The 259,718-nt window shown below is 31.5% G+C and overlaps 3 protein-coding genes and 6 long non-coding RNA genes across 19 annotated transcripts; 2 read left to right on the forward strand and 7 right to left on the reverse strand.

Moving 5' to 3' along the window:
* Positions 1–1,676: 1,676 nt before the first annotated feature.
* LOC127733244 (transforming acidic coiled-coil-containing protein 1-like) lies at positions 1,677–46,162 on the forward strand. 5 transcript variants are annotated; one of them, XM_052242563.1, is made up of 18 exons: positions 1,677–2,101; positions 2,701–2,785; positions 3,583–3,925; positions 5,001–5,044; positions 6,227–6,284; positions 11,395–11,451; positions 16,872–16,911; positions 20,425–20,530; positions 23,225–23,311; positions 27,378–27,431; positions 28,326–28,343; positions 31,085–31,263; positions 37,479–37,522; positions 37,896–37,963; positions 38,658–38,750; positions 39,543–39,649; positions 40,066–40,186; positions 42,083–46,162. In XM_052242563.1, exons 1-18 carry the CDS (start codon positions 1,701–1,703, stop codon positions 42,146–42,148), a joined length of 1,971 nt encoding a protein of 656 aa, XP_052098523.1. In that variant the 5' UTR covers positions 1,677–1,700; the 3' UTR covers positions 42,149–46,162. The 5 variants fall into 5 exon arrangements, with proteins under 5 accessions (XP_052098523.1, XP_052098524.1, XP_052098526.1 ...); XM_052242564.1 differs by lacking the exon at positions 28,326–28,343; XM_052242566.1 differs by lacking the exon at positions 23,225–23,311.
* A 5,177-nt stretch (positions 46,163–51,339) lies between these two features.
* On the reverse strand, positions 51,340–141,513 carry LOC127733238 (death-associated protein kinase 1-like). Of its 7 annotated transcripts, none has more exons than XM_052242546.1 (25): positions 141,317–141,513; positions 121,694–121,912; positions 119,799–119,937; positions 113,955–114,078; positions 112,361–112,436; positions 109,421–109,573; positions 108,399–108,444; positions 107,150–107,239; positions 105,520–105,642; positions 79,696–79,815; positions 76,435–76,533; positions 73,384–73,482; positions 68,224–68,322; positions 67,153–67,251; positions 66,035–66,133; positions 64,792–64,890; positions 63,453–63,554; positions 62,731–62,829; positions 62,282–62,359; positions 61,482–61,677; positions 60,988–61,098; positions 59,433–59,627; positions 56,617–56,879; positions 56,102–56,290; positions 51,340–54,299 (listed from the first exon to the last, which is right to left on the reverse strand). In XM_052242546.1, exons 1-25 carry the CDS (start codon positions 141,373–141,375, stop codon positions 53,070–53,072), a joined length of 4,206 nt encoding a protein of 1,401 aa, XP_052098506.1. In that variant the 5' UTR covers positions 141,376–141,513; the 3' UTR covers positions 51,340–53,069. The 7 variants fall into 7 exon arrangements, with proteins under 7 accessions (XP_052098506.1, XP_052098510.1, XP_052098513.1 ...); XM_052242550.1 differs by lacking the exon at positions 141,317–141,513 and adding an exon at positions 141,137–141,243; XM_052242553.1 differs by lacking the exon at positions 141,317–141,513 and adding an exon at positions 123,090–123,137.
* LOC127733275 (uncharacterized) lies at positions 84,268–88,953 on the reverse strand. The gene is made up of 2 exons (XR_007997058.1): positions 88,717–88,953; positions 84,268–84,656 (listed from the first exon to the last, which is right to left on the reverse strand). It is a non-coding gene; the product is annotated as an uncharacterized LOC127733275 (long non-coding RNA).
* A 34,626-nt stretch (positions 141,514–176,139) lies between the features above and the next one.
* Positions 176,140–180,401, reverse strand: LOC127733581 (uncharacterized). Its single transcript, XM_052242918.1, has 4 exons — positions 180,122–180,401; positions 179,098–179,293; positions 177,847–178,123; positions 176,140–177,053 (listed from the first exon to the last, which is right to left on the reverse strand). Exons 1-4 carry the CDS (start codon positions 180,245–180,247, stop codon positions 176,255–176,257), a joined length of 1,398 nt encoding a protein of 465 aa, XP_052098878.1. The 5' UTR covers positions 180,248–180,401; the 3' UTR covers positions 176,140–176,254.
* A 505-nt stretch (positions 180,402–180,906) lies between these two features.
* Positions 180,907–184,937, reverse strand: LOC127735097 (uncharacterized). Its single transcript, XR_007998039.1, has 4 exons — positions 184,906–184,937; positions 184,244–184,344; positions 182,125–182,414; positions 180,907–181,157 (listed from the first exon to the last, which is right to left on the reverse strand). It is a non-coding gene; the product is annotated as an uncharacterized LOC127735097 (long non-coding RNA).
* A 1,893-nt stretch (positions 184,938–186,830) lies between these two features.
* On the forward strand, positions 186,831–197,776 carry LOC127735096 (uncharacterized). Its single transcript, XR_007998038.1, has 3 exons — positions 186,831–186,868; positions 196,236–196,374; positions 196,898–197,776. It is a non-coding gene; the product is annotated as an uncharacterized LOC127735096 (long non-coding RNA).
* LOC127735100 (uncharacterized) lies at positions 189,767–192,237 on the reverse strand. Its single transcript, XR_007998042.1, has 3 exons — positions 191,817–192,237; positions 190,662–190,718; positions 189,767–189,829 (listed from the first exon to the last, which is right to left on the reverse strand). It is a non-coding gene; the product is annotated as an uncharacterized LOC127735100 (long non-coding RNA).
* An 11,889-nt stretch (positions 197,777–209,665) lies between the features above and the next one.
* Positions 209,666–216,442, reverse strand: LOC127735094 (uncharacterized). The gene is made up of 9 exons (XR_007998036.1): positions 216,357–216,442; positions 215,525–215,802; positions 214,638–214,721; positions 213,737–214,109; positions 212,978–213,061; positions 212,072–212,446; positions 211,334–211,417; positions 210,428–210,802; positions 209,666–209,749 (listed from the first exon to the last, which is right to left on the reverse strand). It is a non-coding gene; the product is annotated as an uncharacterized LOC127735094 (long non-coding RNA).
* Positions 216,443–221,703: 5,261 nt separating this feature from the next.
* Positions 221,704–226,835, reverse strand: LOC127735098 (uncharacterized). Its single transcript, XR_007998040.1, has 2 exons — positions 226,717–226,835; positions 221,704–223,994 (listed from the first exon to the last, which is right to left on the reverse strand). It is a non-coding gene; the product is annotated as an uncharacterized LOC127735098 (long non-coding RNA).
* Positions 226,836–259,718: the final 32,883 nt, after the last annotated feature.

Raw genomic sequence — 259,718 nt, forward strand, 5'->3', positions numbered from 1 at the left:
AAACAATAATGAAATAATCATACAAGATTTAAAAGAGGGTTAAGAACACCTGCTTAGAGATTGAGGTGTATGTCAAATTGTGACTTCGTATTGAAAACACAGTTGTCCGACCGGGTTTGGGTTATTAAAATGAACTTACTGGTTTTCGTAAATTCTCTCTTTAATTATCCCGCTTTGATTAGACAAGCAGGTTTCCGTTTGGGAACAGTTTTTGTTTATATCGCGGGGAAAGGGTAGAAATGGGATTCACTTCAAAAAAATTTACAGTCGCCAGCTGGGCGATCAGGATGATAAAATATACTCGCCCATCCGAAAATCTGGTCGCCTTGGGCGACTGGGCGAGCGTTAAGTTTAGTCCCTGGTACATGTATAGCAATATGTGTATGGGATGACAGTCTACAGGTACAAAATGTAGACATTTGAAAAGGTTTAATACTGAGTTGGACAGGTTGACAAGGGGACAGTGTCATACATGTAAATTTGAGGTTGACACCTGACAAGTAGATAGTCTATTGGAATAACTGGTTGACAGTGTTTTGAATGTGAGGTTGAAAATTCACAATTCAGCAGTGTACAAATGTATTATTAATTAGAAATTAGGTTTACATGTAGATAGTTGACAAGTCGACAGTATTTTAAATTTGAGGTTGACAGGTCAACAGTGTATAAAGTTTGAGGTTGACAGGTCAACAGTGTATAAAATTTGAGGTTGACAGGTCAACAGTGTATAAAATTTGAGGTTGACAGGTCAACAGTGTATAAAATTTGAGGTTGACAGGTCAACAGTGTATAAAGTTTGAGGTTGACAAGTCAACAGTGTATAAAATTTGAGGTTGACAGGTCAACAGTGTATAAAGTTTGAGGTTGACAGGTCAACAGTGTATTAAATGTGAGGTTTACAATTGACAAGTAGGCATTATTTTAAATTTGAAGTTGACATTGACATATAGAGGAAGACAGTTAACTAGTCAACAGTGTATTAAATTTGAGGCTGAAGGTAGACAGTTGACAATTCGACAGAGTATTTGGAAAATTGATTGCAATTGACAGTTGTCCAATCGACAGTTGATTAGATTTGAAGTAGACAGGTCAACAGCATCTTTAACTTGAGGTAAATAGGTAGATAGTGGACAAGTAGACCTGGTAGATACATGTACATATTGATAGATTAAAATTCAGGCAAAGTTCAGCCATGTCAGTGTCGCTGAATAAGTTATTATTATAAATTTTCTTTATTTTAATCTATAGAAAAAGTAAAAGTGTAATCAAATGTTTATGTCTTCCTACAGTGCATGTTTCAGTCTATGTCTATCTATGTGTAAACCCTATATAGTGCAAAAAATTTTTAGTCACATCTTAGTTGGTTAATCATTTGACTGACCACCAAATAGCTCTAGCATACATTACAAATTCAAAAATGTAACAAATGAAATTGAGAATGGAAATGGGGAATATGTCAAAGAGACAACAACCCGACCAAAGAGCAGAAAACAGTCGAAGGCCACCAATGGATCTTCAACAAAGCGAGAAAATACCGCACATGGAGGAGGGCTTCAGCTGGCCTCTAAATAAAAATGTGTACTAGTTCAGTGAAAATGGACATCATATATAATTATAATATGATATTTTTTTTCATTTTAGGTTTCTTAAATGACAGAAGGAGACAAATCTATGTCTGTTGTGAGGGGAAATTGTTGAAGATGGGGGAAAATTCACCCCCTCTTCCAAGAGGGTCTTACAATTTTAACTTTGATGACTTTGATGAAAACACAAATCCGTTTGAAACTAAAACAAAAGTGGAACAGTTAGACAATGATCTCCCAGTCGATCCATTTAAACCTAGTAAATCATTAAGTCTGTCTCCAACGACATCAAACAACAATATACATGACACTGTGAATAAAGAATTGGATCTAGTCAAACATGCAACAGAGCCAGTCAAGACCGGGAACAAGATCCCTAGGTCACCAGTTCAATCTCCAAATATGTCTGGTGACCAACAAGTTATGCAAGTACAAGATTCTTCACCAGCTCAACCTGAATCATTATCGCAAACACAAGAATCTCCCTCTCCTCCAGAGGAATCGCCAAAACCTCAAAGGTTTGTAATGGTCTTATCTTCTGATATAAAAGTCTCAGCAGATAAATTTAGGTTTTTCTTTTCCATCATTAACATACACTATAATAAAATATTAATTATTCCGACCATCGCACGCGGAAGTAGTCAAGAACACAGTATTATTTTTTTACATTATATATAGCGTTGTCTGCGAGAAATAAATAATTTTTTTTGATAATGTTACTAAATTAAAAACCAATTTTGATATAATTAACATATATATTCTATATAACTGTGTAAATTGATCGGAATGTGAATGTTTTAATAATTTAAATACATATTGTTTATAATTAGATCTTGTCAGTCAGTATTTGTGGCTTAACACCTCATTTTCATGCTTTAGCAGTTGAGATATGTTTTCAGAATTCCTCATAGAAAATATATATAAAAGGAAAAGTGGGGAATATTCAATGAGACTGCAACCCAACCTGTGTTAAACTGTTTCATGTTGGACCAATCTGTTACTTTTAAGTGATTGAATTTTTTATATAGATTTGAAATTCTATGTGGCAATTCAGTATTACTGTCAAATTTTCTTAACTGTATATATCATGTTTATTGTCAACATTGTTTCTTTCCAGTCAAAAGAAACCAGCAATAAGGAAAGGAATAAAGAAGCCAAAGTTTAAGTCAAAATTGAAACCTCCACCAAACTTTGGAGCACAGGTACACAAAAAAAAAAAGACTAGTAGAGTTGCATTACTGCCCAGCATTAAACAATCAACACAGGGTCATAGGTTACGTGTAAACCAAAACAAACTTAGATTAGTTTCCCTTTAAAAACAATATTTTCAATAAGTTAGAGAACTTTCAGCAACTGTCAAAATGACCAACAGTATTAAACACGCTGTTCCTTTACTTAGAATATGATATTTCTTTATATTATTATTTGTTTATATTCTAACTAATTTGATTTCGTTCAGATAATATATATTTTTCATATTATTATTTTGTATATTCTAACTAATTTGATTCGTTCAGAAAGAGTCACATGTTCAACTGTATTTTTAAAGGTAGACTGAAAACAACAGATAGAAAGTGATAATTGTTATTTTAAAATATCTGAAAATAGAAATATAAAAACCAAAATACTTGATGACACAATTTTAACAACCAATCAAATTAACTTCTGCTCTATTTCCAACATATTGACAATAATAATATAACAGTTGTAGCCTTTGTATGAGGTTGATATGAGGATATATATCAACCTCATACAAAGGTTATAATTGTATAGTATTTTTTATGTCTCTCATAAACATACAACTCATATCATTTCTTTTTAAATAATGAAAAAACAACATAATTTGTAAAGAAAAAAAAATGACGAAAAAGCTATGTAACTGATTAAGAAGTAGAACTGTTATACTGTAATCCATTTAGACTACTGGTCCTCTACTTGTGTCAGAAAAATGTTTAGAATTAAAGTCATTGTTTTAATTTCTACTGTTCCTATCTTTCAGAGTGATGAAATTGAAATCTTTGCTCCCCCACCAGTAGAAACTGAACAGCCAGAAACAACAGCCAATGAAAATTCCCCACCTAAACATGACAATACTGCTGAAAGTAGTGCCATTGAAAATATTAAAAATACTCCAGTTATATCACATGACAAGACTGCTGATCCTTTTGTTGAGGATGAACCACATGATGTATCACATGATATGAATGTAAAAAATAAATCTTTATTACTAGAATCCAATGATTTAGGTCCAGAAATGGCACGAAGTTTAGAAATGGTTCATGACTTTGGAGCGAATGAAATGCCATATGAAGAAAACGAAGGAATTTCTCCAGCACCAGAAGGTAAAGCTTAAGTGCCAGTCTTTGTAATAATCAGGCAATTTTGAAAAATTCAAAACATGGCCGAAAAAACCCCACCGACCTAACCATACTAATTTTAAGTTACTCTCATCCTGAGTTTGAAATTGTAGGTTTTTTGTTTCTGCGTGTCTGGTGATTCAGGAAATCTCTAGATATCTTTTGGTTTGAATGATAACAAATTACGAAGTTATTCTCCATAATTTTTAATTTCTAGTGTATTTCAACCAAATTATATCTTGAATTACCAGATCAGGAAAAGGAAACGAATGTTATATTCGTGCACCATTATACAATTTGAACATAAATTAATGTTAATTTGAGTGGGTTTTTGTTTGCCATGTTTTCACCACTGCCTGATTCTTAGGCAGACTGGCACTTAAGACGATCTGTTTTCCTATATCCCAACTAAACTATTACTTTTCGTTGTGTATTTCTCCTGTTTGTCAGTCCCTGCTAGGTCCAGAACTAAGCAATTACATGTAAAATGCATGGATTGATAGCTCTGAGAAACAAAAATCTTCTGCAATAAAACTGACAATCCTACAAATGTAGTCAATAAAGATTTGAGTCAAATGCACCTATCAAGAGCGATGTTGAATCTCACAACCTCAGTGTTGACATGCTGGTGATAAAGTAATTAGACCACAAGGTCATCAAGGCCCCACAAGGATTTGACCAATAATACTAACAGTAAAGAAGGTCCATGGAAAATTTTAGGCCATTAAGCAATTGATAATCAATCATTTATAAAAATTGAGCATGAATAGTCAAAATTTTTGTCTTTTGTTTTAGAGATAAGTGACATTTTCACCATGGTTAATTTTCTTTTTGAAAAATGACCTTCATTTTACTAGGCTGGACATACATGGAAGAATTAATATGCATGTAATGTTTTGTTTTTTTTAATAATCAGAGAATGCCAACTTTAGAACAATTTAATGATTATAGAATGGTCAAAGATAGTTCTGAAACTCTTTTTCTGTCAGCAGTCAAATATAGGTATGACACTTTCATTCAACCAACAATACTCTACAATTAATACTTTTTTTCTTTCCAGGGTTCAGTGATTCAGTAGGTTTGGATATAGCTGGCGATGCTCAGGTCAGTAGCCCATTTAAAAACTTGTACAAATAGCACAAGCTTGTGTCACTTCAGAATTATGAATACCAGTTTTGAGTAATCAGCTCCTCCTACAGATTTCAAACCAGATTTTCAAAAATTCACAGAGATATTTGACGCATGTTGAATTTGTGCAGCTGCTAAAATAGAGTTATTTGAATATATTTTTCCTATTTTTACTGAACTTTGGAACTTAGGAATTTTCAGCAAAATTTAAGGATGCGATACCAGTTTTGTGAAATCAACTGCTACAGATTTCAAACCAGATGTTTGAAACTTTACAGAAAGATAGTACATATGTGAAAGTTGTGCTCCTGCTATTTTGGAATTGTTTCAGGAATTTTTTCTCATTCTTCCCGACTTTGAAACTTTCAGTCTTTGATCCATTTTTTTCCCTTTTGGGCTGATTATTCTTCTGTCAAATGTCTATAATATTCATTGAACAAATACAGGTATTGGTTATGGTCAACCTGCCTCCAACTACCTTAAACTTGTCAAACATTCATTAAGGATAATTTTATTCACAGTTTCATTAACTAATTGATATGCTACTGAAATCAGAATCATCATTTCAGGGCCTGAACATGTACCCTCCTGTAACAATAGTCAGGATTAATTTACTTATCCCTTCAGACAAGGGTATGTTGGGTTTTCTTGTCTGACCTAAATTTTTCTCTGGTACATGACAAGGATTTTTACCTTTTGCCTCTGTTAAGAAAACAAGAAATCTATATTATTTGTATTTTACTTTTTTTGTTTGTCTCTTAAATAAAATGAAATGTAATCTTTTGTATCAAATTATTATATATAGTGTGATATAATATGAGGGGCCTGATGGGTTATTTTTGTTCTTCGTGATCGGCGCATTTTCGCTATCGTGATCCGTTTTTCTACAGATTTTTTTTTTATATTTTCGTGATCCGTGATCATGGAAATTTATTTTCTGTAAATCGTGATTGACAAAAAAATCAACTCGTGAATCGTGATGAGACCCCCCCCCCCCCCCCCCCCCCCATCAGGCCCCTCTAATATGGACAAACAGGTAATTTGCATCCCCTAAACTATTTGTATTATGAATCTCTTTGACCTGTACTGATGCAAAATTATTTGTGTTGAAAATTGTTTTTGTTCCTAATTTTCAATTGATAACAATTTACTTTACAGATAAATTCAGTGTATCTTGCTGGTAATGCCAATGTAGAACAAGCTCCAAAATCATCAGGTAAGTGTTTCATTATATTTATATATATACTTATATAGTAAATGTTAAGTCTTTTGTTATGTACAACATATTATTAGATAGATATATAAAGGTAAACCTTGAGCAAGATTTTGAAATACCAATTTTATATATGAGGAGACTTAGATATAATGGATATTGAAAAGGTTCATATTTTATTTATGCAGATGTGTTATTAGTTAGCCTTGATTGACTATGCCTGATGTTAATAGATTAATGGTTGTCTATCTCTATTCATATGTACATCTTTGTTTGGTTAAGATTTTCAGTAACCCATACTGCATAGTAAGCTATAAAAAGCCCTGAAATGTCAAATGTATGATCATTATGATGTGAATATAGATATATATATGTCAAATTTGAGTTGTGACCTAGATTTCACAGCTCACTGAACATGAAAATGTTTCAGGTTAAAGATTTGCTGTTAGATGGTTTACCAAGTATGTTCCAAATGTCGTAACTACAAACCTGTCCCCTTTTCCCCGAATGTGACATACTGATTTAGAAATATTACCGGGTTTGTACTAACATGAGCAACGCGACGGGTGCTACATGTGGAGCAGGATCTGCTTACCCTCCCGGTGCATTTGAGATCACCCCCAGTTTTTGGTGGGGTTTGTGTTGCTCAGTCTTTAGTTTTCTATGTTGTGTTTTGTGTACTATTGTTTGTCTATTGTTTTTTTTCCTTTTTTAGCCATGGCGCTGTCAGTTTATTTTCGACTCATGAGGTTGAATGTCCCTTTGGTATCTTTTGCCTCTCTTATACCATGAAGTTGTTGTCACATCAACTTGAAACTTTGTAAATATATTCATTATGATGTGAATTCTTAGTAAACTATGCCAAATTAGAGTTTTGACCCAGAATTTGCAGTTCATATAACATGGAAAGGTTTCAAGGTTAAAGTTTGGCTGTTTACCATGAAGTTGTTGTCACAACAATTTGAAAATTAGTATACATGTTCATTAGAGGATGAACTTTTTATACGACCGCAAAAAAAATTTGTGGTCGTATATTGGTATGACGTTGGCGTCGTCGTCGTCTGGCGTCGTCGTCCGAAGACACATTGGTTTTCGCACTCTAACTTTAGTTTAAGTGAATGGATCTTTTTGAAATTTGACCATAAGGTTAAATATCACAAAAGGAAGGTTGGGATTGATTTTGGGGGTCATGGTACCAACAGTTAAGGAATTAGGGGCCAAAAAGGGGCCAAAAATAAGCATTTTCTAGTTTCCAGACAATAACTGTGCAACGGTGTATGGATCTCTCTGAAATTTGCTACAAGTTTCCATATCACAAAGGGATGGTTAGGATTTGCTTTGGGGGGTTATGGCTCAAACCGTTTAGGAATTAGGGGCAAAAAAGGGGGAAAAACAAGGTTGTCCTGGTTAATGGACAAATACTTTAGTACAAAACATAATTTAAAGCAGTGTAAGGGAGATAAATCAAATACATCATTGAAATTATCTCCCTTACACTGCTTTTAAATTATGTATAAAGTAATGGTTAATGAACAATAAAGATAATTTAAAACAGTGTAAGGGAGGTAATCCAAATACAATGTTTTGGTTACTTCCCTTACACTGCTTTTAAATTATGTTTAAAGAAATGCATATTTATAAAGGAAGATCAGTAAAAATATCTGCAAATGTTGCATCTTTTTTTTTTACAAAAAAATCCATATGAAAGATTTGACACTACATTTTTAATTCTATTATAAAATAGATTAAGTTAGCACTATGGTAAATTTAAATGGGTAATTATGGTTGCCAACTCCATTGGAAATTTGAATTGAGATTATGACCATATCTTGAGGGAAAGAATTTTTTGGGGGAAAAAAGGTGGGGGGGGGGGGGGGGGATAAAAAGAAATTGTGGGGGGTCAATTTTTTCTCATTTCAGATTTCAGAAATTGAAAAGAATTATTCTTCAAATATTTTTTTTTTTCAAATTTCAAATATTGAAAAATTTCAAGAAGTAATCTTTAACTGCACAGTATGGCGCATTAGATTTTTAAAATCTTTGATCACATTTATTTATTTGTTATGCCGAATCTATCAGTGTATTTAGATTTTTAATTTTGGGTCCAGTTTTCAAATTGGTCTACATTAAGGTCCAAAGGGTCCAAAATTAAACTTTGTTTGATTTTAGCAAAAATTGAATATATGAGGTTCTTTGATATGCTGAATCTAAACATGTATTTAGATTTTTGATTTTGGGCCCAGTTTTCAAGTTGGTCCAAATTGGGGTCCAAAATTAAACTTTGTTTGATTTCAACAAAAAATGAATATATGGGGTTCTTTGATATGCTGAATCTAACCATGTATTTAGATTTTTTATTTGTGGACCCCGTTATCAAATTGGTTCATATTGAGGTCAAAAGGGTCCAAAATTAAACTTTGTTTGATTTCATCTAAAATTGAATTATTGGGGTTCTTTGATATTCCAAATCTAACCGTGTATTTAGATTTTTAATTTTGGGTCCTGTTTTTTAATTTGGTCTACATTAAGGTCCAAAGGGTCCAAAATTAAACTTAGTTTGATTTTAACAAAAATTGAATTCGTTGGGTGCTTTGATATGCTGAATCTAAACATGTGTTTAGATTTTTGATTATGGGCCCAGTTTTCAAGTTGGTCCAAGATAGGGTCCAGTATTTAAACTTTGTTTGATTTCAACAAAAATTGAATATATGGGGTTCTTTGATATGCTGAATCTAACCATGTATTTAGATTTTTGATTATGGGCCCAGTTTTCAAGTTGGTCCAAATTGGGGTCCAAAATTAAACTTTGTTTGATTTCAACAAAAATTGAATATATGAGGTTCTTTGATATGATGAATCTAACCATGTATTTAGATTTTTTATTTGTGGGCCCCGCTATCAAATTGGTTCATATTGAGGTCAAAAGGGTCCAATATTAAACTTTGTTTGATTTCATCAAAAATTGAATTATTGGGGTTCTTTGATATTCCAAATCTAACCGTGTATTTAGATTTTTAATTTTAAGTCCCGTTTTTTAAATTGGTCTACATTAAGGTCCAAAGGGTCCAAAATTAAACTTAGTTTGATTTTAGCAAAAATCGAATTCTTGGGGTTCTTTGATATGCTGAATCTAAACATGTATTTAGATTTTTGATTATGGGCCCAGTTTTCAAGTTTGTCCAAGTTGGGGTCCAAAATTAAACTTTTTTTGATTTCAACAAAAATTGAATATATGGGGTTCTTTGATATGCTGAATCTAACCATGAATTTAGATTTTTTATTTGTGGGCCCCGCTATCAAATTGGTTCATATTGAGGTCAAAAGGGTCCAAAATTAAACTTTGTTTGATTTCATCAAAAATTGAATTATTGGGGTTCTTTGATATTCCAAATCTAACCGTGTATTTAGATTTTTAATTTTAAGTCCCGTTTTTTAAATTGGTCTACATTAAGGTCCAAAGGGTCCAAAATTAAACTTAGTTTGAATTTAGCAAAAATTGAATTCTTGGGGTTCTTTGATATGCTGAATCTAAACATGTGTTTAGATTTTTGATTATGGGCCCAGTTTTCAAGTTTGTCCAAGTTGGAGTCCAAAATTAAACTTTGTTTGATTTCAACAAAAATTGAATATATGGGGTTCTTTGATATGCTGAATCTAACCATGTATTTTGATTTTGGACATTGGACCATAATAGGTAAATTAAAAAAATTCAAGTTCTTAGACCACATTCTTTCTGTGTCAGAAACCTATGCTGTGTCAAATATTTAATAACAATCCAAATTCAGAGCTGTATCAAGCTTGAATGTTGTGTCCATACTTGCCCCAACTGTTCAGGGTTCGACCTCTGCGGTCGTATCAAGCTGCGCCCCAGCGGAGCATTTTATTAAAATATAGGCCAGATAAAGGTTCTGACGCAGATTTTGTGGTTCACTGAACATGGAAATGTGAAAGTGTGACCGGTACATGATGTTGTCATATGGACACAAATTCTTGTTCACCATGTACTTATAGCCCTTGATTTACATAGTACAGTCGAACCTCGTTGTGTCGAACTCGGTTGTGTCGAAAACTCGGATGAGTCGAAGTAATTTCTATGTCCCGGTAAAATTCCCGTTTGATCAATGCATAATAAACTCTGATGAGTCGAACTCGGTTGATTCGAATACTCGGTTAAGTCGAGTAAATTCTATAGTCCCGTCGATATAAAATAAATGTAAACTGACCCCGATGTCTCGAAGTTCGAAAGTAAGAATTTTCGAAAAATGCAGACCTAATGATAAGAATTCAAATCGGATGTATTTCTTATGTAACCTAATCATTTTTCAAAAGAATTAAAACTGAGTAAACATACTTGTTTGTATAACAGTTAACATGACATGTTTATGGTGGCCGGTAATTAACACCTTTGTTGATCGTTCAAGCGAAACGTTAGTGTGTTGAACATATTTCACATGAGATAAAAACGAAACGAATTTAAATGACCCAAATCGAGATTAAATGAATCGTTAGAATTAAAACTCATTAATTACAATAAAAAAAAGGATTAAGACAATTATGATAATTTAATGTAAAGCAGATGACCTCATCAGAGACCGTTTAGACCTTATTTCGTTCCGCGAGTGATTTCATAATTTATAGTGACTGACCTTTGTAAATATTTGTGTATACTGTTGATTTTATTTGTGCATGATTTGTATCTGTACTTGTGTGTTTAATTATTATGAAGGACCAAAAATGGAGATTGAATACACAATCATAAAGTGTCATATCGAAAAAAGGCACACTGTTCAAAGTATCTAATTTACGCAAATCTCATACCGTATTTCATGCATTCCAAATTATGACGACACACTCGACCTCGGATGAGTCGAACCTCGGATGAGTCGAATACTTTAGTCCGGTCCCTTCGACTTCGACACAACGAGGTTCGACTGTACATTACTTGTTCGGTTTCACCTGAAGAACTTCGTCATGTTTTGCAGTTTATATCTTTGGTTTATTTAGTAGACAAACATTTATTTTTTATCTTAAAGTGATGACCATAGATTTGCTTATTGTGATATCTGTGGATGCATTTAAAATATATAAGTCACATATATTAAAATTTTTCTAGGAAATAGTTTCTTAAGATCATTGTTGAATCATGTTACCAAAAGAGGTTTAAAATTTGGTATGTAACTTAATCTTAAATTCTGATGCCTATGTGACACTAGTTAAAGGCTTATTTTGTCATGCAATTTCTACAAGTTTAACATTTCAGTAAACTGAAAAATCTTTTCTTCACTAAGTACATTGATTGCAAGTTCATATTGTAACAAATGTATATATATATACCGACTTTGAATAAAATATATACTTTACCTTGCATTAAACTGAAATTATGCGGAAAATATTCTAACAATATATTTTAGTTGCATTTTGTTTTCAAATGAAATGGTATTAAATCTGCTCTATGATTAGGCTATGCGAAAAAAATTTAAATGCAAGATATATGTTCATGTTATTTCTATTTATTCTTTTATTATTTATATCTGCATATACAGGAAGCATGTAAAAAATTATCTCGCATTCTTTCCTTATGGTTTTTACACTGTCTGTCCAAAACTATAAATAATAACTTTATGAAATGCCTTTATAAGGCACAAAAATAGGGATAGGTAATTGAACAAGTGGTAGGAAATTATAAAAAGGTGCAGTCTCCTAATAGGGTGTTATTGTACTCGTTTTGTGTAGACTCACCATTGAAGAGCATACATTCATGGAATGTGAACTTTAGTTGTAATCTAATATTTTACTCAATATTTAGAAATGGCCTCATTTACTTTTTCCCCAAATCCATTCTTTTTATGCAGGATGGGTCTCTTCTAGAATTACTGGAACCATGAACTAATATAGAAATCTTTGACATAAAGATGTGATTTTTTTCTACAATTATATTATTACATATGTACAGTACTAGACTTGCATGAACCATCTTATAAATTCAGTTTTATAGAAAAATTAAAGAAGTAATTTGTTGTTAATTTCTCCTTTAAGATTTGGCTGTGTCTTGAAGTTAAGAATTCTATCCCTTATATTAGAGTTGGCTGTGTATTGAAGTTAAGAATTCTATCCCTAATATCAGATTTGGCTTTGTCTTGAAGTTAAGAATTCTATCCCTGATATCAGAGTTGGCTGTGTCTTGAAGTTAAGAATTCTATCCCTAATATCAGATGTGACTTTGTCTTGAAGTTAAGAATTCTTTCCCTGATATCAGAGTTGGCTGTGTCTTGAAGTTAAGAATTCTGTCCCTTATATCAGATGTGGCTTTGTCTTGAAGTTAAGAATTCTATCCCTTATATCTTGGAAGTTAAGAATTCTATTTCTAATATCGGTTTGGCTTTGTCTTGAAGTTTAATCGAAATTAGTGTACTGTATCATTTTATACAATTTGGAGTTGTTAAGTCTAGATATATATTCAGAATTGTATATTCATACAAAGAGAGGTAACTCTGTTATGTTTCAAAGATGTCATGATAGATTTAACATAGTTCCCAACAGTTTTGTTTGTAGTTTTTTTCTTGTGTTTAACTGGTAAAGTTTTGTATGAAGGTCTTTACTTCAGTAAATACAAGTTTAAACAGAATGGACATATCTTGGATAGAAATGAAGGTCCATGAATTTTGAGCACCTTCATCTACAAGTCATAGAGGATTGGTACATTTGTGTATTTAGTCAAATGTTTAAATGGGTTGTTTTACATACATTGCTATATTAAGTGACTCAGGCTTTTTCTGTTATGAAATAATATTTTAATATTAAAAAAGTCATATATATGGATGTAAACCTGTTTGACATTTTGGTCAAAATTTTCCAGAATCCAACAAAAACCAATTTTGTGCTAGTTGTAATGTCAGACAGTGTTTTCTGTATTTAAAATCAATGGCATGTTGAAGATCTGACATAAAAAAAGTTGTGGGATCATCAAAAGTAAGCACCTAACAAAACCAAGGTTCTTTCAAAAATTAAAAATACTAAGGACAGCAAGTATTTGATGCATGTGTTATTGTGCATGGAAATAATTATGTCTTGCTTAAACCTTAAGTTTGATGCATGTATTTTTATGTTCTATTGTTTTAGTTATTATGCACAGTTATATGCAGTGTAAGACTGTAAGTTTATACATGTAGTGTATTTTTGGTAACATTGATTTTTATAACATACATTTTTGTAGTGTCTGCTTTTTCACAATTTGCAGTGAATAGAACACTTATATATATTGGTTTGTGAATTTTGCAATCTGGGGTAAAAAGTCAATGTATTGTGTGTCATCAAATCATTGTAGAAAAAAATTGCCCATAACTGGTGGTCAACTGAATGTTGAAAGAAGTTTTAATCTTTTGTCAGATATTTGTTAAAAAAGGACAAACTCATGTATCTATTGTTAAAATATACCCCACAACAATAGAATGAGGTATAAAAAATTAGTCAACTTATATGTGTGGTCACCTTGGTGTTGTTTTATTTGTTAAAATTAGGGAATTGCATTATAAAAAAATGTCAAGTCTTAAGGAGTTTTTAAAAGTTATTTTTCATATGCTATCCTTATTATATATTCAACACTGTTCAGATATTGGGATTTTAGTCAATTATGTACTGTCCTGGGCATTCCCTTTTCAGAATATTCAGTATTTATACTGATGCACAAGGAAAGGAAAAATATGAAAAAAGACTTAACAGGTCTTAATATGATTTTAGTATGTGATTATTTTTTGTATTGGCCTTGTTATTGGTTCAAGGCTTGCTGTATTGGCCTGAGGCGAGGTAATAATTGACTGTAAGCAATGTATCTAAACAGGACTTAAGTTACATGAATTAAATTGACTGAATAAGTGGACATAACATATTTAATTGATATTCAGTATTTTCAGATTATTTCAAATTTAAAATGGCCTATTAGATTTAATGGTTTATTGGGGGGAAATCCCCTTTCAAGCCATTTACTTATATAGAAAATTTACAAATGTATTCAGTAATGATCCTCTTTAAAAATTTTGGTTGACGACCCCATTTAATCCTGGTGAGCAATGAGGACTCGTTAGAGCCTCTTGTTTAAATAAAAATTAAAATGTATTAATATATATACTGATGAATTTGTGTAAGGTTCTGTTTGATAAGTTACAGGTTTTATAAAGTAACCAATGGTATAAATCTATATCCAGTTTTCCTTAGTATTTTCTTTTATATTTGAGGTCATGTTAGGGCAAAAATAATTCTTTGTGTATAGCTGTTAGACTATGCTATTTAACTATAATTTTAACAGTTTAGGTTTCATGTTGATTTTCAAAGTGGATTTAGGATTAATTGGAGATTAAATGACTCATCTAACTTTTTCTGTTATTTACTCCAAGGAAGTAGAAAATATACTGACAATCTAAATAAATCTAGCTCTTATATCAAATAATTACAAAAATATGTGCCTTGTATTTTTACGAAGATCTAATAAAAATTCCTGCCTTTAAGGGACAGCTTCTTTTTAAAATAAAATTTAACTCTAAAAAGTAAAAATGAAGTGAATATTATTAATAGCATAAAGCATACCACATGATCTGAAAAGTTTTGGACAAAGCACGTTAGCTGTCATACCGCCTCTGGGTTTAAAATATGTATTGGAAAGTTCTGATGTCTGAAAACATTGAACTGCCATTCAATAGCTAATATGTGAAATTTTGTCATACTTATTATATTGTTTAGAACTTTTTTGTTATGGCATTCAGTTTACACATTCAAAGTTAATGGAGCAAGTTAATAGGATAACATTCATGTAAAAATGAATTAAATAATTATATACAATAGTCACAGCAAAGTTAATAACATTTAATAATAATCAGATAATATTTTGAAAGATTAAATATTATACATTGATAAAACTTTTACGTAGAGTTAGTTGTGACTTTTACATATGTGTCTTGATTTCGTCAAAATTTCTAGCGCAGTTGAAGCAAAATGCCTACTGTTGTTAGTTTCAATCAATCAGTCATCCTCATTCATAATTAAAAAAAAAAATCTCCTTTAATATTGCTTAATCTGAACCGCCTATAATCAGTTGATGAGAATTATCCTTTATGTGACTTGTTTCAGCAGTATAACTGTTTAGAAGTCAAATCTCGTAATGGATTCAACTCCCTTTTGGGAGGCAAACTAGAACCAGGCAATGATTGACAGACTCATTCTCATGGCATAAATAAAAGGACATGTGGGGCATACATCAATGAGACAACAACCCAATGACAAAATTAACCTTGTGGCTACTTCTAAACTCATTCAATAGTTTCTATACCCCAACCAGCAATGTGAGAAACCATACCTTTTTGAAATCTGGAGGAACTTTTATGATATTATATCCCATGTCAAGGAATTTTCATAACTCATATTGTCAACATCTAATGAAAAAAATTGTATCCATCAGAATTTTTAAATAATTTACTATTGGCTATATGTTCCCCTTTAATTATGATATTTATAAATGTTTATTTTTCTATATATTATGTGGATATCAATAATAGAGATTTAATAGATAAAATGATCCTGGGACTAAAGAAAAAATAATTTAGATGCCTTGTATTCCCTTTAATTTACTTGAAAAGTTTTAACTGGAAATGAATAATTTGTGTCTTGAAAAAAAATATGAAGAAAGTGAAAAAAATATCAGAAACTGTATGACATATTTTTACCAGGTGAGCATTCAGGCTTATATATAGGACTTATAGTTTTTGAAAACAAATGTTTTTATGAAGAAAAAGTAAAATAATATAATATGATCATTCCAAAGAAACTAAAGAGAGAAAAGAAAATGCATGTAGCTTTTCAATTTCATTACACAGAAAAATCACAGTTTTTACTCATGCAGTTTTAATTTGATTTAACATTCATTTTTATATTTTATTTTTCTTAGATCAAAGATTATAAATCAGGATATTATTTTTATGAAGAAGTGACTATTGTATATGTTTTTATTTGATCTTAAAAGAATAAAGGCTTATTATAACTTTTATTACCTGACATTATTCAATGAAATATAATCATTTGAAAATGTTTAATTATTCTCAATAAATTAAATGATTTATAAGACTGGTTTATATTACTGACAGGTATATGATTTGATTAAATGCCTTTAGTTAATCAGAGTATCAGTTATGGTGTGTGATATTGAATATTGAAGATTTTGAATAAATAAATCGAAGATTACAAGATTGTTTTGAAACTTTCATTGTTGTATTAAACGGTATTTAAATACTATCTCACTGAAATGTCCACACATGTTTGTTAGGTTAAGTGCACATTGATGTAGACGACTGCCGTTATATGTTCTAATGCCTATACTTTACTCTCATGGGTCATTGCTCTCAATATACAAGTATTGATCGGGAACAATATAGCTATAGATCTAGATCGAACCAATGTTTTATTCTATGGAATTAAGTATTTTACCTGTGACAACATGAACGACATGGAACATTTTACTCTTATCATATCTTAATGAATTCTTAAAACCAAATACACAGGAATATGTGATTGTTTATTGATCAACTTGTGATTTCTGCTTCACAGGAAAAGACGAAAGGAAAGATGAGGATTTAACACAGGATGGGTAAGGTTAAAAGCATGATTACACATGGCAGTCATGGATATTTAAAAATTAATTATCACTTAAGTTTTATATATTGGAATTTTATTGACATTATAAAGGGGAGATAATTTACCTGGTAATTTAAGTCTGTTGTGGTTAAATAATGTTGGAAGCAACAAGTTATTTTGTCCATATGTCAGATATGTTGATTCTATAGGAAATAGGAGAGTTGTTTAGTTTTACTTGAAGCTGTACCATTCATTCATTAATAAAGCAAAAAGGTTTGTTTGCATTACGTAATCAATTAAAGAGGGCACTTAACTTGAATATATTGCATAAGTGTGAAGATTAATGAATGATTTTCTGTGATCAAACAACACAAATGGTTGAAATTTTAAAATACCATGGAAACAGACAAATTTTGCTGCTTTTTTGTTTACATTTTGGCCCTTTATTCAAATTATTTTTTTAATCCTATTCATATCCTAGAATCCACTTCGCCATTTGTCCTGTGTGGATTTCTGTAGGTAGGGTTGGCTAGTCCTATCCTTCCCTGTTTTAGGAAAGATTCACCTGACTAGTTCAAATAAATGTTTTGATTGCCATAAAAATCTGTCTTGTTTATTGTATAAAACTATTTGGCCGAATAAGTACCCTTGATTTTGTAAGTTTATCTCCAACATTCTATTCAAAAGTCAATGAAGCAACCTCTAAACTCATCTTCAATTTCTATCAATCGTCATTATAGCCTATTATGTGATATTTGAGTCTCTATAAATGGAATGGATGGAAAATTCTGTTTTAATATATTTCATGAAGCTGTAGTGCTGGCACCTTTTATAGATTTTTCCTAACCTGGCTTGCCGATAAAGTTCGGACAGTATTCATAAGACAAACTTTCTTAAAACTACAATATTGTGTGAGAAAAGGAATAGTCAGACCTTTGGTTTTTTTTGCTATGATTCTTTAACAGGCTTGGTTCATAAGGGTTTGGCTTATCTCCTGAAATTAGTCTTATTGAGAAAATTTCTAAAAAAAAATGGAGCCCAAAAAAGTAATGTTGAAGAGTCAGTAAAGCTATAAATAGGGCTCTCCTTTCGTATACTAATGAATGAATGTGAGAATCAAATGTTTTCTACAAGTATTTTCCATTATAAAGTGACATAAGTTAGTTTACTACTGTAGTATATCTTAAATCATTAAATCATATCTTTAATCATATCTACCTGTAGAAACATTGCCACTTTGTCAGGATTAGTTAGTTGACAAGCACCCACTCCAAACACAATCAACACTAACAAGTTGGAATGTCAAAATAATATCTACTTATTATCTATAATCATATTTAATAGAACATCAAACAATCACTATAAATGGCCATTAAATCAAATTTAAAAATTCTTCAGTAAAAGAACTAAATGTGTAAGATTTTCAAATAAATTAAACATAAATGGTTGATTGATTGTTGTTTGCTAAGCATCCAGTGGCAATTATCTCATGCATAAGCCAGTCTATTCATGCAGTTTAATACTTTAATCAAAATCTGTTAGAATCTGACATTAAAGATGATTAATCCATACCAATTACATTCATATACATTCTACCACTGCATCCAGTGTGAGTGTAATATGATATTTCTCCACTCGAGACAGTAAAATTTTCATATTTAAAACGGGAGCATTTGGCATCATAATTGAATTTTGACCAATGAAAAACTGAGATCAAACGAACCACACTGTAATTACAAAAAATTAATAAACCTGTCCGGAAAACTATAAATCAGGTAAGAATTAGAGAAATTTATATGAATGATAATGTTCATCCTGTGTAGCACTTCAGAATAGTGTATATTAGATTATGACTTCCGTCATTCTAGCATTACCCTTACATTAGAGAAAAAAGTAATTATCTATATTGAGATTATTTTCATGTTAATATTTTTATCATTCATTGTGTTAACTTGATTAAAAAAAAAAAATGGATATTGCACACCATTATATACATAATAATTTGTTATGAAAATTCACAAAATGAACCATTAAATTTTATTGAGAAATTATCATGGCAAAAGAAAGCCTCAGTTTTTTAGCTCATCAATTTTCAAGAAGAAATTTTGACCTGTCATACTAAATACATTTATTTGCTAGCAAATGGTTAGATCCGGTCCACCGTCCAACTCTTGGCTAGGAGAAAGTGTACTAAATCTGTCTTTTGAAAATTCCAAATTTTTGTAATTTTTGGTTTCCTAATTCATCACACCTATTGCAATGTCATCAGTTCATTCTGGTCATAGATTTTCAAGTTTTGTAAATGAACACCCCATAATAGAAAATAATATATTATAGCACATCTTGAATTTCACTTTCACTGTAAAAGGATCCTGCCACATGTCAGACTGTCATGGCATATTAAAACTAATTTTAATCATCTTTCTAAGAAGCACAATATGGAGGTAGAAACCCTTGTGTGTTTATCTATTTATGGTTGAAATATTATGGAAAATAACACTTTTCATAATCCCATTCAATAAGTAAACTGATAATATATAAGGTTTCATAATAAATAATAGACACAGTAGACTTGCCTCAGGGCTGACTTGTGACAAAAATTATTTTTGTATGGTAAGTGATTTTAATGTGATTTGATAAGGAGATATTGATATGACTTTTAATTATCTGGTCATCAGTAAAATTTAAATTTGATTACGTTTTTTTTTTACCCAAGAAACAAGCTAGTGACTTCCATATTTTGCATATTGTGGATCCTCTATTATTTGTGAGATACCAATTATTGTGGATTTCTTGGGATCAGGTGCGGTGAACAATGAATTTAAACATCAAGGAAATTCGCGAATTTTCTATATGCTTGTATGCAGACTTTTGCAAACCACTAAATCAAATATCCACGAAAATGTAAGTTTTCCTGAATGCACGAAAATTGGTACTCACAAAAATAAACGAATCCACAGTATTTAAATGCATATATTTGTCCACTAATTTGATATATAAAACAAATATCCTTCTTTAAGCAAATCATTAAGTAAAGGCAATTAATATGAAAATTTTTCTTATGTAAACAATGTAAATAATATCCATTAAAGGTATATTTATAATAGTATAAAATACCCAAAATATTAGATGGGTCAAAATATGGAGCTTTTAATTATAAAGAAAGAATCAGTCTATGTGGTACTTGAAGTCTATCAACAGAAATCAAAACGATTACTTTAGTTCAAGTTTTAAATAAATTGACTTAGAAATAAGAATTATTGTGGATTCATTATCCTTTGTGGGATAACAATGTTCTTGGACTTCCTGGGTTAAGATGAAACTCGAATTCAACTGTTCAACGAAGTATAAATTTCTATAGGTCTGTATGCAGACTTTGGTCAAACCACAAATTAGATATCCACAAAAATACAACTTTAGCCAAGAAATTAAATGAATCTACAGTTCTCTGTTCTCAAATGGTTATGGAATAATTAAACATATAACAAACAACATGTTGAATGTAAACTTTTTTTTTTTTTTTCAGTAATGAACAAACCTTAATGACAACCCCTACCAATAAAACCACATCCCGTGTTCCCAAGCACCCTGCTACACGGGTCTTGGAGGGCGAGGTGGAGAAGTTGGAGAGGGTAGGTAGCTTTCATTATTGATGCATGCTGATATAATGGACAGGAAATAGTCTGTGAGAAAATCCATCAATATGTACTTGTTAACACCAGTAATAATTATCAATATTACATCATGTCTCTGTAGCTTTAGTGTGTTATTTTGTGTAATAGATGAGGTATCTAATTACTTTGATGTGATACAAGTAATGGAGAATGTCTTAAGTTTTCCATTTTTCCTTTCTGCAAAATTCATTACATTTAAAAAAAAAAAAATTTGAGAATAAATTCCAGTTTTCTGTTTGTTTGTTAATTTTAGAAATGAATTCTGGTAATGTGATTAAAAATAAAAAGTTTTTGCCCTGAAATTAAAAATAATGAGAACCATGTGCCTTTAAATGAAAATAATTAAAAACAAATATTTGTATTTTTTTCAATTTCTGAATTCTTTCCTTTTTAATAGTACACTAATATTAAATATAAGTGCAAAGTTATTGGGGCTGTTAACCACCAATAAAACAAAAAAAACATAATGGCTCTAAATAGTGTTTAAAAGAAAAAGTTTGTGCTAATTTTCAGACTAAAATAAAAAAGATATTTGATGGATTTTATTGCCCTGTCCATTGTGTTTATCAGCTTTATAGTTGTATTATAATGCTTGTAGGTAGGCTAAAGGGCTTTTTGCCTGCTTTTTAGAAGGCATTTTTTGTTAAAATTAACAGCAGATTTTGGTTTTTCTTGAGTTTACATGTTGTAGGCACATTTTTGATTTGTCTATTTGTGTTTGTTTTTAAATGGTTTTATTTTTGTTGTGCATACTAATTGATTTGGAGATGAATATTAAAGTATTTATGTAAGGTGATTGTTTTTTTTGTAATTTGATTTTTTCAGGCATTATTGTTGTTTTTTGAACATTTGATACTTGAATATCTTTTTACTTAGAGAATATGTTTTTATACGCCGGTTAAGGGACGTAGTATGGTATACCCTTGTCCGTCTGTCTGTCTGTCCATCGTCAACATGTCAGACAATAATTCAAAAATGCTTCAAACAATTTTCTTGAAACTTTGGTGGATTGTTTATATCTATTAATGTAAGCTCCCTTTCGATTTTTATAAATTTAGATTTTACGTTTCCAAGTTATTGGATTTGATTTATAAAAAAAAGGGGGGATTTTCTAGTTTTTGGACAATAACTCAAAAATGCTTTAAGCAGTTTTCGTGAGATTTTGGTGACTGGTTTATATCTAATTAAATAATCTCCTGTTAGTTTTTTATAAATTTGTTATACGACATTGAGGAGTTATGGAAATTTATTTGTTGAAAAAGGGACGGGCTTATCATGCGCTCATGGCGCAGCTCTTTATTTTGTTCTGAGAATCATTTTAGAACTATCTTTTGATTAGAAAATGAAAGAAATGATCTCAAAATTATTATTACCTGGAATCAAAATTGAAACAGCGATTCTGTTTTTTCTGATGTTTTATTTGATGTCTCATTAGCTATCTTGAGCAGAGGAATATCCTCAGAGGTCAAGTTCAGATCAGATGATTAATCAAAAACCTTTTCCTTACCATGGAAACAAAGGGTTGTATACTTTATCATTGTAAAAAAGAAAATACTGATTTTCTAGGTCAGAGGTTATTTTAAGCTGAGTGATTTTTTGACTCACTATCAAAATAAGCAAATTGGAGGAGACTAGACAGCCTAGAGGAGAAGAACCCTATTGATTTTCATGTTAAAAAGATCTAAGGTCAAGGTCAATCCTTGAAATAAAAATCTTTTCACAGTTAGCAGTGCCTGTTTTTCACTTAATTTATAACTTTGGTCTAAGTGATTTTTTTGAGGCAATAAGTTTTACCCTTGCCTGTCCGTACGTACGTACGTTCGTCCAACCGTACCTCCCAAAATTAGTTTTCGTTCTCTAACTTAGGTTTGCCTCAACCAAATGTTATGAACCTTATGCACAATGCTTATAACTACAAAACACAGATCAAGTTTGAATTTTGGTTTTGTCACTTTAACCGTTCTTGAGTTTTGTTCCTTTATATTGTTATATTCAAGCGGGGGCATCACCTGTGTCCCATGGACACATTCTCCAATTTTTAATTTTCCCATACCAAAACATGGACTTAGCCATGTTTGCTTATCATGCTTATTGGGAGTGGGCAGGCTTTGCTCGTTTTTTTTTTATCTTAGAAATCTTAAGTTGGAGAAGGACTTACTGAGTATGTATGTTGGAAGACATTGGTATTTGGTTAATATACATGTTAGATTAAAAGATAATTATAAAATGTATTATATTTATGTGTAAACAATAATCTCTTTTAATAGACAGTCAGTGTGACAACCAAAACTATGTTCTGTAAACAATGTTTTGTCACAGGTCTGAGACAAAAAAGACACATTTGTGTATTAACTGCAACAAAGCATGAGCTTATTTTATTAATGAATGAAAATTTAATAAAATTAGAAATAAAAAATACCAAATGAATCAAGTCCCAAATTATGTGTTACTTTATAATATCAAAATAAAATTATCGTGGAAGTATTTTCAAAATTCAAAATATTCTTAGATAAGGCCTGTATTTTATAACAAGAGAAGCATTCTTTTCATAGGTTCTCGCTTTACTTTTTTATATTTAACATGAGATAATTGTTGTCACACTGATGTCTATGAATAACACCACACAGTACTTTATTTATTGCTTTACACTAGACTTATGGTGAAGAAGGTGAAGATCTGCAGTATTTCGATGCTTATGAATTTCCTCCTTCTATCAGCGACTCCTCCAGGGTGAAAAAGGTACCTTCCCATAATCCTGTAGTATGGAGCTCACCGTAATCTTAGCATGGTTATGGGAAAATCCTTATTATATGTAAAATTTCTTATTTATCTCGCTTGATGCCACTGACCATTGCATGTTACAAAAGGAAATATGATTTCTTTTTCTTATGTTACAAATTAACAATTAAAATGTTGCTAAAATATTTTTCAGCATTTATGATTTTATGATTTTTAGGTGGTCAATGGTATAGTGTGGTCATTGTCATTATTGTCAATCTGTTAACACGATAGTTTAATAGAGATAGTTTTATTCTTGCTTACAGATTATACAAATTTTTTAAATCAATGTTTTGTTTACAAATAGGGATTGTGCCCTAACTACAAAATTGACCAAAAATAAAATTTTTAGTTATTATCATCATTTGGCATCTGTCATTGCCTTTTTCATTCCAAAATCCTCTCAGAGACAACTGGACAAGGCAATCTATACATAAAAGTGATGTGTGATGGAAAGTTAAGTTCATGAGTTAATGCTATTTTTACCCATTATTTGAAATTTCTGTATTTAAGGTATATTTCACCTCTTAAAGTGCTGAACCAAGCACAACATTAATGATCCTTCTTGTGTATGGATATTTATTAATGAATTTTATCTCAGTGAATGTATTATCCAGCATGGCTGGGTTGACTGAAATTGTAATGAAAAAAAATATCAGTAAAGGATATTTATTCCAAGTTGAGCAATTCAGGCTTCTAGGAACTTCTAGTTTTAGATTAAATCCTATTTGGATGCATTTTCCCTATTAAAATTATTGTATTTTGGTTTGTCCAATTTTTTTGTATTAACTTTAATTTTTTTATACATTTTTCTTAATTTTCTTAATGGTCATCGATTGGTGTGTGTTTTATTTCGTTTACTTATTTTATTTCTTACAGTGAGCAGCTTATGTCTATGCAAACCATTTATTAAGCAAAAAATGGGAAGTTAGTGTATGGCTTCTTTGAAAGTTAATGTAAATACTGATAATATAAAATAGAAAAGGTGATGCATTAGCACATGTTGCATTATTTAAGAGGTTTATATAATATGATCAATTCCAAATGATGAATTATAACTTCACCCTACAAAACATTATATTTTGTTTGTTAAATAGACTATATTTGTACATTGTAGGAAAATAAAAAATGTATTTGTACAAGCTTTTCTCTTGTTTCATAGAGAGTACTAATGCATTTTATATTTTCGTACAATGTACGAATATTGTTTTTATCATGCAATTTAACATTTATGCTTAAAGTTGTATTTTTTTTTTTTTACTTCACAAATGTTGGATTTGTTTTTTTTTAATGAAATCAGCATGACTTAAACGCGGAGAGTGATGAGGACCCCAAATTGAACTGTGATGTAAACAGTAATTTGAATATAACCGGTTGCTCACAACAGAAGCTGGGTACCAGGAGACTATATGTATACTCTTCATGTTATCTTGTCAACCTGTATTTGTTTAGTAGAAAGGTCGATTGCAGGATAAAATTTTGTTAATGTTTAATTAGACATAACCATAAATGTTCATGCAGTTTCAGGGCTCTCGCTCAGTACTACAAGTACAAAATTTGTGCTCGAAACATCAAATCCAGCATTTTGATTGGTTAATATATGAGTCTGAGTACGATATTCGTGCTCAAAATTTTTTTGATCACAAGACCTGATCAGCTCCTTTGAATAAATTTAGATAACTTTTAGCACAATCCTTCCCATGGGTGGACTGGAGTTTTAGGATTACAATCTTTATAGCATTTTTTGTAACAATAATTTTGATTGGATAGCATTGACAAATATCATGGCATTATTCAAAAATTGATGTCATCATAGTATTGTTCATCTTGCATAATTTGTTTAGACTTACATTTGAATGGGCATAACAGTATGGTATTAGGATATTTGCTTGCATCAGTCTATGCCAGATTTAATGACTACTGCAAAAATGTTTGCTATCTCTGCTTAAGCCTCTTCAGTAAATTTGATTTTTAACCAATAAATCTTCAATTGATGTTATCAAAATACAGTTGTTTCATTTTATGTGTATGCAATATGGACCAAGAGCTGCTTATCCTTTTATAGTACTACTATATTATGAAAGTTCGTTGTTTGTGAAACAGGTGATTGTAATTAATTTTACTCATTGAATTAAGAATGAAACATAAGTGGAACTTTGCTGTCAACCTTACACATTAAATATGTTTAAAATTTATATAGTAACTTCAAAATGTAGAAACCATTCTTACAGGTTGCAGCATTTAAAACTGTTTTAATTTGTTCATTATTATTATTTTGAAATGAATGAAAAGTGATCATTTGAAGATAACATTTATTTATGACACATCTATTTTTATGTAATTTTCCTGATATTCAATTTACAGGTTTGTAAATGAATTGTGCAGTTGTATTAAATGAACATTGCCTCATTGTATTTTGCAGTGCTAATTTTTGCATGTTAATTATCTTGATTGGAGTTATCTCCCCTAGTATAGTCTACCTGCACTCTATATACCTTTCACTGCTTGATGCATCTATTTATTGATTTTGTATATTCTTTAAATATGCAATATGATTCATTTACTCAGTCTTAATATAATGGTTCATATATTATACATGTGTGTTATATTGATTTTCATAATTCTTTTATAACTGGTCTCAAAGGACTTCTTTTGTAACATATAATTTCATATCATATCATGGTCATGCCAAAAAGATATACTGAAACAAATGTTTTTTGAAATTATGAATGTGATTTGAAACATCGATTAAACAATTTGAAAGGAAATTTTCTTTAATTTTACAAGTCATTAATTTTGATTAATATAATTTTAAAAATATGAAGATGGGGCATGATTGCCAATGAGACAACTCTCCATCAGAGACCAAATGACTTAGAAGTTACTTGTTTGTGATATCTAATCTGTTTTAATTAACAGACCCAATTAATAGAACACACCTTAAATCAAAGAAATTAGAAATGTTTTGAGTTTGTTTAACATTTTGTTTAAAGTCAAATAGAAAATGATTTAAATTGAACAAATAGAATTTCCCTTTAATTGCATATGTGTCCAATAAATGACTGACCAGAATAAAAAAAATTTCACAGAAAATTTTAAAAATATACCAGATACATAAAAATGCAAAAAAAATGTTTATAAATGTACAAAAACTTAAGAAAACAATATTATTTACAAATTTGTGTCTGACCTGAATACAAGTCCCTAGGTCTGATATATGTAATCTTTACATCTACAATTTAAAAATCAATTGTATTGATTGTGCATGGTGACAGGTGTAGGCTTAAATACAGTCATAGTATACTTTTTGTCAGTTTTTTTTTCTGACGAAAGGAAGGATCAAAATAATTTTCACATAAGGTAACTAATTATAACTTATCAGAATTGATGGATATAGATAGGACAGTGAATCTACTATGGGAAAAATGTTTTCATATTTGTCAGTAACAAAACTTTCGTCAAACGTCAGTGAAGTAAGTTGTGTAAAATTTCTTAATGATTTTGATTTAAACCTGTTACCATAATTGTCTTAGATTTTGAGCTTAAGATAGATAAATTCAATGATTATCTGATAAAATTGTTAAAGATTTGTTCCCAATATTTAATAGAGATTAAAAGATCAGTTTCCTATTTATCAGGTTAAAAGAGTTTAAAGAAAATACATATTCCAAACTAAAATCTTCATGTCATGCATTTTCATCATTTCTCTTTGATCTAGCATCAGAAACATAATTTTCATAACTCCCTATTGTACCTTTATTATGGAATGTTTATCAATCAATTTCTGAGCCTGTTACTAAAAAAAAACTTGAGGTCCATAGAAGCAACAACTCATATCGTCTACCAAAATAGACCTCCATAACAGCTGTACTTTCTGAGCTATCATTTTTTTCTGTTAAAACCAATAGTAATGACTTTTTATAGATAACTATTTATATAAATTGTATAAATGTAGAACCTATTTAAACTTTGACCTTTATATGTATGTTATATGAATGTTTAATGAAGTATTATTGTTATTTTACAGAATGGCTTGAGAGACAGAATGGACAATAAGGAGACAGTAGTACAACTTGTACAGGTATACATGTAACTTATTATTATAATCTATTCAAGCTTTGTCAGATTATAAAAATTTATAATTATTTTATGAACAAATAGAACTTGTTTTTGGTGCTTTCAATACTTCCAGAAGTAAGGTCCTGAAATAAATTACATCCTACCATGAATTTCAAAAGTAATTTTGTTCATTCCAGAAATTTTCCCAGCCAGAGGTTCTGTATTAAATCATATCTTCCTTTGTACATCTGCAGATATCATGACCTAATCAAAGGTCCCTTTTTATGAACAAATAATCCCTCATCATCTACAAATGACTCAGCCAGAGTCCTATTTATGATCTAATGTTCCTTCACATATCTATAACTGACCAAGCGAGAGGTCTAGTTTAACAGTTGATATGGATAGAAGATAATTGGAGTACATTTCTGTTTTAAACAAATGTAGGCATTTACAAAACAAAATAAAAAGAATAATTTTTTCTGACATTGCTCATTGATAAAGTCATACTTTTAAGTTGGATGGCATGTAAAACAACGTGGCTTTAATTTATTTTCACTGCTGGTTATTGTAATTGTCTTATTTTGTTTTATATTTCATTTCTTTTATATTATCTATGGAGATAATGACAAAAAGCAAAAAAATAAAAAAAAAAAAAAAAAAGAAACGATAAAGATAGAATGAATAGATGAAAACTGAAGCTTATTTCATCAAAACCAATTAAAAGTTCATTTGATACACATTTCAATATTGCTTCATTATTGAATTTTTATATTGCATGAAGAAGTAATTTAGTTAAACAATATTTTAATTGAAAAATAAGCATGATCTTATTCAAACTATTTTGTTAATTATGTTTTTCATGTTTATGAAATTAATTTTATTTAGTTACGAAAAATTTATTATTTATCTGAAGGGCGATGCTGGAAATCAGGTAAAGTAATGGAATTTACGATAAACTTATCGTATTAATTCTGATGCTATTTTTGCACTGGTCCCTATTACCTTCACTTGCCTTAGACCTGGGCTACATTTGGTCTGTGGTGGTATAAAATACAGAAATATTTGAAGTTAATAATATCTTTAAGAAGCAGTTTTGTTATTTGATTTTATAATGCATTATGAAAATAATCTGACTGGTCAATGACACTTTGGTGACAGCTGAAAACAGAAATAATGTTAAAACGTTTACCTTAAAAAGGAAGAGGCATATTTTATTATAAGTATAGCATGTGAAATAACTATTACCTTCCATGCTGGCTTTAAAGTGTAAAATATTCTGAAAAAAACCTGATACTAGTAAGCCCCCAAAAAATCGATTAGATTGTTTCCAAATACTGCTTCATACTGATGTTATTAAATAAGATAATTTTGTACAAACTGTGTGTGTCATTTGGAAGCAGTAGCTTGTTTTGTGAAAGTCTGCCTATCTCCTGGTAATTTATCTCTGACTTTGTAACTGATGAAATTAATCTTAAAATTTACAATTTTCTATGTACTGATTGGCTAGGTTGCACAGATTTAAGATATGTTATTGTGATTAACTGAAATACAGAGTACCCTGTACCTCTTTTTACACATGGACAAATGAGGACGTTTTGAAATCAACTCCTCCTATATTTTTACAAATGATTATCTAAGACTTCACAGAATATTTTAACATTATTAGTAAAAGGAGATGTGGGTTTCTAGTCAAAATATAAAGGTTTTGCACCTCCTTTTGTTGAAGCAATAGGAAATTTTGACTATTTTTCATTCCTTTAAATTAAATTGACCTCTATTGTGTAATATAATCCTTTCCTTATGCTTTGCAAGATATATGTTTAAAACTGAAGGTTTGCACAGAGAATTGTATTATGGAAAATTTTGACCATTTTTAACAGTTCCTTAAAATAGGATTTAAAACTTTCTGTGTGGTTTAAAAACTTACTGTGCAACTCAGCCATTTGAGTTGATGACCAATTTTATTTTTGTAGGTTGTAATCTATTAATTTTTATCAAAGATAAGATTAAAAGTTGTTCTAATTACTTTCATTTGTTTTATTTTTGTTTTCTTCATACTTTAGTTCATGAATGTTAGCTGTAGGATTTGAAAATTCAGTGTTTAAATTTCAAATAAATCAAGTCAGACCAGGGATTTCTGTAATCTCACTACATAAATGATGCTATGAAATGTGACCTTGAGTTACCCTCTGGAAATGTAACCTTGAATTGTCCCCTGTTAAATGTGACCTTGGTTTCTATGTTTTTGGTATCCTCTGTTTAAGGTGTCTTTCTTTTTGCCCAGGCATATCTTAAAGAGGCACCACAAAAACAAGAACATATTTTACAGAGGGAGGCAATATTTACAACAATGACAATGGCATGAATAGTAACACAAAGTCACATTTCAGAAAGGGATCGTTCATATAGTGTGGTATTGAGTTCACTTTTGAAGCATGAATTGATAAGTCACATAAACTAACAAGACTTACTTGCATAAAAAATATACAAAATGAAACAACAAAACTATAGAATCATCATATCATATCGGAAGCATGAACTGATCAGTCACAAAAACACTAACAGATTTTTGCATAAACACATGACTGGAGAGGTCATTAAAGGGAAATAACTTAAGTACATGGATCACAGTATATCATTGATAAAATGTTATCTGACATTGAAAAACAATGTAAAATTACTACCTAATGTTGTTTTAATTAATGATTTATTATTGTTTTATTATCATTCTATTAAAGATTGATTGATTGTTGACCACTGCAATAGTATCTTTTACTAGAACGATGGTTATGATGATGAAGCTTTATGACAAATTGTTATATTTTGTTTTTTTTAAGAAAGTAGAATAATATTAGATTATAATGGAGTTTTAATTATTTTAAATGATAAAACTGTATTCTTTTTATAAGTAATATCCTCAGCGCTCGGTTTATGGCTTTGAAAATCTATTGTTTCTTATCAAATTCTGCTAGTTCTTGAAACATAAAGAAATAAACATTTAGCTTCAGAGTGATTGAAGAATTTTTATAAGACTTATTGCATGAAATCTCAGTTTCAGTTGTGCAGTTTTATTAACTTTGAATTTCATCTTAGGATTGTCTGCTTAATAATTTATAATAATGTACTGTATTATACAACTTTCATCTCTGATCATAGTCATTAATCATTAATTATTTACATTCTACTTGTTGAAATAGAAAGAGACATTTTTAAGATTACCTAATGATTTAGATATTTCTTAAATACTAATATAATTCTGTGTAACATTTAATAACAGAAAAAGACAGCAGTGGTGCAAGAGAACATGTACACAAGATTGCAAGCCAACAAAATGCTAAAAATACCAATTTGACAAAGAAACAGATTTTAGAAATGTCTAAAAGAGGCACATTTCTGTTTTAAAAAAAAAAAATTGGCGGTATTTTTTTTGGGAGATACAAATTTTATGACAGGATATTATTGCTACACTGATATGTGACACAGTCTTCTCAGTAACTAATTGACGCTTAGCGGGTTAAGTAGAATTTTAGGTTCCTTACCATTTTATATCTCAAGAAATTGTATGCAGAAAGTTGTGTCAAACATACTTTCTTGGTATATTTCTTTGCCACTAATTTCAGAAGATATAAGATGTATATATTTATATTTCAACATATAAGTTTATCTTTTAAGGTGCTGAAATACTCCCAGTCAGACTGGAACAAAATGAAACAAGAACTAGAACTTGACTTCCAGACTAGGCTGCTGAATAAAGAAAGAGAATGGGGTAAAAGGCTAGCTGATAAAGAAAAGACTACTTTACACTTACGAGAGGAGACTAAAATCTTAAAGCAGTCTAATGATGATATGAGGTAAACATATAAAGTCTGTTGGTAGAAGTCATGGGCTTTAATCAATCTAATAATGATATGAGGTAAACATAGTCTGTTGAAAGAAGTCATGGGCTTTAATCAGTCTACTGATGATATGAGGTAATCATAGTCTGTTGGTAGAAGTCATGGGCTTTAATCAGTCTACTGATGATATGAGATAAACATAGTCTGTTGATAGAAGTCATGGGCTTTAATCAGTCTAATGATGATATGAGGTAAACATAGTCTATGATAGAAGTCATGGGATTTAATCAGTCTAATAATGATATGAGGTAAACAGTCTGTTGAAAGAAGTCATGGGCTTTAATCAGTCTACTGATGATATGAGATAAACATAGTCTGTTGATAGAAGTCATGGGCTTTAATCAGTCTAATGATGATATGAGGTAAACATAGTCTGTTGGTAGAAGTCATAAGATATAACCAGTCTACTGATGATATGAGGTAAACATAGTCTGTTGGTAGAAGTCATGGGATTTAATCAGTCTACTGATGATATGAGGTAAACATAGTCTATGATAGAAGTCATAAGATTTAATCAGTCTACTGATGATATGAGCTAATCATAGTCTGTTGGTAGAAGTCATGTACTTTAACAACATTCTGATTTATATAATTTATAAAGAATCAATAGGGGAAATTCTGGTTATTTCGATCAATAATCAATTGTGCGTTTTTAGAGATGGCTTCTGTAGAGTTGACATGTTCGAATTATAATGACCAAATTGCGTCGGAAAGACGCTTTACTTTACATGCATACTTCTCTGCGTTTTACCTTCATTTACCAAGTAGTAACGGTAAAAGAGCAATAGATGCCGAGATCTAATTTCGGCTAAATTCGATCAACGATCGGTCAATTTCGGTCACACATTCGGTCAATTTCGATCACACAGTCTGCATGTTCTTACCTTTTGGAGCACCTCATTTTACCACACTTGTGAGCAATTAACGATCTTTACAGGACAGCAATTAGGATGACAGTCTTGACAATGCCAGTTTTTATTAAATATAATACTTGCATGTTTGTTATTTCAATGTTATATATGTTTGAATTTTTAAACATGCATGCCTCATTTGATTAAATCTGTTGAATGTTCTCATCGCTGGTTTATTCAGGAAACACGTACTTGTATTTGGGTATAACCCCACTTTTCGTACGCAGGATTCGGGGTTGTTTTTAGAGCGTACGCGGTACATGTACATGTACTACCGTACGCAGAAAAAAATATATGTTCTATGTTACAACGTACGCAGATACAAAGTTTTGCGGGACTCAATAAAACAATTAAAACGTACGCCGTACTCACTGCGATTGTTTTAGCGTACACTGGACTCAATTTATGTACACATGTAGCTAAGCAATATATAGTCCCTGTTCATTGTTAAGAAGAAACAAGTTATCTGGTGTCACAACAATCAGTTTGTGTGTGTGTGTGTTTTTGCTTCTTTTTTTTTTTTGGTTCAAACTTTCTTTCTCTCCTTTTTTTTTGTTTGCTTATTTGAGCTTCCGTGTGACCAATGATTTTGTAAAGTTAACTTTTACGTCCAATCCAGTTCCTGAGAAACCCAGTGTGTCTATTTTTTTCATCAAGGCAGAGACAGTTATCAGTTCATCATTTAAAATTATAAAAACATCTTCTCTAGCCAAAAGTTACGATCCGTGTAGAGAATAATAAAGTGATTGTAACTTATGCTGGCAAAGATGAGGGTTGAATAATTTGTTTTCTATCTATATGAGGTCTTCCAAAGAAGTGATATAACTTAAGTATAAATAAGACATTGGTATAGGCTTTGCTCATTTTGAAGGCCGTACGGTGACCTATAGTTGTTAATTTCTGTGTTATTTGGTCTCTTGTGAAGAGTTGTCTCATTGGAAATTACACCTGCAAGTCGTGAAGGAGGAATAGTGGACAACATATTGAGGACAGACAGACAGACTGGCATACAATGTAGACAGATAGGGTTAAACCTTTAGACCCCAAAACTTCGTAAGTAAGACAAGTACTAGTAACCAGGAACTTTAAGGCACCAACCATTTTTAATTTAAATTTTATACATTTATATCAATTTCCGATCTCACAGCTTTTATTTCCTTTTCTATTTGTTTCTTAGCATTTATCATTTCTCTAATCTTGAGCCACTTTTCCTTTGCTTGTTCTTTTTTCAGTTTCATGTCCTCGATCTTTCGCTTGCTCTCTGTTACTTCATCAGATGTCAATATTCTGTGTCCTGTCACAGAATTTTTGTTTATTCGAGCCTTTTTCTGCGGCGGTTGATCAACGCTAAAGATATCATTTATGGATGCATTCCAATCAATAGTAGTTGACGAACAAGGTGTAGATAGGGTCTCTGCTACTGGTTGAATCACCGAGTCGACTTCGTAAATAACTTCACTGAAACTGCTATCGAGGGAAATCAGGGATTCAACTGCCTCTCTGGTCTCAATGTCAACAATTGGTAAAAGAACATCTGCAGAGAGAGTGTGCACAAAATGCGGATCTTCTGGACTTCCTGGAACATCGATGACATTCTGTTCGTATGACTCCACTTGAATTTCATTTAACGGGACGGTGTCAGTGATTTCAGTAATGATACATCTAGCTTCGGGGCTGGCTGTTGGTTTAGTCCTCACTACGGTGACTTCTTCTACTCTAGACTCGGTTTCGAAGGACCTACGGATCACCCATTGTAACGGGTGTTCATTTGTGTCAGGCTTGTTGGTATCAAAGGCAGAGGCAGGAGCAAATGCAGCAGATGGAATGTTTAAGGGGTTCCATGGGAATATTCCGCACGATCTGAATCCTGCTATTATGTTCTCTGGTTTGAATGCCGTTTCGAATGCCCTCCTGAACAAACCTGGCCAAGTCATTTTATTAACAAGATTGCCAGGATTTTGGCAATATTCTGAGCAGATCCTATCATAATTTCTACTTAGAGGACCAAAGACAGTGCGATCCAAGGGACAGAGATAATGTGTAGTGTGTGGCGGTAGAGTTAATAGTGTTATATTATTTTCCCTAGCTTTTTCTATTAGCCCAAGCACTTCGTGTGAATGGGGACCGTCCAGTATTAGAAGTTGCGGCCGCTGATTTCCGCATTTCTTCAAAAATATGTTGGTGAACCATTCAATCCCTGGGACATCTTCCGTCCATGCTTTGGCTTGGTAAGTCCATGTTGCACCTACTGGCCCGTCTGCGGTGTTGTAGCTCATTACTGCTTTTTGTGTTTTTCCTTTGACGATAATAAGTGGGGACATTCTGTCACCTCGAGCATTGATACACCCGACTATTGTGTTTCTTTCACGTGTATTTGAAACCCTTCCAGGTATGGTCCTAGACGATTTGGCAGCGACTACTTTGCTTGGGGTGTGTTCAAGTGGTACACCTTTCTCGTCCATATTCCAAACTAGTTCTGGTTTATCATTCAACCCTAACCTATTCATCTCTTTCTTTAAATCCAGAAAATACTCCCCTACTTTTACGGAGTTGAGCGCTCTTGCTCTGATGCTTGTCAATTTGTCCGGAGATCTAAGTGTAACAGTGGGATTTCTTCCCTTAAACCCATACCACCAGTCTTTACCTGGTGTATTGTTTTTGAAGTTTTGATCAAGATTAAGCTCTTTGACTAAGTTCCCCACCTTTTCCATTACTTGGGCCTTATTCATGCCCAATCCCATTTCGGCAGCTTATGCACATTTGTTTACGATTTGTTTCTCTATTTCTATGGGTATTACTGGCTTGCGTCCGACAGGTGTGTTATCTTTAACTCGACCACGCATGTGGTCGCTGAACGTGGCTTGGGGTATTGAATAGAGAGATGCCGCCTTTCTCTGTGATACTCGCCCACTCTTGATGCCATCTATTGCCTTGATGAAATTTTCATCGGTATATGTCCTATAAACACTTTGCTTCCGTTTCTTTGGCATTGCTGAAAATTCATTAAAACACAATATTTACAAGATAATTGATAACATAGAGATAAAATGCATTTGGAGACAAAACCATAAAGTCATGCATATGACAGAGACCTTAGAACTGGGAGCCTATGAATGTTGGAAGTTTATTAAATCTTTATAAATAAATTTTGGTTTGCAAATTGAAACCGATATTTGCAGCATTTTCATTCACACCTGTCAGACTTCAGGTGCCCAGGTGAGCGATTCATGCTCCTTGGAGCCTCTTATTATGTATATCGCGCTTCATCTGAGGAAAACAATAGAAGTTTATTTTTAAAACTGCAACCAAAAGATTTAGCTCTTATGAGTATTTTGTAGGTCTATTGAATAAACAAATTGTTATATATCTTTTTATTTTTCATTCAGATAAGTCACTCAGCATCTTTGATTTCAAACTGGAAACCATGTAACTTTAAAATGTCTGTTGCTGATTTCAAGTTTATTTCTTCATTTACTTTTAATCCAATGGTACATAGCTGCTGAGGTCCCACATGTTTGTTCTTGACCAGTGCGTCTTCTTTTGGTTTTAGTCTAATCACGTTTGATATGTTCATTTTTAGAATTCTTGTTATCACAAAAGAGTGATTTTTCTTGAGGTAGGCCTTCCTTTCCCCGTCGTATAGTATGGCCACTGCATTAGGATCCTTTGGATTCTATGGTTCCCGTTTAACCCTATACCCCAGCCCAACTTCCAGATGTCGATGTCCCCAGTGGTGCATGCCGACGGCCAATAGATTGGGTATAATAAGATATTTCATGCTGCAAAAATATATTTAATATATGAATTTGGTCAAATGTGGCATTGAATGAGTATACAAGTTAACGTAATCGGATATATGGCATGGTTTCGTGTATATAATATTTGAATCCACTGTTTTCGCAAATTATAGTAATCTTTTAAGAACAAATTCCAACAACCCATATAAAAACAACCATTTTGCAGCGGAAGAAATCGGACAATGACACACCCACCGTGCAGCCGAGTAGGAAAACAGCAATCTTGTGAACAAAATAATTAATTTGAGGTACATTAGTTTTACTATCACATCTTAGGTCATAGGTAAATGTTTATGGTTTTGTCTCCAAATATAGGAACTTATTATTTTAATGTCAACAACATTTACTATTGTCTTTGTATTGTTTTATAATGTTTGCTACTAGAGACATAAATTTGTCTCTGTTTGTACCAAGTCAGGAGTAGTCTAGGCAAATAACTTTGCAAATTTTTATTTTATCTTGTCAGAACTTCACATTTCGACATTTCACTTGTTGTTCACAGTATATTTTGTTACTTTCGTTACATTGCCGGGGCAGATCCAGAAATATTAGAAAAGGGGAGGGTCCACCCAGGGTGCAGGAAGAAAGGAGACATTTTTTTGTCCAGTTTTGCCGAAATCTACAAAATTTTCCAATGAAAAAGGGGGGTTCCTACCCCCGGCACCTCCCCCTTTCTGGATCTGCCACTGCAATGATCGATAATTACTCAAATTAAAGATGATTGTGATATAATATCGGCAATTTTATTTTTTAAAGAAAAATCATCAGAAATCGTCATCAGTATTATGAATATCCATTTGTAAATCCTAAATGATTTGAATAAAATATAAAAGGATGTGATCGAAATTAGCCGACAATGAGAAATTATGTTGCGGGTAATTTTCGATCGTTTTAAAAGTCCTATAACAGTGACAGAAATAGACTTTAAAATGCATACAAGAAGTTTTTCTATTCTTTAACATTATAATTTCAAGAATGAAAGGTTTTAACACTAAAATGATATGTTTACTTACTTTTGTATAGCTATAAAACCGTTTAGTAAAATCCAATAAAGTTTTCAAAATTCCCTCGGAATTATGGGTGTGGCAGAAAACGGTACTCTTTGGCCAATCAAACGACGCGAAACAGATTGCTATCATGTGACACCCCATGCACCTGGTCGAGAGAAATGCCGCAATGCGACATAGTGTATTGGCTTTACAACAGAGATGGGGACAAATGTACTAAAAAGGGTTAAACGACGTGATCGAAGTTGCCCGCGTGATCGAATTATCCCGAATTTCCCCTATAAGAATCATCATTTTTAAACTGAACAACACACAGTTAAATGAATGAATAGAAAATAGCATTTAATGTTTCTAAATATATTTCTTACACTGAAATGCACATGCATCTAAATAAAAGCACCATATATTATTATTATATACATCATTTACTTATGAGTTATGTTTAAATATTTCAGGGCTATTGTAACAGAATTTGAGAAAACTATCTCCCAGTTACAAGGTAGGTGGTGTTCATGTATTGTTTTCTTCAAAATATGGAATTATGGTTGCAAATCAGTTAATCACAGCTTTAATTTCAAATATAAACCACATGCTCTCTGCATAAACACAACTTTTCAAATTAGTCTGCAATCAGAAAATAAATTTTCAGTAAAAAAAATTCCATGACAAGAAAAAACTTTGTCACAGATCAAGAATAACTGTTGTTTTTTTTATTATTTGGTGTACTGGTGCAAACTTTAGGTCAGTTGTGGCATGTAAAGTTCTTAATTGCAAAATTAGTGTAAGGCTGATTTACCAATCAAAACATTTGATATTTAATGTAGCAGCTTTCCTTGTGACTTTTTTGGTAATGAATATTTTGTATGTTATAGCCGAGACAGAAAAGACTTCAAGCGATTCTCAGAATAGCATGGAAGACATAATTAAGGAAAGGGATCAGGTAATATATTTTGTTATATATAGTAAAAGATCATAAAATGTATGTTACGAAAGAGTTTGGTCAACGAATGTATAGTTAAAGGAATGGGACTTTGTAGGTATATATATTTAAGAAGGGAGAACTTAAAAAAATATTATTAAAAGAAGGTTTTAAAAAGGTTAGTAGCTTAACGACTTTAATTTAGTGGTCTTTTCCCAACATTTCATTCTTTTCTAATGGCAGTTTAAAGTGATTTCCCATTTTCACCTTATTTTTAACATTTTTGTACCGTAAATGCAAAAAAGATCAAGTTCATAATTGACAAAATATCTTGCTGCAATTCTTACATTTCTACTTTTTTATGTCAGTCTTCCATATAAATGTATGCTACTGGTAGGGGAAAGGAAGTTTAAAAACTAAAATTTTATACCTGTTTTAGATATATAACACTGCAAATTCAGAAATTATTTCGATTTTTTTATTAACATGAAAAATAATACAGAATCAGGTTTGCAATAATAAAAAATCATCTACATAATTTCAGTAGAGATTTTTCTTAAAAAATCACAGATATCAAATTTTTTCCAGAGGTCAATGATTCACTATAATAATTAATGCATTAATTTCTGAATTTACAGTATTAATTAGTTACCAGTATTATCTGTGTCCTTTTATTAATTCTACTCTTCTTGAATGTGCATTCTATCTTCTTCAGGCAATAGACGATCTCCAGGGTGTAGAAATGGCTTTCTCAGATTTACACAGAAGATACGAAAAGACAAAATCTGTTGTAGAAGGCTTTAAAAAGGTAGTTTATTTAGAAGAGTTTACATATTTTTTAACATTTAATTTTGTCAATTTCCAAGGTATTTAAATGTAACATTGCCAGATTTCAACATTACACAGTAGATGTAATAAAGGTTGTATATGTAATCTGGCATTTATTTTTTGACACAGTCCAAATATTTATAAAGCATAGTCATGTCACTGTATGGCAATCAACAATTAGAGTATTTTTTTTAAGTGGGGAAACTCAGAATATCTTTGGTTGACCGTTATGGAATAACCGTTTCACAAATGATATCGGATGTGTTCTTTATGTCGTAACTACAATACCCTTCCCTTTTCACGAATGTGACTTACCGAATTAGACTATTTACTGGATTTGTAATAACATAAGCAACACGACGGGTGTCACATGTGGAGCAGGATCTGCTTACCCTTCCTGAGCACCTGAGATCACCCCAAGTTTTTGGTGGGGTTCCTGTTGCTTAGTCTTTAGTTTTTTATGTTGTGTCATCTGTACTATTATTTGTCTGTTTGTCTTTTAATTTTTGGCCATGGCGTTGTCTGTTTGTTTTCGATCTATGAGTTTGTCCCTCTGGTATCTTTCGTCCCTCTTTTAAACAGATTCACATCATAAATGATTTTCACCCTTTTTGTCAGGTAAAACTTTTATAGTTCAAACTGTTGCCAGAAAGAATCTATAGTATAGTGAAAATAGACCATTTGAGTTTTAGGGTTATTTGATTATTTCTCGAGTGTAGGTACAGGAAATTAAATGAATTGAAGCTGTATTAGTGTTATCATTATTTTACAGAATGAAGAAGTTTTGAAGAAATGTATAGAAGACTATCAGTCAAAGCTGAAGAAATCAGAAGAAAAACTTCAAATTATCAAACAACAAGCTGAAGAAAAATTAGATATGTAAGTTTTATATGTTGTAACATACCCAGCAGTAACAGAAGTATTATGGTATATTATTGTCCATCTGTCTGTCTGTCTGTCTGTCTGTCTGTCTGTCTGTCTGTCTGTCTGTCCACTTTGCTCAGATAAATGTAACTTTTATTATCAAAACTTCAACAATTCAGAGCAATCTCATGGATTTTAATGAAATTTAAGAAATCTTTAGTATCATAATATAAAGCTCTTTTTAATTTCAATGATTTTTTAGAGTTGTCCTTCCAATTTTTAAAGTTATTAAGACTACTGCTTGTGGGTATTTTGTTATGGAATGCTAAGGGATAAAAGAAACAATCTGAAGGTGTAAGGATTTATGATTTCTCAACAGTTCTTGGGAATTAACTAGCTTTTCATTATCATTGTATTATTACCTTTTACAGAGCAAATATAGAAATGGATAAGTTACGGAAATCAACTTCCTCTGATATGGCTCGGTTGGAGGCAGCAATGAGAAAGGCTGATTTACAGGTTGTTAGTCTACATAATTCTTTAGAACAAAAGGTAAGACATAATTTACATTTTAACAAATGCTCAAGCTTTAAAATGAATCAGCAATATGAACTCTGCCAAAATCCTGGGGTTAACCCTGGTGGTCTAGAAGGATAAACAATTCTGCTGCTCAAATGGCACCTGTCATGATATACAGTAGACTCCACCTAATCGGATATCGGCTAAACGAATATATCGGCTATTGTAATATTATTTCAAAACACCAAACCCTTCCCTATATGTTTAATGTTAATTTAATCGTGTAATGGAATATCGGATATAAGAATATATCGGCAAATCGGATAAGAATATTCAGGTCATTTTGTTCAAAACCATGCACAATCGGATATTTTCAATGTTTTTCTGACAGGAAATGGACCCGGAAGTTACGAATTTACAATCTTGCAGACAAGAAGATTTTGTTTTTACTAAATAAAAGGAACTATTTCTTAATAAATTGTTGTCTTTAATCATTGTCTTCCTTTGTCATGTGAATTAGATGCCCTTTTACTTCAAATGGTTTAAATTTATTTATAAAATATGCAAGACTCAGTTGACAAGTTCAAGAGTTGACGTTGCTGTTTGGAGAATTTTTATTAAACTCTAAATGTTCACAGAATCAGAAATATAATCTAAACTGAATGTACCTCCTTCTGAATAATTTATTGCAATATAAATATAAATCCCTTTTGACAAGAGAAATCTGACTTTTGTCAGATATATTTTTTTCGCATGTGCAAAAGTAACCACATGTCATGGACGCCATTTTGGATGTTTACAAATTTGTGAGGAAGCCTTTAGAACTATGATCTAAATATAAATAGACTTCAGAAAACGTAAACTTTATGCAATAATATTTTATCAATCATGATTATTTTCATAAATTTAAATTTTATTATTTAAAGAAATAAAATTATAACAAATACGATTTTAGTTTGGAGATTCTACACAGACATGCTTAGATCTATTTATAGCCAAATTAGTTTACCTGTGTGATAATGTAAATAATGGATATTAATTTGCTTACAAAACAAATAAAGACAAACTATGGATGGTAGATAATAATTCACATAAATATTTCAGGACATTTGATTTATTTTAATAAATAAAGGATTTAAAAACTGCAAACAAATTTAATCATTACATAATCAGCTGATAATTTTTTACACAAACATCGTGGTGATGTAACTGATAAAAATCACTCCATCAATCCTCCAGCCCTTTCACATATTTAGCAATTGTCAGGGTTAGTAACATCTCAGGATTATATCTACTCATTATTGCAGAATATTCAATGAATATACATTCATCGTCTAATTGAATATATCGGGTAATCGGATATTTTTAGCTGACATTTTGGGTATCCGATTTGCCAGAGTCTACTGTACTCCTGTTCAAATCTGTGAATGAAACATATATGGTGATAAGTCTTCACACAATTGATAACACATTACAATGAAAATAACACTATAAAATTGGTGCATCCAAAAGTATACAGTTATCAATCAATAATAATACAATAATACACATTCAAATAAATAGTTTGAAATTTATGACACAATTATGCTCATTGCTAGATTTACATTGCATATTATGTGTGGATTACTCTGTATAAATCAAATAATGATTTGAGAATTGGATGTTATCACAGCTTGAAATTATAAAATACCTACGTAGTCGTAGATACTGTAAAAAAAATATTCTTTATAAGCAGGAATGTGCAAATTATAAAGCACCAAGAACCTAATTTTCTTGGCTTTTTATAAACTGATTTGACCTGACAAACGCCAACAACCATTAACAATGTAAAAAAAAATATCACTAAATGGGGAATGTGCCTCTGAAATGTATGTGTCCTATACAGAATGATTATTTAGTATGTAATGTTTTATGTTTTAAATGTTTCAGGTTAAAGAAAATGAAGAATTAACTGCAATATGTGATGAACTTATATCTAAAGTAGGGTCAGATTGATGTTAATAGAATGTACAGGTTTTTTTTATAGCTATGATCCATATCTCGTGTGTCAGAGAGAGACATTTGCATGCTGCACAAAAATATATTTAAGTTGAGAAAAATAACAAATGAAATCAATAGTTAAATTTCATTGCTTTTTGTAATATAAGCCTTGTGAAGTTTTGCATTGGTATATAGAGCAAATTAGTAATCAGTTATTAAAAAAAAAAACAGACAGAAAAAATAAAAAGATTAAATTCAAACTTGTTATTAGAAATACGGTTCTTGGTCCTTAAGGGACTTTTAAGAATTAGATTTATTACATGTGTGCATTTTGGACCACTGGTCAGTTTTGAATATAAGCTTTGATTTTTCTTTATGTGTTTTATAGAGAATGCATTAAATGTTGGAATATTTGCATCAAATTGATTTTAAATACATTTTTGTGTGGCAATGATTGTTACTTTTAATTCAAACATGTATTTCAAATTTAATTTCAACAGAAATTTAAGCAACTCTGAATACTGGTACTGTATGATAAACATAACGTAGAATTGTTTTTGATAAACTCCAAAAATGTGAAAAAAAAATATAGGCAGATATTTTCTCAAAATGATTATATCAAAGGGAGGTAATAATTAGTCTATTGAAAATATCAATTATCCCCCTTGGTAACTATTTTTTATTTGATTCATTCTTAAATTGAAGCACTCTGCTGAATTAATTGTATGTGCAGTGGCATTTTATAATGAAGTATAATTGTCAATGAATGAAAATGAGAATTAAGATCATACATGTATTTTTATCTACTTAAAGTGCAAACTTCTGATCACATAGCTTGCGTGCAAAATCCATATGTGTTCCAAAGCTTATGCAGCAAATATTTGTATATGTAGTCCATTCTACTATTGAACAATGGCTGATTATTGTAGAATTACTTCATAATTGTAGATGGTTAGACTTTTAGTTGTAAAATTAAAAATTTCATCATCAGAGTTAGCTCATATCTGAACAAAAACTATCCAAGGTCTTGTTGCTTATGATGACTGTTCAAAGGTCATAGGCAGAACAATGTTTTGTTTTAACATACAAAAGTAGAAATGAGATTGAAATATTTGTTTTCATTTATGCAAATATCTTTTAAAGACATAAGTGATCACAAAATTGCTTCAGACTTATCTATATTTTCATGTAGCTTTTCATTTTAAAAAAATGTCATCAAGAGCTGTTCAACAAATGTTACATGTTGAAATCAAGATTGATTATAGGTACTAGCTTGATGCAGTTGGTTTTATGTTAAATTTGCCTGAGGAATTTCAGTTTCAAGTGCTATCAGTTATAAAAATGATAGGCTTATCAGTTGCAAATAAAATGTATTTAAGTACAAGCACCTCCTGATCACTTCTGAATAACCAGATATGGCTTTTGGCTTATGCTTCTTATAATCGGATATACACCTTTTAAAAAATAATTGTGCCATTTTAAAACGTTATTTAATCTTTTTTGTCATATTACAATTTTGAACAAAATATGGATATTTGCAAATATAAATAAGTAAATGTGTTATTTGTTATTTGTTATATTTCAACTGTCGTAAGTTCTTAGATATTACCACATTTTTGTCATATCATCATGTGTTGCATCATTGCTATTTTTAACTTGTTTTGTAAAAACAGATTGAAATTTTAATATTTTGTATGTGTAAGAAGTTATAATATTAAAATATTTATTTATAATATACATATTAGTATGGTTAGTTGTTCATGTTTTACTTAGCCATGACATTGATCAACAGAAATTGAACAAAGAATATAAAAGTCATGTCAAGCATTTTAAATGAGCTTTACATCAATATATTTCTATGTACCACAAAGAATCCTTCAAAATATATTAAAAATTTGTGATTTAACAAAAAAAAATCTGCCATATTAAATGTTATTTTCAAATTGGTTATTTTAATTGTATAGCTTTATTGGATTGTGAATTTTGATAACATTAAGACAAAAAGGGGGGATTATGAATTAACTATATGTAAAACAAAAAAAAATGTCTCAATGCTGTCTCTGTTTGGTATAAAATGTCTGTTACCTTGAGAAGAAATGCTGAAAATCTTCCTTAGATATACTAGTTCAAGGTCAAATTAATGATTTAATATACAAATTTAAAACAATTTGTGCTATGAAGAGAACCAATTACTTTAATGTATGTAAAGGAGGTTGACTTAATCAGTGAAATTGAAAACTAGACTGTATTAGATACATACATTAACTTCTCATTAATAAAGTCTGCTATATTATCCTTATGAAAAGGTTTAATGATACCTGGTTTTTTTTCTGTTGTCCACTGTATATTGCTAAAAAAGTTGTATATTACTGGTTTCCAGTTAGTGATGAGCTTATAGATGAGGGGTACCAGATTTAACTGTAAATAGTTGAACCTCTATAAAGGAAAATGTCTGTTATGAAAATGCAATTGACAGTACAGAGTTTTTATACCAACAACTGAATTATTATTTAAGTCCTTATAAATTTTGTCCCTCATAACATTAGTTACCTGAACAATTGTACCCGGATTGAAATGAATGATTTTATTGCACTGTAAACCATTTAGCAGACGTTAATTGGTTTGAATAAAATGAGCTTGAGTAGACAGAAATAGATATTGATGTAAACATTGTTATGGTGATCTCAGTAGTGATATTTTGTTTGTGTTAGGGTTTTGACAATTGTGCATGGTAGTGATATTTTGTTTACATTAGGGTTTACACATTGTGCATGTTTATGTTAGCGTTAAGACATTGTGCATGTTTTATTGATTTGACCATGTCCATGTTATTGTACAGTTTTGATACAATGAAGCCTTTTGTGATAAATGTGTAAGTGACCAATGATGTACCTCATTTAAACAAATTACTTATTTTCTGTGTCATTCATCAACCATACATATTGATATCAGAATTGTTGGTTTTATTGTCAATACTGGCTTACCATATACTTAGATTTGTGCAACTCATAGAATATATATGGACTAATATATGAGCTGTATGATTTCTTAGCTGTTGAAATCAACATAAAATTGAATCTGATGACTTGACTGGTTTCCACCTGAGCATTTGGATTTCAGTAGGTTTCAGTTTTAAAAAATCGCTTGTCTAATACTGTGGATTCATTTTTATTCGTGGGGTACCAAATTTTGTGGATTTCATGAGTACATGTAAGTTAACCATAAATTTAAATGTTCCAAAGAACTATAAATTTTCTTGTGATCAAACTGTGGCAAAACCATGAAATCAAATATCTTCTAAGATGTTACTTTTCCTCAATCCACAAAAATTGGTACCAACAAAAATACACGAATCTACAGTAGATTTGATTGGTCAGAAATTAAGTATATGGTATGTAAGTATCCACTATAATACCAAGCTTCACATATAAGTATATTGTATCTTGAATAATTTTGACATGTAAGAGTATATATGTAATACAATTTTTACGTTTTCAGTAGAGAAATCAAATTTAAATATGCTTATATTGAACTGCTTTTAATTTTTTATATGAAAAAAAATGCTGAATTTTATTATATTTTAAAAGTTCTTAACAGATTCTATTTAGTACTAATTAAACTAAGAATTAGAAATGAACACACTTTCTTTTTAATTTCATGGTTTTTGTGTTATTTGGCAGTGAGCATGGTAAAAACATTTTTTTTTAAATTTTAGGAATTTAGATTTTTTTTAATAAGAAAACCAAAATATGTTGTTCATTTATGACTACATGTGTCAAAGAAGGGTTGTTTTTTTTTTTAAAAAGGAAACCTTAATTTTAACTGACAATAGTAAAGTCAATGTCAGTGTATTGTATACTGTCCAATCAGCTTTTTCAATATGTATGAACTTTTTAATGTACCTTAAATTTTGAAGTATCTAGGTATGGCATTCTGTGTTGTATAAGAAGTGCTAAAAGACTGGGATTAATATTTATCATTCTGTTTATAATTCAGTGATTATGTTCAGATTATATTGTTAAAGCTTGAGACTTTCTGTGTTATTTTCTCCAGTTAGATTCACATATGAATATAAGAATAAGAAGATATGGTATGATTGCCAATTAGACAACCCTCCACCAGAGACCAAATAAAGTAGAAGTTGGCAACTATAGGTAGCTGTATGGCCTTCAACAATAAGCAAAACTTATACTGCATAGCAAGCTATAAAAGGCCCAAAAATGACAAATGTAAAATAATTCAAACTAGAAAATGAATTGCCTGATTTATGTACAAAACAAATATTATATACAGCAAAAAATGACAACCACTGAATTACAGGCTCCCGACTTGGAACAGGCACATACAGAATATGGCAGGGTTAACATGTAAGAGGGCATCCAACCCTGCCCTAACCGGGGAAAATGGTGCAACATCACAACACAAGAACAAACTACAAAACAGTGAACGTAAAAAAAACCAAAAATGATAAGCAGCAACAAATGACCACTTATGATTTGGATTGAGGTAAATGTTGTCAGCAACCTTGACTCCATTTCAAAATCATAATGGTGATCGATGTGCATCCATTATATAATATGAGAAATTGTGTGGGGTATACATCAATGAAACAGCAACCCAAAGACAAAAATAACCAAAAAGTCATCTAAAGGGCAACACACAGTCTTCAAGCTCTAAATTATTCAGAGTATAAAAGTTAGGAATAAATTCAACAGAAACAATCATTTATCTGTTAATAAAAGCCAATTATGCAATAAGGAATTGTAAACATTGCAACAAATATAGCTATACCAAGATTTATCAAAGGCTATTTTATTAAAAGGAAAACTTCTCTTTTATAAGAGTGGATAGTAATATAGTATAAAGAATAGAGAAATCATAATTGTAAATGGAGGCAAACTGACATACAGAGGATTGTACCTTATCCAAGTATTCCAAAGCATTTTACACTTCAGAAATAGTAAATACTGCAGTATTTCATAATCAGTTCCTCAATGATTGCAAGAGCATAAGTCAGAATCACTGAAACATGGCAAGTAGAACATTTATTGGAGACAGATATAAAATGAAATTCCTTCGGTTTCTTGTGTAATAACGAAGGAAGCCAATACACAGCTTGAACATTCTAAAATCATAAGTTGTCCGGACTCTTTTGTTAAGGAAAAGTCTGATTTTCAAACAAGACCCATGAAGAAAGTTTCCTTCTAGATTTACTTGTGTCAATCAAAGAACCAATACTCCCCATATTACTTGCAGTGATTCTACTAGTTTATCAGGTAAGTTTTTTTATGCACCCCTCAACAAAATAGTCATCACCTTGTCTGTCCTTTCATTCAATGGAAATACAGCTACAGTAATTGTATGTACATTTTTACTAGCTGAACATAGCAACCTTGGTTTTGTTTCACTTGTAAAGAAAACCTTAGAATATGAGATAGATAAATTAATCAGTGACAGCAGCAGCAGTGCTATCTAATTGTATAAAGCTTGATATTTCAAAAAGTAGATGAAAAAGAGCTAGACAGTTCATTACTTGTAAATGGATGGTTTATGGTCAAAAGTTTACATCTGCAATATGTCACATTTTTTTTACACCTTTATCATGGTTCAATGACTACTAAAGTCAATGTTGAGATTTCATGCTTCTGTCAGTTTCTAAGCTGCTATAAGTAAAGGGTAAATTATATTTGGTTTACAGATTATTTTAAGGTGGTTGACCTGCCTCTTTATAGTTCGGTGTCAGAGCAACATAATGTTTCCATTCTTTGATCAGTTTCTAACTTCTCAGTTCAGGAAAACTATATTTGTTCATTTAAATCATAGTAAGGGTACATGTCCTTCAGACAGGGGTCACCTGACCTTATTTTCATAGTATCAATGACCAATGTTTAAGTTTTTCCTCTTTTAAGTCAGTTTCTCAATTAAAATAACAGGTCAAATTTATTTGGTTTGTAGAATTGTTGTAACATGTTCATGTCTTCACAGACCACCACACCACATTTGCATGGTTCAATGATGAAATAAAGTTTTTTGTGCTTGGGTCAGTTTCTCAATCGCTTTAAGTTACAAATCAACTATATGAATCTCTATCTAAGTTTCATCTTTTTCTGACAGGGGTCACCTGACCTTGACCTCATTTTTAAGGTTGAATGATAATTTTAAGTTTTTCTGCATAGGTTAATTTCTCTTACTATCAGCTCTATAGATTAACTATGATTGGTTTATATAATCATTACTGGGTATACATGACCTTGATCTGTTTTTTGTTCATTGATCAATATTATTTTCTTGGTGTGTAAAGTAAGAACTACAGATGTGTAGCTTCCCTTGAGGCAATGAGGCAACTGCCTCACCAAATTTTTTATCAATAAAAATAGAGAAGATAAAGATAGATAAAATATGTATCGTTTATTCAAATGTATAGAGTTGAGAGTGAAGATGTTTCAAAATATATGACTTCTTTATCCTTTATGCGAGTATTCCTTAATCAACTTAAAATCTAACGATTAATTATATTTCCTGAAATGACCAAGGTAGATACAGAATTCTGGTTTTAGAAACAGACAACATAAACCTTGTAACAAAAGTGGTTCAAACAAGAGGTCAGAATTGTGAAACTGACATGATGCTTGATTTTTGTTTACGTTTAATAGATTTGGTTATCAACAGACACTTGGCATTCCCATGGTAACTAACTGTTCTACCCTTTCACTGACATGTTCCTTGATTCATACATGTATGAGCTAGGCTTCATAGTTCAATCAGTTATATTATATCCATCCATGCATCTCGCAACATTATAAAGTTGCAAGACATGGTTGATCTTAAACTTGAACATCACAGAATCTGTACGAAAGCAAACTATGGGTGGTCAAGGTTGTGTCAGTTATATTTGTTCTGATCAGTCACTGTTTTGCTTTGAATACCAAAAATAAAATTTAATCAATAGAGCTGAACATCGATATATAAATCAATGCGTATCAGATCTAGAACACTTGAAACAAATCTGTCAGGGATCCATAGGGGGCCTTTTGGATGACAAAATCTCTGTACTTGTCAAACATGCTCTCCTTTCGCGGTTGCAGTCGAAATTCATGCTCATATACTGGACGACACACTCTGCAGAACCTTTACTATTGAATATGGTTAATTTTGTCTTGAAAAGGCATGAACAATTTTTCCCTTGATGTAAGGCAAACAACAATCAAACCTGTATAAAAATCTACTTTTTACATTTTTTTGTCACGTCAATAGCCATAACTGTTCATTTCCCACCCACATTACAGTCTTTGAACTGTGTCAGGCTTTGACTCCCAAGTATCAAATCGTTTGCATCACTAGAAATAAGGGTCAAGCTACGCCACTGAACTATATCTAAAAGATTGTCAACTATTCAGTTATAATCAAACTGGCCACAGTGTGTGCACCCTTGTTGGTATGTACCGTAGTTAGGATTAGTTACAAATATAGTTTTGGTTTCATTCCAGGTTGTCTATATTCTGACTGATTTAGGGCTTTTGGTTTTCATGTTCCAAATGTTTAGTGCATTTGGTGTTTTAAACTTTGATCTAAACTGTCCTGAATAATGGAGTCAGGTAGGGTGGCATGTCTTCCTTTGTACTGTTACCTATGTTAATAATCCAGCTCAGCATGTCAGTCAAGTACAAAACATGGTTCTTATTTATATCACATTAATATTTTCTTGTCCTGATATGCATGTAATATTTGGCACTGGACATTAAAACACCAATTCATCATGATGATCATCTCAAGTGTCCCTGAAGAAGGTTATTCCAGAAACTTGTGTTGTATTCTCTGTAATAATTTATATATACTTATAAATATCAATTGTCATCCTGATTAAATTCATTCAAAGCAGTATTGACTTATTACCATTCAAAGCTTCACTTTAGTCTTGGAAAAATGGGTATATATTAATGAGAAAATATAGGACATAATAAACAAATAAATGAGGAATGTGTCCATGGGACACAGATGATGCCCCCGCTTGCATATAACGTTATAAAGGCACATAACTCAAGAACTGTAAAAGTCACGATACCCAAATTTGGACTTGATCTGAGTTTTGTGGTAATAAGCATTGTTTATAAGTTTCATAACATTTAGTTGAGGCAAACTGAAGTTAGAGAACGGAAACGAAAAATTCAGCAATTTTTCCATTTGTAAAGGGGCATAACTCTAGAACGGTAAAAGTGACACCACCAAAATTCAAACTTGATCTGTGTTTTGTGGTAATAAGCATTGTGTATAAGTTTCATAACATTTGGTTGAGACAAACTAAAGTAAGAGAATGGAAAGGAAAAATTCAGCAATTTTTCCATTTGTAAAAGGGCATAACTCTAGAACAGTAAAAGTGACACCATCAAAATTCAAACTTGATCTGTGTTTTGTGGTAACAAGCATTGTGTATAAGTTTCATAACATTTGGTTGAGGCAAACTTAAGTAAGAGAACGGAAACCAATTTTGGGACATTCGTAGGTACAGACGGACAAGGGTAAAACTTAATGCCCCCTCCGCTACGGCAGGGGCATAAAAAAAAACTAGTTTTTATCTCACCTGTAACGAAAGTTGCGGAAGGCAAGACATAGGGATTGCTTCTCTGGCGATGACGACGACATCGTCAACAATTGTAAAGTTTTATGCTTTTAAAAAATAGTTTGATAGGAACTACTTGTGATAGATCATTGATATTTAATATAAAGTTACATTTAATACTATCAATACATATCAGTGTGATTGCTATTTTGAGGCCCTGCCCCTAGGTCATTGTCCAGTGACTTTGAATTAATTAGCAATTTTCAATGTTAAGTTTTATGCTTAAGTTAGTTTGAAAGCAACTACTTACAATAAACAACAATATTTTCTATGAAGTTACATTACTGTTTGTACATCTCAGTTTGTTAACCTTTTCAAGGACCTACCCACTAGTTCATGGTCCAGCGACTTTAAATTAATTAGCAATGTTGCTGGCCTTTTTCTGAATTCTATGAAGACAGGTTAGACATATCTCTGTGTCAGCAGATTATTATATTGCTGTATAAGGAAAACTATTTTTGTAGGGTTGCTGTCTTACTTACGTTTACCTTTATTCATATCCAGGTTGAAGGTATTCATCCAAAATTGTAACCGATGAAAACCTGCAGAATCCCACAGTATCATGACCACACATAAATAGAAATCAATATATCATTATTTATGTTTAATATCAAATAATCATTTATAATTAAAAATTATACATCATTAGAATCCCAAAATATTAGTTTCTGAAAGACCTCTCAGTAGCATGCTTAATGTAAATATATGGTTTCTGTATTTTGAGTTGCAATAACAATAATATATTGTCCTTGTTACATAGTAACTGATTCAATTTCATCTTCACACACGTACTGTATATCTTTTGTGGTTTTATCACTTTACTAAGGTAAATATGCATATGAATGACTATACAACGTACAGTTCAAGTCACATGGTGTCCAGAACAGATTGAATTCGATACAGACAGACTTCATAAAACTTTGTTTACATGGTTTTGTAATAGGTCAACAGAAATGGTTTCTGAATATAACACTTAAAAAAAAAAATTACCCCTTTTAACAAAACTTTGATACTTTGTACTAAAATGACTAAATATAAAATGAGGAAGATTGTAATAAGACTACTATAATTCTCACCACCTGAAACATTACAAGGTGAGATTCAAGTAAAATAAAAATATTATTAATTATGTGATTGTTCTATTATGAATTATGTAAATGAGGTAGGGTTATACATTTGGTTCATCAAGCATTGATAAAATAAAGCAAATTCAAAGCCTTATAAAACTATAAAAAAAATCATTTGGTTAAGCTAGACAGAAATGGTTCAATAATATGTAATAAGGCACATACGAGAAAAAGCAAAACTAAGTTTTGAACTATTTGAGGTTTTGCTTCGGAATGTTATATTCCATCCTTGCTAATACAATTTACAAAATTTTTAGATCTTAAAAGTCATACTTATTTCAAATTAGAATTTAAGCACAACTTATCATCTTTTTTTCCAACCAAAATTAAAATTTTATATTGTATACGGTTATTAAATTATAATAAACTAAATTTTGACCTTTGTATTTTATCTTTATGCTACAGAACAAGACCATTATTGTTTACTTCAAAGAATTTCATTCTCAACTTTCTATTTTTCAAATGAAATGCTGAAAACTGGGGTTAGTCTGATGACCAAAAAAAAATTTGTTTGTTTGTTTGTTTGGCCTACATAAATTTTTTTATAAGTACACTATTTCAAATAAGAATGTATCAAAATTTTTTTTTTTCTTTTACTATGTAACAATATCATTTATCAAATGAAAAGCCTATAAATACTTGGGTGGTTCAACGCAGCAATTTATTTGATAAAAATGCAAAATATAAAATTTCATTAAAACACATAGTGATCAAGAAAAAAACTATTTTCTAAATATGTGAAAAGTGAAAATACCCAATTTTCACCAATATCATAATGTTTACACATTTTCTTAAGGATTGTCAAAACTGGTGGTAGAGGAATGTTTAAGAGTACAAAAACTGACCAATGACAAGAACAAAATATACATAATGAACATAAAAATTAAAAATCTCTTTCGTATCGATCCTTTAGACATTTGAAAACTTGAATGTTTATCTGGATTGGGACTATTATACAATTGCTTGATCGTTTTGATTTGTAATTTTCTTTAAAAAAATACTTTGCTGTGTAAAAAACAGCAATAAAAATATTTTTTTCCTTCACTCACATGAAAATACTCCAAATGTGTGGCTTTCAGCATTAAATTTGACATATGTTTGATTTGATTTTACATCATATCATTTCATTACAATGATACTGAATCAATGTTGTAAACTATTAATTGTAAAAGATCTAATTTGACTCTCCTAGTCATCTGGATACATTGGACAGTGTATTTGTAGAATCAGTCCCTGTAGGGCCTGCTGCCTGGCTATCATCAGTACTATGATCGTCATAAACCACTACTTTAAATATAGGTCCTGACTGCAGTAAAACTTCGATAGCATCCTCACGATGAAGTTCTTTTAATTTCGAAATCAACTGACCGATGGTTGGATTAGTACACACCTTTGACCATTCCACTAACACTCTGTCCGTCTTACTTTCTATATTCCCGTCAATAGTATCTAAAACAGGAAGTAAATGTTCAAGACCTAACGACACTGCTAGAAGACACCAATCCCGACCCATCTTATCGACAGGATCAAGCACTTGAGCAAGGCGTTGTCTTGAGTGTATTGTTAAATGAGATACCGGTAAATCTACTCCGAGACAGATATTTTGGACTATTTCGTTTGAACCCATGCAAACAATGTCTGAGAATTCTTCTTGTTTTGAATCACACAGAGTCAAGCATGTTTTTTTCTCTAACTGCATCTTTATCATTTCCTTCGGTGAATATGCACGGACATTTCGATGGTGGTCCTTAAGTTCCTGACTACTAAGAATATGTCGTTCTGTACAAACTCCAGGACAAACATTAAGTATCACCTGTTCTACAACATTGATAAAATCCTCTAGAAAATAGAAAATTTGCGTTCTCTTATCATTCGGTCCTCTTACTTTGATTTCAATACAGTCAAACATTGGGTCCATACTTATCATTCCTTCTAAATCTGCACAACAGTATTTGGACCCATAATGCCACTGATACAACTCAGCCTCGGGATCTTCAGTCTCATGGAGAACAGTCCGTCTTAAAAGAACCTGTACCCTTGGAAACAAATGAACTAACTGGTTCACATAAAACGGACTTGACTGTATTCGGACCCCACCATATACACCGTCTCCAAACCTTTTGGTATCTCTCTGCCAGAGACCATTTAAAGTTTCTACAAAATTTAGACATGGGAATTCATATTCTATTTCTCCATCTGAGTCACACTGAGTACAAACTTCCAATGTTTCTAAAACTTGCAACAAGTCTAAGGCATCAGTCTCTGGATACATCAACTGGAAATCATCTACGGTAAAACAGCCAGTGATGCGAGACTGGATGATTTTCTCGTGTGAAATCAGATTTCCTATGATATCACTACCGAGCCAGTGTGGATTTAGTACAACGAGATCCTGGCCAGTATCACTTTCAAGGTAGATCACCTGAAATAAACAAGTGTACATTTGTAAATCACATTATTGGTGAACTTAACTCATGATAGGTATGACATGCTATTCCAAATCTATTCCAGGTGTCAAAGTTGGTTTTTGTTAAAAAATCACAAATTTTGAGCAAAAATACACTAATTTATTGAAACACGACGATATTAAAATGTAGAACATATCCTGATTTACTTCCTGGTGTAAACATTTTGGTGAAAATTGTTAACCCCATAATCATGTATTGCTTTGGTCGATTCAATACTAATTATTTGTTTTGTGTCTCACAGAAAAAATGTACAAGCAGGGTCCTTCCTGAAATGTCAGTTTTCTAATATGTATTGTTATTCAATAACAATAAACACAAAGTCATAATTCTAATATTGCCTTTAATAATGCAAAATCGGTATGTTGACCTCCAGGTAACTTTCTGTGTTCTGCGTCTTTTGGTTGCTGTCTCATTGGCAACTTCTGCTCATATCAAAATAAATCAAACAATTTCCCTGTGAGACAGTCTTCTTCTTTGGAAGAAGTTCACAGAATAAGTATCACTATATGACGATTTTATAAGATGTGGCCCAACAAACACTTTACCAATTTTTATCAATTATGGACTTTTGACGAGGTCCATATGTTATATATGGACCTGTTGAGATTATATTGACTGAGGATGAAGTCCGAGGTTCAATATAATCCAACTGGTCCATATATAACTTATTGACTGAGTGAAAGTCCTTAATTTATGTATAACATATGTAGTAGTGTTTTATGGAAATGGACTTTAATGTTTTTTCTATGTATTTTATATTGTATTATGCAAGATTTTTAATATTGACCAGCAATATAAATATATATATATAGGCATTTATATATTATATATATAAATAGAAACATAGTGTTTTTAAGATTTTTAATATTGACCGTCAATATATATATAAATAGAAACATAGCGTCCATATACTTAAATACCCTTTGAATCATATCATCGTAATAACCAATGAAAAAAGTTGAATGCAATGGTATACCATTGTAATTTTTGGTATTATGGCTCTTTGTTCATGTATCTTAATAATGCTTAGTTTCCCAAATAGAGGAACTTTGTGTTTGTATTTTGTGTCTGTTGTTCAAAGTTTTAATCATAAACACAATAACATGGTGTAGTGTGAGCCACTGCTCATTTAATTATATCCAGCTCTTGCCTTTGAGTCAATAAATACATATACACTGTTTCTGTAGTCTGGTTTACTGTTTGGTGATTACTGTTAACCCTATTTATGTATTATCAAACAATGTGGAGGCAGACAACAGAAAGTAGATAAGCACATATTTGAGCTTACCAATATCAAATCAATATTAAACCGGGTACCAAAGATCACCACCAAGCTATGACTTGTAGTAGTTGTTAATAAAAATGCAATAAAAATTGCTTAAAAAGACATCAAAGTTCAGAACATGTTTGTGCAGAACAGGAAGAAGATAATTGACAGATCTGAAAATATGTGTCACAGTATAACTTACCATTATGAAACATGTTAGGAAATAGGAATAAGATCTAATATGCAAGTACTGAGCAAAATATGAAAGGTATGTTTTGCAGATGAACATAGGTAACCAGTATAAAAATTCAGTATTACTAAATTTCATATAGACACCTTTCGAATTTATTCAGATATCATATTAAGAAGTTAAAGCGAAAACCCATCTATTCTTTAAACTTTTGTATGGGACACTCCCCTTGCTTATAATCTGTTCAGCTGCATTTTTTGTCTAAGCAATGTATTGTGTAGTTCAAGGGGAAAACTCACCTCTCCTGTAAACTGTAACTGTTTAACCAAATGCTTCATGTGTTCATCACCAGCCAATGGATTGACCTTTGCCCTCACATAATCAATAAACTGCTGCCAGGACAATACAGGAAATGATGAAGATGCTCGTCTCCATGACACTAGCTGCAACACCATGGCATCAAAAAATCTACTGGACTTTGGTAAATCCTAAAAAGAGCAGACATTAATGTAGCCTGTGTCTCTATACTCACATATGCTGCATTATTAATCTATACTTGTGTATTCAAAACCATAATTTGTGTGTTTACAACTTATCAAAATGATCACTCTTTTATCTTGTAAGTATTTCATATCAATTTCAACACAATCTTACATAACACAACAATTTTTTTTTAAATTTTCTTCAGGTCATGTAAACAAGTCCTTTAAAAATTTACTTTTATTTTAGAATTTACACTTATTGAAGTAAAGTGATGAATCGACAGCTATAAATATTTCATCTAAGCCAGGGGACACAATTTAAGTACACTTACTTTTGAAATTTGACCTTTTACCAAACACAGCTGATGTTTAATTGCTTTCATATCATGAGATGAGGCAGCATGAGCATCCATTATAAATATCCTGTCCACTAGCTCTATATCTGACCCAAACATCTCCTGGGCTCTGTTATATACTGTCCTTATATTGTCTGTGGCAGTATGCTCTCCTCTAGAATTCTTAGGACATCTCTCTTTGTCAGCATGTGTGGCTATCAGTAAGATCTTTGGTCTAACAGGCAGTCTTCCACTGTACCCTAAAATTAATTTCATAGACTATATATCAAGACAGATTGTTACTAAATCTATAACAAAATTGATAAGGGAAGACTTAGAGGTTATGTTTCCAGTATGGACATCAACATCTGTTAAACTTTGTGAATAGGTCACTTTAAGGGGAATCAATAATGGTAAGTCAATGACATTTAATATGCAGTTGTATAAGCATTGGCATGGAAATTATTTGGCTTCACTTCCTCAGTCACGGTCCTTGGACTTGAAATTTTGCAAAGTTCACATGTTAAGGTGTTGCCATTTTAATTTCAACATTTGCATTATACTACATGAATCAAAATTAAATACAGGTGGGACATATCTCTGTGTCAACAGATTATATCATGTTCATTTGTCTATTTTCAAAACAAATGATATTGAGTTACTTGTATTCTTGGACTATTTGATTGTTCAGTATTGTTTGCCTTTCAGTAATTGCGGATATACAATTGTTACAATCCCTTTTAAAGAAGTTGGTTCAGATACCAGAATTACCAGGTAATTCACAATTATTTTACCGCAAAATCCATTCACTTCTTTAAACTTATTTCTTAAAAATTGGTAAGTTCAAATTCAATATAATCATGAACTATTTCAAAATTTTAATGAGCTGAAATCAATAAAACAAGAGTGAAACAGTAAGATTCAGGCCATGTAACAGCTAGAATCTGGTTATGTAACAACTAGATTCAGGCCATGCAACAGCTTGATTCAGTCCATGCATCAGCTAGATTCAGGCCATGTAACAAAAAGATTCAGGTTGTGTAACAGCAAGAATCAGACCATGTAACAGCTAGATTCAGGTCATGTAACAGCTTAATTCATTTCAGGTAACAGCTAGAATCAGGTTTAGTTTCAACTAGATTCAGGCCATTAAAAACTAGATTCAGATTCAGGCCATGAAACAGCAAAATGCAGGCCATGTAACAATTAAATTCAGTTAGTAACTACTTTTAAACACTACTAACATGAAAATCCTAAATTCATTGCACCACTACACTTTAATCTAAAAACAACAAAAAAAGACCACCATTATTAGATTTTACACCAAAAACAAAGTACCTTTAATTACATCATAACTGGTATTTGTTTCATCTGAAATATCTGAATTCAAAGAAATGAGCTAATTTATATTTCTGATCATTCTTCTGTCTAAAATTCAAACTCTAAATTCTTTCTATGAATTTTTTCAAAAATCCCTCTAATTGAAATGACATATTGAGGATTTAAAAATTGTCATTTTCAATACAGATCGTTTATATGTAAAAAGCCTACTGTCGAAAATATTAAAATAACAAAGTTTAGAATTATCTAATTTTGTCAAATATACATAAAAACCAATTTAGGAATTCCCAAATTCTCTTGTTAACATTATTTGAAATATTACATAATACAATTATAGAAGTATAAAAAATAACTTTATTTTGAAAATGGAAAAGCTTATAATGACAACATCTAAGCTAACATCAAACATTAAGAGGAATCAAAATACCTAAATACTGGATTATTGCTGAAATAAAGATTTAAAGAATGAAAAAAAAACCAATGTAGGTTACATTGACCTTCTTTTGTTGGATTGTATCAAAACATCAAGTTATATATTTTCCTAAAACCAAACTTGCACATCTAACATAAGTAAAGAAGATGTGTAGTTTAACTTGGATATATGCTGGTAGGTTGCTTTGGTATCTAGTACCAATTTTTCGTGGATTTCATGGAATAGGCGAACTAGAAATTTAAATGTTCAAAAAAGGTACAAATTTCTTATAGGATTGCATGTAAAATTCCAATTTTACGTACAATCCTACAAGAAATTTGTACGTAGTTTGAAAACCATGACATCAAATATCAACGAAAATATGAGTTTTCTTCAATCCACGCAAAATCAGTACACATAAAAATAATGAATCCACAGTATCTTAAATGATGTACCTAGTATAAAGTATAAAATGTACATTAAAGTACCCCAATTTTTGACTTTTTCGCCTATTATATCTGTTTGTTTTGCTCACACATTGTTGTCAATATAATGGAATGCTATATGACTGTCATACAAGTGAGAGGTTTAGCTAGCTATAAAACCAGGTTTAATCCACCATTTTCTACATAAAGAAATGCCTGTACCAAGTCAGGAATATGACAGTTGTTTTCCATTCGTTTGATGTGTTTGAGCTTTTGATTTTGCCATTTGCTAAGGGACTTTCCGTTTTGAATTTTCCTTGGAGTTCGGTATTTTTGTTAATTTACTTTTTTCTTCTATAGACTGGAGGCTGTTAACACTTCCAAAGATGTCAACTTACTCTGATTAATATGACCGAAGATTACCTACTTTACTTATCTGAAACTAAATCTGAAAGATCACTTAGTATCTGAATTCAAATATAAAATCTAAATCATGAAGGCAAGAAATACAAGTCACAGTGACCTTTTTTGGCTACAGTTGTAAGCTCCCCCTGATGCATTTTACAAGTTAAAAAGTATTTCAGACCATGACAGCATACTTAAAGCATATATCTTTTTTGCTAATCAAAATTTACCTAATGGTAGTTGTGGCGAAATCCTGCCTTTAATGAACCCCAGCCAGAATATGACTTGGGCCACTTGCTCAGCAACATCATCACACAAGTTAAACATCACTATGTTTATACAGTTTGTATCTCCCATGAAATGGTCATATAACATGTAGTAAGGTTCATAACCAGAGAAATCCCATATACTCAGTTCTCCTATTCCTGTAAAATAAACAACATTAAGTAAGGTTCATAACCAGAGAAATCCCATATACTCAGTTCTCCTATTCCTGTAAAATAAACAACATTAAGTATGGTTCATAACCAGAGAAATCCCATATACTCAGTTCTCTTATTCCTGTAAAATAAACAACATTTAGTAAGATTCATAACCAGAGAAATCCCATATACTCAGTTCTCCTATTCCTGTAAAATAAACAACATGTAGTAAGGTTCATAACCAGAGAAATCCCATATACTCAGTTCTCCTATTCCTGTAAAATAAACAACATTAAGTAAGGTTCATAACCAGAGAAATCCCATATACTCAGTTCTCCTATTCCTGTAAAATAAACAACATTAAGTATGGTTCATAACCAGAGAAATCCCATATACTCAGTTCTCCTATTCCTGTAAAATAAACAACATTAAGTAAGGTTCATAACCAGAGAAATCCCATATACTCAGTTCTCCTATTCCTGTAAAATAAACAACATTTAGTAAGGTTCATAACCAGAGAAATCCCATATACTCAGCTCTCCTATTCCTGTAATATAAACAAAAGTAAGGTTCATGGGTTGGAAGATGAATTAATATTGTCATACTTTTCTCAATACTTAATCATCTAATCATTTATACATCATGACACAATAAATTTCAACAGAAATCATGAAGATAGTACTTTTACTGTTTTTGTTTGAATTTGTAAAACAATTACTACTTTTTTCCTTTCCTTCATGTCTGTCCTTCTTTAATAATAATGAGGGGCATCGGTGGCCGAGTGGTCTATGTAGTTCCACCACTGTATCACTAGACTGTCAACACTGAGGTTGTAAGTTTTAACCCCGCACATGGCAGGTGCATTTGACTCCAAACTTAATTGACTAAGATGTTTGGTTTTCCTGCCAAAAATCGTGGTTCTCTCCAGACTTCCATCACCAATAAAAACTGACAACCACGATACAGCCAATAGTGTCGAAAGTGGCGTTAAACACCAACAGTCAAATCAATCAATCAATCTTTAACTTATGATTTTTGATGCTCCATGGTATCTTAAATTCTATCAAAAATATACTTAAATGAAAGTATTTTATACAGTAATCAATGAGTGTTTTAATCAAAGACTTTGATATCATAACTCTGAAATGACAAAGGTCAAAATTGAAGAAAAAAATATGGGGCTATTACACAGCACTCCCTTATCAACTCTGTCAGATTGAAAGAAATCTGCCATAACATACCTAAGTGCAAGATATGTTTAACTGTCCATCTTTGTAGGTGGTACGAAAGCAGAAGAAAGAGACACAGAAAAAGTTTTGTCAGTAACACAGATAACGATACTGTAATGTTGGTTATAACATACCTGATATGTTTGTCTGTTGTACATTAATGCCCTTGGTGTATGTTGGATTACTGACACTATATGTCAATGGTATAGGAAGACTGTATTGTCGCGACAGCTTGCCATCTCTTCCTGAATACAAAATAAAGCACCAGTAGTATATTTCACACAATTATTTCATTCAAAAAAAACTTTCACCAATAATAAATTTTATTTTATTTTAATCTGAACCAAAATATATGAAGCAGAATTGATTTTTTCCTATAAAAGCAGAGGTCTTAAACTACAATCCACTTCTTTAAGTGAAAAATATTAATTTCTGCAAAAGAATCCTTGTATATCAGCAAAATACTTACTTAAAAGTTGCAGTGATGTCCAAGTATGTTATAATTGACAGTACTGGGGATATTTATAGACATCAGCATTTCTTATGCCTTTTTTGTAAGTTTATAAATTTCTCCTTTTTGAATAATCAGATAAAGTTGTCTCCCCTTAAGTTATCACAATATATTTACCTTTAGTTAAACTCGTAGCTGATTGGCTGGACAGTTTAGTAGATGACCTCCTGAAGAATCCAGAAAACATGCCACATTTCATGGACTCAATAAATGTAGTCTTCCCTACACCACTAGCACCAAATATTTTCAGTTTGATTCTAGATAATGCTTGAGGTAATGGCACCAACTGGCTTACATAGACCTCTCCTCTGTCCTGAAAGAAGATTAAACAATTTCTAAACTGATTCTTCAATGTTTATTTTTTAAGGTTTAACTGAAGGAGATTTTATGCTTACTTTGCTCATAATCTATGAATATTTTGAAATTCATTAATTTATTTTCTTTTTAAAAGTTACTTAAATAAACAGAATGAATATATAGTCCATTTTGTTACTCTGTACAGATCAATGATCCCCCTTTATTTAATACAATTATCACCCAGCCTTTTGACTTTACTGAGGATATCAGAGATGTCTATGTAAAGATTGTTGGGATTTCTACACACTGATATTAAAATGTGAACACTTTTGGCAAGTGAGCACAGCGAACGAGCAAAAAAGCCTCACATTGTGTAGAGTCACTGATATTTTACGATATCAATATGTAGAAAACCAGATCATCTGTTTATCTTTCAATTTCTGGTCTTTTTATCCACCCTTACAGTTTTTGACGTCATTAAGCTTGATAAAGTCTCCTTACATATTGTGATGTCACTGATAATGTCTGCTCATGTCTTAAAAGTCATGATACGAGAATTCTGGAGCGTTTGAGCAGTGATATAGGTGAAAGGAAGGACAATGAATATAATTATCACTCACCCCTTTGACTTTACTGAGGATATCAGAGATGTCCGTATAACCTTGAGCCAATGCCATTATTTCAGCTGTAACACCATCCTGTTAATTAATTATTTTCCATTGTAAACATAATGTATTATAAATCATATTAAAACTTCCATCAATATACCTTATTCTCATCAAAATCTCAATAAGTTATCAAAAAGCTTTCTTGAAATATCTATTCTATAAAATATAGATGCGTTATTGTTTAACAAAAATGCTCCCTATGTACAGTATATATTTCCAGGGTCAGTTTGCCAGTAAAAACATTCAAGATAAACACCTATCATTCTGTTTACATCAATAAAATATTCTTGGCAAACTCTTATTTTTTTTGGAGTATAATGCCAGAAAAACATTTTGACATTCATATGCAATTATGCCTGTTGCTACTATTTATTCATTCATCATTTACACACATAAAATACCTTGTAGTATAAGTCTGGATTAGCTCCCCTTAATAACAATGCCCTGACTATTTCTGAATGTCCATCTTTGCTTGCTATATGTAATGGTGTAAGTCCTACCTAAAAGCATTAAACAAAAAAAATATCTGAATTATTTTAAACAGATAGAGGCAAAATAATATCAAGAGTATCTTAATATCCTAATTTGATCACCAGGCAAAAATATGGCATTTTGATATATATATTTACCTTTTTCACTTTTTACCAAAAAAACATCTAACGTTCATAAAAATCATCATTAAAGGAAAATAGCTCAAGTACAGACCGAATGATGGTTTAAGTCATAAGCTTCTTTTTTTTTTATCTTGTATTGCAGATGACTTTGCTGTTCATAGTATTTTTTATCTTGTATTGCAGATGACTTTGCTGTTCATAGTATATGTCTATCAATTATACTTTTCAAGATAATTTTTAAAGACAATATTTACAACTTTTTTTTCACAAATTTAATATGCATCTTTACAAATCTACATATATATCTAGTTTTCATTTCAGAATACTTCAGACATAAAAGTGATCAATGCACTATTTAAAAAAATTTTTTAAGGTCAAGTTTAACACACCAAAGTTGTATGAAAAAACCTATAAAAAGCCATGCCATCACCCTTTTACTGTAAATTTAAGTTAGAAAAACAATGTATGTCAGGGTTTTAGTCTATATAGAAGAGAGAGGATATAATTACCTTATTGACAACATTAGGTTGACATCCGTAACCACACATCGTCTGAACCACTGCTGTCATACCTTCTTTTACAGCACAGTGTAAAGGGCTGTCACCAGACTCCTACAAAACACAAATAGTTTACTTTAAAACAACAATGATTCCATGATTCACACCTTTTGATAGGAGAGCCACACATGCCGTTTATTTCTCTATAAAACAATTAGTCTTGCAAAAATCGGAAAGCATGCACATAACATCTTACATATTTCATTACTGATTTTAAACTTTGCTCATATTTTAAGTGTAAGACTTGATAAATAATGAATTATTCTTGCTGATTTTTTCAATAAATTAGTTGACCTCTAGATTTCTTTTCGGTCTTTTGTGCTTTTATGTTGCTGTCTCATTTATATTATCCCCATATCTTCTTTCCTTCATAGTTTTAATTTGACTAAAGTTAAATGAAATCATTTATAAACTAAAGTGCAAGACACTAAGCTTTCATACTGTTTTAGATGAAAGCACTGAAAAAATTGCTTTGATGCCAACAGTACTTATCATTTACAATTAAGTTCAAAATTAGACTGATCATATGAGTGCATAAACTTTTTAAATATTTTTTGAATATTGGGCTGCCAAAAAATGAAAGAACTTGAAAATCATTAGTCGATTAAAGAAAGAAAATATGAATCAATTATTTTATTTAAAGTTTCTGATGTTAATAAGAGATTTATCAATCACCTTATCAGTTGTAAAAACTACAATGACATAATCCTCAAGCCTCAAAATAGAAAAAATAATTGTGAACTCATTCTACCCATTTTTCTTGATATAATGTAAAATTTATTTTGTTTTAAATACAATCTGCCTCAAAGTCAAATTGATTATACAAGTGGTACATGTTATCATTAATCATTAAACAATTGATTTGTTTGTTTTCATTGCTGTAGTTTTAAGGGTAGTGCTTATGAAATGTATTTATTCTCTTAACAATGTGTGAAGTTTTCAGTATGCTTGGAACTGAAGAGGGTATCTTCTCTAAAGTACATATTTACAGGTCAGAGATCACTAGCCAAGATCTATCATTCTCCAATGGAATTCATGGATTAATATTTACTACATTTCTTTTGAAAATAAAATAAATTTTAAAAATTCCAATCTGATTAAACACAGATCCTGTGTCCAACTTGACTATAAAGGCTTACAAGGCTTCCAAGATGGCCACCATAAGTGTTCCAAACTATCTGATAGGTGTTATATATATAACTGTTGTACCTTTTTCATTTTTCTGATATTTTGATTTTGATATTAATATACAAGTTTTGCCAAATTTTCCCTTTATATAAACCATACAGACCTTTTCTACAGTATCAATATTACATCCAGCATGAAGTAATAACATAGCTATGTTGCTGTGTCTACGGTTACAGGCCAAATGTAATGCTGTGCATCCCATCTGTAAAACAAATATTATAGAGTCAACAATAATCTCCTTAACAGAAAGAGTGAATGATAATCTGGCCAAAGTAAAAGGTTTCAGATAAACATCAACTTACACTTTAAATTTTGAAGCACCATCGTCCTGAATGAGCTTGGTTTCAAATTATTGTGGATTCATTTATTTTCGTGGATTGAGGAAAACTTGCATTTTCCAGGAATATTTGATTTCATGGTTTTGCCAAAGTCTGCGAACAAGTCTATAGAAAATTTGTAATTTGTTGAACATTTAAATTCCTGATCACCTCTATCCACGATAAATAATGAATCCAAAGTAAACTGTGTCTATAAAATGTGATGGCATACGGCAAATTTGACCATTATATAACTGACATATTGTTCAATCAAATTCAATCAATTAGCCTCAATTCTACTTTCAGTATAACCTTGTATATATTTCATCCTTAAAAATGAAGTACTGTAAATTAGTGAATGTTTTTCTTTGCAAAAAATGTGCAGGATAGGTTTTGAAAAAATAATTAGCAGCTGCGTCAAGAGCACAGATTATTGTGTACATTGAAATTGATGCATCATTAAAATGAGATATTAAAAAGGCATATAATCAGAAGCAAATAAATTAGCTCTTTTAAAATATCACAAGGATACCCATAGGCATATAAATATTGTGTCAAAAATGATTGTTAAAAGTCCCCTAACACACAACAACACAAGAAATTTTCAAAATCAAAAGCCAGTCTACATTGATCAATCCCAACAAAAGTTTTAAGTTTGTAGTAAGCATACTAGAACTAGTGCATGACATTTAAAAAATGCCTTTTATTTATCTGACCATCAAAGGTACATAACTCTGGAATGAAATATCGGAAATTTAAAAAATAAAACAGCGTGTCATGTTCATCAACTCCATAAATTCCGATAATTATGTTAAGTTCCCAGTAAATTAATCCAAGCAGCAAACTTAAGTTATGGTACAACATCTGAATTTTTTTTACTTAAATCTGACAAAGTCTTGAAACCTATAACCCTCCCTGATAATCCCATGATTTGGACTTTTATTTACTTGTCTATCTGGTTAATGCAAGCACCTCTTCTAAGTATGCTCTGACCATTCCTGATGACCCCTTAGCCTGATTTTTTCATACCTTGTCTATCTGGTTGATTGGAGCACCACTATCTAACAGGGTTTTCACACTGTCTAGGTATCCCCTTGCTGCGGCACAATGTAATGATGTTTCTCCATCCTACGAACAAACAAAAAACGTTATATCAAATAATTAAAACAAAAAACAAGTTTCATCTTAGCTTAAATTGTTTCTATACAAAATAGCCCATGACTGATGTAAAATGTTTCTTTAATATATATTTTGCGTTACAACTATAAATGTCTGTTCCTATGTGGATTACATACATCACAATATAAAACCATTTTTTTCTCAAAATAAAAAAAAACATGATGACAAATCGTAGCATAAGAAAACAAAGTAGAAGTGGTAAGGTGAACCTAAGCTCCCAACACTGCAAATTGTATGATGGCTCATAGAAAACCCGGAAATTGCTGAACCTGACTTGGAGCAGCAGGTTTCTATCTTGAAATCATAAAAGATCCTTTTTCAAGTATATAAATCATTCATCGTTTGATTACTTATTCATTTTACTCCACGAATATGTGACTTATATTCATATATGTAAGATTTCTTCCTCTTCCTTTTTTTCCATAAAAGTTTCATTTTAATTTAGCAAGGGAATCTCAAGATTTCATCTGTGAAGTATTTGTTTAAGATCCTGAACAGATGGACGGAAGTATAAATGGACAAAGCAGCTACTATAAGCTCCTCATATAATCTTCTGGGGGTAGCATAAAAACAAGCATATTCTTTTGAAATAAACATGAAAAGTGACACAGGTGTATGTATCGTCTGAATAATACACATTGTCATCCCTGTTCTAGACTTGCTACATGTCTCTTCCTTATTTTTTTTTTTTAAAAGTTTAATTCAGTATACTGGCAGTTTTCAGTAAACATATAAATTAGTAAGAAAGAAATAAAAGAAAGGGAATTGTAGCAAGTCTATCCCTGTTCCTATTTTCTAACATTTATGTTGGAACGTTTTCCCACTTCCATCTAATTCTTGCCATCTTTTCATATAAGTATAAGAACCTTGTCACATGATTAGGATGATATTGATCATTAGACTAATGAACAAATTTTATACAAAATTATACAAACTAAATATTTGTATGTAAGTGTTTTAGTAACTACCTTATTCTGTTTGTTAAGATCAGCTCCACCAGAAGACAGAGAAGCTACAATCTGATTAAACCCGTGCCAGGCAGCACTGTGTAAGGCAGTATCACCTAACTAGATATATAAAACAAAAGTTAATATGTCAGCTAAAAAGTTAATATGTCAGCTAAAAAAGATAAAAGGTAAAAAGAGTGAAAGAAATAAAAGTGTATTAGTTCAATAGACTTCAAAATGGGTACCACAAAGGGCTTCCAAAACGGCCATATTTGCCAGACAATCTGTTCTTTCAATAAATGTCCAGAACCAGTAACACTGAAATGAACCTATACAAAAGTTCATGTGATAAAGAGAAAAAAAAATTCATTTATTAAGACCATATCCTTACACTTGATCCCCTATCATTGCGACCTAGATTGGCCTGAATGCCTCAAGTTGCAAAAGCAAAAGAGATTAAAAGTTGTTGTAAAAAAAAATGTCTGGCTGGCTCAATTTTGTTTTGGAAGCCTTGGTACTATGTGTATAATATTTAATTAATCTTGTTTCAAATGTGTTAATCAAAATTTTGCAACAAGGATTTTAATCATGATTTTAATATAACACTCTTCTTTGTAAACTAAGCCATGTATTAATTCAAACAACACATATGATATATGTGCACAACGTCACAATTAAACAAGTGTTTGGTATAAAGATATGGACAAATATCATCAGTATTATTGTTAAGATGAGCATGAAATAATAATTTTTTAAACAACGATACTGATGAACATGTATGTAGCTAAAAGAGTCAAAACAAGTCAGTTTGGAAAGACATGCTGAAAACTTCACTAAAAATTGTATGATTCATCTTTTACATATTTACCTTTCATTTGAAAAGTCTTAATAAGTGTCACAGTTTAGGTTTATCTCTATTCATCATTTATATTTTTTCTGCAGATAAATATTTTTTTTTTTATAACACCAAAATGAAGGTTTTCAGCATGTATTTTCAAATCAAAGGACACCAGGTCTACTGCTATAAGTTTAATGAAGCAAATAAAAATTGTTATGAAGTAAAATGTATATAAAGAAAATGACAGGACTTACCGTATCTTGCAGGTTCAGGTCAGCACCTTCAGACACAAGATAAGCAATAACAGCCGAATGTCCATACCGAGCTGCTACATGTAAGGCAGATTCTCCAGACTATCAAATATACAGAAAATCATTCAAAACTTTAAACTTATTAATTTTTTCAAAGATTATAGCACATTAACTAATGTGATTTCAAAAATTAAAAATAAATAAGCTGCCATAATTTATATAAATTCATCATGGCATTTATAAAATCAAATAAAACATTTCAAACAAATTTCCCAAAACTTTGACAGAAGAAAGCACAATGGTTTTAAAAAATAAATGGGGAATGTGTCCATTGGACACAGATGATGCCCCCTGTTGCATATTACGTTATAAAGGGACATAACTCAAAAACTGTAAAAGTGACGCTAGCCAAATTTGTACTTGATCGGAGTTTTGTGGTAATAAGCATTGTTTATAAGTTTCATAACATTTAGTTGAGGCAAACTTAAGTTAGAGAACAGAAACGAAAAATTCAGCAATTTTTCCTTTTGTAAAGGGGCATAACTCTAGAACGGTAAAAGTGATGCCACCAAAATTCAAACTTGATCTGTGTTTTATGGTAATAAGCATTGTGTTTCATAACATTTGGTTGAGGCAAAATAAAGTTAGAGAACGGAAACCAATTTTGGGACGTACAGACAAGGGTAAAACTTAATGCCCCCTCTGCTATGGCGGGGGCATAAAAATAATAAAAATAAAATATGAAAGTAAGGATGTTCGCTCTTCTTCTTTTTCATTTTTTGTGAGATAATTATAATCCTCTGGATTTATCCATGTAGTGCCATAAAACATTTTGCCCACTAACCCCTACTTTTCTTTTCATAATTAAATTACATATACCGGTAGATTAAAAAGTCGTTTTTTTAAATCTTATAAAATCCCTGTCATTTTTTCATAGTTTCTGAAAGAAAAAAGTGCCAATGTCAAATGTATAATAAAATGCTTTGCTGGGCGCAGCTTGATACGACCGCAGAGGTCGAACCCTGAACAGTTGGGGCAAGTATGGACACAACATTCAAGCTTGATACAGCTCTGAATTTGGATTGTGATTAAATATTTGACACAGCATAGGTTTCTGACACAGAAAGAATGTGGTCTAAGAACTTCAATTTTTTTGATTTACCTATTATGGTCCAATGTCCAAAATCAAAATACATGGTTAGATTCAGCATATCAAAGAACCCCATATATTCAATTTTTGTTGAAATCAAACAAAGTTTAATTTTGGACCCCAACTTGGACAAACTTGAAAACTGGTCCCATAATCAAAAATCTAAACACATGTTTAGATTCAGCATATCAAAGTACCCCAAGAATTCAATTTTTGTTAAAATCAAACTAAGTTTAATTTTGGACCCTTTGGACCTTAATGTAGACCAATTTAAAAAACGGGACCCAAAAATAAAAATCCAAAAACACGGTTAGATTTGGCATATCAAAGAACCCCAATAATTCAATTTTTGATGAAATCAAACAAAGTTTAATTTTGGACCCTTTTGACCTCAATATGAACCAATTTGATAGCAGGCCCACAAAATAAAAAATCTAAATACATGGTAAGATTCAGCATATCAAAGAACCCCATATATTCAATTTTTGTTGAAATCAAACAAAGTTTAATTTTGGACCCCAATTTGGACCAACTTGAAAACTGGGCCAAAAATCTAAAATCTAAATACATGTTTAGATTCAGCATATCAAAGAACCCCATATATTCAATTTTTGTTGAAATCAAACAAAGTTTAATTTTGGACCCCAACTTGGACCAACTTGAAAACTGGTCCCATAATCAAAAATCTAAACACATGTTTAGATTCAGCATATCAAAGAACCCAAAAAATTCAAATTTTGTTAAAATCAAACTAAGTTTAATTTTGGACCCTTTGGACCTTAATGTAGACCAATTTAAAAAACGGGACCCAAAATTAAAAATCTAAATACACGGTTAGATTTGGCATATCAAAGAACCCCAATAATTCAATTTTTGATGAAATCAAACAAAGTTTAATTTTGGACCCTTTTGACCTCAATATGAACCAATTTGATAGCGGGCCCACAAATAAAAAATCTAAATACATGGTAAGATTCAGCATATCAAAGAACCCCATATATTCAATTTTTGTTGAAATCAAACAAAGTTTAATTTTGGACCCCAATTTGGACCAACTTGAAAACTGGGCCAAAAATCTAAAATCTAAATACATGTTTAGATTCAGCATATCAAAGAACCCCATATATTCAATTTTTGTTGAAATCAAACAAAAAAAAAGTTTAATTTTGGACCCCAACTTGGACCAACTTGAAAACTGGGCCCATAATCAAAAATCTAAACACATGTTTAGATTCAGCATATCAAAGAACCCCAAGAATTCAATTTTTGTTAAAATCAAACTAAGTTTAATTTTGGACCCTTTGGACCTTAATGTAGACTAATTTAAAAACGGGATCCAAAATTAAAAATCTAAATACACGGTTAGATTTGGCATATCAAAGAACCCCAATAATTCAATTTTTGATGAAATCAAACAAAGTTTAATTTTGGACCCTTTTGACCTCAATGTGGACAAAGTTGATAACGGGGCCCAAAAATCAAAAATCTAAATACATGGTTAGATTCAGCATATCAAAGAACCCCATATATTCAATTTTTGTTGAAATCAAACAAAGTTTAATTTTGGACCCCGATTTGGACCAACTTGAAAACTGGGCCCATAATCAAAAATCTAAATACATGTTTAGATTCAGCATATCAAAGTACCCTAAAAATTCAATTTTTGTTAAAATCAAACTAAGTTTAATTTTGGACCCTTTTGACCTTAATGTAGACCAATTTGAAAACGGAACCAAAAATTAAGAATCTAAATACACGGTTAGATTCGGCATATCAAAGAACCCCAATAATTCAATTTTTGATGAAATCAAACAAAGTTAAATTTTGGACCCTTTGGACCTCAATGTGGACCAATTTAAAAACGGGGCCCAAAATCCAAAAACTTAATACACGGTTAGATTCAGCATATTAAAGAACCCCAAGAATTCAATAATAAAACCCCATTGAAATTGATCAAGAAATAAGCAATTTATACGAAGTATCTTCTTTTGCACAATACTGTGCAATTGAATATTTCTTGCTATTGTGCAATACTGTACAATTGACAATTTCTTGCTATTGCGCAATATTGTGCTATTGGATATTTCTTGCTATTGCGCAATACTGTGCAATTGAAGATTTCTTGCTATTGCGCAATACTGTGCAATTGAAGATTTCTTGCAATTGTGCAATACTGTGCAATTGAAAATTTCTTGCTATTGCACAATACTTATTATATAATAATTTACACATCCTGTTTGGTGTGTATCTCCTACCATATCATTATTATTTGCTTTTAAATATTAATCAGAAATAACCAACTTAAAATGGAAAATTTTAAAAGAAAAAAAAAAGGAAAAAAAGAAAAAAAAAGAAAAAAAAAAATCCCCCCCCCCCCCAAATTTTTTGAACCCCCTTATGATTCATCACCCCCAAACTCAATCCCAGCCTTCCCTTTGTGGTATGGTACCTTGCAGTACAATTTCAGAGAGATCCATACACTTGAACACAAGTTATTGTCTGGAAACTAGAAAAATGCTTATTTTTGGCCCCTTTTTGGCCCCCAATTCCTAAACGTTTCGGGCAATTACCCCCAAACTCAATTCCAGCTTTCCCTTTGTGATATGGAACCTTGTAGTACAATTTCAGAAATATCCAAACACTTACACACAAGTTATTGTCATGAAACTAGAAAAATGCTTGTTTTTTGCCCCTTTTTTGGCCCCTAATTCCTAAAATTTTGAGGCAATTACCCCCAAAATCAATTACAGCCTTCCCTTTGTGATATGGAACCTTGTGGTACAATGTCAGAGAGATCCATACACTTACACACAAGTTATTGTCTGGAAGTTACAAAAATGCTTATTTTTGGCCCCTTTTTGGCCCCTAATTCCTTAACTGTCTTACCATAACCCCCAAAATCAATCCCCACCTTCCTTTCGTGGTATTGAACCTTATGGTAAAATTTCATGGAGATCCATTCACTTAAACTAAAGTTAGAGTGCGAAAACCAATGTGTCTTCGGACGACGCCAGACGACGACGACGACGACGACGACGACGACGACGCCAACGTCATACCAATATACGACCAAAAAATTTTCAATTTTTGCGGTCGTATAAAAATCTAGAAAAATTCATTTCCCGCCAAATTTTTTATGGCTTATATTTCAAAAACAAGGGCACAGACCTAAAACTTTTTCTGCTTTTTAAGTTCTGTTATTTATATACTATCAATTTATGATAGTCTTTTAAAAAGCTTGTTATCTTGAAACAGAGTAGAGAACATCCGTAAGAACTGAGGTAGTTATAGAAAACAGCTGGTTCCCTTGAACATGAATTTTTTAAAGATACTTTCCACAGTCATTCTAACATAAAAATGAATATCTTATATATCAAAAAAAAATAAAATCACAAAAATACTGAACTCCGAGGAAAATTCAAAAAGGAAAGTCCCCAATCAAATGGCAAAATCAAAAAAACAAACACATCAAACGAATGGATAACAACTGTCATATTCCTGACTTGGTACAAGCATTTTCTTATGTAGAAAATGGTGGATTGAACCTGGTTTTAAAGCTAGCTAAACCTCTCACTTGTATGACAGTCGCATCAAATTCCAAAACATCAAAAAATTTCAAAATTCAAAACACATGCTCAATGTTGAACGGATTTATGTTTGCATCCCCGAAATGCATATGCTAACAAACTATATTCCTCTATGTCCTGTAGTGTCTTAGATCTAGACCTTAATGAGTAACTTAAACTTATAAGTCATGGTAACCCAATGTTCGTAAAGAACCTTTGTTAAATCCAAGATACATGCACAACTCTTTTCTCTTTGAAATGGTGCTGCTATGACCTTGATATTGTAACACAAACCTAACCAGAGTCATCCATAATAAATTACAAATTTACACAGTAAAGGCAATTCTAATACAGATAGCTCTCAGAATATTATCATCCTTAAAAGTTGCAAACAGTCATATATTGATAGTTGGTCAATTCTGTATGCTATAAGATTTTGGAATTTACCTTGTTTTGTGTGTCGAGAGAGACATTTTCTTCTTTAAGGTACTTTATGACTTCCTGTTGTCCTTGTCTTGCTGCCCAGTAAATCAAACCATCTACATTCTGAAATATATATTCAAATTATTAAAGGTGAAAGTTTAGGACTGTTTGGTTTTCTTGATTACTTGTTAAAAGTCTTCAGGGGTTAAGAATGTGTTTTGAGCACTTACATCTATTCTTGACCTCAAATTGTCTTTCTTATTTTTATGTGAACTTCATGGGTGACTGTCTCATTGATGAATATAATTCCCTTCATCTACTTTCACTTATATGGCCTAGTTTTATTATACGGTGTAACAATGGCTAAAATACATTTTCAATAAGGCGCTTGTACAATTGTAAGAAACAGCTAGTAAACCTTGCTAAATTTGTATAGAGAGCTGAAAACCAATTTTATATTGCTATCTACTGAGAAATACATTGGAAAGCTAATAGTTTTAAAAACTGTCAAACCTAAAAATTAAACTTTACAAAAGTCATTAAAGCATAAATAAATAGGTAATAGTGACCCAATTCTTAATGGATCATCAGAACCATTGAAGATGTACTCACACTTTGACTTGAGTTGCAGACTTATAGGTAAAAATTATCAAAAACCCACTAAAAATGTACCTTTTTTCAAAGGCCTTCCAATCAAAGAAATCATCTAATTGTGGAATTGTTCTTAACCACAAAAATATTTTGCAGAGTCTATCAATACAGATGTATATTATTTTATGTTGATAAGCAGAATCTGGATTGTGGAAAAATGCTGTATTTGAAAAATTTTCATTTTTTTAAAATCAAATCAACAATCTGTTTCTAATGTTTTTTTTTTCACCTTTTAACAGGAACTGCTTGTCTAGCAATGGGTAACAAGATCAGACTCTGATGTAGTCAACTATTTAAGAGTGTAAAGAAAAGTAAGATTTTTTTCATCATAATGCAATCAGCATGTTACCTGTATCAATCATCAAAGCTACTTGAAGATAATTAACAGGTATAAATTACTTTGTATATCATCCTTCATCGTCTATTTGTGAGATGTTGCATCTATTTGTGAGAAGTTGTGAATCCACCCATTGATAAATACTTCTTAATGTTAACATACTCAATGAACCTATCATGTAATTTACAAAGACAAATATCTGGTATTTCTGACTCACTTAATCTAAAATTAACACATTTTCTGTTTGGTTCACAACTAAGAGATTCACTAATGGAAGACTTGTACATTAAAGACTTTTAAATTTGTGCACTTTACCATACATTTCCTATGTCACAATACTTATGTTTATGATTGTTCATTGACGTTATTTACGCCAATTGACCTTGGGTCAACCTGTGTAATTCATAAGAAAAAAGCAACTAGAGATTGGTCCATTTAAAGAGAAGCACTAAAAAGGATATACTGAGAAATGAGCTAATAAAAATTTATACCCTTCTTGCTCAAAACTAAAAAAAAATGTTCAGTAAAGAATGACAGTTCTGTCATGAGTACCCAATAAAAAATCGGAAACAAAGGTTCAGGGGTACAGTGAAATTGTGCAATAAAAATGCTTAAAATTCCATTGAAATAATTTTAGTGGAGAATTTAGGGACGTAGAGGGCATACAAACACCCCCCCCCCCCCCCCCCCCCCTATTTGAAAAATAAACCCAACATTTTTTTACAAAAGATGGCCCAAATGGTCCACGATTTTATGTTTTCTGGAATTATGCTCCCTTTCAAAAATCCTGGATCCGCCCCTGAATTTGGAAAGTTTATGAGCATATGTAGCTATTGAATGTCTATCTCATGTAAGTTTAAACTACAAAGGCACTGTTTTGATATAAGAAACCCTAAAAAAAGTTGAACAAAACATAAATTCTACTTTCACATGTACATTTTAAGCTTCTATGTACGAGTTGGACCAGATTATAAAACAGATGTCTGTGGTCCAGATAGACCATACTATACAACAAAACGCTAATTAAAATTGCAATTTTAGTACACTGAAAGTGCTTTATAATAATTCTATGTCCAACTGATATTGAAAATGTTGTTTTCAAGTCTAGTTTCATTCTGAATTAATGTGTTGAAAATAAAAATCATCCCAAAATTCCAAAATTGTGGTTAATATTTTTAGACAATTGGAAAACAGTAGATACCTTATCCATTCAACTTTTGAATGAAAAACAATGTAACCTTATGCACTTTTAAATGTACAATTATGTTACTTAAAACAGGAAGTAGTTTTAAAAAACTGACTGTCACTGCAACCACCAGTAAGTGAGAACTTCCCTAATTTGTCATGAACACGTTTGTTCATCAAAATAGGAGTTTGACCAATAATTGATAACTTTTTTAATATGGAAACCCCCCAAGGAAGTGCTTCTGTACCTATCATAAATAAGAAAGCTAAATATAGTAAGAGCTAGCGATACTAAATACTAAGCAAATATAGTAAGAGCTAGCGATACCAAATACTAAGAGACACATGAGTCAGTTCTCTATCCTTATTCAAGTAACATAGGGAAGATATTTATCATAGAATAACTAGTCCAAGAAGTCAAATATAGAAAAATATTTAAAAAGTGACTGAACAACACATTAATTCATGAATGTGTGTAGAGCATAATTAATTATTAGAGTTGTTCGGTCACCATAAATATTTGAATTCTTAGATTAGATATTCTTTTTATTACATTGACCATGGTCTTTTTAATGGAAATGAAGTCAAAAATGCAAGAAACTGTATGTCTTTTTTTAGGAATTCACAATTCGCTTTAATGCAATGTCATTGACAATACACATTGTTTTATGACGTCAGAGGAGTGAAACAATAGGATTTATGACACATGTGAAATTATCCAGTTTTTTTTTATTGGGGGAAATCATGGTATTTCATTGTAATGTACTAATTGACCTCCTTAAACTGTTCCCTCTACATTTCTTAATTAGGATATATAAGTTATTGTTTTAAATTCAAGGAAATCAACATATACCAGTACTAATATGTAAGTTAAAAACTAAAAGTACAGGAGTCTAGTTTACCTTGTCAACAACATTGACATCTGCCCCTTTAGATTGGAGATATTTTATAATTTCTGTATGACCTCCGCTGGCTGCCATGTGTAAAGCAGTTTCACCATGCTAAAAATTAAAGATAATGCATCATATGTTTGTTCTTTGTGTAGTTCATTTTTTTGAAAAAGTGCTTATTTTGTAAACAGAATCTTTACAAGTTTATTGTCCATTATAAATCACAACTTCACCTACCAGTTCTTGTATACTTATAAAAACTTATCAATAAAGAGACAGACATAAAGTAAACATTTGTTTGCTTCTGTTTTCAAAAATATTTTGGCCCTCATCGATCATGAGGCTTGAATACTGTCTTCCAAATTTCCATCTTCAATGTACAAGCAAGTTAAAAGTTGGTACTTCCATCAAGTGCTCCAGGAGCACATTTATTGAGAGAAATAAAAATAAGTGTGTTATCCTCAACACATGGATATATATATATATATATTTTCTGTCATGTATTTCAAGGGTTAAAAATACTGACATGCTAGAAGGAACAAAATAAAACATGTACTACTATTACTGTAGATTCATTTTTATTCATGGTAAACCAATTTTCGTGGGTTTCGTGGGTCACAGCAAACTACGAATTTAAAACTTCAACACAGAATAATCTGGAGAAATGTGTATCTAGTCGGATGTTTATTTCTGGTTATGTCGTGCAATTCTAGTATAGTGATGACTTCAGTTGCAATAAACATGGTAACATAAAAGGTGTTTTTGAAATAAAATATAAAAGTAATTTGATTAAAATAAATACTGTAAATTCAGATATTATTGCGTGCATTTATTATTGCGATTTTTCAAAAATGGACAAAAATGCGAGATTAATTATTGCGATATCATGAAAATCTGCATACAGATATATGCAATAGACATCAGAATGCGAGTTCTTATTATTGCGATAGTCACCCAGTCGCATTATTCGCATTAATAAAAACCTCGCAATAATTTCTGAATTTACAGTAATCAAATCCTTAGAATATCAGTGAGAATTTTAAAATTGTTTAAATGGATTAAAATCGTTCAAGGCAATAACTGTAAGATACTGTAAGTTGTTAATTACCGTGTCATAATTTGGTTGATTGATTATTAAAAAAATCAATAGGATTAAGTACAGGACATTGCGGTAAATTTCACACCTTTTGACTTAAACAAAAATTATTGACAAGCTTTTTATAAGATAGATTAAGCTTTTTCAAATAAATTTCCTTAAACTGCTGGTTAAACATTTTTGTTTAATTAATTCTGGACAAAACGACAACTTTTCGTGATAAAATTTTAAAGGGAAAATGTAGGACACAAGCTGCATTTCAAACAATATTCCAACAAATTGTCGTTTAAGCAAGTATTTTTATTGATTCTGGACAAAAACGATATTTTTTTCGAAATAAAACTTGCCCAACAAAATATGTTATATCAATTATAAGCGTGTTTCTTACTTTTGACCATTTTCTAATGTCAACTTATTATGTTGTGATTAGGGTAAATAGCTTTCAATCAGTTGTACATCAAAATCGATGATTATGACAATTCAAAACATTTTCAATGCATTTCTATCTTTTGTTTTATCAGTATTCAAACACAGATCCATGAATTTATGAATCTGAAACATTTTTTTTTTTAAACAGCGATCCACGAAGAAGTGTCTTTTTTTCTCTATTCACGAAAATTGATACCCACGAAAATAAATGAGTCCACAGCAGATCCTAAATATTTCATATAGCATCCTGGTAAACAGGGAAATTTGAAATACCATCTTTGTTTCTAAAAATTATAGCATCACATCCATAACACAATCTATAAGAAAATCAATTCTGATAGCATCACATTCAAGAAATATAGCATCACATTACCATGATGCTAAAAGGCCCTGGGGAGAACACTGCACAGTACCAATTTTTCACCTGTATAACATATTACAATATGTTAAAACTCATAATTGAATACTTGAGTTATCATCAACTTGACTAAGCAAGGACTATATGCAAGGATTATAAAAACATAGGTGTCTTGAAAGAAGATTAAGAATTTTTGATGGTTTAAATGTTTTGAAAATCACTGAAAAGATGCAATGAAAACATGTCTTACTTGCAATTTACCTGACCACAAATAATTATGAATGAAAGGTTTTGTAGTTAAAAAAATGTGAAGAAAATTTGAATTTAAATAAACTACAACAGCAGTTTGTGTAAAAACCAGAAGGCATAAGTTGTTATTGGCTTTGAACTAGCTGTCAGTAACTGCGAGTACTCTCAGAGCTGTACTTAGTGTCTTTTTCGTTGTGGGGATGTATAAATACCCTGCCACATCCAGTCGATTTTTGTTAGATGTTTTTCTGCTTTGTATCAATCTGATGAGCTAAGCCATTTTCAACTGATTTTATAGTTTGTTCTTATGTTGTACTTTAACATCACTGTTCAAGGTTAGGCGCTAACAAACTAGTTTAACCCCGCCACATTCTGAATGTGCCTGTCCCATGTCAAGAGCCTGTAATTCAGTGGTTGTCGTTTGTTGCTATATATTATATTTGTTTTTCTTTCATTGTTTTGTACATAAATCAGACCATTATTTTTCTCGTTTGAATTGATTTACTTTTGTCATTTCACTGCCTTTTGTAGCTGAATTTGCTGTATGAGTTTTGCTCATTGTTGAAGGCTGTACGGTGACCTATAGTTGTAATGTCATTTGGTCTCTAGTGGAGAGTTGTCTCATTGGCAATTATATACCACATCTTATTTTTATAATTACACCCTGAAATGCTACACCTGCTTAACTGATCAATGATTGAAGTTTTTACAATAAGTACCACATCAACGTAACATAATAAGTGAGCCATGTAAATCAGGTCATGGTCAGATGATAACACCTTACAATCATCACATATTCCAAATTTAGTTGACCTAGTGCTTTTAGTATCTGAAAAATAGAGTTAACCAGGAAAACTTAACAATGACCAATGATCTCTCCTACTTACCTGAATTCCTTTAACACTAGGAACTCTTCATTAATCCTGGGTTTTGATTAGTGCCCTTTAGGAGAGTGACCAATCAGCAGTCAGATAATTTGATAGAGATAGGTAAATCATGAGCTGATTCCGAATGATTGATTGACATTTTTCATAGTCTATACATTCAGGCATTGTAGCTATATTACAGCAGCAGAACATAACGACTGAATTATTCAGATTAATTCTGTCACAGTAAAAAGATTAATAAAGAAAATTTATACCTTATTAGTGGCCAACAAATCTATATTCTGTGCCATTTTCACTAGATCTTTTATTCCTTGTAAATTTCCTTCTTCTGATGCCCCAAACAATGCTGCCATTACAAAATTTTCTGCTTTCTCCTGCAAAATAAATATCAGAAATTTTTTGAATGTTACAATAAAATTTTTTAAGATCTTGAGCTAAAACACTCATACCTTGCCATCTTCATTCAGTGACATCCTACTGTGCTTATACAATAGGCATTGCCCTTTTACAATACCTGTTTGCCAAAATTTATTTTCAAATTGCAGTTGGAGTTCATCTCTTTTAGATGATCATTTTTGTCCATTGCTTGAGAAAGGTTGTTAGTACATGTATTGTATAGAGAGTGAAGTGTAATACAAATATTTTTATTAAATACAAGAGAAGGCCTAAGCTATTGAACTTGAAAACTATACGGTATACCTCTTTCAAGATCATATATCAAAAGCCTGATTATAAAAAAAGATAAACTAATTCAAAGTCTATCAAAATTTCAAAAATATTCCTCAAACTAAAACCACATTAAAACAGGTAAAATCCCTATTACTTGGCCACAGAACCATTTGACCATTTTAATTTCATATCCATGAATAGAAACAGTGGAATACTTGCAAGGAAGAGAAAGCTGTCAGGCTTAAAGATCGTTTTAAGATTTTTTTAAAGAATAGGTGCAATAGTATACCAAGTACTTCATTTCTGGCATAAATGATATCCGCCATTTTGAAATCTTAGTGGCACAAAGGTAGCATTAGTGCAAATGAGTTGTGGTTCAAAAGGATGCATGTTTTGGTGCAAACAGGTATCTCCCCTTTTTGAAATGGTCAATGCCTTTTTTTAAGTACACTGACTCACTTTTTTGGACCATGATAAAATTTAGAAAATGAATTTAAAGAAGTGGTTGTGTCTTTTGATTTGTATGTTTTGCCATTTTCACTGTTCTTTAGAAATAATCCAAAATACTTGAGAACAAAATTGCTACCAACATCTGTAGGTTTCTATTTCCTAAATAAATACTGAAATTCTAAGAGGGACAATAACCCAAAACTGCAGATTTATAAATTGGTTCTTTATCTTGATAAAACAGATGTTTCTGATAGAATAACTCAGATATCTAGTAAAAAGCAACATTTCAATGATAAATGAACAAGTTCTTAATTAATCTGTGATTAATTTGACATGGCTATCAGTAAAAACATGCTAAATTTCTGGGCCTGTGTCTATACTAAAAAATATATGTTACAAATCATCTCTACAAATGTATTTCTTATCAGAAGTCATTTAACCTGTATCAAAACAAAAACAAACTTGTCAGAAGTCATTTAACCTATATCAAAACAAAAACAAACTTGTCAGGAGTCATTTAACCTGTATCAAAACAAAAACAAACTTGTCAGAAGTCATTTAACCTGTATCAAAACAAAAACAAACTTGTCAGGAGTCATTTAACCTGTATCAAAACAAAAACAAACTTGTCAGAAGTCATTTAACCTGTATCAAAACAAAAACAAACTTGCAAGATTTGTTTATAATCTCTTTTCTGACTCATTTCTCTAGTAAGTGGTAACTGAGTGTTGATGTGCCTAATGACGATTAACTTCTTATCATCATTGAAAATAATACCAAGAGACATACCCACTGGACGAGAGGATTACCGTCCTTAGACAGATCCTTGACCTGTGTAAAATTTTATTAACTGTCAAAACCATCCCCTGCAAATTAACACAAGTGTTCCTACTAACTTAATCTTGGACGAAAAAAAAAATAAATTAATCACTGGATAAAATTCATTAATCTACAAGACTAAAATAGAACAGAAAATAGGAAATATTATGTGAGGAAAAAGAATGGGGAACTTACCATGAAAGATCTGTATGACACGATAATCAGACAAAGATTGTACAATGATGTACAAGTGGTTGATGTGCCAAAAATGTGATTACAGTAATGATCCTTAGTGAGAAAGTACTTTGTCATGTTATCAATAGATATTGGCATATAATAAGTAACAATAACAAATCGTTATCACCACAAACCTCACCAATAATTATTGTTTTTCTTCTTTTGCTTTGTTTTGTTTATACTCATGAGGAATGATTGGTGCTGTAAGTTTTATGTTGTTAAGTCAGAGATATGATTTTGCCCTTCTTTGTTATGAATAACATAAAAGTTTTCTGATTATGATTTTTTGAATGGTTTGAACTTTTGTTTAAATAGGTTTTTGACCTTCTTCATTATGAATAACATAAAAGTTTTCTGATTTTGATTTTTTGATTTTCTGATTTTGATTTTTTGAATGGTTTGAACTTCTGTTTACATAGGTTTTTGACCTTCTGCATTACGAATAACATAAAAGTTTTCTGCAGACTTTTATTTTTGAATGGTTTGAACTTCTATTTCCAAATTATGGTCAATGAACTAAGAGTTTCTGTTGATATCAAGCTTTTAAATCTATTTTTAAGTAGACAGAATACATTTCGTTTTCATATGGTGAGAACTGCCATTCAAACCAGATATACATAAACTCTACAAAAAAAAATCTTGCATTGACTTGTTTGATTGCCGACTTCAAATTGAAGATGAAATAAAATGCTCCGCAGGGCGCAGCTTGATACGACCGCAGAGGTCGAACCCTGAACAGTTGGGGCATGGACACAACATTCAAGCTTGATACAGCTCTGAATTTGGATTGTGATTAAATATTTGACACAGCATAGGTTACTGACACAGAATGAATGTGGTCTAAGAACTTAATTTTTTTTATTAAATTGGACATTCACCTATTATGGTCCAATATCCAAAATCTAAATACATGGTTAGATTCAACATATCAAAGAACCCCAAGAATTCAATTTTTGATGAAATCAAACAAAGTTTAATTTAGGACCCTTTTGACCTCAATGTGGACAAAGTTGATAACGGGGCCCAAAAATCAAAAATCTAAATACATGGTTAGATCTGAGACTACTATAACACAGAGATTGTTATAGTAGTCTCAGGTTAGATTCAGCATATCAAAGAACCCCATATATTCAATTTTTGTTGAAATCAAACAAAGTTTAATTTTGGACCCCGATTTGGACCAACTTGAAAACTGAGCCCATAATCAAAAATCTAAATACATGTTTAGATTCAGCATATCAAAGGACCCTAAGAATTCAATTTTTGTTAAAATCAAACTAAGTTTAATTTTGAACCCTTTGGACCTTAATGTAGACCAATTTGAAAACAGAACCAAAAATTAAGAATCTAACTACACGGTTAGATTCGGCATATCAAAGAACCCCAAGAATTCAATTTTTGATGAAATCAAACAAAGTTTAATTTAGGACCCTTTTGACCTCAATGTGGACAAAGTTGATAACGGGGCCCAAAAATCAAAAATCTAAATATATGGTTAGATTCAGCATATCAAAGAACCCTAAGAATTCAATTTTTGTTAAAATCAAACTAAGTTTAATTTTGGACCCTTTGGACCTTAATGTAGACCAATTTGAAAACGGAACCAAAAATTAAGAATCTAAATACACGGTTAGATTCGGCATATCAAAGAACCCCAATAATTCAATTTTTGTTGAATCAAACAAAGTTTAATTTTGGACCCCGATTTGGACCAACTTGAAAACTGGGCCCATAATCAAAAATCTAAATTCATGTTTAGATTCAGCATATCAAAGAACCCTAAGAATTCAATTTTTGTTAAAATCAAACTAAGTTTAATTTTGGACCCTTTGGACCTTAATGTAGACCAATTTGAAAACGGAACCAAAAATTAAGAATCTAAATACACGGTTAGATTCGGCATATCAAAGAACCCCAATAATTCAATTTTTGATGAAATCAAACAAAGTTTAATTTTGGACCCTTTGGACCTCAATGTGGACCAATTTAAAATCGGGGCCCAAAATCCAAAAACTTAATACACGGTTAGATTCAGCATATTAAAGAACCCCAAGAATTCAAGAATAAAACCCCACTGAAATTGGTCAAGAAATAAGCAATTAATACTGTGCAATTGAATATTTCTTGCTATTGCGCAATACTGTACAATTGACAATTTCTTGCTATTGCGCAATATTGTGCTATTGGATATTTCTTGCTATTGCGCAATACTGTGCAATTGAAGATTTCTTGCTATTGCGCAATACTGTGCAATGAAAGATTACTTGCTATTGTGCAATACTGTGCAATTGAAAATTTCTTGCTATTGCACAATACTTATTATATAATAATTTACACATCCTGTTTGGTGTGTATCTCCTACCATATCATTATTATTTGCTTTTAAATATAAATCATAAATAACCAACTGAAAATGGAAAATTTTAAAAGAAAAAAAAAAGGAAAAAAGAAAAAAAAGGAAAAAAAAAAAAAATCCCCCCCCCAAATTTTTTTTTGAAACCCCTTATGATTCATCAACCCCAAACTCAATCCCAGCCTTCCCTTTGTGGTATGGTACCTTGCAGTACAATTTCAGAGAGATCCATACACTTGAACACAAGTTATTGTCCTGAAACTAGAAAAATGCTTGTTTTTTTCCCCTTTTTGGCCCCTATTTCCTAAATTTTTGAGGGAATTACCCCCAAAATCATTCCCAGCCTTCCCTTTGTGGTATGGTACCTTGCAGTACAATTTCAGAGAGATCCATACACTTAAACACAAGTAATTGTCTGGAAACTATAAAAATGCTATTTTTGGCCCCTTTTTGGCCCCTTATTCCTAAATGTTTTGGGCAATAACCCCCAAACTCAATTCCAGCTTTCCCTTTGTGATATGGAACCTTGCAGTTCAATTTCAGAAAGATCCATACACTTACACACAAGTTATTATCATGAAACTAGAAAAATGCTTGTTTTTTGCCCCTTTTTTGGCCCCTAATTCCTAAAATTTTGAGGCAATTACCCTCAAAACCAATCCCAGCATTCCCTTTGTGATATGGAACCTTGTGGTACAATGTCAGAGAGATCCATACACTAACACACAAGTTATGTCTAAAAGTTACAAAAATGCTTATTTTTGGCCCCTTTTTGGCCCCTAATTCCTTAACTGTTGGTACCATAACCCCCAAAATCAATCCCAACCTTCCTTTTGTGGTATTGAACCTTATGGTAAAATTTCACGGAGATCCATTCACTTAAACTAAAGTTAGAGTGCGAAAACCAATGTGTCTTCGGACGACGCCGGATGACAACGACGACGACGACGCCAACGTCATACCAATATACGACCAAAAAATTTTTAATTTTTGCGGTCGTATAAAAATGAAAAAATGTGAAAAACCAAGAGCTCAAAAATTTAGTTGTAAAACTTTTAAACATTTGCTCCACATCCACAGAAAATTACACAATTTTTACTGTATTTCCCTTAAATAAGACGATAATGTTCAAATTTAATCTTCCAGACACCTGCTTTTCAAATTTTTTCAATTGAATATGTACATGAGTGCATTACGTGCATGGTGTACCTTGACTTTTCAGAATAGTTTTTGTACAAACAAGGAAACTGCTGCATTGTTAACTTGAAATTAAAACTTAATAAATATCCTTCAAAATTCAAAGGTAAATAAACTTAAAACTTTACAATAGAAACCATACATGAGTTTACCAATTTCCTTGCATTCGTCAATTTCATTTTCAATTCTAACAAGAGCTATTCTAAAATTGTCTAAATTTAAACAATCATTTTCAGATGAATTTCATGTTGAAATTAAGATAAAAGTTCCCAAAAGCTACTCAATACTAATTTCAACAATTATGTATAAAATTCGAATTGAAATAACCCAAAAAGTACAAGTGGGTTAACACTTCTATAGTTCATGGTGTAACAGATAATTCACAGTCACAGTTTAATTTGTCATTATTTCTAGTCCATTTGACAAAGAATAGTTTCTCATATGGGGATTTATTTTGTCTTTCTTGCCAAGTAAAAAAAATTGTATAATACAATATCAACATTCTCTTTAAAGACATCTGAACCAATAGAATATTAAAAAAAATCCCATAATGCAACAGCATTTATGAATTGGTCCAATCTTCCAAACCAATAGGAAATTTTAAGATAACTGACCGACTAAGATGGATTTTTTTGTTTGGAGTTTTCCAAATACTAATTAAGGAGGTGTGGGGTATACTTTAATAAGAAAGCAATCCAATGACAAAAAACAGTGTTTATACCACTAAGTTCCAAGCTGTAACTGCTATCTAGATTCACTCAAGAAACAATTTACTGAAGCATTCCAAGAAATATTGCATTCAGCTGATGATAATATAAGTATGAAGAGAATTAAACTGTATGTAATTTAAATACAATGTTATAAAAAGATCTGTCATAGACGTCATCACTCTTTCAAAACCTCATTTACAAAAAAACTATATAGCTGGAAAAAAAAACCCAAACATTTTCTTATCTAACTTGAAGGAAAAGATTAATTCAGTGCAAATTAATGACATTATGTCTCTATAAACCAAACAAAATCTTATATTAATACCATCTTGTTTTTCTATATAATAGAATCTATAGATATAATTGAGGTTCTATGGAGCTCAAATTGCTCAGATGGAGATCCCCTTGTAAAATATCTATTTCAAAAAAAGTTTCCTCCAAAATCATGATCATATATGGTGGCCATCTTTAATGTCCAATAGTGTCAACAAATTTGTTCTGAGACTAAAGACTGAGTTACCAATATCTTTGATTGTTGTTTGTGCAAGAAACAAAGTTCATAGCTGTAAGAAGTCTTCATAAGGGGGAGTTTGTGTAGTTAAATTGATAATCAAATTATGTTCATTTAAGTGAGATTGAGTTAGATCACATATCAATAAGTGTTACTATCCCTGAACCTTTAAGGTCCAACAAAGCACATTGCCTTAAATTTAAAAAAAAAACTGAACATTCATTCTATATTTGTTGCAAGACATTATCAATCAATCAATTAATCCTTCATTAAATACACTGTTGACACAGAGATATGTCGTGCCTGTTGGCATAAAATTTAGAAAAAAGAAAACAATCTGATGGACAGCAATATTGTTAATTAATTCAAAGTTGCTGGACCACGAACTAGTGGACAGGGTCTTGAAATGGTCAACAAACTGAGATGTACAAACAGTAATGTAACTTTATAGAAAATATCATTGGTCATTGTAAGTATTTCCTATCAAACTAACTTAAGCAGAAAACTTAACCTTGAAAATTGCTAATTGATAGAAAGTCACTGGACCATGACCTATGGGGGCAGGACCTCAAAATTGTCTTCAAACTGATATGTACTGATAGTAATGCAACTTCATACAAAATATCAGTGATCTATAACAAGTAGTTCCTATCAAACTAACTTAAGCAGAAAACTTAATATTGAAAATTGCTTATTAATTGAAAGTCATTTAACCATGACCAAGGGGGCAGGCCTCGAAATAGTCTTCAAACTGATATGTACTGATAGTAATGCAACTTCATACAAAATATCATTGATCTATCACAAGTATATCAAACTAACTTAAGCAGAAAACTTAACAATTTTTGATGCCAATGACGAGAAAAGCAATACCTATGTCTAGCTTTCCACGATTTTCGTCGCAGGTGAGACAAAAACTACAAACTTAGGCTTATCAAGAAAAGATAAAAAGTATGTCTGAAAATGAGCCAAATTTCTCACATTTCCTCAAAACCAGACTTCAATTTCAATAGCATCAAAGATTTTTTTATAAAGATATTCTTCTGACTAATTACTCATTACTAATTTTTGTTTTTAAAGAAAGCATAACATTTGATTCTGCTTAGAAACAATTCTATCAATCTTGTTTTTCATTTCTATCAGAATCTTCATTCAAAACAGATGCCTGACCCTACACCAGACTCAATTTGTGCTTTCTTTTTTTATTTTCTGATCGAAAACAGTTGTTATTTGTTGTTAATTCCATTTCAAACAGATATGTCAATCAATCAATTAAATCCTAAAAATAACAGAAAAAAACATGTGATCTATTTATACAATTATTTGTAAATAAAGAATTGTTTCTGGGTGTTCTGAACTTGTCTGAAATGTATCAACATATAAGCATAAAATAATGGAAAGACAAAAGGGTAGATAAAATAAATATGTACCTTTTGATGTTCAATAATATTGTTGTGTTAAACTTCAAACATCATTATACAAAACTTAATAAAATGCTCCGCTGGGCGCAGCTTGATACGGCCGCAGAGTTCTAACCCTGAACAGTTGGGGCAAGTATGGACACAACATTCAAGTTTGATACAGCACTGAATTTGGATTGTGATTAAATATTTGACACAGCACAGGTTTCTGACACAGAATGAATGTGGTCTAAGAACTGAAAAAATTTTAATTTACCTATTCAAACCATATCATTATTACTTGCTTTTATGTATAAATCAGAAATAACCAATTTAAAATGGAAAATTTTAAAGCAAAAAAAAGGAAAAAAAAAATCCCCCCCCCCCCAATTTTTTGAACCCCCTTATGATTCATCACCCCAAACTCAATCCCAGCCTTCCCTTTGTGGTATGGTACCTGCAGTACAATTTCAGAGAGATCCATACACTTGAACACAAGTTATTGTCTGGAAACTAAAAAAATGCTTCTTTTTGGCCCTTTATTGGCCCCTAATTCCTAAAATTTTGAAGCAATTACCCCCAAAATCCATCCCAGCCTTCCCTTAGTGGTATGGTACCTTGCAGTACAATTTTAGAGAGATCCATACACTTAAAAACAAGTTATTGTCTGGAAACTAGAAAAATGCTTATTTTTGGCCCCTTATTCCTAAACGTTTTGGGCAATTACCCCCAAACTTAATTCCAGCTTTCCCTTTGTGATATGGAACCTTGTAGTACAATTTCAGAAAGATCCATACACTAACACACAAGTTATTGTCATGAAACTAGAAAAATGCTTGTTTTTTGCCCCTTTCTTGGCCCCTAATTCCTAAAATTTGGAGGCAATTACCCCCAAAATCAATCCCAGCATTCCCTGTGTGATATGGAACCTTGTGGGACAATGTCAGAGAGATCCATACACTAACACACAAGTTATGTCTGGAAGTGACAAAAATGCTTATTTTTGGCCCCTTTTTGACCCCTAATTCCTTAACTGTTGGTACCATAACCCCCAAAATCAATCCCAACCTTCCTTTTGTGGTATTGTACCTTATGGTAAAATTACATAGAGATCCATTCACTTGAACTAAAGTTAAAGTGCGAAAACCAATGTGTCTCCGGGCGACGACGACAACGCCAACGTCATACCAATATACGACCGCAAAAAATTTGCGGTCGTATAAAAATAGCTAAGGTAGTCTGAATCACTTATTTGTTTAATTTTCGTGGTGAATATGTATGAAATAGTGGAAGTCAAGCTAACAACAATCAATCAACCTACTTCATTCAAAAACACCTTAACCTTTCTACCTAATTTTAACCTGAGTGTCACAATGCTCACAAGTTTTGTCTGCATTTTATACATCAAACTTGTTATAAAAGGGCAAGTTCAAGTGTTTTTATGTAATAGTTATATCAATGTTCCTAAAATAAATTTTGGCAGTAAGAAACACCACAGAGTTACATAGGCATTTTGATTGTATAGAAATTTACTTTATTATGAATGTGCCTAATGGATAATAAAAGCTCCTAGTCATGTCTGAATCACATTCTGATCAGTAAAGCCCATCAAAATTATTTTCTCAAGACTTTCATACTAAATATGAGCCCTCAAACTGAATAGCTTTTGAATGAGGCTTATAATGGTCCACTAATTTTTGTACCCTGTTTAATTCCTATCTAACAGTTACAGCTGGGTCAAAAACTATTATTGGTGTGTTCATGGAATTTGAATCTAAGGCCTTCTTGAACTAGATGTGTCGCAACAACACGAATGGCCCTGTCTCAAAAAGTTGAAAAATCTGCAATTTCAACAACACATGTGGACACAAACATGCATGGATAGTATCAATGAGTAGTTAAATTTCAAACTATTAGCAAACAGGAAGTGGATGTACTAAAGATGTGCTAAAACGACATGAAAATTATCTGAACGAAACATAAACTTGATTTGTAACTCATCATGGTAGACTCACATATCAAAAATCAGCGCAAAATCTGAAGGTGTTTAGAAAAAAAAGCCGTATAACTATAACTGTGATTTTCAACAATTTATTAAAGTCCAAAGCCCGTAATTTCGGCAAAAATTAGCAGAGTAGAACGAAACTTAAACTTGATCTGTAACTCATCATGGTTAACTCACATACCAAAAATCAGCCCAATATCTGAAGGCGCTTGGAAAAAAAGTCCGTTTAACTGTGATTTTCAACAATTTAACAAAGTCCAAAGCCCGTAATTTCGGCAAAAATTAGCAGAGCGGAACAAAACTTAAACTTGATCTGTAACTCATCATGGTTAACTCACATATACCAAAAATCAGCCCAATATCCTAAGGCGTTTAGAAAAAAAGTCTGTATAATGGTTTGTTGCGGAATGACGGAATGACGGAATGACATTCAAACCCATAAGTCGAAAATAAGCTGACAACGCCATGGCTAAAAAAGAAAAAGACGAACAGACAAACAATAGTACACAAATACAACATAGAAAACCAAAGACTGAGCAACAGAAACCTCACCAAAAACTGGAGGTGATTTCAGGTGCTCTGGAAGGGTAAGCAGATGTGGCACCCATCGTGTTGCTCATATTAGTAAAAACCCGGTAATAAGTCTAATTCAGTTACTGAGGTCACTGGATGAATTTACTCTTGATCTCATGGGAACCATAAAGGCTTACAAAGTCAAATGTCAAAATTTTTCCCTATTTGAGAAATCTGTTGACAAAATATACTAGTACTGGTTTGTCATTGAAATAAATGACATGCCATAACTAACTGATAATCGTTATTTTCATATAATTATAAAATTATACAGTACATATATACCAGCTGTCAGATCAATATATACAGAGAATGTGCAAAAAGTATTCAGTCACAATGGCAGCCTGTTTACATTTGAAAAAGAAAGTGGCAAAGTTCATACTTTGAATGAACAAACCAAAGAAATACAACAAAAAAAAAGGAAATGTACAACTGGTAATTTAATGACCTTAATTTGGTAAAAAGTAAGTTAATCCTGTAAAAACTCAATATACAGTTCTATATCAAATAGCAGCCCATTAGCAGTAAGAACAACCAACAATGACTGAGAAAAATGTCATTTTGTAGTTTCATTTTCCATGTCAAAAAGATTTTTTTCTCTCAGAATTTCACAACTTTTCAAATTATAAGGTAAACCAAGTACCAGCTGCTGCTGCAGTGGTCTTTTGGTAGAATGCTCACCACAAGTGCAGAAGGCAAGGTTTTATCCCTTGGCACGTCAAACAAAAAGTCAAAAATAGGTCGTTGCTGCTCCTTGAATAACCATGTAGCAGTTACAAATTAGAGCAGACTTTGGATCAGAGTTAGAAAAATGTGATAAGGGAAGGCAACATGTCTTTCTGCAGACTGTTACATAGAGAAATGGCATAAACATCCAAGTATCAGGTCAACATCTGCATTGAGGACAGACAACAGGTGAGAAATATGTCATTTTGAACCTTTCTTTAAGAACATGACTGTAATTTGGTCAAAAGTAGATATACATCAAGTGTGGTTTGTAAAAAAAAATTACACCACTGCTTTGCATAAATCAGTTCAATATTTGCAAGGTGAAATGACAAAAGCAAAGAAACAAGTAATTTTCAGAAATAAAAAAAAATTATTATTTTTATCATAGCAATGGTGATATGTTGGTTGGTTGACAGGAAATAAATGTTAAATTGCCTAATGATTTTTTTCAGATTAAATTTGTTAAAATATTTATCAAAAATTTCCTTAGCGGTGTAACAGTTATTAATCTATTAATTCTGACTTATTTCAAAAGAAACCAGATGTTAAGTGACCTTAAAATTCAAACGTATTTCATTCTATGTTATTAAAAATTACCTCAAAAATGTTTGAAATAGTGACTGACTGATTGTCAGTAAATTCTTCCTTATCAGAAATCTCTCCAGAAACGATTTCCTCCATTTCAATGAAATCCTCTTCCAAAAAGCCCTCAGATATCAAAGAATGACTTCCAGTGAGTTCTATGGTCCCACTATCCTCAGACTCCTCGGTCATTTCACTATCCCATTCAAAATCACCATATTCACTTTCAAATTTGCAAATGTATGGCTTTGCTGTGGTGGTTTTTGAATTATCATTCAAAGAATTGTGAAATGTATTAGAGTTTTCTCCCTTGTCCTCTTCATGAAAAAGACAGACATTATCAAATTTCTGTAAACTCCCATCAGGTATCGAATCATTGCCATTGTCAGAATCATCGAATTGCATTACTAACCCAGAATCTACATCATAGTTCTCTGGTATGCTAGATTTATCGCTTTTCTTTGCCACATTTTTATAATTGAAGCTGATCTCGTCAGTTTCATGGAGTGTAGAGTGATCAGTCATTTTGATGATTATGTTTACAAACTTCACAATTCAAAGAACTTTCTATAGATTGGGTAGTTAACTTCTCAATAAATATTTCCACATCCAACCTTTTTGTTGTTTGTAGCTAACAAATTTCTTTGATTACAGGCAAGCATCAGGTTTTGGTCTATAAAATTTCACTTTTTACATCTCTTGCAAAATTTAAATGTTAATTGTATAACCATATGCTATACAGCTTTTCTATGTTTTCATCAGTGTATTATCAATAACAAAACTATTTGATCTTATCGGTGAGATATTACTTAAATCCGATAACATATCTTTGTCATTCAATCCTCAATCGTCACCTGTAATTTTCTACACAATATTTATTTTTTTTATACACTTTTATGAATCATCTTTAAAATATTATACCCTGCCATATGTTTCAATTTATTTGCCTAATCCATTATCTCTTTGTAGTTTAATTATAAAATTGGGGAGCCCATTCCATTAATGTTCTACAAACAAATTTACTTCTCCACAAATCTATTACATTCCCCAGAAGACATGCACCACTGCACTGTATTTAATGGTTTTTTGCGATTCAAAGTGCAATATGCAATATTCCATAAAGACTTTCTATCTTTATTTAAATTAGGTATTCAGAATGCATGTGCATTTAAAATAATATTCCTTTTTCCAATATTAATGCATCACTACTTCTGATCAGCCTCAAAATTAAAAAAAATCATTAACAAATAACTAAAAATGACATAATTTTGTCCATATGTTACTGCATCAGATAAACTTTTCCTGCCTTTTCTGTTTCACAACATTCTTAACCTTGAAACACAAATATTTTATTCGTACTAGTCTATATCTATTTGTTTTTTCTCCAGTAACATAACAATTAACTGCAGTAAAATACACATCAGCTAATTACAACTGGAGCCTGTAGTTATGCAACATAACAGCTGTTTCAATCTTTTTCATTTCATAGAATTATGATATTTATATATTTCACCATATGTTTCAATCAGCTAAATGTCCTTTATAATCCAGAGTTGCAGTTTTAAATTTCAAATTTCGTTGTCCTATTCATGTGAAAAATGTTCCTTATGCACTAAAAATCAGTCAAAGGAATAAATGTAATAACTTATATGCAGTGATTTGCATTCAAAAATCATTAACCACTAATCATTCTGTTTGCATCTGACATATTTATCTGGCAGTAGAAAATATCCACATATTCAAAGAAATTTTGACTTCCTCACATCAAATGAAACTGAGCTTTTACATGTACAACCTTATCACCACTACTTGTAAATCAACTGACTCTAAATGATAGTAAAACATAAAAAGTAAACTGTGCACTCTATTTAAATAACAAAATCATGTTACATTTCAGATCGATGTTCTTCTTATTACAGCACACGACTTCTTTAGATCATAAAAAAGTCCACAAACGAATTTCAATCTACATCCTTGTCAAGCATTAAATCTTTTGAAATTCAGAACCTTTCAGTTTAAAATGCTAACTGTGATGACTTTCCAATTAGTATGATCAGACCTATGTCAACTGATATCTATTGATAGCAAACAAAACCACACAAAAAACCCAATAAATTCTGTTCTAAATTCGATAAATGCTGCATGTCACACTTCCCGCATCAAGTTTCAATCAATGGTTAATATTTTCTATAGATTTCTACTTCACGACAGGTGCTTCTATACCTATACTAGTTTCTCTACCTATATAATGGTAGACTGTATTATGTTATGATTACGGTACAAGCTCCTTATCCTCCACTTAAAGATCATTAAGACCCCCTGAGCAATCCATGATAAATTTTATCATTGCCTTGTAACAGTTTGTACTAATTGATGACGATTTGTAAGGATTAATCCTAATAACCTTAGTCCATTTGTTTTTTCCACTTATTTGTCAAAACATGTCAACGCAATGATTATCTATTTATTATATTTTCCTTATTCAGGTCTCTCAACTCCCCCACTGTTTACTATGTGGTTTTTATGTAAATTAATTGTCTATCGTTTAATTCTATACATCCTTTGATCCTAATATATAATTAGCCAGTTTGGTCCACTTTTAAAATCACTTCACTTTAAAAAGATGTCAAGGTTTTTTACATTTATATTTCCAGACATAGAATATTGTTACTTATTGCAAGTTAAAACTGCTATCAACACTTTAAATCACATCTGCACAACTATTATGCAAGCTCTTTTCTTCCTCAAATAATGGGATAAAATTTTTTCCAATAATTTAACTTTTAAATTACTTCTATGTATATAAGCTGTGATTATTATTTAGCCAAAAAAATCATAAAAATATTATTTACCAGATTTTTTTGATAGTTTTACCATTCAACCCGACACAGAAATAATATTAAAGGATGGCATACATAGATAAGACTTTCTATACACTGCCAATATTAAACAATCATTTTTTTATTATACGATTTCAATGGAGTTATTTATTTGCTATAAATGCTTCACTAAGTACTGAAATAAATATAAGAGTAATGAATAGAAAATCTGCATGAATTATCAAAAGATTTTAAAAAAATTAAAAATTTGTAAATTTCATATTTAACGTTGCATAAAACTTTTGATCTCTTCTTTCTGACATAAAATTACAGGTTATAAGTCTTTAAAATAATTAAAATTTTAAATCCTAAATTTCAAAACTCTGTATCAAAGACAATTACAAGTTTTCCAAATCTTCTTTCAAATAAGTAAAATATATATGAAACTAGTTTTATTACCTACAACTAAGATTTGTCTAAGAACAGACAATCTGCAGATGAAAAGACATTTAATCTGGATAGAAATAAAGTAGCATTAATGTCATATTGTTTTCTTTGTCAACATACCCTTAGTATAATACCTAGAGATTTTTCTGAGCAAGATAGCTTAGGATAGAGGGTAATACTGTTTGTACACATAATATATAAAAGTAGTGGCATAGATACTACACAATTTTTTTTTCATTGCAATTATAACAGTGATCTCATGCAAATTGAGACTTCAGTTTTTTATCATTTAGAATGTCCTTAACTGTTTTTTTTTGTGTTTTTTTTTTTCACTTTTTTTTCTTCAAAAGATTTATCAATACAGTGAAATTTAAAACTAGAGGCTCTAAAGAGCCTGTGTCGCTCACCTTGGTCTATGTGCATATTAAACAAAGGACACAGATGGATTCATGACAAAATTGTGTTTTGGTGAGGGTGATGTGTTTGTAGATCTTACTTTACTGAACATTCTTGCTGCTTACAATTATCTCTATCTATAATGAACTTGGCCCAGTAGTTACAGTGGAAAATATTTTGTAAAAATTTACAAAAATTTACAAAATTTATGAAAATTGTAAAAAATTGACTATAAAGGGCAATAACTCCTTAAGGGGTCAATTGACAATTTTGGTCATGTTGACTTATTTGTAGATCTTACTTTGCTGTACATTATTGCTGTTTACAGTTTATCTCTATCTATAATAATATTCAAGATAATAACCAAAAGCTGCAAAATTTTCTTAAATTACCAATTCAGGGGCAGCAACCCAACAACGTGTAGCCTGATTGGTCTGAAAATTTCAGGGCAGATAGATCTTGACCTAATGAACAATTTAATCCCTCTCAGATTTGCTCTAAATGCTTTGGTTTCAGAGATATGAGCCAAAAACTGCATTTTACCCTATGTACTATTTTTTAGCCATGTCATCCATCTTGGTTCGCGGGTGGGGTCATCAGACACATTTTTTAAACTAGATACCCTAATGATGATTGTGGACAAGTTTGGTTAAATTTGTCTTAGTAGTTTCAGAGGAGAAGATTTTTGTAAAAGATTACAAAAATTTATGAAAAATGGTTAAAAATTGACTATAAAGGGCAATAACTCCTTAAGGGGTCAACTGACCATTCTGGTCAAGTTGACTTATTTGTAGATCTTACTTTGCTGAACATTATTGCTGTTTACAGTTTATCTCTATCTATAATAATATTCACGATAATAACCAAAAACAGCAAAATTTCCTTAAAATTACCAATTCAGGGGCAGCAACCCAACAACGGGTTGTCAGATTCATATGAAAATTTCAGGGCAGATAGATCTTGACCTAATGAACAATTTTATCCTATGTCAGATTTGCTCTAAATGCTTTGGTTTCAGAGATATAAGCCAAAATCTACATTTTACCCCTATGTTCTATTTTTAGCCATGGCAGCCATCTTGGTTGGTTGGCCGAGTCACCAGACACATTTTTTAAACTATATACCCCAATGATGATTGTGGCCAAGTTTGGTCAAATTTGGCCCTGTAGTTTCAGAGGAGAAGATTTTTGTAAAAGTTTACGGACGACGGACGCAGGACGACGGACGATGGACGCCAATTGATGAGAAAAGCTCACTTGGCCCTTTGGGCCAGGTGAGCTAAAAATGAACATATTTACACATGTTGATTGATTATGATATTTTATAAATAAAGTCAAAGTCCCTGTGAACGGGGTGTATTCTACTATCATACCTCTATCTCTTAAGTTATAAAAGTATAAATCCAAAGTCAAACAAATCCTAATCAAATGTTAAACAATTTATTATTCAATATGATAAATTTGATCTTTCTGAACTTTTCATTTTCAGATTTCACTAGATTTCCTCAATTATCCATAACATAAAAAAGAAATCTTAAGCCAAACCCAGTTTGAATAAAGGAATACTTCCTTAGCTTGATAATTACATGTCAAATACTTCCTTTTATCAATAAAATTTGGAGATTTAGATAACTACAAAGAACTTACATGTAATCATATTTCTAACTGAGTTGGCCATGAAAATAGCTGCAAATAACATGATTATCAGGGTAATTTTTTTTTTTTAAACTCTTACTTATAGATCGAATAGTCACTAGTTTCCAATTTCAACCATTTATCTTAAAACATGTGAGTCTACCAAGGAAGATTTGTGTCACCTGCTGTCTCCAAATATTGATAAGCAGACAATTAGGAAATCCATCTTTTGGTATGGGAAACCCCAAAATTACTCCTATAAAGTATTATAACAGCAGATGCACCACTTCCTGTCCTGTAGAAGAATTTGTGTAAGTATTACAGAATTCTTTCAAGCTATTGTCAAGGGGTAATAGATTAAATAACTATTATCAGCAGAAATGGCTTCATACAATTTTAAGCAAAACCCCCAAAATTATTCGTATCAATAGTTATACAACTAAATTAAATCATATAGGTACACAACTTCAATGTGCTGTAGAACAATCAGTGTATGTTTGTGAAGATGTTTTCAAGGGTTGCAGATCCACAAAGTGTGAAACGGACAACTACAACTCAAAGTAATCTACAATTGCAATATGCCCCGGTCTCAGAAATGCGTTTCAAACTTATACAATAATTATTTAAGGAAAAAAAAGATCTGAACAGAAAAAGGTCACTTCTGCAAGATGGATTTGGATGTAAAACTCTATTTGAATTGATGTAAATACGAGTGCCATTATCAGGAGGGAAGCGTTTTAATAATGCTCCACATCAAATATAATCCTTACACCAAGTTTAATGGTAATTAGTTACTGAGAATTGGAGAAATATAAGTCTTTTAGCTTTTTCTTTTAGGCTATTATATTCCCATGTATGCTTGTTGACCCACCTTAAGCTGGTTGTTGTTTGTTACCTCAGATCAAACAAGAATAGACCACTATTAGTCATGCTAAGCCTACCCTCACTCAATATTCAAAAGTATCAGAAACCAGAACTAGGTGTCTGACAGATCCAAGTGCACACACGTTACACACCTCATAACTGTTGAGCTGCTGACCAAATATGAAGTCATTCTGTTCAGTGGTATTGGAGAAATGTGTGACGAACAAGTAAACATATTAAACAAGAGTGCACACGCTGAAATGTCTCGCCTTCTTTACTAATCATTTATATTATGTTGATAGTCCCAAATATAAAGCTTTATTACAACTGTCACATAAACTTAACATTAACCAAGTAAACTAAACATTGACCAATGAACCATGAAAATGAGGTCAAGGTCAGATGAACCATGCTAGGCCAGCATGTACAGCTAACAATTCTTCCATACAACAAATATAGTTGACCTATTGTTTATAGTTTAAGAAAAACAGACCAAAACACAAAAACTTAAAACTGAGCAATGAACCTTGAAAATGAGGTCAAGGTCAAATAAAACCTGCGTGACTGACATATAGATCATAAAATATTTCCATACACCAAATATAGTTGAACTATTACATATAGTATTAGAAAAAAAGACCAAAACTCAAAAACTTAACTTTGACCACTGAACCATGAAAATGAGGTCAAGGTCAGATGACACCTGCCAGCTAGACATGTACACCTTACAATCATTCCATACACCATTTATAGTTGACCTATTGCATATAGTATTAGAAAAAAAGACCAAAACTCAAAAACTTAACTTTGACCACTGAACCATGAAAATGAGGTCAAGGTCACATGACACCTACCAGTTGGACATGTACACCTTACAATCATTCCATATACCAAATATAGTAGACCTACTGCTTATAGTATCTGATATATGGACTTGACCACGAAAACTTAACCTGGTTCACTGATCCATGAAATGAGGTCGAGGTCAAATGAAAATTGTCTGACGGGCATGAGGACCTTGCAAGGTACGCACATACTAAATATAGTTATCCTATAACTCATAATAAGAAAGAAATTAACATTACAAAAAATGTTGACTTTTTTTTCAAGTAGTCACTGAACCATGAAAATGAGGTCAAGGACATTGGACATATGACAGACGGAAACTTCGTAACATAAGGCATCTATATACAAAGTATGAAGCATCCAGGTCTTCTAGCTTCTAAAATATAAAGCTTTTAAGAAGTTAGCTAACGCCGCCGCCGCCGTAGCCGGATCACTATCCCTATGTCGAGCTTTCTGCGACAAAAGTCGCAGGTTTGACAAAAAAATCAAAGTACAAAGGTATAATAAAACATAATGACATATACACACTTTAGCTATTAAGTATAAATTAAGTAAAATATAAATACAAGGGGAACACAAAATGAAAATGCAACTATAAAAATTTAATATGTCCGAAGAGCTCTTCTGGACACATCCGCATCAAAATCACCTAAAGCCCAAAATCCATCCTGTATTATTTGTGAAGTTGACACAGAATATATATCTATAAAGTCTTGGTATCTTCTGATAATCTTTTTGAGAAAAAGGACAAGACATTCTTTGACAAAAACTTGGCTCATTTAGTTTTTGCTCAGACAGTTGAGTAGCAGTTGCAAGCTCTTGAATATTGTATATGAGTTAAGAAATGTATTCTATACACACGTGAAGTTGGTATATTGCTGCTAAGGTGAGGAAAATTTATAATTTCAAAATTGAAATTGTCTAGGTTTGTTATAGACTATGGCACTGTGATGACAGCTGGTGTCAAATTAAAGGTATCTGTCTAAAAATGAGACAATATAAACCCAACCAAAAACTAGCTGTGTGCCAGCTCTGGAATGCTAATCCTGATCCACTTGAGGCACCTGATCATAAAAGTAAAAGTTAGAGATTTGGACAAATGGACCATTTTGTGGTAATTTGTGACAACCAAGTTATAATACTGTCCATAAAATTTTCAACTAGACACCCTTAACTTTACTTTCAAGAACCCTTTGTTCTACAACTTCCTTGTAAGCATCAATCCTTTACCAAGGAAATCCTGATAGGAAAATCAAGCTCTGGTATATAAGACAGAAATTTACTCTCAATATGCAGCTGCTGATTGAATGTTGCTACACAAAATGGAAAGCTGACACTGTGAAAATTAAAGTCCTCTTTTTTTTTGTGATTTGTAATTTTCAACCAACCCTCACTGTTGATTTCAAGGTGCAAGTTAATGAATAAAGCATATCTAGCTGTATAGATGAGACACAATAAATGACAACAGTTGAACACTTAAAATAATTTATTTGAATAATTTCAAAATTTATAATTATGCATAAATTCTCCTATAAGTTCAATTATTATGCAAGCAAAGCTAAAAAAATGTTATTTTGGAATAACCTTAAAACAATTGAAACAGTTAATTACAATGCAAAGCAAAACTGGTCAATTGTAAGAAAAAAGTTTAACTTGAATAGTTGAAAGGCCAAGTCTGATTCAGACTGGATAAGTAATTTCTTGAATATACACAGTAACACTTATAAATAATTTTTTCCTTCTGATTAAATACCAATGAGAACTGTTTTTAGAGAATCTTAGTCTTCATCCATCCTTTAGCCATGTAGTATAAGAAATCAAGATGACCTTCTCCCTGTCCTCAAATGAAATACCTCAAAAATGAAAATTCCATCATTTATCAACCACAATGATAATGGAATGGTAATACAGATTGACATCAGATTTTATTAACATTATCAATTTCATAAAAGAACAGAGTTCCAATGTCCCCCGCGTTGCACATATTTTATCTGTTCAAGGTCAATAATTATGAAAAAAAAATGTTTTGTTTTTTAAATTTTGTTAAAGTTATCCTTTATTAAGTTGAAGACTTAATGATATATGTAATATTTCCAAGGGTCATAACTCTTTTAAAAATAATTGATCGGCACTGATTTTCAGTATTGTCTGAGACATTGCTGACATAAACCTACAATATAAGTTTCATAAAAATCTGGCAAGAATTGTACACATGAGAGCGCTAACGATGCAATTTTCCATATAATTAATGTTTCCAAGGGGCATAACTTTTTTTTTAAATTATTGATCGGCACTGATTTTCGAACTCATCCGTGACATTGCTGATATAAACCTATGATATAAGTTTTTAAAAATCTGGCGCGGGGTCTGCATAGGTTACAAAAAAATATGTAAACAAATATTTGGATGCAATATGGTATTCAGAATGACAATATTTTAAACATTTAAGCCTGGAATCAGAATCATACTCCCAGACATTAGTGCTATGGGTTTTCATTAAAAAAAAAGCTTTTAATCAAAATTAATCAGGCATTAAATATAGGTCATGGTTGACCATTATCATTTATTTGTGGTGTATCGAAAAGTGGATTGCTCTTGTAAAATATCAGTATCATTGATATCTGAGAAATGGAATGATATAAACTTATAAATGTTAATCAAGTGTAAATTGTAGGTCATTGTGACCCAACTGAGTATATTAATATGCAATTTTGTATTGTTGCTAAATCATTGAGAAAGAATCAAAACACAAAATTTACAACAGTCATTCATGCACGAAATGTTTTTGAAGGTGACTTAAATGGTGTTGATCTGTGTTAAACTATATACATGGGCTGCACTAGTGAAGTTTTTCTGTTTGAGATCCATCAATAAACTTAAATATTGCCTTATGTTATTTAGAATATGTAAAGAGATTTTAATACTATATCTGTTTTCAATTATAAAACTTATATTTTTTATAAGGGAGCTAATGAATCTATATAAAGAACAGCAGACACAAAGTGATAACAACAAAAGTCAACAACCTTTGGCCTGGGAAAAACAAAAGCTTTCTGTAATGTAGTATCTTTTTGAGTTATAATACACAGATTATGACATAAAATATCTTTCTTATTATTGTAACTTTTCAAAATAAGCAAATCAGTAGAAAAACTCACTGAAAAACAATTAGTTCTATCATTTTAAAAAGCTTATAAAAATAATGGACTTTTTATATCTTTTATATACAAGAAATCAACATTTAAGCAAAAGAACTTTGGATGCATAAACCCAGGTCGCTTACTAAGAAGCTACGAACAGTGGCATCATGCAGCACTGTAGTCAAGACAAACACACATGTATAACACATAGCACTATTTAGAACATTTAAACTATCACAAAACCACATTGAGACAGTCACACAAACAAACAAATATAAATAACCTAATCCATCACAATATTACACAACAAAAAATTACAGCACTATAAACATTTAAACAATCTCCTCTCATAAGCAGCTTTTGATATTATAATAGAAACAAGGTGTGGAACTGATTCAGGAAAAAAATGGGAAAATTCTTACAATAGAGAGAACTCCTAGGTATAATTCTTACAAGACAGAAAAGTCTTAAGTGTAATTCTTACATAAGAAAGAACTCCTCTGTGTAATTCTAACAAGAGGGAGAACTACTAGTTGTAATTCTTACAAGAGAGAGAGAGAGAGAGACCTACTAGGTATAATTCTCACAAGACAGAGAACTTCTAGGTGGAATTCTTACATGAGAGAGAACTCCTATTTGTGATTCTAACAAGAGCGAGAATTCCTAGGTGCAATTCTAACAAGACAAGAGAAATCCTAGGTGTAATTCTAACAAGAGAGAGAACTCCTAGTAGTCCTAGGTGTATTTTTTTCAAGAGGGAGAACTACTAGGTGTAATTCTTACAAGAGAGAGAACTTATAGATGTTATTCTTACAAAAGAAAGAACTCCTAGATGTAAACCGAAGTGATTATCACATTCTTCTATGGAGATAAATAAAACATAGAAAAACATCAAACACCTCTATTGGAGGTTAACTGAAACATATAAAACCACATTTTATGAATTTTACGAACTTTGCTCACTTTGTTGATATTTCATCAAAGGGGAGAAAACTGTGTAAAATCTTCTGAATTATTAATCAAAGGACATTGTATTGTTAAGACAATGAGAAATGCAAGGATTAATGTTTTTCTCCGAGCACTGCCTATGTAGAGACCACATAACAAATTGGACAATTTTTATGCATGTAAAACTACAGTAAAAAAGGAATGTCTGAGAAATATATATATTCAGGAAACTAGCTCACCATATGTTCTGATTATATAAAAGGCACAATCTTTTTTAAGGAATGAAATACAATGCATCAACCTTATTAAGAAATAAAAGGGTCAATTCATTGGATTCCAGAATGTGTACTTTGCTTAAAACAACCTACATGTATAGTTTTTGCACTAAAGAAATTTCAGCATCCTAGTAATTTCATAAACTTCCTTCAGTAAAGATTGACATTACTAGGTAATATATATGAACGAGACTATCAACCAAACCATGCTTACCTGAACACAAGAATTTCAATTTCACTGTTAATCCATAAAAAGTGTGTTCAAAATACTGATGTCATGCACCTACAGTGAACTGGAGGTAACTCTTATCAATTTGTTTTATCCTTTCAATAAATATCTGGCTTCTTTTTTTGTAGTTGACATGTAATCAAATATTGCTCTTATATATTGTATTATTTAATATGCTAAGCAGAAAAGACTCCATAAGTCTGTTTGACTTGTGTCTTATCCATTTGTATTTTGGCAAATAAAATATGTTTAAACTAAATCAAACATTAGGTAAAATTATACTTAACTAAGACCATCAGAATAATTTGTATGTATTTTCATGAATCATATTATTTACTTTCATTTACAAATATTTAATTCATTTACTGACACATAAGTTGATACTTTTGACGTGCATGTCGGCAAATAGGAATTATTTCTAATTATATATTATTTCCTTTGAAATGAAAAGTCATGATGCAGCGACGTTTAGTGACACACAAACTAATCTAATGGCCTTAGCAAGCATGTAATATTGACAACATAGACTGGCAGGTGAATCATTCCTCTACAAAGCTGTGAATATCTGAAAAGTGGTTAGAAAAGTTAGTGATAGCAGGTCTTAGCATAGAATTCAGTTATCGAAGCATGTGGTCATGTTGTGGTTTGGTCCATCCAAAAATGGAAATTAAAATTCAATAAATTGGTTCAAATCCATGCAGTTATGTAAATTAACTTAAAAGATCATATAAAAAAACGATCAAAACCTCTTTATTTTTTTTTAAAAGGTACATTTAATACCTATATTTTCATAAAAATCATGCTTTAATATAGCAAAACCTTATATTATACAAAGGAAGAAAACACATTTGTAAATGTTACAAAACAAAAACGAGGTTTGGTCATTTGAAAGAAATGGTACAATTCTATGCCAAGATAATTGTGAAGGTTAATTGTCAGAATTATGGTCTGTATCTTCCTCCAAACTTGAGAACTCCTAAAGGAAGAGAAAAATAATGAAATACCATTAGTATATTGTGTTCATTGCTAACACACAAGGTGATCATATAGATAAAGCAAACCATGTGTAAAACAAAAATTATGAATTATCTCCCTTTCTAACTGGTAGGCCCATAAAAAATATAATAAGTAGATAAATCTAGAAGGGCCTAATTGATAATTTATGGCAATGATTTAACAGGTTCTTTACAAAAATCAAAGAACTATGTATATCCTGTATGCTGGCTGAAATTTTGAAACTGGTTTAATAGTTAATGTTAAATAAAATAGCAATACAGCTGTAATACATAATAAAAATTTGTCTAGCTGGCCAATATGTTAAAAAGTTGCATCACACATGGTTCTTATCCATTCAACATATGTTTTGTTGTTGTAAAAGGTAATATCATAACATAATGAAATCTCATCACTGAAATTATCACATTATCAGAAGGGAGATAACTCAAGATATTTTCTTAGGTTTAAAAGTATAATGTTAGGTATAATAAATGCTGCTGTTGAACATTTGTCGTTTTATGTGTTTCTACTTAATCTTTATTAAGATTTTTGTGAGTGCAAAGTGACTAAGCATTGTGGCATTAATATTATTAAATAATTTATAAAAAGGTTTTGCTCTTTCACAAAAAGCACTCTTAGCTAGTCATGTAATTAAAACATTAGTTTTAGGGGATTGCTCCATCAAAACATGTAAGCCAGGGAAAGCACTTCGAAAATTGTGTAACCATTCATGGAAGCAATTTAGAGACCTGCATACATATAAAACTTGTACACCATAATATTTCACACACATCCATAGTGAGAAATTCAAGTTGCCTTCCCTTGGTCCTATGTATGTTTTTATGGAACAGCCCTTAGCAAAAACTAGTTTTCACCTGAAAATGTTAAAAAATCAGAAAGGTAATCATTTTGATCCACTTCAGACTATTTTTTCATACATAGAAAGACTAAGACCAAAATTTAGAATACGGTAGAAGGCTGTAATAGAATTAAAATCATCTACAAACTAAAACAAAGAAATCTCTACCTAAGGCACAATCTTTGTGACCAACTTTACACGAAGGATATTGTTATGATTCAGTGAACAACATACATAAAATTGTATTCTGATAAGGCTTATTGGTTTGAACCAGGCAACTTATAGAACAACAGCCTATCTAACAGAAGAAGACTGTCATAAAAATAGGAATAACTTTTTTCTGAAAGAATTTTCTATACAATGACTTAAAAAAATATGAAATCCACAAACCTCTTCATCCTCTTCTTCCAAGGTATTCTTGCTTCCATTACTAAGTAAATCTAAACTTCTAGACTTTCGTAACTGGGCACTGCGAGACAGTCGATTACATAACGATACTATCTTCAAAGATTGCTGAAAATTAATAAGACAGAGAGTGACTAACAATGATACAAAACTTCTGAGAAATTGGAAATAAAATATATTCTGATACAGAAAAACATTTGCCTAAACTATATGTATAATGTACAATCAATGGTCAAACAGATATAGCTTTCAATTGGCTAGTTGGAAATGAATCGGTTAAAAAGTTTTTTGCAATAAACTGCACAGCATGCACACATAAATAACATTCATTTCTGATAGCTATTTATTTTTCTATTTGTTCTATTAGATTGACATGCTCTTTAATTTCTTTGTGCCTTTTAGTGTTATCTCCTGAATACATACTTCTCTGATATGTTAGACATGCAGTCATTATTGAAAATATGCATGAATTTCTACATCTATAATATGCCAGATCATTTTTTTGCGAAAATCAGTCAGAAATTCTTCCAATAATATTAACTGGTTAATAACTGTCTAAAATTAGTTCTTCTTGTCTATATACTAAGTATACAATCACAAATTCAAATCTTGCTGGACAACATGCCTTACAATATATTATTTTATAATTTAGAACATTGGTGCCTGTCAAAACTTATGGGTTATTGAGTGACTCAATGTCTGAAAGTATGTGCAACATAAATGCCCTTGCAAAAAGTTTGTGAACTCAACAAAAAGTTCAATTTTCTTATTCTTTTAGGACCACAATTCTGTTAATAGCTGAAGAAGGACAGTGACAATAGACTCCATCTGTATCTCATTATTACAAATAGAGACCCATAGCAGAAAACCATGTCAATATCTGTAGCAAACAAACAAACAAAAACACGCAAACACACACAAGACCCAAGGCGGTAAAAACCTATGTTAACCTGAGAAGAATGCAATCTAGCAACTTAACACAAAGACCAGATTATTGTCTGCAGACAGAAAAGTGAATCACTTACATTTCAGAAGTAAAGGATAAAATGAAAGGGCATAGCCATCTTTTCCTGCTATTTATTTATTTTTTTAGTGGTGCAGTATAAAGTATCACTTTCAGAGTGATGTTTTGTAAGGCATGGATATAAAAATAAAGAAATATGGTGTGATAACTAATGAATCAACACACACACAAACACACAATATAATCATCTCATACATAAGCATTTGCATAGCTGATTAATTGCTTTAACAGAATTTGTATGTGATTGTTTTTGAAAATCCAGGGCTAACCTCCGTCAGCCATCAGACACTTTTTAAGAAACCAAGTGATTGATTGTTGCTTAAATTGATGGAAAATATTTCGTGCATATTAATGACCCAAACAAATTCAACTAATTGTTGGCTGACTCCTTAGGCCTTAATTTCATAATAATAATGATTTTGACCGCCATACATTTCTGATTTGAGTATACATCATACAGCTTATTTGATATTATCAAGAGGCGACTTTCATTTTATCAAAACATTATCTCCTTATGATTATAACATACAATCATGTCTTTATTTTTTTATTACTATTTTTTAAAGATAAAGTGTTTTTATAATATAATACCTTCCACCGTCTTCTAGCTAAGAATGCCTTGAGATGTTCTATATTTATAGTAGAAGTTCTTCTGATGTCTTGTTGAGTTTTCTCTTTTGGCTGAAGAAAATTGTTAGTTTAAAATACATGCTTGTTAATAAATTATGTTTGAACAATCAATGAGTCTATACATTTAAACAATAACTACTGCGGATTCCTTATTATTTGTTGGGTACCAATTGTCATGGATTTTGTGGGTAAAAGTAAACCATGACATTAAATGTTCAACGAAGAATCAATTTTTTAAAGGCTTGTTAGCAGACTTTGCCAAAACCATGACATAAAATATCCTCAAATATACAATTTTTCCTACATACCTGAAAATTGATACCCATGAAAATAATTGAATCCACACAAATACTAAACCAATTTACTGTATTTTATCTCTTCTATGCAAACCCAATAAATTTCAATCTTTTGTGTATGAAATAAGGGTTTCAATCTGTCTTAGCATTGAAGATCCATTAAAATTCTTCGATCTAATGGATCAAGCTTATTTAAATTAAGTCAGGCTTCATGATTAGATAATAATTTCGACAACTCCAATATCAAAATAAACCTTTTGGCCTTCAATTAGTTCATGATTTAAATTTATAGGAACTCAGTAAATTGATTTACTTGGACCTATAACTCAAATACTGGTTATCAAGAAGTTATGTCCAGCATATGTTCACTGAAATCTAATCATACTGATCACTCCATGCTAACATACCAACAATGTAAAATCATTCCTTGACATGCATATCTATACACTACAATTATCTCCCTTAGATCATTACATAAAGACACACTTCTGGAAACATTAGACTATTGCTCGATAATATATGAATAAAATTCTGGTTTTTTTTGGAAGTCTGTGGAAGTTATGCTTAGATAAATCTTCAATTGTCATTATATGGAATATATAATATATCATTGAAGAAACCACAGTAAATGTTTTGCACTGGTTTTAATCATAAATATTAAATCTTGGATGTGTATGTTTTTTATAGTTTAGAAATTTTACTTATAGAAAGAATGTACAGAAGTTGAAATATCTTTTTTTTTATATCATGGTTGAAAAGTTGTATTAAGATGTAATACAAGTATCCTTACGGGCAATACAATTTTTGCCTTTTTCCAAAACACACACACACACATATATATGTATTCTTGTTACATTCCTTCCTTTATAACAAAATGCATAGAACATTACTAAGAATGTTGTCCTTTAACTTACTTTAATCCATGGATGCTGTAGACAAGACTGTACTGTGCCTCTTTTTCTGTTTAATGAAACAAAATATATAAATGTAGAGTATTACAAATCTTGAAATCTTGAAATTGAAATAGACATTTTATAAATATTACGGAAGCTGAAATATTTATTTAGCCAATCATTTATGATCTTGAAAGCTTGTTTTTTTAATTTAAGATGTTTTCTTTGATTAAATAGGCAGAAACTTAAATGAAAACATTTACATACCCATTTTAAAATAAAATGAATATGTCCAAAAAGTAATACTGTAAATTCAGAAATTATTGCATGCATCTATTATTGCGATTTTTCAAGAATAGACAAAAATGCCAGTTTAATTATTGGGATTTCGAAAAAATCTGCATTCAGGTCTATGTTTCAGTTATCAGAATGCAAGTTCTTATTATTGCGATACTCGCCCAGTCGCATTAATAAAAACCTCGCAATAATTTCTAAATTTACAGTATTACTATTTAAACAAAATACCCCTAAGAGCCTGAGTTGCTCACCTTTCAAAATATATCGTGTATTGCTGATTATTTTTTGCTGTTTTTGGTTCTACCTAAGTATTATAGTTTTCAAGATAACACACAAAACCTGAAAATGACTAAAAACTCATCATTTAAGGGAATTATCTCCTTTAATTTAGTTTTCGGTCATATTGGCATTTTCGTAAGTCTTGTATTGCTGATCTTGTATTGCTGATCATTTTTTCTATTTACAGTTTTAACCTCTCTATTATAGGTTTCAGATTATAGACAAAACCTCTAAAATAAATTCAAAGCCTGCATCACTTATCATGCCTGAATTTATGTTGAAAGTCTGTATTTTGAAGGTTTAACTATTTTGTCTTCAGTACATCCATCCATATCTCTTATTTTCCAATCTTTAGAAGAGAGATTGTGTAAAAAGGCAAGTCTTGTTATTCCCAATAAAGATACTGTCTACAAATTTAAAACTCAACAATCACAACCAATATCCAACAAAAATAACCAAAGTATTACCTAGAGTTTTTAACAAACAGTTTTTTAATGAAATCTTTGGCTAAATCACTAGTAGAAGAGAAGTATTCATCATCAAACTGGTAAGATACAGAGGTAATGTTCTCATATGTCTCCTGTTGTTCATCTCCTAGGAATGGAGAAGCACCACTTAATCTGAAAACAATAAAAAAAAGTACAAAAATGTTTCTGTGATTAAATATTATCAACAGTCTCAATTGTTAACTATATAAAAACATTTACAGGAACTGTTAAGAACTCAAACTAAAAATAACATAAAAGAGAGGCGAAAGATACCAAAGGAACATTCAAACTCATAAGTCGAAAATAAACTGACAACGCCATGGCTAAAAAGAAAAAGATCAAAAGACAAACAACAGTACACAAAACACAAAACAGAAAACTAAAGACTGAGCAGCACCATAAAAGCAGAATTAGCCATACCTGAAACTTCAAAACTTGTAAGTAGCAAGTCAGACAAAAAATTTCAGTCAAGCACGAAAAGTAGGTTAGCAGAATAATACCTATAAAAGCCTAAATTAAGTTACATAATCTAAATTCACTTACGTTCTCACACCTGACATATAAATATTTTAGCTAACCAAAGTAAATGGGCAAGCTGACCTAGTTTTAATAGAAGGATAATAGATTGTTCTAGTTTTAACTTATTTAGCTCCGTCATAGTGTAGTTAGATGAATAAAACTTCACCAGTCCATTAACATTGCAATTTAAGTCAGGTGACCTAAAATTGGCGAAATATATTAATATTCACTTATTCAATTCCTTAAATCGCATATACATGTAAAAGTTAAAAGATCATATCCATGAAGTGAGACTTGGGAATAGGGATTCTACCACTTCATCAAGTGTGATACAATATTTCTCCACTCGAGACAGTTAAATTTTCAAATTCAAGATGTGAGGCTTGCCAAGCTTTTAAAGTATTTAAAATCAAACTGTCTAGTATGTAGAAATATCATATTGCACAAGATTCAGTGGTGGTATCTGTTTCTCTAATGACTTTTGGACATTGATTTAAACAAACTTTTTCACTGATCTGCAAAAAGATGTGTTCTTTCAACGTGACATCATCAGACATGGTCATTTTTTTTATCAGGATGTCACAATAGGAAATTCAGGGGAAAGCAAAAAAAATTGGACATTGTAAAAGAAATTTTACCCACGAATAACTGAGATCAAGTAAACCATAAGTTGGTTAAAAAAAATAATGAACAGGTCAGGAAAATGATATTTCACCTACGAATTAGAGAAAGCTCAATAAAGTGAGAAATGTAGACCACTGTGATCTTTTTGTCTTTGGTACATGATGTTTAAATATTTTTGCGTTCAAAAATTTATGTAATCGATTTAATTAGTTTCTAGGAATCTGCTTTTACAGGCATAGACTTTTTATCGTCAAATACTCAAAATACATCAAAATCTCTTAAAACTATCAAATACAGTGGCAAAAACATAGTATTTGTTCTTGCCAGGTGAAAAATGAGTAGGGAATTTCTGTAAGTATGTCACACATGCAAAGGTTGTTGTATTTATACAAAAGACAAAGAATAATTAAAACTCATCTTGATAAAAAAAAATGTCTAGATTAGCCCCTGATATGACATACTTTTTTCTGTTTGTGTACAATATATATACCACCTTTCAAAGGTCTTCTAATTTGTACAGTGTATCTCAAGTAACAGATAAAAAACACTATTAAGGTGAAAAAATAACAACATTCTTATAATGAGTGCAGATTGTCTGTTTTGTAAAGGTAGTTATAACTTAAATTAAATTCACCAATATTACATTGTATTTCTATTTTTTTTTCTATTTTATTAAGTTACTATTAATAAGTTCCATACAGTATTGATTTTAGTCCATTTTAAATGCTCAACACATGATTGTATTTATTAATTGCATAACTGAGTGCAGCAATCAATAAATTCTTAGCCATTCCTTTACAATAATCAAATAACAACCCTTCTGATAGAATCGTAGGCACAATATCTGTCAGTTTAAGCATGGAAAAATAATTAATGTAGTAAATTTCATCATTATTACAGATCTTAATACTTCCTATTAATGAAAGGAAGTGCAGTCAATGAAGGAAAGGTTTCCTATTTCACAACTCATTAAAACTTTTCACTATGCAATAGTATTATCAACATTTGATAAAAAAGTAAGAATAGGAAAGGCTTCTTCACATGTGGAAGATGCCAGAAAAATAATTATAACAATTGTTACAAACAATCAGAGATTAATTCCAAATTAATTACTGAAACAAATTACTTTGCATATGGAATACCATTTTAAACAAATGTAACATATAAACACCAAAAGATCTACACAAATCTTGTCAACTTATTTGTAAACAAACATTTCATCAACCAACTGATGATTTTTGCATACCATCCTCAAATAACTAACAAAGGAGAAGGTATGGTAAGAGCAAAAATTTGACTCCTGCAATTGCAAAAAAAATAAGTTTTAATGTTTTGTGAATATCTGAAGGATGTTATTTCATAGATTTATATTACTTTTTGATTTTAAAATTGTGTACAAAAATAGCCTTATACCTTTTCCTTTATACATTGCTATAAGTAGTGCAATATATGAATGCACTTATTCACAATGGAAAATTGAACATTAATTCAAAATTTCACGATGACTGGCCCAGCAGGACAAAAGTTGTCACAAAGAAATTATTTTATCTATGTGGACTAAAATATCTACCACAGTGATGATAGCATCATAGATTAGTCAAACTTGTCTCAGAATTTTTTGTCTCTAATGGACTAAAACAACTGATGTACCAATTAACATTATAAAATACCATATTAATATAATACCAAAAAAATAAATCAGTTGTGTTTATTATCTAGTCTAATTCTAAGGTAAAAAGTCTAGTAAATTTTCAAAAGAAAAAGTATATATCTTACAATATATAGGTAATAACACCTATACTCCACATATCTGTTGCTGAGGACAAGGGCTCATAACTCACTATTTCTGGGGCTACAATATAAAAATGAAAACATTGCTACATGTAGTTCGAATTCACAAAAAATCTAAAAATGTACAAATAAATTTGATTTTAAATTTTGAAAAATGTAGTATTATTTTCTTTGTTTTGGCCTTTGAGTTTTCTATGATAACAGGTTAAATACATGCAATCCATACTTTTTGCTACGGTAAGCAAGGCATTTTCAGTTACAAATCTCTGAGTTGAAAAAACTTTCAGTACAAAATCAGTTTATTCATATATGTTTCATTATGATAAGTAAATACAACTGTGTGAATAAAAAAATATGATGAAGGATAAGACTTGAAATTACCTCAATTCTAGTCCACAATACTTTAATGTAACAATATTGTTTATAATTATAGATTATCCATGGTTTTTTAAGAGAGGATGTTTCTCAGCTACAATCTCATCGAAAGGCAGCAGGCCTGAGATGAGATGTGGCCGAGAAACATCCTTGAGTTTGAAAGACCATTGACAATCTGTTTATCGCTATTTTGCCTTTGACATCGTTGATGTTTACATTGACAACGTCACGTGCGCCCTTAGTTTCTGACGATAATTTTCCATCTCAAGCGAGAAGCATGATATAATAATCACAAAAAATGATCAAAGGAAAAATGCACAAAATAGCGATAACCTATATTTATTACAACCAAATATTCAGTGATGGTATGTTTAACTTTAGCATTACATTTGTAAAGTGATAATTTAAACACAAAAGGCAAGTAGGTGTGAAAATGAGAACAAAATTCGTTGCACTTTTTATTATTTTTTGTTTCAACCAATAAGCGTTGTTGAAAGCAATAGTTATTAAATGAATTTGTTTGTGCTTATTGAGATACCGGTAGTCTTACTGAAATTAGTCCTTTGTTAATTTATGTTGATCAGTGTCATTTTGCTTAGTTTTTTCTGTTACCTATTCTAATATCAGACTCTGACTTCTTTTAAACTGAGTTTTACTGTGTGTTTGTTTATTCTATATATGCTAGAAGTATAGGGGAGGGTTGAGATCTCACAAAACATGTTTCACTCCGCCGCATTATTGCGCCTGTTCCAAGTCAGGAACCTCTGGCCTTTATTAGTCTTGTATGTTTTTTTTAATTTTGGTTCATTTATATGTTAAAGAGTAGTGTGAAGTCCATTATCTCTGAACCAGTATACATTTTTGTTAAGGGGCCAACTAAAGCCCGTCTCTGGGTGCTGGATTTTCTCACGGTCTTGAAGACCTATTAGTGGCCTTGAGCTATTTTTTGCTCTTTAGTCGAGTTGTTGTCTCTTTGACACATTCCACGTTTCTATTCTCAATTTTATTAACCTTATGTGGTTTTTTCAAAAATGTTTGTGTGTATTTATTATTGCTATTGGTGTATATTTGACAAAGCAGAAAGATTTGTTCTCATTTCAGGAAATGCTGACTACAACTGTTGTTAAATGTGGGTTTTAATTTTTGTGAAACCTATCCTGTCGCAATTTTCCTCAAAAATTTTAAAATCTAAAATATTACAAACCAACAAACTCTGCAGTCCCCATCATGGCCCTGACATCAGCATTTGGTCCAATTATCTGAGCAAGTCCAAAGTCTATCAGTTTAATACTAGTGCTGTTCTTGTTCAGTAACATGATGTTTTCTGGCTGAAAGCAAACAAACAAACAATATTTAGCTTTTCAAATACTTCAGAAATGCCAATATATATATATACATAATATAATTCGTCTAAAATTTACCCCAACAATGTTAGATCTTCAAATTTGCGTTAGCATATATATATATATCCCGCAAATTTACAGATCTAACATTGTTATATATACTCATGCATGAGTTCGAATCCCGGCCAGGGAAGAACAAAAGATTTGCTTCCGCAAATTTACAGATCTAACATTGTTGGGCTGCTATTTAGAGGAATTCTGTACACAGAATGTGTTTTCAGCCTTGTATCACCATCACTGATGATCCGATGGATAAAATCTGTTGTAGAGTTGTCACTGGTTCAGAGTTCAGACGTACTTATATATATATATACCATCTTTTCCGAAAGTTTATTGTTTTCTGTTTGGTATTAAATTAATATAATTAAGATCCATTGTGTTACATCTGTGATCCGTTTATTTGGCAATCGCCATGGCAGTCAGCAGGGTTTAAGAACATCCGTTGTTCGACCTGCTAGGTCAAATGCTTTTTGTTAAAATATACTTTTTCACTTTTTGGTCTTTTGGAAAATGTTGTTTGTGCTGTATTTAGACCCCCTCTACAAAGAATTTATTTTGCATGCACACGTATAAAAATTGCGGTTTTTATCCAACGCAATCATAGGTTTGAACTTTTGTTTTCAATTTAGACTTGTTCATATATATATATACATATAGTATAAATCTGTTTGCCAAAGGGCTAGTATGTTTTGGGTAATTTTTCAACTGTAGTCAGTTAATAATATATAGTTGGTCTGCAATTAACTAATTCAAAATCAGATTATTTTTAGAGAACACAAGTTTGTAATAGTCACTACATTTCTCACTCTTTACTCACTTTTTACCACATAATGACATATAGATAAACATCAAACAACTATGGTGCAATTAAATTTATCACTGGTTTCAAATATAAACTGTGATTCTATATTTAAATTTTTATATTTGAAAAATTTATACTGTCAGTGTAAGATCCAAGTGCAGATTTTGATAAGAAGATGGCTTGGTACATTTTTCAGAAATAATGCTTTCATTCTTTAATATCCAACAAGTGCTATGTCACAATCCTTAAAACTTTCAAATATGCACAGAAACAGAGGCACCAAGGAGTTTGTACTGTGAAAATGGGTAAATCAGTACTGTAGTACATGTTAAGATAGACTGGCAATCAATCAAGAAATCTGCCACTGCTATACTATTTATGGGCAACAGTCATTTGGTAATATGGTGCACTAACATAAATCTGTTTAGTAAAAGATTTTTAATGAATGCAGACATTATTTGAGATTATTATAAGCATGATTCCCTAACAAGTTTTTGCTCTTCATTAATTATCATTGTATGATCTTTAAGAATTTCATAAAGCTCCTTAAAATACCATTGCACTATTTTTGGGTATCTTAATAGACTTATTTGTCCATGTAGCTAGTCAATATCTTCCTTCATCATACATTGATCATTGATCATTTTTCTATTCTACTTTCTCTGATTTACTACTAGTTACATGAACAAAATAAGTCGGATATCTAAATAAATTGAGATACTTTATAGGAGATAAAATTTTTATACAACATATACTGCAGCCAAACAATACTTTTATCAAATTATTTACAGATCACTGAATTACATAAACTACCCTCATTACTATAAGTAAAATACACATATCAAAAGTATAAAAATTCCGTTTGAACTCCTACATGAAACTAACATATTATGAATATTATTGAATTAATCTCATATAACTTTTGATACAGGTATAATACTTCGAATATATCTATTATGGCAAACTAATGAAAGACAACCAATATATAATTAATCCTTGTGCATGCCAATAAATTATACAAACGGCTTGGGATAGAGTTAAAATCTGCTCTACTTTTGATATTTTCTGCTTGTGGCAAACTTTAAGCGAGGACAGTTATACCTTTATTTTACCCCTCCTAAGTGATTATGATAATGCATGCACTTGACATGAAAGGGTTGACACCCCTTTGTTATCTAATATTTAACATGTTATCAATGACTGTTGTTTGGCTCTTTCCTTTAATGTGCTATATTTACTTTTAAATTGCCCTAATACAGTCATTGGTGCATTAGAGATTACTTTTATCTTGACAGGTGATCTACTAATAAAACATGTGTGTATTTTGTACCTTTTCTCAATTTGCATGTAGGTAATCTTAGTATGTATGAAGTGTTTACTTATTTCTGAACTTTTCTCACAAGAGTTAGCCTGTGCCTCTTTCACAAAAAGTATTATGAGAAAAAAACGCTCTTATGTTACCTGTTATAACTTATATATTTAATTTATATCACAAGTTTCTATTAAAAGAACCAATAAACTGGCAGATACTTAAAAGAATTTTTTTTAACCATTTTCAAATGTCCAATAAATACAATTGAAAACTGTTATCAGTTTTATGACACCCTACTACTGGCTATCCTTACAGCAGATACAATAGGATATGTTTTCCTGATTGCCATTTAGAACAATTATTTTTGCTGTCGTGTGCAGCAGATTATTGTCTCCTGTTCCGAATTCCAAGGAAATGTAATGGATTTTGCAATGGTGTACAGCAGATTATGTTCTGAGTAACCTGTTTCATCTCCAGTACAGATTGTCAGTAATAGGATGTGTTTATAGCTATTACATATTAACTCAATCCAAAACAGTCACAAAAAAATATCACAGGTTTCAACAAAATTATAAGTTTTGTCAGAATTGACATGAAAAACATAAAGTTCTAAGGAAGTCTTTTAAACTACTCATAATTCTTTGTTTTCTCATGTATTGGAGGAAGATTTATCTGTTGGGTTTATGTGCATACATCACATCAAATATTCATATATATATCTGATAACTAGGTTATCTAACTGCACCACACTTTTTTCAATTTTAACCAGAAAACAATAACACTTTTTACTATTGAAAAGAATATAAGAAAATAGCTTTATCATTTAAATTTCGTTTTTTTGCCAATATTTCAAAAGAACAGATTACGAGGAATGCAACAATGATGAATTTTACGAGGAATGCAAAAATGATGAATTTCTACTATTTTAAAATTTTACTAGTTCAATTTGCCAGTAAATCACTACCTCTACAGGGTAAATTCAAACTACTAAGTTGTGAATACTATATATGATGCATATTTTATAGAGGGGTGAAAAATGAATAACCTTGATAACCATGCATGAGTGAATCTGAACATTCAAGTTGGGCTAAACATCCATGACATGTACAACTTGTATTTACTTTCACATTGACAAATTCCAAACAAAAACATAATAAATTGTAAAAAATATGACAAATGTTTAAACCCACAGAATTGTTTTAATAACTGTTCTACTTAATCAATCATGTTTTTAATCAGAAGAATGAGCAATTTAAAAAAAAAACATTAAGTTATGACGATTTATGACATGCTCTATTTAGTCATATTTGTATTGATGCCCTTAAGGTCACATGTACTAATATTAATAATGCATTTATAATAACATGACAAGGTGACGAAGTTGCACCTTAAAGACACACAAAAACAAACAATGCATTATGAAGTGTTTTCTGTGTCAGATTGACAAAACATGTCAAAATACCATTTATATTGCACTTAAGATTTGTTATCAATTTTTTTTCTGATATTGATCTATTTTCATGTCTGCTTCAAAACCTTGTAGTTTTCTCGTACTTAAAAGTCTCAAGATATGCAGATAATGACCTAAATAATTTTCTTATATGGTTAAAAAATATGTTCATGTAACTGAACATTTTCAAAGGTTAATAATGAAACTGAAATACTTTTTGCAATGTTTAAACATTGGATTATCGATTAGCTTATTTTTATGTACCTACCACCAAATAAAATAAAATGCTCCGCTGGGGCGCAGCTTGATACGACCGCAGAGGTCGAACCCTGAACAGTTGGGGCAAGTATGGACACAACATTCAAGCTTGATACAGCACTGAATTTGGATTGTAATTAAATATTTGACACAGCATAGGTTTCTGACACAGAATGAAAGTGGTCTAAGAACTTAAAAAAAATTAATTTACCTATTCAAACCATATCATTATTATTTGCTTTTGTATATAAATCAGAAATAACCAATTTAAAATGGAAAATTTTAAAGAAAAAAAGGAAAAACAAAATTCCCCCCAAATTTTTTGAACCCCCTTATGATTCATCGCCCCCAAACTCAATCCCAGCCTTCCCTTTGTGGTATGGTACCTTGCAGTACAATTTCAGAGAGATCCATACACTTGAACACAAGTTATTGTCTGGAAACTAGAAAAATGCTTGTTTTTGGCCCCTTTTTGGCCCCAAATTCCTAAACGTTTAGGGCAATTACCCCCAAACTCAAACCCAGCTTTCCCTTTGTGATATGGAACCTTGCAGTACAATTTCATAAAGATCCATACACTTACACACAAGTTATTGTCCTGAAACTAGAAAAATGCTTGTTTTTTGGCCCTTTTATGGCCCCTAATTCCTAAAATTTAGAGGGAATTACCCCAAAAATCAATCCCAGCCTTCCCTTTGTGGTATGGTACATTGAAGTACAATTTCAGAGAGATCCATACACCTGAACACAAGTTATTGTCTGGAAACTAGAAAAATGCTTATTTTTGGCCCCTTTTTAGCCCCTTATTCCTAAACTTTTTGGGCAATTACCCCCAAACTCAATTCCAACTTTCCCTTTGTGATATGGAACCTTGTAGTACAATTTCATAAAGATCCATACACTTAAACACAAGTTATTGTCTGGAAACTAGAAAAATGCTTGTTTTTTGCCCCTTTTTGGCCCCTAATTCCTAAAATTTGAAGGCAATTACCCCCAAAATCAATCCCAGCATTCCCTTTGTGATATGGAACCTTGTGATACAATGTCAGAGAGATCCATACACTTACACACAAGTTATTGTCATGAAACTAGAAAAATGCTTGTTTTTTGCCCCTTTTTGGCCCCTAATTCCTAAAATTTGGAGGCAATTACCCCCAAAACCAATCCCATCATTCCCTTTGTGATATGGAACCTTGTGGTACAATGTCAGAGAGATCCATACACTTAAACACAAGTTATTGTCTGGAAACTAGAAAAATGCTTATTTTTGGCCCCTTTTTGGCCCCTAATTCCTTAACTGTTGGTACCATAACCCCCAAAATCAATCCCCACCTTCCTTTTGTGGTATTGAACCTTATGGTAAAATTTCATTGAGATCCATTCACTTAAACTAAAGTTAGAGTGCGAAAACTAATGTGTCTTCTGACGACGACAACGACGCCAATGTCATACCAATATACGACCACAAAAATTTTTTTGCGGTCGTATAAAAATCAGGTGAAATTGGTTTGATGTTCAAAATATTTCTTCCAAGAAATGTCAGAGGACAGAATAAAATCTTTCATATCAAGCTGTGTAATTTTTCAATGTCAATGCTAGTACTTTTCAATTCATTCAGAAGCTATATTTTCACTGTGTAAATGCTATTACTGTTATGTTTTTTACTATATCAAGACCTGCTATATTTTCACTATGCCAATGCATGTTTTAATTGTTATAACAAGTTCTATGATGTTATTGTGTCAGCATGGTTTATTCTAGTCTATTACTGTGGATTTTTTCTTAATATCAAGATGTTCTATATTCAAATGTGTGGTTTTTACCTTTAAATCCAGATGTGCTATATTTTGACTATGTAAATGTTCCACGCCATCTAGAATTTGTTTGATGAATGCTGATGCCTCCTCTTCACTTAAATGATCCTTTTCTGATATATAGTCAAACAATTCTCCACCAGACACCCTGAAATAAATTGGACAAGCTATGTTGATTGTTTGATGATAGTTTTACACCTGTGAGAAAACTCTTTCAACTGATTAATATTTTGTATTTACCAATTTGGACAAAAGTAAATTTCTGGAGAATAATGTATTTTGTGATTTTTAACTAACCAGAGAAAATTAGAATTCCATTTGCTACTTTAACATACATTCATGGTTTGTAATGAATATAAGAAAGATTTCTCATCAGTACCGTGCTTAAAAATACATGAGATAAATTGCTTCGCCTAGTGCAGCTGGATACGACCGCAGAGGTCCAACCCTGAACAGTTGGGGCAAAAATGGACACAATATCCGCGCTTGATACAGGTCTGAATTTGGATTGTAATTAAATATTTGACACAGAATAACTGTAGTCAAAGAACTTAGAATTGGTTATATGATTTGAATTTATATTCAATTTTTTGCTTTTGTGCAATACACTATGCTGTTGCGTACTGACTCCCCCCCCCCCCCCCCCCCCCCCCACCTTTTTTTTCCCAACAAAAAAATTCTTTCCCTGAAGATATGGTCATAATCTCAATTCAAATTTCCAATGGAGTATGCAACCATAATTACCCATTTAAATACATCATAAAAGTCTAAAATAGAAAATGACATACATAATCATGGCTAAAATTAATATTCCTTAATAGTAACGTCTAAAAATAAACTGATAGCTAATCATCTCAAGACAATACAACATTTCTTAATACATAATTTTAAAGCAGTGTAAGGGAGGTAATCAAAATGTTGTGTTTGGATAACCTCCCTTACACTGCTTTTATATTGTCTTAGGTAATTGTCCATTAACCAGGAAACCCTTGTTTTTCCCCTAATTCCTAAACGGTTTGAGCCATAACCCCCCAAAGCAAATTTAACCATCCCTTTGTGGTATGGAAACTTGTGGTATAATTTCAGAGAGATCCATACACCGTTCCACAAGTTAATGTCTGGAAAATAGAAAAATGCTTATTTGGGCCCTTTCTGGCCCCTAATTCCTAAACTGTTAAGACCATAACCCCCAAAATCAATCCCAACCTTCCTTTTGTGGTTATAAACCTTGTGTTTAAATTTCATAGATTTCTATTTAATTATACTAAAGTTATTGTCCGGAAACCAACTGTCTTCAAACGACGCTGATGACGACATGATACCTAATCAAAGAGTCAACAACCCGACCAAAAAACAGAAAACAGCCCAAGGCCACTAATACATTAATATCATCTTTGAACGTAAAATAAATGAAGGTTGAATATGACTTTCAAGATGATTAACCTAACTCTAAGTTGTTCTTAGTCAAAAAAAATTCTGCTTTCCTGTCTGCTGTTTTGTAACTTAGTTGTCAGCCACAGGAAATCATGATGTTGAAATAGAAATTTATTAAACATTTTACTAAACAAATGAATGGAGAAACAGGAAGTCAGACTTCCTTTGAATCTCTGTCTAAGTTGTTTTTTTAACTTTCTAAACCCTTCCTAGCTCTTTGTAACTTTGTCTCATTAACATTATACACACAATCAATAATGGCAATATACTTCAAAGCCTTACATTCCAAATACTTAAGACAATAAACCTCAAAGTCTATATAGGCTATAGCCCAAATATAACTCAAAGCACAAAGCCAAAACATTTAAGGTGAACTATATCAGAAAGCTACACCCTTTTTAGCTTTAAACCAAAATACCAAAAGGATTACAACCCAAATACTTCAGACAATAAACATTTACAATACTTACAATTCTAGCACCAATATAACTTCAAGTCTAGTCTCATAGACCTCATACAGATGTATTATGTGAGGATGATCAATCTGATGGAGAATGTCCACTTCCTTTCTAATGTCCTCCATCTTGGCTCCTCGTCGACCTCCCCCTCTCCTCTTCCGTATGAACTTGGCAGCATATTCTGTATTTGTATTTTTTTTCACACACTTTTTTACAATTGCAAATTTCCCACTGAAACAAGAAATAGTTCATAATATGAAAATTGAAGTTATTTCTTGATTAATAATTAAATATATGAGTAATTGAATAGCATATATACAAAAATCATGGTGATGAGAAGATATTTTCACCTTATAACAGTTAATTTAACCGCAATTAAAAAACCCTAAATTAAGATATAACTATGCTGTTTTTTTCGGGGACGATTACGACATCTTGTGACGCTAATTTTGTTCATTGCTAAACACTGTATATTGACCTCTAGACATTTCTTGTTTTTTTTTTTTTTGTGTTTTGATGTTGTATGTTTGCTGTGTCAATGACATTTTTTACCAACACACCCCTTTTATCTATACTCAAAACACTAATATTCTTCTTTAATAGCCTTATTTCCAACTTTTCTGGACTTGCCAAATTAGGACAGTTAAGACCTTGACATATTGTATTGACACCTGTATATTGTTGTAGACCTTATATTGACCAGCACATGTCTATTGGTTTTTGTGTTTTTGAGTTGTATTCCTATTGCCATATACCCAACATCTACTTTTAAATTATTCATATTCTTTGTATGATCTACTTTTATCTAGCATTGCTCAGAATAATTGGTTAATGAAATATATACAAAAATGTTGCAACTGCAAACACTCAATCCCGATTGTAAATGAGGTAATTAATATAAGTATAATGAGCTACAGAGAATAGACTGAATGAGGCCAGACTGGTAAAAGATTCAATCAACAGCAATGAATGATAATATACTGAATGCTTGTGCAGACACAGCACATATAGCATTTTTCTAGTTTTGCAGCACATATAACATTTTTCTAGTTTTGCAGCACATATAACATTTTTCTAGTTTTGCAGCACATATAACATTTTTCTAGTTTTGCAGCACATATAACATTTTTCTAGTTTTGAAGCAGACCCATTATCTGTTCTTGTTAGATATTAAAGATCGATGGATAAATTATAAATTTCATCTAAGCCAGATTTACATAAATTTACAGAAATAATCTGAAAGTCTCTTGATCGCTCAATAACTTTATTTTAGTTGAATCAATCATACATGTATGGATTTGATGGAAATTTTGAGAAATTCTATAAAATATTGATTGATAAAAAATCAAGATGTAAAAATAATTTCAAATCTAAAACAAATCTGTGTCAAATGGACTAATAACACTACCAAAAATCCTCATTACATTTCACTAAGAAATTGAGGTCAAACCATCTTTTTCTCAAATAAATATTTCTGTAACATGTTATTCTGGATGAAGTTAAATACTTTTTACTGGCACAAAATGTTAATAACAAAAGTATTTCAGTCATGCATCTTGTATTCTATTTCAATGTGTAGCAGCTGCACCCATGTAATTGTCATGTAAACTCTAACAGAGGTATCATTATTCTGTAATGAGAGATCCTCTTTTTACCATTCAATCCATCTCAAAATCTGGCAGATCTAGTAGATTTTAAGCAAAAAATGAAATGTTTTACAAAAAATAACTTGTCTGTGTTACTTCATAATGTTTATGAACTGTTTAACTATTTAAATAGTTTTGTAAAAATGTCAAATCAACCTTTTTTATATAACTATTTAAATCTATTTTATAGTAATTCAATCATAGATCAATGTTGCCAGATGCAGGTAGTTTACTTTAATCTGAAGGATCAATTTCCACTTGTTTAACATACTGTAAATTCAGAAATTATTGCGTGCATTTATTATTGCGATTTTGTCATTTTAGACTAAAATGCGATTCTAAATTTTGCGATATTGAGAACAATCCTGTTTAATTCATATAAGATATTTCAAAATACGAGTTTAAATTATTGCGATTATAACCCTGTTGCATTTTTCACAATAATAAATACATCGCAATAATTTCTGAATTTACAGTAGCTATATATATAGACCGACTAGTATTTAATGGACAACAAAAATAAGTTGTAATCTGGACAGTAGTTTGAAGTCCCTTTGACCATCAGACAGGGGAGAATTATAACTGTCATTAGACACATTTTCTACAGTAATAATAGGCTCTATGAAATGTTACTGACAACAAATACTACCTGAATTTAAGGTCCCCTATTAGATTGTATGGGACTGCATTTTCATATATGCCATTAAGTATGATAGACAAGATCCCAGCTATCCTGACTCATGGTAGGTTATCAAAGTCTCAGATCAAAGACTTGATATACAAAAACACCAGTCAGTTTTGTGAAGCCGGCTTGCCTTCATACAAATAGTCAATGTACTGACTTCAGAAAATTGAACAACAAACACACAGCTGATAGCCAGAAAACTGACTGGTTTGCAAGTGTTACACTTAGAAATAAACTTTTTTTTTATTTATTCAATAAAGGGAGGATAAATTAATGTACTGACTACTGACTATAAGCTGCTGAAGATTTAACTACAAACCAGCAGAACTTCAAAACTGTGTCAAGGCATTTCAAGAAACTATGCACCTACCAACCTTAATGTTAAATTTCAAAATGTTATATATGTCATAAATAAAAAGTTCATACCAATAAATAAATTTTACAAAACATGTGACATGCAAATCTACATAGAATACTATTTATCAAAGTTATGAACTGAGAATACTGTGTAATGGTAGTCTCAGTTTGGAACTTGGTTAAAAAAATAGCTTTTGCCCTAATTTTTTTTAACATAACAATGTTTTATGCGTCATGTTCTAAGGATTTAGTTAATTTAAGATTGTTATTATTTTTTACATTTACAATCATTCATGACATATGTGTCACAAAATCTGAGGTAACTTTACAGCTGCAAATTATTTTCCTTGACAATGTCAGGCATTTACAGACAGGAAATCCTCAGGGTCAGTAAAATGTTGCAGCATATTATTTGAAACTTGTACTATGATAAATTAAGTCACAGTATAAAGATTTAAAAGTGACTAAAGTGTACTTAAATAAATGAGGAATGTGTTCATGGGACACAGATGATGCCCCCGCTTGCGTATCATATAAAGTTATAAAGGGACATAACTAGTGACACTACTCAAATCTGTACTTGATCTGAATTTTGTAGTAATAAGTATTGTGAATAAGTTTCAAAACATTTGGTTGAGGCCAACTTAAGTTAGAGAATGGAAACGAAAAATTCAGCAATTTTTCCATTTGTTAAGGGGCACAACTCTAGAACAGTAAAAGTGACACCACCAAAATTCAAACTTGATCTGTATTTTGTGATAACAAGCATTGTGTATAAGTTTCATAACATTTGGTTGAGGTAAACTTAAGTTGGAGAACGGAAACGAAAAAATTCAGCAATTTTTCCATTTGTAAACTGGCATAACTCTGGAACGGTTAAAGTGACACAGCCAAAATTCAAAATTGATCTGTGTTTTGTGGTAATAAGCATTGTGTATAAGTTTCATAACATTTTAGTTGAGGCAAGCTAAAGTTAGAGAACGGAAACCAACTTTGGGACGTACGAATGTACTGACGGACAAGGGTAAAACTTAATACCCCCTCTGCTACGGCGGGGGCATAAAAAGTAATTGGCATTACATTCCAATTTTTTTTATGTCATTAATTACAGTTAAGTTTCAATTACTTGTAAAATTTAATTCTAGAATTATAATGAATGACAAATTTCTTTTACATTTTTCAATTGCCTTTTTATTCACTTAATACAATGTAAATTATTTCAGTCAATAGGATTGTCAAGTAAATTGCCCTAAAAAATCTATATTTTCAAAATTTGGGATTGCCTAAGTAAAATTATTTCACCTCTCCCTTTTTTTAACGTTCGTGGAGCCCTAAAATTTTCACTGATTTATATATTACTGTAAAACATTTCATCAGCAGTCCTAAATGAGACACACAGCTACAAAAGCAGCTGATATTGCCAAATGAAACACACAGCTACAAAAGCAGCTGATATTGCCAAATGAAACACACAGCTACAAAAGCAGCTATCAAAATCAGATGAGATTGCCTTTTCATATGAGTCATTAAGCTCACTTACAATGTAAGTATCAAGAGTCCTGTGTCATAAAACAGGGAGTATGCCTACCAGTAATTTAAATCTTCCCATGTTAGTGAGAACTTTTACATGTTATCATACATCAACAGTTATTATTACTTTACAGATGAGGATGATGTATTATCAATTATAGATTATGACTGCAATAATGACACAATTCCTAGATAAAATGCTATTTCCTCAGGCTATTTCATCTCCATACCAGGTGTACAAAGACAATCTATTTATTATGCAACTCTGTGATATTCCACATATCACTTAGAACTGAAGCTATAATAGAATTTTGATGAGTTTAACATTCACTGTCTGTCTTGTAATCAGAACAAATATTTGCTACAGAAATATATAACATATAAAATAAACTGCTTCGCTAAGCGCAGCTGGATACGCCCGCAGAGGTCCAACCCTGAACAGTTGGGGCAAAAATGGACACAATATTCAAGCTTGATACAGGTCTGAATTTGGATTGTAATTAAATATTTGACATATTAAAGGTTTCTGAATAAATGTAGTCAAAGAACTTGAAATTGGTTATATGAATTGAATTTATATTCAATTAAAGATTTCTTGCTGTTGTGCAATACACTGTGCTGTTGCGCAATACTAAGTAAATCTGTTGTTAGACTATAAACAAATAAAGTTCAATTTCTTCTCAATGTCATATTTGAAATTTATGAAAATCAATAGGGAGATTACATCAATAGCTATAAATAATTCACCAAAGTTTCATGAGAACTGATGAAAGCATTTTTGAGTTATTGTCGAAAAACTGGAAAATCCCCCCTTTTTTAATGAATAAACCCTATAACTCAGAAATGTAAAATCTAAAATTTATAAAATTCTAAAGGGAGCTTACATCAACAGATATTAACAATTCACCAAAGTTTCATGAGAACTGATGAAAGCATTTTTTAGTTATTGTCAGAAAACTGGAAAATCCCCCCTTTTTTTATGAATAAAACCCTGTAACTCGGAAACGTAAAATCTATAACTCATAAAATTTGAAAGGGAGCTCATGTCAATAGATATAAACAATTCACCAAAATTTCTTGCAAGTTGGTGAAAGCATTCTTGAGTTATTGTTGGAAAACTGGAAAATCCCCCCTTTTTTAATGAATAAAACCCCAAAACTCAGAAACGGTAAAATCTGAAATTTATAAAAAACGAAAGGGAGCTCACGTCAATAGATATAAACAATTCACCACAGTTTCATGCATATTGGTTAAAGCGTTTTTGAGTTAATGTCCGACATGTTGACGACGGACGGACGGACAGACGGACGGACAGACGGTCAACGGTATACCATAATACGTCCCGTAAACGGATGCATAAAAAGTTCATAATTTATTTTCATGCAAGTATGAATCTGAACTGTTTCAAAAAAGTTAAGAAAGCAATTTGACGCCACTTTTGATGAAGACTTTTCATGTTTGAAAGACTTATAACATATTTCTTGATTTTCAAATTACAGGGGTTTGATAGTCCTATGTGATTATACAAACAGTCATAATCTTAAGTTACTTTTATAATTCCAATATATTGATTCTTTTGATCCAGTGGTGACAGTCCACATGGGGTAAAACTATTATCAAGGTATAGAGTGACAATGATAAAACCTTAATCAAATTCATCCAATAAACATATTATCATGAAACTGACATGAACATAAAAATGGAAATTGACCTGCTGTAATGAATTTCAGGTGATCACCATGATGATTTATCTTTCATGATTTTATTGTCTGCTGTAAACATCTGGGGGAAGTTGTTAAGATAGATAATTACTTCATAGTTTGAATTAAGTTACAAGTCATCCAATTTGGTTTGACTGATTTCTGAAAAGTAATCAATTGCATGATGAAATAAATTTACCGATTTAAAGCCCTAGTAAAGGAAATATAGAAGAATATGAAACTTTTATCGTCATTTCGTCCATTACAGATTAGAAATGGGCAAAAATCTCTTCCTGTTCACAAAGATAATTGAAATTTCTTAATTGAAAGCGAAATAATGCCTTTTGTTAATGAAAAATTGGTAATTTTACAAATTGAGAAGGAACTAAATGAATTTCAGCTTCCTTATGTATTACTGTATCTGTAGCTCAATTGAGGGAAACTTTATCTGATTATCTTCCATATTATCGTGTTCAACATGATTGATTGATTGTTTGTGTTTAAAACCACTTTCAGCCCTATTGACTTTTTTGCAATGGCCAGTTTTTATTGCTTGAAGAAGCCGTAGAACCTGGAAAGAACAACTGACCTTTGGCAGGAAAACTGGGAATTAAGATTGGAGTCAAAAGCATGTGCCACATGCAGGGTTCTAACTCACAACCTCAGTATTGACAGGATAGTAATACAGTAGTTGAACTACTTACACCACTCAGCCACTGAGGCCCTGTTCAACATGAGTAAAAGATGTGGGGTAAAGTCAATGAAACAACACACATAAAACACAAGCAATAAAAAAAAAAACACAACTAATGTCAAAATACAGTCTGAAATGATAGGTTTGAGTCATGGCTTATAATAATTTTGCTAGTTGTAAAATAAACTTTATCCTAATTTCAAATTTTTTTGGACAAAATTTCTTCCTGCATGCATATGTCAATTGAGCAATAGATCATGTAGCCATATGAAAAAATACTGCAAACTGGTTTGTTATTTTTGAGATTTTCAAAGCCTAAACTTTTCATGTGGTGGTTAAATTTGCACATGAAAGATGAGGTTTATTCTTTAAATCAATTTTATTGCTTTCTATAAACCATTTGCACAATAAGGAATATATATAACTGCAATTAACATGCCAAATAAGTGGAAAGAATCCCAGTGCAAAAAATCCAAATTTTCAGTAATGCAAAAAGACCAGATTCTCATAAGAAGAGACTGAATGACCACCATAAAAGAGATTCCTGAGTGGGATAAGCTTTTGGGGATTTATTTGGATTTGATATGTTTGGGGTTTAATAAAATTTGTTGTGTCTTAGGAGTTTCTTCAGAGAATCTGATTCAGGATTCAAACTTCGGGGAGGTAACTATTTTTAGCTGTGTTATATCATACTATTGATTTTAAAAAATTTCACTTTGTTGTCAGATTTATAAGTTCATAAATACAATTTGGTGTATCTAATCTTTAATATCATGACTGAATCTCTAAAAATTACCTCAATTTCTGATATCAAATAAGATAAAGATGCAACTCTCTCCTCAGTTCATAAGTATTTGACAGGACATTGACGTGTATAATTAATAAACTACATGTATATTGTTCATAACCCCTGAAACAATTTGTAACAAAAGAAACTCAGGTTTATGCAGTTCAATCTTTACCTTGTATACGATCACAGGTTTCAAATTATTGAACCATTGATTTTTATTGTTAGTAAAATAATATTTGTACAAAGTGTAGATCAAAGAGGGATTTACATCCACTTCAGTCCCATAGATTACCTATACTGTACCTACATATCAAGTGGCAAGTTATTATCCAGTAACAAAGCCAAAATCATCTCAGTGGAAATCTGTTTCAATTTCAGAATCACTTTCCCGTCAAATTTTTACAACAAAATTACAGTTTGAATAGACATTTCTAATGAAAACAGCATAATACTATAGTATTTAATAATTTGAAAATTGTGAGTGGTAATTTCTACTCCATGACAGTAGAAACTGACAGGGCAATTGGTTCTTTTATCCTGCTCAAATATTTATAGGACACCAACCTTTAATGACCTGATTTGTATATAATGTTACCTCCAAAAAGGGTAAATATTAACATCTTTTATAAACTAAACACTAAGTTAAACAAATTTTAAACACAGGTTTGAGAGTGGCTTGTCGTCTTTTAGTCTACATGTAGCTGGAGAATATAACTGGTAAACTGCCAGCCTTGCCGGGAACCATTCCAACAAAGCAACAAAAAATATTGATTACAGTAAATGTAAATAAGACAGTAAAGTTACACAGGGAAAAAAAAATGAAAAATCCTTTCGTGGGTGTACATGCATTATGGTATTATGGTAGACTATTTACCCCTTACACAATGTACATGTTGCTTATGGTGATTTTGTGTTTTGTATTTGTGCTGTATTCTGGTACAAGACCATACATTTGCTATTGGTGTTGGTGGTTTGTGAAGTTTGCTGTGGTGTTGAATGAATTTGCTAATGGCCATTATTTTGTTGTATTAAGGTTATGAAATAAATCATCAATAGTTATAAAGATGAAGAACACACAGTCTAGTAAGTCTTCAATTGCCAAGATTTTCAATATTAATTCATTTAGTTTTGAAAATCATGTTAATAACCTTCTGATAGAAGTCCAATTATGATACCACCACTTACTGTTTAAACAACAAGTACATATAGACCTTTAGTCTTATGACCTCTCATCAATATCTATTTCCTTCTATACATTCCATTTCTGACAAACTGATTGGAGATAAAGAAAATGATCTTTATCTAAATTACCTATTTATGTCTGTCATGCATGTCTGTTGGAAAAACAACAATACCATCCAATTACTTTATCTTTTTACACAATGTTCCCCCAGGTAACTAAGATTCTGTTTGTACTTAAATTAAGCAATCTTACAAAATCATCACTTATTAGACCACTGTCACAGAATAGCTTAACAGAAAATGCACTAGTAATTAAATGATACCAATGTTAAGGTGAGACTTAAAACCCACATGGGACCTAATATGCACTGGATATGGGTGGTCATCCTAGTTAATTTACATACTTAAGTTAAATAATTATAGCAGAAATGTGTAATGCATGTTCTAAAATCTTTGAATGTCATATGAAACTTCACAGCATAACATCTTCATATAAAATGGGGAAAAAAAAATAGAACTTTAATATTACTAGCACCTATAACCTGATCAATGAAACAGGGACATTTTTCTCAGATAGAAAAAATCACAAATTCCTCTTTTTGTTCTCTTATATAACTGTCTTTAAAATCATGTTGGCAAAATGCCTTCTTTCTTTTGTGAAATTCTTTAAACTGAAGGACTCTTCTACAAGTTTTGTAATTATAGTTCAATCAAGAAAACATATGTAAGATCCTAAAAGTTTTGTTTATCTATCTGGGATGTAAAAAACCTGAATCTGAAAGTTAAGATGAGACGGAAAGATAAGAGGCAGATGTTTTTAGGTTCTCCATTCATTCAAAATTTATTTTTAAATGCTTTAACACATGTCCTCTCAAAGGTTCAAGACAGGAAGATTTTTCATTACATAATTTCATAAGATCATATTGGATTACTGTACATGTATATTGCATCATTATAAAGTTATTTATGATATGCATATGTACTATCATTAGCTTAGATTCATAAGAATTTTAATAATTTTAATTTATATTGCCTAAAAATTCATGCAATGCCTTGGCTTGTCCCTGATTTCATCCAACAGCCTGTTTGGGGACGTAGTTTGGGGCACCATTTAGACCTAAGCCAGTCCCCAAAACAGGCTGTTGGCATTAGAGCAATCTTAGACTGTGATTGTGTAATGTCGAAATGAAAATAAGGCTACACAGCAGAGAAAGCCTGAAGCTAACTGTTCATGCTAAATGACATACTTATAAACCAGGTATATAGATTTCTTGAAACGAATTGTCCACATTCGGTTTGAAATTATTCAAATCCTACATTATTTTTCTTCAAGATGGTGACTTGTTGCATATAACTTTGGAAATCAACTATAAATTGCAGACATTCCAAAACTAATAGTATCATGAATTCTATCTGACCACTGTAAAGTAATAAGCATGGTTCAAAAGGTCATAGCAAAAATGAACAACAAGGTTCATTATAAATAATTAACACAAAGAGATGATAGAACTTTCTTAATGTATCCTCCTAAGAGGAGAGGTGTGTAAGGACACATACAAATGCACATTACTTTAATTTGTCATCACTAATTAGGGGGAATAACTCACCTTCATTTATGACCAATTAGTCACTTGTCAACATGTCAGTAAATAAAAGTGGCATACCTATCATGAAATGTCTGCTATAATGATAAAATAAATATTTGCTAGTTAACCTTTAAGCTGGTTAACTTGTCTTGTGGATAAATTTTGTTATTAAAGAAGTGATTTTTTTGTGTATTGGTTCTCTGGTACAAATCTCTTTCCATTGTGTAAACCTCAGCTTCATTCCACCACTTTTCAATTTTAAATAGATTTAAACAAAAAATTGAAGTGTCTTCCTCATTTTATTTCTCAAATCTCAAAAGAATCAAATTAATTAATAAAAACTTTTTAAACTGTTTTAAAGCAGTACAGTCTAGACTAGTTGCAATCTGTAGAGTCCCTAGGAAATTATATTATGACGAAATCCTTTAAACCATAATTCAAATTATTGCCTAAAAGCATTTTTTAATATGACAGTAAAAATTAGACTAGATATCTGAATTAAAATACTATCCCTTTGCCATTTTTTGACTGATCTGAGAATTTATGGTAAATACTAATCTAGCAACTTACATGCAATCATTACATTGAGCTACATTAGGGACAACATGCACTTACATGTAACATGATGTTACAGGTTACTTGAACATGTAATAATTTGTCCATGTTGACAAGCAATAAATCTGATTTCATATTAAATTGAAATCCATTAGATCTTGCTATCTCTGGAATTAATCCAGGTATTAGTGCACTTTATGGGAAATTAAATGGTCTTTTGCTTCAACTGCAAGATAACAATTTTAAAAGCTGCATGGTACTTGTACATTTAAAACAGTGACACCTGAATTTGACCTGCACAAAGTCAATCCTTTTCAATAAGCTTAAGTTTGTGATATTACCAAAGCAATTAATTTCAATTTACCCTATAACTTTGATGAATAAATTAGAGGATTATTCTTTAATTAGATGACAATCCTATGACAAAACTAAATATTTATGAGATCCCAGGCTGGAAACAATGTTTATAGTGTTCAACCGAAACTTCTCAACACAGTGTAAAGATCATAACAGCTGGAAAATTTGAAGTATTATGATCATTAATTCAGGTGCCTGCAGAAAGCATATATACCTTTTAAAATCAAAAAGTTATAAATTAAAATTGTCAAAGCATTTTAGTGAAAAATAAGTTTTAACTGTATGTTCTCATCTCAACATCATTATTAACCTGTCATAAAATCTATAACTAATGTTCTGTGCAGTGAAATTTATTTTCTGTAAAGTGACATTGAAAAACCTATTTAAATGTTTAAACTGCTGCAATAATTATCTTGTTCTTTAAGTGTATTGTTAGAACACTGACTGTGCAACAAGGTTAAATTATTTGCAGGTATTTAAAGTCTACATGCCTTGATCAATATCATAGACCTGTATATATCTTCATTTCCATGTATGAAAAACAGTGGATCTCAATAAAACTTTCAAGTGTATTCTACAGAGGAACCATCAGTTTGGCTCTAACTCAGCACATAACTTCGTTAAAAAAAACCAAGCTTATAATTTTGTAAGCTAGATACATGTTTTATCTACAAAAGACTCATCAGTGAAGTTGAAAGGCCAAATAAAGAACAAAAATAAAGTTACTCCTTTTGTTTTCTAGATTTAAGCCAGTTAAATCCCATATGTTTTATTTTTAGCGGTCAGACTCTCCTAGATGCACCAACAATTAATGTTACCGGCTACAGCCAAGGAGCACAATAAAAACTGTAGCAGACATCAATCTTAACCTACCAATGTAAATGAAGTATTACATTGCTTCTAGATTTCCTAAATGCACCATTGAAGTATGAAATGTTGGTCAGAATTGACAGAATAACTTTCTTAATGTTTGTAAGCTGATAGACACTAAATCAAATTAATCTTCCAAATTACAGAAGCATTCTGTAGAATTGACATGATACAGGGTAATCCTGCATGTATTTTTTCAATACATTCAAACACAATTCCTTCTATTATGCAATGCTTAGTCATTGTACAACTAAAATATTCATTAAACATATAAAATTATGGTTTCTCATTACACAGAATAGATTTATTACTATTAATTATCTGTTTGACCATAGCAACCAACAATCCAATCTCAGAAATATTCAACTTCTCATGTCATATATATGTACAATGTATTGTAAAGCTTTTCTGGCTATTGTTTTGTCATATACTAAACCGAGTTAAAATAAGCTCAAAAAGATAATTTTTCTAGCCCTGATCATGATTAAAAAGTCACACATATTCAATATTGTTTTAAAATAAACTGTTGACACAGAGATATGTCTCGCCTATTTGCATAAAATTCAGAAAAAGACAATCTGATGGACAACAACATTGCATATTAATTCAGTCACTGGACCATGATCTACTGGGCAGGGCCTGAAAATGGTCGACAAACTGAGATGTACAGACAGTAATGTATAAATTTAGGGCCTTGGAATAGTCATCAATCTGATATGAACTGATAGTAATGCAACTTCATACAAAGTATCATTGATCTAATCACAGGTAGATCCTACATGTATCAAACTAACTTAAGCAGAAAACTTAACATTGAAAATTGCTAACTAATTCAAAGTCACTGGACCATGTCCTAGGGGGCAGGGCCTCAAAATAGTCGTCAAACTGATATGTACTGATAGTAATGCAATTTTATTAAATATCAATGATCTATCACAAGTAGTTCCTATCAAACTTACTTAAGCTGAAAACTTAACAATTGTTGACACCGTCACCAGAAAAGCAATCCGTATGTCTCCCTTTCCGTGACTTTCTTTGCAGGCGAGACAAAAACATAGTTCAAGGACATGCAACCATTTACAATATAAGTCGTATAAAAATATTGGCCAATCAGGTGGCCGCGGCGTTGCTTCATCATCATCGTTATCAATCGGGACACTACTGGGGCGTTTCCGATGCACGTGTTATTCCCACCGACCAATGGAAAGCGGAGGTCTATTTTCGTTGTTCTTACTTTAGAATTTGACATCGGATGTGTATTTCCCTAAGATGGAAAAACGTAAAGCTTGAAACTTGAAAGAGAAAATGAAATTAAACTTTAACAAATTTGTCAGTTGTTGTCAGTGTATCAAGAAGGGATTCTGGATATATTATTGACTTCTCAATTCATCAATATTCATACTCCATAATCAATTTACACCCCATATACATGATAACTATATTTTATCTGCATGTACTACATTACAACCACAAAAATAGCATGTAAAAGTTTGGGCATGTAGATTTCACTTTCAGACAAGTAAAAGTAATAGGGCACTTGCCCAACTGGACAAGTTGGTATAAAAGTTAATGTCGAACCCTGTTCATGTCCGGGCCTTTTATAGTCGACTATACGGTATGGGTTTTTCTCATTGTTGAAGGCTGTACGGTTGCTTATAATTGCTTACGTCCACTTCATTTGAACTTTGGTGGATAGTTGTCTCATTGGCAATCATCCCTCATCTCCTTATTTTCATATATAAGAAACTACTAGGTACACATGTATGCTGTATTATGGAATGGAACCCTTATCCAAGCATCAGTAGGACATGATGGATGAGGGTCATTTCCTGAAATAGCCAAAGGGCTACAAGACCCTTTTCTTTGACATTATAAAAGATGTGATTCAGTTTGAAATATTTATTCAATGGAACTTTACCGGCATTGTACCGTTTAGAATTTACTCAATTTGCACACTTTCATTGGTCATTTAGTTTGGAATGAGTATAGTTGATGATGTCATTAATGGACCAAAACATTTTTGTAGCCATCATATTGACACTAGCATACATGTATACAACTTCCCTATATCCTTAAGAAATATTACAAATGTTAATTCTTTCAAATATATAATAACAGATCATTTAAATTTATTGAAATCAAACCATTGAAAAGTTGTTAAATATTCATCGTGACATGTTTATTTTTTCATAACATTTTTGCAGTTGTATTGAACATTACCATTATACAAGTTTGACTTTAACATAATGTAGGCCACTGGCCACATACATATTTGCATTTTTGTTGGTTTTTTTTCGTTTATGATTTTCTATTATGAAGGCCTCAGGGAAGATAAGTTATATAAAAAACTATGTAACCCTCTTAAAATAAAGTATTGTTGTTGTTGTTATACCACCAAAGTTTCCAAGAATGTGGTTTAAAGATTATGTTTATTTTTCATAATTATATAAATGTTAATCTGATTTATTTTAAATAAACTTGAATTTTTAAACATCAAAGAAGTAATAACGCTTTAAAAAATGACATAATTTAAATAGCTACTCTTTTAGTTAGAAAGTCCTACAACAATCTACCCCTTTGGTCTATTTGAATTAATAATTCGGACTACCGGTAATCAAGACCCAACTGATAAACTTTTGAAAATACTGTTCATATCAATATTTACGCTTCAGAAAGTTGACAGTACTAAATATCTTGTATAAAAATAAAACATTTGATGAGAATTTAATCCTTTAGGACCTATAACCCTTAAAACATGAAGTACAAGATAAAATCCTAGGGCTATTTCTTTATCACAAACACCATCAGCTTGTTCTAATGTAAACAGAATCATACTAAAACAGTTTATTGGGGAAATGAAAGACACCTTTCTGGTATATAATGGCTAAATGAACATTATGTATTTTATTATTTACAAATGTATTCCTTTACCTACAGGAAACGATTGTATTTTGTTTTACAATCTCTATATATATATATATATACAAAAATGTATGGTATGCTCACATTCATATTTTGTTCGACACTACTTCTATAGTTCTACAAAGTGTATCATTATGCAAAATTTTATAAAAAAATTAAAGAATTTGCCTATTTTTATACTTCATACTTTTAAGGGGTCCAATCTCACTATCAACAAGAATGTGTCCATAGTACACGGATGCCCCACTCGCACTATCATTTTCTATGTTCAGTAGACCGTGAAATTGTGGTCAAAACTCTAATTTGGCATTAAAATTAGAAAGATCATATCATAAGGAACATGTGTACTAAGTTTCAAGTTGATTGGACTTCAACTTCATCAAAAACTACCTTGACCAAAAACTTTAACCTGAAGCGGGACAGACGGACGGACGAATGAACGGACGGACAGACCTAAAAACATAATGCCCATAAATGGGGCATAAAAATTGGAAAGATTGGTCTAAGATTCAGTTTTAATTTTATGTTGCAAATATTTCTGTTCATGTACAAGGTCGATAAGTACATGTATGTACTTAAGTATTATTGAAATTCACTTAAGAGTTGAATTTATTGGACTGAAAATGTAAAACTGGTAATACAGACATTTTTTAGGACTTCTCTTTCAAGTTTTAGGTAAACTCTTATGTTATTTATTGTGTTGTTCATCACAATGTGTAGATGAGCAATAAGAGTTTAAATTGCACAAAAATTGTCAATTTTTAGACCAATTTGTAATAACTATTCACACAGAGAAAAAGATTTGTTTGGCTTGTGTGATCTAATCATAAACTTAAAACAATTGTTGACAGTGCCAACACAAGAAACAGCACACTTAAATTTTGAGACAAAAATTGTTATGTAGACCTCATCTTTAAACTGTTTTTAAAACACTGTTTTCACTTTTTTGTTGCAGGTATTTCATTGTTTTTAAGTTTTACTACATACATGCATAGATAGTAAGGTTTTGAATTTGCAATTTCACTTTAGTAGTCTAAATTTCAGGACCAATGATGAAAATTTGGTAATGTAGATCATATTATTTTAGTTCACAAGTATGTGCTTGACATGGTTATAGACGTATTTACACTTGTATGCAAATTTAACTGCCATTACGTAAAATCACACAGGTTCCCGTAAACTTTGACATCATATGATTCATAATTCAAAACATTTGACGTCACAATTAAAAAGTGATTGTTGCCTGACGTCAAAAGGTTATTCGGAGTAGATCTAAGGTCATTCCGAGGCAAAATATAGCTAAATACCAAAAGTGTAAATACGTTTATTGGGTACACTATCATGAACCTAAAATGCATTGTTTTCAATGGCAGCCTTTCTAGTTTAACTTTTCATTTTGGCAGAGGACCCCAGAATGTTAAGACAGTAAGCAAAAGAAGGAAAAGAAGGAAAAGGCTGATTTCATTTTTCTAAATATGAGAACAATATTACAATTTGAAATAATTTCCTGTTGATTTCAATTACGTGTACATGTAATTACATTTCCGAAATTTTTAAACTTTCATAGTGACAGATTTTTAAATGACTGTGACTTTAAAACCAAGGTTATTACAGTGCTAGGGTAAGCTTTTAAAATAACACAATTGGTAAGAAAAACAAATGTAGTATCTCAATAGTCAGTTTACATACAGAACACTTTAAATTAGCACAAGTTATTTTTGCTGATTATTTAATCTTGCTTAAGAAGATTTGTCAATTGTACATGTATCGTTAACACTAAAACCACAGATGACATCTACAGTGTGTCAAACCAGAACTTCTGACCTACCAGTATATGTTAGTCAAGGGTCACTCAAGATTAAAAAGACGACAAATATTATGATCCATTAAAGATTGGATATTGCTAAATTACAATGTTTATTTATTAATTTTCCAAATCAGTTGTCAATCTTTTTGTATACGATAAATGAACACAATCATAAAGATATTCATATAATATTACATTTACACATTATTAAAAACCCATTTGCTATGACTTAATTGCCAACATTTTGTACATACATGTAATGGCAATTTAGAAATACCTACATTTAAAATATTACATTTCAATTATGATACTGTACAAGTACCGGTATTTACATAATTTGTGTCATGGATTGATACCCATATACTTTGTTTTTTATTACACAATGTAATCAGGGATTGAGATACTAGACTATTGTTATGTACATCCTTGAATTGTTTTATATTATATATATACATGTATAACAAAAAAAATAAATATTTCTTGCTGTTGTGCAATACTTAGTATATTTGTTGTCAGACTATAAACAAATAAAGTTCAATTAATTCTCAATGTCATATCAGAAATTTATGAAAATAAAAAGGGAGCTTACATCAATAGATATAAACAATTCACCAAAGTTTCATGAGAATTGGTGACAGCATTTTTGAGTTATTGTCAGAAAACTGGAAAATCACCCCTTTTTTTAATGAATAAAACCCCATAACTCAGAAATGTAAAATGTAAAATTTATAAAAATCTAAAGGGAGCTTACATCAATACATACAAACAATTCACCAAAGTTTCATAAGAACTGCTGAAAGCATTTTTGATTTTTTGTCCGAAAACTGGAAAATCCCCCCTTTTTTTATGAATAAAACCCTGTAACTCGGAAACGTAAAATCTAAAATTTATAAAAATCGAAAGGGAGCTCATGTCAATAGATATAAACAATTCACCACAATTTCTTGCAAGTTGGTGAAAGCATTCTTGACTTATTGTCCAAAAACTGGAAAATCCCCCTTTTTTTAATGAATAAAACCCCATAACTCGGAAACTTAAAATCTAAATTTTATAAAAAACGAAAGGGAGCTCACGTCAATAGATATAAACAATTCACCAAAGTTTTATGCAAATTGGTGAAAGCATTTTTGAGTTAATGTCCGACATGTTGACGACGGACAGACGGACAGAGGTATACCATAATACGTCCCGTAAACGGGCGTATAAAAAACATCAATGTTGTTAATCATGGCACTTTTTCATATAGTTGCAATTTACTATTATTTTATAATTTTTTTTTGGGGGGGGGGGGGGGGGGGGGGGGGGGGAGAGAAGGAGGTAAATGTGACAGACTCTACACCCAGCATCAAAAGTTAAAACAAAGAAATGTTTGGTTATTTCAAGATGTCCATGCACATTGTTCGTACAAGGGCAATCTCTCAGATTTTAATGTTTTTTAAATGTGGAACTGCATCTGAATATATGGAAATATGTTTGTATTCAGTCATCCTAACATTCAGCAACGCGACAAACAATTATTTAAAGAAAAGTGCTAAGTCAAAGTGTAAAATCTCATTTTTGCCCCAATTTTTGGTTAAATTTTAAAAACTATACCTCTTGTATATGTTTTTTAATGTTGCAAATGTTCAGAGAATTGCAGTGAAAACTTTAAACAAGAAGCAAGACATCAACATTTTGACAAACCTAGCTACAACACACAAATTTCAAGATGTTTTAGACTGTCAGAAATGCAATAACATACTACAGTTAATTATTTCTCACTACATTTAAGTCCATACTGTAAAATGCTAAATATCCTGCTGCAGGTAATGTTCAACTTTTAGGGGTTTCTTTGGTCCAATTTTAAAAAACATTTAGTTAAACCAAAGTGAGTAGGTGGAGACAGCTGCAATACAGACAACAATGCTGACACAATGCAAGACAATCCAAAATCAACCCTCTGACTCTGAGCAGCACAAAAATTTCACAAATATACTGGTATGTAAAATGGCTTAATTATGTGCTATGGAGCCTATGCATGCAATGCCTATAAAAAATACCTGTGTTTCCGATAACCCTACCTACCCTAATTTTTACTTACTACCTTTAAGATTTTTTTGTCTGTTTAAACAACTGGGTTTCAAGTCAGACTATACATGCTACAAATGTATATCACCTATTTAAACAAGTCAAAAACTTTGGAAAAAAATAACTATTTGCCTACCTAACTACCATCATTTTTTTCAAAATGTTAGTGGAAATACAGGCTGTTTTTGACAATATTTGAACAGGGATGGAAATTAAAATTTTCAAGTTTCAATTTTGGTGACACAGTGTAAATTGATCAAGCAAAAATGTGGAAAAAATTAGAAGCCCAGCTCAAATTTTAGGACCAAAGGCTACTTAGTAGCCTACAAAGTGAAATGCCTTGCAAATTTCCATTCCTTAAATTATTATTTCCATAGGCCTAATGGAAATTTAATATGTTACTAAAGGTATTTTAATAGAAGAAGGGTAAACTTGGGTCAGCTTATATTGTCATCTTGTCGATAAAATAATCTTTCCCATTTTTCATTTGTTTTTTGTTCCTTTTCTTGATTTTTTCGTAAAATGTCATAAAGAAGATGCATAAAGATTATCTGCAAATTTGAATCTGAGGAGACTACTATTTCCAGCAAATTTGTATATCTGATTACGTAAAAGTTCTTTTCTGGAGCTCACTTAGTATCATCCTTTAGCAGTTTAGTGTTTGTTTTTAATTCAATTTTAGATTTTAAAACATTTAAAGTATTTACCGTACTTTCACTACTACAATTACTTGACAATATCCTCATCTAAATCTATGTTACAACATAAACAATAAATGTCATAATAGTCACAATATTAAGATATCAGAAAACTCATTGATTATCGTTGCTGACTCATTCTATAAATGACTTGACTACTATGAAACTATACCACTCTGCAGACTTTACCTTCCTATTTCGTCTCCTACATCGTAATCATCTTCAAAAGGCGTCTGTTGAAATTCCATATTATCGAACAGTCATTGTGAATGTTTACTTTAACTCTCCATGCTGCATAACTATAAATTTAACTAACTTTTCTAACTTTTCGCACAGTGAAATTAGGATGTTGTTATCGGCTGCTTTTCAAAACCGGAAGTTTCATGCGTCACATGATACAGTTATAGTTTTAATCATCCTTTTGAAAAAAAGAGACAACAACGTACTGATTATAAAAAATGTAGACTTTCGCGATAGCCCATGTTTTAACTGGTGTAGGTTTAGTATTTGTTCTTATGGTTATAGAATGAACAAAGGATGAAAACTCTTCGTTTATCATATTTGTAAATCCCCCTACCCTAAAATATGGTTATGATATTCCAGGTATTGGTGTAGATGTGTTTGATGACTGTGATGAACCTCGGATGGTAGAGGGGTATATGTGCACGACAAAAAACCCATAAAATAAGAATGCATATCACGGTGAACCTGGTATAGTTTTTGCCATTAACGTTGCACGAAAGATTAAGTTTGTGATATATGAGTTTTTTCCTCCAGTATTTAACTAATTCATAAAACATCATATAGGGAGATGTGGTATGAGTGCCAATGAGACAACTCTCCATCCAAGTAAAAATTTATAAAAGTAAACCATTATAGGTCAATGTACGGCCTTCAACACGGAACATTGGCTCACACCGAACAGCAAGCTATAAAGGGCCCCAAAAATAACTAGTGTAAAACCATTCAAACGGGAAAAAACCAACGGTCTAATCTATATAAAAACGAGAAACGAGAAACACGTATGAACTACATAAATAGACGACAACTACTGTACATCAGATTCCTGACTAAGGACAGGTGCAAACATTTGCAGCGGGATTAAACGTTTTAATGGTATCAAACCTTCTCCCTTTTCTGAAACAAAAATATAGACTAGTATAACATCACAACATAGAAAGACACACTATAAAATATGGGAGGCTTAACTCAATCAAAAAACGTAAATTAACACACAATGACACACAAAGCCTGGCATCCTGACCCAATCTAATACTTCGTCGATACCGTCGAGCAGTGAGCCAGGATCCCAGGCTATCAATTTCAAAACACAGTCAGTCTCTAATTATTATCTGGAATTGAAAAGTGTGACATACGAACAATATCTCACTATACAAATCCTTGGCCAAGGATTACTATCCAGTGCCCTCCGAAGATGTGCATTATTTATCATTTTCTTGTATTAAATTTTTTTAACATATTTTAAGGTCTGAAAACACACTTGTATCCAAAGATTTGTCTTGCAACTGAAAAAAATAACCCCTTGACAAAACAACTTTTTATATTTTAAACAATCTAGAATTTTCGAACCTAGCTGGGAGAAAATGTTCTATTAAACTAGACATATATATATATGTCTCTGTATCTACCAAGTATTAAACAACGAGTGATCGATCAGTGCACGCAGGATCAATCATCAAAAATTTACAATTCATCCAAGAATTTGTATAGTAATATACAAATCCTTGATTCATCCAAACTAAAATTTTATTAAATATTTCATAATTCAAATTAGCGTAGTTCCACTGGCGGATGCAGAGGGGGGTTCCGGGGGTTGGAACCCCCTCTTTTTTTGGACGATCAATGCATTTGAATGGGGACATATAGTTGGAACACCCCCCCCCCCCTTTTTAAATGGCTGGTTGCGCCCCTGAGTTCTGATGTTGATGTTCTAAGGAACAAATTAGAAAGGTCATCTCTGTGTAAAAATAAGATTAAGTGCACACAATCTTGCTATAGAAAAAGGGCGACATTTAGGTTTACCCACCAATGAACGAGTTTGCAATGTATGTAAATCGGATGAGGACACGTAGAAGGTGAAAATCACTTTTTACTGAATTTTGAAAAATATTCTAACTACAGAATAAACTTTAAAACTATTATATTAAATATACTTCCTACAAGTTATAGTGAGAATCAGGTAAATATGAAATGTTGCATTAATAGCAATTTTTTAAAAGTCCTGAAAGTGACTATAAAAAAGAAGATGTGGTATGATTGCCAATGAGACAACTCTCCACAAGAGACCAAGAGACACAGAAATTAACAACTATAGGTCACCGTACGGCCTTCAACAATGAGCAAAGCCCATACCGCACAGTCAGCTATAAAAGGCCCGGAAATGATGTTCTTATATACGTAGATGTCTGGATTATAGAAATGAGATTTTATCTTCTTAATTATAACATATTATTTCATTATACTGAATTCATTGTAATAATGTACTGAAATATGGGCATTTGTCATTTAAATTATTGTAATTGTGTTTGTGCCAATACAATATTTGTATTTGTATTTGTATTATCATGCACATAAAACAAATTACTTGCCTTCACATATGACTATCGGTGATTTTCTTTAGCCTTCGATACGGGTAAAAAGCTTTATTCCAAATAATTATTTACATTTTATTACTTTGATCAAAAACTTAAGTTGTAACTCCTTCAGTCAATATTAAACCGTAGATGGTTTTGCTTATTATGTCTTTCCATCTTTCCATGGAAAGACATTTTGTTCTGACTGGAACTATTATAGTATAATAGTCCCAGGTTCTGATTATTTAGTTTTTTTTCGACACTTGTTTCTGAAATGCTGCTTTTGTTTCGCTATATGTTGATAAGATATTCGGTATATGACATTGAACATTTATTGAGTTTTTAAACTCACCGTTTTTAACCGAACAATTGATATGAGATCCTTGACATTTGACCATGGAATTTAGGTCAAGATCAAAGTTTAATTTGACTTACTAGCTTATATTTTGATCTTACTATAACTTTATATTGATACATAATAAAGCTATAATGTCTATTGCATTAGGATGGACGACATACGACTTTGTAAAGAGTCATCTGAAAGTGACCTTGTGTAAACCGGCAGTTGTAGTTTTTGCACTAATTTCATGTAAAAGTAAAGGAAACCAAACCTTTCAGAATCAGCCTGAATCAACATGTTATATGAACCGAAAGTACCATTGTGTAAACTGAAAGGAGCAAATTATCTTCATTATCTAAGATAAAAGTATGTAGAAGCCATAGGTACTTGGGGACAGGACAATTTTTTTTGGCCCTCCCCCTTTTTTTCCAAAAAAAAAAACCGTTATTTTTCGTTTTCTATTAATTTCAATTATTTTCGCGTTTTTCTGTATTATTCATCGGTCACTGATATATAAACTCATCATAGATACCAGGATTGAAATTTTGTATTTGCGCCAGACGCGCGTTTCGTCGACAAAAGACTCACCAGTGACGCTCGAATAAAAAAAAGTTAAAAAGGCCAAATAAAGTACGAAGTTGAAGAGCATTGAGAGTGACCGCTGTGGATAATAAACTTGGAAAAAATTGTCCTTTCCCCAAGTACCTATGGTGAGACTCTGAAAGTGATATTGTATTTTCATTTATTCTTGCCTTTTCTTTTGTTTTTAGCATATAATGTTTAATTATTAAGACAAATTTTAGTGACACCGTTGTAGAAAAGGCTGTAGAAAATGTTTTTATTCTATAATATATGAGCTTCATGTGTTGTTGTTTTTTGCGTGTTTATTTTAATTTCTTAATTAATTCATAATATAGTAGTCCCAGATTTATAATATGACCGTAACTGTCGGTTTGTGAGACTCTAAAAGTTATATTGTATTTTTTTTAACATATACTGTTAAATTATTCAGTTTCGGAGTTTACTACTAATCTTCAATAGACCAGAGCGAGTGTATAGCATGATTTTTTTAGGCTTGTTGAAATTGATTGCGTGCATTGCGTGGTCAGTTACGTACATGTGTTTAGATTGATTTACTGATGTACAACACAGGTAGAAAAAAGTCTATTTGATTAAGTTCTATGGACTGCCACAAAGGTGAAGTGTGCAATGCTTGCTTATCACAATTCTAAAAAAAGCTTAGATTCGGGTGAGTTTTTTGTTTCTTTAATTGTGCTTGTTTTGTAATGGAAAAATAATTGAACTTGAGAGAATACCTTAGAAATACATCATGTACACATGGGTTACAAATACATAATTAATTTATCTAAAGGATATATTCATATGAATATATTGGTGATACTTATTTGAGAGCCTTCCTAAGTATATTAGTTTCCTGTAAATAGTAACGCACAACTAAAAGTATGTGAGTATCCGGAAAGAAGGTGTTTCAATGAAAGATCTATGACTCCTTGCTTTCCTGTTTTCTTTGCGCATCATATTTTGAGTAGACTAAAAGAAAGTGTTTAACATCGTCTGTGACTTTACAATGTTCACAAAGGAGTAGGCCCGGTATGGCACCTTTTTGGCCCTAAATTATATCATTTTAAAAATTTGTTAAAAATGTAAACTTTTAGCTATTTTTTTTGGAAAGAAGAATAATTGTGTTTAACAAATATGGGCTGTTTTTAAACAAACAATACACATGCATCAGGTACTAGCATAATTAATTCATTAAAAATTATTGAAATCTTCACAATTTTAGCATTTGTGCTTATTTTGGACGTTTTTTTTTTGTTGTCTCAAATGGAAGTGACCGCACTTCTTTGCGCATCATATTTTGAGTAGACTAAAAGAAAGTGTTTAACATCGTATGTGACTTTACAATGTTCACAAAGGAGTAGGCCCGGTATGGCACCTTTTTGGCCCTAAATTATATCATTTTAAAAATTTGTTAAAAATGTAAACTTTTAGCTATTTTTTTTTTGAAAGAAGATTAATTGTGTTTAACAAATATGGGCTGTTTTTAAACAAACAATACACATGCATCAGGTACTAGCATAATTAATTCATTTAAAATTATTGAAATCTTCACAATTTTAGCATTTGTGCTTATTTTGGACGTTTTTTTTTGTTGTCTAAAATGGAAGTGACCGCACTTGTGCGGTTCAATCTTAAGATTTAAATGTAATATATTATTTTGTATTTGATGATACGTAACATATATATAAAGGTTGAGACTGAACACAAATGCGGCCACATCCAAAAACTATCTGAAAAGTGACGTTTTGTGGCAAATGATAGAATTTTCATATTAAAGCTTGAATTCAGACGTCTTTAAGGCTCATTATAACAAATGGACAAAAATGGCTGTATTTACACCTCAAAAACTACTTTGAGTACAGACTAACGTGTGTAGTTGGAAAAGTTTTAAGGCCTGGCATCCACTAGATATATAAAAGTTAAATGCATTTTGTGTTTCAGAAAGATAAAATCTTTTTTGGATTTTGATTGGCATTTTTTTTTTCGTTCCTGCTGTTGATGTAAAAATGAACAAACACCTGAATTGCATTTGATACTGTCAACTCTGTTACACCCTTTAACTCACCTATAGTTGTGTAGATATCTATTGTCTGTCTATTGTCTATGGTGTACCATTTGGTCAAACGGTATTTTTCAGTATCGGTTAACCGCTATTTATATGTCGGTTAACCGCTATTTTTATCGGTTAATCGCTAATTATATGTCGGTATCCGCTATTTTTATCGGTTAACCGCTTTTTTATCTGTTAATCGCTATTTATATATTTTATTTTGCACTTTTAATATGACAAAATGTATTGGATTGCATGGATTAGAGCTATTTTCCTAATGCTTGTAATTTAAAGGTTTGGTTGGCTTGCTTGCATTATTTGACTTGTATAAATGTTTGCTCAAGCAATGTAATTAAGATTGACATCTGCAATCAATATAGATAGGCGGGGCTTCAGCTTGAATACATTATTATACTTATTGATGCCAATCTTAATTACATATTTCTCCCGGACATCAAATCTATGATACATTTTCGATATAATCGAATGAAACTGTTGATGTTATTCAAAAACTCAATGCTTTAATTCAATATTTTTTAATAAATCACTTGAACAATGTTATTTTTCTTTTAATTGTATTATTGCAAATGTTATTGAAATTTAAAAAAAAGGGGGGGAGATTCAGCATCCCCTTCCGATTTATGACCGATACATGTTACAAGTTGTGGTGGTATAAAGTAATGGAGATAGTTATTTAGTTAAAAAGTATATATTGTTTTATCGAGAAAAAAACGTATTATGAATATTCGTAAAGATTCCCTTATACAATAATCGATGTTTTATGCCAGGTTTGGGGAGGGTGAGCTAGCACTTTTAAAGTCCGACTTGGCGTGAAAGTCTTATTCATACCCTATTAATATGTATTGTTCTGAATATGCATTTTTTGCCCGATTCAGTGGCGGATCCAGAACTTTTTGTAAGGGGGGCCCACTGACTGATCTTAGGGGGGGGGGGGGGCGCCCCATGCTCCAGTCATGCTTCAGTGATTCCCTATATAATCAACCAAATTTTTCCCACAAAAGCCTGAGGGGGCGGGCCCCCAGCCCCTCCCCCCGGATCCGCCTATGCAATTGGACGTTAAAAAGACATCAATCATCAAGCATCCATGTCATTTGGTCTCGAGTAAATAGTTGTATCATTAGCAATAATATACCACATCGCCATATGTTTTTTTTTTGGATTTCTCTTCAAAATACTATACATCATATAAGCACTCAATTTTGGTTTGTAGATATAAGAAGATGTGGTATGAGTGCCAATGAGACAACTCTCCATCCAAGTCAAAATTTATAAAAGTAAACCAATATAGGCCAAAGTACGGTCTTCAACATGGAGCCTTGGCTCTGCCTCACACCGAACAGCAAGCTATAAAGGGCCCCAAACGTTACTAGTGTAAAACCATTCAAACGGGAAAAACAACGGTCTAATCTATATAAAAAAAACGAGGAACGAGAAACACTTATGAACCACATCAACAAACGACAACTACTGAACATACTGTATAAGTATTATAATATACACTCATTCAACTTTACTAAATGAAACAGTATGTACACTTCTTACTTCAAAAAAATTATGTTAATACACAAATTAACAAAAAATCATTTTACTCATAAACAAAGTCTCAAGGGCGCAAAAAAACCCAGACTGGTAGTTAGACAACAAAAATAAATAAGCTTAGAAACACATAAAGTAGCTGGTGAAATTCTAATTAATATCAAGACCAATACCCGGTTTGGACCTGCGTCGCTGCATGTAATTGATTGACGTTGCATGTATACTCAAGCATAACTGATCATTCCCTTTCATTGAAGACAAGAAAACTTTCTTTGTACAATGAGTGTTTTAAAATTTCCTACTATCCACAAATGGTAAGTTGCTGCACGGCAGATGTAAAATTTGCTAACTCGCTACAACGCAACACTATCAAGCTGTAGACAAAATATAAAATCATTCCCTTTAATAGGAGCCATGGAAAGTCTGATGAAAATGTTCCTTGTATGACTATGATTAGTGTTGTAAAATTTCAAATTATCGGCAAACAGGAAGTGGCTGCACGGTGGATGTAAAAATTGCTTACTCGCTTTAACTCAGCATTGTCAAGCTGATTACCAAATAAAAAATGTATTAAACCATTCCCCTTTATAGAAGCCAAGAAAACTTTCACAAAAGTTTCCTATCCAAGGTCTTTCGGACGGACAGACAGACAGACAAACAGACAGATGTATTTCTAAATGCATTTGTCAGTTTTTATATTTGAAAAAAAATCATGAAATAAAAACAATATCTAATAGACGTATTTACACTTGTATGCAAATTTGTCCGCCATTACGTAAAATCACACAGGTTCCCGTAAACTTTGACATCATAATTCAAAACATTTGACGTCACAATTAAAAAGTGATTGTTGCCTGACGTCAAAAGGTGATTCGGAGTAGATCTAAGGTCATTCGGAGGCAAAATGTAGCTAATTACCAAAAGTGTAAATACGTTTATATATACTCAGGGTTTTCTTAAAAGTATAATAAAACTGAAAAATCATTTCAAATTCCCTTATATGTATGACGTCATGTCACATACAAAACATCTACATGAGGTACATGTATATAATTAAGTGTATATGATATGGCTTTTTCAATATCACACACCGTATCAACCCTCAACCAATATAATCCCTCGAGCAGAGCTCTTGGGATTATATTGGTGTCTCGGGTTGACACGGATGTGATATTGAAAAAACCATATGATATTCTCTATATACCAATCAAAGTACGGCATAGAGAAAAAAATATATTGTACGCTCAATATACATTTTGTGTGCTCAATATAATTATATTGTGCGCATAAATTATTTTTTGCGCTCAATGCAAATATATTGTACGCACAAATAATTATTTTGTGCGATCTATTTAATATCATATTGTGTGCTTGATATAGCTATATCGTGCGCACTATATAATACATTGTGCGCTCAAATTCATAGAATTTTCACGAGGTATACCGCTCTTATGTATACTATTCAGTCAGAATGAAGTATTTTATGAGGTTTTATTTTGACGTTGGGTTAGATTACAGCAACATTAAACATATTTCACTCAAAAATAGCACATAAAGAAATAGAACAGGGATGTAATTTATCGCTTATACTTTGACATAGATTTTAATAGGAAAATCCTTTACTCAACAGTCTTCGGTACAATGAAATCGACAACGAATGCGCAGCAGTTTCAAGATAATGCCTATAATGGTATTTTAAATAATGTCGTATGGGTGGCGGACATCTGTGTGATATGGATTGTTGTTGAAATGAGACTTTGACAGTCAGGATTCTACTTCGTCAAAATTATCTTCCCATTACGCCAGTTCATTTTTAATGGAAGCCATTGTACGGATGACGCGCTGCCAATTTAGCTCTTGAAAACCGATAAATTTATCCACATAGCACCATTACGATCCTTATATGCCAGTTGTATTTTAAAAGACAAATGTATCTACTAGCTTATGAGCATCAGTTAATGTACTTGTCTGCATTCAGTCAACTTAAAACTATTGTCTGATCGGTTGTCAGGTGGAATTTTCGAAAATTCATAAACATTTAAAAAAATTCTAATTCAATATTTCATGGAAGGGCAGACTAAAAATTTTCAGTGGTTGAAAACTATAAACCCTAGATATCACACACAAAAAATTAAAGTTTTTTCGAAGATATGCATTTTTAAGATCCAACTTAAAAGTCTGTTGTCGAGTACTTTTAGTAAAAATTTGCTATTCAAACACACCTACTCTGTTTTTGTGATTCATTAGAAAGGTATTTCACTTGACCCATATATTTCATTTTTTTAGTACTGTGAATTTTCGAAGTTATAAAGTCAACCTGTAGCCTTGATATATAAAAATGATAGAATCTGAAGCGAGATGATGTATCAAATACCTTTGCTTTTAACGTTTTCAAGACAAAAAATTCAACTCAAACACGCCCTAACATAAAAAGGTGCACTCGATTTTCTCTATTCGATGCAATTAGTACCCATTTATTGGAATTATTTCTTGAGTCACATAATGGAAGGGCAGAAACGAAAATTTTGGAACAAAGAGATTGATATGTTCTTCGTCCGTGGTATTATTTTTTTTTAAATCGGAGGTTATGCTTTTTTTAAGATCCAACTGATTAGACACCCATGTCGTCGACTTGATATCGAATTATTCTGCTTAATTATGTAATAGATAAATTGAAAACTTATGCAAATGGTGTGTTTATGATAAAATACTTCGTAATTTAGCCGAAAACTGTCATCTTATTTGTTTCTATTAACTTTTAAATTTTTTTTTACTGTGGTAAACATTACAGTAAGCATTTATCGCCTTCTCTAACAAAGAGCTTAGATTCTTTTGTTCTATTTCAACTGGGTTTCCGCCTGGTGAAGATTTTGTTTGAGATCACCTGTCACAAAAAAAGAAAATCATTTGGCATATGTGTCAAATATGTTAGTCCGTCCATTGTTCGCCCCCTTTGCATGTATTTTCAAAACTTCTTCCTCTTATTAATACTATTGCTACCACGTCTCACTATTAAACATGAAACCTTATGCAATTAGCGCGTCTGGATTAATTTTCACAAACAACGCTCAGAATAGATATTTGAAAGTTAAGGATATATATATATATATATATATTGGTCTTTTGGAAAATTTTGTTTGTGCTGTATTTAGACCCCTCTACCAAGAAATTTGTTTTGCATGCACACGTATAAAAATTGCGGTTTTTATCCAACGCAATCATAGGTTTGAACGTTGTTTTCAATTTAGACTTGCATATATATATATATATATATATATACAAATCATCCAAAATACCAACAAAAAAAAAGATATTAAAAAGATAGCCAAAAACATCTTTTTGTGGCTGTGGTTTGTACTTTTTACCAATCGGACGAGTCCAACTGATTTTTACAGTTTTTACATTTTGTACTTGTACTGTTTAACCATAATTCCATGTTAAGCAGAAGGTTAAGCGCTCGCAAACATGTTTAATCCCGCCACTTTCTGCGTGCATGTCCCAAGTCAGGCGCCTCTAACTCAGTGGTTGTGGTTGGTTGCTGCCTGTCATATTTGTTTTTCGTTTATTTATCCAGCATGAATGAAGCTGTAAGTTTCCTCCGATGAACTGTTTCCACTATGTCATGTCGGGACCATTTATATTTTTAAGCCCGTACGATGCTCTATTGTTGATCACATCAAATTTCTTTAGTTTCCTATGAATAGTTGTCTCATTGGCAATCAAACCACATCTCTCCTTACTAGTATTTGTATAAGGTTTACTTGGTCTAAGGAAATTGGAACTTTATTTTCTTAATCATTTCAATATTGATCGACGAATGAATGTTATAACTAATGTTATAGACTACTTGGTCTTATGACAACCTCGCGATCAACATTTCATAAGCAGCGACAACGACCAAGTGGTATAGTTTGTAAAATAGCACTTTGTCAATACGGGGTGTCCGAAGCATTTTACCCGGGTTGGCCATCATCAGGAACATCAATATAAAAGTATATACTTATAGCAAGTGTTCTACGACTAATCTTTCTGTACTGTTAACTAGTTCCCTTACTTCTGTTAATGAACTGTTATTAATTTTGTGTTACAAAGCATACGAAAATAATGGAATGAACTATATTTGGAGTGTCAAAAAAATCTTAGTATGTTTTGGATACTGATGGTTCGTTCAATTCAGTCGACATTTATGACTCTGAACACTACATTACCACACAATTTTATTAAACAGTAGTTCTCTCATTTAATTGAATGGGCCTTTGAAAACTCATATAAATCCTTCTTCTGTAATGAAAAAGGTAAATTTCCTAGATATATTTACTGTAACTGTGATGAGGGGATTAATGCTTTAAATTTTCTTCTTGAAACATTTATGTACGCTTCGGCAATCAAATTTTTTCGATAGGTTGTAGGCATTCCTTCGGACACCAATTGCGCCCATTTAATAGCAGACTGGTTAAAATCCTTACCGTTACCTTGATTATATTTTTGCTTTAAATAATCAAGAATTTTCGCATTTGCATTTTCGACGGAAATTTACCAAAAGGAACTTGCTTAAAATAAATCTAATACAGACAGCAATGATGGTCTTTTTCTAGATTTGCATATTTCAGTTTCACACGGGAAACTCTATATAAAAAAAGAGACATTTTTTTGTTCTAAATTGTTAATTTTCCTTTTGTGGACGTTGATGTTCCTTTTGACCCTTATTACGGTGTGTATTTTCCACAACTTGTTCGCTATATGCCGGCGTCTGTTGTCGCATTTTAGATTTCAATTAACGTAGTTTATGTATAATTGATAATTATTAAGTTAGGGATTTCGTTACCACTAATTAATTAAAAACCTTCACCGAATTCTTTCATAGATACAACGATTTGGTTAGGAAGTTTGGCTGTGCCTGTAGACTTCTTATCACAAACGGGATATCACATCCTAAGTTTAACGGTGATGTTGTTTATAAAGCCCGGAAATTAAGCTACTATCCATGTTAACAAATTGATACTTTGCATTAATATTTTCTCAAAGGTTATCAATTTAACATAGTAGTAGGATCCTTAAATATTGATTTTATTGGTACTAACATTGATTTTGTTTTTGAAAAATTAAAACCTAGTAACTAAATATATATTGCTATAAATATACAACTATGAGAACTCATTATCCTACATCCTGCCGATACTGTTTACTTATATTTTGGCATTGCACAAGGTCATGCGTTGAACTCGGACTGTTTCTTTACACTAAATCCATTGGATGTGTACTGATTGACACTTGTCATCTACAAATGCTACATGCATGGTTAGAATTGACAAGATAATGATCCTAATTGGTAAAATAAACACACAAATAGGATTTAATTTCAATGTTTATACATTAAAACTTAACATACCACTTTTTGAATGAAACGAAACATTGAACATGAAAATTATGTTCATGTCATTGACATTATCCATAATCATCGATATTGCCCTTTAAAACCCTTTTTTTTTTGTTTTTTCACATTTAAATCCTGTTTGAAACCTATAAGAAAATTTTAATCAAACTGGATAGAACTGATTTCGACCTTGTTAAAAAATAGGTGATTTTGATATTTTATTGGTTGAAACTTTATAGATAGGCAGTATTTACATGACTGAAGCCCAACTATGAAGATTTATATTATGTTATTAACTAGATGTGACGCATCTGTCTTTCACACAAAATGCATATCTGTCAAAGCCAGTGACGTTTCTTTGGTTTCTGATGAATAGTTGTCTCATTGGCAATCATACCACATCTCTCCTTATGTGTATAAAGTTTACTTTGTCTGAGGAAATTGGAACTTTATTTTTCTAATCATTTCAATATTTGTCGACGGAAATAGATACAATTTATGTTATTACATCCGCCACTGAGAATATCTTATTATAAATGTTCATGTTGCTGCTTCTTGTTGAATGTAGAGACACTGTACTTAGTCTAATGGATAAGCTACATGTCTGTCTGAAAACCGGTTTAATCCATGTTTCTCATATCAAAGTCAATGCGAGGCCTTCAACATATGTTGACAAAACAGTAAGACGACATAGCTTGTAAATATTTTTTTTATTTTCAATACATTTTGTCATAAAATGAATAAAGATTGCCGACGTGCAATATAATTTTATATGTGCTATAGCATTGCCGCGTGTTTAAAACATGTGGGCGTTTGTCAAACAATTCTATAACTTGGTTGGGAATGATCGACCAAAATAGAAATATGGGAGGAGTACGCAATCCAAATTACTGTTTTAACAGGTTAAGCGATAAACTTCATCCACCAATCACTTACTCATTTCAAATAACAAGTTGTTTTGCGCATAGTCGATAAATAAGAAGTGATTAACATATCAAAATAGCAATTGACCGATAAACATAGCGGTTAACCGATATTCAAATAGCGATTAACCGATAAAAATAGTGGTTAACCGATAACATAGCGATTGACCGGTAAAAATAGCGGTTAACCGGTATATAAATACCAATTAACCGATAAAAATACCCTTTGAACCAAATGGTACACCATAATTGTCCATGCCATTCAAGAACAATCAGTACAATACAATACAGTTGTTACCTGAGAGGTTGTATCCCAATTTTAGATTTTTTACATCTTCTGAAGGAACGAAAAAAATGCCTTTCAAAATCCATTTTTATCTTTATCTTTCTGAAACACAAAATGCATTTAACTTTTATATATCTAGTGTATGTCAGGCCTTAAAAATTTTCCAACTAGACATGTTAGCCTGTACTTAGAGTAGTTTTTGAGGTGTAAATTTAGCCATTTTTGTCCATGTGTTATGAGGAACCTTATTGACCAAATCAGTTCAAATCTTTTACCATGATAAACTAATTGAAACGGTTGAAGAAACACTTTTAAAAGTATTAAAATCAAAGTACTAAAGTACTGAACATCGAATGACTGCAAGTTCTTGTAGATGGCTACACTTGAAGCACTTGTTTCAAAAAAAAAAAATCACATCTCTATACCTGAAAGTGAAGTTAATGTACAGATATATTTTTTTTATGAGACAAGTTCGTGCGTGGATGATAAATAAATGACAAGGAATTCAACCTCATCGTAATAACTATTATATTGTAGTGATACAAATCAGTATACTCTGGATTGTTGTTATAGATTATATTAATATTTGTATATTACAGTTACATGTATATATAATTTTCATCCATGTGTATATCATTCTACTCTGCTATATTAATAATAGTGCAGCGCAAGTGCATGAAGGACACTGAATCTTCTGTAATAATTCGATTTTTCTAATAGATTGGATTTGAGTAGGCATTCATATTTTCCCCGCCATACGTTCAATCTCCCAGACAGAGTTATCGGTCCTTGAGAGAGAGCGAAGACCGATAACTCTGCATGGGAGATTGCAAACGTTCTTGAGATATTCTTCCGCATGAGTTAACATACTTTTTCTGTACGTGTGTATAGATATTAAAGATTTTTTACTTATATATTTTTAACGACAAAACATTTTCATATTATTAATTTGATCTAAAAAGATATTTTTAGGAGTATCCATTGCAAAAATGAATTTATAACAAGCGATAAGGAATGTTATTTTGCACTCGATAATGTCCGCGTATTTATCATGTTTATAGATCGGTTACAATCCCATCACGAAAGTTACGTAATGGAAATCTAGGCGACAGCAATACACCAGAATGCCCTCACGTTCATCCGATGTAAAAATGTATTCATTTATTCATCTATATGAAAATCCCCATGCAGTTACAACTAATTGGTATAAATTAATAAATCAACATTATGCAGCTATAATTATAAGGCCAAAATATCCTTTCTGTGCGAGGTTTTACATAGAAGTGGAAATTCCCGGCCTATCAATAGATAACGGAGACTTCAAATGACCCTGTAGGTCTAACAAACATCATGGTAAACGGGTGATGTAAAGCTACACATTCTGAGGCGTCGGCGGCGGTGGTGGTGGTGGATATGCATGACTGCTCGGTGGATATGGTTGATTGATTTTGTGTCTATTCTTGTAATGTCTCAACATAGCATCCTGTCTCAAAAATTCCACATCACAATTTGGACATGTATTATACATCTTGGAGAGATCTTAAAATACGTCCTCTTCCTTCAAATGATAGACGAAGAGAGATTAAATTATTGAAATCCTTTTAATATTCTCCAATGTCCATAGACCAAACTTCGTATCCCATCATCTAGTAAGTATATTTTGTCATCATAAGGGGATACTTCAAGTTTGTTGACATATACATATACATATAACTGGTGGTCACGTGTTAACGGATCAGTGTAATGGTAGACATGCGAATTTCTTTACTGAATAAACTTTGTTCATAATGTGCGTGTGTTTTGTGATTATTTTATCACATTCTTCTTCATACCCTTTTTTATCTCTTTTTCGCAGAATTTTCTCTACTCCTCATGCAGATACCAACCAGTACGTCTTAAACTAAATACCAACCAACAAATTCCTGTACGGGAATACCATGTGCTTCATCCTTCTTCAAGTTCTTTCCTCACATTTTTATACGACCGCCAAAAATTTTGCGGTCGTATATTGGTATCACGTAGTCGTCGTCGTCAGCGTCGTCCGAATACAGTTGGTTTCCGGAAAATTACTTTAGTATAATTAAAAAGAAATCCATGAAGGTTTATAACCACAAAAGGAAGGTTGGGATTGACTTTGGGGATTATGGTCTTAACAGTTTAGGAATTAGGGGCCCAAATAAGCATTTTTCTAGTTTCCAGACAATAACTTGTGGAACGGTGTATGGATCTCTCTGAAATTATACCACAAGTTTCCATACCACAAAGGGATGGTTAGTATTTTCTTTGGGGGGTTATGGCTCAAACCGTTTAGGAATTAGGGGTAAAAAAGGGGGAAAACAAAGGTTTCCTGGTTAATGGACAATTTAAAAGCGGTGAAAGGGAGGTAATCCAAACACAACGTTTTAATTACCTTCCTTACACTGCTTTTAAATTATGTAGAAAGAAATGTTGTATTGTCTTGAGATGATTAGCTGTCAATTTATTTTTAGAAGTTACTATTAAGGAATATTAATTTTAGCCATGATTATGTGTGGGGTCAATACGCAACAGCATAGTGTATTGCACAAAAGCAAAAAAAAAGAGGGGGTATATTTTTTTTTTGGGGGGGGGGGGTCAGTTTGCAACAGCAAAGTGTATTGCACAAAAGCAATAAATTGAATTTAAAATCAAATCATATAACCAATTCTAAGTTCTTTGACTACAGTTATTCTGTGTCAGAAACCTATTATTAATGTGTCAAATATTTAATTACAATCCAAATTCAGACCTGTATCAAGCGCGAATATTGTGTCCATTTTTGCCCCAACTGTTCAGGGTTGGACCTCTGCGGTCGTATCTAGCTGCGCTCGGCGAAGCAATTTATTTTAAGTGCTATGAAGAGGATGCAATAGGTTATATTTTGACGTATCAATCAAGTGATTTCCTCCACCATATCTTGATCTTGATATATATATATCAGTGTTGATGCTGTAGCATAGCGAGTCTGTATCCGTAAACAAGTTTTGCTCTATAGGAAACTAAGGCAAAAATTGAAGTCCTCAATATTGTCGAAGAATGTATCATACATAATTTACGTGAAAAGAACAATCAATGATTATTCATAACAAAGGAGTCTATCGCCACTGGCACTCGCCACAGATTGGAAAAATGGATCCTTAATCTATCGACCGTATGGGTTCCTAGTTTTGATATTAATATGAATAACCAAATGATTGAAAGTCCTCGAAAGTTTGAAGTTGTCTCCTGTACTGGTATGGTGTACTGACTTAGGGCAATACCATGTAGCTTACAATGGAGAGGGAGTGCCATGTGGTATGCCCCGCTATAGTCAGGAAGACCTCTCCAACCCAAGCCTTTGCAGCCTCGAAACCGAGGACAGATCCGCATTGTAGTGATATAGAGCGTCGATGGTGGTGACTTCTTTGGCGAAAGCCCTAATCAAACATTCTTGAACATCAATCATTTGGTTATTCATATTTCATGATTTGGGGAATAAAATATGATGAAAAAAATTTGGAGACCAGGATAGAAGCAAACAAACAAGGAGTTTCTAACAGTGTTCCTTTTTCATTTAAAATAGCAAAAATGGAATTATTATTAGAAGTCCACTTCTTTAATTGGTAAAATATCGGAACAAGCTTTCCTTTGTCGTTATCAAAGTACAAATTAAATTAAATAGAAAATAAATTAAAGAAAAACAAACTGAACTTAGAATCGTTGAGATGTGTAAAATGCAGATATTAGATGCTACAACGAAACTTTTTATGTTATAACAATATTTTTAGCGGTATGATGACGATTCTGAAAGATTAAATGTTTGGATGTGAGGTCTGATAGTATGCATATGCAACAGTAGTGGTGACATAATAATACAGGGTCGCTAGTTTAGAAAGCAATTCTGGGAAGAGTACCAATATACATACAGTCAGGCAATGAATTAAGAACTTACAGAAAATTTTAAAATATTTTCATGTTTGAACCATATTTAACAATAAATAAAAAAAAAAGAATTACAAGATTTAGAACTAGCTGTCATGACATTGAAATTGAAAGATGGAGGTATATTGGTATAAAAACTAGTGACAAAAAGTTGAAGATGAACTACATTTTCTTTTAAAATGTCCTGTTCTAAAAGATGCAAAATCTCAACATCTGTCTAATTTAAATTCTAAATTCAAAAAATTTTCAACGCTATCTGATGAAATGAAATTTGTTTGGATTCTTTCATCTGAAGATTTGTTTGTTACATCAAACTTAACTTAATTATTGCACTCCCTTTTTGAAGAACGAAAGAATTAAACATCTAGAAAATATCAATGTAGTCTGAAAAATAGAAAATAGAAAAGTTGACCAGGAGTTGTCCAAACCAATGACTTAATGTTTTGTTCATGACATTGTTTTTAATTATGTTATAAAAATAAGGAGATAGTACGATTGCCATTGAGACAAATATCCACCAAAGTTCAAATGAAGTGGATGTAAACAATTATATGCAACCGTACGGCCTTCAACAATGAGAAAAACCCATACCGTATGGTCAGCTATAAAAGGCCCCGACATTAAATATGCAACAATGTAATTGAGAAAACTAACGGCCTAATTTATAACAAAACAATCTACGAAAAACAAATATGACAGACATGACCCAACGACAACCACTAATCTACAGGCTTCTTACTTGGGACAGACACATAAAGAATGTTTATTTTGTTTAAATGTGTATACATGTTTTTGTTTAAATGTACTTTAATCACTCTAATCATTTACTGTGCTTTATTTTGTAATTCATTTGATTGTATAGCTCAAATTTTGGGCACCATGATTGGTTGATAAAATATTTTGTATCTTGTATCTTGGGTCAGAGATAAAAAAAAAACAAAACAAAACAAAACAAATGTATTTTATAGAGACTGGGTGATGACAGATACAGTCAGAGATACTATAATGAACTTTTATTTGTACGGTAATTTAAAAGATTCTATATTTTTATCAAGAAACAAAAGCAATAACAAACGACAATTCGATGACATCAGGCAATTAGTTTTCTCGTATGAATTACTTTACATTTGTCATTTCGCGGCCTTATATAGCTTACTATAGGGTATGGGTTTTGCTCATTTATGAAGGCCGTACTGTGACACATAGTTGTTTACTTCAGTTCTTCGTCATTTGGTCTCTGGTGGAGAGCTGTCTCATTGGCAATCATTACACATCTTTCTCTTTATATATATATAAAAAACATACTTAATCTTATAAAAAAATGCAAATTAATCCTGGAAATTGCAACAAAATTTTCAAGGCACCTTTGAGGTGTGTTAAATACATAAATTATCGAAACAACCCATTAATGACTGCGTTTGAGTCCTTAGAATAATTCTATTAATATGAACGATTTTCAGACACACTGAGTGATATTCTTTGTGGTATTTGACTCCCCCACCCAACACATACACAAAATATAAGACTAAAAGTAAAAGTAGCAGGTGCACAACTTCATGTCCAACCTGAAGAAGTTAGTATCAGTGCAATTTTCTGGGAATTCCGTGAATTTGTTTTCAAGGAGTTGAGGCAATCTGTATTTATAAGCGAATTTAGAGGATATATATGTTTATGTGACAATAAAGATATTATTATATAAAAATAAGGAGATGTGGTATAATTGCAAAGGAGACAACTATCCACCAAAGTTAAAAAGAAGTGGATGTAAGCAATTATAGGCAACCGTACGGCCTTCAACAATGAAAAAAACCCATACCGTATAGTCGGCTATAAAAGGCCCCGATATGAAAAATATGAAACAATTCAATTGAGAAAACTAACGGCCTAACTTATAACAAAACAATTTACCAAAAAAAAATATGACAGACATGAACCAACGACAACAACTGAACTGCAGGCTCCTGACTTGGGACAGGCACAAAAAGAATGTGGTGGGGTTAAACATGTTTGTGTGCGCTCAACCCTCCCCTAAACTGGGTATTTATCGATCCTCATCCATAACAACTAAGAGGCCTAGAGAGTTTTTGGCAAAACAATATGACGATACAAAAACGTTTGTATTCATTAACAATTAGGAAAATAGCTCTACAAATTATTTTTCTTAGAATCAATACCCGTATTCAACGGACATGCGATTGCAAAAAACAGGATTTTTAAATTGCATACTAGACATGAGCTATACTGAATTGGCACTGTTATTCCTTCTTTCCTCTGTCTGTCACATAATCGTATAAAAGCAACAAATCAACTACTTCATTTCATTTTAGCTAATTTACAAAAGGACAAGTTATGAAATGAAAAAGTGAAATTTGTTTGAACAAACTAATTTAAGTATAAAGTTGATGTTTCAAATTGTTTCTACTCTAAAAGTCTGATTGAAGTTTGTTGCCTTGGATATAAGTAAATTGTGATCAAGCATATCTTGAATTTGATAGTCAATGACCAAACCATACAAATCATTAATTGGTTTTCCAGAACGGTTTTAGTACGAAATTAACAATTAAGAATATAGTTTAGGATTTTGAACTATTTTCAAACTTGCTACAAAAACAAATAATCATGATTCATTTCTTTAAAATTCTTAAAAACAAAGACTGTTTTGTGATTTACATGTGAACTTCAGTCAGGAAGGTATCTATAGTTTTCAAAACAGCATTTCAGAATGGAATATACAGTGGTTGCCTCCTATTTAGCATGTTGTAATGTTATAATCTATTGAAAGAGAGAGGGATGAGAGAAATGATTTCTCTAACAAAAATTATGCCCAATATTGAACAGAAGTTTCATTAAGAATCCATGTCAGTTTTTCTACATCTTATATAAAAAATTAGGTAAAACCATGCATCTGATATAACAATTTATCTGATCTTATAATTGTACCAAACAGGCATTTAGGTTCACTATTGCATTTATTTTTTTAAAGAAAGCAACTTGTCTTAATATTCCAGACACCCAAGGGTGAACTTGTAACACTGAACACTTTAAATTTGCAAAACACTCATTTGCAAATCCGGCGCCGCACTTTCTTGGACCTGCATTGTCATGTGAATAACCAAAATGTGCGGAACGACATGGGATTTACTAAATACTAAGTTTTAAAGCTCTAGATTATAAAGTTCTTTTGCAATATGAATTTAAATAAAACTGGGATTTTATAATCCCATGGGTTTTAGCATAATCCCATTGGAATCTGCATTATCCGATGGGATTTTGAATAAAACCCATTTGATATTTTCAGTCCCATGGGACCAAAGAAATCCCATGGGACATAAAATCCCAAGGGACAAATGAAATCCCATGGGACAAAATAAAATCCCATGGGATTCAAATTATCATAGTGAATATACAGTAACATGTATGTTTAAAATGAATTCTGTTTGGTAGTAAACTTAAATATAAAATAGTTGATGAAATATCAGAAATGCAAGCCACTAAACTACAGTATAAAGTGTTGAAGGAGTCTATTGGAAGTCAATTTACTAAACTTAACTATTACTTATTTCTGATTTTTAAAACATTTCATATTAATATCTCCTTCCAAATATTTCTGTCAATAGCTACATTTGATCTTTTTTCAATTTACCAAGATGGCAAAACTATATGCTAAAACTTGAGTCAAGTTCATGTCTTAAAAATAAGTTTTTAAAGGATTATTGATAGTTTTTGATAAATAACAAAGTAAAATGACTTTTTGACAGTTAGTTGCAATTTAATTTCAAAATTAAATGTTATGTATCAACAGATTTGTGAAAAGTCCGTTTAAAAATCCGTTAAATTTAAATAGATTTTCAAACTAACAAGGTTGTAACTTTCTAAAATTTAGGTGTTTGAGCCATTTCATATGCCCTAGAGTGTTCCATCCTTACAGCTCTTCTATAAAAGCATGCAATGTAAACCTTTGATCAACTTGCTTGCTATGTTTGTTTGGATGTTTGTAAACAAAAGGTAGGTAGTCTGTTTCAGTCTGTTTACTATATACTGAAATTTGATTGGACAATAAACATTAACTTCATTGCATGTCAATTTGTATTGTCTAATCAAATCCCAGTATATACAAAACAGACTGAAACTCCGTCTACCTATTGTTTGCAAACATCCAAGCAAACATAGCAAGCAAGTTGATCAAAGGTTTGCTTTGCATGCTTTTATAGAAGAGCTGTAACAAGAATATATATCTTGCACCTTATACTACTTATCATATTATTAAAGACTTCATACTTCAAGTTTTGTACTGTTATAATAACATACTGTTATTAATCTTGATTCAATATTAGAAATTGCATAAAAATAAATGTAAAAGATTGTTTTTTCATGAGTTAATGAATGATTCTGTTTATTTAATAAATTTATGTTGTCTTTCCTGTGATGCAGCATTGTTTGTTGGTGATATATTGTTTTTCCTGTGATGCAGCATTGTTTGTTGGTAACATGTTGTCTTTCCTGTGATGCAGCTTTGTTTGTTGGTAATATGTTGTCTTTCCTGTGATGCAGCATTGTTTGTTGCTAATATGTTGTCCTTCCTGTGATGCAGCATTGTTTGTTGGTAATATGTTGTCTTTCCTGTGATGCAGCATTGTTTATTGGTAATATGTTGTCTTTCCTGTGATGCAGCATTGTTTGTTGGCAATATGTAGTCCATCTTTTCATTGATTCTTCTCGTTGGGCTATTCAGCAAAGAACATTATTATAATTGTCGTTTTCATTATTTTTCGAGTCTTTTGTTATTTACAACGTCAATTCAAAACAAGAACTGATCTGACTTTTGTCTTTGAATTCATTCTGATCTTGTTTCTGTGTTTTCTTCCTTTCTTCCAAGTGATGCACTTCAAACTTTCTCAAAAAGAACCAAACAAATTTTAATTTTGGATAATGAAAACAATTTTGCATGTAGCAACGACATATCATTTTCAATAAGATACCATGCTAACCTACTAGTTATAATATACAAATGCTTGTGCTTTTCATTCTAAATGGAAGCAACATAATGATTTTTTGACTTGAAAACGAGAATTTGTTTTGATGGTATAATGGATAAGAAAAATCCTTCCATTAGTGTCACAACTATATATGAGGGTGATAACTTGGCACATTTTTTATCACTTTATAGAAACCATCGTCTTTTGTTGCTGTTTATCATGTTTTTTTCTCTCTTATTGTTTTTACATAAATCAGGCCATTAGTTTTCTTGTTTGGAATGTTTTACAATTGTCATTTCTGAACCTTTTATAGCTTACTGTGCAGTTTGAGTTTTGTTCATTGTTGAAGGAAAAAAACAAACAAACAATAGTACACAAAACACAACATAGAAAACTAAAGACTAAGCAACACGAACGCCACCAAAAACTAGGGGTGATCTCAGCTGCTCCGGAAGGGTAAGCAGATCCTGCTACACATGTGGCACCCGTCTTGTTGCCCATGTTAGTATAAACCCGGTAAATAGTCTAATTCGGTAGGTCACATTCGTGAAAAGGGAACGGGATTGTAATTACGACATTAGGAACATATCCGCTATCATCTCTGAAACGGTTATTCCATATCGGTCAACCAACTCGTGATGGCGTCCATAAAATTTACGAAGGGATGATGTCAACTTCACCATTTGGAACTCTTGGTTTAATAGCTTCCTTGTGAGCTGCAACCCTCTATCAAGGAAATCATGACAGGAAATACAAGCCCGGGAATTTCGTATCAATTTGGAGATATATACTCTGTATGCAGGCAGTGCGGGAATGTTGCTACATAGAAATGGAAAGTTCACAATTGGGAAGCTGAAATCATCTCTTTTGTCGTAAAGTTTTGTTTTCAACCGACTCTCATTGTCAATTTCTAGATGTAAGTCAAGATATGAGACAGACTTAACTGTATCTGTTGTATCCTTCATCTCTAGTTTGATGGGATGCGTTCAACATAGTCACCAAATTTTGAATTATTTAGTGAGAGAACATCATCTATATAGCGGAAAGTAAAGTTAAAGGATACTGTTAACTTCTTTTCTTTCTTCCTAAGAAGTTCCTGTATGAAGTCAGCCTCATAAGAATAAAGGAAAGAAGAAGGCACAGTTGGTTCCCATGGGCATGCCAATAGTTTGTTGAAAACACGTCCTCCAAACGTAACAAATATGTTGTCAATCAAGAAAGCAAGCATCTTGATAATGTCAGTTTCAGAGAATTTTTTGTATGAATTAGAGTGATTTTTCACAAAGTAAGATTTATCTATCCTCCCTAAGACAAGATACTTGTATCTACGTTGGACATTCTTTTTTTATGAAACAAAGCAATACCAACTCTTTCGATTTGTCTTTTAGTTTGGAATGGGGAATACTTGTGTAAAGCGTAGAAAAGTCAAATCATTTTTATACTGTTGAAAGATGAGAGTCTTAAATTGTATGTACTCTTAAAAGATCTTTGGAAATTTTTAGTATCCACATCTGACTCACATCATAATAGCCCAATGTGTACTTCAAGTTTTTAGCTTATAAATCTCTAACGAGAACACCTTATCATAAACACCAAAAGAAAATCTAAAACACTGAATTTTGATATATTTTTTCAAATTTTGGGTACTGACTAGCCATATCAAAGCATATATAAAGAAGGACATCGATTAACAAAACCCAAATGAATTGTGTTAATACCTCACATTATATAGTAATATTTGATTGGCTATTACGGAATAAGGTGTCATAGTTTAATTTCGATGTTTTTTCCCAAAAATGGCAGGAGTGGTGAATAACCCCGACATTGAACAACCCTATTAAGTACCTGTCCACCTAAGAATCATGCAGAGGTTGATTCATCTCAAATCATGAATTTATCAAATTTTTGTTTAAAATGATGTAAAACAACAAACATTTGAGTATTTGATCACTGAATACTTTATTTTATACTTTGTTGTTAAGATAAACAAGTTCCATAGCAACACATATTTTACTGCTGAAAATAGTAAGAATTTGAAAGTAATTGACTCATGTATACATCAATAAAAAAAATATGAAATGGAATTTAGATAATTCATGTATCAAAGGATATCTACACTTGAGCAAGTGGATTTTAAGATTTGGCACCAACAATGACATTCAAACATGTCTAACACCTTGGTTGCCAAGCACGTTTTTCCTTAGCAACCACTTACTAGAAAATTTGAAAAACAAACATAAATGTACAACAATTCCAATATTATCCTTAATGATAATACAACTTTATTATTATGTATCAACAGCTTAAATACAATATATTTACCTCACAAAAATTCACCAGATGCACATACATTAATTTCTCCAGAAAGTAGCGTGGAAAATTTACCATTTTTTTCAAAATGCACATTTTTGGTCAAATTTTTTGTTTTTTGTTTTTGTCTTGACTGGAGTAATTTCCATGTGAAATTGATAAAACTCTAGTAAATGGCCTCTTTTTATAAATTTAAAGATCATTTTGAACTATTTATATGTCTATGGCCTAGTTCAAAGTGAATTGTGATGATTTTTGTCTAAGAGACATTTGGATACTGATACCTTTAACCAATTGAACTTTGTAGAGATTGTGGTCCTTCCTGAGCCCATTAATTGCCCAAGTTAAAGTAATATCCATACATTTTCTAATGTGAATGAGAGCCTCTGAATCTGATTTACTGTTCTTATGTTGTATTGTCACCACTCTCCCATCTTAATGAAGGGATGGGTTAACCTGTCCAAAACAAGGAGCCTGTAATCCAGTGGTTGTCATTGGTTAATATCTGCCATAAGGGTATTTGTTTAAGGTATTCGGACCATAGAGCAACCAAAAATACAGGTGGTGATATTTGACAAATTTTCATATACGTTGATTAGGGGGGTCTAATGGATACCTTTTGTACAATAATTCACCGCAAATTATGTTTGGCATGTTGCCAAGAGGTCCAACAATATCGACTCCTGGAGGCTCATCTCAAGGCTTCTATCTCAACATATTTAAGTCTAAAAATGCACACAAGAATCAAAAATTTTAATGTCAAGTATTTTATATTATGAATTCTTTATCTACATGTACTAATAAAAAATTTCTATCAATTTTTTTTTTTTAAATCCATATGGAAATGTTACTAAAAATACACCAAAATCATCTAGCGGAAACACTGCATTAAAGGTTACACTCCCCTATCTGAAGTATAAAATTATTTTTTTTGAATTCAAATATTTATTTAAATGCCTATATATCCCATCTATAATATATAACATCATTATGGATTTTTACCATGCCAAATTCATTTTAGAGGTGATATAATGTACCTACAAGACCAATTGGTCTCGGAAAATGTTACTGCAATTTTGAAATAAAAAAAATGAACAAGGTAATAATCACTACAAAAAGGAAAGCTTCCCTACAGAATATAAAAAATAGAAGAGGCATTTGTCACCTAATTTTCAAATTTTGCTATTCTAAAAACAATATCACACACTTTGAGGTTACCACATCCATACAAACATAATGTACTTGTGCCCCTTGAACAGTGGCGGATCCAGGGGGGGGGGGGGGGGGGGGGGTGTGTTTCCGGGGTTGGAACCCCCCCTTTTTTTTGACGATCAATGCATTTGAATGGGGACATATAGTTGGAACCCCCCCTGGATTTGCCCCTGCCCTTGAACATACGCAAAATTCCCAAAAATAGCTGTTTTCCAGTATTTTGTTCCACAAAACTTCCACTTAATGATTTCATTTTTGGTTTACAGGTTCATAGTAGCAAGTTACAGATAAAGTTTGAGTTTGATGTTGATAAAATTTTAATTTTTTTTAGTTATACCCTTTAAAAATATCAAATTTCACCAAAATATTATTTTCCCAGACTTTCAATTCCACGGCTTCAAACAAAGCATTTACTTTTTTGTATGCAAGTTTAAGATGACATGTTACAGTTTAAGGTTGACTTTTATATTGACAATATTATGTGTACAAACTGTATTGGAGTTATGTCCCCTTGGAAATTATTAAAATCCTCAAAATATCTGTTTTCATGACATTTACATGTCATGCTCCAACTAAAAAGTAAAATCACAAAAATACTGAACTCTGAGGAAAATTCAAAATGGAAAGTCCCTAATCAAATGGCAAAATCAAAAGCTCTAACACATCAAACAAATGGATAACAACTGTCATATTCCTGACTTGGTACAGGCATTTTACATTATTGAATGTCAAAATCGTCAAAATAGCCAGCATTTTGTTAATTGAATTATAAGATTTTTGGTAGGCACTCAGATGATCAAGAAACAGCTCATGTTAAAGTTTAACATTTTTGTTTATCAGATCATTATGGGAGTTAACTCCTGTGGGTATAGTAAAAATTACCAACATATCAGTTTTCCTGAATTTTAACAGCATGTGAATTGATTTTTTAGTTTTCAAGTTCTGAGTGACAGTTTCAAGTTTCATGTCAATCAAATTAGCCTCAGGAGATATATGGCCATAGGAATAAGGAACAATGTTGAGCAATTAGAAACAAGATTTCAAAAATTAGAGGGGTATATAGAAGCTGAAAGTATAGTTATCGAACATGTGAGACATTTTTTGATTTAAAAAATAAACACAAGTTGTAGCACATAATGGGAAGATTTCTACATTTAAAGCATATTATGTAAAACATTCATATATTTATTGTGTCATGGTATAACTCAACTGACTTATTCTAATTCAATGGATCACCTTCGTCAAAAAGGATAACAATCTGATTCTATGAACAATAAATTGTACTAAAAAAGAGCAAAAAAGTAGTGAATAGCTGCAGCAATGGTGACTTAGGGTATGTGCTGCAGCTAGACAACTTTTGTTACTCTTTTTAATAAGTAAAAAAATGTAAGCACAACTCAATTTTAAATGGTAGCAACTTTCAGAAAAAAAGTTTAAAAAGTAATTTATGAGTTCGAGGAAAATTAAGTAAAAAAGTTTAGTTTTTTGTTTGAAAAGGTGATATCTTAAGAGAAAAAATTCTTTTTAGCAGAACTAGATTTAGAAGTATGGTGTTAAAATTTACTCATTTCAATCACTTTTTCAGAATTAATACTCATTCTCTGTAACCACTTAAACTTTTTCGGCACACATAGTCACCGATCTTTCTGAAAATTAGCTGATATGTAGATCCTATTAGACTAGTCAGAAAAATAATGTCAACCGATATATATATTGGTTGATTACCATGGTAACAGCAGAGAAAGTTGGGAATTTTGAGAAAAATACAATATTTGGTGTAGTGTTGTGAAATTATGCGGCTACATCTATTACAAAGAAACACAGAAACAGTTAATTTCACTCTTGTTTTAGTCAAAATTCAAAAAAAGTTATGGGGAATATACCTAGAAACATGCGAAATTAATTTCTAATAAATGTGGATAGTGTCCACATGTGGACACAGATGATGCCCCCGCTTGCATATCATATAGTTATAAAGGGACATAACTGAAGAACGGTAAAAGTGACACTACCCAAATTTGAACTTGATCTGAGTTTTGTGGTAATAAGCATTGTGTGTAAGTCTCATAACATTTGGTTGAGGCTAACTTAAGTAGAGAACAGAAACTAAAAATTCAGCAATTTTTCTATTTGTAATGACGCATAACTCTAGAACGGTTGTGTATAAGTTTTACAACATTTGGTTGAGACAAACTAAAAAATTCAGCAATTTTTATGTTTATAATGGGACATAACTCTAGAATGGTAAAAGTGTTGCCACCTAATTTCGTACTTAATCTGTATTATGTAGTAATTAGCATTGTGTATAAGTTTCATAACATTTGGTTGAGGCAAACTCAAGTTAGAGAACTGAAACAAAAAAAATGTACTTGATCTTTACTGAGTTTTGTTGGAATGAATATTGTGTATAGGTTTCACAATGTTTGGCTGGGGAAAACTTCAGTTACAGAATGGAAACTAAAAAATTTGCAATCTTTCTATTTATAAAGGGGCATAACTCAATAATAGTTAAAGTGACACTACCCAAATTCAACTTGATCTGTGTTTTATCAGTGGTAGTCAAAATTAAACATTGCATTGTATAAAGCATTGATTGTAGTTGATTCAGCTATAATCATGGTCAAAGGAAGATAACTCCAATTTTAAAAATATATTATATAAACTTGATATTTAGAAGAAAATAAAAATTTTGCAATTTTTCCTTTTATAAAGGGACATAACTCTAGATCGGTTAAAGTGACACCACCAAAATTCAAACTTGATCTGTGTTTTGTGGTAATAAGCATTGTGTATAAGTTTCATAACATTTGGTTGAGGCAAACTTAAGTTAGAGAACGGAAACTAAAAATTTTGCAATATTTCCTTTTATAAAGGGGCATAACTCTAGATCGGTTAAAGTGACGCCACCAAAATTCAAACTTGATCTATGTTTTGTGGTAATAAGCATTGTGTATAAGTTTCATAACATTTGGTTGAGGCAAACTCAAGTTAGAGAACGGAAACCAATTTCGGGACGTACGGACGGACGTACGTACGTACGTACAGACGGACAAGGGTAAAACTTAATGCCCCCTCCGGTACGGCGGGGGCATAAAAAATGATCATTGTGCAATTTTCCTCACAATACGAATTATCTCCCTTTGATGGGTTACACTAATGACTGGACCAAAACGAAAACGCTAATAACTTTTTTATTTCTCAAAGGATTTATGTCAAATTTGAATTGTTATAAATTTGGACCATTCAATATATAAATATAAGAAAAAAAAATATAGAAAACTTTTTTAAATCTTCATTTAACGAGACCTGACCAACGCTGACAATGCCAGGACCAAATGGAAATGCTAATAACTTTTTTATTTCTTAAAGGGTTTATGTTAAATTTGAAATATGATAAAGTTTAAGCATTTAATATATAAATTAATAAAAAAATATAGAAAAAAATATAAAATATTCAGATAACGTGACCTTTCTAACGTTGACAATAACCTGACCAACAATAGCAATGACCTGACCGATGAAAATTTCTGTGTTATTTTATATTATTAAAAAATAAAATGCTCCGCAGGGCGCAGCTTGATACGACCGCAGAGGTCGAACCCTGAACAGTTGGGGCAAGTATGGACACAACATTCAAGCTTGATACAGCTCTGAATTTGGATTGTGATTAAATATTTGACACAGCATAGGTTTCTGACACAGAATGAATGTGGTCTAAGAACTTAAAAATTTTAAATTGGACATTCACCTATTATGGTCCAATATCCAAAATCTAAATACATGGTTAGATTCAGCATATCAAAGAACCCCAAGAATTCAATTTTTGATGAAATCAAACAAAGTTTAATTTTGGACCCCGATTTGGACCAACTTGAAAACTGGGCCCATAATCAAAAATCTAAATACATGTTTAGATTCAGCATATCAAAGAACCCTAAAAATTCAATTTTTGTTAAAATCAAACTAAGTTTAATTTTGGACCCTTTGGACCTTAATGTAGACCAATTTGAAAACGGAACCAAAAAATAAGAATCTAAATACACGGTTAGATTCGGCATATCAAAGAACCCCAATAATTCAATTTTTGATGAAATCAAACAAAGTTAAATTTTGGACCCTTTTGACCTCAATGTGGACAAAGTTGATAACGGGGCCCAAAAATCAAAAATCTAAATACATGGTTAGATTCAGCATATCAAAGAACCCCATATATTCAATTTTTGTTGAAATCAAACAAAGTTTAATTTTGGACCCCGATTTGGACCAACTTGAAAACTGGGCCCATAATCAAAAATCTAAATACATGTTTAGATTCAGCATATCAAAGAACCCTAAAAATTCAATTTTTGTTAAAATCAAACTAAGTTTAATTTTGGACCCTTTGGACCTTAATGTAGACCAATTTGAAAACGGAACCAAAAATTAAGAATCTAAATGCACAGTTAGATTCAGCATATCAAAGAACCCCAATAATTCAATTTTTGATGAAATCAAACAAAGTTAAATTTTGGACCCTTTGGACCTCAATGTGGACCAATTTAAAAACGGGGCCCAAAATCCAAAAACTTAATACACGGTTAGATTCAGCATATTAAAGAACCCCAAGAATTCAAGAATAAAACCCCATTGAAATTGATCAAGAAATAAGCAATTTATACGAAGTATCTTCTTTTGCACAATACTGTGCAATTGAATATTTCTTGCTATTGCGCAATACTGTACAATTGACAATTTCTTGCTATTGTGCAATATATGTGCTATTGGATATTTCTTGCTATTGCGTAATACTGTGCAATTGAAGATTTCTTGCTATTGCGCAATACTGTGCAATTAAAGATTTCTTGCTATTGTGCAATACTGTGCAATTGAAAATTTCTTGCTATTGCACAATACTTATTAGATAATAATTTACACATCCTGTTTGGTGTGTATCTCCTACCATATCATTATTATTTGCTTTTAAATATTAATCAGAAATAACCAACTTAAAATGGAAAATTTTAAAAGAAAAAAAAAAGGAAAAAAAGAAAAAAAAAGAAAAAAAAAATTCCCCCCCAAATTTTTTGAACCCCCTTATGATTCATCACCCCCAAACTCAATCCCAGCCTTCCCTTTGTGGTATGGTACCTTGCAGTACAATTTCAGAGAGATCCATACACTTGAACACAAGTTATTGTCTGGAAACTAGAAAAATGCTTATTTTTGGCCCCTTTTTGGCCCCCAATTCCTCAACGTTTCGGGCAATTACCCCCAAACTCAATTCCAGCTTTCCCTTTGTGATATGGAACCTTGTAGTACAATTTCAGAAATATCCAAACACTTACACACAAGTTATTGTCATGAAACTAGAAAAATGCTTGTTTTTTGCCCCTTTTTTGGCCCCTAATTCCTAAAATTTTGAGGCAATTACCCCCAAAATCAATTACAGCCTTTCCTTTGTGATATGGAACCTTGTGGTACAATGTCAGAGAGATCCATACACTTACACACAAGTTATTGTCTGGAAGTTACAAAAATGCTTATTTTTGGCCCCTTTTTGGCCCCTAATTCCTTAACTGTTGGTACCATAACCCCCAAAATCAATCCCAACCTTCCTTTCGTGGTATTGAACCTTATGGTAAAATTTCATGGAGATCCATTCACTTAAACTAAAGTTAGAGTGCGAAAACCAATGTGTCTTCGGACGACGCCGGACGACGCCAGACGACGACGCCAACGTCATACCAATATACGACCAAAAAATTTTTAATTTTTGCGGTCGTATAAAAACAGGAAAAATATGTTTTGGGTAAAAAAAACTTGACCTGACCAACGTTGACTGTGTCCTGGTCGTTGTACTACCTAATACTTATTTATATATTATTGGATTTTCTTTAAATTTATAAAAAAAATAGAATTAAGAATGAATGGTCAAAAACTGGGAAAAACAGTTTAGGGTACTATGACGAGCACCGAATTATTTAAACTTTTTATGGTGTTGAGTAGTATATTGTATTTGACTGTGTTGTAAATTATGTTGTATATTACCGGTTATAATTTGACACGATTGATCACAAATATAAAGTAACTCAAAAGGTGTGTTTGAAGTAGGCCATACGTACATGTAAGTTAATAAATCCAATATAGTTTGTTTTTTTAATATTTTCTAACAGTAAATAGTTATTTCCACGTAGTACTTGAGGTATGCCCGAGCCCCTGCATGCACGATATCTTTGTAGTTTAAAATATTTTCATAAAATATAAGTAAACATATTCGCGGACTTAACTTGAGGGTTACCAGAGCCTTGTCTTAGTTTTAAATGTTCCCGAAAGTTTGTAAAGCATTTTATATTTTCTTATTTGATAAAATTAATTGTTCAATCTAAGTGTTTCTATAAATTTGATGCAAAGCCTATTACATTTAAATAGGTATAAAGTCATTTTTCCTGGTCATGATAACGGTCAGAATATAGGACAGAAAGTCAGAGACAAAAAGTCGCGGACAAAAAGTCACATGTATAATATGTTATAAACATAGACTTCGGCTTCAAAGTAAAATCTATTTTTTTTTTGTTTAAAGAAAGACAATTATATACTAATTTTGAGAAACATCTTTCTGTAATGGGCTTTCAGAGGAAATCAAAGTATATGTACATGCATATAATTCTTTTAAAGTTACCCTGTGTAAAGAGTTATCATATTGTCAATATTTTTTAATTTGCTGCTAAAAATCCATTAAGATTACTGTTATTTTCTCAAATTTCAATAATCCAATGCCTTTTACTAATGTAAATATAGTGCTACCAAAGGCGGATCCAGGGGGCCATGAGGGCCCGCCCCCTCCTTTCATTGGAAACATTTGGTTGATTACATATGGAATCACTGAAGCATGAATGTAGCGGGCATCTCTTAAGGCAGTCAGTGGTACCCCTGATATGACAATTGTCTAGATGGTATATTTTCCCCCTGCTGCTCGTTGTAAGACCAGCAGTCACCCGCTGACCGATTTTCCGTGGGTCCTCTCAGGGAAACGGCACTTTTTGGAAAATCTCGAAAATTCCTCCCCGGTCAGAATGTCAAACAAGAAATGTGTCGGATGAATAGCAGGGACCATCGGGTCGACGGCCGACCGTACACGCACTTGCTTGTTAAGCCATTTTTTTTTAGGGGCTCCCTAGTTGATCTATTGAAATTTCTTTCCTTGTCCAATTGATCCCGATTTCTAGTGATATTTCAAATTGTCTGCCTTCATCCCAGCTTACACCTATTGAAGGACCTTTTTGTTTTTTTTTGATTTTTTATAACTTTTATAAAAAATGATCTTCATGTAGATACTCATCATCCAATAATACAATATTATTCAAAACGTATAGCTACATGTATACATGCTTTGCCATTTCAACATTGAGTTTAAGAATGAATAAGAAAAATAAACAGCTCATAATAAAGTTATTTTTTCCTTTATAGAAAGGTTAGATGGTCAATTATCATTTATTTAGAGGATCAACGTCTGACTCTTTTGGTTCTATTTTTTATTGTGTTGAATTGTTTCAAATTATTGACTTTAATTAATTTTTGGTCAGTAGACTAGCACAGGACCTACAATGTTCCTATTAAATTTATTGGTTTTGTTCTCTTCTGAAATATGCATGAGATGTTTGACACTGGACATAAAGCAAACCACAACTAATCGGTCATTTCTTTTTTACAAAATTGTATACACTCTTTGCTATATGTATCGAAGTTCATTAAACGAATTTGTAAAAATTAGCACTTATCAGTATTTTTGCAAATGGACTGCTTGTTTCCATGGCAACACATTCAATGGCAAATATTGCATAATTGAATATATAATTTTTTAAATGATTTTGTTTTTTTTCTAGATTTAGTCATTGTTTTTCTTGTACATTTTTCATGATCATAAAAACAGACTGAAATTTCTTCATAATCAGCACTTTTATCCAGATTAGAGAAATTGTATTTGTTTCATTCAAGTGGTAACACCATTATCGATATACTATACCAGAAACATTATTTATATATACACATGTGTGTATACAGTGAAACTTAATAAGTGTTTTCTTTTTCCTACTTTTGTGTACGTTTAAGAAACTAACTGAATTTTTTTTTAAATTGTTTTAAACTTGTGTATCATGAAATTGTTTCCATAGCAACACAGTTAAAACTATAATACCGTTATGTATCAATATGTTTCAAATTTTGATGATTACAATCTTTTCTACAAATTGTATATTTATTTATTTTTTTCTGACTGCAGAATAAGGTTTTAAAACATTTTTTTTCAAAAATTTTCAAAAAAAAATTTTTCTGAAAAAATGAAAACTAAGCATTTTGTATCCATGGTAACAAAAAAATGAGACATACTTCCCCATTACTTTTTCGCATCATTGATAAGATAAGACTATGGTATTTATGAATTGATGGTTGACTTTAACTCAGGTGTCCGCAAAAAATTATGGTGAGCATTCAAAAATGACCTCAAAAGAGTATTTTTTACCTAATGCAAACCACATAAAAAGGGGGGTATATGTGATTATGATTGAAAATGAATATGAAAATATCAGTTATTAAATTACATTAATAAAATGCACATATTTAATAAAATCATAAAAAAATGTTCTTTCTTTTAATCATTTATTATGAAAAAGTATGTTGAAAATAGCCATTTTCAGCTTAAAATCATAGATATCCAGAAGAGGTAACACTGGTCATCGGTTGCTATGGCATCCGATATGCTTAGCAACCAAAATTTTGCCATTTTTTGTTTGTTTCATCAAGACTAGTAAGTGTGTGAAGTTTGAAGAAAATCCATGACCATGCGTGCCACACTCCCTATATAAAAGTTTAAATAGTTACAGAGAACCAGTATTAATAAGCTGCATTTTTACTACAAAGAAATCAATAGAGTTGGTGCTTTTCTTTTGTTGTTGAGTACATAATTCTAATGCAATATCATTTGTACTAAATGTACATTTTTATGCAAATTATGAGTTTAAAACATCCATAGCCTCCAGAGTGTCAATTAAATTAAGGGCCGGCTCCAAGTCTTCATCCTCAATTGTTTGTGGTTTTGTATTTCGGGTCATAACACAGAGGCGAGAAAAAAAAGAAGCAATCTGACTAGGTTGAAGGCATTCCTCTGGTTGAAACATTTTGTGTCCATTTTCATCTCTACAAACACGCATGTTCCTAGATACATCATCTGCATTTGATTTTCTGCCACTTTGTTCACCTGCGTTAAATATAGCTCTAAGGTATGTTTTGACATTTTCTGTAAACCTCTGATTTTTCCTTTCCTTTTTTATCGCCCAACCCATATCTGATGAAGGTGTACCTGAAGTCAATTTAGAATCTCTCAAAACTGTGGCATGTTCGGCAATATTTAAGCAAGACTCCTTCCACTTAATTTTGATGTTGTCATTAGTGGAACTTTGATTTAACTTGATCTGGTGGTTTGCGAGAAGGATGTGGGACTCGAGACCAGAGTAAGTCTGGAACACTCTTGAGCAACAAGGTTCTATACATGAGAATACATTAGATGATGGTTGCATGGTCTCATTGTTGTTGCTTTCCACAGGCAATTCCACATCAACATTATCAGGAACCAAATCCTGGGCTTTGTAAGAAATGCTTCCTGCTTCCTTTTTTGGAACAACAAAGTCAGCAAGGACAACGATTTCTGTTGAAGACAGTGGGGAAGGACAGATCTTCTTTATTTGTTCTTCTGACAACACATTCCCACAACCAACTTCAAAGGCTTTAAACGCAATGATCTGCTTTTCTCTGAAAATTAAAAATAACTGACCTTTACAAATCATACTACTTTAATTTCAAATAAAGTAGATTATTTTTCTAATAAATAACAATGAACTTCACTTGAAAACAATAAATATATCTGTATTTCATGTCGGAAGAAAATATTTTTTAGTTAACATAATATGCCAAGTAGTCGATGAATTTGCACTGGCCTGGATTTATCATATTTCAGAATTATTTAGCTGATTTTGAACATGTTTGCAAAACAGCAGTTCCATGTCCATTCATCTGTGGCAAACATGACATTATACTGTTCTGTTTTGTCCTCATTGAGGTGGACTTTCCCCCTTAAAATGATTGAATATAATATCAATAAGTTTTTCATGTATGCTAATGGAATATTCTAATGCAATTCTTTTGTAATGATAATTTTCATTGGACTTCGACAAATATTTTGAAGGGGTCACCTTTTGTCAACGTTAATCTAATACTGAAATAAATATACATTTGTAATTGATATCTCAGTTATATCTTGAAACCAATTTGAAATTTTGTCCCCTCCTTCAGGACAATATTTCACTATGAAATTCTGTCCATGAAATAAATTTCTAAATCAAATGATTACAAACCGTACCCAAGCATGAAGCATGCAAATTTTTAGATTTATTGCTGAAATTATTTTGTGAAGCATGTAAACATTTTACATTTGAAAGAAATATTTTATTTAAAGAAGCTAATTTCAAATTTGCATTATATAATTTATAAATTTTGGTGAAGCCAGTTAAAAGAGAAATGAACAGAATAAAATGCATTTATTTACCGTGACTCTATATTTGAAATCTTTGATATTCCTTTCCATGTATTCTTGATCTTACTGGCTTCTCCAGCTACCTGGGAATTTATCTGGACGTGTGCAGCTTGACAGCCCATTACACCACCCAATGAATCTATGGCATTCTTCATATCACCTGCTGTTTTGACATTATTCCCAGAAGAAACATATTGACGAATCTTACATCTTAGATGGGCAATCTTTGCATCACAATAGGATTTACCATCCTGCACCTCACTAAAGTCATATCTCTTTATTGTGATTGCTAAAACAAATATGTCCTCTTTTAAAATAACTGTTCTGTCAAAAATTATTATAGGATTCATTGATTTTTTAAAGGAATTTATTGGTGTATAAACTCGACCAAGTCACTCACAAACAAATATAAGTCCAAAGGACTTAAAAGTCTTTTTTGATATGTTTGTCAGTGACTTAGTCCAGTTAATACACCAATAAATTCCATTTAAAAATGTGTTTAATCCTTATAATTCTTTATATATGGAGATAAGTAATTTGATTTCTCCAATCGTAACCTCTATCACAGGTAAATTGTAAATTTGTGGCATGGAATGGACCTTGCTTAACACCAAAAAATATACTCCACGAAATTTGCTATTTGAAGAATACACTAAAAGAATATCTTATTTACTTTCAAATAAATGTTTTTTGTTTAAACATGTAATTTAATTTGAAGATGAACGAGAAATGTAAAAGCATATATTTCAAGTCAAGCTGGTTTGTGCTATTATTGCTGCAATCTTGTTTACATTGGTTACAAAAAGTAGTTCTGTCAGCGTCATCTATCGAAAAATAAACAACGCCATGATCCACTACCGGAAGCCCTCTCCACCAATCATATTAAAGTATTTTCTTGTATGCATATCATATAAGAATTATACAGTGATAACACAGACCTTTATTACTATGAAGTAATATTTTTCATTATTCAAATATTTCATTTTTTTTTTCTAAATTTTCTGGAGAGTTCAATAAAAATTTGAAAATATTGGTTTTCTTTTTCTAAATCAAATTTAAATTGAAAACCAATGCATGTTCTATAATTATGTTTTCTGTATTTCGATATAAGCAGTAATTTTCTGTACATTGCTTCACAAATTTATGCTTCACAACATATGTAATTAGTAAGAACAATTATTTGAAGAATGATCTACATTTCCTTGAAATTCTACAGAAATACAAAAATATATTGTCATTCAATAGAAGCTATTCATATCATACCAGTTCTTTCTGAAATTCCATCAAGGGATAACCAGGTGTTTCCACAATGATAACAACCTGCATTATCACTTCTGAGGTAAGCTGATGTAATACAAGGGAGTTGTTTCTTCAAAGTGTTCAATGTGTGTTCCAAAACAGACACAACTGCAAACCAATCTTGTTTCACCTGGTCAAAGATATGGGTATAGGTCCTATGCTGTAAAAGGAAAAGAAAATTAAACAATTTTACTCCATCTCTCTTTTAAAAGTAATACAATTTCAACAAGTTTGGACTCACAAAAATGTCTTGCCAAAATATTCATGTACAAAAGCCTTAAGCCTATAATATTTACCAAAGTATAAAATTTGATGAGGATGTAAACGGTAAAAAAGAATTTCTAACTATTGATAATGAGAAATTTACCTATGACTCTAACTAGACCATGATGACAAAATCAAGTAAAGTTGACATGTCCACATTACAAGAATACTGTTGACTTATCATATCTAGTCAATTTATATCTCAAATACTGCTGATATAACAATACTTTTGATAATAATGAAAAACTAAACCCTATAAAGTTTTTTATGAATCTGCATAAAAAATGAATCATGAATAAAGGTCATGGTCAGCATTAAGGTGCCTGACTGACAGGGTCATACAATAAGCTACATAGACATCAAATTGTATATTCCTAGGCGAACTTGTATAAAATAAAATTGAGAATGGAAATGGGGAATGTGTCAAAGAGACAACAACCCGACCATAGAGCAGACAACAGTCTTGAACAGATGAACAATTTCTGAAATGTACAGCTTTCCAGTTTCAAAAGTTACCTTGCAACAAGAAACGTAGTTGCTATGTCTTGAAATCAAATACTTGATATACCAGCTTGTAGAATTCACATTCACAAGGTGTAATGTATATACTGGTAGGTGTAAAAGGGATTTAATTCAGGTGATTTCAAGACTTTTTGTTTTTTTTTCAATTGTACCTTATAATAAAGTAACTGATAACATCAGCTATGAAAAGTAATCTTAGTACCTTTAAATTTGTTTCATCATCTTTGAAAATGCACACACACACATGCCAATTTATGCCCTTTTGTGCATACCAGTCAGACTGTTTTTCCCTAAATGACAATAGCAGGAATTTCATCGCCCAGTCCATTATAATAAAAACTTCTTCTTTCTTCAAACTGCCTAGTAGAGCATGTCTACATCTATCTTGATTGGCACAACGAACCAAGTGCTGCTTCCAAGACAAGATATTGCATTCTCCTACTTCAATATCCTGAAGGAGCTCAGACTTAAGTTCCACTGGAATATCTGCATATGATAAAAGAAATAAATTAAATATTGATGATTATTTGTATTGAAGTTGAAGAATTCAATGAACATTAATGAAATACCATGATATATATTTTGAGATTTAGGTATAGTTTCTAACATTTAATCAAATAAAGTTAGAGATTATTTTTCTAATTAAGACGTTTATATATAATGACCAATAACCTTAAAAAGATTCCACAAAATATGTTTAATGTTTATAAACTACAAAAAAAACTTTATAAATCAGGTTAAGTTTTTATTTATTAATTGAATTGTTTCAAATGTTTTATGTTGAGGCCTTTTATAGACAACTATATGATACGGGTTTTTCTCATTGTTAAAGACCTAATAATTGCCCATTAATTGCTTACATCCACTTCATTTGAACTTTGGTGAATAGTTATCTTATTGGCAATCATACCACTTCTCCTTATTTTTATATTGTTCAAAAAAAATTTAAGCAAACCTGCAATTCAGTAAGATAATACTTGCCTTTCTCTTCAGATGTAACTCTTTTGAGGTTGATTATAGATCTGGAGAAGAGCTCACATCTATCACAAACCATGTTATGGCTGTGGGTACATTTCTTTTGAAGTGTCTGATCTTTAGGATCAGACAATGCGAACATAATGCAGTGGTCAGGGCATTGGTCAGCAAGTGATGTATGCAGTTTGAAGTCAGTTTTTATATATAGTTTAAATAAATGGAGATCTTGCTCAGTCTTCTCTAAATCATCTTGTACTTCAGGGCTAAAATTCAAACAAAAAAATTAGTTGCATTACATTTACAATGTTTACTAAGTTTAAGCTTCTAGGAATTTTAATGTAATCTACAACATATGCAAAATTAAACAAGTGAAACTGCGAGCTACTGCTCACTGATGATACCCCCGCCTCAAGTGGATAATTTTTAAAGTGTAAAAATATGTAAGTGTTCGGTAAACCGGAAGTTGTTAAGTGATGAATTTGAAAATGCATCACACGGTATAGCTGACTTATATAAACCCTGAAACCAAATTTCAGAAATCCTTGTATTGTAGTTCCTGAGAAAAATGTGACGAAAACTTTCAATTTGGCTATCATGTGTAAAATGATACAAGTGTTCTGTAAACAGGAAGTTGTTGAGTGATGAATCTGAAAATGCATCACACGGTATAGCTGACTTATATAAACCCTGAAACCAAATTTCAGAAATCCTTGTATTGTAGTTCCTGAAAAATATGCGACGGAAATATTCATGGGACGAAAGGACGGACTGACGGACAGACAGAAGTCAGTATACCCTTATTTTTTTAAAGCGGGGGTATAACAATGTCTTCCCAAATGTTTTCTTCTAGAGTACAATGGCCATAACCATGCATATACTGAGAACAAAACTTGACAAAATCATGATATGAATGCAGTGAGCATCATAATAATACATCTTTCTTAGCCTTAGTTTCCAGAAAATTCATTTTGCAACACTTAAATCAGGCTCATGAATTGACAGATTAAATCAAATTGGCAATCAATCACATGTACAGCTAGCTATATGCAATGGTTGGTTGCTAATCATTTATAGATCAATTGTATACATATTTTCAATTTTGAGTACTGTGAATTGATCACTGGCTGTCTCTTTGGCAAATTACAAAAATAGTGACATTTTTATAAGAATAACAATTAACCTTGACTATTCCTGAGCTTTTATTTTCCATCTATACAAATAAGAACTTACTCAGTTAAGTAAAGTTTAAGCTGCTTTTTGACTTCGTCTAGAGTATCAAATGCTGTGGATCCATCAGTGGCAATATTGTCTAGGCCTCTCAAACTCGTTCTTTTGGAAGCTGGACAAACCCTCAAAATTTCAAAAAGAGATGATCTGGATAGTGGATCAACATCTGATTCTTCACAGAAGGCTTCGTACATATGGACCAAGTTGGCGTGGCAAACAGTTCGAACCACTTCTGGTATTAAAATCTTTTCTCCACTATTCAGTTTCATTTCTTTGGTTCCATATGAGCTGACCTAATAATCAATACAATTAAACATATACTAGTATTCATTATGATACATTATCAGGGTTTGACACTAACTAAATGTATGTACTAGCCTGCAGGGCTAGTGAAATTATTTTCTACTAGTCCTCTTGTCAATTTACTAGTCCTCCTAGTGCCGAAGGCACTTGGACGGGTCGTGCCGGTGGCACGACCCTATCTAGGAGGGACTGGGGGCATGCCCCCCCCAGAAAATTTTGATACAAATGAAGCTAAATCCTGTGTTCTGGAGCATTTCCAGAGGGTTTTGAACACGTTTTGTTACATGAAATTTCACTGGTTTGCAAATAAAAAATACCAAAAAAAAATTAAAAAAAATCATATTTTAATCATCTATATTAAGAATGTGTTCGAATTATTTTGAAGACCCCTTTCGATCATTACATCATCATCCTCATTTTACTTATCATTATTACTAGTGTCTTCAATGAAGATGGATAAGTTAGGGATTTAAAAATACACCCACAAAAGAGGAAAGGTTTGCCCTTGCTGTTTTTTGTCATAATTCTTCATGGACTCCTTCTTTTCCCTTGTTGTTTCAGTTTATTTTTTTTTTTGCAGGAAAAGATTTTATTCCTAAAAATCTGTATAGTTTTACCAGAGACCAAGGAATTGTATAGTATACAAATCCTTGCAGAGACCTATAATTTTGTTTTTATGAATCTGTATAGTTTTACCAGAGACCAAGGAAATGTATAGTATACAAATCCTTGCAGAGACCTATAATTTTGTTTTTATGACAGTAATTCAATGATATTGTTTGCCTCAAATTACATTCGAAATACAGCTTTTTCCCCTAGAGAAAATTCCCAATTACTAAAAAAATGGCTTAAAATTCCTACCAATAAGTTGTACAATTTTTCCCAAACAGTGATGGTATCGGTAGTAATGTATGTAAATTTCGTATTCATGTTATTATTTTGATATTATGAAAGCACTTTTGAGATCCAGGTTTCTGATTAGAATCATCACGGCGTTTGTAACACACATGGTTTTCAATGTATTAAGTACCATCATTGTTTCCGTATCTTTCCCCTCCCCAAAAAGTACCTTTCATGTTAAAAAAATGTCTGACAATCAAAATATACGTGAATAAACTTTGTACAATAAAGACAGCAAAGGTCAGCAAAAAATCTGGGATTTGTTGACAATTAAAATTTTGTGAAATTCCTAGTTTTTAACAAAATTTTGACTAGCACGTCGGACTACTGTGATGAAAACTTTACTAGCCCTCCCTAATTTTTACTAGCCTCGGGCTAGCGGACTAGCGTTAGTGTCGAACCCTGATTATGCCAAATTTAGTCCACCCTCCTTGGTATCTAAATGACACCAAGATAATACAATGGTTACTGGGTGTAATTTCAATAATTTCAGAGGGAGTCTTTCAGCAATTTGATCATATGTTATTGAAAAGCATGAGAAATGCAGGGTATCTAATTTCATTTAACAACATCTTGGTGTTAATATACATAACTTTAACCGATCTAGAGTTAGGCCCCTTTACAAATGGAAAAAACTGCTGAATTGTTAGTTTCTGTTCTCTGGCTTCAGTTTGCCTCAACCAAATGTTATACACAATACTTATTACCACAAAACTCAGATCCAGTACAAATTTGGGTAGTTTCACTTTCACTGCTCTTCAGTTATGTCCCTTTATAACTTTATATGATATGAATGTATCCACTGTGTCCCATGGACACATTCCCCTTTTATTTTTATAAGTTTGGCATTAAAGACCATCAATCTTAGACAGGAAAAAAACTGTAACATAAAGATTGCATTAGAAAATGTTATATATACCTGATGAAATAGAGGATTGAAGAAGAAATCCAAGGCATGAGCAACCTTCCACTGTGAAAGTCTCTGACGGTGTTGCTTGATTTGTTTTGGAACTTGTGAACCTGAAACAGAAATAGTATGCACATATTTAAACAAAATTAAAGAAGCTATCATAACTTCAGTCTCTTTATAACAAATAAAATCAATATAAAAAGAAGTTCTTCTGGTTACTAGTTACTATATATTACCATGGATTCATTCTTTTGCCAAGTGCATGATTTTAACTGACAACCTCAGTGTTAACAGCATAGTGATACAGTAGTTTTATTACTTAGACCATTTAAGGAATGACTGTAATATTTTTTCTGTCTATGAAGAAATAACATAAAAAATGTGGTGCACATTGAATAACCCACGTAGCGGGTTATTTAAAAGTGTGCACCACATTTTTTATGTTATTTCTTATAGTTTAATTCTAAAAAGGAGTAAATCATGATAAAAATGTTGATGACGTCGCGGTCACATGACAAAATTATGTCTATGAGCTGATAGACAAAACACTTTCAGCCAATCAGAAGACGTGTTACATCCAAAATTAAATTATTTGGCCATAAACTCCCCATCTCTTTCTTGATCTAAGAAATTTGTCTTATATACTTATAAGCTATAGGTTTATATAATACCTTCTCCACGCACTGAAGCATGTAGTCATGCCGGGTCTATACTATAAACTGTCAAGCCTGGAATCATTTCCTGTAGCTGTTTCTTAGTATAATCTTTTGCCAATATTGACATCATCTGTTTCTTCATGTTGAAATCATTGGTGTTATTATACAGTTTTACAATTGTGGTCGTTAAATCAGGAACTGGTGAAACCTGTTTCTCCATCTTCATCAACTCTGTTAGCTCACTAGCTTGACCTGGAGCCAAACAATCCATCAATACTTCAATGGCAGTTGTAGCTTTATGTTTAAGCATATGTTTTGATGAAGGATGTAGTGAGGCTATATCTGTTCTGACTTGATATTTCAATGGACTTATCTTACCATTCGACAATAACGACAGGGCAGTGTTGACATCATTTAAAAGAATTTCCCCTTTCTTTTCATCTGTACTCCAGCTAGTAGTTTGAGATAACTATGTAAAGAAAAAAGTTACAAACAACATTAAGATAACTTTTATGAGTAAGCTAACATGTGCAATCTGCTTATAGTAAATATGTTTAATTGACTTGACCACATAATCAATAAGGAGTTCCCTCTTACAACCTGTTCACACAAATACCATGTAAGGTTACAGTACCATATGAAATGTCTTAATAAATATCCTGAAACCATTTTATTGTACAAACTACTATCATTTTTTTTTTAGAAATTTGACCTTGATTGACCTTACATATTGCTTTTTATTTTATTTGACCATATACGCAATCTTCTATATGTTATATAATCTATCTGAATAATAATCTGAAAACATTTTTTTGCACAAGTAACTATGACCTTGAACTGTGATGTATTCACCTCAAATGAATTGGAATCTTCATCTTCTATGTTTATATACATATATATTTAAATAACTTGCCAAGGTACATAACATATATATTGTATTGTATTTGAAAAGTGTCTTGTTGATTAATGTATTTAATGGTATGATTGATTGATTGATTGTTGGTGTTTTTACACCACTTTTAAGCCCCACTTTTGGGCTATTTCGTGGCGGTCAGTTTTTATTGGTATGAAAATCAAATACAATTCTATTATTTTATCAAATGTATTACTTACATCTTGACTGAATGTCATGGAGTCAGTTTCAGCTGTACTGGGTTGTGCATCAGTCTTTGCAGAGGAGTCATCATCCTGTAAGAAAATGTTCCGTAAAAAAAAATCTATAATACATAACATTGATCAATTGGTGTTTGCTTGCTTAATATCTAGTGGAAAATACCTCATGCATATTCTGGATGAGAAAAATCTATGACCTTAACCTTGACCTCCGTTTAGTTACCTTAAATCAGTAGGGATTTTCATTTAGGGATCATATTAGCCACTGTTTGTTATACATATTTTTGTACTGTATTTAAAAAGTGTCGTTTAGATATGTATTTCATGGCAGGTATCTAATACAATTCTATTAATTTTATCAAATTTTATTGATGCATTTTTGATTTTGGCTTTGAACTAGCTTTCAGTAACTGCAGGTAGTTTTATATGGTGATTTGTAACTATTATTTTAATGTCAGTAACTTTTGTGAATTGCACAGATCATTGCAATTAATTTTTACAGTTTCTTGTTATGTTGGGCTGTCACACCACTGTCCTAGATTAACATATATTTAACCTGCACCTTCTTGATATGTCGGTCTTAAGTAAGGACCTGTAAATTCAGTGGTTGTTGTTTGTTCATTCCTATTATATTTATTTCATCTTAAATTGTTATGATATAAATCTCTCTTTCTTAATTGAATTTTTCTTATTTTTCATATAAGGGCCTTTATAGCCCTTTTTATGCGACCGCAAAAAAAATTTGCGGTGGTATATTGGTATGACCATGATGACGTTGTCGTCGTCCGAAGACACATTGGTTTTCGCACTCTAAGAATGGATCTCTATGAAATTTTACCATAAGGTTCAATACCACAAAAGGAAGGTTGGGATTGATTTTGGGGGTTATGGTACCAACAGTTAAGGAATTAGGGGCCAAAAAGGGGCCAAAAAATTAGCATTTTTGTAACTTCTAGACATAACTTGTGTGTTAGTGTATGGATCTCTCTGACATTGTACCACAAGGTTCCATATCACAAAGGGAATGCTGGGATTGATTTTGGGGGTAATTGCCTCCAAATTTTAGGAATTAGGGGCCAAAAAAGGGGCAAAAACAAGCATTTTTCTAGTTTCAGGACAATAACTTGTGTGTAAGTGTATGGATCTTTCTGAAATTGTACTACAAGGTTCCATATCACAAAGGGAAAGCTGGGTTTGAGTTTGGGGGTAATTGCCCAAAACGTTTAGGAATAAGGGGCCAAAAATAAGCATTTTTCTAGTTTCCAGACAATAACTTGTGTTCAAGTGTATGGATCTCTCTGAAATTGTACTGCAAGGTACCATACCACAAAGGGAAGGCTGGGGTTGATTTTAGAAGTAATTGCCCCAAAATTTTAGGAATTAGGGGCCAAAAAGGGGCAAAAGACAAGCATTTTTCTAGTTTCAGGACAATAACTTGTGTAAGTGTATGGATCTTTATGAAATTGTACTACACGGTTCCATATCACAAAGGGAAAGCTGGGTTTGAGTTTGGGGGTAATTGCCCTAAACGTTTAGGAATTTGGGGCCAAAAAGGGGCATTAAACAAGCATTTTTTCTAGTTTCCAGACAATAACTTGTGTTCAAGTGTATGGATCTCTGAAATTGTACTGCAAGGTACCATACCACAAAGGGAAGGTTGGGATTGAGTTTTGGGGTGATGAATCATAAGGGGGTTCAAAAAATTACGGGGAGGGATTTTTTTTCCTTTTTTTCCTTTTTTTTTCTTTAAAATTTTCCATTTTAAATTGGTTATTTCTGATTTATATATAAAAGCAAATAATAATGATATGGTTTGAATAGGTAAATTAAAAATTTTTAAGTTCTTAGACCACATTCATTCTGTGTCAGAAACCTATGCTGTGTCAAATATTTAATCACAATCCAAATTCAGGGCTGTATCAAGCTGGAATGTTGTGTCCATACTTGCCCCAACTGTTCAGGGTTCTACCTCTGCGGTCGTTTCAAGCTGCGCCCAGCGGAGTATTTTATTATGGCATGGATTTTTCTCATTGTTGAAGGCTGTACAAATGCTGACATCAATTTCATTTGAATTTTGGTGGATAGTTGTCTCATTGGCAATCAATCTCATCTCCTTACTTTTGTACTTACATCTTGACTTAATGTCAGGGAATCATTTTCAGCTGTACTGGGTTGTGCATCTATCTTTGCAGAAGAGTCATCATCCTGTAAGAAAATGTTCTATTTAACAAATAATCCTTAATATGATGATGTTGTTTGGGATGATAAAAATCTAAATAATTAGTCAATATCATTATTTATAGAATAGTTTTGGGGATCAACTGGGGAATGTACAGTAATTACTCTACTATTTTTACCAGTGTACTTGATTTTTTTGCAAGTGCAATCACAAAACATGTGTAACCCTATCACATTTTTTAAGTGCATGTACCAAGCCAGAATCATGTTATCCATTAGTTGTAGGTCTTTGTCTACCATAATGTTTTTTGGGTATTGTTGGCTTTTGAATTGCTAAATTTATTTTCTTTTCAAGGCCTTTTATAGCTTATTATCTGACAAGGGTTAATGCCTATTGTCAAAGTATGTAGAACAAGTTATTCAAATTTTTATACTTTTGGTCTTTAATGGATATATATATAATGGAAATATGAAGCTGCTGAACCAACGCCTTTGTGGTGAAGTGAAGGTAGAGTCACTAAAGAGGATACCCGATGGTATGCAGGGTTGTCAATAAAAATTAATAAAATACTGCTGGATTGACAACAACACTTTAGTGAACTGCAAGTTTTATTGTGTCGACTAGTTTCGCCGATTAGATCGGCGTCTTCAGGACAAATTATATAGAAATTACAATCCCTGAAGTATAAAAAAATGGTATCTAAATTTTAACGTCATAATGTGTTTACTCCATTGTCTTTGTTGTTCCTGGTTACCAATGTATGAATGAAATGAAAAAATTACAAATGTATGTACATAAAGATAGTAAATTAAAAAATGTGTGTAACATGATTGTAAGTACAATGTCAGTGTACAGTTTGTATAAAGTTTCTTCCTAATTTGGACAACACTTTTCCTCTTATTTGTTTGTAGTTCGGCAGAGGTTGAAGGTATCGGTTGATTGCTGGCTTCTTGAAATTCTTCGGTATTGTTCAGAATTTCAAGAAGCCAGCAATCAATCGATACCTTCAACCTCTGCCAAACTACAAACTAATAAAAGGAAAAGAACAAACGAAGATCAGACAGCAGAATCCACGTACAAAGAAGAGCCGCAAAGGATTCGAGAAATAAATGTACCATCATTCCGTGCCTTCAGAAAATTAAATGTTAAATTACTTAAGTGCCAGCAACACCAAAATTATTTAAATAAATGTAAAAACAGAGATACCATCCCGAAATTGCCTAGAAATTTTGCGACGGTTAACCACTTTACGGCATTCCCGACGCGATTGGAAGTAGTACCTCTGGCTAAAGGGAAGCCAGTCGAAGTGGTAGGGGTGTGCCCTAAAAGTGTTGTCCAAATTAGGAAGAAACTTTATACAAACTGTACATAATATAATGGAAATGTATTGTACCACCAGATACCTTATTTTCATATCTTAGAGATGAGTTTGTTATCAATTAACCCATAAGGGTAGAAAGTATTGTCTGTGTTTCAACTTTTCTGATTTTCAATAAAATTGTCATTAATACATTTCCATAAATCTTTTTTTAAAGTTTACCTTAATTCAGCTTAAGAAGTTGGAACATAGACATATTTTACTTACAATATTCATTATGCTTAAACAGCTGGATGTTTCTGTTTTTTCTTTCTCTGTTGTGTCCAAATCTGAATGCAGAAATAAATGAGAAATATCTAATCTTAAACATGTTAAAGTAAATACAAATTAGAATTACACAATAGCAACATACAAAATGAATAACAATATAAAACATCTCTATTCATTTTGTTTATCAAATAATTTAGGCATCATGGTGTTCAGCGGCTGCTATAAGTCTTGTATATATGTGCAAAAATATGCATTTTTTTAAATGAATTTGTATGTCTTGTAATTTTTACAGTAAATATATAGCTGTGCCAAAAGCTCATGAGACACCAAGTAAACTGTTGCCAAAATGAAATGAAATATTTAGAAATCTGCTTGATACCATTGGTTGAATGGCTGTATTAAAACTTGCAAGACTATTTGTACTATTTGTTTTAAATTTCTCAAAGCTCTCTACAACGATCAACTTGTAAAAACATGTCTTGAATCTGAGGTTAAATTCCAATAACACTTAAAAGACTTGTACAAAAAATTTCAAACCAGTGTGGTTATTATCTAAATTCAAATCGCAAATAATATGTTGTCTCATTGGCACTCATACCACATCTTCCTATATCTATTTCCAGCATGTATGTAAATCATTCCAAGACTAAATAAATAATAACCATAGGTGGATCCCCCCACCCCCTTTTGTGGGAAAAATTTGGTTAATCATTATATAGGAAATCACTGAAACATCAATGGAGTTGGCCCCCTCTTAGGGCAGTCAGAGGGTCCCTTGTGAATATTTCTGGATCTGCCACAGATAACAATTTGTAAACAACATCTAATATTTACAAACTTTAAGATTTTCAACAAAATGTACATCTATTTCTGTGAATTTAATATAATTACCTTCTGTATCCTCAATTGTGGAAGGAGCTACTTTTTTGCTGCAACTTCTGCATAATCCTGGAATATAATATTTCAAAATAATGCAAACTACAGACAAGTTTACAACTTTATTATAATCTAAAGGTTCTTTTGTAAAACTCTATTGATTCTACTATGTTAGATTTTGACCTCACTACATGAATCGTTTTTAAGTACCAGAAGTGTGCTTTCATGAAAAGAGTCACATTTGAGTACCAACAGTGTGCTTTCATAAAAATGGTCATATTGGAATACCAACAATGTGCTTTCGTTCAAAGATTACTGTAGTACCTGGGTTTTTTTTATCATTAATCATGTTAATAATATTCATATACCAAATGTATATCTGCCATATTTTATTTTAATATTCATAATTTTTTTTTATAAATTATGTCATTAGTTTTCTAGTCATGCTATGTTAGTTTGAATTATTTAACATTTTACACGTCCGACCATTTATCATGTTTATACCATGATACATTGTAGCTAACTATACAGTATGAGTTGTTCTCATTGTTGAAGGCTGTACAGAGACATCTGATTGATTACTACCACTTTACTTGGAAGATAGCTGTCTCATCATGCTCACATGCAATCATATCATATATCCTCATGATTTATTTTAAAATTATATATATACTATGAAGTGAATTAAATGTAAACAAAAATGTGTACAAGTTCAGCAAAAAAACATTAATTTGATTTTATTATGTTGAAAGTGAAATTACTGAACCATAGACATATTATCATGATTATATTACCTACACTTTCAACCCTTCATGATATATTTGTCACAAAATAAATGACTAAATAGTTACAACTGACAGATGTCTCATGAAAGACATGAAAGCGTCATTTGAGGGGTACTTGTGAATTTGATCCATCATCCATGGCAGTATACAATGAAATAAAATTGGCATATTTCATATAAGATATAAAGCATGCAGCACTTAACACTGGTCAGCTCATAGTCACAATTTTCAAAACAAAATAATGAGGAATTTAACCTTGTAAATCCATATTATATCTGAAAATTGAATTTTAAGGAAGTACCACCTTTTCACAAAATACTATTCTTTACTAGATTAGAGGGAAAATGAAATGCACTAAATAAATCTAAAATCTTTGTTAACTTACCTGTACCCACTGGAAGAAGGACACCAAAAGACTGCAAAACATCACGACTTTCAGGAACTGTAATTCCTCTGTATGCTTTCCCATTCCCAGAATGAGATGGGTGGCTGCATGTTCTTTTTTGTTTAAAATAGATACCCAGTTTATATCGATGATGTGGACACACTGTAATATCCCTGTACAAACGATCATCATATAGGCCGACTCTATACAAAATAAGTTCACCTTCTGACTGTCATAGATTCTCCCAAACTAAAATGCCGGTAAGAGCCTCCTGTTGCAACCCCAACACTCTTTAGGTGACTAGTCACGTCCTTAAGACAACATTTAATTTTGATAGCATCATGTTCATGCGGAAATAAATAATAACTTCCACACTCATCAGTTCGAAAGGTTGAAATTCCACATGAGTGTGTCGTCTGCCATTTTCAAGGCAAAAGTGAAAGTAGGGAGTAGTCCCGCAGAAAATAAACAAACTTTCATGAAAATTAATAAGTTATAGCAATTTAATGTTTAATCATATATTTCCACACTGAAATATAATTTGAAGTTAATTTGACCTTAAATTTAATTTTTAAATTACCTTAACCTTGAAATAATTTTGTTTGTTTTGATGAGTAGGAGTTAGCTCCCTTAGTCCATTTTTGAATATTCATAACAACATTTGGCCAGTGTATTTTTAAATAGGGCATATGTGCACCTGGTGATCTTTTGAAGTTTTAAACAACAAATTGCAATCTTCCACTTGACATCATTGTGTATAAAAATTGCTTAGGGATATTTTGTTTAAATGGGTCACTTATTTCAATAAAATGATAGAGAAATCAGTCTTAGAGGGGGAATTTAAAACTTTAGTGTTAAGAGTTCCGGAAACCTTGGATATAACTCAATAAAAATTTGCAAAAGGTTTCCTGCTTGCATGGTGCTTTAATCACTGAAGTTTCAGCAAATATCAATTATTTTGATAAATCACCATTACACAGCACTCTGCATGATTCTTAGGTGGACAGGTACTTAATTATTCCCTTTTCAGCCCCTTGGTTTTTGCACTAGTTATCTCCCATAAAAAATGACGTCATTTACGCCTGTAAACAAAATGGCAACGGCCAGCAGGTAAGAAGCCCACCAAGTGACAAGGTAAATAAAACAAAATTAACCCTTTCAGTGCCACGGCGAAATCGTAAAAATATACATTCAGTGCCAAGGCATGTTTTTCCATCCAAACTGGTTCTGTATTATGACGTTACAGTATCATAACGTCATAGTGTAGGCTTACAATGTACTACAAGAAAGTGTTAGCGGAAAACGCGGGAAAAATAAAAATTTACGGAAAAGTTCAAATATTGATTTTTTTTTTGTGTGAATAAGCATAGTTTTTACCGTATATGCATACATAAATATATTTCTTCTTAAACAAAGAGTTTAAAGTCTTATGAAACTTCAAATTAAACAAAAAATGAAAACATGTTTTTTTTTAACTTTAATAATAGCTGATTTTTCAAGTAAAAAACGCATACAAGGTCATACATATTTTTATAAAGAAAATCTATTATTTTTTTGTCCAAATCTCAATAATATGCATGTACTGCTATTGAATTATATCGTCTTCCCTTATAATAATTCGCAGACAGCTTTTCCGTATGCATTGTTCATGTGCTTAGTGATTTTTTTTAATTGCAATTGAAAAAGTGTTATGAACAACAGTTACTGATAGAATGTAAGAATAAATTATAATCCGATGATATTCACGTAAATAATATTTGTTAATTGGATATATAATTAAAGGCGAATTATAGTATATATATATATAATATATATATGTATCATTTTTGAAATTGGCATCTTCAACGTGAAAATTTCAGCTAAATGATGTATAATATTTGATTGCACGTTGCTTCAGGTACTTGACCATTTCTACCATGAACGTTTTTGGTTGTCTTAATTCTACTTTTGCATTCAAGATGTTAATTCCATATAGCTTTTGTATTAATTTTCAAAGACTTTGTAAATAAAGGCTTGAAAGTTGTGGTTTTTATATAATTATACGAAATGAATGCAAGTGACGATGAATTTAACGCAGAAAAATCTGCTTCTGCGGTTCTTGGAAAATGTGATCTGGTTGGGTCACTACTGTGGATATGCGTATGAATCTTTCCAATGGAATAAGACATGTACAGAAAGTTTATCAAATCACCAATTAATATATATATCTAAATTAAAAAGGAGGGATATGTTGTATATATTTATGATATTTATTTGATAAAATCCCAGCAAATTAACAGAGCTATTATTGCTGTTCTTCCTCTAAAAGTCACAGTGATGCTTTCAACATGTACAAAAAGCTCACAGCAAGTTCAAAATGACCCCTTAGCAATTTTTAACTTCATTTAGACTTAAACTGTCAGATTCTTATGTACATAAAATAACATGTTTCAATCATTTTCATTTTATATTTATTCAAAATACATGTATCAAGAGAATTAATACAGGAAAGTAAAACACTAAATTGACTAATACAATGATGGTGGCATTTTTTTGTTGTTACACTGTACTGTTTTTGCAACAAGAATCAATATTAAGTTGAAATGTCTATGCTATCTGTATGTAATATATGTTGCCAAGTCTGTAGAAACAGCATGTACCAGTATGTCATCACTTGACATTTTGCTTTGCAAATCTTTGTCATCAACTATATTCAAATTCTCAATTTTAGCTAATGACGACTTTGCTGGACCTCTAGTTTCTCAATAGTTTAGATTATTAAAGGTTTGATTAAAAATTGGTCTTTTTTCTGTTGCACTGCATTCTATGTATATATCATGTAAAAATTCCATAGCCCTACTATTAAAACGCTTCAATGGCTAATAGAAACTGTAAAAGACCATCATTCTGCAATATTCAAATTTGTTGTCAAAACTGATTGTAGAGAAACCTTTGTGCTCATGACACATGTCTCAGCCTAGTGAAGTTTCACTATGTAGTTACCATTTTCTTTGTTGGCATATACACCCTTGCCTATGCATATATGATATTTTTCTAAGACATGAGGTTTTTGTATAAACCTTTATGCAATTTCACTCAGGACAAGCAAAGGAAGATTCATCATCTGAAATATCAACAGCTATTACATTTGCTTTTGGAAAATATTCTGTTTCTGCTGTTTCATTATATCCTCCATCTAATTTGTCTTTGTAATATAAGTGTAATTAACAGCATGGCACAAAAGATTTCTTCTTAATAAATGGCATTTGTACCTTCAAAAAAAAAACGCAACATATTATCATAACTTAGGCAAGTATTGAGAAATGCTAAAATAATAGTGTTTTTTTTCTTCTCAAAAATGATCCGAGATATGTTGTTGTCTTAAACAGACTAGAAATTTTACTAACTTTGCTTTTTATTTTAGAACACTACAAAGGTTAGTACTAGTGGAGCCTGACAGGCTTTTCCTTCCTAAGTACCTGAGAACCTTCTCTCATTATTGTATTTTTATGGAGTTTTTTATTGATAACTTCAATTCTTATAATTCTTATGCAATTCATTTGTAACAATAATGTTTATTGGTTGTCAAAATTTTTGGAGGTTAGATTCCACAGTCTTCCTGTCTTTAAACCAGCATTTTCAATTTCGGCTATTTTTTTTTAACCACAAATTTTGCCTGAAAAACGGCTTTTTGACAAAATTAATTTGTATCTTATGAAATATGAGTTTTTTTAATTTGTCTACTTTTTGCCTTTAATTTTTTTATGGGTTAGAAAAACCGGCATAAATTCCAAAAAAAGGGGGGGGGGGGGGGGGGGGCTTTGGACACATGTATCATTGGTCTGCTCAAGACTTTTTTATTTTTGTTTGACAATTCTATTATAATGTACAGTTTGACATGTGACTGCTTCCATTGGCAATTTGTTACAATTTCATGTGATCATTCATTACAACATTTGATAAACCATATCAAATTCATGAACGTGTGCTAGTAAATTTCATTTAGCCAATGTCACAGTACTGACCTGGACCTGAAAATAACCAAAGATAAAAATCATCTAGAATTTGGTCCACCAAGACAATGCATACTGAATGGTGGCATCATTTTTACCATTCTTGAGTTATGCCCCTTAATAAACATAAAAATTGCTGAATTTTTCGTTTCCGTTCTCTTATTAAACTTTAGTTTTCTCAACCAAATGTTATGAAACTTATACACAATGCTTATAATCACCAAAGTTCAGAATACGAAGGGGGGAATTAAGTTTTAATACGACCGCAAAAAAATTTTGAGGTCGTATATTGGTATGACGTTGGTGTCGTCGACGTCAGCGTTGTCGTCGTCATCCGAAGACACATTGGTTTTCGCACTCTAACTTTAGTTTAAGTGAATGGATCTCTATGAAATTTTACCATAAGGTTCAATACTACAAAAGGAAGGTGGAGATTGATTTTGGGGGTTATGGTACCAACAGTAAAGGAATTAGGGGCCAAAAAGGGGCCAAAAATAAGCATTTTTGTAACTTCAAGACATAACTTGTGTGTTAGTGTATGGATCTCTCTGACATTGTACCACAAGGTTCCATATCACAAAGGGAATGCTGGGATTGATTTTGGGGGTAATTGCCTCCAAATTTTAGGAATTAGGGGCAAAAAAGGGGCAAAAAACAAGCATTTTTCTAGTTTCATGACAATAACTTGTGTGTAAGTGTATGGATCTCTCTGACATTGTACCACAATATAAGTTATATCATATGGTTCGCTACTGACCCCCTACGGATCCATAGAGGGTTAGTAAAATCCATAGGGGTGAGGCCGAAGGCCGAATCTCCTGTGGATTTTATTCACCCTCTATGGTCCGTAGGGGGTCAGTAGTTAACCGTATAACGAATTTATCGCCCGCGAGACTTTTTTCCGCTGTGTTTTGTAGAGAAATAAACAATTAAACACAACAACATTAATAGATGACGTCACTAATAACAGTAGACGTGACGTCATGAACCCCCTATGAAATTTACTAACCCCCTACGGATCCATAGGGGGTCACCACGTGACGGCGTTAAACCAATCACAACGTGATAATTTACCGGCGGTGCGATAAGGTTCCATATCACAAAGGGAATGCTAGGATTGATTTTGGGGGTAATTGCCTCCAAATTTTAGGAATTAGGGGCAAAAAAGGGGCAAAAAACAGGCATTTTTTCTAGTTTCATGACAATAACTTGTGTGTAAGTGTATGGATCTCTCTGACATTGTACCACAAGGTTCCATATCACAAAGGAAATGCTGGGATTGATTTTGGGGGTAATTGCCTCTAAATTTTAGGAATTAGGGGCCAAAAAGGGGCAAAAAACGCATTTTTTCTAGTTTCATGACAATAACTTGTGTGTAAGTGTATGGATCTTTATGAAATTGTACTACAAGGTTCCATATCACAAAGGGAAAGCTGGAATTGAGTTTGGGGGTAATTGCCCAAAACGTTTAGGAATAAGGGGCCAAAAAGGGGCAAAAAAATAAGCATTTTTCTAGTTTCAGGACAAGTACTTGTGTGTAGTATATGGATCTTTATGAAATTGTACTGCAAGGTTCCATATCACAAAGGGAAAGCTGGGTTTGAGTTTGGGGGTAATTGCCCTAAACGTTTAGGAATTTGGGGTCAAAAAGGGGCCAAAAAACAAGCATTTTTCTAGTTTCCAGACAATAACTTGTGTTCAAGTGTATGGATCTCTCTGAAATTGTACTGCAAGGTACCATACCAAAAAGGGAAGGCTGGGATTGAGTTTGGGGGTGATGAATCATAAGGGGGTTCAAAAAATTTGGGGGGGGGATTTTTTTTTCCTTTTTTTTCTTTAAAATTTTCCATTTTAAATTGGTTATTTCTGATTTATATATAAAAGCAAATAAGAATGATATGGTTTGAATAGGTAAATTAAAAATTTTAAGTTCTTAGTCCACATTCATTCTGTGTCAGAAACCTATGCTGTGTCAAATATTTAATTACAATCCAAATTCAGTGCTGTATCAAGCTTGAATGTTGTGTCCATACTTGCCCCAACTGTTCAGGGTTCGACCTCTGCGGTCGTATCAAGCTGCGCCCCAGCGAAGCATTTTATTATTATTACATTGATCTTTTGATGTGGTCTTTTCATAGATTCATGACGAGGTCAAGGTCAGATGAAATCTGCCAGACAGACATGTACACTTTACACCAAATATAGTGACCCTCATGCTTATAGTTCCTGAGAAACAGATAAAACCATGTAAACTTATTTAAGGATCTGGTCTTGCTAATCATTTTTAGTATATAAATTTTCTATCTATTATAGTTTTCAGGCTAATAGGCATAACGGAAAAAAATTGGTGTCATTTTCTCTATCTATAGTGGTTTTCAAGATAATAGACAAATTCTCCTTTATCCTTATGTTCTATATTAAACCCATGTTGCCCTTGTTGGTCATCGGACACATTTTGTAAACTAGACACCATAGTGATTAATCAAATTTGGCCTAGAAGTTTCAGAGGTGAATATTTGTGTAAAAGATAATGGACGGTGACAAATAAAAATAAATTTGGATACAAACTAAGCAATATATTTAATCGGGTTTCAAGTTTCGGGAATTTTGTCACAGGATAAAATTTAGGATATATATGTCCTATGTAAATATAAAGTGTCTTACAAAAAACCTAACTACTTGATGAAAAACACAGCACAAACTTATTTTTATGCCCCACCTACGATTCCCTATGGTATGATCTTTCTAATTGTAAATGCCAAATAAGAGTTTTGACTCCAATTTCACGTGATGGTCCACTGAACATAGAAAATGAGTGGAGCATCCATGTATTATGGACACATTCTTGTTTGTTGACTAGCTTGAGTACTGCATTTTGTGAGCTGCCAGGTTAATAAGACAAAAAAATAATATAAAGATATTGAATTGATATTGTATAGTGTATAGTGTATATCATTAGGTGTTAAATTAATCATTAATCATTAATCATTTATTATAACATTTCTATCATAAATGAGTGAAAGTTACCAAAATTTTTATTTATTGGCCTAAAAAGTAGAAATTTTGAGGAAATGAGAGGTATGATTGACCAAAAGAGACCTTATAAGGAAGACAAAGAGGTCCATTAGTAATATTTATCATCCTAAAGTCATCTTTTGTATCATGTTCAACTGTTTGTAGGCAGATGAGATAAATATTTGATCATTTATTGGTCCACACTATATTCCATCATGATGCAGCTTGGTTTGGATTTTATAAAGAAAGCTGTAGATGTCGTCTTACATTATACTAGATTTTTCTCAAACTATTGAACTGATTATGACAGAACTTGACAGGAATGCTTGAAATAACCAGTATTACAAAAGAAAAAAGTCACATTCAGTTTATTTAACAAAAAAGTCTTCTTTAGGTGTAGTACCACCAAATCATAGTACGTTACATCCGGTTGCATATGAAAATAGGTCGAAAAAAATATTCCCTTGAATTTGACAGTTGTAGGTAATTGATCCTACATTTCATTGCAGTAAAACATTTCTGGGTCATAAACATATATCTTGGGTATTTCAAAGCACCATTATTTTTTTATTTGGGGTTTCTATAAATGTTTATGAATATTTTGGAAACTTGAGGTTACATGGTTACTAAAGCTTGTACACAGGTTAAAAAAGTGAAAATTTAATTAATTAACTTCTAGTGTTGGTTATTTTTTTATATGCCATGAAATGTTATGTGAAATATTTTTTATAGTACTGGAAAGGATAAAACTTTACTCATGCCAAGTATTTCTTTATTTGAAACAGATAAATTCTGCACAATTTTTTGAAAAGTGCAAATTTAACAAAGACTAATATGGGAAAATCAATGGTGGTATTACACCTTTATATTATTTATATACACTATACAGTATATAATACACTATACAATATCAATTCAATAACTCATACTATAAAAATAATCTCATCTTAACCTTATGTATTTCATTTTGAAAAACTAAATAACTACATTCCAATGATTCGTGGCTGACCAAGTAAAAACCCACTTTTATGAACCTGAGTCCTTTTGTCAATGCCAGCTAAACTCTAGGGTAGGACCTTACTAGGGAATGAGAAAGACAAAAGATGATTTTGTGCATTAACTACAAATATAACACAACACAAACATAATCTTACTTTGCTGACAGCCTGTTATGCTCGATGGACGCCAGATTGTATTATATAAATATTCACAAATACTATTATTGCAATGCATACATAATTCAAAATCATACAATTCCTATGTATATTTATTATCCTAAATACAACCAAACCAACTTTGACTAAATACACCCCTTCATAGACGGTCATGGCCGGCCAGGAACAACTAGAGATAAAAAAAAACCCTGATATAATCGATCAGAAAAAAAAGGTCTCCAGGGTCAGGTGCTTGACCTACACCTTGAATCTTGATTACTGTTACAGAATTGATCATACAATTATTTTATGCAGGCACAGGAATTGTTATCTGAAAATGAAATAGACACTTTTCAATTTCTCTGCCTTATTTTATGAATTTAAATTGAAAAAGGAAAACACTAATTAACTGGGATTTACAATTAAAGATTAACTCTTTTATTATTCTTATTAAAGCAGAGACATATATACATGTATATATGTCTCTGATTAATGTGATTCATTGTCATACATTTTAAACTGCAAACAAGGAATTATTGGAATCTGAAATAAATTTGAATTCTGGAAAATTGATAAGAAATGTATAATGAAAACTAACCATAAGTAGATATAAGATGTGGTATGAGTGCCAATGAGACAACTCTCCATCCAAGTCACAATTGTAAAAGTAAACCATTATAGGTCAAAGTACGGCCTTCAACATGTAGCCTTGGCTCACACTGAACAGCAAGCTATAAAGAGTCCCAAAAATGACTAGTGTAAAACCATTCAAACAGAAAACCAATGTTTTAATCATATAAAAACTGAGAAACTAGAAACACTTATGAACCACATCAACAACGACAACCACTGAACATCAGGTTCCTGACTTAGGACAGGTGCAAACAAATGCAGCGGGTTTAAACGTTTTAATAGGCGCCAACCTTCACCATACCTGAAACAATAGTGTAACATCACAACATAGAAACACACTATAAAATGTCAATTGCAATGGCTTAACTCAATTAAAAGACATATCAAGGGGGTTAGATGTAAAACAATATCAGAAAGACAACGGTAACCTTGGACAAAATGCCACCAAATAAAATAACGTACACAGGTAAATAAAAATAATTTTGTTGTAAGTTATACATAAGATTCATTTTACTATCACTGATATTTCAATATGAACTAACTTAGCCCACTCAGCCTTGTATGCATGGCCAACCGTCCTTAATAGGGTTAGTTTTCATCATACATTCCTTATCAATTTTGCAGAATTCAGAACTATTCCAGATTCCAATAATTCCCAGACACCTAGCTCCCTATATGCCAACATGCAGTTGCGTGCACATCGGCATGCTGAAAAAAGGGCAAAACAAAATATGAATAAATATGACGAGGCCATGTGGTCGACAGACTACCAGAGCCAATCACGCTGCAAACAAGCCAAAACAGTATTGGAAAGTTTCATTATATTTTGCGTTCATAGACCACATGATAATGAAACTGGAGTCGCGTTTGATATCTTCAGAAAATCGCTTCTTTGCGCAGTATCTGCTTTCTCGTGTTGTAGGAAATATAACCAATGAACAAATCGCAACATTGTTTGAGACATACAAGACTGACCTGGCATGTAATTTAGAAGAATTCATTCGGGAGGTTGCCCGATGGCGAACATGCTGCCGCTGGTGTATAACACCTCGCGATCAGATGCCAACCTTCGCTGCGCTACGCGCGATGCGGTAAGCCCAGTGCTGTATTCTTCTGTATATAGATACTTTTTTGAGTATTATGATGACAATGCCGGTACCGCTAGTTTTCTGTGTTGCAGATTTTGAGACTTCATATGCATGATTCAGGATATAAAACTACTTTTGGCAATTTTTTCCCGTATAATTTATAAAGAAACTAATTCCTATCATAGAATTTAACCAAATGCCAGCTTCTTAGTCAAAATTTATTGGTTTTTAAAGTAAATTTTACATTGAAATGTAATGTGTCGCTCAGGGTGTCATATTTTGCATCTCTGAAGGGGAGGCATTTATTAAAACAAGGATAGATTTGTCGTTAATTCGGTCCTTATCCGATAGTTTGTAATTCAAGCAGAAAAAAATGATATCTTCAGAAAATCGCTTCTTTGCACAGTATCTGCTTTCTCGTGTTGTAGGAAATATAACCAACAAACAAATCGCAACATTGTTTGAGACATACGAGACTGACCTGGCATGTAATTTAGAAGAATTCAATCGGGAGGTCATTCAATGGCGAACATGCTCGATGGCGAAAAAAATGTCCTCATTTTCAAGATGTAAGCCATTTAAATTTGGCAAGAAATGATTCTGTAGATTTTTCATACATTTAACATTGGCACCTTTTTTCTTTTATCAAATGCGTGACATTTTTCAATGTACCCCTTTGGTTTATTTTACACAGGCGTATTAAGGAAATGTAGTCCAGCAGAGTTCTCAATAAGTGGTGGTAAGAAGGTTTTGCCCTCCACCATATTCAAAGGACTGGCTATTTTGTTGTTTTTCTATAGTGAGGATCAGCAGATTATCTTCAAGGACTCTCTGATGAAAACCAAACGTAATATGTTGATATTTATATTTTCATGCAGACAACATTGATTTATTCAAACATTTCTTAGATTTCTGACGTTATTCCCATGACTTTTGTATGTGATCATGTATGTTGAACAAAAAATATTAGACACTGTGACTCTGAAAAGAAACTATCTCTGAACTAAAGATATTTGTAAACAATTTTTATTGTAATGAGCATGGTCTTGACTAGAATAAAAACTACATATAAATTATATTGAGTTATCATATGATTTGTGTATTCCTAGTACAATACATAATTTTACGTATGTATTAATCGGTGTAATTCTGAATTTTACAAGTTGGTTCTACAATATCATTAAAACTATATGATGGTTCACTCTGCATTAAAAGCCACAATAAATCTAAAATTAAAACTATATGATGGTTCACTCTGCATTAAAAGCCACAATAAATCCATGATTTAAATATATGTTAAAAGTTTAAAATTTGTATCCCCCTTTTTTACTAGTATGACACATACTGTACAACTAGAATGTACAATTTGTTCCAGAATATTTTGTTTACCTTGAGTACATTTGTATATGGGAAACACTGTGAAGGCAATTAATTAAGGGTTTGTATATCGAGACTATGAAAAAGGGTAGGTACATGTAACTAAACATGCTATAGAATATATAGACCTAATTGAAAGGAAATGAAAAAACTATGAGTGACAAGCATATAATAGCAAAACAAGTTGTGAACAGTCCTGTTTAAACTAACTTAATTCTTGATATTTTAATGTGGCTCTTTATTCCAGGCTTGTGACTGGCAAGTTGTACTGTATTCATAATAATAAGCACCTTGGTTTTATTTAGAAATTAAAAATGGGGTGGCTTATATCAATAAAAATGATAAAAGATGTAAATATTGGTCTGCTCTAGATGACGATTGTAAAGATAATTTTTAAAATAGATTTTCTGAATGATGAGGTTATATTAATGAATCACAAATTTTTTAGGCAAATCTAAGAGTACTATCACGATTGTGGGTGTTATGGTGCATGAAAATTGGCGAATACAGTATTACTTGGCTGCATTACCCACCTCCCTCCTCAAATATTTTTTTCTTTCTTTTTTTTTTCTTTTCCTTTCTTTTTTTCTCTTTTTTTTCATTTTGTTTATATCTGTTTTCTTTTCTTTTTTTCTGTCTTTTTTTCTTTCTTTTCTATTTTTATCTTTCTTTTCTTTTTTTTTTCTTTCATTTTGTTTTCATTTTCTTTTCTTTCCTTTTTTCTATTCATTACATGTATGTACACAAGTTTCAAGCACATGCATTATTTTTTTTATATTTTTTTCCCTTATATAAATATAAATATAAATATATATACATGTATGTACAGTCTTCTAAACCTTGTAGAAGATTTTGAACAATGTTTTTAGAATCAGAACAAGGTACTGATGCCCCAACGTTCCATTAGTTGTTTTGTTTGTTGATGCATTTTTTGTCTTCATTTGGTTGTATTTTCCAAGCGGTTTAAATCCAACAATCATCTTGGCTCTCTCATACTGTTCAGTAAAAGACCTGTTTCCTGGATTTTCCGTTGCAAGTCTTCTGTATTTTGTAAAACTTTTAACTTCTTTGCCTGTTCCTAGAATTGTATCAACCAGTGTTGATGTTATTTTGTCTGGAAAAAAAGATTTATTGATTTATAACATTAAAGAAGACTAATGATAAGACTCATTAATGATTTGTAGATCAAACAGAATTTTTTTTTTATATATTTTATTGTTTAAAGTTGATTATCTACATAGGGAATCATTTAAATTATATTGGGATATTATGACCAAAAGGCTAGTTTAGCTAGTGCATTCTCAGATAGTAGCCTGGAAACTCCAGACCAATTTAACAAAAAAGTTTTTGGAGCAATGCTTCATTTAAACCCAATTCACATTCAGCTGTGCATATATTTGTGTACATGTACTTTAATACAGGGCACACATGGGCACTCAACTAGAATGTAATTGGGCTTGCATGCACTTTCTTGCAATCTCTTGAAAAATTCGTAAGGGTTCAGCGGAACCCAGTGTCTCGCCTACTTTTGCTGTTAATCGCAGCCTCAACAAAAATGAGGGAAAAAAATCAATAAAAATATTCCTTTAGATACTATCTTTTGATTGTAAGAAGCTTCTGTCAAAGTTTGGTATAAATCCAGGATAGTGTATGAATCTAATAAATGTTTTAAAAACTTTAACTGCAGACTGTATTTAATGTTAACTGGAAGAAAAACTAAGTCCATTTATAAGTAAAATACGGATAAACAGGTACAAATTTGAACAAAATTTCCTTCTAGATACTAGCTTTTGATCATAAACAAGCTTCTGTCCACATTTGGTACAAATCCAGGATAGTTTTAGAAAGTTATTAAAATTTAAAAAACCAGAGTGAAAATATTGTTTCCTGGCAGAAAAACTAAGTCCATTTATAAGTAAAATACGGAAAAAATAAAAAAAATTTTTTAACAAATTTACTTCTGGATACTATCTTATGATCATTAACAAGCTTCTGTCCAAGTTTGGTACAAATCCAGGATAATTTAAGAAAGTTATTAAAATTTTAAAAACTTTAACCACAGAGTGAATGTAATGTTTCCTGGCAGAAAAACTAAGTCCATTTACAAGTAAAATACGGAAAAACAGGAATTTTATTTTTACAAAATTTACTTCTAGATACTATCTTATGGTCATAAACAAGCTTCTGTCCAAGTTTGGTAGAAATCCAGGATACTTTAAGAAAGTTATTAAAATTTCAAAAACTTTAACCACAGAGTGAATATTTGTGGAAGCCGCCGCCGACAGAATGTAGGATCGTTATGTCTCCCTTTGCGACAAAAGTCGCAGGCTCGACAAAAACAACAAAATTAAATATCCATAAACATGCAAGTTTTCCTTAATCCATGAAAATTGGTACCCACGAAAATAAATGAATCCACAGTAAACATTTAGAATTAGTAGAATTTAGTGCTTTCAGATTGTGGTTAAAAGTACCCCCATCTTTCCTTAAAATACATAATACATTAATGGAACAGTAATTTTGCACACTGTTGAAGCATGTTTTGTTTAAATACTACATACAGCATACCTGCCAACATTTCAAAATGCCCATGGGGGTTTTCTGTGTGAGATGGGTCTTAATAGTCCAACAAAACCTTCAATGGGTCCTTCAAATGTATTTTAATGTTGTTTTTTTTGCTTCTTCATACTTTTACTATCCTATAACCATGGTAAAATTGATTGTTTTGTTTTAAATTGTCGACAAAATTGCTCTTTCAAAATTTCCATTTGGGAACTGTCATGGGGGAAATCCCCCACAAATAGTGACAGTTGGCAGGTATGCATACAGATATATATCTACCTGTTTGTGTACATATGTTTATAATGAATTCAGTTTCTTCAGGTTCCTGACAATCTTTCAAGCCAAAAAGATCCAAATCTTTAGGCCACACCGATTTGATTTTTAGTTCTTCGGACAAAAGCTCCAAAAAATGTGGGGCGAGCGAGCGAAATTTTTTTGATTGTATTTATTTCTTGAAAATGAGTTTTGTTGAGGCGGGTGCTCTACAGGTGGAGCGAGCGGTATAATATTTTTTTTAAATTGTTCGATTTAGAATTTTATGTACATGTAAAACTGGTTACTTCAAAGAAAAAGGAAGATAAACATGCTCTTATTCATATAATTTGATGTATTTGTGCCTGTAGTACAGTCTGTACCATACACAACTCTCTGGTTCGCTTTGGTTTAGTATAATTTTGATTATTTTCGTCAAATAAGCTTTGACTGCCGCTCTGCGTGAATTTTCATTAAAAATTAAATTCATACATGTGTATATATTAAGGAAGCATAGCAGATGCAGTTTAGCAAGAGGAATTATGTTAGTGAGGTGAATTTAAATGAAATGTGTTGAATACAATTAAAATATGTGTATGTATTACAAAACTGAATGCCCTAGAAAAATATTAATTATCTTTTAATTTGATATAGTTGTTTTTATTATATGGTAATGATTGTTTAATTGGCTGCTTGACATCCAGTTGGAACTATTTATCCATAATAGGATCAACATAATGTTTAAGGTGAATCGTTCAACAACATCCTCAGTAAGATAGTTATATTGCTATGCATGTAGATCTCAATTTATTAAAAAATTCCCTTAAAATACACATGCATTATTCTGACTTAGCAAAATACTTTTTCCTTTTGCCCCTGAAACCTGCAATGTATTTTAAACTGTAAGTGGTTGCACCAATAACACATCCCTAATTATTATTAGCATGCCAATCCCAATACCACCACTTTGGTCTCAAACGTTGGAACTTTTAAATTTTCCCTTACAAAAGAGTTCTGATTGCATGTCAATAGACTAACAAGGGGATATGAGGTTTTCATCAAAATAAGATAAATCTGTCATTTTTTAAAAACTCGTGTGAATTTAATATTAATTTCATCCAAGACTTCTACTTCTACTTCTACTTCTACCAATACGCGGCCACCATCAATAAGTTGATTATTTTGCCACTTTTTGGATGCGCATTTAAAATTTAGACAAAAAATAGATATTGATTTGATTTGAATTTGTGCTATACATCATATATACAGTGAATTTAAAAACATCTTGGCGTTGATCTAGTTCATCTCATGCAGGTAAGTCTTGAAGCATTCAAGACTACCTGTATTGGTGGCAGTATGTGGTAGGGCATTCCAGTCTCGTATCGGCCTTGGGTAAAAAGATTCCTTCCGCACTTCGGTCCTACAAGATGGTACTTGGTATCCATTTGTGTTGATGTTTCTGGATAGCTTATCTGGTGGAATGAGAGTATTACTGGTGTCAACTTTCACCATCCCGTTAGACAGAACTGGTGTCAACTTTCACCATCCCGTTAGACAGATATATCTTTCTATGTCTGTTGTAATCCTAGATTACTCTGACGTCCAACGTCCAACGGCTGTTTTGCCAGACAAGCTGGAGCCGTGGGACAACAGCGCTCCATCTTGTCTGGCAAAACAGCCGTTGGACGTCAGAGTAATCTCGGACTACGTCTGTTGAAACAATGATCGGGGATGACAATGGTTCTAACTTCTAACAAGTACTAATGTGATCGTGGTCACCTAACGAAAGATTTTTTTTATTTTTGTCTCCTATAACAGGTCTTCATAGGTAAAACGAAATGCGTTTAAAATAACTGTGTTTAATAACTACTTGTACTTGGCAATGATCTGACACAACTTCATTTTGGCATCCCGATTTTTTACCTTTTATTTACAAATCGATTTACCACACGTGCGTTTGAATCGATCAGAGCAATATATGCACAAGAAAAACTTCTTAAAGAAAAAAAAATATCAAGGATAAACTAATTTTGGAGCAGCATGCGGCCCAAAAATTGGCGGAAGCGGTAATTATTTTTTTTTATTGAAAAGTCAATTTCTCCAAAACAGGAGCGGGAAAATCCAAAGAACTATTAATCAAATTGGTGTGCCCTTATCTGCATAATAAAAAAAAACTTAGGCCAAATAAAAATATATGCATGGTTCCAGTTACATTCTCAAAAGATACGGTCGCTAGGTTGGCATTGTTTTTTGGGATTGTCAAAATCCAAAAAAAAAATTGTGTGTCACTGAGTCCGATTCTGGTATTGTACACACCCCTACCGCAAGTTTGACATTTTCTATATTTTTCGGTTTTAAAATAAACAGACATGTTACGTTTTTTAGTTAATTTTGTTGCATTCTGTTAAGAATTTGTTGCATTTTTAGCCTTAGTGGATAATTTCATTGGAAATTCTTATGACAGAAGTCTGTGAAATTAATTATTGAAATTCACATTCCATAAAAGGGGATCGTTCAAAATTTATTTTACAGAATTAAAAAGAAAATTTCTAGGGTGGGTCTGGTTACTGGTTTCACACAAATATTTTTTTTATTTTGCCTTGTTATTCTAATGGGAATGATGGCAATTGGTCATATTTTAATCGAGGTAGGTTTTGAAAATTAGAATCAAAATGAAGGCAATAGTATGTGATTTAAAAAGAATTTTTGTTTCTGATTGTTGTTAACATATAGTTCATTTTTTATGCCAGGACTGAAGCTGAGGGGGCATTAAGTGTTGTCCATCTGTATGTACATCCCAAAAGTGGTTACCATTTTTAACTTTGCCTCAATCAAATGTTTTAAAACTTATACACAATGCTAATTACCACAAAACACTGTTCAGCTTTGAATTTAAACTGCATCAATTTACTGTTTGTCCCTTTATAATGTTAATATATACAAGCAGGGTCATCATCTGTGTCACATTCTCCATTTATTTTGAACAATTGTTTTTAGAATCAGAACTAGGTACTGATGCCCCAATGTTCCAATAGTTGATTTGTTTGTTGATGCAGTGCATTTTTGTTTTCATTTGGTTGTATTTTCCAAGCATTTTAAATCCAACAATCATTTGCTCTCTCATACTGTTCAGTAAAAGACCTGTTTCCTGGATTTTCCATTGCAAGTCTTCTGTATTTTGTAAAACTTTTAACTTCTCCACCTGTTCCTAGAATTGTATCAACCAGTGTTGTTGTTATTTTGTCTGGAAAAAACGATTTATTGATTTATAACATTAAAGAAGACTCTGATAAGACTAATGATTTGTAGATCAAACAGAGGTTTTTTTTTAATATTTTATTGTTTAATGTTGATTATCTGCATAGGGAATCATTTATATTGGGATATTATGACAAAAAAAGGCTAGTTTAGCTAGTGCATTCTCAGATAGTAGCCTGGAGACTCCAGACCAATTTAACAAAAATATGTTTTGGAGAATGCTTCATTTAAACCCAATTCACATTCAGCTGTGCATATATTTGTGACTGCATGTACTTTAATTCAGGGCACACATAGGCACTAGACTAGGATGTAATTGGACTTGCATGTACTTTCTTGCAATCTCTTGAAAAATCATACATAAACATTTAGAATTAGTAGAAATTAGTGCTTTCAGACTGTGGTTAAAAGTACTCCCATCTTTCCTTTAAATACATAACACATTATTGGAACAGTAATTTTGCACACTGTTGAAGCATGTTTTGTTTGAATACTATATACAAATATATATGATCTACCTGTTTATGTACATATGTTTATAATGGATTCAGTTTCTTCATGTTCCTGACAACCTTTCAAGCCAAAAGGATTCATATTTTCATCTGCATATTAAAAAAAAACACCAGCCAAATAAAAATGTATGTGTGATTCTAATTATATATTCTCGAAAAAAGACAGGGTTAGTATATCTGCATTTTTTTTTTTTTGGATTGTCAAAATCCAGAAAAAATATCGTTCTTTCACTGAGTCTGATTCTGGTATTATACACGCCCCTACCACAAGTTTGCCATTTTTTATATGTTTAGTTGTAAAATAAACAGACATGTTACATTTTTAGTTAATTTTGTTGCATTCTGTTATGAATTTGTTGCATTTTTAGCATTAGTAGATACTTTTATGGGAAATTCATATGACAGAAGCTTGTGAATTCAATTGTTGAAATTCACATTCAATAAAATGGGATCGTTCAAAATCTATTTTACAGAATTCAAAAAAAAGTTCTAGGGTAGGTCTGGTAACTGGAACCACACATATATTTTTATTTTGCCTTAACTCTAACGGTAATCATGGCAATTGGTCATATTTTTATTGAGGTAGGTTTTGAAAATTAGTGTCAAAATGCAGGCAATCATATAGTTCATTTTTTATGCCAGCACCGAAGCTGAGGGGGCATGAAGTGTTGTCCATCTGTATGTATGTACGTCCCGAAAGTGGTTATCGTTTTTAATTTTAAGTTGCCTAGACAAAATGTTTTGAAACTTATATAAAATGCTAATTACCACAAAACACTGTTCAGCTTTGAATTTAAACTGCATCAATTAACTGTTTGTCTCTTTATAATGTTAATATATGCAAGCAGGGTCATCATCTGTGTCACATTCTCCATTTATTTTGAACAATTGCTTTTAGAGTCAGAACTAGGTACTGATGCCCCAACATTCCATTAGTTGATTTGTTTGTTGATGCATTTTTTGTCTTCATTTGGTTGTATTTTTCAAGCAGTTTAAATCCAACAATCATCTTGACTCTCTCTCATACTGTTCAGTAAAAGACCTCATTCCGGGATTTTCCGTTGCAAGTCTTCTGTATTTTGTAAAACTTAACTTCTTCACCAGTTCCTAGAATTGTATCAACCAGTGTTGTTGTTATTTTGTCTGGAAAAAAACGATTTATTGATTTATAACATTAAAGAAGACTAATGATCAGAATCAATGATTTGTAGATCAAACAGAGAGTTTTTTTTTATATTTTATTGTTTAATGTTGATTATCTGCATAGGGAATCAATTATATTAGGGTATTTTATGACCAAAAGGCTAGTTTAGCTAGTGCATTCTCAGAAAGTAGCCTGGAAACTCCAGACCAATTTAACAAACAAATTTTTTGGAGCAATGCTTCATTTAAACCCAATTTACATTCAGCTGTGCATATATTTGTATACATGTACTTTAATACAGGGCACACATAGGCACTCAACTAGGATGTAATTGGGCTTCCATGCACTTTCTTGCAAAAATCATACATACTAGTTAACATTTAGAATTAGTAAAATTTAGTGCTTTCAGATTGTGGTTAAAAGTACCCCCATCTTTCCTTAAAATACATAATACATTTATTATGGAACAGTAATTTTGCACACTGTTGAAGCATGTTTTGTTTAAATACTATATACAGATATATATCTACCTGTTTGTGTACATATGTTCATAATGGATTCAGTTTCTTCATTTTCCTGACAATCTTTCAAGCCAAAAAGATTCATATTTTCATCTGCATATTAAAAAAAAACATCAGCCAAATAAAAATGTATGTGTGGTTCCAGTTGCATTCTCCAAAAAAGACAGGGTCAGTAGATCTGCATTTTTTTTTTTGAATTGTCAAAATCCGGAAAAAAATATCATTCTTTCACTGAGTCTGATTCTGGTATTATACACGCCCCTACCACAAGTTTGCCATTTTTTATATGTTTAGTTGTAAAATAAACAGACATGTTACATTTTTAGTTAATTTTGTTGCATTTTTAGCATTAGTAGATACTTTTATGGGAAATTCATATGACAGAAGCTTGTGAATTCAATTGTTGAAATTCACATTCAATAAAATGGGATCGTTCAAAATCTATTTTACAGAATTCAAAAAAAAGTTCTAGGGTAGGTCTGGTAACTGGAACCACACATATATTTTTATTTTGCCTTAACTCTAACGGTAATCATGGCAATTGGTCATATTTTTATTGAGGTAGGTTTTGAAAATTAGTGTCAAAATGCAGGCAATCATATAGTTCATTTTTTATGCCAGCACCGAAGCTGAGGGGGCATGAAGTGTTGTCCATCTGTATGTATGTACGTCCCGAAAGTGGTTATCGTTTTTAATTTTAAGTTGCCTAGACAAAATGTTTTGAAACTTATATAAAATGCTAATTACCACAAAACACTGTTCAGCTTTGAATTTAAACTGCATCAATTAACTGTTTGTCTCTTTATAATGTTAATATATGCAAGCAGGGTCATCATCTGTGTCACATTCTCCATTTATTTTGAACAATTGCTTTTAGAGTCAGAACTAGGTACTGATGCCCCAACATTCCATTAGTTGATTTGTTTGTTGATGCATTTTTTGTCTTCATTTGGTTGTATTTTTCAAGCAGTTTAAATCCAACAATCATCTTGACTCTCTCTCATACTGTTCAGTAAAAGACCTCATTCCGGGATTTTCCGTTGCAAGTCTTCTGTATTTTGTAAAACTTAACTTCTTCACCAGTTCCTAGAATTGTATCAACCAGTGTTGTTGTTATTTTGTCTGGAAAAAAACGATTTATTGATTTATAACATTAAAGAAGACTAATGATCAGAATCAATGATTTGTAGATCAAACAGAGAGTTTTTTTTTATATTTTATTGTTTAATGTTGATTATCTGCATAGGGAATCAATTATATTAGGGTATTTTATGACCAAAAGGCTAGTTTAGCTAGTGCATTCTCAGAAAGTAGCCTGGAAACTCCAGACCAATTTAACAAACAAATTTTTTGGAACAATGCTTCATTTAAACCCAATTTACATTCAGCTGTGCATATATTTGTATACATGTACTTTAATACAGGGCACACATAGGCACTCAACTAGGATGTAATTGGGCTTCCATGCACTTTCTTGCAAAAATCATACATACTAGTTAACATTTAGAATTAGTAAAATTTAGTGCTTTCAGATTGTGGTTAAAAGTACCCCCATCTTTCCTTAAAATACATAATACATTTATTATGGAACAGTAATTTTGCACACTGTTGAAGCATGTTTTGTTTAAATACTATATACAGATATATATCTACCTGTTTGTGTACATATGTTCATAATGGATTCAGTTTCTTCATTTTCCTGACAATCTTTCAAGCCAAAAAGATTCATATTTTCATCTGCATATTAAAAAAAAACATCAGCCAAATAAAAATGTATGTGTGGTTCCAGTTACATTCTCCAAAAAAGACGGGGTCAGTAGATCTGCATTTTTTTTTTTGAATTGTCAAAATCCGGAAAAAAATATCATTCTTTCACTGAGTCTGATTCTGGTATTATACACGCCCCTACCACAAGTTTGCCATTTTTTATATGTTTAGTTGTAAAATAAACAGACATGTTACATTTTTAGTTAATTTTGTTGCATTCTGTTATGAATTTGTTGCATTTTTAGCATTAGTAGATACTTTTATGGGAAATTCATATGACAGAAGCTTGTGAATTCAATTGTTGAAATTCACATTCAATAAAATGGGATCGTTCAAAATCTATTTTACAGAATTCAAAAAAAAGTTCTAGGGTAGGTCTGGTAACTGGAACCACACATATATTTTTATTTTGCCTTAACTCTAACGGTAATCATGGCAATTGGTCATATTTTAATTGAGGTAGGTTTTGAAAATTAGTGTCAAAATGCAGGCAATCATATAGTTCATTTTTTATGCCAGCACCGAAGCTGAGGGGGCATGAAGTGTTGTCCATCTGTATGTATGTACGTCCCAAAAGTGGTTATCGTTTTTAATTTTAAGTTGCCTCGACAAAATGTTTTGAAACTTATATAAAATGCTAATTACCACAAAACACTGTTCAGCTTTGAATTTAAACTGCATCAATTAACTGTTTGTCCCTTTATAATGTTAATATATGCAAGCAGGGTCATCATCTGTGTCACATTCTCCATTTGTTTTGAACAATTGCTTTACGAGTCAGAACTAGGTACTGATGCCCAAACGTTCCATTAGTTGATTTGTTTGTTGATGCATTTTTTGTCTTCATTTGGTTGTATTTTTCAAGCAGTTTAAATCCAACAATCATCTTGGCTCTCTCATACTGTTCAGTAAATGACCTGTTTCCTGGATTTTCCGTTGCAAGTCTTCTGTATTTTGTAAAACTTAACTTCTTTACCAGTTCCTAGAATTGTATCAACCAGTGTTGTTGTTATTTTGTCTGGAAAAAACGATTTATTGATTTATAACATTAAAGAAGACTAATGATCAGACTCAATGATTTGTAGATCAAACAGAGAGTTTTTTTTTTATATTTTATTGTTTAATGTTGATTATCTGCATAGGGAATCTATTATATTAGGGTATTTTATGACCAAAAGGCTAGTTTAGCTAGTGCATTCTCAGAAAGTAGCCTGGAAACTCCAGACCAATTTAACAAACAAATTTTTTGGAGCAATGCTTCATTTAAACCCAATTTACATTCAGCTGTGCATATATTTGTGTACATGTACTTTAATACAGGGCACGCATAGGCACTCAACTAGGATGTAATTGGGCTTGCATGCACTTTCTTTCAAAAATCATACATACTAGTTAACATTTAGAATTAGTAAAATTTAGTGCTTTCAGATTGTGGTTAAAAGTACCCCCATCTTTCCTTAAAATACATAATACATTAATGGAACAGTAATTTTGCACACTGTTGAAGCATGTTTTGTTTAAATACTATATACAGATATATATCTACCTGTTTGTGTACATATGTTCATAATGGATTCAGTTTCTTCATGTTCCTGACAATCTTTCAAGCCAAAATGATCCAAATCTTCATCTGCATAATAAAAAAAAAACTTAGGCAAAATAAAAATATATGCGTGGTTCCAGTTACATTCTCAAAAAAAGATACTGTCCGTAGGTTGGCATTGTTTTTTGGGATTATCAAAATCCAGGGAAAAAACATGTGTTCACAGAGTCTGATTCTGGTATTGTACACGCCCCTACAGCAAGTTTTCCATTTTCTATATTTTTCGGTTTTAAAATAAACAGACATGTTATGTTTTTTAGTTAATTTTGTTGCATTCTGTTAAGAATTTGTTGCATTTTAAGCCTTAGTGGATAATTTTATTGGAAATTCATATGACAGAAGTCTGTGAATTTAATTATTGAAATTCACATTCCATAAAATGGGATTGTTCAAAATTTATTTTACAGAATTAAAAAAAGTTCTAGGGTGGGTCTGGTAACTGGAACCACACATATATATTTTTTTATTTTGCCTTGTTATTCTAACAGCAATTGACATGGCAATTGGTCATATTTTAATCGAGGTATGTTTTGAAAATTAGAATCAAAATGAAGGCAATAGTATGTGATTTAAAAAGAATTTTTGTTTCTGATTGTTGTTAACATATAGTTCATTTTTTATGCCAGCACCGAAGCTGAGGGGGCATTAAGTTTTGTCCACCTGTTTGTACATCCCAAAAGTGGTTACCATTTTTAACTTTGCCTCAACCAAATGTTTTAAAACTGATACACAATGCTAGTTACCACAAAACACTGTTTAGCTTTGAATTTAAATGGCATCAATTTTACTGTTTGTCCCTTTATAATGTTATATGCAAGCAGGGTCATCACCTTTGTCACATTCTCCATTTATTTTGAACAATTGTTTTTAGAATCAGAACTAGGTACTGATGCCCTGACATTCCAGTAGTTGATTTGTTTGTTGATGCAGTGCATTTTTTGTCTTCATTTTGTGGTATTTTCCAAGCAGTTTAAATCCAACAATCATCTTTGCTCTCTCATACTGTTCAGTAAAAGACCTGTTTCCTGGATTTTCCGTCGCAAGTCTTCACTTTTAATTTCTTCACTGGTTCCTAGAATTGAATCCACCAGTCGTGTTGTTATTTTGTCTGGAAAAAACGATTTATTTATTTATAACATTAAAGAAGACTAATGATAAGACTCAATGATTTGTAGATCAAATAGAGTTTTTGTTTTATATATTTTTATGTTTCATGTTGATTATCTGGATAAGGAATTATTGTCTCATGGACACATTCTCCATTTATTTCTTCTATAGCAAATTAGAACTATCAAAAAATAACAAGGATTTTATAAGATTTTCAAACATGGCTTTTTAAACTATATGTTATAAAATTATGAAAAGATAAGTAGGGGTTAGTGGGCAAAATTGTAATGGCACTTCATGGATAAAACCAGAGGATTCTGAATATCTGACAAAAAGTTAAAAAAAAAAAAAAAAAGAGCAACCATCCATTAGTATTAGTGTGTTTACGACACTTGGACAAAGACCATACATATATCCCCTGTGGTGCAAAGTAGACAAAAAGAAATTCTGACCAATCTCTTAAAACTTTCAAGCCTAATGCACATTATATTCCTATCAATTTTTATTTTAAGATGAAAATAAAATTTGTTTTCAACAGAGGAATTATATACCTACTAATTTATGAAAAGTATTAGACCACCCAGTTTTACTCCCCATCCATGAAAACAGTTGTGTAATAACCTAAAAAGGAATTAAAATTGACACAAATTATATATTTTACGAAAGTGTTAAATTGTCAGCTAAAAAAAATAGTTTTCTAACTTAATATTTAGCATAGCATCAATACCAGTTTAATATCTAAAAAAGCTGGAAAAACAAAACATGTTTTGATTTTGTTTCAATATAAATTTTTTTCTCAATAATCTATGAGTTATCTCCCATTGAATGACACATTCTTGCTGTTTGTTGTACTAGCCTCCCCCTGAAGGTGAAATCTGTCTCAGAATTTACTTTTCAAATGATATATTATTTTATTCATGTTACTGGAAACCAAATATCAAACTGATAAAATAACTTTCTTGGTACTTTGAATGTGGAAAATAAATGTTTGTTGTCGTATTTTCATAAAATTCTATGAAGATTTGACAAAGTAATTGATAACTGAAATATTTTAACCTTAAAATTATCTTAGTTGAAAACTGCGAAAAAAAGTCCATATATTACATCGGTTGCAATGAAGGACTGTGATTTCCAAGTTAAATAAAAATTGATAATTTCCCTACTCTGATTTTATATACAGCAATGAGTGTGGCCAAAGACATTGTGGATGATGCCTGCATCAAAACAAAATTGAAATATATAGAAAAAAATATTTCTTGTATTTTCTTCTTAGAAAAATAAAAAATGATATTATGTTCATTCTGTATAAAAAAAAGCACAAGTTCATAAATGTAAACGTTTTATTCCCCTAGATGAGAATTCAGCATCGATTTTACAATTGTAAAAACTAAATACCTTCATCATCATTATCTGGCAACTTCAGGTCTAGGACTGTATGTTCCTCTGGGCTCCATCCGTCTGTAAAGTTCCTCTGGGCTTCATCCGTCTGTAATATAAACACGTCCACGGGACAGCCTGGTATGATGTAAATAACCTGCTCCTGGAATCTGTTACAAAAACAAAATAAGTTCAAAAATATTAAACCAAATATAAAACTTTTGAAAAATTTGCTTCTTTAGTTTTTACTTTTATTTTTGGCAGCTATCATCATTGATCAATTGTACTTTTTGACTATATTTCATTAACTTGTTTCATTTTAAATCTATATTTCAATCAGTAATGAAGACGGTTTAATGATATAATCATTATTTCCGAAATTAATGTGTGTGTCAAATTATCAGAAGTTGGTGGCTAACCAAAACAATCTGATGTATACATTTTGAACAGAAATGACTAAAATTCAACTGAATTTCAAACAATCTAAATCAAGTAATATTTTCCAAATTACTTTAAAAAAAATCGACTAAATATGTAGATATCCAAATTGACAATCCGAAACTTTACTTTCATACAGGTGAGACTATTAGAGAAAGGGTTTCCAAATTGTCAATGTTAAGAGACTATTTGCTGTTATAATTAATTCAGAAATTAATGTGATGCATGTTTTAATTCAAATCCTAAATTGGAGTACAAGTATACTTTTTTCATTAGAGTATAAATTTGAAAAGAAATTTTGGACTAATTTGTAATAAATTTTCAAGCTGTTTCTCCAGGGAAAACTGATTTTATTACCTTACAACTATTAACAGTTTAAGTACAATTGTAACAACAAAATACCTACATCATCATCTTGGCATCTACAATTTAATCATCTCCATGTCTAGGACTGTACTGTCTTCTTCTTCTCTGTTGGCTCCCGTCTATCTGTAATACATATTCAAATTATTTTAATATCTATTAGACAACTATTAATAAAAAAAAAAAATATACTTACTTTCCGATGCATATGTTACCTGTCCTGACGTAAATATCCTGGGGCTGGTATCTGAAACAAAAACAAAGTAAGTTCAAAAATATTGAACCAAATATAAAACTTAAAAAATTTGCTACTTTAATTTGTTTTTCTTTCAAAATATCTATAAAGAAAAACTGGCATTAATGGCAGCCATCATCATTGGTCAATTGCTCTTTTTGACTGTATATCATTAACTTATTTTCATTTTAAATCTATATTTCAATCAGTAATGAAGACAGTTTAATGATATAATCATTACTTCCGAAATTAATGTGCGTGTCAAATTATCAGAAGTTGGTGGCTAACCAAAACAATCTGATGTATACATTTTGAACAGAAATGATTAAAATTCAAACTGAATTTCAAACAATCTAAATCAAGTCATATTTTCCAAATTACTTTAAAAAAAATCGACTAAATATGTAGATATCCAAATTGACAATCCGAAACTTTACTTTCATACAGGTGAGACTATTAGAGAAAGGGTTTCCAAATTGTCAATGTTAAGAGACTATTTGCTGTTATAATTAATTCAGAAATTAATGTGATGCATGTTTTAATTCAAATCCTAAATTGGAGTACAAGTATACTTTTTTCATTAGAGTATAAATTTGAAAAGAAATTTTGGACTAATTTGTAATAAATTTTCAAGCTGTTTCTCCAGGGAAAACTGATTTTATTACCTTACAAACTATTAACAGTTTAAGTACAATTGTAACATCAAAATACCTACATCATCATCTTGGCATCTACAATTTAATCATCTCCATGTCTAGGACTGTACTGTCTTCTTCTTCTCTGTTGGCTCCCGTCTATCTGTAATACATATTCAAATTATTTTAATATCTATTAGACAACTATTAATAAATAAAAAAAAATATACTTACTTTCCGATGCATATGTTACCTGTCCTGACGTAAATATCCTGGTGCTGGTATCTGAAACAAAAACAAAATAAGTTCAAAAATATTGAACCAAATATAAAACTTAAAAAATTTGCTACTTTAATTTGTTTTTCTTTCAAAATATCTATAAAGAAAAACTGGCATTAATGGCAGCCATCATCATTGGTCAATTGCTCTTTTTGACTGTATATCATTAACTTATTTTCATTTTAAATCTATATTTCAATCAGTAATGAAGACAGTTTAATGATATAATCATTACTTCCGAAATTAATGTGCGTGTCAAATTATCAGAAGTTGGTGGCTAACCAAAACAATCTGATGTATACATTTTGAACAGAAATGATTAAAATTCAACTGAATTTCAAACAATCTAAATCAAGTCATATTTTCCAAATTACTTTAAAAAAAAATCGACTAAATATGTAGATATCCAAATTGACAATCGGAAACTTTACTTTCGTACAGGTGAGACTATTAGAGAAAGGGTTTCCAAATTGTCAATGTTAAGAGACTATTTGCTGTTATAATTAATTCAGAAATTAATGTGATGCATGTTTTAATTCAAATCCTAAATTGGAGTACAAGTATACTTTTTTCATTAGAGTATAAATTTGAAAAGAAATTTTGGACTAATTTGTAATAAATTTTCAAGCTGTTTCTCCAGGGAAAACTGATTTTATTACCTTACAACTATTAACAGTTTAAGTACAATTGTAACAACAAAATACCTACATCATCATCTTGGCATCTACAATTTAATCATCTCCATGTCTAGGACTGTACTGTCTTCTTCTTCTCTGTTGGCTCCCGTCTATCTGTAATACATATTCAAATTATTTTAATATCTATTAGACAACTATTAATAAATTAAAAAAAAATATACTTACTTTCCGATGCATATGTTACCTGTCCTGACGTAAATATCCTGGGGCTGGTATCTGAAACAAAAACAAAATAAGTTCAAAAATATTGAACCAAATATAAAACTTAAAAAATTTGCTACTTAATTTGTTTTTCTTCCAAAATATCTATAAAGAAAAACTGGCATTAATGGCAGCCATCATCATTGGTCAATTGCTCTTTTTGACTGTATATCATTAACTTATTTTCATTTTAAATCTATATTTCAATCAGTAATGAAGACGGTTTAATGATATAATCATTATTTCCGAAATTAATGTGCGTGTCTCATTATCAGAAGTTGGTGGCTAACCAAAACAATCTGATGTATACATTTTGAACAGAAATGATTAAAATTCAACTGAATTTCAAACAATCTAAATCAAGTCATATTTTCCAAATTACTTTAAAAAAAAAAAGACTAAATATGTAGATATCCAAATTGACAATCGGAAACTTTACTTTCGTACAGGTGAGACTATTAGAGAAAGGGTTTCCAAATTGTCATTGTTAAGAGACTATTTGCTGTTATAATTAATTCAGAAATTAATGTGATGCATGTTTTAATTCAAATCCTAAATTGGAGTACAAGTATACTTTTTTCATTAGAGTATAAATTTGAAAAGAAATTTTGGACTAATTTGTAATAAATTTTCAAGCTGTTTCTCCAGGGAAAACTGATTTTATTACCTAACAACTATTAACAGTTTAAGTACAATTGTAACAACAAAATACCTACATCATCATCTTGGCATCTACAATTTAATCATCTCCATGTCTAGGACTGTACTGTCTTCTTCTTCTCTGTTGGCTCCCGTCTATCTGTAATACATATTCAAATTATTTTAATATCTATTAGACAACTATTAATAAATAAAAAAAAATATACTTACTTTCCGATGCATATGTTACCTGTCCTGACGTAAATATCCTGGGGCTGGTATCTGAAACAAAAACAAAATAAGTTCAAAAATATTGAACCAAATATAAAACTTAAAAAATTTGCTACTTAATTTGTTTTTCTTCCAAAATATCTATAAAGAAAAACTGGCATTAATGGCAGCCATCATCATTGGTCATTTGCTCTTTTTGACTGTATATCATTAACTTATTTTCATTTTAAATCTATATTTCAATCAGTAATGAAGACAGTTTAATGATATAATCATTACTTCCGAAATTAATGTGCGTGTCTAATTATCAGAAGTTGGTGGCTAACCAAAACAATCTGATGTACACATTTTGAACAGAAATGATTAAAATTCAAACTGAATTTCAAACAATCTAAATCAAGTCATATTTTCCAAATTACTTTAAAAAAAAATCGACTAAATATGTAGATATCCAAATTGACAATCCGAAACTTTACTTTCGTACAGGTGAGACTATTAGAGAAAGGGTTTCCAAATTGTCAATGTTAAGAGACTATTTGCTGTTATAATTAATTCAGAAATTACTGTGATGCATGTTTTAATTCAAATCCTAAATTGGAGTACAAGTATACTTTTTTCATTAGAGTATAAATTTGAAAAGAAATTTTGGACTAATTTGTAATAAATTTTCAAGCTGTTTCTCCAGGGAAAACTGATTTTATTACCTTACAATTATTAACAGTTTAAGTACAATTGTAACAACAAAATACCTACATCATCATCTTGGCATCTACAATTTAATCATCTCCATGTCTAGGACTGTACTGTCTTCTTCTTCTCTGTTGGCTCCCGTCTATCTGTAATACATATTCAAATTATTTTAATATCTATTAGACAACTATTAATAAATAAAAAAAAATATACTTACTTTCCGATGCATATGTTACCTGTCCTGACGTAAATATCCTGGGGCTGGTATCTGAAACAAAAACAAAATAAGTTCAAAAATATTGAACCAAATATAAAACTTAAAAAATTTGCTACTTTAATTTGTTTTTTTTTCAAAATATCTATAAAGAAAAACTGGCATTAATGGCAGCCATCATCATTGGTCAATTGCTCTTTTTGACTGTATATCATTAACTTATTTTCATTTTAAATCTATATTTCAATCAGTAATGAAGACGGTTTAATGATATAATCATTATTTCCGAAATTAATGTGCGTGTCAAATTATCAGAAGTTGGTGGCTAACCAAAACAATCTGATGTATACATTTTGAACAGAAATGATTAAAATTCAACTGAATTTCAAACAATCTAAATCAAGTCATATTTTCCAAATTACTTTAAAAAAAAATCGACTAAATATGTAGATATCCAAATTGACAATCGGAAACTTTACTTTCGTACAGGTGAGACTATTAGAGAAAGGGTTTCCAAATTGTCATTGTTAAGAGACTATTTGCTGTTATAATTATTTCAGAAATTACTGTGATGCATGTTTTAATTCAAATCCTAAATTGGAGTACAAGTATACTTTTTTCATTAGAGTATAAATTTGAAAAGAAATTTTGGACTAATTTGTAATAAATTTTCAAGCTGTTTCTCCAGAGAAAACTGATTTTATTACCTTACAACTATTAACAGTTTAAGTACAATTGTAACAACAAAATACCTACATCATCATCTTGGCATCTACAATTTAATCATCTCCATGTCTAGGACTGTACTGTCTTCTTCTTCTCTGTTGGCTCCCGTCTATCTGTAATACATATTCAAATTATTTTAATATCTATTAGACAACTATTAATAAATAAAAAAAAATATACTTACTTTCCGATGCATATGTTACCTGTCCTGACGTAAATATCCTGGGGCTGGTATCTGAAACAAAAACAAAATAAGTTCAAAAATATTGAACCAAATATAAAACTTAAAAAATTTGCTACTTTAATTTGTTTTTCTTTCAAAATATCTATAAAGAAAAACTGGCATTAATGGCAGCCATCATCATTGGTCAATTGCTCTTTTTGACTGTATATCATTAACTTATTTTCATTTTAAATCTATATTTCAATCAGTAATGAAGACGGTTTAATGATATAATCATTATTTCCGAAATTAATGTGCGTGTCAAATTATCAGAAGTTGGTGGCTAACCAAAACAATCTGATGTATACATTTTGAACAGAAATGATTAAAATTCAACTGAATTTCAAACAATCTAAATCAAGTCATATTTTCCAAATTACTTTAAAAAAAAATCGACTAAATATGTAGATATCCAAATTGACAATCGGAAACTTTACTTTCGTACAGGTGAGACTATTAGAGAAAGGGTTTCCAAATTGTCATTGTTAAGAGACTATTTGCTGTTATGATTAATTCAGAAATTAATGTGATGCATGTTTTAATTCCAATCCTAAATTGGAGTACAAGTATACTTTTTTCATTAGAGTATAAATTTGAAAAGAAATTTTGGACTAATTTGTAATAAATTTTCAAGCTGTTTCTCCAGAGAAAACTGATTTTATTACCTTACAACTATTAACAGTTTAAGTACAATTGTAACAACAAAATACCTACATCATCATCTTGGCATCTACAATTTAATCATCTCCATGTCTAGGACTGTACTGTCTTCTTCTTCTTTGTTGGCTCCCGTCTATCTGTAATACATATTCAAATTATTTTAATATCTATTAGATAACTATTAATAAATAAAAAAAAATATACTTACTTTCCGATGCATATGTTACCTGTCCTGACGTAAATATCCTGGGGCTGGTATCTGAAACAAAAACAAAATAAGTTCAAAAATATTGAACCAAATATAAAACTTAAAAAATTTGCTACTTTAATTTGTTTTTCTTTCAAAATATCTATAAAGAAAAACTGGCATTAATGGCAGCCATCATCATTGGTCATTTGCTCTTTTTGACTGTATATCATTAACTTATTTTCATTTTAAATCTATATTTCAATCAGTAATGAAGACAGTTTAATGATATAATCATTACTTCCGAAATTAATGTGTGTGTCAAATTATCAGAAGTTGGTGGCTAACCAAAACAATCTGATGTATACATTTTGAACAGAAATGATTAAAATTCAAACTGAATTTCAAACAATCTAAATCAAGTCATATTTTCCAAATTACTTTAAAAAAAAATCGACTAAATATGTAGATATCCAAATTGACAATCCGAAACTTTACTTTCATACAGGTGAGACTATTAGAGAAAGGGTTTCCAAATTGTCAATGTTAAGAGACTATTTGCTGTTATAATTAATTCAGAAATTAATGTGATGCATGTTTTAATTCCAATCCTAAATTGGAGTACAAGTATACTTTTTTCATTAGAGTATAAATTTGAAAAGAAATTTTGGACTAATTTGTAATAAATTTTCAAGCTGTTTCTCCAGGGAAAACTGATTTTATTACCTAACAACTATTAACAGTTTAAGTACAATTGTAACAACAAAATACCTACATCATCATCTTGGCATCTACAATTTAATCATCTCCATGTCTAGGACTGTACTGTCTTCTTCTTCTCTGTTGGCTCCCGTCTATCTGTAATACATATTCAAATTATTTTAATATCTATTAGACAACTATTAATAAATAAAAAAAAATATACTTACTTTCCGATGCATATGTTACCTGTCCTGACGTAAATATCCTGGGGCTGGTATCTGAAACAAAAACAAAATAAGTTCAAAAATATTGAACCAAATATAAAACTTAAAAAATTTGCTACTTAATTTTTTTTTCTTCCAAAATATCTATAAAGAAAAACTGGCATTAATGGCAGCCATCATCATTGGTCATTTGCTCTTTTTGACTGTATATCATTAACTTATTTTCATTTTAAATCTATATTTCAATCAGTAATGAAGACAGTTTAATGATATAATCATTACTTCCGAAATTAATGTGCGTGTCTAATTATCAGAAGTTGGTGGCTAACCAAAACAATCTGATGTACACATTTTGAACAAAAATGATTAAAATTCAAACTGAATTTCAAACAATCTAAATCAAGTCATATTTTCCAAATTACTTTAAAAAAAAATCGACTAAATATGTAGATATCCAAATTGACAATCGGAAACTTTACTTTCGTACAGGTGAGACTATTAGAGAAAGGGTTTCCAAATTGTCATTGTTAAGAGACTATTTGCTGTTATAATTATTTCAGAAATTACTGTGATGCATGTTTTAATTCAAATCCTAAATTGGAGTACAAGTATACTTTTTTCATTAGAGTATAAATTTGAAAAGAAATTTTGGACTAATTTGTAATAAATTTTCAAGCTGTTTCTCCAGAGAAAACTGATTTTATTACCTTACAACTATTAACAGTTTAAGTACAATTGTAACAACAAAATACCTACATCATCATCTTGGCATCTACAATTTAATCATCTCCATGTCTAGGACTGTACTGTCTTCTTCTTCTCTGTTGGCTCCCGTCTATCTGTAATACATATTCAAATTATTTTAATATCTATCAGACAACTATTAATAAATAAAAAAAAATATACTTACTTTCCGATGCATATGTTACCTGTCCTGACGTAAATATCCTGGGGCTGGTATCTGAAACAAAAACAAAATAAGTTCAAAAATATTGAACCAAATATAAAACTTAAAAAATTTGCTACTTTAATTTGTTTTTCTTTCAAAAATCTATAAAGAAAAACTGGCATTAATGGCAGCCATCATCATTGGTCAATTGCTCTTTTTGACTGTATATCATTAACTTATTTTCATTTTAAATCTATATTTCAATCAGTAATGAAGACGGTTTAATGATATAATCATTATTTCCGAAATTAATGTGCGTGTCAAATTATCAGAAGTTGGTGGCTAACCAAAACAATCTGATGTATACATTTTGAACAGAAATGATTAAAATTCAACTGAATTTCAAACAATCTAAATCAAGTCATATTTTCCAAATTACTTTAAAAAAAAATCGACTAAATATGTAGATATCCAAATTGACAATCGGAAACTTTACTTTCGTACAGGTGAGACTATTAGAGAAAGGGTTTCCAAATTGTCATTGTTAAGAGACTATTTGCTGTTATGATTAATTCAGAAATTAATGTGATGCATGTTTTAATTCCAATCCTAAATTGGAGTACAAGTATACTTTTTTCATTAGAGTATAAATTTGAAAAGAAATTTTGGACTAATTTGTAATAAATTTTCAAGCTGTTTCTCCAGAGAAAACTGATTTTATTACCTTACAACTATTAACAGTTTAAGTACAATTGTAACAACAAAATACCTACATCATCATCTTGGCATCTACAATTTAATCATCTCCATGTCTAGGACTGTACTGTCTTCTTCTTCTCTGTTGGCTCCCGTCTATCTGTAATACATATTCAAATTATTTTAATATCTATTAGATAACTATTAATAAATAAAAAAAAATATACTTACTTTCCGATGCATATGTTACCTGTCCTGACGTAAATATCCTGGGGCTGGTATCTGAAACAAAAACAAAATAAGTTCAAAAATATTGAACCAAATATAAAACTTAAAAAATTTGCTACTTTAATTTGTTTTTCTTTCAAAATATCTATAAAGAAAAACTGGCATTAATGGCAGCCATCATCATTGGTCATTTGCTCTTTTTGACTGTATATCATTAACTTATTTTCATTTTAAATCTATATTTCAATCAGTAATGAAGACAGTTTAATGATATAATCATTACTTCCGAAATTAATGTGCGTGTCAAATTATCAGAAGTTGGTGGCTAACCAAAACAATCTGATGTATACATTTTGAACAGAAATGATTTAAATTCAAACTGAATTTCAAACAATCTAAATCAAGTCATATTTTCCAAATTACTTTTAAAAAAAATCGACTAAATATGTAGATATCCAAATTGACAATCCGAAACTTTACTTTCATACAGGTGAGACTATTAGAGAAAGGGTTTCCAAATTGTCAATGTTAAGAGACTATTTGCTGTTATAATTAATTCAGAAATTAATGTGATGCATGTTTTAATTCAAATCCTAAATTGGAGTACAAGTATACTTTTTTCATTAGAGTATAAATTTGAAAAGAAATTTTGGACTAATTTGTAATAAATTTTCAAGCTGTTTCTCCAGGGAAAACTGATTTTATTACCTTACAACTATTAACAGTTTAAGTACAATTGTAACAACAAAATACCTACATCATCATCTTGGCATCTACAATTTAATCATCTCCATGTCTAGGACTGTACTGTCTTCTTCTTCTCTGTTGGCTCCCGTCTATCTGTAATACATATTCAAATTATTTTAATATCTATTAGACAACTATTAATAAATAAAAAAAAATATACTTACTTTCCGATGCATATGTTACCTGTCCTGACGTAAATATCCTGGGGCTGGTATCTGAAACAAAAACAAAATAAGTTCAAAAATATTGAACCAAATATAAAACTTAAAAAATTTGCTACTTTAATTTGTTTTTCTTTCAAAATATCTATAAAGAAAAACTGGCATTAATGGCAGCCATCATCATTGGTCATTTGCTCTTTTTGACTGTATATCATTAACTTATTTTCATTTTAAATCTATATTTCAATCAGTAATGAAGACAGTTTAATGATATAATCATTACTTCCGAAATTAATGTGCGTGTCTAATTATCAGAAGTTGGTGGCTAACCAAAACAATCTGATGTACACATTTTGAACAGAAATGATTAAAATTCAAACTGAATTTCAAACAATCTAAATCAAGTCATATTTTCCAAATTACTTTAAAAAAAAATCGACTAAATATGTAGATATCCAAATTGACAATCCGAAACTTTACTTTCGTACAGGTGAGACTATTAGAGAAAGGGTTTCCAAATTGTCAATGTTAAGAGACTATTTGCTGTTATAATTAATTCAGAAATTAATGTGATGCATGTTTTAATTCAAATCCTAAATTGGAGTACAAGTATACTTTTTTCATTAGAGTATAAATTTGAAAAGAAATTTTGGACTAATTTGTAATAAATTTTCAAGCTGTTTCTCCAGGGAAAACTGATTTTATTACCTTACAACTATTAACAGTTTAAGTACAATTGTAACAACAAAATACCTACATCATCATCTTGGCATCTACAATTTAATCATCTCCATGTCTAGGACTGTACTGTCTTCTTCTTCTCTGTTGGCTCCCGTCTATCTGTAATACATATTCAAATTATTTTAATATCTATTAGATAACTATTAATAAATAAAAAAAAATATACTTACTTTCCGATGCATATGTTACCTGTCCTGACGTAAATATCCTGGGGCTGGTATCTGAAACAAAAACAAAATAAGTTCAAAAATATTGAACCAAATATAAAACTTAAAAAATTTGCTACTTTAATTTGTTTTTCTTTCAAAATATCTATAAAGAAAAACTGGCATTAATGGCAGCCATCATCATTGGTCATTTGCTCTTTTTGACTGAATATCATTAACTTATTTTCATTTTAAATCTATATTTCAATCAGTAATGAAGACAGTTTAATGATATAATCATTACTTCCGAAATTAATGTGCGTGTCTAATTATCAGAAGTTGGTGGCTAACCAAAACAATCTGATGTACACATTTTGAACAGAAATGATTAAAATTCAAACTGAATTTCAAACAATCTAAATCAAGTCATATTTTCCAAATTACTTTAAAAAAAAATCGACTAAATATGTAGATATCCAAATTGACAATCCGAAACTTTACTTTCGTACAGGTGAGACTATTAGAGAAAGGGTTTCCAAATTGTCAATGTTAAGAGACTATTTGCTGTTATAATTAATTCAGAAATTAATGTGATGCATGTTTTAATTCAAATCCTAAATTGGAGTACAAGTATACTTTTTTCATTAGAGTATAAATTTGAAAAGAAATTTTGGACTAATTTGTAATAAATTTTCAAGCTGTTTCTCCAGGGAAAACTGATTTTATTACCTTACAACTATTAACAGTTTAAGTACAATTGTAACAACAAAATACCTACATCATCATCTTGGCATCTACAATTTAATCATCTCCATGTCTAGGACTGTACTGTCTTCTTCTTCTCTGTTGGCTCCCGTCTATCTGTAATACATATTCAAATTATTTTAATATCTATTAGACAACTATTAATAAATAAAAAAAAATATACTTACTTTCCGATGCATATGTTACCTGTCCTGACGTAAATATCCTGGGGCTGGTATCTGAAACAAAAACAAAATAAGTTCAAAAATATTGAACCAAATATAAAACTTAAAAAATTTGCTACTTTAATTTGTTTTTCTTTCAAAATATCTATAAAGAAAAACTGGCATTAATGGCAGCCATCATCATTGGTCAATTGCTCTTTTTGACTGTATATCATTAACTTATTTTCATTTTAAATCTATATTTCAATCAGTAATGAAGACGGTTTAATGATATAATCATTATTTCCGAAATTAATGTGCGTGTCAAATTATCAGAAGTTGGTGGCTAACCAAAACAATCTGATGTATACATTTTGAACAGAAATGATTAAAATTCAACTGAATTTCAAACAATCTAAATCAAGTCATATTTTCCAAATTACTTTAAAAAAAAAATCGACTAAATATGTAGATATCCAAATTGACCCTCGGAAACTTTACTTTCGTACAGGTGAGACTATTAGAGAAAGGGTTTCCAAATTGTCATTGTTAAGAGACTATTTGCTGTTATGATTAATTCAGAAATTAATGGGATGCATGTTTTAATTCAAATCCTAAATTGGAGTACAAGTATACTTTTTTCATTAGAGTATAAATTTGAAAAGAAATTTTGGACTAATTTGTAATAAATTTTCAAGCTGTTTCTCCAGGGAAAACTGATTTTATTACCTTACAACTATTAACAGTTTAAGTACAATTGTAACAACAAAATACCTACATCATCATCTTGGCATCTACAATTTAATCATCTCCATGTCTAGGACTGTACTGTCTTCTTCTTCTCTGTTGGCTCCCGTCTATCTGTAATACATATTCAAATTATTTTAATATCTATTAGACAACTATTAATAAATAAAAAAAAATATACTTGCTTTCCGATGCATATGTTACCTGTCCTGACGTAAATATCCTGGGGCTGGTATCTGAAACAAAAACAAAATAAGTTCAAAAATATTGAACCAAATATAAAACTTAAAAAATTTGCTACTTTAATTTGTTTTTCTTTCAAAATATCTATAAAGAAAAACTGGCATTAATGGCAGCCATCATCATTGGTCAATTGCTCTTTTTGACTGTATATCATTAACTTATTTTCATTTTAAATCTATATTTCAATCAGTAATGAAGACGGTTTAATGATATAATCATTATTTCCGAAATTAATGTGCGTGTCAAATTATCAGAAGTTGGTGGCTAACCAAAACAATCTGATGTATACATTTTGAACAGAAATGATTAAAATTCAACTGAATTTCAAACAATCTAAATCAAGTCATATTTTCCAAATTACTTTAAAAAAAAATCGACTAAATATGTAGATATCCAAATTGACAATCGGAAACTTTACTTTCGTACAGGTGAGACTATTAGAGAAAGGGTTTCCAAATTGTCAATGTTAAGAGACTATTTGCTGTTATAATTAATTCAGAAATTAATGTGATGCATGTTTTAATTCAAATCCTAAATTGGAGTACAAGTATACTTTTTTCATTAGAGTATAAATTTGAAAAGAAATTTTGGACTAATTTGTAATAAATTTTCAAGCTGTTTCTCCAGGGAAAACTGATTTTATTACCTTACAACTATTAACAGTTTAAGTACAATTGTAACAACAAAATACCTACATCATCATCTTGGCATCTACAATTTAATCATCTCCATGTCTAGGACTGTACTGTCTTCTTCTTCTCTGTTGGCTCCCGTCTATCTGTAATACATATTCAAATTATTTTAATATCTATTAGACAACTATTAATAAATAAAAAAAAATATACTTACTTTCCGATGCATATGTTACCTGTCCTGACGTAAATATCCTGGGGCTGGTATCTGAAACAAAAACAAAATAAGTTCAAAAATATTGAACCAAATCTGAGACTACTATCTCAGACCAAATATAAAACTTAAAAAATTTGCTACTTGAATTTTGTTTTTCTTTCAAAATATCTATAAAGAAAAACTGGCATTAATGGCAGCCATCATCATTCTTCAATTGCTCTTTTTGACTGAATATCATTAACTTATTTTCATTTTAAATCTATATTTCAATCAGTAATGAAGACGGTTTAATGATATAATCATTATTTCCGAAATTAATGTGCGTGTCAAATTATCAGAAGTTGGTGGCTAACCAAAACAATCTAATGTATACATTTTGAACAGAAATGATTAAAATTCAACTGAATTTCAAACACTCTAAATGAAGTCATATTTTCCAAATTACTTAAAAAAAAATCGACTAAATATGTAGATATCCAAATTGACAATCGGAAACTTTACTTTCGTACAGGTGAGACTATTAGAGAAAGGGTTTCCAATTTGTCAATGTGAAGAGACTATTTGCTGTTTTAATTAATTCAGAAATTAATGTGATGCATGTTTTAATGCAAATCCTAAATTTGAGTACAAGTATACTTTTTTCATTAGAGTCTAAATTTGAAAAGAAATTTTGGACTAATTTGTAATAAATTTTCAAGCTGTTTCTCCAGGGAAAACTGATTTTATTACCTTACAACTATTAACAGTTTAAGTACAATTGTAACGAAAAAATACCTACATCATCATCTTGTAAAATTTGTATGTTTAATGTCATTATGAAAATATTAATAAACTTCAAATTACTAAAAACAATATCAAAGCAATGCAAAAAAAAAGAAGAAAAACGTTTTAAAATAAAAAATAACCTAAATTTTTATCTTTCTGAACCGGAAGTTGGGAAGAATAGTTATTTCCAATATTCTGATAAAAGAAATAAAAAAAACCAGGAAATTGATTTAGGTTTTGAATATATTTAAACTTTTAAATGCATTTTATTAGATCATTTCCCTGACATAATGAAATAGTTTTTTGATTTATAAAGCTGGACCAAAATATTGGCTGTGAAATAAAATTAGTTGTAACTCAAATGTATTTATTGATTTAAACTGTAAATAAAAAAAGGATAATTCCTCACTAAAATATTTCATGATTTACATTCGAAACATATACAATTCATACCTTTTCTTTTTACTGTTGTGTCACCTAATGTCTATAATGCATTTTAAAAATATCTCCCAAATTATAAGACAGTCCTTACATCACTAAAACTAACCCATAAATGAAATGCTGAAAATGAAGTTATGCATCAATTATAAACATTTAATTTACACTGACAAGAGAATGATTATCCCTTACTTCATGATAAGTACTCAATAACACTTGTACTTAATCATGAAGAAAGGGATTATCATTCTCTTACATATATGTAAAAATCTGTTCATTGAGGCATAACTGAGTGGAATTGACCTGATCATCAAATGTTGCAGGTTACTGCCACAATTAGTAGAAAATGCACATTTGCCATGTTTTGCTTTTAATCCATCTAATAATAATAATAATAATCCTGTATCTTGGCATTGCACAAGGTCATGTTTTCCTCTGACTGTTTATGGCGTCTTTACACTAAATCCATTAGATGTTGGATGTGAACTGATTGATAATTTAGTCTTAGATGCATTGTTTATTTTATTAGTTGTTATTGGCTTTGAACTAGCTGTCAGTAACTGCAAGTACTCTCAGATCTGTACTTAATGTCTTTTTGTTGTTGGGATGTATAAGTACCCGTCCACGTCAACTCTGTGTTTTTGTTAGATGTTTTTCCATTTGTATCCATCTGATGAGTTGAGCCTTTTTCAACAGATTTTTATTGTTTGTTCTTATGTTGTACTGTTACACCACTGTCCCAGGTTAGGAGAGGGTTGGCTCCTTCAAACTAGTTTACCCCCGCCACATTCTGTATGTGCCTGTCTCAAGACTGGAGCCTGTAATTCAGTGGTTATCGTTTGTTGCTGTGTTACATATTTGTTTTTTTCGTTCATTATTTTGTATATATAAATAAGGTCATTAGTTTCTTGTTTGAATTGTTTTACATTTGTCAATTTCGGGGCCTTTTATAGCTGACTATGCAGTATGGGCTATGCTCATTGTTGAAGGCCTAACAGTGACCTATAGTTGTTAATTTCTGTGTCATTTGGACTCTTGTGGCGAGTTGTCTCATTGGCAATCATACCACATCTTCTTTTTTATACAAACAATTATATTCCTCTATAGAGGGATAATTATCCTTCTTTAGAAGGGTTATTCCTCTGTACAGGTATAAACACCATATAGAGGGTTTGTTCCCAGATAGTCAGATATGAAAGGCCCCAAAATGACAAATGCAATGCAAAACAATTCAAATGAGAAAACAGCCCGATTTTAAGTACAAAACCATGAAAGAAAAAACAAAATGATATACAGCAAAAACCAACTGCTACTGAATTATAGGCTCCTGACGTAGGACAGACACAAACAGAATATGGCAGGGTTAAGCTAGTTTGAAGGTGCCAACCCTCCCTCTAACCTGGGATAGTGTTGTACAGTACAACATAGGAACAAGCTATAAAGATCAGTTGAAAAGGGCTCAATTCATCAGTTTACAAAAAAAAATATCTGTTTATGATAAAAATTCAAATTTAACCCATTTGATCATTTATAGAACTATTCTTATTTCTATTTATTTCTATGCCGTGTTATTTCCAATCGATTTACACAAAATAGCATTCATACCGGTCTACTAGTCCTATATTATAATATAAGACTTCGTAGGTTCATATCGTTCGCATTCAACGTTTTTTATCGGATATTTTTTTTACTATCCATGCTGAACCACGAACATTGATAGTAAACAAAAATAACCGATAAAAAAACGCTGAATGCAAACGATATGAAGTTAGAACCTACGAAGTCTCATGTTATAGGTCTAATCGGTCTACTCGATCCGAAACGTTCAGTCAATCAATTGGTAAACACAAGTCATATATAAACCAGACTAAATATCATAGTATAACAAATCTAAATAAGATTACTGAGTTATGAAATATGACCGTAAAATCTTCTTTTCTTCTGATTGTCATTTTATAATGGATTAACTCTCCTTTTCGATAGTTACTAAAATATGAGACATATATATATATGTCTACATGTCTCTGCTAAAATAAACGTTGATTCTGTGTATAAGTAACACTTATGAATTACTACTAGACCATTTTATTAATAAAGAAAGAATAAAACTGACCTTCCAAATGAATTCCATCATGGTATGAGTTGAAAAATTAGAACAATAGAAAAAACCGCCAAAACATAGTAACCAATTAAAACAGAGATTGTAATGGCAGTGTGGTCTAATGAACCGATGAACCGTTAAATCTATGATCAGAGGTGTTTTGTCGCCAGCTGTATAGCCAGTCAAGGTCGTTAAAAACTTCCATTTGTTTGTCGCAAAATATTAAATGCTGCCGAATTCGCAGGGCCGTAACTACTGACGAGGCAGATTATGGCAAAAAAACAAACAAGAAGAAGACGAAAAGAAAAGAAAATGGAGAAAGCTAGGCATGCAGGGGTAGAACACATCCTTGCATTTTCATATCAAGAATTAAGTAATGCAGACTTCGAATAGTAATTAATGTTGTTGTGTAGCTTCTGTACTTTTATTTCAACTATGTTAGGTATTGAACTCTCTGTCTGCATGTAATTAACATCGCCAGTAAACTGACATTTGGTTCTGCAATTATTTATTTCCCGCGAAAATGGTAATGGATTTTTCTTCAGGCACCGGCCTCCAAACAGAAAGTGGACAGATTAACTACTAAATCTATACACTCTGACATATAGGTCTCAATTGTGTTCATGTCTGTGTACATTAGCACAAGTGAACTGGAAAGAAATTTAGACCTTAATCCCGGACGCGTCTATTACAGAACCTACCTATTGTATTTATTGTTAATTTGTTCTCGTCCTGAATATGCATGAAATATTTGCCACTGGACGTTAAGCAACCAACAATCAACCAATCAATCAATCAAAAACAATAGTCATTACTTTTAATTACTGGCTTAGTTTTGTCTTTTTACTTAAGTGTATTGATACATTAACAGTATGTTTAATTGAAACTAACAAATACTAAATAGGGATTTCTTTAATAAAATCATAGCAAGTTTTTGTTGTCCACCACTACTGCTATGGAATTATAAAATATGATTGAAATTATACACACAATTCTTCCAATCTTTCCATTAGTGATTTTAGATCACTTTGATTTTCCACATTATCAAAGTAAATCAAAATTTAAATAATTTGAATTCATTTCTTCAACTTGCCAGGTCAATATTATTAAAGAAGCATTCACAGCTCACGCAGGAGTATTTTATATTATTTGTATGCATTTCTCTTACAATAAAATGAAGATTTGAGGTATTTTCAAATGTTTTGCAACAAACTTGGCTGCTGTTCGAAAACACAAATGTATTTCAGATGGATTCAGGATTTGTTTGGTTTAACGCGAAGTGGGCTTTATTTCAGCTATGTAATGGAGAGCAGGTTATGTGATCATTTCATTCGAATGCTAAATGGACAGGACACTTGAAGACCGTGCAATTGGCAGACTGACAATTTGATTCCTTGATACTATGAATTTTCATGGGGTATTGTGGGAGTACTCCTGGCTTGCGAAAAAAAAGACGGCCGCACAATCAAACATAGCAAAGGTGGCTCGAGAGTATTAAATTTGTATCGTTATTGATTCGGGTGTTATGTATTTATAAGATTAGAAAAATAAGATAATTATTCAATTTCAAGAAAGTAATCAAACCATGGGATCTAAGTGGCACAAGAATGGTCGAACTAGCATTCACAGATAGTGACTAGGTTCCACTCTTTGGGCCTTATTGAAGTGATATTGAAAATGTGTGTTATTTTGTAATCTTAATGAAGCGTTGACCACATACACTTGCCCGCTTTTTCTACTATCAAACATGTACCCTACTGTAAATTGATACATGTTTGATGGTACAAAATTCGAGGCAAGTATCTATCAGCCGGCTCTGATAGCCTAATGCAGTTCTTCATACGGTTAATATAAAAAAAGGTAAATATGATACAAAAACGGATGTAACAAGATATATTTCGAACACTAATATTACAATTTTCGGCCCTTTATTACATCGGTGATCCGTTTATTTGGCAATCGCCAATGGCAGTCAGCAGGGTTTAAGAACATTTGTTGTTCGACCTGTTAGTCAAATGCGTTTTGTTAAAATATACTTTTTCACTTTTTTGGTCTTTTGGAAAATGTTGTTTTGTGCTGTATTTAGACCCCTCTAACAAGAAATTTGTTTTGCATGCACACGTATAAAAATTGCGGTTTTTATCCAACGCAATCATAGGTTTGAACGTTGTTTTCAATTTAGACTTGTGTATATATATATCACTGTGTATCATCGCCACCGGAAATTGGATAGTAACGAAGCGGAGAGAAAGGAAAAAAATAAATAAACAAGTCTAGAATTCCTTTAATAAAGACCATTTCTAGCAGTTTGATGAGGGTATTGCTTCTGATATATAAAGTTTTAATTTTTTATACCAACAAGTAGCCAACAAATACAAAATGTTGTGTAATACTCCAAAACGGTGCACTTAGTACCAGAAAATTTCGAGGTCAATCGCCCTTCGTCGCCCCGTTTGCACGATACTCAACTGTTTTTCATTTTTTATACGCCCGTCAAATTTTTGACGGGACATATTATGGTATACAAATGTCCGGCGTCCGTCCGTCTGTCTGCCCGTCTGTCTGTCTGTCTGTCCGTCTGTCTGTCCGGCGTAAACATGTCGCACCGTAACTTGAGAATGACTTATCCAAATTTCATGAAACTTAACATAGTTGTTTCTTATGATGGTCAAACGATCTGTCATGATACTTTTTGGTGAAAATAAGATTAAAACTTTTTTGAGTTACGGGACTTAGTAACTAAAACAGGTGTGTGTTTTTTTTTCACATGTCGCGCTGTATCTCAAAAACAATTTATGATTATTGCTTAAAACTTTACACACTTCTTAGTTATATTAATCTAAAGATCTGTATACTTTTTGGTGATGATTCAAAATTTTATTTTAGAGATATTGAGTATTTTGTTAAAAAAGGGGGAGGGGTTTTTCACATGTCGCGCCGTATCTCAAAAACAGTTTATGATTATTGCTTAAAACTTTACATACTTCTTAGTTATATTAACCTTAAGATCTGTATACTTTTTGGTGATGATTCAAAATTTTATTTTTGAGTTATTGAGTATTTTGTAAAAAAAAAAGGGGGGGGGGGGGTTTCACATGTCGCGCCGTATCTCAAAAACGATTTATGATTATTGCTTAAAATTTTACACACTTCTTAGTTATATTAATCTAAAGATCTGTCTACTTTTTGGTTTTGATTCAAAATTTTATTTTTGAGATATTGATTTTTTTTTTTTTAAAGGTGGGGTTTTCACAAGTCGCGCCGTATCTCAAAAACGATTTATGATTATTGCTTAAAATTTTACACACTTCTTAGTTATATTAATCTAAAGATCTGTATACTTTTTGGTTTTGATTCAAAATTTTATTTTAGAGATATTGAGTTTTTTTGTAAAAAAAAGGGGGGGTTTCGCATGTCACGCCGTATGTCAGAAACTATTTATGCTTATTGCATAAAAATTCACACACAAGACGACGGGCGTATCATGCGCTCATGGCGCAGCTGTTTATTTACAGACACATAATTAGATTATGACAATATGCTTTCATATTTACTGAAATTCGCTATTAAAAAGATGTTTTCAAAAGAATATGACCAAAACAGTGTTTGTTTATTGTACGGCAACTTGTTTTGTAAAGCAAAATTCTATCCGGATGAAATATCATCTGGGGGAAAAAATGTTACAGAAGTTGTTGTTATTTATTTTCCATTGCCGTGAAATTCTATCTGGGAAGTTAAAATATTGAATAGTTAATAAAAAAAACTTAATCTTTGCAAATACTATGTACTAATATAATAGTGTATTTGAATATAAGCCAAATTAGTAAATAAAAAACCAAATAAATGTATTATAATGGGAAATAATTTCGCAGATTATAATTGAAAATAATATCCTGAAATATTAAAGTAAATATCATTCTTTTAAAAGACAAATATCACGAAACATATGAAACAAAACCGGAAGTAATTTCACAGAAAAAAATTCTGTGACAAATTATCCCCAGGATAAAATATCACAGAGGAAGAAATAAACCGTTACAAAATATCTCGTAAATATAGAATCAACATGCAGACATCTTATACGTTCAGGTATTTCACATCCAATATTTTATGGTAATATTCTTTACAAAGCACAAAAATGTCGGCATTCACCTCAAAAGCTAACCAAACCTTTAAACAGACTTATTCGGAAAGGATATAGTTACGATACTGTTGTCAAGTCATTAAGGATTGCATATTTTGGTTTTAATATTGATTCACTCATAGGGTCTTTGCATCGGAAATAAACACATTTATTCTAAAACCAGTTGTTGGCATGACACGGGTTATGTTCTTCTCATATATTTTATGATGGTATGATACTAAACCCCTAACGGGAGGGATTGTACTTGATTTTCGTATGATGAAGACATAATCTTTTAATGAGTTTAATCAGAGACATATAATACAATATGTCTCTGGTTTAATTGAGGTCTGGAGCTGGCATGTCAGTAACTGCTAGTAGTCCTTTGTTCATTTATGTATCATTGTCATTTTGCTTAGTTTCTTTTGTTACCTATTCTGACATCGGACTCGGACTTCTTTTAAACTGAGTTTTACTGTGCATATTGCTATGTGTTTCTTTATTTTACATTGACTAGAGGTATAGGGGGAGGGTTGAGATCTCACAAAACATGTTTAACCCCGCCGCATTTTTGCGCCTGTCCCAAGTCGGGAGCCTCCGGCCTTTGTTAGTCTAGTATGTTTTTTAATTTTAGTTCATTTATATGTTTTGGAATTTAATGTGACGTCCATTTTCACTGAACTAGCACACAATTTTATTTAGGGGCCAGCTGAGGACCACCTCCGGGTGCGGGATTTTCTCGCTGCATTGAAGACCCATTGGTGGCCTTCGGCTGTTGTCTGCTCTTTGGTCGGGTTGTTGTCTCTTTGACATATTCCCCATTTCCATTCTCAATTTTATTATTTTGATTTTAAAATTTATTGAATAAATAAAATATAAACAATTCATTATTTAGAAGGAAAGTGAACAAAATACTGTGTTTCCATTGCGTTTTAGGGGGAAATAATTAATACATTGCGTTTCGAACTAATTTTCTAGTTTCTATAAGTTATCGAAAAATAACTTTTTTTTATTTAAGGGAACTACCATTTGATTTATATGGGGGATAGGATGGAAAAATTTGTCCTGCATTTAAAAGTTGTTATCTCTGTCCTGCTTTTTTATTTTTCACTCTACTCGGTCCTGCCTATTTTTTATTAGTTTATCTTGATTTTTTTATTTACCGAAACTGTCATCCTGTCTTTTGTTTTTTGTCTCATCCTGTCTTTTTTTTTACTAAAACCTCCTGTCCTGCTTTTTTTCAAATTTCATCCTAGCGCCTTGAGGTGTATGTTTTAAGTTGTTTTTTTTTAAATTATGTAGTATTTATTCTTGAGATAACTTCTCGTATTTGTGCTATAATATATTCACTTCTTGAGAAACAGGCAATACGCAATAAATGTCCTCCTTTTTTTATTTCATTCATATTTTTATTTTAAATTATCAGTCAAAAGGTGTTCTACAAGGATCGACAGTCCTTCGCCTTTCAATTGATACTTCAAATTACCAATATATATATTAGTTTAAACATATTTATTTATAGTGGATTGGGAGTCAAGTTATTATACAACTTACATTAATCCCGTTCCACTTCACGGCTGGTGCGAGTGCAGCTTTATATTCTACATAGTTTGAAATGAAATTTTATATTGTCGGTAGGAAAATTTTTATTTTAAATATTTTTGACCGGGTTCGAGTTGGTGTTACATCGTACAAAGTCTTTACGAATCATTTGCCATACACGTACATTATTTCCCCCCAAGTTGTCTAACATATATATCGATGTGCCCCGTGGTGGTCTTGATGTTTGTATTGTTTAAAGTGATTGTTTGGGTAAATCATGACAGTAAATGTTTGATTTCTTTTAAAGATTACTTTTCTTGATATAAGACCATGGCTTTGTTCTTCAATTCACAGTTGTGTCGTGATCGTCAATTTGCAGTTGCTGAGGGCCGCCTTAAAATTGCTGTGAGGTGAGAATTATTTTTCCGTGTTGAAAGTCTGTGGCTTTGAGATGAAGTACAGCAACATGAGCAATGAAAGCAAATTTCCATTGCTTTTTGTGTGTTTTGCTGTGTGTAAATACATTTTGTACTGATTTTGTGTTATTGGTGGAAACCCCAATTACTTTCTATTCTATTACAGATTTTTTTTTCAAATTGGTAGAAAAATAAAAGATCGTCGTTAATGCTGTTTGGCTTGAATTAAAATGGGTTGATGGAGAGGTAGTGTGGGGGGACTGATTTCGCCCGAGTTCTCTTTTTGTAGTACTTTTCACGAATAAAATGTTGAATACATGTATTTCTAAATTTAACTTTTATATTGTGTCAAATGACATGATACAATTCAATACTAGTAAGACCTATATATTTGGTTTTATAGAACTACCTTAAAAATATACATTTAAACTTCAAATATATGAAAATAATGAAATCTTAAATAGCGTTGTATCACTTTTAACATATTTTATTAAAACCATATTTTCTTAATTTGTTGATTGGATGTTATAACTTATAAAAATTTATACAATATAAACAATCTATAAAGGACATCTCTAAGAATTTTCATAACCTTTATAGATCACTTATACTAGTATGATCCTTTCTTTTTTCTACGGTATTGAAAGTAATATTGCTGAATCTGTTGAAACAGACATGACAGGGATATGTCTTGCCTTCATGAGATTTTAGAAGAAAGGGGAATACAACTTCGTTTCGTGTTTGGGAGGGATTAAAACAAATAACTTGGCCTGGGAAGAGTTGAAAATAAAAATTCTGCAACACAAAATGCAGAAAACAATTGTTTACAAAAATGGAAAAAAATCGCGTGAAAAAATAATGAGTAGCAAAGGAGGAAAATTAATATTCAATCCGGATACAATCCTCCTGATTATCCAGTTAAAAAGTAGGAGATGTGGTATGATTGCCATTGAGACGACTATCCACCAAAGTTCAAATGAAGTGGTTGTAAGGAATTATAGGCAACCGTACGGTCTTCAACAATGAAAAAAAAAACATATACCGTATAGTCGGCTATTAAGGGCAATTGACTACATAACATTGCATCGCATATCAGAGTAAACTCTGATATTTAAGAGATGTGATGTAATCTATAAATCAAATAGATAGTTAGTAACAATTAAATGGGGTTTATTTATGGACACAGGGATTTTTTTATGTTGAACAGGTAAAATATTGACATAACATTAAAATTGAAAATGGAAATAGAGCATGTGTCACAAAAAGCAACTAGAACACTTGTATACATCTAGAAAAATATGTATTTTTCATGATGCTAATGGTTTAATACAAAGTTCTGCTTATTCAAGTTATAAGAAGCCATCTTAAAAGAAAATTTATAATTCATTTTTTTACAAAGTTCTGCTAATTCAAGTTATAAGCCATCTTTAATGAATTTTTATATCCATACTTTTAGAAAGTGTCATGGACAAACAAACTGGATGATGGTCAAATTTTATTGTTGTAACATATATACATTAACCATTTATAACTGTGCATTACTTTCTTTAATAAGAAGCAAAGAAGATCATCCATAATAATAAATTGCTCTACAATGATACAATTTGTTATTTCATTAAGATATTAAACTCCTGAATGTTTTTTTAGATAATTAAGTTTTTTGCCCTAATGTATGGTTCAAAATAAAAGGCACAACATTTATGACAACTGTGCAAAATTTCATTGGCCTCCTAACTTATATACTTATGAAAAAGAGATTTAAAAAATACATAAAAGCATACCATTACTTAAAATAACCATCGTCAAGTGTTGCCGACTTCAATAGTTACCATGGAAACAAATATTATCCATTGCAACATCCATTCAAAAGCTGTATAAATTGAAAATTATGTAAAAAAAATACATATATAGAGGGTGTTTATTTTCGAATTGGAATATGACTGCATGCTTTGCTTCACTCACAGTCTTGTTTGTTTTATTTTCAGCAGGTTCAACAAATGTAATATATAATGTAACATAGGGGTTGGAGGGTCGGGAAAAAAAGAGGGGGAAGGTTTATTTTTTAAATGTTTCATACATGTAGATCCTTGAAAAGATAATTGCGTTTGGTCGGATTTTGTTCAGAGTTCATCATCTGATAATCAATTTATGAAAGTTAACAGATGACGAACTTCATGGGATTGCAATAGCCCAACCTGGCTTATGGTAAGGCAAGATAAATATTGTCCCTTACCGATTGTAAGAAAATTCGTAATTTCTTAAGGCACACACAAGTCTGAGATGTTATCCCACCAGCAAAAATCAAACTTGACCTGTAACATAATAATAAGCTTACAAACCAAAAAATAGAATCATTTGGTTAAAGCATTTCTAAACTGAAACTGAAGTGTGATGGACGGACGGATAGACGGACAGACCTATTGAACACATTTTAAGTCGGTGGGGACTTAAAAAAATGAATAGTCAATTGGAGATCGTTGCTGTCAGAAGTCCAATATAATGGAATCTTAATATATAGCTATAAACATATCATTAATAACTCCTGTGTTGTACTACTTTTCCGCAATTGAAATTTTGGATCTCCGAGATAGACGAATAGGTACATCTGCTAAGTTGGCATTGTGCTAATCCCAGTAAAATAATTATGCTATTTTCGGCAAAATTATATCAGAACAAAATTATTGTACAAAATAATTGTATTAATTATGAATCATTCCTTACTATGCACCGTACTACATATATCTCATAATTTCATGATTCCGGTAACATTAGATCTTTTTTGCAGGGGGGATGGGGTTTAGTTGAAGCACAAATTTAATCCTTCTGAAATCCCCCTCCTCTCCTTTTAGATAGTAAACATGTAAAATTAGTCCGTCCCAAAACTGGTTTCCATTTTCTAACTTTAGTTTGCCTCAACCAAATGTTATGAAACATATACACAATGCTTATTACAACAAAACAGAGATCCAATTTTGAATTTTGGTGGCGTCACTTTAACTGTTCCCGAGTTATGCCCGTTTTACTTTACTTTGCTTTGTTTGATACTTTAAAAATGATTAAAACCGAGAACCAGATCATTTGAGGACTGTAAAGTTTGCCTAAAATGGCCTGGTTAACTGAAGAAATTTCTAAAAGTGACCATGTGTTCATAGGAGAACCTTTCTGGAGCCCTTTTTTCCCTCTAATACATACCATATAATATGTTCGACTTTTTATATTCTACATTATTTTTTAAACTAACCCAGCAAAAGCAATTTTTTTCACCTTTTCTCCTATCATGTCAATTACTGCCCCATTCTGTCAATCACTCTGTATCTTTATAGAAGTTCGGGTTAAAGGGTCATCCCGACCGTGTAGAGTAAATGATATATACCGATTCGATTGGCCAATAACTGTATTTACACATAATAAACGCCACCAATTTACATGTATGTTTTGGAAATACTGCAATCCACGGCTCCAAGGAAAGTTTATTGTAGGGAAAAAAGGGGAGAATACGCCTTTGTGTAGTAATAAAAGGTTGATAAGTGTTAAATTATTAACTTTTTTATGTTTAGGCTTCTTCCTGAATTGTTACATTACTTGAAGAATTGCAATTTAATGGTAGATTTTTTTTATCATTTCTGTTAGATTTATTCTCAATTAAGTCTTTATATAAATTAGTAATGATTAAGAATTTGACATATTGTGTAGACACCTATAGTACTAGTATTGTTAAAAACTGTATGTTGCCCGCTAGATGTCATTAGATGTTTTTGTCGTTTGATTGCTGTGTTATTGACGTATAACCTCCATCTCCTACAGTTTTAGTTCCATTTTGGTGTACTTTCAAATAGGTGTATGAAAAATCATAACTGAAGTCGTTATTGAGTATAGATTAATTGCTTTCTTTCCCTCAATAATATGCTTAGAGAAAGATGAACCGAGGAGAGATGTACCTAAATTTAGAAAGTTAAATAATCAGAAAAAAAGGTTTCACTTTCAAATCTTAAACTCTCCCTCCCCTTGTTTTGACACAGTCACACTTGAATATGATCTTCTTTAAATTCGATCCCAAAATAGTCACTAATAGGAATAACTTCAACAAGTCGTAATAAATTCCATTGAGCACAAACACTAATCCAAATCAGATTTCATTTATTTGAATATTCAAAAATGCATTACTTTTTTGGCAGAAATAAGTAAAATAGTTAATATTATCTGGTTTGACTTTGAAGCACTTATTTAAGATTTACACTGTACACAAAATATCAGTCCCTAAGCAAATGGCAAAATCAAATGCTCAAACACATCAAACGAATGGATAAAAACTGTCATATATTAATTCTGACTTGGTACTGGCATTTTCTTATGTAGAAAATGGTAGATTAAACTTGGTTTTATAGGTAACTAAACCTCTCAATTTTCCTTATAAGGATCTATGAAAGATTCAAACAAAAACTACCCACCCTCCACCCCCTCCCCCAAAATGCCACAGTGTATATATTCAATTTGTTGAACCTTCTCAAGGAGCGAAGACAGGACTGTGAGTGAAACAAAGCATAGCATGCAGTTATATTACCATTAGAAAATTTAACATTATTTACATAATTATATGTAATTTTTACATAAAATTATATTATATATCTTTTGATTGGATGTTGTTATGGGTGATATTTGTTACCATGGCAACTGTTGTTAACAATACTTCACGATTGTAGTTTAAAGTAAAAGTATATATATGCTTCTATGTATTTTCTTAAAAGTTTGGAAACAATTGAGAACACTGAAGTCCCTATACTGCAGAATTCAACAAATAATAACTCTCGTTTCCAGGGGAAAAATACGTTGCCACGGTGATAAAATTCAAGAGGGTCCCACGCAATATTCTATTTATTTCGGTCAAGTAGTATTCAAACTTAGTTACTACAATGCTAGCTAAGCTTTACATATTTGCACTTTTCGGAAAAACACACGAGAAAATTTGATAATTTCACAAAACTCCATGATTCAAAAAAATTGAAAATATGTGTTTTTTAGTATATTCTAACAAAAAATCTAAAAGTTGGGTTGAACTGCAATCTTAACTTAAGTGAAGCTTAAACCAAGTTATAGTAATGTTATATATGAAAATTTATGAAAAAAGTTTGATTCTATTCATAATCAGGCTCTGAATTGTAGTGATTTAGCTGATTTTTCAAAGGTTTTACTACGCTTAACTACCAAAAAATAGAGTGTCCATTACCATGGCAACCACTCATCAATTAATTATCGGATGATGAACTCGGAACAAAATCCAACCAAACGTTGCAGCAATTATCGTTTCAAGGATCTACATGTATGAAAATTTTTAAAAAATAAACCTAACCCCTCCCCCTTTTATTCCGAAACCCTCCAACCCCAATGTAACATGATATTACATTTGTTGAACCTTCTGAAAAGAACAGACAAGACTGTGAGTGAAGCAAAGCATGCAGTCATATTCCAATTTGAAAATGAACACCCTCTATATATGTATTTTTTTACAAAAATTTCCATTCATTCATTTTATAATGGATGTTGCTATGCATTATATGTGTTTCCATGGTAACTATTGAAGTCAGCAACACTTGACGATGGTAATTTAGAGTCAGTGTTTGCTTTTATGTATTTTCTTATCGGTTATGAAACAATTAAGGACATTAAAGTTCTTAAACTGCAATATTCTGCATATAATAACTTCGTTTCCAAGGAAAAAATCGGTTGCTATGGTGATAAAATTAAAGAGAGTCCCACGCATTTTTCTATTTAATTTGCTAAAGTAGTATTCAAACTTAATAACTACAGTGCTAACTATGCTGGACACATTTGCACTTTTCTGAAAAACACACGAGAAAATTTGATAATTTCACAAAAATCTATAATTCAGAAAAGTTGAAAATATGCATTTTTTGGTAAATTTTTTCAAAAAAATTACAAATTTGGTTGACATGCAATCTTAACTTAAATGAAGCTTAAACCAAGTTGAATCAATGTTAAATATGAAAATTTATGAAAAAAGTTTGATTCTATTCAGAATCAGGCTCTGAATTGTAGTGATTTAGCTGATTTTTGAAAGATTTTACCACTACCAACAAATAGAGTGTGCGTTACTATGGCAACCACTCATATTTTCCCACTCAAATTTATTTTTTGAGCAGTATTCAGCTACTGCTTCTACTAGGCCATTTATAGATAAAATCTGAAACCCTCATATATCACATGTATATGGCACTCTGCCACCTCACATTATATAGTAAATATTTGATTGGCTATTACGGAATAACGTGTCATAGTTTAATTTCGATGTTTTTTCCCAAAAATGGCAGGAGTGGTGAATAACCCCGACATTGAACAACCCTATTAATTATTCCCCGGTGAAAAACCTTTTCAGCCCCTTGGTTTTTGCACTAGTTATCTCCCATAAAAAATGACGTCATTTACGCCTGTAAACAAAATGGCAACGGCCAGCAGATAAGAAGCCCACCAAGTGACAAGGTAAATAAAACAAAATTAAACAAGGCTTGGAAAATCATATGGTTCAAACGTTCCTTTTCAGGGCCATCATCTATTTACATAGTTTTACAGTCGGAAAGCAAGCCCTTAGAAACGACCGTTGTTGCTACTTTCTTAAGACAACAATGGGACTGATATTAAAACCCGCCGTTCTGAAATTGCGTTAATTTCGCGGAAAAAATAATTTGGCGCCAATTTGGAATTTTTTCTTTTTTCTGTTTCTTACTTGCCATTAGGGTCAGACATAGATTTCTTTCGATTTTTCAAGCATGGTTCTTATTATCAAAGAAAATAATACTTAAACATGTTATAAATTGTCCGTCTTTTAAAAATAACGTAATGCCTTTGATCGTCGTTTAAGAATTATGCGAAATTGTCTGTTATTTTTTTCTTCTTTTTTTCCCAGATAAACAAAGAATATACAAACTATATAAAAAATTAATAATAAGTATCTCAAAGTTAAAACAAAAATCAAGTCTAACGTTCTATCACCCCTTAGGAAACCCCGTTCGAACTAAATTCCAAACGAAAGACATTTTTTGACATTGTAGTTTTTTTATCTTACACATCGATGTCAACTTGCATCTTTACACAATGTACACACATTTAGTGTGTTTGTTTGAAAAAGCAATGGCGAGCTGTGAATATTTGACTGGATTAATTATTCTCTATAAGTCAGTGAATTGTTTGACTTAACTAAAACAAGGTAAGGAAATCGTATACTGTCTTTACACAACCTTAACCAAAACTCATTCATCGTTTATAATATTATAAAAAAATTTGTGATGAAGTAATCCTGCAAAAGCCAAAACTGCCAAAGGTAAATGAAAAAGTCTTGTCCTAAATATGAACTTAAAACAATCTCTTTCAGACTAGCATTTTAATCACTCTTATTCAAAGCATGTTCATACTGACTTATGACTTGTGATCTAAAACATGTTGACTTAGCACTCAGAATCTGCTCTGAAATACTTTTATATAAATATAAAAATGCATAATTGTTAAAAAAAAAAAAATAGAAGATGAAAAATATTAGACCCAGTCTTTTTTGTTCTCATCTATTTTCAAGTTCATGATTAGAACCATTTATTTATTGGTTTAGTTTTTTTTTTTATAATTTGAGTCCATTCATTAGAATCTGCATGGAATCAGTGAGACAAAATTTATTGTTATATTTAGTTTGTTCATACAAGAATTGCAAACTAATTTCCTTTTATTTCAAATAATGAAGAATTTACATACAGAATACTTTCATTATGGTCTCGTTTAAGTTTAAATGAAAAAGGTAGGATCAGGTATCAGTAATGAAAAGGAGTTCCTGTATTTGATCATTTTAATCCTGTCTTGATCCATTATTCATGAATACTTTGGCTACCCCTTGTATGATTAAAGTAGAAATTTATTTCTGTGTTGAAATAATTTGGTTACAGCAGTATAAATACTTACCAAAATATAAATATTAAATTAACTCTTGGAATAATAATATTATGGCACATACTGACATAGGGCCTATTTGAGTATTTCACTGAGACTGAGTTCTGAAAAGTGATAAAATGTGTTTCGCTAATTTTTTTGCACATGTCTTTAGTATCAAAATATATTCAATAAAATTATTTTAATAATATCCTCATGTAAATAACAGCATATGGTGCTTAATATAATAATAGTTTGATCATGAGAGTGTCAAACAAAGGGACGTAACTCGTAAATTACTATTGGCCCGCTTCGTCAGAAATATGGACACATCGAAGTGGCACATTTGCGTATTACAGCGTATTAAGTGGCACAAATTTGACATATCATAGTCAAAGTTATGTTACGTAACATAATTTAAATTCAGCATAGCTTCCCGAGAAGTTAAGAAAGAAAATTATGATTTTAATTTCCAGTGACCGATTTTTTGGGTCAACACCTAGAATTTGAAGACACATTTTGAGAGAAAAAAATAGTTTAATCCATAATTGAGTGGATCAATATATTTCTTATATACTCAAGAATGTTCACTTAAAAGCAAATTAGTTTTAATTCATGCAAAAAACTACAAATTCCAAAAAACGGGCTTCACTTTTTTTTGGTAAAAAAATGCCCATATATGGTAATCACATGACTTCCATTGTTGCTTTAAGAAATGGGGTCAAACCGGGGTCAGCTTTCCGACTGTTAATTCTATATATATAGAGAGAACGTTTTAATTTGATACATTGAGTCGGTACATATCCAAAATTGCTAACCCGAGTAAGCGTTTCCTGAATCAAAGTAAGCGTTACATAGATATAGGAAGATGTGGTATGAGTGCCAATGAGACAACTCACCATCCAAGTTACAATTTATAAAAGTAAACCATTATAGGTCAACATATAGGTCAAGGTACGGCCTTCAACACGGAGCATTGGCTCACACCGAACAGCAAGCTATAAGCACAGGGGTTTGTTACGATTTGCCGGGTTTACTATTGTAACAAACCCCTGTGCTATAAGGGCCCCAAAAAATTACTAGTGTAAAACCATTCAAACGGAAAAACCAACGATTACATGTGGATTTTCAGAAAAAATGTGAATAGATCTGATATCGATACAATATTCGTGGTCTTATATTTTGTATAAAAAGGAAACTTTTGTTGATAATTGTGGATAAGATTGTTAACCCTCTTGCTGCCAGTAGTTTTTATACGCCCGTTTACGGGACGTTTTATGGTATACTGTTGTCCGTCTGTCCGTCGTCAACATGTCGGACATTAACCCAAAAACGCTTTAACCAATTTGCATAAAACTTTGGTGAATTGTTTATATCTATTGACGTGAGCTCCCTTTCGTATTTTTTTAAATTTAGATTTTACGTTCCGAGTTATGGTGTTTTATTCATCAAAAAAAGGGGGATTTTCCAGTTTTCGGACAATAACTCAAGAATGCTTTCACTAACTTGCAAGAAATTGGGGTGAATTGTTTATATCTATTGACATGAGCTCCCTTTTGATTTTTATAAATTTTAGATTTTACGTTTCCGAGTTAATGTTTTATTCATAAAAAAAGGGAGATCTTCCAGTTTTTCGCAAAAAAATCAAAAATGCTTTCAGCAGTTCTTATGGAACTTTGGTGAATTGTTTATATCTATTGATGTAAGCTCCCTTTAGAATTTGATAAATTTTACATTTTACATTTCTGAGTTATGGTTTTTTTTATATATAGTAAATATTTGATTGGCTAATACAGAATTACGTGTTATAGTTTACTTTTCAAAAAATTTGCAGGAGCAGTGAATAACCCGACATGTTGAAGCCTCCATTGACAGGGATTGAAGTTAAAATTTTGGCATGGTAGCCCACAGCTTAAATTTTGTAGTCCACATATATAGTCCTATACAAGAAAAGCAGAAATTTAAGTAGCCCACACCACATTTTAGGGGCCATTGGCGAGTGGGCCCCTGCTAATTTCAAACCCTGATTGAACAACCCTATTATTCCTCGGTGAATAATATTTTCGACCCCTTGGTTTTTGCACGAGTTATCTCCCATAAAAAATGACGTCATTGACGCCTGTAAACAAAATGGCAAACGGCCAGCAGATAAGAAGCCCATTGAGTGACGAGGAAAACAAGATTAAAAACAAGACTTGGAAAATCATATGGTTCAGAGGATATCTCTTGTAAACGGTCCTTTTCAGGGCCATCAATATTTTAAAGGAAGAGTCTACCTTTGTTGTACCAGAAATTCTAAGACACAAAATAATGTTCTAACGTTATTGTTTTGAGAATCTTTTTTCTGAGTCTCTCCCTTAAATCAATATTTTAAACTTAATTGTTTGTTCGGTATAACAAAACAGTTATGGCCCATTGTGTTGGTGAATATCCAAAAAAATGTCAACCCGAGTAAGGAAGCTACCATTTGATTTTTAGGGGGGGGGGGGGGGCTAGGATGAAAAATTTGGTCTTGCATTTTTTTTAATTGTAATCTGTGTCATGCCTTTTTATTTTTCACTCTAGTCGATCCTCCCTTTATTTTTATTAGTTTATCCTGACTTATTTTACATAAATTAATTTTTAAATTGTCATCCTGCCTTTTTTTTGCCAAGTCCTGTCCTACCTACCTTTTGTTTCAAATTGCATCCTAGCCCCCCTTCCCATATTCATGGTCTTATATTTTGTATAAAAAGGAAACTTTTGTTGAGAAAGTTGATAATTGTGGATCAGATTGTTAAAATTTGGATATGTTTGGCTGCAAAGTTTGTCACTAGACAACGCAATTTTTGGTGTAAACGAAATAACTTTCATTATCATTCGAAGAAACAATAAATTATGAAACTGGATACCTGGTAGTCCAAATAATTATAACGCCTTGCAAGGCAATTTTATTTTTTGCTTTGACGGCGTCACAGCCAAAAAATAAAATAGCCTTGCAAGATGTCATAATTATTTGAACTTTAGGTAGCAATACACAGTTAGTAGAAAAACTTAAAATTGACACTCGTAATTTTTAACCACCCTCCTTCCCTTGCTTTCTAACAAATAAGGCTTTATGTGTGTGTTATGCATGTGCATATATATGGAATCAGCATCTTCCATAGATTTGATTTCCAATAGTTATAATGGTGAATTTGGTGTAACCATGGAAACAATCTGCATTTATTTGATACAAAATATTGCATAAAGGGGGGTAAAAATGTCCCAAAAGTCCCCAAAATTTGGTTCAAAGGAGAATTTCAATCCATTGAAGTGATACCTTTCCTGAAACCATAGACATTTATCTATCAAGAGGCCTAAATAGAAAATCATATGCATTTCTGCTCATTTTTCCACAGATTGAATTGAAAAGTTTGAGGTTGAAAAACACTACAATAATTTCTGGATCTATGGGCGGTACGGATGTGAAAATATGGAGTGTCAAACAGAAAAATGGCCTATAAAACATGCAAAAACAATATTGATGTTCATATAAACCCACTTGGAAAGCTTTAATTTAAAAGAAATTTTATTGTACAAAAACTTTCATATTTAAAAAATTCACCATGGCCAAAATGCGGAACTAAACTTCTAACTGTGTATTGCTACCTTACACCGTGACTATACGGTAGTGTTTATAATTTTGATAATATTTTGTAGATAACATAAAGATGATGCGCACAATATTGGTGTCTCTTTGGAAAATGCGGTAACATTGCCAATAGGACTAAATGTGGCATTAAACACCAAAAATTCAATCAACAATTCTGCTGTGTGTAAATGTTCAATTTTTGTGCGTATTAGATCTAATTTTTAGCTCACCGGGGCCCAAAGGGCCCCATGTGAGCTTATGCCATCACTTGGCGTCCGTCGTCGTCGTCGTCTGTTGTCGTAAACTATTTCAAAAATCTTCTCCTCTGAAACTACTGGGCCAAATACCTTCAAACTTTAAATAAATGTTCCTTAGGCTATCTAGTTTATAAATTGTATCCGAAGTTTTGATCCATCGACAAACATGGCCGCCATGGCTAAAAATAGAACATAGGGGTCAAATGCAATTTTTTGCTTATATCTCAAAAACTAAAGCTTTTAGAGCAAATCTGACATGGGGTAAAATTGTTTAATTGGTCAAGATCTATCAGCCCTGAAATTTTCAGACGAATCGAACAACTCATTGTTGGGTTGCTGCCGCTAAATTGGTAGTTTTAAGGAAATTTTGCAGTTTTTTGTTATTATCTTGAATATTATTATAGATAGATATAAACTGTAAACAGCAATAATGTTCAGCAAAGTAAGATCTACAAAAAAGTTTTATATGACCAAAATTGTCAATTGACCCCTTAAGGAGTTATTGCCCTTTAAAGACAATTTTACACAATTTGTTCATCAAGTTTGCTAACATTTAAAAATCTTCTCCTCTGAAACTACTGGGCCAAATACCTTCAAACTTTAAATAAATGTTCCTTAGGCTATCTAGTTTATAAATTATATCCGAAGTTTTAATCCATCGACAAACATGGCCGCCATTGCTCAAAATAGAACATAGGGGTCAAATGCAATTTTTTGCTTATATCTCAAAAACTAAAGCTTTTAGAGCAAATCTGACATGGGGTAAAATTGTTCAATTGGTCAAGATCTATATGCCCTGAAATTTTCAGACAAATCGAACAACCCATTGTTGGGTTGCTGCCACTAAATTGGTAGTTTTGTGGAAATTTTGCAGTTTTTTGTTATTATCTTGAATATTATTATAGATAGATATAAACTGTAAATAGCAATAATGTTCAGCAAAGTAAGATCTACAGAAAAGTTAAATGACCAAATTTGTCAATTGACCCCTTAAGGAGTTATTGCCCTTTAAAGACAATTTTACGCAATGTGTTCATCAAGTTTGCTAACATTTAAAAATCTTCTCTTCTGAAACTATTGTGCCTAATACTTCTTAACTTTGAATGAATGTTCCTTTAGGAATCTTGTTTATGAATTGTATCCGAAATTTTGATCCATCAACAAACATGGCCGCCCTGACTAAAAATAGAACATAGGGGTGAAATGCAGTGTTTGGCTTATATCTCAGAAACTAAAGCATTTAGAGCAAATCTGACATTGGGTTAAACTGTTCAAAAGGTCAAGATCTATCAGCCCTGAAATTTTCAGACACACCGAACAACCCATTGTTGGGTTGCTGCCACTAAATTGGTTGTTTTAAGGACATTTTGCAGTTTTTGGTTATTATCTTGAATATTATTGAAGATAAAGATAAACTGTAAACAGCAAAAATGTTCAGCAAAGTAAGATCTACAAAAAAGTTAAATGACCAAAATTGTCAATTGACCCCTTAAGGAGTTATTGCCCTTTAAGGACAATTTTACACAAGTTGTTTTATGTTTTTTAACTTTAAAAATCTTTTCAAATGAATCTAGTATAAATTTTGTATTTCATTTCCTTGTACGTCAAGAAACATAGACACTATGGCTAAAATGGAACATATGGGTAAAAAGCAAAAATAATCATTGATGAAAGATTTAAGCAAAAAAAATAACAGGTGAGCGATTCAGGCTCTTGAGAGCCTCTTGTTTTTTTCCATCTGCGCAGGACGTCAAAAAAAAAAATGGCTGGAATATTGATTTTTGTACTTGTTATTAAAACAAAATTAAAAACACTGAAAAAAAAACCCGAAAATAACCCGTTTGAAATGGACGGCCTAAAAATGACAAAGAAAATTTAGTGTAAACCGATACCCAGTTATATGTTGTAATTGGAAGGGATAAAACAAAAACAACTTAAAGTATGAAAAATACACCAAATGCATTTACTTTGCTAATAAAGTGTCTTTGGATCAAGCTTTTTTTTTATCCATCTGATGAGTTAAGCCTCTTTCAACTGATTTTTATAGTTCTTTCTTATGTTGTACTGTTACACCACTGTCCCAGGTAAGGGGGAGGGTTGGGATCCCGCTAACATGTTTAACCCCACCACATTCTGAATGTATGTGTCTGTCCCAATTCAGGAGCCTGTAATTCAGTGGTTGTTGTTTGTTTATGTGTTACATATTTGTTTTTCGTTCATTATTTTGTACATAAATTAGGCCATTAGTTTTCTTGTTTAAATTGTTTTACATTTGTCATTTAGGGGCCTTTTATAGCTGAATATGCGGTATGGGCTTTGCTCATTGTTGAAGGCTCTACGGTGACCAATAGTTGTCTCATTGGCAATCATACTACATCTTTTTAATATAAAAAAATATATCCCTCTATATAGGGATAATTGTATCCCTCTTGAGAAGGGTTATTCCTCTATACAGGTATGAACACCATATAGAGATTTGTTCCCAACCTGTCCATAATATGTCTTTGCAGAAAACATTGAACCATGTATTTTTAGGAAAAAAATTACTTATCTTTTTTTTATCTTGTTTCTACATAATGAGTGTATTTAAGAGCCAATCTGCCAGAAAACAATGCAAAAGGTTCCAAATGCAATGTTGTCATATTGACTTGAAATTTGGCATACACAATACCTTCATAGCAACTACTTTCTGTGCAAAATATTTTTAAAATGTATTCAATGTTATTATGTTACTCTCTATATGGAGCTCCATCTATAAATAGCCATTTATGGTCCAAAAAAAGATGAAAATTAGCCAATTTCAGCAGTTTTAAGCTGAAATTACCAGTGGTTAGCAGCATGTAACTGTTTTATTGGTAATAATTAAATATGTTGTAATACTGTATTTTAACTGCCAAGTATGTTAATACCTGAGGTTAATTTTTTTTCCTATATTTGCTCAATTCTGGTCCAAATATCCGAGGTTTTATGAAACGGTTAAAATGGTGAAATTTGCTAATTTTTAAAAGTCTATATTTTCTAAAGTGGCAAAAATATTTTAATGCCATTTGTTTTTTCTTAAACCCTAATCATATATATCTACAAAATATAAAAATTCCAATTTCTGCAAATGATCTTAGTACTCAATGTAAATTTATTAGTTTGGAAGGAATTGTGGTGTAGCAGGTGTTATCTATAGTAATGATACTTCTCTTAGGGAGCTACCGTTTGATTTTAATGTTTTTATGGGGGGCTAGGATCAAATTTGAAAAAAAAAGGCAGGACAGGAGTTTTGAGTAAAAAAAAAGGCAGGATGAGACACTTGCTAAAAAAAAAAAGTCAGGATGACAATTTAGGTAAAAAAAGTCAGGACCGAATAGAGTGAAAAATAAAAAGACAGGACAGAGATTACAACTAAAAAAAAATGCAGGACAAAATTTTTCAGCCTAGCCCCCCCCCCCATAAAAATCAAATGGTAGCTCCCTTATTTAGAAAATAAATATATGACTTACTAGTTTAATAAAACTAAAATATTTAATTAGTATCTCATACAACTTTCACATTAAACCCTTTAGTGGTTGCGGAGGAGTTGCGGACTGCAGGTAGTTACACTACACCAATACTGATTATCCAAAGTTTCCCCCATATACCCTCAATGGGAAAAAAAACATGGTGCACAATTTCACAACCCTCACAAGACATATCATTAGTTAGTTGGATTTATATATATTCTGTTCTTTGAGAGGACATAAGGATTGTAGATATATTACAAACAGACGGACAGACAGACCGACCGACATTATGAATATTATATATCCCCCAGCTATCAATAGCATGGGTATAATAAGTCTCTTTATAAAAGGATCAAGTGGATTCTGCAAAGCCAATAATTACAGGTCAAGCTAGCCCTACTGGCCTGTTAAATAATTTATTAAAAGAAGAACGCTTAGGGGATATGGTTGGGTCACTACTGTGGATATGCGTATGAATCTTTCCAATGGAATAAGACATGTACAGAGAGTTTATCAAATCACCAATTAATATATATATCTAAATTAAAAAGGAGGGATATGTTGTATATATTCATGATATTTACTTGATAAAATCCCAGCAAATTAACAGAGCTATTATTGCTGTTCTTCCTCTAAAAGTCACAGTGATGCTTTCAACATGTACAAAAAGCTCACAGCAAGTTCAAAATGACCCCTTAGCAATTTTTAAGTTCATTTAGACAGATTCTTATGTACATAAAATAACATGTTTCAATCAAGTCGTCGTTGTCGTTGTTGTCGTCGTCCGAAGACACATTGGTTTTCGCACTCTAACTTTAGTTTAAGTGAATGGATCTCTATGAAATTTTACCACAAGGTTCAATACCACAAAAGGAAGGTTGGGATTGATTTTGGGGGTTATGGTACCAACAGTAAAGGAATTAGGGGCCAAAAGGGGCCAAAAATAAGCATTTTTGTAACTTCCAGACATAACTTGTGTGTTAGTGTATGGATCTCTCTGACATTGTACCATAAGGTTCCATATCACAAAAGGAATGCTGGGATTGATTTTGGGGGTAATTGCCTCAAAATTTTAGGAATTAGGGGCAAAAAAGGGGCAAAAAACAAGCATTTTTCTAGTTTCAGGACAATAACTTGTGTGTAAGTGTATGGATCTTTCTGAAATTGTACTACAAGGTTCCATATCACAAAAGGAAAGCTTGGTTTGAGTTTGGGGGTAATTGCCTTAAACGTTTTGGAATTTGGGGCCAAAAAGGGGCCAAAAAAACACATTTTTCTCGTTTCCAGACAATAACTTGTGTTCAAGAGTATGGATCTCTCTGAAATTGTACTGCAAGGTACCATACCACAAAGGGAAGGCTGGGATTGAGTTTGGGGGTGATGAATCATAAGGGGGTTCAAAATATTTGGGGGGGGGGATTTTTTTTTTTTCCTTTTTTTTCTTTTTTTCCTTTTTTTTCTTTTTTTCCTTTTTTTTTTCTTTTAAAATTTTCCATTTTAAGTTGGTTATTTCTGATTTATATTTAAAAGCAAATAATAATGATATGGTAGGAGATACACACCAAACAGGATGTGTAAGTTTTTATATAATAAGTATTGTGCAAAAGCAAGAAATTTTCAATTGCACAGTATTGCACAATAGCAAGAAATCTTCAATTGCACAGTATTGTGCAATAGCAAGAAATCTTCAATTGCACAGTATTGTGCAAAAGAAGATACTTCCTATAAGTTGCTTATTTCTTGACCAATTTCAATGGGGTTTTATTCTTGAATTCTTGGGGTTCTTTAATATGCTGAATCTAACTGTGTATTAAGTTTTTTGATTTTGGGCCCCGTTTTTAAATTGGTCCACATTGAGGTCCAAAGGGTCCAAAATTAAACTTTGTTTGATTTCATCAAAAATTGAATTATTGGGGTTCTTTGATATGCCGAATCTAACCGTGTATTTAGATTCTTAATTTTTGGTTCCGTTTTCAAATTGGTCTACATTAAGGTCCAAAGGGTCCAAAATTAAACTTAGTTTGATTTTAACAAAAATTGAATTCTTAGGGTTCTTTGATATGCTGAATCTAAACATGTATTCAGATTTTTGATTATGGGCCCAGTTTTCAAGTTGGTCCAAATTGGGGTCCAAAATTAAACTTTGTTTGATTTCATCAAAAATTGAATATATGGGGTTCTTTGATATGCTGAATCTAACCATGTATTTAGATTTTGGATATTGGACCATAATAGGTGAATGTCCAATTAAAAATTATTAAGTTCTTAGACCACATTCATTCTGTGTCAGAAACCTATGCTGTGTCAAATATTTAATCACAATCCAAATTCAAAGCTGTATCAAGCTTGAATGTTGTATCCATACTTGCCCCAACTGTTAAGGGTTCGACCTCTGCGGTCGTATCAAGCTGCGCCCTGCGGAGCATTTTATTTTGTTGTTACACTGTACTGTTTTTGCAACAAGAATCAATATTAAGTTGAAATGTCTATGCTATCTGTATGTAATATATGTTGCCAAGTCTGTAGGAACAGCATGTACCAGTATGTCATCACTTGACATTTTGCTTTGCAAATCTTTGTCATCAACTATATTCAAATTCTCAATTTTAACTAATGACGACTTTGCTGGACCTCTAGTTCCTCAATAGTTTAGATTATTAAAGGTTTGATTAAAAATTGGTCTTTTTTCTGTTGCACTGCATTCTATGTATATATCATGTAAAAATTCCATAGCCCTACTATTAAAACGTTTCAATGGCTAATAGAAACTGTAAAAGACCATCATTCTGCAATATTCAAATTTGTTGTCAAAACTGATTGTAGAGAAACCTTTGTGGTCATGACACATGTCTCAGCCTAGAGAAGTTTCACTATGTAGTTACTATTTTCTTTGTTGGCATATACACCCTTGCCTATGCATATATGATATTTTTCTAAGACATGAGGTTTTTGTATAAACCTTTATGCAATTTCACTCAGGACAAGCAAAGGAAGATTCATCATCTAAAAATATCATCAGCTATTACATTTGCTTTTGGAAAATATTCTGTTTCTGCTGTTTCATTATATCCTCCATCTAATTTGTCTTTGTAATATAAGTGTAATTAACAGCATGGCACGAAAGATTTCTTCTTAATAAATGGCATTTGTACCTTCAAAAAAAAACGCAACATATTATCATAACTTAGGCAAGTATTGAGAAATGCTAAAATAATAGTGTTCTAGCTCAAAGTTTTTTTTCTTCTCAAAAATGACCCGAGACATGTTGTTGTCTTAAACAGACTAGAAATTTTACTAACTTTGCTTTTTATTTTAGAACACTACAAAGGTTAGTACTAGTGGAGCCTGACAGGCTTTTCCTTCCTAAGTACCTGAGAACCTTCTCTCATTATTGTATTTTTATGGAGTTTTTTATTGATAACTTCAATTCTTATAATTCTTATGCAATTCATTTGTAACAATAATGTTTATTGGTTGTCAAAATTTTTGGAGGTTAGATTCCACAGTCTTCCTGTCTTTAAACCAGCATTTTCAATTTCTGCTATTTTTTATTTTTTTCTTTGAAGAAAAAAAATAACCACAAATTTTGCCTGAAAAACGGCTTTTTGTCAAAATTAATTTGTATCTTATGAAATATGAGTTTTTTTAATTTGTCTATACTTTTTGCCTTTAATTTTTTTATGGGTTAGAAAACTGGCAAAAATTCCAAAAAAGGGGGGGGGGGGGGTTTTGGACACATGTATCATTGGTCTGCTCAAGACTTTTTTATTTTTGTTTGACAATTCTATTATAATGTACAGTTTGACATGTGACTGCTTCCATTGGCAATTTGTTACAATTTCATGTGATCATTCATTACAACATTTGATAAACCATATCAAATTCATGAACGTGTGCTAGTAAATTTCATTTAGCCAATGTCACAGTACTGACCTGGACCTGAAAATAACCAAAGATAAAAATCATCTAGAATTTGGTCCACCAAGACAATGCATACTGAATGGTGGCATCATTTTTACCATTCTTGAGTTATGCCCCTTTATAAACATAAAAATTGCTGAATTTTTCGTTTCCGTTCTCTTATTAAACTTTAGTTTTCTCAACCAAATGTTATGAAACTTATACACAATGCTTATAATCACCAAAGTTCAGAATACAAAGGGGGGAA

This window comes from Mytilus californianus, unplaced genomic scaffold, assembly GCF_021869535.1.
Source record: "Mytilus californianus isolate M0D057914Y unplaced genomic scaffold, xbMytCali1.0.p SCAF_3, whole genome shotgun sequence".
Taxonomy (NCBI): domain Eukaryota; kingdom Metazoa; phylum Mollusca; class Bivalvia; order Mytilida; family Mytilidae; genus Mytilus; species Mytilus californianus.

What these genes read in the sequence shown, in the direction of transcription:
- LOC127733244 (XM_052242563.1), top strand. Translation starts at nt 1,701, where the DNA reads ATGGGGGAAAATTCACCCCCTCTTCCAAGAGGGTCTTACAATTTTAAC. An exon ending in ATATAGCTGGCGATGCTCAG is followed by an intron (nt 5,045 to 6,226) that starts GTCAGTAGCCCA and finishes TTTACTTTACAG; the next exon opens with ATAAATTCAGTGTATCTTGC. An exon ending in TAATTAAGGAAAGGGATCAG is followed by an intron (nt 37,964 to 38,657) that starts GTAATATATTTT and finishes TATCTTCTTCAG; the next exon opens with GCAATAGACGATCTCCAGGG.
- LOC127733238 (XM_052242546.1), bottom strand. Translation starts at nt 141,375, where the DNA reads ATGGAATTTCAACAGACGCCTTTTGAAGATGATTACGATGTAGGAGAC. An exon ending in TACAGCATCCATGGATTAAA is followed by an intron (nt 107,240 to 108,398) that starts GTAAGTTAAAGG and finishes AATTTTCTTCAG; the next exon opens with CCAAAAGAGAAAACTCAACA. An exon ending in CAATCAACCAGATAGACAAG is followed by an intron (nt 64,891 to 66,034) that starts GTATGAAAAAAT and finishes TTTGTTTTACAG; the next exon opens with ATGGGATGCACAGCATTACA.
- LOC127733581 (XM_052242918.1), bottom strand. Translation starts at nt 180,247, where the DNA reads ATGGACTGGGCGATGAAATTCCTGCTATTGTCATTTAGGGAAAAACAG. An exon ending in ATGATGAAACAAATTTAAAG is followed by an intron (nt 179,294 to 180,121) that starts GTACTAAGATTA and finishes TTCCTTTTACAG; the next exon opens with CATAGGACCTATACCCATAT. An exon ending in ATTTCAAATATAGAGTCACG is followed by an intron (nt 177,054 to 177,846) that starts GTAAATAAATGC and finishes TTTAATTTTCAG; the next exon opens with AGAAAAGCAGATCATTGCGT.